At 36.1% G+C, this 234,477-nt stretch overlaps 18 protein-coding genes and 3 long non-coding RNA genes across 40 annotated transcripts; 6 read left to right on the top strand and 15 right to left on the bottom strand.

Moving 5' to 3' along the window:
• Positions 1-6,975: 6,975 nt before the first annotated feature.
• Positions 6,976-9,570, bottom strand: LOC147762962 (uncharacterized). Its single transcript, XR_015333558.1, has 2 exons — positions 9,303-9,570; positions 6,976-8,267 (listed from the first exon to the last, which is right to left on the bottom strand). It is a non-coding gene; the product is annotated as an uncharacterized LOC147762962 (long non-coding RNA).
• Positions 9,571-17,788: 8,218 nt separating this feature from the next.
• On the bottom strand, positions 17,789-20,729 carry LOC112042127 (uncharacterized). Its single transcript, XR_002886431.2, has 2 exons — positions 20,234-20,729; positions 17,789-19,564 (listed from the first exon to the last, which is right to left on the bottom strand). It is a non-coding gene; the product is annotated as an uncharacterized LOC112042127 (long non-coding RNA).
• Positions 20,730-28,152: 7,423 nt separating this feature from the next.
• Positions 28,153-76,867, bottom strand: LOC106176057 (A disintegrin and metalloproteinase with thrombospondin motifs 6-like). 5 transcript variants are annotated; one of them, XM_087008981.1, is made up of 32 exons: positions 76,573-76,867; positions 74,748-74,811; positions 74,059-74,223; positions 72,937-73,079; positions 72,358-72,511; positions 69,082-69,230; positions 67,898-67,981; positions 67,684-67,808; positions 67,272-67,415; positions 66,758-66,892; positions 65,914-66,085; positions 65,655-65,759; positions 61,287-61,429; positions 60,273-60,336; positions 59,850-59,958; positions 56,896-57,038; positions 45,457-45,577; positions 44,771-44,848; positions 43,141-43,298; positions 40,279-40,420; positions 39,714-39,843; positions 38,134-38,338; positions 36,888-37,029; positions 36,213-36,341; positions 32,847-33,149; positions 32,442-32,588; positions 32,072-32,212; positions 31,633-31,773; positions 31,244-31,381; positions 30,476-30,643; positions 29,592-29,694; positions 28,153-29,265 (listed from the first exon to the last, which is right to left on the bottom strand). In XM_087008981.1, coding segments are annotated over exons 1-32 (4,200 nt in total). In that variant the 5' UTR covers positions 76,627-76,867; the 3' UTR covers positions 28,153-29,264. The 5 variants fall into 5 exon arrangements, with proteins under 5 accessions (XP_086865107.1, XP_086865108.1, XP_086865110.1 ...); XM_087008982.1 differs by lacking the exon at positions 31,244-31,381; XM_087008984.1 differs by lacking the exons at positions 30,476-30,643; positions 31,244-31,381.
• Positions 53,108-56,414, bottom strand: LOC106176081 (FMRFamide receptor-like). Its single transcript, XM_087008986.1, has one exon. It carries the CDS (start codon positions 54,652-54,654, stop codon positions 53,611-53,613), a length of 1,044 nt encoding a protein of 347 aa, XP_086865112.1. The 5' UTR covers positions 54,655-56,414; the 3' UTR covers positions 53,108-53,610.
• Positions 76,868-83,074: 6,207 nt separating the features above from the next.
• LOC106176062 (uncharacterized) lies at positions 83,075-89,026 on the bottom strand. The gene is made up of 2 exons (XM_013558277.2): positions 88,362-89,026; positions 83,075-83,964 (listed from the first exon to the last, which is right to left on the bottom strand). Exons 1-2 carry the CDS (start codon positions 88,362-88,364, stop codon positions 83,377-83,379), a joined length of 591 nt encoding a protein of 196 aa, XP_013413731.2. The 5' UTR covers positions 88,365-89,026; the 3' UTR covers positions 83,075-83,376.
• A 6,867-nt stretch (positions 89,027-95,893) lies between these two features.
• Positions 95,894-102,693, bottom strand: LOC106176077 (kelch-like protein 20). The gene is made up of 9 exons (XM_013558298.2): positions 102,536-102,693; positions 101,380-101,914; positions 100,634-100,792; positions 100,069-100,279; positions 99,641-99,824; positions 99,240-99,383; positions 98,853-98,986; positions 98,227-98,435; positions 95,894-97,627 (listed from the first exon to the last, which is right to left on the bottom strand). Exons 2-9 carry the CDS (start codon positions 101,899-101,901, stop codon positions 97,436-97,438), a joined length of 1,755 nt encoding a protein of 584 aa, XP_013413752.1. The 5' UTR covers positions 101,902-101,914; positions 102,536-102,693; the 3' UTR covers positions 95,894-97,435.
• A 212-nt stretch (positions 102,694-102,905) lies between these two features.
• LOC106176078 (ankyrin repeat domain-containing protein 45) lies at positions 102,906-108,317 on the top strand. Of its 2 annotated transcripts, XM_087008302.1 has the most exons (6): positions 102,906-103,306; positions 104,214-104,381; positions 104,737-104,831; positions 105,197-105,335; positions 106,539-106,583; positions 107,981-108,317. In XM_087008302.1, exons 1-5 carry the CDS (start codon positions 103,027-103,029, stop codon positions 106,556-106,558), a joined length of 702 nt encoding a protein of 233 aa, XP_086864428.1. In that variant the 5' UTR covers positions 102,906-103,026; the 3' UTR covers positions 106,559-106,583; positions 107,981-108,317. The 2 variants fall into 2 exon arrangements, with proteins under 2 accessions (XP_086864428.1, XP_086864427.1); XM_087008301.1 differs by lacking the exon at positions 106,539-106,583 and having other exon boundaries at positions 102,907-103,306.
• LOC106155919 (uncharacterized) lies at positions 108,310-129,046 on the bottom strand. Of its 4 annotated transcripts, none has more exons than XM_087008295.1 (19): positions 128,992-129,046; positions 120,124-120,372; positions 119,493-119,550; positions 119,155-119,281; positions 118,634-118,811; positions 118,065-118,192; positions 117,641-117,711; positions 117,050-117,242; positions 116,694-116,788; positions 116,213-116,260; positions 113,908-115,936; positions 113,231-113,675; positions 112,974-112,999; positions 112,109-112,171; positions 111,689-111,820; positions 111,399-111,481; positions 110,815-110,942; positions 110,362-110,485; positions 108,310-109,800 (listed from the first exon to the last, which is right to left on the bottom strand). In XM_087008295.1, the coding sequence occupies exons 2-19, from the start codon at positions 120,313-120,315 to the stop codon at positions 109,682-109,684; spliced, it is 4,239 nt and encodes a 1,412-aa protein (XP_086864421.1). In that variant the 5' UTR covers positions 120,316-120,372; positions 128,992-129,046; the 3' UTR covers positions 108,310-109,681. The 4 variants fall into 4 exon arrangements, with proteins under 4 accessions (XP_086864421.1, XP_086864422.1, XP_086864420.1 ...); XM_087008296.1 differs by lacking the exon at positions 128,992-129,046 and adding an exon at positions 121,057-121,202; XM_087008294.1 differs by lacking the exon at positions 128,992-129,046 and having other exon boundaries at positions 120,124-120,692.
• LOC106155921 (vacuolar protein sorting-associated protein 4B-like) lies at positions 120,691-128,610 on the top strand. 3 transcript variants are annotated; one of them, XM_087008298.1, is made up of 6 exons: positions 121,114-121,255; positions 121,568-121,609; positions 122,662-122,806; positions 126,122-126,641; positions 127,012-127,537; positions 127,775-128,610. In XM_087008298.1, exons 3-6 carry the CDS (start codon positions 122,675-122,677, stop codon positions 128,070-128,072), a joined length of 1,476 nt encoding a protein of 491 aa, XP_086864424.1. In that variant the 5' UTR covers positions 121,114-121,255; positions 121,568-121,609; positions 122,662-122,674; the 3' UTR covers positions 128,073-128,610. The 3 variants fall into 3 exon arrangements, with proteins under 3 accessions (XP_013386414.2, XP_086864426.1, XP_086864424.1); XM_013530960.2 differs by lacking the exons at positions 121,114-121,255; positions 121,568-121,609; positions 122,662-122,806 and adding an exon at positions 120,691-120,775; XM_087008300.1 differs by lacking the exons at positions 121,114-121,255; positions 121,568-121,609; positions 122,662-122,806 and adding an exon at positions 120,703-120,775 and having other exon boundaries at positions 126,465-126,641.
• Positions 129,047-129,129: 83 nt separating the features above from the next.
• On the bottom strand, positions 129,130-136,091 carry LOC147762961 (uncharacterized). The gene is made up of 7 exons (XR_015333535.1): positions 135,721-136,091; positions 130,245-130,309; positions 130,105-130,169; positions 129,545-129,609; positions 129,408-129,469; positions 129,271-129,335; positions 129,130-129,195 (listed from the first exon to the last, which is right to left on the bottom strand). It is a non-coding gene; the product is annotated as an uncharacterized LOC147762961 (long non-coding RNA).
• A 4,623-nt stretch (positions 136,092-140,714) lies between these two features.
• Positions 140,715-150,815, top strand: LOC106155915 (uncharacterized). Of its 4 annotated transcripts, none has more exons than XM_087008687.1 (4): positions 140,715-141,565; positions 147,969-148,282; positions 148,959-149,124; positions 149,381-150,815. In XM_087008687.1, exons 1-4 carry the CDS (start codon positions 141,466-141,468, stop codon positions 150,304-150,306), a joined length of 1,506 nt encoding a protein of 501 aa, XP_086864813.1. In that variant the 5' UTR covers positions 140,715-141,465; the 3' UTR covers positions 150,307-150,815. The 4 variants fall into 4 exon arrangements, with proteins under 4 accessions (XP_086864813.1, XP_086864812.1, XP_086864814.1 ...); XM_087008686.1 differs by lacking the exon at positions 140,715-141,565 and adding an exon at positions 143,438-143,723; XM_087008688.1 differs by lacking the exon at positions 140,715-141,565 and adding an exon at positions 145,251-145,632.
• A 117-nt stretch (positions 150,816-150,932) lies between these two features.
• LOC106155927 (uncharacterized) lies at positions 150,933-156,495 on the bottom strand. Its single transcript, XM_013530969.3, has 2 exons — positions 155,900-156,495; positions 150,933-154,687 (listed from the first exon to the last, which is right to left on the bottom strand). The coding sequence occupies exons 1-2, from the start codon at positions 156,252-156,254 to the stop codon at positions 151,344-151,346; spliced, it is 3,699 nt and encodes a 1,232-aa protein (XP_013386423.2). The 5' UTR covers positions 156,255-156,495; the 3' UTR covers positions 150,933-151,343.
• A 141-nt stretch (positions 156,496-156,636) lies between these two features.
• Positions 156,637-159,932, top strand: LOC106155925 (uncharacterized). 4 transcript variants are annotated; one of them, XM_087008691.1, is made up of 3 exons: positions 156,637-156,886; positions 158,714-158,935; positions 159,235-159,932. In XM_087008691.1, exons 1-3 carry the CDS (start codon positions 156,874-156,876, stop codon positions 159,393-159,395), a joined length of 396 nt encoding a protein of 131 aa, XP_086864817.1. In that variant the 5' UTR covers positions 156,637-156,873; the 3' UTR covers positions 159,396-159,932. The 4 variants fall into 4 exon arrangements, with proteins under 4 accessions (XP_086864817.1, XP_013386421.2, XP_013386422.2 ...); XM_013530967.3 differs by having other exon boundaries at positions 156,642-156,886; positions 158,714-159,932; XM_013530968.3 differs by having other exon boundaries at positions 156,642-156,890; positions 158,714-159,932.
• LOC106155926 (uncharacterized) lies at positions 159,786-165,123 on the bottom strand. Its single transcript, XM_087008689.1, has 7 exons — positions 164,971-165,123; positions 164,002-164,469; positions 163,395-163,609; positions 162,901-162,992; positions 162,426-162,543; positions 162,049-162,174; positions 159,786-161,436 (listed from the first exon to the last, which is right to left on the bottom strand). Exons 2-7 carry the CDS (start codon positions 164,451-164,453, stop codon positions 161,291-161,293), a joined length of 1,149 nt encoding a protein of 382 aa, XP_086864815.1. The 5' UTR covers positions 164,454-164,469; positions 164,971-165,123; the 3' UTR covers positions 159,786-161,290.
• A 3,093-nt stretch (positions 165,124-168,216) lies between these two features.
• LOC106155911 (endosomal/lysosomal proton channel TMEM175-like) lies at positions 168,217-176,190 on the bottom strand. Of its 2 annotated transcripts, none has more exons than XM_087008437.1 (16): positions 175,345-175,389; positions 174,944-175,038; positions 174,583-174,682; positions 174,378-174,429; positions 174,025-174,060; positions 173,510-173,617; positions 172,839-172,910; positions 172,402-172,494; positions 172,035-172,113; positions 171,765-171,903; positions 171,089-171,236; positions 170,723-170,830; positions 170,307-170,410; positions 169,940-170,026; positions 169,581-169,641; positions 168,217-169,195 (listed from the first exon to the last, which is right to left on the bottom strand). In XM_087008437.1, coding segments are annotated over exons 3-16 (1,239 nt in total). In that variant the 5' UTR covers positions 174,585-174,682; positions 174,944-175,038; positions 175,345-175,389; the 3' UTR covers positions 168,217-169,045. The 2 variants fall into 2 exon arrangements, with proteins under 2 accessions (XP_086864563.1, XP_013386396.2); XM_013530942.2 differs by lacking the exon at positions 174,583-174,682 and adding an exon at positions 176,030-176,190 and having other exon boundaries at positions 168,219-169,195; positions 175,345-175,383.
• Positions 176,191-176,347: 157 nt separating this feature from the next.
• LOC106155918 (glutaredoxin-1) lies at positions 176,348-177,545 on the top strand. The gene is made up of 2 exons (XM_013530953.3): positions 176,348-176,584; positions 176,855-177,545. Exons 1-2 carry the CDS (start codon positions 176,348-176,350, stop codon positions 176,975-176,977), a joined length of 360 nt encoding a protein of 119 aa, XP_013386407.1. The 3' UTR covers positions 176,978-177,545.
• Positions 177,546-177,849: 304 nt separating this feature from the next.
• Positions 177,850-201,997, bottom strand: LOC106155916 (procollagen galactosyltransferase 1). 3 transcript variants are annotated; one of them, XM_087008434.1, is made up of 14 exons: positions 201,706-201,997; positions 191,797-191,993; positions 189,216-189,331; positions 187,416-187,480; positions 187,044-187,113; positions 186,586-186,790; positions 186,187-186,306; positions 185,197-185,273; positions 184,856-184,962; positions 184,199-184,273; positions 182,029-182,086; positions 181,538-181,665; positions 180,941-181,144; positions 177,850-180,495 (listed from the first exon to the last, which is right to left on the bottom strand). In XM_087008434.1, the coding sequence occupies exons 1-14, from the start codon at positions 201,966-201,968 to the stop codon at positions 180,267-180,269; spliced, it is 1,914 nt and encodes a 637-aa protein (XP_086864560.1). In that variant the 5' UTR covers positions 201,969-201,997; the 3' UTR covers positions 177,850-180,266. The 3 variants fall into 3 exon arrangements, with proteins under 3 accessions (XP_086864560.1, XP_086864561.1, XP_086864562.1); XM_087008435.1 differs by lacking the exon at positions 184,199-184,273 and adding an exon at positions 183,616-183,690; XM_087008436.1 differs by having other exon boundaries at positions 191,872-191,993; positions 201,706-201,996.
• Positions 201,998-202,847: 850 nt separating this feature from the next.
• On the bottom strand, positions 202,848-206,868 carry LOC106155910 (N-glycosylase/DNA lyase). Its single transcript, XM_013530940.3, has 7 exons — positions 206,677-206,868; positions 205,612-206,244; positions 205,053-205,185; positions 204,560-204,707; positions 204,199-204,248; positions 203,662-203,721; positions 202,848-203,441 (listed from the first exon to the last, which is right to left on the bottom strand). The coding sequence occupies exons 1-7, from the start codon at positions 206,832-206,834 to the stop codon at positions 203,343-203,345; spliced, it is 1,281 nt and encodes a 426-aa protein (XP_013386394.2). The 5' UTR covers positions 206,835-206,868; the 3' UTR covers positions 202,848-203,342.
• Positions 206,869-207,089: 221 nt separating this feature from the next.
• LOC112041805 (uncharacterized) lies at positions 207,090-211,972 on the top strand. The gene is made up of 6 exons (XM_024075458.2): positions 207,090-207,131; positions 207,673-208,074; positions 208,437-208,760; positions 209,021-209,178; positions 209,403-209,649; positions 209,994-211,972. Exons 2-6 carry the CDS (start codon positions 207,703-207,705, stop codon positions 211,317-211,319), a joined length of 2,427 nt encoding a protein of 808 aa, XP_023931226.2. The 5' UTR covers positions 207,090-207,131; positions 207,673-207,702; the 3' UTR covers positions 211,320-211,972.
• Positions 211,973-212,372: 400 nt separating this feature from the next.
• On the bottom strand, positions 212,373-215,665 carry LOC112041236 (uncharacterized). The gene is made up of 7 exons (XM_087008991.1): positions 215,604-215,665; positions 215,236-215,300; positions 214,121-214,569; positions 213,507-213,695; positions 213,272-213,358; positions 213,041-213,090; positions 212,373-212,770 (listed from the first exon to the last, which is right to left on the bottom strand). Exons 2-7 carry the CDS (start codon positions 215,297-215,299, stop codon positions 212,641-212,643), a joined length of 969 nt encoding a protein of 322 aa, XP_086865117.1. The 5' UTR covers position 215,300; positions 215,604-215,665; the 3' UTR covers positions 212,373-212,640.
• A 7,571-nt stretch (positions 215,666-223,236) lies between these two features.
• Positions 223,237-228,764, bottom strand: LOC147762960 (uncharacterized). Its single transcript, XM_087009781.1, has 5 exons — positions 227,025-228,764; positions 226,679-226,946; positions 225,772-225,957; positions 225,301-225,404; positions 223,237-225,073 (listed from the first exon to the last, which is right to left on the bottom strand). Exons 1-3 carry the CDS (start codon positions 227,064-227,066, stop codon positions 225,932-225,934), a joined length of 336 nt encoding a protein of 111 aa, XP_086865907.1. The 5' UTR covers positions 227,067-228,764; the 3' UTR covers positions 223,237-225,073; positions 225,301-225,404; positions 225,772-225,931.
• Between the last annotated feature and the right edge of the window lie 5,713 nt (positions 228,765-234,477).

Genomic DNA, 234,477 nt, shown 5'->3' with positions numbered 1-234,477 from the left:
TTCGTAGGACTTTATTCTAGAGAGTTATTGGTAATACGATATGCAGTCTGGACAACAATTTATTTCAGGTAAATTAATGCTACATTGATATACAGATAGTCCAAAGTTCATCTACTGCACAAAGTTAACAACACACCACTTGTGCTAAAAAAAATTAATGTCCAATTTTCCTAATTCTCCCCAGCTCTCTTGTTCGGAATCGATACTTCACACACGTGCACTAAAATTAATAGAATTTCACTCTCCGTACTTATTAACCGGGTTGTACAACACGAGTTTGCTTGCGTAATAAACATATACTTTTCAAAAACCAAGCGCATAAACTCTATAACCACATTTAATGACCCTTGACTGTAATACTAGTCCAACATTAAAAATAAAACAATCAAAATCGGTTAAAGCATACAAAACGAATGTCACAAAATATTTTTTTACACTCATAGGAACAATAAAAGAAGTGAAAGCGAAGGTCGTTTTATGTGGTTAGGGTTGACGCCTGTTATTGCCTCTCTAGGAGTATATGGGGATTTGCTACATGCGTATTGAATGCTTTAAACGATTTTTTTTTGCTCCATTAGGTTTTGAAAACTCGACAAATATTAGTGCTTAATGTTTCCTGAATATATATCCATTATAGTTACCATTAATGCTCCGTTTTGATTAAAAACACAACTTTTTACAATTAAATGAAATCCTTTAGGTGGCCATCTTAAAAAGTCGTCCATAAGTCCACATTACTTGGGCATTATAACGAGACTAACTACTTGTAATACGATATCATTTACGCATTGTGAACAAGGCTTCATTTCAGCTAAATTAATACTACATTGATATACAGATATTAAGTCAAAACTAAAGTCCTACTATAGAAAGTTAACAACAATTTATGTGCTAAAAATTAATGTGCACACTTCCTAATGCTCCCCAGCTAGCTGTCGATCTGAATCAATGCTTCACCGACGAGCACTAAAATTAATAGAAGTATTTTGAAGCAATTTTTTTTTTTTTTTTTTTTTTTTTTTTTTTTTTTTTTTTTTTGCCAAGCAAATCAATTCAGTAAAAAGCATGGCGACTAACAAACTATACAGGTTTGAATACATGAAATATGTTTTTGTCCTACATTGATATAAGAGCACTCAGATTAACCTTGTTCGTATCATTATATTGTCACGTGTTTACTACTTCTGCTTCATCTACGGATTACCTTGAACTTCGACGTGTCCATCATGAGTCCAATTGTTATGGTAGATAATGAGTCGTTATAACAAAGTGTCCAAAAGTACCCCTTCACCGATTAAATTTAAAAGTCAAAAATATTTTAACATCATGCAAAGACGCTGATTAGGACCCGTGGGTCGAGTATGTGTCCTTTAAGATTTCCTCTTTCGGGTGTACCCAACAAGGTCACTCTTCTTGATGGTATGACCTTTGTTGGACTCGTGCTTGTTGATGCGTTTTCCATCCTTATCCACGGCGTGAGACAACACGAGCTTGCTTGGGTAGTACTCAAACACTTTCCAATACGACCCAGCGTGACCTCTGTCTCCGGCCCTATCTCTGATGTAACAGTAGTCGCCGATTTTGTAGATTTTTTGTCCTTTATATTTGTAATTCCATGTCCGATCGCTTTCAGCCTTGGGGTCAAAAAGACTCCTTGGACGACCATCATAATCATCATCATCACTTCCACTGCTGTTGCCTCCTCCCCCTCTCTCACCTCCTGCTCCACCTCCCGAATTACTTGCTTTTTCACGTCGTCCCTTTTCCCAGCCTTCAAATAAAACTGGGTTCAAGGTTTTTGCCCGCTCATAATAACGGGAGGCAGCCGGCGTCTCGCCCTCCTCCTCCAACATCTCTCCCAATTCCAGATGGGAAATCGTGAGAGTGGGGCATCCTCTGATAGCACTTTCGAAGTGGTGAATTGCCTCTTGCCTCTTGCCTTCGCTTTTGTATATTTGCCCTATTTCATGATGAGCAATAAATGCAAACGGGTAGTTAACTGCAATAACATTTTCAAATGCTTTTTTGGCTTCAGAAAAGTTATTATCACTCAACATGCAGCTCCCGTACTCCAGCCAGAGGAGGCCACTATCAGGGTACCTTCGCACTGCTCTTGTTAAAATTTGGCGGCGATTTGTGTGATTGCCCTGCAATTTTTGAATTAAAGCCGTTGCAGCTTCTCTTTCGGCGCCGGAACTGACACGTTGTAACTGCTTGAAATCCCTCAGCGCCTCTGCCGTCTGCCCCAGGATAGCGTGGGATTTACCACGATACCACAAAGCATTAAAATCATTCGGGTATTTTGCAAGGTGCTTGTTGAAATGAGGAATAGATCCCGCTTTGTTACAACTTGCGAAAGTGTTCATGCCACTCTGAAAAGCGGATCCTCCACCCCTGCCCGCTGCTGGTGCTGCCCCTCCCTTTGACATTATTACTCCACGGCAAACGGCTTAGACTTTACAGTCAGTGAGGAAATTCCAGTTTTGGGGGGCGGTGTTCTGTCCCAGTTGAACTGATAACCTACTTTCGTAGGTGATCGATCATCGATAAGGACAGCCAAAAAATATTAAAACATGTTTTTGACAGTTTATTTTGTTTAGACTACATAAGCGCAATTTATGATATGTATTTTTGCATTATTGAACATAACTGAATAAGGCACTGTCACAGTGATTAGCACTTACATATAAGAAAAATGACCCACACGCAGACAAAGATTAGGAGTACATTAGACCTACATTGTATACGTCACGAGTAGGCAGACAAACATAAGATATGTTCCTGTAATCAGAAGGAATTTTGATTTTTGATAGTTTATCTATTCACTTTCCATCTATTCAATTCTATTCGAAAAAGAGGTTTATTTATTTAATCATTACATTTTTACATTATGGTAGACTGATGTAATATTTTAAAGTCATTTTACATGGTTTTTGAATTCATATAATTAACAGATCAAAAATGACAGCAGACCGTAAGCAGAGATTATGCTCGTGCACGTTGTATATAACGTATTGTTGTTGGTGTTATTCTTATAAATTTATTGATCTATTACCTTATTTGCATATATGCCAGTTCGAATTTCATTATTTTTTGTGGTGCTGAAGATAAAACACACACACTATCTGCTAAGCTACCGATTGCAGCAGAGAGGATCATTGCTGTTCCCCTGTAGATGGAGCTATAGTACGGTTTGGTTTGTCAAACCTGGCAAAAACTGCTCAGATTGCAGCATACATTATACCATATAAGGAAAGCCAGTGACCTACATACTACCATTTTACTTTGGGGGTGTGTAAGGGTATGAAGCTTTATTTAATTAATTTACTGTAGAGTTTTTTAATATGTGGGAAACAAAAGCTTGTTGTGCATCACTATTTTAGTACATTGTTTATCAAATTTTGTCTGTCAAATTATGGTCATTGATAAATAAAAAGGATGGTCACCTAGCCCTTCCTGCCTACTACCCCGATGGGTCATTTGAAACCTAGACCCTTGGAAGAGATGTCACTTCTTCTTCACTTCTGAGTGACCAGGGTGTGGATGCTAGACGGTCAGGATACCAAGTATATGGATATTTCAGGTTTAACTGATTCAACAAAACGTTGTAAGACAATGGGTTTAGGTATTTGTCGAAATTTATCGTTGATGCAATTATAAATGGGTTTGATGATGTTCCACACTGGGTTTTGCCATCCATCAATATTTTCCCTTCGTGGCATTTTGTGTCCTCCATGCCTCCATTATTTCATCACGTACCTCATGACAGTGAAAATTGCGGTTGTGCCTCATGTTTTTAACTACAAGAATTTAAAAATACATCGGTAGAATCAGAGGTGACAGTAAAGTTTTACATGCAAAATAGTCCAATTGGGGAAAATTCTGTGGAGCGGCTCTTATAAAATTGGATTTTGAAATTAATTGCTTTTAATAAGATTGTGTCATAATTATGTACTACAAAATATCCACAATTGAAATTTTAAGAAAAGGATAAAGGTTTAGTGATATACTTCCATATCGAATTTTGGCATGAATTTTGTGAAATAGTACTATAATATGTAATATTTCGATACACTGAAGTATATGATTTATAGTTGCACTGCTTTCTGCGTGGCTGATCACGAAAGCAGCCATTTTCAAGGCATAGGGGGCAAATTGCTAGCGCCATTTGCAAGTAATATTTGAAGGTAAATTTGATATTTCTAGCTATTGATAAATGTGAATATCACCTAGCCTAATCAAAACGCTCTGTCCAAAGCAATTTATCATGATTTTGTACTTCCAAAATTTTAAGCCTTTTGTAAAAAGACAAAACGAAGCCTATTTAACACTGCGTAATCATTAATAACAAGATTTGTGTTATTTTGCCAAAGAATAAAACCGCCCCTTATGCCTTCAAACATGTTTTACTATAATTTAAAGTCTGGGTTTGCCTTAGTGACGTTTGTGAAACTACGTGCGGTATTACTCAGCAAGGCAGCAAGTTGTTGCTTAATGTTTATTTCACTGCAAATGTAGTGCTAAAAAAAACGGAAAACTGATTTTTCTAGCCCAGGAAAACTGAAGCTCAGTTTGACCTTTTCATCAACAGAAAAAAAGCACCTTGAAAACTCTTTTCATTGAATTTCGCACGTTTATGTTACTTTTTCGAGTCTTTTAAAATGCTTTGAAGAGAAATAAATCATTCTGAAGCAGTCTTACGTTATTGATCTTAATAAATAATACATGATGAATCCAATCCATTTTTAATAGTTTAATAGTTGACAAAATTCTATCAAGCGTTTTAAAATTTCAGATTTTTGTATTTTCTAAATAGCGGGCATTTCACTCGTCACTCGGAACTTGGCATTTACAATATTTTCACGAGCTCCTGGAATCAAACACTTAATTTTGAAGGCATGCAATGCAGGTTAGACCAAAGCAAAAAATCTGGAAATTTCAGCACTTTTTCCTTTAGGTCTTTGTCCCAAAACCGTTTCGTCAACTACGATCTGAAAACCCCGTCTGGGGTTCCAAATTTCTATTATTCTATCGCCACATGTGAAATTCACAAGTCTTATCTCCAAAGCGAGGGTGACTCAAAATGTCGTTGCTTTAAACTCGTATCTGTATCACCTTTTGAAGCTTGGAAACTTGCTGTCTTGTTGAGTGAAAAGTGTCATTTTTACGGACCACACTTGATCATTTTGTTTGAGTAATGGAGTATATAAAGTCCACACATTTATGTTGGATTTGCGATTATTACATGTAGTTGAGACTGATTTGGCTAATCCAAGTCTACCGATTAAACTGTGCATTAAATAAACGTGGGTATTTTAAACGGTTTTTGTTTTCTTAATTTGCTCATTTGGATTGTAATCTTGATATTACCAATTTTTTAAAAGTTAACATGAGTAGTATGTGTAATAATTTTTTTTCAAATATGTATTGTAATTATTTATTATGACTTGCATCTGTGGCATTAATTTGCATAAAGATGAAGGGAACAGTCATGTGATCCAGTGTCCTATTTTGAAAACTCTGCTGCCTTTCAATTCTATCTCAGTAGCATCTTAAGCACTGGTATACCGAGCAGCAGATGCAAAAATGATGTTTGTTCTTTTATGAGAACATTATTCATGTTCAGAAAGATAAAAAACATTTGTTACAAAATTTCGACTTAAAATATAAATGCATGGTGTTATAAGTAACACCATGATTTGTCCCTCCAGTTTGCCCAGGTTTGATAATTACACATGCTGCAATTTAATGATTTTTTTCAATAATGTCTCTAGGGATTATTGTTACATTCCCCGTTAAAGTGTATCTCTTGTAGAGTATTTGAACGTATTGGTTGCTGTTAAATGTTCAATTTTTTTCACAAACTGCTTGTGACAATTTCTTGCAAAACAGTAAAAATGTTTTTTTTTTCTTCCAAGTAATAACTGTCGGAATTTTATGTCGTATTAAATGTGAAATTAATTCACAGCACGTCATGATTAAAACGAAACAAAAACAATGGCAGAAACTTGTTATTTGGAAAGGTTGTCACATTTTGAAATTCTTGGCAATTTGGATTTTTTGTGACTTTTAAAATAGTAATTTATCATATCAGAGTTTCTTTCGTTTTTTCCAGCGATGGTGTGGGTTGAGACAGCTACTGCCGTTGTTTTTGTTTAATAATAAATTGAAAATTCTTATTGTTATTTTTATCTGGGATCAAACATTAGCCAAGTAAATCATATTTTATTTATCAAGTCAAACTTAAGCGAGTCTTTATGCAGATACATGTATCAATATTTTTGTTTTAGATATCTGGTTATTCAAAACTTAAAATAACTTAGAATATTAAAAAAAAGTTTATCAAATGTGAGAATACATCAATGGTAGTTTATTTTGCTCCAAATAAAATATTCAACAATTATATGCAAAATGACTTAGCGTTTTCTTTTTCTCGGTGGAACTCTAAGGGTAGAGGTCGATTCGGGTACTTAATAATATTCGGGAATATAATAAATTCCTTTTCAAAAATTCCCTTTAGTTACTATAAAAAGAAAAGTCTACCAGGGGTGGGTGGGTGGGGACGCTTGGAGGAGTGGATAGCACGCGCGACTCGGACCCAGCAAGACTTGGGTTCGAAACCTGGGGCATCTAGGTCCCAGCAAATTGCCTTTTGCAAAAAAAGAATAAAAATAAAAATAAGTAGTTTAAACCGCGACAAGAGTGTCCTGCAACCTTTGGAAGAGAAGTCGAGGATGTGGCGCAATAGGTAAGACGACAGTACAGTACACAAGAGAAGAAGGGTTCGAGCTGAGTTAGGGAAAATTAAAATAATTTTGCAAGCTTTGAACAAAGTAAAACATTTGCGAATTTATTTTTCTCAAGATGAATTATTTACAGCATTAAGTTTATACAAAAATGAAAATATCACATTTTGCACTCTAAATAAATATTTTAAATCATACGAACAGAAGACAATGCGTCTTAAAAATAATGTTTTGCCAATCAATATTTTTTCATTTCCGAAAATACATATCATACAGTGAGTAATTGTGGATGAAAATTTACATTTACAAAGCATGGGAATCGGGAGAGACATAAAGACAAGGGAGGCTTACAATATTATCCAAGTCTTTGCCAAATTCAGAATAATATACAAACAAAACTGAAAAGGTTACGCAAAAATCAGCGTACTTGAATCTATATTTCACATTCACTTAAAATCAAGTCTGGTTCTCGGTGTTCAGTGATGAAACTAAGCACGAATAACAATGGATTCTATTTCCCGTTTTCGTTTTTTGACATTTCTGTTTTGTAATGTAAGTCCTAAACGGCATATAAATGATCCCAATCCTGAGAAATCTTTGTAGCCAACTATCATATACGCAAGAAAAATCTCCATTTTACTCCTAGTACTGCAATATTAAATTACCCTTCCCTGTGGTTTAACTATTTTACAGATAACATATATTCGATTCCCGCCCAGCAATGAAAACACCGAGAACCAGAGGAAGTTTATTTACAGCCACAGTGCCATATTCATAATTGTTAAAATATCGTTTAGTACATGTGGGCAATTCTGCAGTAACAGGGGCACATTTTGCCCGCTGCATGACGTAATATATAAGGTTTCATACGTTTTATTTACATTTTCTAGTGTAGATTTACATCTCTTCCTCTTTTTCGACTGAACACACGATAAATGTAATTAAAAGTTTTCTATATGCAAGTTACATAATGGAGTTGCAATGTCTTTCCTTCCCGGAAGTCAACATCATTTAAAATAAGTACATCTTCAAGTTCATAGCGAGGAGTCAAGTTGCAGATTTGCCCACACACATATTTTCACTGACAAATAGAAAATATTTCTCTTCTTGAAAATAAATAAATGGTAATTTTAAAACATTCGCTTTATCATTTTTACACAGATATTATTTCTGTAAATTGAGAGGTTCAAATCTAACGTGACATGATAATATACAATTACCAAAAGAAGCAAACCAGCAACATACAGGGCGGACGCTTAGTATGGTTTTAATTTCTATGAGAAGTTTCATAGATAAAAAAAGCTCATTTCATTCAACTCTTAATTTGATATACGTTTTGGAACAGAATGTTACAACTAAAAACTAACATAACTACTAAATGTCGTCCCTGCCAATTGAAGAGCAGACAAACGTCGGCATTGGAAGCAATCTTGACATAGTTGTGGGGTTGTATATGTCGAACACGAAACGTGTCTTTGAGTAGTAGGCTTCTGATATCTTCTTAAACGGCACTTGCAGTTACTGAAACCAAATGAATAAATTCACATACGTGAAACAACGTCTAAAGATCCGATAAAACGGAACATGATCATTACAGTAATTCGTGTTAGTATACTTGGCGTTATAATTAAAGAGATTGTTACCCTTTATCATACCGAGAATGAGTTTTTCCTGCATCTAATTATTTAATAACGCATTTATTTTTGTGTTAAATAAAAACAATAAAAAACTCTTGAAAATATGAAAAATCAGTGTTTATACTTTTTGCGTTGCAATGTATAAGCATAGGCAACTCTAGGCTTTAATCGTCAATTTAACATCTTTCCTTTTTGAGCTTAGCAATCGGTATGGGGCGTGACTTCATCCCTGAGCAAGATTTTATCACCAAAATTGACAGAGTTGACCAGAAGAGTATAAGCTACAATACCGTGCCGTCATTTTGGTTTAAATATATTTGTTATGAAGTTATGAGCCCCTAATTACAGATTTTCATTAACCAAAGCATTGTTTTGCTTTATATATAATTATCAACGATAAAATCTGAACTAGGACTTTTTGGAAAAATCACTGGGAGAATTTTGGAGTACTTAATGATGTCATTATATCTGGGTTGAAACGATGATCGTGGCTGCTCAGGTAAAACAGAATTTTAAGAGACAGATTTTTCAGTTTTTACCCCAAAATCGCAATTATGACGTGTAAATGGTAAAGAATTTAGTCACTGAACACTGAAGATTTATTTATTACCCAAAAGAATGTATCTAAGATAGCAAACAAGAAGTCTTGAGTGAAGGGTTACAATATCCTTAACTAATCGCAATTAAACTTTAAGATTATACAAATATATTCATATTGAGCCCTCGTGGATCGCTAATGGCATCAGAAACAAAAGGTTGCCCAAAAGGCACTAAGGGAAAGCTAAGAGAAAGTATCCTTCACGTTAGTTAGATGTCCCCATGGTCATCATTATGCCTAGAGTGCACCATTTTGGGAAATTATCGTCAAGGCAAAACTACGAAATCCTTCAATACATTTTCTAATCTGTACGGAACTTACGAGAAACTGCTGTCGGTTTCAGTGCCATCTTTTCTGCCTACATGTGGCAGTAGAAGTTATGTGGCATGGGACATCCTTCTTCTCCATCTTCTGCTGACCTTGGTCCTATCTGAGCACCGCTCAACAAAACTCTTACCTGATTTACATAATGATGACTAGGTCACCTACTTTCCGCGTGGACGCTTCGGTTTGAATTTTTGTCTGTTCTTTGAGAAGGCACAATAAGTTTGCATCTCAGCGAAAGATGATTAGGGTTTGATAAAGTTATAATGACACACACACAACAAAATAAATAAATAAAAGTAAATACGCATTTTCAAAGTCAACATACTTGATATTTCGTGACTGGGCATATAAACCATTATACTGAATACCGAATATTATGACTCAGCAGTTTTGTGCTTCCTTTTGAAGACCCAGTGCAAAGGTATGTCTCAGATGATAAGAAATAAAATTAAAAAATGTCAAAATTATATCATTTCTGCAATGGCTTGCATTGTTTGAATTATGCTATTTGATAATCGTTGGTTGGACAAACACAACGGGCATCATTGAAGATTAACTTATTTACTGAGGTCTTTAAATGATTATAATTGATTTCTGTTGAAGAAAGAATGTGAAATATTACTCCTAATAAAGTTGACGTTTATTGTTGTTTTTATTGTTGTTTGTTGTTGTTATTTCTTTTTCTTCTTGGCATAAATGATCTTCCAATTATAGAGATGATATAGTATATTATTTGCTGGCAAACGATATTGAAAATATAATATGACATGTTTCAGCTTATTTCTTGAAAAGATGCGCGACAAATTTGATCTAAATTTTTCAGCAGTTCATTTTACGTAGGACTTTATTCTGCAAAGTAAACTGGTAATACGATAAGCAACCTCAACAACTATTTATAGTATGACAGTCTTAGGTAGTTTTATGTGGGTTTTATTTTATGCACGATACTTTAAAATCATAGCGATTTTACGACAATAATTTTTAGCCAATGAAGGTAACAACCGAGCGTGACTACCTGGCCATCCACTAAAACATAATGGTGGGTTTATATGTCTCAACTCACGCAATCGAACAAAGCAGACCCCAGTGTATCAAACAGTGATGCTTTTCTTAACCTTGGAGAAAATAATATAGACTGCAAGACTGTCAGTTACTTTAAATAATAACAAAGCTTGACGTTCGCACATCAGAGCTGTCAAGGCAGGTAATTTTTGAAAACGCTTTGTTCCAATTTTGCTTAACGCTCGTGAAAGGGTGAGTTCGCAAAAACCAAAGCAATAGCATAAGTATTAAAATAGCGTACATTTTGTTGCAATTGCATATAAATGTACATCGTTACTAACAAACGAAGTACTGAATATAATTTGATGTCATGTTGATTTTTACCGATTTTTTTTTCATCTCTATTTCATACCTGAACGTTTCTTGGTATGGGTTTAAAGCTCAAGTTCACTGACAAAGCAAAGAATGACAAAAATATGGGCTAAGACTACATTTAATCGCCATTTTTAAGATTGCTTGAAAAGTCTGAGAAACAAAAAGCAATGTTGCGCAATGTCAAATTATATGTAACAAGTCTCAACATAAAAGCTGCACGATGTCCGAGTGTCGCCCCCTATAATAACGTTTTTTGTACATATAATTCTATATATTGTCGAAAGGGGAAATGTTTTTTTTTCGTTTCTTTCGTTTTCATTAAACACAAGGTAGCAATATCAATACTGGTTGGCATGGAATAACAGCTCAACAGATGCATGGTGTTACATACATTTATAAAATTGATAGCGCCAGTCACAACTTTATTTAAATAAAAAGAAAAAAAAACCTCACAAAAAATTCAAATGCACCTACAAGCACCAGTTTGCAAGATGTCAAGCTTATATAACTGAAGTTGACACTTTTTGACCCAAAAAGGCCATAATAAAATGCGTTTACAAATGATCTTGAAATCCTGTGGGTGGCCATTTCAAAGAAAATTGTCCAAAAGTCCACATTATAACGAGACTACCTACTTGTAATACGATATGCATTTTGGGCAACGGTTCATTCAGTTAAATTAATACTACATTGATATACAGATATGTTAGTGTAAACTGAAGTTCAGCTACCACACAAACATAACAACACATTTTACAAATTAATGTCCATGTTTCCTTATACTCCAGAGCTATCTCGAGCGTTATCAGTTTATCACCGGCAAGCATTAAAATTATTAGAAGAAGGCTACAAATCATGAATTTGGAAGAAACATTTTTTGCCAAGCAATTTGATCAGTTTAGTAAAATACATGGCAACTAAAAAACTATGCAGGCATGAATGCACGAAAAAGGTATTTGTCCTACATTGATAAAAGAGCAGTCCGATTAATCACGTTCATAGCATTATAATGTCACGTGTTTACTACGTGTTCCGCTTCACTCACGGGTCACCTTGAACTATAACTTGTCCATCAAGAACCTGGTTGTTATGGTCAAATGAGTCGTTACTACGATCTGTCCAAAACCATCCCTTCACTGATTAAATTTGAAAGTCAAAAATATTTGAACTTCATGCAAAGACGCTGATTGGGACCCGTGGATGGTGTACGAGTCATTTAAGGTCTATTCTTCCGGGTGTACCCAACAAGGTCATTCTTCCAGATGGTTAGCCCTTCGTTGGACTCGTGCTTGTTGATGCGCTTTCCATTCTTTTTCACGGCGTGGGATAACACGAGCTTGCTTTTGTAGTGTTTAAACACTTTCCAATACGAATCACCGTGGCCGGCCTTATCTCTCATGTAACATTGGTCGTCGATTTTGTAGATTTTTTCTCCATTATATTTGTAATTCCATGTCGGATCGCTTTCAGCCTTGGGGTCAAAATCATCATCATCATCACTTCCACTGCCATTGTCATTGCCTCCACCCCCTCTCCCACCTCCTGCTCCACCTCTCCCACGTCCCGAATAACTTGCATTTCCGCGGCGCCCCTTTTCCCAGTTTTCAAATAAAACTGAATTTAACGTTTTTGCCCGCTCAAAATGACGGGAGGCAGCCTGCGTCTTGCCTTCCTCTTCCAACACCTCTCCCAAATTCAGGTGGGCAATCGTGAGAGTAGGACACTTTGTAATGGCCGTTTCAAATTGGCGCGCTGCATCTTGCTTATTGCCCTCTCTTAGGTATATTTCTCCCATTTGACAATGGGAATAATATGCGAATGGGTAGTTGAGTGCAATGACGTTTTGATGGGCTCTTTTGGCTTCAGAAGAGTTTTTTTCTCTCCACATGTGGTCCCCATACTCCTGCCAGAGAAGGCCACTATCAGGGTACCTTTGCACTGCTCTTTGTAGAATTTGACGGCCATTTGTTTCATTGCCCTGCAGTCCCTGTAATAAAGCCGCCACGGCCTCTTTTTCTGCGCCGGAACTCACGCGTTCTGCCTGCCTGAAATCCCTCAACGCCTCTGCAGACTGTCCAATGATGGCGTGGGCTGTACCACGATACCACAAAGCATTGAAGTCATTCGGGTGTTTTGCAAGGTGCCTGTTGAAATGAGGAATTGATCCCGCTTTGTTACAACTTGTGAAAGTGTTCATGCCACTCTGAAAAGCGGATCCTCCACCTCCGCCAGCTGCTGGTGCTGCCCCTCCCCTTGACATTATTACTCCACGGCAAACGGCTTAGACTTTACAGTCAGTGAGGAAATTCTAGTTTTAGGGGCAGGTGTTTTGTCTCAGTTGAACTGATAACCTACTTTCGTTTTGCATGAAAAATAAATAAGTATATTGGATTCTGCGCAGTACTTCATTTAACCTCGCAACACCTGCCACATTGCTGGATGTGTATTGACCCAACTAATGCATTCGAACAAAGCAGACCCCACAGTGTATCTAAAATTATGAATTTTTTATGCCTTTATCCCAAGAGAAATTTTAACATAGCTGGGAGCATCTGTCTGTTAAATTTACTTTGGAAAACTGACGCACGAATATAAGAGCAGCCTGGGTAGGTTGTTCTTATATTGCTGTTTTCCAGTAGGCCCTATATAATTGTTACCCATTTTTTTAAATACATATCACCAAGTCACTGGTATTATATCTTTGTAGATTAGTTGGGGACAATTATTTGCAGACTTAGATCTAAACATTCATAAAAATCAAATATGAAAGCAGCCACCATTGTCATAGTTGTGAAACGCAACCACAAATATGCATGCGGGCTTGGCAAAATAATACTTGTACGACATATTGTTATGCGCAAAACTCTATCACAAAAAGTGATCGATCATCGATAAGGATAGCCAAAATATTAAAAGATGTTTTAGACAGTTTGCATTATTGAACATAACTGAATTAAGACACTGTCACAGTGATTAGCACTTACATAATGATATAAGAAAAATGACCCAGGCGCAGACAAAGATTAGGAGTATATTAGACCTATGTTGTATACGTCTCGAGTAGACAGACAAACATTGATTATGTTCATGTAATCAGAAGGAATTTTGTTTTTTGATAGTTTATCTATTTACTTTCCGTCTATTCAGTTCTATTCTAAAATGGGTTTATTTTTTTTAAACATTGCATTTTTAAATTATGGCAGACTGATGTAGTGTTTTCATGGCGTTTTACACAGTTTTTGAATACATATGATAAGAGATAAAAAATGACAGCAGATCGTAAGCAGAGATTATGCTCGTATTTGAAACTGTATCTAAGATAACGTATTTTTGTTGGTGTTATTCTTATTAATTTATTAATCTATTACCTTATTTGTATGTATGCCAGTTCGAATTTCATTATTTTTGTGGTGCTGAAGATAAAACACACACACACTATCTGTCATGCTACCGATTGCAGCAGAGAAGATCATTGCTGTTCCCCTGTAGATGGCGCTTTAGTACGGTTTGATTTGTCAAACCTGGCAAAAACTGCTCAGATTGCAGCATACAGTATACCATATAAGGGAAGCCAGTGACCTACATAATGCCATTTTACTTTGGGGGTGTGCAAGGGTATGAAGGTTTATTTAATTAATTTAATGTAGTGTTTTTAATATGTGGGAAACCAAAGCTTGTTGTGCATTTCTATTTAAGTACATAGCTTATCAAATTTTGTCTGTCAAATTATGGTCATTGATAAATAAAAAGGATGGTCACCTAGCCCTTCCTGTCTCCTACCCCGATGGGCCATTTGAAACCTAAACCCTTGGAAGAGATGTCACTTCTTCTTCAGTTCTAAGTGACCAGGGTGTGGATGCTAGGCGGTCAGGATACCAAGTATATGGATATTTTAGGTTTAACAGATTCAACGAAACGTTGTAAGACAATATGTTTAGGTATTTGTCGAAATTTATCTTTGATGCAACAGGTTTGATGTTATTCTACCTTGGGTTTTGCCATCGATCAATATTTTCCCCTCGTGACATTTTGTGTCCTCCATGTCTCCTTTATTTCATCACGTACCTCATGACAGTAAAAATTGCGGTTGTGCCTCATGTTTTAACTACAAGAATTTTAAAATACATCGGTAGAATCAGAGGTGACAGTAAAGTTTTACATGCGAAATAGCCAAGTTGGGGAAAAGTTTGTTGAGTGGCTCTTAAAAATTTTGATTTTAAAATTAAGTGTTCCTTTATAAGTTTGTATCATAATTATGTACTACAAAATATTCACAATTGAAATTTTAAGAAAAGGATAAAGGTTTAGTGATATACTTCCATTTCGAATTTTGGCATGAATTTTGTGAAATAGTACCATAATATGTAATATTTCGATACACTGAAGTAAGAGATTTATAGTTGCTCTGCTTTCTGCGTTGCTGATCACGAAAGCAGCCATTTTCAAGGCATAGGGGGCAAATTGCTAGCGTCATTTGCAAGTAATGTTTGAAGGTAAATTTGATATTTCTCACGTATGACTGATGTTAATATCACCTAGCCTAATCAAAACGCTCTGTCCAAAGCAATTTATCATGATTTTTACCTCCCTAATTTAAAGCCATTTGCAAAAAGACAAAACGAAGCATATTTAACATTGTCTAGTCATTAATAACAAGACTTGTTTTATTTCGCCAAAGAATAAAACCGCCCCTTATGCCTTTAAACATGTTTTACTACAATTTAAAGTCTGAGTTTGCCTTAGTGACGTTTGTGAAACTACGTGCGGTATTATTCAGCAAGGCAGCAAGTTTTGCTTAATGTTTATTTCACTGCAAATGTAGTGCTAAAAAGACGGAAAACTTATTTTTCTAGCCCAGAAAAATTGAAGCTCAGTTTGACCTTTTCATCAACAGAAAAAAAGCATCTTGAAAACCCCTTTCACTTAATTTCGCACGTTTATGTTACTTTTTCGAGTCCTTTAAAATTCTTTGAAGAGAAATAAATCATTCTGAAGCAGTCTTACGTTATTGATCTTATAAATAATACATGATGAATCCAATCCATTTTAATAGTTTAATGCTTAGTTGGCAAAATTCTATCAAACGTTTTTAAAATTTCAGATTTTTTTATTTTTTAAATAGCGGGCATTTCACTCGTCACTCGGAACTTGGCATTTACAATATTTTTTACGAGTTCCTGGAATCAAACACTTAATTTTGAAGGCATGCAATGCAAAGCAAAAAAAAAAATCTGGAAATTTCAGCAATTTTCCCTTGGCTTTAAGTCTTTGTCCCAAACCCGTTTCGAAAACTATGATCTGAAAACCCCGTTTGGGATTCCAAATTTCTATTATACTATCGCCACGTGTGAAATTCACAAGTCTTTATCTCCATAGCGAGGGTGGCTCAAAATCTAGTTGCTTTAAACTCGTATCTGTATCACCTTTTGAAGCTTGGAAACTTGCCGTCTTGTTACAAACCACACTCGATCATTTTGTCTCGGTAATGGAGTATATAAAGTCCACATATTTAAGACCCAATTTGCGTTAATTACACGTAGTTGAAAATTGATTTGGCTAATCCAAGTCTACCGATTAGACTGTGCATTAAACAATCGTGAATATTTTAAACGGTTTTTTGTTGTCTTAATTTGCTCATCTGTATTGTAATCTTGATATTATCAATTTTCTAAAGTGAAGGTGACTAGTATGTGTAATATTTTTCTTTTATTTGATTATTATGACTTGGCATGCATTTGTGACATTAATTTGCATAAAGATGAATGGAACAGTTATGTTATCCAGTGTCCTATTTTCAAAACTCTGCTGCTGAACAACTCTATCTTAGCAGCATCTTCAGTATTGGTATATCGAGCAGCAGACGCAGGAATGATGTTTTTTTTTTTATGAGAACATTATTCATGTTCAGAAAGTTACAAAACGTTTGTTACAAAATTTCGACTTTAAATATAAATGCAAGGAGTTATAAGTAACACCATGATTTGTCCCTCCATTTTGCCTAGGTTTGATAATTACACATGCTGCAATTAAATGAATTTTTTTCCCCATCATGTCTCTAGGGGATTATTTTTGCATTCCCCGTTGAAGTGTATATCTTGTAGAGTACTTGAACGTATTGGTTGCTGTTAAATTTTGAAATTTATTTCACAAACTGCTTGTGATCATTTCTTGCAAAACATTAAGAATTTTTTTTTTCTTCCAAGTTCCAACTGTCGGAATTTTATGTCGTATTAATTGTGAAATTAATTTACACCACCTTATGATTGCAATGAAACAAAAACAATGGCAGAAACTTTTCTTGGAAAGGGTGTCACATTTTGAAATTCATGGCAATTTGGATTTTTTGTGACTTTTAAAATAGTAGTTTATCATATCAGAGTTTCTTTAATTTTTTACGGGGATGGTTTGGGGTGAGACAGCTACATATCTGCCGTTGTTTTTGTTTAAGATGAAATTGAAAATTCTGATTGTCATTTTTATCTGGGAACAAACATTTGCCAAGTAGATCATTAGATATTTTATTTATCAAGTCAAACTTAAGCGAGTCTTTATGTAGATATTTCAATATTTTTGATTTAGATCTGGTTATTCAAAACTTGGAATAACTTAGAATATTTTAAAAAAATCTTTCTTAAATGTGAGAATACATCAATGGTAGTTTATTTTGCTCCAAATAAAATATTCAACAATTATATGCAAAATGGTGTTAGCGTTTTTTTTTAATCGATGGAACTCTAAGGGTAGAGGTCGATTCGGGTACTTGGAATATGACAAATTTCTTTTCAAAAATTCCCTTTAGTTACTATAAAAGAAAAGTCTACCAGTGGGGGGTGGTGGGGACACGTGGAGGAGTGGATAGCACGCGCGACTCTGACCCAGCAAGTCTTGGGTTCGAAACCTGGGGCATCTAGGTCCCAGCAAATAACCTTTTGCAAAAATAATCAAAATAAGTAATTTAAACCGCGACAAGAGTGTCCTGCGACCAATGCATAATAAGTCGAGGATGTGGCGCCATAGGTTAGACGACAGTACAGTAAACAGGGGAAGGAGGGTTCGAGCTGAGTTAGGGAAAATGAAAATAATTTTGCAAGCTTTGAACAAAGTAAAATATTTGCAAATTTATTTTTCTCAAAATGAATTATTTACAGCATTAATTTTATACAAAAATGAAAATATCACATTTTGCACTCTAAATGAATATTTTAAATCATACAAACAGAAGACAATGCGTCTTAAAAATTAAAACAAGTCGAAAATTTTATGCATTTTGATCATTGTTACTAAAAGACGGAAACCTTTGATTTACGAAAAATAGTTCAGGATTGTAACATTTAAAAGACTCTCAAGAACTGATAATAGACAAAATTAATTTTCAACAAAAACTATTTGGCGACATTTTGTCGAAGTTAACATAAGTGTCTTGTTTCATCGAATTCCATCAAAAACATTTCCGTCCAAATTCAGAGGTTGTAACAATTTCAAAAAAATATATATAATCTGCTGTAAGCAAACGCGCATGTAAGCACACCTTGTACTATGTCGTCTTGATGATGTTTGCACTCCAAAGCGAACAGTGCCCAAAATGTCTTCACGTCAGTAAGATTCCTGGATGTTTTGCCAATCGATATTTTTCATTTCAGAAAATACATATCATACAGTGAGTAATTGTGGATGAAAATTTACATTTACAAAGCATGGGAATCGGGGGAGACAAAGACAAGGGAGGCTTACAAGATTATCCAAGTCTTTGCCAAATTCAAAACTGAAAAGGTTACGCAAAAATCAGCGTACTTGAATCTATATTTCACATTTACTTAAAATCAACTCTGGTTCTCGGTGTTCACTGATGACACCAAGCACGAATAACAATGGATGCTATTTCTTGACATTTCTGTTTTGTAATGTAAGTCCTTTACGGCATATAAATGATCCCAATCCTGAGAAATCTTTGTAGCCATCTATCATATACGCAAGAAAAATCTACATTTTACTACTAGTACTGCAATATTAAATTACCCCTCCCCGTGGTTTAAATCTTTTACAGATAACATATATTCGATTCCCGCCCAGCAATGAAAACACCTAGAACCAGAGGAAGTTTATTCACAGCCACAGTGCCATATACATGATTGTTAAAATATCGTTACAGTACATGTTGGGCAATTCTGCAGTAACAGGGGCACATTTTGCCCGTTGCATGACGTAATACATAAAGGTTTCATACGTTTTATTTACATTTTCTAGTGTAGATTTACATCTCTTCCTCTTTTTCGACTGAACACACGATAAATGTAATCAAAAGTTTTCTATATGCAAGTTACATAATAGAGTTGCAATGTCTTTCCTTCCCGGGAGTCAACATCATTTAAAATGAATAAGTACATCTTCAAGTTCACAGCGAGGAATCAAGTTGCAGATTTACCCACACACATATTTTCACTGACAAATAGAAAATATTTCTCTTCTTAAAAATAAATAAATGGTAATTTTAAAACATTCGCTTTATCATTTTTACACATATATTATTTCTGTAAATTGAGAGGTTCAAATCTAACGTGACATGATAACATACAATTACCAAAAGAAGCAAACCAGCAACATGCAGGGCGGACGCTAAGTATGGTTTTAATTTCCATGAGAAGTTTCATAGATAAAAAAAGCTCATTTCATTCAACTCTTAATTTGATATACGTTTTGGAGCAGAATGTTACAACCAAAAACTAACATAACTACTAAATGTCGTCCCTGCCAATTGAAGAGCAGACAAACGTCGGCATTGGAAGAAATCTTGACATAGGTGTGGGGCTGTATATGTCGAACACGAAACGTGTCTCTGAGTAGGAGGCTTCTGATATCTTCTTAAACGGCACTTACAGTTACTGAAATCAAAGGAATAAATTCACATACATGAAACAATGTCAGTATCCTTAGCGTTATAATTATTAAGGACATTGTAACCCTTTATTATCATCCAGATACCGAAAATGACTTTTTTCCTGCATCTTATTATTTAATAATGCATCTATCTTTGTGCTGAATGAAAACAACGAAAAAAGACCCTCGAAAATCTTCACTACGACTTTTACGGAAAATCGGTGGCAGGATTTGGGAGTACCTTATGATGTCATAAATAGCCACTGAAACGGTGATCGTGGGTACTCAGGTAAAAGAGAATGTTGGGAGGCAGATTTTTCCGTATTTACCCCCAAGTCCCTATATGACGTGTTAATACTAATCAATTTAGTCACTGAACACTAAAGATGTATTTATTACCCCAAAGAAGGTATCTAAGGCAGTAAATAAGAATTTTGGGCGAAGGGTGACAATATCTTTAACTAATCGCAATTAAACTTAAAAATTAAACAATGGAATCAGAAACCAAAGGGTGCCCAAAAGACAATGAGGGAAAGCTAAGAGAAAGTATCCTTCACGTCAGTTAGATGTCCCCATTGTCATTATGCCTAGAGTGCAACTTTTCGGGAAAATTATCGTCAATGCAAAACTACGAAATCCTACAATACATTTTCTGTTATTTGCACGGAACTTACGAGATACTTCTGCCGGTTTCAGTGCTATATTTTCCGCCTGCACTTGGCAGTAGCAGCAATATGGCATGAGACGTCCTTCTCCCCATTCTACTGACCTTGATCCTATCTGAGCACCTCTCACCAAAACGCTCACCTGATTTACATAACGATGAAGAGGTCACCTACTTTCAGTGCGGACGGTTAGGTTTGGATTATAGTCTGTTTTAGGAGGAGGCACAATAAGCCTCCACCACGAAAAGAAGATTAGATTTTGAAAAAGTAATAATGACACACACACAACAACAAAAAAGATAGATACAAATAACAACGGATTTTCAAAGTCAATATACTTGATATTGTATGGCTGTGCAAATACATGTTAATCAGCTTTCATAGGTCGAATGAACGAACACGTTATCGTCCTCGCCGAAGAAGTCAAAGTGCTGTCATTGGACTACAGGGGCTTTATTTTGGAAACATTATTACTTACAACAATTTGGAACAATTTACATGGATTTGTAACTTGGACTAGGGCTGTATTCTCGAAAGTATTGTAAGTCTTGGACTTACAAACTCTTGTAACGTTTTACAGAACTTTCCGGAATTGACGTACATGTATGGGCCATGTATAACCCATATCGACGTATTCCAGTCCCGTTTTTAGCGTCAATAAAATGCCAATCTAGACATAATAGTCGTTTGAAATATATTGAAAATTCTTCAGAAAGGGATGACCCGACATATTAGCTCGTGCCCTTCGCTTATTGACATTTTACTGGTTTCAAACACTTCAAGTATCAGTATTTGTAATTGTGATGTTCCTATAAATTAAAGCAAATTCTTGATTAGCCACATACTTGTAATCAAACCAAATTGGATTATGTGTAATTGTGCTATGACGTCTTCACTTCATGCGGCGACCCAACTTCTGTGAGTTTAAGGCTATAATTGTACTTCTGAAGAGTCATGTAGTCATGGTAGTTGATTAGATATAACTTTATATTGTCACTGTTTTATATTCTGATGAGCCGTAGGGCTTAAAGGTTTAATAAATTGAATTGAATTGAAGAAGCAATCATTACGTTGCGTTTCCTAAGGCTTCGAGTTAAATGGTGGTGTAATCACCATCAAAAATAGCTATCGATCGCTATGCTTTCATGAGGTCGAAATTTGAGATGCTGTCGAGTTATCGAGCCTTATTCTTTACATCTTCCTGCGCGCAACCATTTGTTTGTTGTCAATATACAATTATCGACTTTGGCCGCTGACAATATATGTTCTTTTCTGGTCCCAGAAAATTAATATCGACCGAGTCCCCTACCCCATTGTTATCTAATGTTGCAACCAGCCACACAATCGTGACGACAAAGAACGTCGACGGAAAGTCGGGTCATATCATTGTTGTGATATTAATGAAATATTTAGTTGTTTTCAATTTGCATGATATAGTCTACATGTCTGGTCTTGGGATAAACGCATGGCATCAATATAATAATAAAGCAATAATTGCTTTATATAATAAAGCAATTATCAACTTTGGTCGAGATCAATATGTTATTTGCTGACCTCAGAAGTAATCGGTCGATATCACTTTTCTGAGGTCAGCAAAACAATACCGGCATATTGACCTTTACCAAAGTCGATAATTGTATACCGTTCATCGTTTGTAAATGCCCATTAGCCCATTAAGCGCATAGCGAATGGAAGCTAAAGTCGTCTTCTTGTAAAGGATGAGTGCTGGTAACCATTGGCAAAGGGCCCATCGTCAAATTTTAAGATAATTTACTTTTATAAAGTTTATGCATATAATTGTTGCGTGAATAATAATAGAAAAAATATACTAACTTCATTTAGACTCATCCATATTTTCCCCTTCAGCATGCATTACATGAAAATATGGATTTTCTTTTTCTGTTTGCAACTGAGAATATTTTACTAATTTTAACCCCTGCTTCCCTTTCAAAGACCAACGTTTTTGGGGGGTTGTTCTTTTTGTACAAAAGATACACTTTGTCTGGCTACCCATCCTGTTTAAGCATGTAGCAGCTACCTCAGGACTGGAGTTAACATGGCTGACTGCTAGCATATGGACTGAGAATGTCCACATAAGTTTGAGGAGATATCAAGCCCAACCCTAAGACAAGCTGATTTTCATATATATATCTCACCTTATATTCATATATTCATGTCTTTTCAATCATGAATAATTAGCTTGTCTAATAATATGTACAGACTTGACATTTAATATGGAATATTTCAGTTTCGAAGGTATACCTAGGTAAAAATACGTTCTTTTTTTTTAAAAATCTGATCTCATATAAGATTTGTGAATGTAAAAGTGTGCAGTCAGGTGTGTCACTACCAATTAACTGACTTTCATGCCTATTGCTCTGCTACATTATGTAATGTGCAGTGATTTAATTGGGTAGTGTTCCTTTGGGCTGATCAAAGCTTGGCTTAGGCAAAGCTTGGTTCTGTCAAAAAAGTATCCATATTTCGGCAACTACTGCATAGAAAAATTTGAAATTTTGCATGCAAGCGGTCAGTTTTGCAGTGCGTAAGATGAGTCAAGTAGTGCATTACACATGTGTTAATCTAAGGCAGAATGGCGCGAAAAAGACAGACATAACCAGACAGATCATAGCGCCAAACGGAACGGTCCCCACAGTTTTATAGAGTAATGCCCAGACTGATGTGCCTACACAGAGGACACCCCCAATGTATCACAATTTTACCTACAGGGTACAGGACCAACTGTCTTTCGGGATACGCTGCTGCAACTAAACAAAAAACACTTAGTCCGATCAGAACGAGGGGTAAATTGCCACTAAAATGCGTTTTTTAAAGCCCTTAGCGAACACCAAACTGGTTTTACCAGGTAAGAACACCAAATGACCTCCGAGGTACCCACTGTATACAGCAAAACATCGTCGTCTGTTTCTCTAATGAATTGGGGGCCATGAACGATTCTGGGTAGAACAATGAAACTGCGTGGCTTTCTTTATTGAGGTCAGATCTCACCTGTACCGCCCAATTAGTCAAAACAGAGTTTACAGATATCCAGAAGAGGCCTACGACGAAGCATATGCCGGGTCTAAAGTGACAAGGGTGATTGACAGCGCCAGTATTTGGAGTAGATTCCACATTGGTGCCAAAACACCAATGGTAGTCATCGACGAAAACCTGAACCAGATCAAATAAAGGAATAATCTCGGAACCACTTGTCTATCATTTGATAGGGGGCACCTTAGGAACAATTCTAGGTTGCACGATGAGGTTGCAGGTTCACACAGAACACTTTTAATAGTAGATAACTTACAGAACCAAGGGAATGAGTAGCTACCCTGGTCATCAAAATCGCCACATTTGAACCACATACACAATGTTTCGGTAGACCATTACTCACCAATCAACTGCCTACATGTCCTACAACAAAACTGGACCAGATTGGACAATTTTAGACCGTTGCCTGGAATGCTATTCCAGATTGAACTCTAAAAACCTACCCCCAAGAAATGCCTTGCCGCTTGAGAGCGCTGGCAACAGCCACGTAGAGGCCAGGCGTTACAACGACCATTACTGTGACTAGCAACTGACATGAGGGTCTTCTGTGGAGCGTATTACCCTTTTACATACGATAATTTGTAAAATATGGAGATCCAAAATATCTCTTTTAATGGTTGTCGTATGACATAGAGTAGGCAATGTGTTTTTGTTTGCTTCTCTGGCGAATTCCATAAATAAACTGATGTCACAATGACATCAAAGAGATAATTTAAAGTTATTAAAACACGATTTTAATCCTTATTTTCATTTATCAGTCAGCAAAATAGGAAAAAACTGATAAAAAATTATTTCGAAAAAAACATTCCATATTAAATGTCAAGTCTGTATTTATCTGCAACTTAAAAAGTTGGATTTTACAATAAAAACAAGTAGTGGTGAGATACACAACTTAAACTATACTTGTGTTAAAATGATTCGATACACATAAAAGTTAATAAATTCCTCAGTTCTTAAAACTTGATAAAGCCCATGGGATAAAAGTTTTTGAAGATCGTACAGTAAGGCAGGGGCTCATAAAAATGAACATCTTTTATCCTCAAGTCATTGTGTGATTCTTCAATCAATAAGCAGTACATGAAGAATAAAGAAATCAAAATATTGATCACAAGCATTGATTGGCCACTTATTGCCTTTCTTTTTTGAACTGGCACCTTGTGTACCCAATTATAAAATTTCACAGTTGTCACCTTACTACTATAGAAATGTAGAAATGTATTTCAGAACTCCCCTAAAACACACTTGTTTAGGAATATTTGACAAGGTCATTTTGACATTAATTTATGATATTTCAATATAAAAAAAATTACAGTGGATCATAAAATTGTAAGTCCTTAATTTTAATTTAGTATATATTTTTTTATTCACAATTCATTTTTCATGTACAAAGGTGGGCACCTTTACCCTCTTATCAGCACTCATCCTTTCACCTTTTTATTTCACGCTTCTACATAAAACTTTGACAGTAAACTGTACAATATTTGCCCAATGGTCTTCTGCTACACGTATTCCTATTTTACATGTGCAGCTACATGTACGTCTCTGTATTTTTTTTTTTTTTTGTGTGTGTGTGTGTGTTTTCCCTTATAATCAAGCTTGCGGAGTCAGCCGAGGACTACCGATTGCATTCTTCCATGATGTTGCAACCAGCCGTGTACGCGTGATGACACTTCGTCGACGCGTATTGGCTTTCTCTTTTTGCTTTGTGGTTGATAATGTCGGCATGCTGGGAAGATTCTGCAAATTTTGAAATTGTATTAGAACAGCTGGAAATGCCAGAGCAGCTCTAGGCTTTTTGCAACAGCTGTAGTAACAGACATCGTTTACCTATTAAAAAACTATTTCAGGGAAAACACGAAAAAATAAAGAGACGTATACAAGAGACCACCTCGGTTGTTGTATTTATCTGACCAAGGTTAAAATAATGTTTGTCAAGGTTAAGGCCGATATACCCCATTCTTCCCATTAAGAACTACTCGGATTTCTCCGTACTCGACAATATTTTTTCTTGTATGCATTTCTCAACGCGATCTATTAAAATACGACATACATATAGGCACTAACATCGTATTCTTTACCAATTATATAACAATTATTTTTAATACTATTAATCTTAAATCATTTGCCACTTCTTATTCTTGACTTCAAGGATCTTGTAGTTATTACAATTAATACAGTACATTAGTCATTTAGCCATACTAGTATATTAGTAATTAATACTACATTGATATACAGATATAAAGGTTAATCTGAAGTTCATTTACCACACAAAGTTAACGAAACACGATTTAAAAGAAAACCGATATCCATATTTCATTTGCTCTCCGGCTCTCTCGATCATTATCAGTACTACGTCTAAGTGCGCTAAAACTACAGTGTATAATAGTAGTTCAATATATGAATTTGGCAGCAACAATTTTTGAGAATAAATTTGATCAGTTTAGTAAAACGCATGGCGACCAACAAATTATACAAGCATGAATACATGCAATATGTATTTGCGATACTGTGACATAGAAGCAATGCGACTTACCGTAAATGTTTGTATTATTTTAATGTCACCTAGAGATCACAAATAATTAAGGTATCTTGAATTCTGACACCTGTACACCAAGAACCCGATTGTTATGTTCCAAAAAGCCGTTATACCATTTGTCCAAAGTAAGCCCTTTGTCTGTTGTATTTAAGTCAACATTTTTAAAACTTCATGCAAAGAAGCGGTGTAAAGGACGGATGAGGAACAGTGGAACGAGTGTCATTTACGCTTAGATTTCTTCTTCAGTGGTTCGCAGCCAACAAGATCCTTCGTCCGGATGGTATGCCCTTTGTTGGACTCGTGCTTGTTAATGCGCTTTCCGTACTTATCCACGGAGTAGGACAACACGAGCTTGCTTGGGTAGTAATCATACACTTTCCAATACGATCCAGCATGACCTCTGTCTCCGGCCCTATCTTTGATGTAACATAATTTGCCGATTTTGTAGATTCTTTGTCCGTTATATTTGAAATTCCAATTTGGATCCATTTCTTCTTCGGGGTGAAAAATGTTCTCTGGACATTCATCATCATTATCATCACTACCACTGCCGTTGCCCCAACCCCTTCTCCCACCTCTCCCACCTCCTGTCCCACCTCTTCCACCTCCTGCCCCACCTCTCCCACCTCCTGTCTCACCTCTCCCACCTCCTGTCCCACCTCTCCCACCTCCTGCCCAAACTGTCCCGCCTTCTGCTCCATCTCTGGTGAACAACCTGCGTGGCCGAAAGCTTGATGCAGGTCGGTTCACTTTGGCTGATGCATCAAGCAGAGTGGAAAATGGCCCTCGATACGGCTGCTTTGTGCTGTTCTCGTCTTCCGTTTGGAGCAAGAAACTAAAAGCCGAAATGCATTTTTCAAATGTCTCCAGAAGCTTTCGTCCCCTTTCCCATTTTTCATACAGAACTGGGTTTAACGTTTTCGCCCTCTCATAATAAGGCAAGGCAGCGCGCGTCTTACCTCCCTCTTCTAACAACTCCCCCAACTTCAGATGGGCAATCGTGAGAGTAGGACACATTCTGATAGCAGTCTCGTATTGCTGCACTGCGTCTTGCTTTTTGTCTTCTCTTCTGTACAGTTCTCCCAATCCAAAATGCGAATAATATGCGAACGGGTATTTGAGTGCAATTGCATTCAGATGTCCTTTTTTGGCTTCTGAAAAGTTATTATCACTCGACATACAGCTCCCGTACTCCTGCCAGAGAAGGCCACTATCAGGGTACCTTTGCACTCCTCTTTGTAGAATTTGGCGGCGGTCTTTGCTATTGCCCTGTAATCCCTGTAATAAAGCCACCACGGCCTCTTTCTCTGCGCTGGAACCGACGCGTTCTGCCTGCCTGAAATCACTCAACGCCTCTGCAGACTGTCTAACAATGGCGTGGGCTGTACCACGATACCACAGAGCATTGAAATCATCCGGGTATTCTGCAAGGTGCTGGTTGAAATGAGGAATAGATCCCGCTTTGTTACAGCTTGTAAAAGTGCTCATGCCAGCCTGAAAAGCGGATCCTCCACCTCCACTAGCTGCTGGTGCTGCCCCTCCCTTTGACATTATACTCCACGGCAAAGAAACCTTTTATCTTCACAGTGAGAAAATTCGAGTTTAATGGCGTCAATTGAACTGATGACCTTCTTTCGTTTAGCATGAAAGGTGAGTATATTATTGGCTACTGCGCAGTACTTTGTAGCACCTGCTTTGTCATCGGCCAGAACACAACGGTGGGTGTGTATGTCCTAACTAACGCAATCGAACAAAGCAGACCCCAGTGCATCTGAACTGTATTGCTTTGTTTAATTCCATAAGAAATTCTAACATGCCGGCACATGACACATGAACATCAGAGCTGTCTGGGTAGTTTGTTCTCGTATTGCTCTTTTCTAGTATGTAATTGTTGCCCATGCGTAAAAAAGACGCCCCACCAAGTCACTGGCATTGGAAACAATTGATTCCAGACATAAACTTAAGCATTCATAAAAGTCAAGTATGAAAGGAGCTACAATTGCGATAGTTGTGAAACGCGATAGCGTATATGCATGCAGGTTTGAAAAATGACAAGACTTGTACAACGCAAATGAAAATTTGCAAAAAAAAAAAAAACACACTCGTGGAAGGGTCAGTTTGTAAAAACTAAAGACGAAACAGAAAACGTTTTGTGAAAGCTAGATCTGCTTTGCATAAAGATGTATACCGTGACTGACTAACGAACTACCTATAATTAGATGGTACATGCATAGAACAAACTTATTTTCCATCCCCATTACAGACCTGAATATTTCTTGTTGCGGATTTATAGCTTATCATTTAAGTCAACTAACATACATGTAACAAAGAGTGACAAAAGTTTGGGCGAAGACCACTTTTATTCGCCATTTTTAACATTGTTTCAAAAATCCGAAAAACATTAAGCAATGTCACCTGATGTCAAATTAGTCGTAAATAGTCGCAAAATTGAGACAGCACGAAGACAACGTGTCATCTTTTTTCCAAAAAATTAACATACTTTTCTCCATCATGTTTTGAAAACTTTACAAATTTAGTACTAAAGGTTTCTTGAATATGTATCCATTACAGCTTCCGCTAATGCTCCGTTTTGATTAAAAACACGGTCATTTTACAATAAAATGTGTGTCTTCTACAAGTCAAAAGAAATTTAAGCGACTAATCTTATGTTCCCTGTTTCTTTTGTATTTAGAAGCAATGCCCAAGACAGAAATAGAAACTACATACCTAATATCCTCACATTTACGTTTTTTATTCTTTGGAAACCATTTTTCTTGTGGCTTTTGTTTATGCAAAGAAGCTATACAGTCATAAATAAATCATTGGTAACAAATATAACGTGCTGTATATCGCGTTAATTTTTCCTAAAACGGTACAATTTTAATTATTGGCACTGCTTTTGAATTGTGGAAAGGGGAATTATTGCTTTCATCTCCTTCGTTTTACCTAGACACATCGAACAATATTAATATTGGTAGGCATGGAATCACAGTTTAAGAATTGCATGATGTATCATGCATTTATAAAATTGACAGCGTCAATCACAATTTAAATGAAAAACATTTCACAAAAAAATCCAAATGTATCTAGAAGCGCAAGTTCACAAAATACCAAGCTTAGATCACTAAAGCTGATACTATAGGAAATAAAATGCCTTTACACGTTCACTAATTTTGAATTTCCTTTGGGGAAACGTTTTAAAGACAATCGTCTAAAGGTCCATATAATAATGCAACTAATGCAACTATAATGCAACAGTTTCCTACACACAGTTAATCAGCAGCTGCACTATACGGTCTTGAAAGGTCACATTGTGGCATTCCTTCATCCTTTCCCTTGTAAGTAATATCGGCCTATCTACTTGGGCATCTTAAGCAAACTGTTCACCTATCTTAATGGTTTCAGCAGTAAGTGGGAAGATAATTCTGGATGATGTTCTTAGCGTCAACCTGACCTACAATAAAATAATCCCAAAGTGAGTTTTGACGACTGAAGAAGTTAATTGAAATCAAATGCACACGGCGAATATTTTTTTCTGTGTCTTTGACACGATTCCTGGGTTGGTTCTAAAAAACGTAAGACTATGTTTTTATAGCCATAGTTCCAAGTTTGCGTTTTACAAAAGCTTAAGTCTATACAAATTAATTATTCAAAATCAGCTTTAAATCTAAATGGCTTTATTCTAAACGATAAACCATAGCACCAACTGTTAATGTGGCATTCTTTAGTGATTTTTCACAATAGGTGCTGTCACATCTAAAACGGTACAATTCCACTTACTAGCACAGACGGCAGTGTTTACGACAGTTGGTACTGGCCCATCCGGCGTACGCAGTGCATACGTCACTTCCGTAGGCGGGGCAATCTACCTTGTCTTCACACGCTGGAAAACGAGACGAGAATAAATTGACAAATGTACATGCAAAATTGTTGCCAGGGTTGCCAACATGATGATTCCGAAAAAGAAAAGATCTTTTCTGTTGCGCTCTAAGTGATTGGTTAATACCTGGAAGCAGAAGAACTCGGTTGTCGTAAATGCGTACAAAACTAAACAAAAGCAAACAAACTGCGATCTGGTTAATTTTGAAACGTTTGTATAAAATGTACACGTATAACAGCACTTAAATATAAAAATATTCGGTGCACGAAGTATTATAAACAAAGGTGTAGTAGTGCAGTGCAATAAGTCGAATATGACTGCATTTACGTTCGAAAAATTGGTTGCAGAAATCTTTTTTTTACTCTGGTATCATGCTGCAAACACCACAATTGTACGATTCTTTTGGTCTAACAGGACATGACTATTAAAATAAGTCAAAATCAAGTTAACAGTTCCATTTTACTCTACGTTTAGACAAATACACATAGGATGTCTACACGGATACAGGACATACAGCTATGTTTATGTACAAACAGACTAACACATAGACTCATAAGTACAGACACATAGAAGTTGGAGCAGGCTAACAATAAAACAGACAGACAGAATGAAGTTGGAAAATTAAGACATTAAGGTGCAAACAGAATGATGGATTTTGTTCGGGAAGACGCACAAAAAGACAGACATGGAATAAATAGAAGTGGAGTCAACAGACACAAACATGGGGTTCTATACAGACGACAAACACGAATAAACAGCACGACACCACAATGTCCAGAGTTACCCTGGCAAATGCCGCAATGTTTTCTGCAGTTCTTCTCTGCCCAAGCTTTGTACGCCGTGCAGACATTATCCCCGTAAGAGGGGCAGTCTACCTGATCTGTGCACTGTTCAACTTGAATATTACCCGCAGCGCCCCCTATCTGCATTGTTGTAGTGCCACCTATGTTTCCTGAGACCAATGCAAAATGGAAAAAGCATTTAGCACGCCATATGGCATAATAAGTAATGCAGATATAAGGCTGTGTTTATGTTTGTAGATCGCAAAACTTAATTACATATAAAAGATAAGAAGGTACAAAATATTAGAATTAAATCTGGATTTTTTCGTTAAAAAATTTTGCTTTTCAAGAATAACGGTACCTTTAAAGGAACAATTGTAAATGTCTGACGAATAAAAACTCAATTAAAATATCAATAAAAAGGGAATGCATCTGAAATCCTGGCTAGCTAGTGGAAAATAGGAGCATCAAACAAAGACACTGTAAGCCTCTATCTCTAATAATGACTTCATGGAGGGTCTAGGGAAACTACTGGTAGTCTTATTGTCACTGAAATCGGGGTAATATAAAAAAAGGGTACAAGAGTCACGTCCTTCTCCGACGCATTTTGCCTCCATTTGCAGAGAGAGGGAAAGAGCAGAGGAGGTCACAATCAATAATTTTAAATAACTGCGCCTAAAGGAAATTAGAGAATGAGAAAGAAGTGTTGTTATCGACTGCAACTAATGAAAACTAAGTCAAATAAGGGTCAACCATCACTCTGAAATTACCCTGACATAAACCACAATGTTTTCTGCAGTTCTTCTCGGCCCAACTTTTATATTCCGTACAAACATTTTCACCGTAAGCCGGGCAGTCTTGTAAATCTGCACACTGTTCGTTTGTTGCGCCACCTTTATTACTGGTGTCTGAAATGGTTCCATTTTGATTTGAAGGACGCGTGGTGTTGCTTATTACATTTTGCACGATTATTACTCATCAATTCTATACATAAATACCTAAACATTTAGTTAATAATGCAGTTATACAGTGCAAACACCGCTCTCCCCATCAGATAACTTTTTGCTACTAGAAGCGCTTTTCAACGAAAAATAAGCAAAATAATTAACTTATAATTATGCAAAAAAAAAAATGGAGTCACTGCCATAAAAAAAATTACCCTGACAGATGCCACAGTGTTTTCGGCAGTTCTTCTCAGCCCAAGTTTTATATTCTGTGCAGACATTATCACCGTATGCTGGACAGTCTTGCAGATCTATGCATTGTTCAGTGGAAGCACCGCCACCTACATTATTGTTGTCTGAAAACGTTCCATGACACTTAGATAAGCACTTTTCACGTTTATTTTTACAAAAAAAAAAATGGTATTCACCTACCCGACTTTTTGAAACGACCAAGCTTTAAAACTATGCCCCTCTTTCGCAAGATATAATGCACGCAGCTTCTAGATGCAACATTCTTAACACAATATTGTTTGAACAAAAAGAAGCACTTCCTCTTTGAAAATACAACAATAAGCAAAATAATACAGGATTTTTGAAAAAAAACAAGCGTTTTATACAATAGCAGCCTGATTTAAAGATCTTGGGCAGAATTACCCTGGCAAAGACCGCAATGTTTCCTGCAGTTCTTCTCAGCCCAAGTTTTATATTCTGTACAGACATTGTCACCGTATGAGGGGCAGTCTTCTAAATCAGCGCACTGTCCAGTGGAAGTACCAGCTCCTACGTTATTTGTATCTGAAATGGTCAAAAAAGTGTTGTGTCCCCATGAAAAAATTATTCTGTGGCATTTGAACGATGTTGCTTCATCGGATGTGCCGCAGTTGGTTTTTTCGGTATTTAACTTTTGAATATTACATGAGCTTACTTATTTCCAATCTTTTGAGTGTATACAAGATTTTTCAAACATTCATACAAGAAATGTTTTTGTTAAAAAGGGTTTTATCATAAATAAACAGACGTTCACCTTGACAGAAACCACAGAATTCTCTACATTTCTGCTCTGCCCATGTACGATATTCTGTGCATGCGCTTTGGCCATATGCTTTGCAGTCAGTATTAGTGTCGTCTGCGCAAACAGCAGACCCGGTGTTGATTGGAGTCGTAGTGGCCACTGAAATGTTCAAAATACATCCAAATATTAGTCAAATTCTGGGCTGACCTCTTAATCCTGTCCAAGACAATGTTACTACAAAGAGTTGTGTTTAATCAACATTGGCTCTCACTAAAATTAAGCAAATAAAACAAAATCCTACAAAAATGCAAACTTTCTTCTTAATGGTTTTAGATATAAAAACTAACAATACTCTACGTCAAGGATGACAAAATTTGTCCACTGACGAATTTTCGCATGCCTTTGGTGTGGCCATACCTGTAGTCGTCGTCGTAGTAGTAGTGGTAGTTGTGGTGGTTTCGATGCTACCACACAGATTACAATGGCGAGCGCAGTTCTCCGTGGCCCATTGTACATAGGAAGTACATATGTCGGCACCGTACTGAGTGCAGTCTACCTGGTCTTGACAGTTACTGGCAGGGGCAGGCGTGGTGGTGGCGGCCCCAGAGCATAGGTTACAGTGACGGCGGCAGTTAGTGCTTGCCCAGCCAGCGTATTCTGTACACACGTTTTCCCCAAACTCCGCACAGTTGACCTCGTCAGTACAGTCGGCGGTGGAGCCTAGAAAATGAGAGGTAAACACGAAATAAAATTATTTTCTGCTCATTGGTCGGCTCCATTTGTGAATTAGTCGGTATTTAGGCACATCTTCCACTGTTGACCACGTTAGTGTGTCTGGTAGTGAGTCCTAGAGAAAAAAGACACCAAGACTTTTATTTTTTTACTTTCCCCTGTGTACAGGGTTACTACTTAATACGGAATTTTTCTTTTTTTTTTTTTGGCGACTAAATTTTCTACAAAATATTTATTTTCTCTCCAACTATTTCAAAATTTAAACTGAGGTGGCACTCCATGTGTAGCCAGGTTACCTAACTACCATACAACTCTCGAAACAATTGATGCATGCAGTTGCATGTTCTGTGGTCAGAAATATGAGGGGTGGTCAATTTCTTCCCTTGTAAAAAAAACGCATGGGTTTGGTCAATCTTTGAAGTGTATTTAGAGAAGCAACAAAGTGATCGCTCTGAAACTTGATAGTTACCTTATAGAAAATATGGTTCGACAGCTAAGCAACGCAGCTTACAATGGGATTCTTGCTGTCAGAGAAAATGGCCAGAAACGGACAGCCATTGCCAGGGAATTCAACATTTATCAGGAAACGTTAGTAAAGTCCTCCAAAGAAATGCTACAAAAGGGGCACCTACACCAATACCTCAAACAGGGTGTCCGCGTATCACAACAAGAAGACAGGATCGCCTTCTCCTTAGAGTGCGCCGTGCTGGTCGTACAAAGACAACCAGTGTCCTCAGAAAAGAGTGGCAGAATGTCATTCAAACGCCCGTTTCAAGGTTCCTCGTGAACAAGAGATTACTGCAAGCCGGTAATTTTGCAAGAATACCATTAGAGAAACCACTGTTAACAGCAGGTAATATATAGAGACGTCTGCAATGGGCTGGGGACCACGTGAGTTTGAAGCCAAAACACTGGAATCACGTCGGTTTCGGTGATGAGGGCAGATATGTATTTTTAGGGATGACGGTCGAATCCGTGTCCGCCGACGTGTACGAGAGGCATAAAACGATGATTGTGTACTGCCTAGGGTGCAAGCAGGGGGTGGTAACGTCTAAGTTTGGGGAGCATTTCATGTCGGTGTCTAGAACCAGTTGGTTTTTCTAGGAGGCAACCTCAACCAGGATTTCTACAGAGACATTCTACAGCAAACGATGCTTCTATTTGCTGGAGGTCATACCCGTTATTGATGACTTTTCATGATTTACTGTAATGAGTTCTTTGATTGTGTAACATATCACTGTCCGAAGGCTATCATTTTCTTTAATATCTTAGCTTTAAGTTAATACTGATATCAAACCGTTGATATGGTTTTCTGGGGGTTTTCTTTTCTTTTGAATGACATCTTATGTCAGATTAGATATTATTGACCAAAATATCTCGCAACAGAAGACTGGATATTTTAATCACTCAGTGACATACTTTTTTGATGAATCAAGCCAAAATAATTTTAATCAGCACTCAAAAATAACAATTATAAAAAATATTTCATATTAAGCAGTAACCCTGTTTATGCCCATTCCATTCGTAGTGTAAACTAGACAACATATAGACATATGGTGGTGGCGATTCTCTCTATATTCCACATGATTTGGCTAGTCACTAAAAGAAATTAAACAGGCGTTTTGTCCACACCGCCGCCCCCCCCCCCCCCCCCCCCCACACACACACACACATACAGTTGATATCCTCGTTGCAAACCGCAAAATGATAAATGGTATAAAGCAAACAATGAAGGCATATCTTATTCATATTTCTTGCTAACTGGGAACAATATTCGTTATATATTCTGATCTTTTTGTAACAATTTGAACTTGCTGCGTGAAGTCGAATGAGTTGAATAAACTTGCAATTTTTCTCACTAGACGACAAAAAAAGCTATTCTTATGTTAAAATAATAATATATACTGAGCACGTATGAACAAACAAAGCGGTTATATGAGTGGCCCTGAACCCAAAAACGACGCAGACGGCTCATTTCGCCAAACCGCTGTCACTTTTAATACCAAGTTCAATGTGTTGTGAATAATTTGAAAGGCAATTTGGGAGGGTTGGGAAGTGCAATTCACTTTGCACATAACACAAAATTGGAAGCAATTGTATCTAGTCGTGACTCTCCACGACTAAATTATATTCAGCATTAAGCCCGACTCCAACTAGCCAACCCATAGATATATAACATTAGAGATATTACGCAAGTAGATTAACTCTCTGCAAATGGAAAGATGACCTGATAGTATAAGGCGCCAGTGGATTGATTCACTACCACTCGACAGAAACTATAAAGGAAGAGGCAATAACGCCAGTTGATAATAACCAAAACAGTCGAATAATTGCAATATTGATATTAAACCGTTGTGGAATTTGGAAAATCGAGGACAGGAGATGCTCCATTAACTGCACCAGTTTTGTAGAGGAATTCCTTTTTCAACAAAAGAAACATACTGCCACCATATCATGAAATACTGAGTGCATGACATGTCGATGTGATTCACACAAACAAAACAAAATATCCTTTAAAAACATCAGGCAAAAACCGGTTTGTTTGTCTGATTCAGGATTTTTACAAGATTCAGGATTTTTACAAGAATTGTGTTGCATGTTGCGTCGTCAGAATTGCATAGTTGCCTTGTACTGACCAAATGTTCTCGTGGTTATGTTCTGTATAGTGTAGTATATATAGTGTCCACCTCCTGAGCGGGCGGACGTGGGGTGGGTTTGACCCCATTTGGGGACATACCGGTCATTCATAAACGGTACCTGATGGCTCTAAACGTATGCATGGTGCACGGCACTTAGGAATGGAAGACAGGGTAAAAGTGCTTGTTCTGGGAGAGAAAGACAATGTTTGTATGCTAGACTTCAGTGCCTCATACGGCAGCTTAGCAGTATCTGTAAAATGATTTGCATGTATGTAAATGTGAGAAGGACCCAGGTGTAATAAAATAATATGTAAAATGTCGCCAAAGAAAAACAAGAAGACCTGGGATTAAATACTGGTTTCATAATCATCATAAACTAAAGGATAATGAGCAAAATAATGACTAATCTTACCAAAGTCGGTGCCACCACAGAAACCACAGAACGCGCCGCAGTTTTTAGTTGCCCACGTCGTGTACTCGTGGCAGCTTGTTGCTCCGTAACTCTCACAGTCAGATATGACATCATTACATGAGCCGGAACCTATAAAATGTCAGGTGAAAAATTATCCACAAAACCAAGTAAATCTGAGATGAAGAAGATGAGAAATCACGCAAGGGATTTCAATTAACACCAGCTTCTAAGGCTTAATAACATTTTGACGAACACATTTGTATAACTTCTTTCTCGGGAATTATAGTATATAAGGCAACATTCATTGGTTTGTTATTTGTCTGAAACATCAATAATGTTGACACACGGCTCAACATGATCTCAATAAAAATTCTGTTCCAAAATGCTCTAAGATTCATCCAAATACATGAAAACTACTGGAAAAAAACACAAACGAAGATAAACAGGGTACTTGACAAATAAGGTTTCCTGCTGTTTACCCCAATGTTTAAACTGGATGGAAAATGAGGATTTAGTGAACATCAGTCGTTGAACGATATTGGTTAAATTGTTTAATTGTCAACAAAAAAAGGCCTGGAACGTACGCCCACGTTTCAGAACCCTGCAAACCGCCGCCATCTTCATCATCAAAATTCTGCGTTATAACCCATACAAAGACAGTTTCCTTTCACTCACATTTCCTCAAAAGGCACTGTTCCACAGTTAGCGGTTTAGAAGAAGCAATACAGCTACTCTCCGATGTCACCTCATTGGAGTGGTAGTTCTTATGGCAGGACACAGTCCGGGTTTTCTTCCCAATACCGCATGACGCGGAACACTGAAATACCAGCGTACAAAAAAATGTTGTAAATGTCTTTCAAATTCGGTCCTGGTTTCTTTTGCATAACTAAATGCAGATAAATATTGTTAAGGAGAGAAACTGTTTTGGAACAAGGAATAAACTAAGAGTGTCTGCCGCATGAATGATAATGCCACAAACCTAGGACTTTTGAAGTTATGCAAGTACACTGTACCATAGAACTTTGAATGAGAAATCATAAAGAGTGTTCTTCTCTTTACTGGATGGCACATTAACATGTCCGCAAACGAGATATTCTAAGTATTCCTTCCTAATCCTAAGTAGTTCTACGTAATCTAACCTTATTTACAAAAAAGGAACTTGGTGCGTGTGTGCGTCCAAATCAAGCAATGCGTAAAGTGAAAATTACGTGAATGATTAAACAAAAAGCCTATTTACATAAGTAAATTGCCTTTCAATGTAAATAAATATAATGTTATTCAGTGTGTGCCTGGACCAGCGAATCGTTATGTACGCGCAAAATGAACTTTACAAACCCGCTGGTGTATTTTAATAACAATGTGAGGTGTCTTAATAACTCTGCGGTGTTTTATCCTCACAAATGCCAGCCGTCTTAGCCTCATTTGTCATAACCACAACTTGTAAACTTATATGATAATTAAAAAGCTTGGTATAACTGTTTCCAACTCCGAAGTTTCAGGTTCGTTTCAAGAACCACAAACAAAGCTGCCAGATTGTCTAAGTTAAGATCCTGAAATGAACTTCGTCTCTATATCTTGTAAGTTTGCATTTTTCATCATCTGTATTTGGATTACTCAACCATCATCCTGTACTTTTTAGGGTTATTACCTCTTTTGAAACATGCAGATGATTTGGAATTTACACATTTACACGCTTTTTTTACAAGACTTGATGAATTATGAATTACTAATTCACAAACTATTTGTTTGGGTACCGCTTTTCTGAGAAAATTGGTTTGGTTTACGGTTTGGTTTAAGCACACACTAAAATCCCATATAGATCAAAATAACCGCACTTCTGCCTCTTTCTCGTCATAGTAATTCAGGACCAATACACTTTTCACAACGAGAGCACAGGTATGTCCTGAATGTCTAACCTCACCTGTGACCAGTCCGTTGTCTTCCACACGCCCGGGCATACGTCTGGGTTACATTCCGCCGCCACTGCCGGTTTCTGGAGGTTCTGGCAGTGTCTGTCGTTAATGACCTCCTCCACCTTGTTGTTCATTTGGACGCACATCACCTGCCTTCGCATTACGCCGCCCCCGCAGGTCTGAGAACACGCCCCGTATGCGCCAGCTGACCACCTATAAACACAGTAAATAGGCAAATCAATTGCTGGGTTTATTAAGGAAGACTAATTAAGGATGAGTAAGTATCGGGGTCAGTATATGGTGCGAATGCCGCCTGTACAGAGTAAAGGGAAATGGACTACCATTCCTTTTAGCGGGCTACTACTGCTTTCACATAATGCGAGATTGATAAAATAAATTTTGGAAAAATCCCCAATCAAAATTCTGCCAAAGACTGCCTGTGTACATTGTTAACGTGAAGAGAGATAATCTTTAAATAATTATCAACCGAAGACATCAAAATACCTTGGCTGTTTTCTAGTAGGCGAAATGAATCAGGTTGTTGTATTGCTGCAGTAATAGAAGTTAAACGATTGATTCCTCAGATATTTACATAAACTAGATAATGTTCATTTGTGTCCGTGCAGAAAAATTACCAATAATCACACGTCTTTTTAAAGCGTTTATCGTTATTGGGGCAAGGGAAATGTCGACGAAATGCTTAAAGCGCCATATTCTGCAAAAGTATATGATTTACCGTAGCAAAGGACAGGGGAATACTTTGCACTAATCCCTGAGACTAGGTCTATTTCCCAAAGGCCTTCAACTAAGCCAAAGATGGGAATGAGTTGGAAGGAAAATGATCAGAAACACAGAAAAACAATTTAAGTGACTTGAACTTTTTCCCCTAAAATTAGAACCAGCCGCCAACAGCCATTCGAAACATGTCACAAACACCTTAAAGTCATCCAAGCAGACGCTTCTTTACGACTTAAGTGATCCTGCAGGACGGAAAAGCTGTCCATGCGTTTACAAGATCAATGCACGCCTAATTGGGCTGTTCTGAGCCAGTGCTCTTAGTGGTTGTTTAATATTTTGTATCCGTTAGAGAACGCTGAGAGCCTTTATGGTGATCATAATTATATCTTCTGAGTGCGTCACGACTCACTGTCTATAACTGAACACGATGTTGGAATGATTCCAAATGTAAGTAAAAGTGAAGCTTTGATTTGGAATATATGACTGAGATCCTGCTGAAGTCAAATGATTTTTATGTGATCGAAGTAGGGCTATATATGTTGGAAATAAACACTGATAAAATAGAATGTAAACTGATGGTTGAATTGGTTACTCGTTTCTGAATATTACCATAAGGTGTGTGTGTGTGTGTACGTGTGTATGTGTGTGTGTGTGTGTGTGTGTGTAACTTGCTGACGAGTGGTGTATCTTGTACTGTGGTGGATGTCGAAAAAAAATTGTCCAATTCTAATGTGTAATTGGAATTCATCCGTGTGTGTGTATATGCCACATGTGCCGTGTCTGCCTACTTCTCGACATCGATTAAAATTTGCGGGCGAGCGTCTGTATGTTTGTGCATGTGCTTTTTTACCTTGCTGGGCAAGGTTGGGTATTACACGGCCTACTGTTCACGCTTGGTTTGGTCCGGAAGTCGCAGTAATGGTGGGCCACCTGGGTTCCGTCAGTCATGCGGACACAGTACGCCTCGGAGAGCTGCTGACCTTTAAATGGTAGAAAATCGTGCTGTTCATGTTTGGAACATTTCTTTGTTGATGAGTGTGATTATTATAATCTGGTATAAAAACTAGGCATTTTTTACCTTTTTCTCTCCTTATTTCTTACTTTATTTTTTGTATTATTTGCTGTGTGTCTACACTCTCCTTTCTTTCTTTATTTTTCATTTTGCTTCTTTGCTTGCTTACACACACACTTTACACACTCTCTCTCCTTCTCTCCACACATTCTCTTATTTTGTTCCTGTCGTTTTGTCTCTGCTTAACTTTACCAAGGACGTTTATTGAATATACGTCCTTGGCTTTAGTAATGGTAAACTTAACGTTACAATCAGTTTACAAAGTTTTGTTTTCGATAAAAATCACTGTGCATCGAATTTCAAAGACTGCGGAAAAGCAACAAAGACAAAATGGTTACACCACCTGTTCCACAAGACGTAGAGCACTGTGTGATTTTGGATTTCCACTGGAAGTCACTCGATACTTGTACATTGGAAGCCTCGTAGTATTTGTAGGCAATCTCTGGGTTAACACCTACGTAACCGTCCCCGTATTGTCTCCAGACCTGAAGTAAAAGGTTAGACATGTACATGGATTAAGTTAGGACAGCTGAGGTCAGGAATACTTGTTAAGGAAACATGTCGTTATGTGACCTAACTTGAGTTTTTTCTTTCATTTTCCTACCTTTGTATCATTCCATCACACCCGGTATATCGGGACTTCTGTCAATCAAAATATCGATAATAGGTTGGGCTGTCATTGTGCTAAGGTCCCATTTTTTAAGCGGTGAAGCACCTTGGAGCTTTTTTTACGACACATACTCCAATAAGGGTGTGCATAGCATCGGTTAGGTGGATATATACATAACTCTGTAACTGCTGCAGATAAAATAGCTTAACTTGGTGTAGCTGACAAAGGCGTTCAGAACATTTACAATCCAATGCCACTAATTTGATAACATCCTTGAAAACTTAGATCTTGAGCGGTCTTGTTTAAAAGGTTAATTGTAATTGGTGTAAGTTCTTCGTGATAAAATCTTAACGTAGTGCTTTTAAGAAAATCGATCGTAGACTCCTATAAATATAAGTTATGCACAGCTCCCATTTGCCGTTGGAATTTTTTGGTTTCAAGCTCAGGTAAAAGAGAATATCAAGGAACCAAAAGTAGCACTTTTACCCCTGATATCACTGATATGATGTCACCACCAAAATGACCATACATCAGGTATCTAATCAAAGATTAATAATGTACATTAACATTATGTAATAATGTTATAATTACAATTTCTATAATGTCGTTTATACCTGATTTTGGTTAACAGGACATATACTCTTAAATATCCATTAAAGTAAAACGTATAACAGATAAAGCACATATCGATACTAAACATGTATGTCTGGGACATAAGGCTATATGGTGTGATATATAAAAACAAAATGAAGCTTAGCATTTAACAAAGTTTATTGTTTACTGTGAAAAGTCACTTATTACTTTGGGTGCCATTTGCAGATTGCCACTAAGAAGTACCATCTTATTCATATAGAGAATACTACACAGATATAGTTAATGTGCAGAAGGCTAACCCGGAAGATTGGCAGTAAAAGATGCCCATTCACGAACTCTAGGTAGTTTTAGGTCAAATATTGAGTTAACGTTAGGCCCAAAGTGCCGTTCAAATTCGACCCCGCTTTCTTTCGCACTACTTAATGTGGATGTAATATTGATAAGAAAGGAAATTGTTTTGGAACAAAGAAAAAAAGAAAGAAATTAATAGTGCCAGTCGAATGAATGAAAAGGTCACCGACCTAGGACTTTTAAGTTAAATTAAAATCAATGCAGAGATATAACCGGCATCGCCTTTGTGGATAATCGACCAAATTCCTGACATTTCCACCGTGCAGTGACTGATCTCATGGCGGATTCAGTACAGCATACATTCAGATAATAACTTATTTACACTTGTCCATGGGCATTGTGTTGATGTAAATTGAAAGTGATAGACCTGTCTTATTTCTGTGTCACTCTCTATGTCCTCGGCACTGACACATTACTTGCTTGCCTTGATTCTACAAATATCTTTAAGGCACAATTTGCATGGATAGACTAATGTTAAACTTCGTCGTTTACACTGCGACTGATGGATATCGTATCACAGAAATATAATATATCTTTATTACCTAACGGTCATGGTCAATTAGAAGAATCCACAGAAAGACAGGTCGCTGAGAAATGAACCCATTGCTGTCTAAAATAAGGCTGCCTTTTTTAAAACAAATCATTAAATGCCATCGCCTGTCATACCTTGTTATATGCTTTGATGTAAATGATATTTTTAGCCCATGAGCAAGATTGGGAAAAAATCAACTGAATCACGGAACGGCCGTTACACTGGTTTCAGAAATAAAGAGGCTGTTAATTGAGTTGATAGCACCTTTTTTATTCCATAAGTTCTGGCCGAAAATACGTAAAGAAATGAACCTGTTATTCAGTTTTGGGAGTATAAAATATTGGGATTATTAAACCTCCCCAAATATCCCTAAGTAATTCATGTAATTGGCTTTGGGTCCATTAACGTCACATTCCTAGCCAATGTGCCATGATTTGAACACTTAGACTGGAACTTTTTCCTTCCAGTGCGGTGAGTTGGCCAGCCAATCGGAGCAGTAATTCACGCTACTCTCTTGCAACCTTGACTGTTACTACTATAAACAATGCAAAGGAAATCTTGGAGAGCGCCAGTGAGTACTACTCAGCAGACGGCACAGTCTATTCAAAAAGCTCAAGGTCAAATTAGCCTTACTGCCAGCAGTAGATGACTTCCTATTGTTTGGAAGGTATAAATTGTTCCCCAAGGACAAAGAATTCAGCTTTTACAGACGACTCACGAAAAAATGGCAAATTGAGCGTGGGTGACGGTTTTCAATATTTATTGTTTTAAGACTTTTTGAAACAAAATCTATAGACATATATTGAACTTGCAATTATGGAAATGGTTTGAAATTATATTTAGGAACACCTTAAAGAATATTCTGCATTGTGGCTTAAATAATTTTTCTCGGGGTTCTTTCATACTGTGCGTGAGTAAGTTTGGTGTGAATATATGTGCAAAACGTCAGTTACATAAATACCTGTACGTCATAAATAAGTAAAATAAGTATTCCGTATTCGTGCTTTTTCTAAGAGTTAGAGTGACAGATAAGATGTGAAGGGATGACTTTTGTCTTGAAATTCAGTTAACTGTGAGATTTATTTACTGTACTTGAACATTTTTCAAAATAATTTTACCTGAAGTTGCACTGGTGACGTCACAGGTCCAACAATAGAGATCTTCTCTGGGCCACGCTTCCGGTAGCTAACTGTCACGCCATCCCGACTATAGGTGCCGCTATTGTCGGGTCCGTTTCCGTCTGGGCTGAAGATTGCTTTCCCGTTTACAACTGCATCTGCAAATAGCAGTGACGTAGATATATGATTTCATGATGATGGCCAGTTTATTTAAGATAAATTAATGAAAACTACTCTCGCACTTTCCTATCTGTTCACACCCAACCTTAGAATAGCTCATTAATCTGTGCTACAGATCATATCTGACAAATCGGGTATCTAGCACTGTTGTCCACTCCAAACGTACCTCTCATACAAATGTGTGTGTGTGTGTGTGTGTGTGTGTGTGTTATGTCTAACATATGCTGTATTTCTTTTGATTCATGTCGGACATTCAATTTGTTCCCGTTTAGACCCCAGCATATACCTGCGCACCTGCCAATTTGCCTGGTAAGTTTCACACACTCAGGCTTTTTGGACAGTTTTAAAATGATCATTCGGTGACAAAATGAATTATTACCTGACATGAAAACGGTAGTCGAATAAGGCCAGAGTTATTTGTGAACATATTTCGTGATAGTATACATGCGTTACCTAATCTGAGTACAATTTTAGGTCTGTTCTTTCAAGTTGAGCACTTATTCAAACTTGGATCTTTTGGAAGATTGGTAGCTAAACATATTATTTAAGAATAAGAAAGAAGCACTTCCTACTACAACCCCATTCCCTTCAGACTTTTATTTCTAGTAATTAAATTTAATTAGCCAGACACCTTAATCATAACTCCGCTTTTTATAGAACGTAGACACATGCAAACAGATAAATGCAATTAACTTTATAAAAACAATGAAGTGTCAACTCAACACGCTAGTATATTGACTAAAGGATTCTAATAAAACAAACAGCTGCGGAATTCAAACAAAACATGTCGCAGATCGATGTAAAGCGCCCGCAATTATTAAGAAACTGTTTCAATGCCACGTTAATTTAATTGTGTCCTCCTGAACTAGTTAAAGTGCAATAATGTTGTTGCGTTGATTTGTTCTCAATTCAAACACTTTAACACCAAAGTAGAGCCAGCTGATGGATTAATGTTGCGAGTTAATTGGATCAGGAAAACGTATTGAGAGAAGTAAGTTCAAAATTATGTGTCTGGCGCTAGTGAAGACAAAGAGACGCTACGTGCACTTCCCTTATGTCCTTCTTTACTCTAGAGTAATCCATTTTATGGGTTCGCTCCCATCCTAGGCAAGATTTTTAATCAACGCAATTGGTTGGAGTTTTGTATTTGTAAAGAACTAATCGCTCTGTGTTAAACCTTAACATTTGCTTGACTGAGAAAAAGACCCTCGGGCTCGTTTACCTCTAAGTAACTAAATAATCATCAAAGCAATACCAAATAATGTACAATATGGGTCTGCATGCGATCTATTCTCCAGGGCCAAGAAACCAGGTGCAGGAGAGAATTTCAGAAGAAAAGAAACAATGCGTTCTTAATCGAAGATTTGTTTCAGTCAGCTATCAAACAAAGGCTACTTAATAAAACATACATTATGCGTATCTCCCTCATCAAATCGTAATTATCACTTACTCATGTGGCTGTAATAATTGCTATTGGTGACGTCAATGCCTGTTGCTCCAGTTGGAATGGTAACAAATGGAACATATTCTGAAACAGAAAATATTTTTATTTGAGAAAGAGAGAGAGAGGGAGGGCGGAGAGAAGTCGTTGGTATCGCTGTTCACGCCAAAGAACCAAACTACTTTTTAACCTATTGAATCTTGATAGACGCAATGTCTTTTAAAAGGATGATAATAAAAGTACCATAAAACAGATTTTCTGGGATTAACGACAGTTTCCCCATGCTTCCAATTGGTTATTGAATCAGTTCTGTCATTCAAAGTTAGTCGATTGACTTTTTTTAATGTGGTTTTTGTATTAATCTCTTAAGATATGCTTACCCTCCGTTAAAATCTCTGTTGTTTAAGATATTATAACAGAGGGCAAACATTTGTGAAGACCCAGGTGGTCCGATGGAAAGCACACATTTCAGAATAATTGCGATTGTGGTAAAACGGAATTTATTCCATTTCTTAGTGTTGTTTACAATGAATTTATTGTGGAATTTTGAACCTCATAAGAAGAGATGCTATCCCTTGAAATAACCTAAATACCGACAGGAATCACCTGTGGGCGGAGTACACCTACATTCTACATTCTACTCTTATCTTTTAGTACAAAAAAGCACCAAGACCCTGCTAACATTACGGTGATACCTTTCTCTCGTCCCTCCGTGTAGGTCCCTGACCTAACTTGACAGGTGTCCCCGGCGCCGTCACATACTCCACACCTGTCGTAAACTTTGCCGGAGTTTAACTGGCCGTCGCAGCCGAAGGGCTGTAAAAATAAACATGCTGTTTATGAAGGCAATTCAACATTACACACCATATTTATACCCCATAAGATGCTTGACTAAGCATACTTTTTGATATTTAACTTACCCACCGACACAGTTAAATGCTCAACTGTTTTTGCTGTATATACAAGTTGACAACAGGCAATTGTATAAGGTTTATATCTTTCCGGGTTTTAGTAAAGGGATGTTGGCTTTTTTTGCAAAATTTATAAGCGTTCAAATTCCTACTACAGCCCTCTTCTCTTCAGACTCGTGCCAAGTGAATTTGTTGTTGTATTTATCATGTCGTCCAAAGAAACCAATGTAGACCGTTAAATGGTAAGTCCTTTCACGCAGTATACATGAACAACACTTTGCGTTGCAAAAACTTTAATAATGAATCAAAGAAATACAAACAAACATATAATTCAAAATGCTTTAGTAATAACAAATAGTAAAATAGTTTCTTCCATGGCACGTTATCCACGACGCCCCCAGTTTCCAAGAACTAGTGATATTTTCCATTTTCATCGATGTTTGCTTCCCAGCAGTTACGTATCTAAAGAAGTCGCACCGGGTCGTATGGCATTCAAGGTTGCTTATTAAAGCACTCTTTGATATCTCAGTTCAACAAAGCTTTAACAATGCTTTCTGTGCCTCAGGATCATGATGAGCACCCAGGCCCATAGTCTACGTTGCGTGGTATTGATTTCAAGATGATAACGAAAAAAAAAACAAGACTTTTAAGTTAATCACATCTTGTTCAGCTGTCTCTTCAAAAGCATCGTGGAAATTGATATATTATCATCGCCTACCATTGCCTTTAAGGTGTTTTTTTTCTGAGCTAAGAGACAGTTAAATCCTATATAAAAATTTTGCCTGAGAAAATATATTTTTCTTAACACCCAACCACTACTTCATTTACATGTACCCGTAAATCATGATACCTACATATATTTCTATGAAGATTTTCTATGAAGATTTCTATGAAGATTTTCGATAATGAGAAATATAATAGTTAATAGTCTGCTTTGCTATCACCTTTGCTACCACACTTTCCACTTCTGGTATACTTTAAGCAATTGCATCACTTAAGAGCTTTGTAAGTGGCCCCTGGGGAGTAAATTCAGGTTATTTGAACAGAAAATGGCCAATAAAACCCACAGCAGTTGTCTCTTGTACAGTATTCGCATAGCAGAGATTACGTACTTTACCAAGTTCCGTTTACGGTTCTGTACATATGACTCGGAATTTCCTGATAAGCGAGAGCTTCATTGGGTTGAAAAAAGAGAGAAGAAACAGAAGCCGACTGGCAGTTGAAAGCATTTATTATCAAAAGCTAAATAAAATGGTTAAATATATTCATGTATTCAGCACAACAAGAATTACCTCAATAGATCCAAAAAATATTCAGAAGATGGTTTAGCATAAAGAAGTTAACGTATAACACTAACTGAAAAATGAAATACAATATAACAAGTATATAAATGGACTATACATCTACATGTAGGTGTGCAGGAAAATCTCCGCGTAGCGGGTTCTGTCTTCTTTATGCATGGGATTTAATTGAAAGTTTTCCCACTTATGTTATTCCTCTGATTCCTGCCTTTCATGTCAGGCGACAATACTTCTGTAATACGAATAATGAAAGAAAAGAAACCCCATCACGCATTGACGATTAACGAATAAATATCTTGTGAAGCTATCTCCATTTCAGGCATTATTAATTCAAACGTTCGTGTCGAAGTGGAAAGGATATAGATTTCCTTGAAAACGCCATCAGCAAATGTAGAAATCCACATTGCCTGTAATGTACATGTACCAGTAGTGGCAATAAAGAGATATCATAAAGAGAATCTGTTTTCAATAAACCAAAAGTATCTTTAAATGGAAATCAATTTGCCGTATCTCCTGAGCATTGCATTGACTTTTCGTCAAAATTTAGTCTATCGATTCGATCATATAAAACGGTCTCAGCCAGAAATCACTTTATTAGGAACACAATAAATAGAGAACTGACAGCATAACGATGACGCCTTGTCAATGGATACAAGGAAGTAACCTTATACATGTAATGCTTTATATTGAACACTTCAGTTGCAGTGGCGGATTTAGAGGGGGGGTCAGAGGGGTCCTGACCCCCCCCCCCACCCCCCCACCCCACCCCCACCCCCCTTCGATTTCTGGTTCCTTCTTGAAATTAGAATTTTGAATTTCTAAACCGTACCAAATGGCACCGTTCGCCCTCTAAAATACCAAAAGTTTTCGGGGCTCTTCAGCGGAACCCACCCCCCACCCCCTTCAAATAATCCTGGATCCGCCCCTGAGATGTACCTGGTAAGAGCACCCACCTTCAATCAAGGTATGCCTAGTTAAAACTACAAAGGCATAAAACATGTTGAGTCATTTCTATTTTATGCATTGTCACTATTTGCAAAGTGACAAGCTGTACACGCTGGTTGCACGTCGGTATTTTTTTCACTGTTGATCTTACATTATGACACTAAGACCCCATTCCCAGAGATTAGATCGAACCAAACTAGATCGACCTAACTCCCTGGGGGTTCACGCTAAATAGCTGTCAGCCGAGCGGGCACGAAAGTTAATTATCCCCTTACAGCTTGTAGTAGGCGGGACGGACATTTAAGCCGGATAATCTGACAGTAATCTAGTGAGACTCCCCACGGGGATAGATCGATCTAAAATCTATGGGAATACGCCCTAAGACCCCATTCCCATAGATATTTAGATCGATCTATCCCCCTGGGGAGTCTCACTAGATTGATGTCAGCTTAACCGGCTTAAATGTCTGTCCCGCCTACTAAAGGGGTAAAGGGGTAATTAACTTTCGTACCCGCTCGGCTGACAGCAATTTAGCGTGAATCCCCAGGGAGTTAGGTTGATCCATATGGATCGATCTAAATCTCTGGGAATGCAGTCTTAGGTCTCATTCCCAATGAAACTATCGTTTCAAGTAGATCGATCCAACTCCACCGGAACTTTCCATGAATGCAATCAGCTTGACGTGCCTTCTCCTGGCATTGAGTAGAATATAGAAAAGCTGGTGATCATACGAGTACGTTGTAAACAAGAGGAGGCGTGTTAATCTGTTAATCTGACTGCATTCAGCAGGAGTCCCCGCGGAGTTAGAACAATTGACGTAGAACGATAATTTCATTGGATATGAGCCCTTATATATCACAGCTAATTAGAGATCAGCACAGTTTATCCAATTACCCGTGGACAGTCAAGGAAGCACTGGTTTTAAAATTTACATTTTAAATTCATATTTGCCACTCAATATCTAAAAATCTTTGACATTTAAGCAGGGAAACATTTCCAATGGATCACCACTTGACCATCTCTCCTACATCAACCCGCTTTTGCTCAAACTGAAATATACTGGCATATCTGCACGGCAACGATGATTGTTTATCGTCAATTATCGATTTTACAAAAAAAAACATGTTTTTCATTTTATTTATCTGTAAAGTTTATGTTACTCGAACCTCGTCTAAAACCTGCAACTTCACTGGGATATCAGCGTTTAGATCAAAGGTTTCGCTAATCAATACAAAAGAAACGTCCGATGACACTTTAAAAACAACCTTGGCTTGGTTTACGATTGGCCCTCGACAACAATTCTGCATTTCCTGTTTACTTCGAGTTTTTCGTATTCTATCCGTCACGAAATGTAGATTGCGAACTTACTTAAACTGAAATGACTTATTCCACAATTAGAATAAAATTGCTTTGAAGACCATTGTATGTACCTAGTAAATATATGTAGATACAGAAAGTATCATTGCATGCCAAAATCAATACCGGTCAAAACCATATTAGTACCAGAGAAAGATGCGTTAGAAATAATACGTTAACAGTAATTTTGTGCCAAAATCAATAATCCAGAGACATTAGAACATATACTTGAAACGTTTTGTTGCATGTCGTCACAGGTGTGTTGATTAGTTTAATTTGCGTGAGGCTGCTCCAACTTCGCAACATGTATCTCTCCTTGGAGGTCAGGGTCGGCGCACGCTTTATTTTTTATACTTATTAATCTAAAACATTTGCGGTGCTGTAAATATTCGATGCATGGCTTATACCCGTTATAATACATGATATTTTATTACCAAAGGATGAATGCAGGTAACCATCGGCAAATTGCCCATCGTCAATTTTTAAAAAAAATAATTTGCTATTATAAAGTTTATGCATATATTTGTTGCGTGAAAAAATATTATTTGGTTTGAGGCATCGTTACTTAGTATTTTTAATGAGTTATGTGTGTGTGTGGGGGGGGGGGGCTGATATACCTGTTGTATGCAGTCTAATGAATCAGAGCAACTTATTTCAACATATATATTACATCAGTGATTTTTTCTGATGAAATGCGTCCTGTGGTGTAAAAAGGGGTTATATGTGTAATACTTGTGTGTGGCACAAATAAATGGGAGAGAAATTGTATTTTTCAAAATTCCTATAGAAGAGAGTGAGGGGTGGTGTATTATGGAATTTTCTCACAGAAGCCATCACTGATTTCACTTTAATGTACAAAAGACTTGTAACTATAGGGCAATTTGTTTCAGCATATTTATTAATTTTATGTGACTTTTTTCCTAGGCCAGTTGTTGGTCTAAATAACTGTATTGATGACGAATATACATTTTATAAAAGGCTCTGTAAAAAATAATAAAAAATGCTGAAAGCAAAAAGCGGTTACAGTAACAAAAAAAAAATCATTTGTAAAAGCACTCTAAGACTGGGTTCCTATGCCTAGATCGATCCATCTGGATCGACCTAACTCCCAGGGGGTGCACGCTAAATTGCTTTTATCTTAAGAAGCTTAAATGTCTATCACACCTACTGAATCAGCTAGGGGGTAATTAACTTTCTTGCACGCTCGGCCTCGCCGATAGCAGATAGCAATTTATTGATGCTCCCCGTGGTAATAGATCGATTCAAATATCTGTGGGAATGGTCCCTGAATAGCTATTTGGAATGTTTCCAATAACCATAAAATAAATACGTTTAAGTCAATACACCAAAAGATCAGCGAATGGGAACAATTCAACAATATTACAAGAAGAAGGAAAGCTCTGGTCTGTTTAGGCCTACCAGAGGAACGCCTGTTATGCTTCGTCTCGAGACACATCGCTCATAGAATACGTAGACGAATGGATCTAAAGGGATAAATGACATGAAACTGAAGACGCCAAAGAGCACTTATGCTTTCTATCTTTTTCGTTGAACAACGAAATTACAAGTGGTTTATTAATCTCCATGAAATACAATCAGCTACACATTGTTCCCAGATAAAAATTGTGCTTAACTTGCGTGCCTCTAAGCAGCCAAAGATATTGCTATCGACATAACAAATATACATGTGGATTTACATGTGCGTGTATGATGAGTGCGTGTGGGGGCTTAAGTGCCTAAAAGACGCTGAGGGCAACCAGGTAAAGCAGACGGTTCCATTAACATTTCCTACCAACATGTTCAATTTTGCAATGTCAAAAATTAAGTATTCTACCCTTTTAGAAACAATTCTGTCTTCCCAACGGGTAGTGTAGGCCTACGCAAAATGCATAGATGGCATTTTTTTTGCGATTTTTTATTTTGAACTTCACGCGCTGCAATGCTACCGGTATCACCTTATCAGACGAGAGAGACCGCAGTGGAATAGCAGATCACAATTTCCTCTTGTTGAAATCAATCGGTTACTGAAGGGTTTCGCCTGACAGGTCTTCTCCATCAAATCAGACGGAAGTATTTCCAAGTGCTCGTTTATTTTGGACACTTTGCGCAAGCCTGCTTTCACCTAAGAAAGGCATTAGCTACATGCTCGATAGATTTTTTTTCTTAAGGATGTTTCCCAGTCCCCACATCGATAAAACTGAAGTCAATAAATGTGAAGATATCAATATGTGCACGCTTGACTGGAAGGAGCCAAATAAAAATGAATTTGAAAAAACAAAACACTTGTAAGAGTGTAATAAAGACGTCATATTTGTACAACGTAGATTCAATGCATAACACCGCGGCAGCTCCTCTTGTATATTTGACGCTGTGCACCTGTGCTAACTCTAGTGTTATCCTTGTTTATCTAAACCACTTACCTCAGTGTCTTTGCAAATTCACTTCATTTATTTATTTATTTATTTATTTATTTGTGTAATTCATGTTGCACAAGCCTATACACGGTTATACCAAAACAAAACTTATCTAGCTTTTTATTAGAAAATAGTGTGCACCGCCAGCTTGTAATGTATCTAGTTTTGTCATAATACCGATGTGTAGACCGGTATGTTGACACAGTTCTATCTCTTATTACAGTCAGTAAGAGTTTAATAAACATTATAAACTTAATCATGAATTACACCTCATATACAAGTATCTTTTGGTAATTATCCGAGAGGATTAATCTAAAAAAAAGAACGAATGTATCCGCAAGTATCTCCACATAATTACATGAAATAAAAACAGCAAAACAAGAAAAGCTGTCTTTCAGACGGTAAAATACATCGGTTGTGGAGTCCATGCAACCATACAGAACGTCATCACTATTAGCATTGCACTTCTCAATATTAAAGCCAGACGCTGCATTGACAAAATTAAGTTATATTTCTTGCTTGAAGGTCCATGAGAGAGAGAGAGAGAGAGAGAGAGAGAGGGAGAGGGAGAGAGATAGAAAGAGAGAGAAAGACTGTTTCTACATTTTATCAAAATGAAGTATACGACTGATCCCTGGATTCCACGTGGACAAAATGAAACACATTACCGTTTTGTTATAAGTGCATCTCTAGTGATCATATCTTAGTTACATTAGTTTCTGCTGGGTCTCGTCCAAATTTGAGTACATTGTTGATCACAAGATAGACACATATTGAATTACCGTAGATTAGTAAATTAGTTTAGAAATCCCGTTTCCTACTTACCAACAACCTTTACAATATATATATATATATATATATATATATATATATATATATATATATATATATATATATATTGCAACATCCTAACATTGCAAAATATCGCTTCAGCAAATACTAATTTCAGGGCTGTTTTATCTGACATATTGAAATTCTAAATAAGTACTAAAAAGGGCTGTTACAAGGCTGTTCCTCACCTCTTTGCTCGTGTCGTGTATGTCGGTAGCATGAACCCAACATACCATATGCTGCAATGGTCATCTCATCTATTTATAGCAAATGAATATAATGGTAATTCACACTGTATTCTTTGTCACAGAAGCTTCAAGTAATTTCTCGTGGGGTATGTTTGCCTCAAATATACATCTAGCCTGTATTTCTGTCTCGGGACCAAATCACATCCTTTCTAATTAAGAAAATTACTTCCCTTAAACACAAAGTGTATTTTCCACGAAAAGTGTGAAAAGAATGCATTCGGGCATTCTTCGCGTAGGTGCGTTGTAATTGTCCTGGGCAAGATTCATGATACCTTATCTTAGTATTTTTAAACTAAGACCAAACTCTCTTGTAATCATTTCAGTCCAAAGAGAATGAAAATCCCATGACAACTTTATTCCAGTCCAAAGTATATGTGACAGAATACCAACTATCCACGGTAACGGTCTATGTAAACTATGGCGCCTTATATTTAATCGTTCTGATTTCATATTTTCACGGTTTTCGTTCATTCAGTGTAATTTACAACTAGCGAACCATATACTATATTTCAATATTTAAAGCCGATGATAAGCAACCTGTGTTTTAACTTAAAAGTTACACAATAACATTTCACGATACATGAAAATTAAATCTCCAACTTGCTATTTTTGACGTGACTACAATATTTCTATACAATTTTGACAATACTGACCAACTTGAATATCTTTCCACAACAATAACCATCGATTTTTGTATAAGTTTATGCAAAATACAAATCAGAAGCCACAAATGAGTCTATTTAGTTAGACAAAAACTAAAAATAAAATAAATATGCACAATATGCATCGTAACACATAAATCAGTGCCGTCCACTGAAATGTCATTTCAAATGTTTGTAAAATCTATACGTTAGTTTCTTCGACAACTGAAGAATATTTGTTGGAGTCGCAGTTTGACTGCTCAAGAGATTTATGAAGAAACATACCTATGAGAGCCCGACGAAATCCGCTGCAAAAAACACAATATATTACAAAGTTCAACGAAGAGTTCAGTACAACCAGAGCGTTTGAGAAGGGCACATAGTACTGTCGAAAAAGTAGTGTTTGGTCATCTAGATAATCTTCCGATACATTCAGTATCTGAGTCAACAACGAAGGTGCCTGACACGCAATAAAAACGATCACGATTAGAATGGACAGCTTGGTCATCAAATCGTCCTCCTTTTGTAGACTTGGAGACATAAATCTAAGGCGACATCGAGCTTTTCGACTTTTGCGTAGTTCCCGAATAAGATGGACATTCATATAGGACAATACAAACAGGGGGATAATAATGTTGATAACGGTGTAAGAAACTATGAAGTATCCGATACGATAAGCTGGAAAAGCTAAAAGTACGTTTTCGAGATAATACCTCGTAGTATTCGTGCAAGCATCAATCATTTCTTCGGGACGCATCTCCAGTAACCGTGGTGCATTGTAAAGCACAGAGAAGATAATAACAACACTGATCCCAATCCTCGCCCCCTTTAAATTTCGGAAAGACTCCGCTTTGAAGGGTTTACACACCGACATGTACCTGTCAAGCGCTACCAGGATGAGTGACCAAATGGACACAGTCTGAGCGGTCATCCCCAGGGGCCAAGCCCAGGTCGTAATGCGTGCCTCCTCCCTGTTCGGCAACTCCATGACCCCCAGGGCCGGGTATACAGCAGGCAAAACCATCATGGCGATCGTCATTAACAACAAAACATTGTCCGCAATGGCCACCGGCCTCAGTAAATAAAAAGTGACCGACCTGGCTTTGTACCTAAAGAAAACGATCAAGGACAGAGTGTTCCCAATAAGTCCCAGAGTACATAGGCTTCCTATTAGGCATACGTGGATCACAAATGTGTAGACGGTTATTTCCTCCACTCTGGAACAGTTTTGCGTCGTGCCGTTCATAGCTACTGACTACCACTGGTGCATATCGCTGAAACTTAGTGCTAAAGGAATCCCACAACAGGAGGGAATAAACGATTTTTTTACTTCTGTGAGGTTTGTGTCGATCGTCAGTGCGGTTTCAGGATAGCGCGCCTTGAACCTGTCTTTTACGCGTGAATTTCCTCAAATCCTGTCCCACTGCGCCTTTCTTGACGTGCATAAGACGCATATGTCTACAGATACCATTTGTACATATATCTACATGTGATTCATACAATGCAGCGAGTGCATCGTTTACCTCACTGTGCTGAGGATCGATTCCTACTAATTGTCACTATCAGGAACATCGCAATTTTGTCTCATGATTATTTTCACTCGTCTATTGTTAGACTTGAACTTATAGCAGAAGCCCAACGTGACCCTTATTAATTTCCGAGACGAGACGAAAAAATAGTTTATGTTACCGAGTATATCTTTTTTTCAGTCTTGGTGCTTCACCTGCACCATATGAGAAGGCGGCATTAAAGTCACATGCACTTTCACAATCTTCACTGAATACATACTTCCCACGAATCTCAGTGCCAACTGAGGGGTAATTAACCCTTGTTTAGATACAATAATTATTCCTGTCCAAACGGCCTCAGTATCAGAACAACGGTTTCACGTCAACGCTTTCTCGCGGTATGCAACCCCGCATGGTTACACAGCTTATTACGTGTTGCAACGTATAACGATAAGAGTTTAGTGCCGACGATTTGCCAGGGGCCATCAACTAATTGTTTCCCGTGATTTGGTAAAGAACGCAAAGGCAGGCGATAATGTGGCGTGATGACGCTTAAGAAGATATTAAGAATTATTCTGCAAATCTGGGCAACTGCAGCCTATTTGCCCCGCAGTTGAATGACCTTTGCTGCTGAGAATAAATAGGAAAGATGGTGCATGCTGTTGTGCGTGATGTTAGAAATCCAATGCATTATGTCGCAGCTTGGGTCAACTGAGGCTGGGACATCTGTAATGCGCATACATGGTGTTATTCGTACTTTCTTAGTATAACGTTGCACATGTACTATTTCGGTGTTTGTTCTATCCCGTCTTTACACTAGATATGTCTGATAATAAATGAATCAAAAGTACATAAGAATATGATTTTATATCTTTTTCTGAGATACTCAGAAACTATCAACACTTCCTTCCTTTTTTTCTTTCTTTCTTGATCATTTTTATCATTGTGTATCTCTTCTAGAAAAACTTAATAATTTTACAAATTTTTCTTACTTTCGGGACATACCTGTAGTTACACCACACTGATTTCTTTCCAAAAGGCGTCACTCGCTGACAAAGCTGCCAAAAAATTGCGCAATCTCTTTACCTTGTGGGCAAAGATTACGTAAAACATTGCGAGAAGTTGTCAATGATTACGTTTTCCTGTTTCGTCTTCTGAGTGTCCAAGAAAAACTACTTCCTTAATCAGACTGTCTTAAAAAGCGACACAAAACTTTTCCCATAAAGAAAAAAATAAATAAAATATCAAATAGCATCATCCGAGGTTTTATGAAAGATTGCGTGAATACACCTTATATTTTTAGTCTACTTTTTCAAATGCATGTCTTCAAAGTTTTCTCATGGCATCATTTGTATTCCTTGCAGTATTTTCACCTACCCACACTCGCTCGTGCGGGCGCGCACACACGCACATGTACTCTCACCTATCATATCCACACACCAACACACACTACATGTACATCTTTACCGCCAGCATAAACACCCCCCTCTGCGTCGGCTAGCGTTTTACACACCGCCCTTATAAACAAACTGCATTTTTAGATTTACTCCAGATAATAAGAGGGTTATTTGAAGAGCCTACAACGCAATCCCTGCATATTTCATCGCCTATTTGTTTGACGCTTTTCTCATTAATGACAGAGAGGATCACACAGTTGCAATCACGGTATAATTTGTGCCAAATGCTGACAAACAGAGTAGTGTCATGATGCTGAATGCTCCTTACACCACTCGACCATGATGTGTTACTGTATGATGCTCGGTCAGAATGCGTTACCTGGCCTTATTTGTCTCATAATATTAAAAACGTTTTTAAAAATATCAAGTGGCGTATCAAACTGACGATTTTTTACTTCAGAAAAAGAATTGCATCATCGCGTGTCCGAATCCGTATACCAGAGTGCAGTTGCACGAGAAGCCCCGAATATCATAACTAACCTTTCTCTCAGACAATTAGTATGCCACACATTTTCCACTTACCATGCATTTGGCATCCACGCACCTCGAGAAGGAAGAGATGCCGTCACCAGAACACTCTGTGCCGTCAAGGTACTGACCTTTGCCCCTCGTAGCTATGAAACCGGCTCCCACTGCTTGACAACTGAGTTCACACTGTGCATCGCCTACGTACAGGTGAAAAGATGCCATGTAAATTGTGAGACAACTTTAACCAAAGGCAATTTTGTTACTTACCAAGGCAAAGACTAAATTGGGTTTTTTTTTAATTAAAGGGCTGTGTAGCTTTAGATCGTGGCGAACGTATCATCTTCAGTTTAATTAAGTAATGAAAATTTGTTTAAAGAAGATCACAACGTCAATGTTGTCTATTCTGCTAAATTCTACATGCTGGCTCGCAAGTGGACATTAAAAGAAAGCATTGTATCAAAACAAATTAATATCGTGTCAGTCAATGCGTCCATTTGTACCATTATCATACCACTACATTGCTTCCATTGTTTAAATCTACACATACTGTAGGATATTTGAGCAACTACGCGATCAAAATGTATGTTACAATGTTCGGAACAGAATATGATTACGGTCTAGGGCCAATGTATGAAATATTGAAAATAGATATATCAACATAAATATGAAGTTCTAAACATAAGTCTGGTGTCACAACATCTTAAGCAAATAGCATTTGATTAATGCCATATTGGTAAAATCAATTAATTTGTGTTTACTGAATTAATTTTAATCAAGCAAACATGGTCTTTGGCTTTTTGCATTTGATATGTAATACACCGTTCCTGAATTCTTTATTCCGTTAAATAAAAAGAGGTGAGCGTTTATTTTATGCTCATATACATGTATGTGTTTTTGGCTTTTGTGTTTCAAAACTTCTATATGCAGGTTGGTTTTAAGGGTTGTTGCGCTCAAAACAATTCAGGAGGTCATTAAGATGGTGCCACAAAAACAGTAATGGTGTTACGGGTACAATTTATCCATTATTCTTATGTTGTAAATTTTGAATGCCACCACACAAATACCTAATGTGATATTCTTTCATTTCATTTATTGGAATACATAAAGCCGCTAAAGCCCTTTTAAAAATGATGTAACAGGCAATCAATCAAAACTTTGATGTAAGTAATGGATGTTTCCATCCATGTTGGTTGATACAAGCTGACAGCGTCTCCGAAATGATTTAACCTGTTTGTCACCTGTGCTTATGACCGTGATAGATTAAAAGTCCATCCATGGAAGTCTCCATGTATCAAATATTGAGCGCTCAGGCTGTTTGTTTTTTACATAATACAAATATAAAATAAATATTCTCAAAACGATCTTTAACTTCGGCTTTTTGTTTACATGTACATTCTAACCCGATTAAGTGAAAAAGATACACGTGTTTTTTTTTTTAATTGGCGTCACATTCACAACACGATATCATTTTCAACGGACATAGGAAGTGCGCAATTGGCATAGCTTTCGTTCATCCGCCTAGCATGCGCAGATTAAGATTATTAAATGACATTTAGATTTTGTTTCAGGATATGTCAACCGAGGTATCAGTGTTAAAATCCACAGATATACGCTTACTACACAGACATGATTATAGGCGCTGCAAATGTCAACTTTATTTCTTTTCTTTTTTTTCGAAATCCATTAGGCCTAGCTGGCAACACTCAATTCGATCAATGGCTCGATTCCAATTCAAATTTTTTAATCAAGATAAAGCGATTCATCTGATAGAATATATCTTTAACCCCCGACTCCGTGTTTACGTGAGATGTAATGGAAAAGGTCGAACAGATGTTTACCAGTACAGCATATAGACTGCACTGGTTGTATAAAAATCGAGATTACGTAAGGATGCTTATGGCGTTCAGGGATTGAAAGAACGTTCTTTTGAAGCAAAAAATTCAAAAACTGGCACAGGCAACTCATCAGTGTTGTTGATCACTAAAACATATTACGTTGATGCAAAATGTAATAAAGGAATTATCTCAAAATCCGTTCCCCGGAAGTTCAGACTTCCTATAATCCGCTTTCTTGCACAAAGTAGGGGGTAAACTAATACTCTTCCAAAATGTCAATTTTAACCTTCTTTGTACATAGCAAACGGTGGGGCAAAGCTTATTTGTGGTAATTGAAATTGGAAGGCATTATTTGAGCACATGTTCTCACCAACCATAGGTTTCCCATGATCTTGTTCGTTAAAAGGAAAATACGTGCTCAAAACGGTAATTGATACATTTCACAAATACAGGTGCTTTACGAGTTCCTTTCTCAACCTTTTACATTATTGAAATGACATCCAATGCAATTTGAACGTTTCTTTTCACGTGTCTGGTGACAACAGACGTAGCTATTCAAAAGGAAACTAGTTCCAACAGTGGTTGGCATTCCAGCCAAAAGGCTGATTTCGTGACACAATAATATACCTTTCTTAAAGAAATGCAAAACCGTTGTATGCTGAATAGATGTAAGGGCATGTGTTTATTAGAAATAAATAGTTTTTCCAGAATTTTCTTTCTAATTACGCTCAGGGAAATCGACATTCCATGGGGTTGAGGATATTTGGTTTCTTTGCGAGATGATTAGGCCCCGCGGGAAAGTCACAGATGATGCTGTCCATAAACATTATCGAAATGGCGCTGTAAGTGACAAAGAAGTACCTGAAAAGTCGTATATCTGTTTATATGTAAAACTCGGCTAATTCTTGATTGGGTGTAACATATTTCCTGATACTGTGACACTGTATGGGTATGATGTATCAAAGTCATGTCAGAGGGGAAAGGGACATAAGAGATGCCAGACTCCCCTTTCATAACTTGAAATTTTATTCGTAAAAATATCCAAACAATAAAAGCAGAACCCAAATGTGTAGTGCTCTCCCTAGTTTAACCTGTGTTTTTGTGTGTGCGTGCGCGAATGATGCGAGAACGTGCGTGTGTGTGTGTGTGTGTGTGTGTGTGCCAACACCTTACCTGACAGTCTCTGGTACGGCTCCCACGTGTGTAATGCGCCATTGAAGGGCTGTGAGTTGGTGGCGGCACACTGTTCTGCTTTAAACGAGTACTGGGATGTGGCACACACCTGTGCAGGGAAGAAAGCTTTGTTAATATTGTCTGTGATTTTTGTGGAAAAAAAAAGTTATTTTAAACTACCAAAACTGATGAGAACTGATGTTTTGGTTGTTCAAGAGAAGTTTGATCGTGTAATTCTACCCAACAAACAGCTGTAGTCGCCAATAATAAATCAACGCTAAAAGTGCTCTTGTCGCGTATGTAGCATATGCGGCAGTTGTTGGTATAGGCACTCCAAGCATATTAAAGTATAAAAAAACTTTAACTAAAATAAATAATAAAAAGGCACAAAAACTAAATATCACATCAGTCAGTGTCACCAACCTGTGGATTACACATTTCAGCCACGAAGCTGTCTCCTATACAGTTCTGCCCACCAGGGCCAGGTCTGCAATCAGAAATGACGAAACTCATAAGACAAAAGCAGTGCATTTTTTTTTTCAAAAAGAATTAAGCACCATGTGTGGCTTTAGTCAAAATCCCATAAACTCAAATATACGAATCCCTAGAAGTCAAGATTTGCTTCCATTTCAACCCAAAATTATTAATTTTGTGGCACTGCTTCCACCGGATCGTAAGAATTTTTCTGCTTTGAAAACGTTAAAAGTTCAACATAGACCACAATTTAATAGGTAAAAGTGATTAGACAAGGGCGATATAATCAAATTGAACAAACATTCTCAGTGTTAAATGAACATTCAGTAATTAGTACTTATGAACTATGCCTAAGGGCCCCTTTACACTGGATGGCGTCCCTTCTGCGTCCAGCAGTACGGCCCCATTTGAGAGTTAAAAAATTATAATATTTTACGTGCCGACAACTGGCTGATCATTGAGCATTCATTCTGATACAAAATTAATGCTCGTGCCTCCTTATTAAGACCACAGCGATGCCAAATTCCATGGTCGCAGAAAGGACGCAGAAAGGACGCCGCCCAGTGTAAAGGGGGTATAACCGATACACGAATTTAGCCTTCCAACGCTTTGTTAATATAAGATAACTTCCTTGGTTATTGTACATATGAATAATTTCTACATTTTGTAGCGCCCCATAGTTCCCCACTCTAAAAGTGGCCTGTGATACGCTGCGTTACAAGTGCCTTCGAATTTGGTCTCTCATATTTATGTATTATAAGTCGATTATAATACGCAGTGTTTGCTTGTCCATGTATAATTTGATTCACAAACGCAGTGATTTCATCATATTTGGTCTCACATAATCTGTTTTTGCATTATGTTTGGACACCCCCCCCCTCCACATGACACCCTCAAAACGTCATAGAACCAGTCTAATCCTCGTAAACTATCTGCCTCGTACGAATGTAAATATGTATTTACTTAGGGTTATTGCAATATCTTCTTTTCATTCTCACTCCACCACCGCAGCTCCTAGAGCAGGCCGACCACTGGGCATCCCATGCCGACCACCCACCGTCAACAGTCGGCCCTGTTGTGTCCACGCATTTACCCATGATGCACCACTGGAAACACAGAGATAAATTTACATTCAAGAAATTGCTTTTGTTGAAGATTCTTTGGTCGTGCTTGGTAGTGAATTTTAACAAACATGGTAACTGAACTCAATTCGAGATATAATAATAACCGTATTAATGTAAGAAAACATGAAAGACATATGGCATGCATATTATGATACTGTGCATCTTTTGGTGATGGAAATTTTGGAACACCGTTTTGAAAATCCACATTCTATAGACCTAAAAACGAGTTGTTGACTCAGTTTTGCCTGACTCGTTACATGAAGACCAAAGTAGAGGTAATGTGGTTCATGAACTGTCCACGTCTGGACGCATATTTTGTATTGAATGGTCTCGGTTATTTTGAAAGTAGATTGTAGGAGTTTCTCCACAATATGTAGCCATTATATAAGCTATATTAGCAGACCTTATAGGCCCCAGGGTAGGAGAAATGTTGCAACCTTTCCATTTACAAAAACGAGAGGGAGTTTAACAAGCATCGGGATGGGAGTATGTCTAGAGTGCTTTTTATGATATAACTGAACAGATTTGATTTAGAAAAGGAAACAGACGTAGCCTCAATCATCGGGGGAATCAAAAGAACGAGCAAAGTTGAAATAGCGTGCTAAAGCTGGTTGTAGTCTTTTTTGAACCCATTGCTCAGGCGTAGTAATTGGATTCATTATACCGTCTACAAATATCATGCACGCCTGTTGTTATACTTGCACTCAGTCTGTGAAACTGGTTCAAAGACATCTCTGCACATCCGGAGAAAGGCTAGAGTATATATAAGAAGACAGTAATGATGTATTTCATTGTTTTCTTATGCTCTTTAGCAAATACAAAATTATTTCTACAACAAGAGGGACCCAGAAAAATCATTTTACGTGGCTATTAAATTCAATAGACGTTAATCTAAAAATCGAACTCCTTGAAGCAAAAGAGGCAACTTTAGACATTGGTCTCATAGTTTCAAATGGGGTTAACGAGATGGTCTAGCGCTGTTTTATAAAAATATCAAATACATAAAACCTCTTATAGGTTATCCTTTACCTTCTTTTATATTAGTTTTAAAATCTTACTTCCTAGTTCTTACTTCGAGTGGTGTTTTAAAATCTTACTTCCTGGTTCTTACTTCCAGTGGTAAAAGATAAAAAAAGATCAGTGCTGAAGTGATTTTATAAATAAATGATCATGCTTATGCTGCAAATTGGTTTTTTCGTGACATAACAAAATTATTAAATTTTCTTGCGGTTTACCATGTGGCACCTGAGACTTCCAAATAGACAACTAAATATTCACTTTTCTATACTTGTGAAGAAGCCTGTCACGCACTGTGAAAGACAACGTAGGTGTGGAACACGTGCTCACGAGACTGATGGCGCCGTTTATTGCTCTTGTGTAGATATACCTTTTTTTCTACTGAATGCGATGAAACTTCAAACTAGCTCTGAAACTACAACCGATTGCACAAACTTTACAAGGCTGACTTGAGCTCATGGCTTACAAGCCCCCCCCCCCTTCGGCTTGAGTGCGCTTTCGTAAAAAAACTCCTGATGTCCTGATGCATAAGCCATTCATTGTTATCGTGTTGGAAAGGGTTCAAAACACTAATGTCATTTATGGAAAATTGATGGTTGATTCTAAGAATTTTGGGGTAACTAATGATTAATATAATGGAGGTCACTCCCATCTAGACCTTTCCGTCCTCCAGCTTGTACGTCTTGTTCGAATACACATAAACTATCATCTGCACATGAAGCTTCTTTTCCGAATAGAGATGTGTTCATGTCGATATCAAAGTTGACTCTAAAATAATAAGTTCTTTGAAAGACTCTGAGGAGATTCCATCTAATTTGCGTTAGGGAGGGATTTCAAACACCAGTCAGAGTAGACATGTTTTTTTATACAGTTATTAAGACAAAATTATTTGTCCATGCTGTTTTCTCTTCTAAGTTCATGTTATATTCATAGTGTAATGTGTTTACCGTCTAAGTGTTGTTAACCTTTCACGTAGCATTCCCAAATCAATCAATAACGTTTGTGTTGTATTTATCTGAGTATCGTTAGTTTAATAATGTTGACAGGACGAGGTGTCGCTTTGCTTTCAAAGAAATCGCTTGTCCTAGCGGGCTTTGAGCTACATGTATATGAATATAGGGTTTATAGCTCCTCGCTTGCACCTCCTACTGTTAAATCACCAATGACTTTCCTAGCACTATTTAACTACCCTCCGATTTCAGCCCCCCCCCCCCCCCCCCCACACACACACACACACACACACCAAAATACATGGGTACATGTACGTACAAAATCACACTGTGTTTTTCAACATTTTTGTAACAGACCACGCTGTGGTCAGAGGGTGTTATTAAACCATGATCATGGGAAGCTATCTCAGCCAACAATTTCAAATTTTAGAGGTAGAAGGAAGTTCACCTTTTTCAACACTGATTGTGTTCACAAAAGACTGTAAATATTACAGAGAGAAAGTAAAAATACCAGAGAGAGAGAGAGAGAGAGATTGAAAGAGTGCAATATGAAAAACATTGATACTTGGCAGAGAGGATGATTAAAATAATGTATTACTGTTATTCGAGTTATTTATTTTACATTTTAAAAGCTAGATTAGCTAGGTTAGTAACGGACTCGGTCCCAGACCTGACACATTTAAAGCGATCTTGTCCTCGCAGCTTAAACAAGTGCTCTAAAAGTTGGATAATTTTCTTTGTAAATATTGGTACTGAAAACTACTAAACAACAGCAAATGTCATTATACTTATTGTTCTAATAAAATCTGTGTGTATTAATAAAAAGTCTTATAAAATCCACTTCTTCAAACCTCCGAGATTCAAGGCTAGGAACCTGAGTACAATTGTCTTGAAGCCACCCCTGACGCACAAGAAGGATACGTTACATATCACTTCTTAGTCATCTTGCCTTAATAAAATGCATCTAGTTAATTTTGTGGGATGAGGGATCCAAATGAAAAACTGTTGTTAATAGGTAATTAATTCGGTCTCAGGTTTATCTACTGGTAGCTTCCTCGAGGGGAGACGGTCATCCCATTTTATCATATGATTGCTAATTAGCTTTTATCATGTCGCCGCAACAATCAGTGGTGACCTTATGGTTGAGTTATCCTGCTGTTAATGACACCTAATTACAGCCGATCGACCCACATATACCGGCGTCAAGGGGTTCACTCGTCGAAGCTTTTGCGTTATTCCGTCTTAGCTATTGTGTTATTAAGTTTAAATTTTGAAGGTATTGATGTGGTTTCCATTGTTTGCTCACCCTTTTCTATTCAGAAAAAAGGGATTAAAATATTTAAACGTTATTAAAACGGAATACAACGGCATTATGAACTCTACTGAATTTCAGTGTGTAATATCTACACGTTTTCTAAATGAGCGCTTATTAGTTCAGTTTGGCCTCTGCTTTTTCGATCTGTTATAATTTGTCCAACTAAAAGGAACTTTTAAATCAACCTCTGCCACAAAATAAATTAAGGGTCTCTGAAGAGATTTTAATCCCGAAGACAGTAAGCAGAAGGTGTCCGGAGCATTTTTCTTAAGACTGGTAGTCTGATCAGTTAACTAGAGATGTGTAAATTCCAGAACCGGTAATGATCGGATCGGTAATGCTGTTTCAACACTAGGCCTCCTACCCGAGCATTGTGGTTCAATAACTATGCATCCCGGACTTGACCAAATCACATGCATGAACTCAGCCAATTTCTTTCCATGTCTATCTTTATCTATTTACAAATTACATGTATGTCTTGGTCCAGTCTACTGTAATACAGATAAATATGCATGCATATATTCTCGTCCAAGCTAGTTCAAGTGTACTTATTATGGTGCTAGCAGTACCGGTTGCCAAGGCGACATAGGGGCGTTAATTCCCACTGACGGCTTTGGCTATCAGACACATGTGCATCGGGATTTATGCAAGAACCTCCCCCACTTGTTTTATCTTTATTATTTTTTTTAATGTTTTTGAATTGTGAGCGATGTAGAAATTATGAAAATGAGCCGCATTCAGAACAGCAGACTAACTCGTCCGCGGTTCAAATATGTCGACCCAATTAAAAGCATGCGGTCTAATCCCGTATTAGACACCGAATAGATTTCCCGCGGGGATTACGTAATAAGCATTCAAGTGGGTCGGTCATATTTGATCCGCGGACTGGTAAGTCCGGTGTTGTGAATGCAGCCATTGATGGTACCTTTCGATTCTGGTCACATGCTGTTCCATCCATTCTTGGAGCGCCACCTGCTGTGCAATAGCCCTCTCTCGTGGGGTCCGTACAAACCAGGCGGCTACATTCGTCCTTTATTTGGAATAAAATAAAATATGCGAGGTATTGTTTGTTTTAAAATGTTAAAATGAAAAACATATTTGACCACGTTGTAAAATACAGACACTTTCAACCTTATCCAAAATCAGTAATGGTAGCAAATAATGTAGTAGCAGTGGGAACTCACCCCATAATTGGCCGTTAGCATCTTCGTGACAGCAAGACCGCATAAAGTAGAGCCCTCCCCGTGCCGTAACTTACACTGGGCGTCCCCATCGTACACCAGTCCAGGCTTGTCTTCTATCAGCTTCAGCTGAGTGCTAGGAGGACTGTCCGTCAGGCAGTTGGCTTGGGAAGTTCTGAAATAGCACAGCAAATTGATGCAGTAAACCGCACTATATAACTGTAAAGAAAGAACAATGTGGTTTAGGACCTTGTGTTCAAGCATGTATGACCACTACAGTGATAACTAAGGCGAATTAGAGCCTCTGGATAACCAGGTTGCTAAACATCGGTAGACAGCACAGTCTAACGTGAGAAGGAGGTGCATATGTGATGTGACGGTCTAGTATTGTTGAATATTTATTTTGGGTCACTTTTAATTCCGTTATAAACATGTGAATAACTAAGTTGGTGGATCGATTCAGGTGGTTAGCACAATCAGTCACAGTCGGTGGAATCGTCACCTCAGACTTGCCCAACAGATGTGACAAGTTGCAGTAGATAACCCTTTTATTCAATATCTGAATTTTGCACAACAAACGCACGCTTCACCAACGAGACCGTTGTAAATTGCAGTAGAATTGCTACAGCTAGGTCACCCAACAGTGCAAGAATGTAACGAAACGCACACAGAAACAAATACCTGAACATAGCACACAGATAAGTTTTTATACAAAGCGTACATATCAATGTAGAAAGCTTTAAATTATATGTGCTTCGTTATTTTTTTACTAATCCACTCAGTTATTCATGTTTACATCTATTTATTGGTTTAGTTAGGTACAGTAATTAGTTTTTCTGAAGCTTACGCCAAAAACGATCTCAATTGCTGGGCACTGCAGGACGACCATAGAAGAGATGAGGGTCCTTTCCCGCCATCTGACGACATCAAATTATTGCTATTTGCGCATGCGTTGCCATCTCCGTCATGATTCATCCCCAAACTGAAACAAACAGCATATTGAATATGATGAAGAATTAGAAGATGAAGTGAAAACAGAAATGAACAATTAAAAACATGTATATAAAGTGTTTATTCATTTATCAAAGTAAACTCCCTTTCCCCACCGCGCGGTATGCTTTCTTGCTTGGCAACATTGAAATAGCGCTACACGAGGGAGAGGGTCTTTCACAATTTCGCTTCTGTTTGAGAACAATAAAAAAATCTGGTCGACTGGCCGTGTCAGTGCAGGGGGATCCGTTCAGGTGACTATCCTACATAATAGCCACACACAAACTGGAGCGGCACAGAAGATTATACTGCTAGTGAGAATAGGGTTTTATCGGGCATGTGGCCGTTATACGTATAGTATGGAGACCTACTTGTGTCCAGCCTCATGGGCAATGGTCAGTCCCATGTCCAGTCCAGTGTCCTCCACGTACGCGCATTTCGACCTCTGATTACACATGCCGCCTACATACGCCAACCCAGTGGTTGCTTCTTCGCCATTTTGGTGAATATTCTCCCTGTAAAAATGAAGTCTCAAATGCTATTTATTTTGGATACAAGGAATGATAAAATTGTTTGTACTTTGTAAAAAGGCTTAAGCTTCATACGATAATACGTTATTAAAGCTTGAAATTCTAGTTAAGCTGGCTTTCGCAGTACGTAAATTATAAAAATAGTAAGGCCTATTTTCCAGACAGAGTTTAAATTTAGGCACACTCCTCCTCAATCTCGTTACTGAATTCGTGATTGTTATCTTGATATTAATACAAATTATGAGCTGCAAACCTGGTTATAAGAATAGCACCATCTGCATGCTGAGGGTTGTTGTCGTCGTAAGGGTTTATGCCAGCTTGCCAATTACAGAATTTTGAGAGCGTGAAATCAGCATCGGGTGTAATGTCAAGGCCATTCTGGTGGAAAAAAATTAAAAAAATTACGGATTACTGTTGAATATTTGTATGAGAGAGAGAGAGAGAGAATGAATTCACTCAGTACTTACCTGCTGTTGTTCCAGTATTACCAGTTTCACCACGCTAAATATGATGTCTTGCCCAAGGCTGTGGTGCAGGTATCGTTGAGCTGCCTGCAGAAGAGATGACACTGTACAAATAATCGGACTGCATGAATGGCAAGTACAAGCAAACCACACAAAATAAGAACAACCACTGTAAGTACCAACACCTATCTGCGTGGTGCAATACTTAAAATAAAGATGTTTTTCATAACTCTTTCATTTATACGCCTCTATATTTTTGTAAATCAACAAATTTATATAAATAGAGTTATATTCTATCGATATATTTGGTCGATCAATCGTATATTCATTTGTTTATGCTTTTATCTATTCAATTGCTCCTGTATTTGTATTATCACTTCTTCCATGATAAATACTTGTGGTTTGGGGTTAGAAGAAGATTCAAAGTGTTTTTTTTTTTTTTTGCACAATCATTCACCCACCTCAGAGAGAGAGAGACAGAGACAGAGAGAGAGAAGAATAACTGTTTAATATAAAGAAAAAATTCAAAGATGCATTTATTAGAAAAAAATCCTAGTGCTTTTCGTTTCACATTTATCACAACCTACTTCAAGCTTCTTAGAAAAAAGTCTTCATCGGAAGTATTTTTGAAAGACAAAACGACGAAATCTAATCTTTCAGTGAAATAATCTTGCTTAGAGGCAGAAGTGGCTTGGATTTCGCTCGCAATAAGCTTCGTTACCACAAGCTCTGACGTTCGATCGTGATGGTTGATTCCTGGTGAATAACTGGTATTGTTTAGGGCGCAAGGTATAGATCTTACAGTAATCGATGTATGTAGGCAGCTGTACCATGGAGGTAGCTGTTTGAAGCTATCAATTTTCAAAGCAATTTTGTGAAACCGTCTTGGGAGTTCAACCCCCCCCCCCCTTGTGTACAATAGCGCATGCCCTTCAAGTATGCAAATGTCTAGTACTAGCACAGCACTAATTCCATGTTTATATTTAAATATGATACAGTATGCTTGATAGTCTGCTGTGTGTAGTAGTATATGTCGTAATATGTATACGGTCATTTCGAAAAGTTCGACAAAGAACAAATTCAAATTAAGACTACCACTTCCTCCAATCATTTTAAGAAGAAAATGCTTATTCAGCTGTTCAATTAGATGACGTGTGAGGCAAGATTACAGAGCTCAAACAACATACCACATTTAAAGATGTTAAAACGTAACGCTGTGTGTCTTGTTCATGGTACCACCACATTTTGGTATCCACGACAACCATCAGCTCGATTGTCTTTTCCCCTGCTGCCCTCTTGTGGCGAGTTGTCAGAGACTTCAATACACTGTCACTTCCTGAAAGCGAAGATAAAAACGTTTTGAAACAAATGGTAAGAAAGCCAGATTTCCTATGGTTTGAGAATTTGAATATGCACAAGTCACAAATTCCATAATGTAGACAGTAATATTTGTTTCCTTTTTAAAAGGGCTGAAAAACTAGAGCGTGTAAATTGGAACTTTGATTCTATAGGTTATATGTTTTTGCCCTAAAAACTACTAGCTCAATTGGCAAAATAAAATTAAAACTCTCGAGTGTTTCTACACACATCAAAAAGGGATTTCATTGTCTTTCCTCAAGCCTCTCGCCGATCCATTAGTTGGTTTAATTTCAAACAAATAACACATCTACACTCAAAGATATGTTCACAGGAAAAAACTAATCTAGGGGCCTGTTTTTCTACTTGATAAAAGCTATTTGATAAAAACTGATGAGACACACCCATTTATGCATTTCGTAACGAACATAATTTTAACCTTAATCCTCTTTAAGGTAGGTGTGTCTTACTGAATTTTAAGTATCGGTCACTCTGGAAGACCACTTTATTTCGTCTATTTAATCTTACAGTACTACGGCTCATCAGAAAAGAGCACAATATAACAGAAAATAATTAAAAATTTGATGAGAGACAATACAAAGTTGTATAACTTTGCAACATCATCAAAGTTACATTTATGTTGATTCGGAAGCACATATTAAAATTTTATCTAAATAATTTTATTGTTTAACATTGTTGAACAACTTGATAAGTTTTAATATAGTTGGGTTTTATAGGAATTTTTATATAGCCCAGCTTTGGTATAATATAGAAATGACACACGATAAAAACGGAATTTGTATTCTTCATTCAAGATACGAATTTCATCATTTCTGTTGTGTTTTGTATTGGATTACCTTCCTTGCCCTACGTCCAATCGGTGGAAATTAAGTTGACATTCTGCAATGCATACTATATCATTTGTAGTATTGGCTTGGTTAGATGATACGATAATGTAACCACTGAAATATAGTCCATTTCTATCCCTCACCCCCTTCCCTGGTTCTCTAGATTGACTTACTTCTTCCAGGTGTTACATATAGATCAGATAGAAAAACTAAACGCTAACATCTCTGAATGTGTCTTTAACCGGTTTCCGTTCCTGCATAGGTCATAATTATTTTTCTTGTTTGCGTAGTTTGTCTTATTTGTCTTGACATTGACCTTTAAGTAAACAAGTCAGACTTGTTTCCCTTTTTGGGACCATTAACATCAGAAAAGTTCCGTGGTGGTGTGTTTCGTACAACATCTGTAGGTATTGCGTTAAGCTTTATTTGAGATTCAGGTAGAATGGCACGACTTACGACAATTGAAACCGAAGAAAAAGGTTAGTGTACGGTTACATCCGTTACTGACAGATCCTTGCCAATTAAAACAGGTACTTTGGGTAAAATGAGAGAGCGCTGAGGGAGTTATTCAGCAAATAATTGGAATAATTACGACTCATAAATCAGGCACCGAGTCATTGATACTTGGAGTGTCACAAATCCAAATGTGAAACGATTACATTCGGCGACCGATGAAAGAAGAAAAATGCATATTTTTTCCTGGTGTTGGGACCAATTTGTAATATAGATAAAGACGAATCATGGCAATTTCCCCATGGCGTATATATTTACTGCTTAGTCTTCATATATCGCATGCTAAAAGACAAAAGGGGCGAATTCTCATGTCATGCTTAAAACATTTAAACTTATAAGTATTTGATGCGAGCTACTTCAGATCCAAGGGCAAATACGGCAGCCGGATTATGCTTTAACGGCGATGTATTGAATTTAATTACTGTCTAGACAACAAAGAATGAAAATATATATGTGTACATTAAAACTCTGGATCTGTAATGGATATAGTGTTTTTGATGAACGAACAGGATAAAAATAACAATAGGCCATGAAAGAAGTATTGGAAACACAATAAAAATTCATTTCACGGAGTAAATGGAGCGAATAATTCGCCTTCTACGTGAAATATTCTGCAAAATGCTAGGAACCCTTCCTTTATACAGAGTCCATGGAAGCATCACAAATTCAACAAGAGTAAAAATCATGAATCCATCATCATCATCATAAAATCAAACAACTTAATAAATTTAACTTTTCTACAATCTATTGTAGTACTTCTTTTCTAATTTGCTCGGTGATAAAACCAATAGACTGGAGAAGGTGTGAATTTAAGTCTGCTCGTCAGCAAGGTATAGGAACGTGCTTTGTCACATTCACAGTGTCTAATTAAGCTCATTGCTTTCTATTTAGTTCTTACCTCATTTACGTGAACGTAGCCTTTCAAATTGTCTCCGAACGCCACGCGAGGCCTAACAAGTGCCATCTCACTGATTCCAATTAAGAATCCGGCCTGTAATTGCATTGTTTCTACGTCTTTGCCTTATGTAAGACCAACACAGACTTGTAACAGCATGATTATTGTTCGAAAAGATGACCGTTATATGCGTCACGAGGCCCTGATTTCCAGCAATATTAACGTTCACCACAATGAATGGCTAAATTATCATCTTTGTAAACATACCTAAGTATTGCAATGTCAGAAAATGGGGCGATCTAGGTCACTCTTAATTACACTCATTCTCAGCGTTTGCGTAAATTACAATTATTTTAAAAGCCAAAATACTAGAATCGCTGAACCATTTTTAAGACATTTTTCTTGAAATGCCATTCGTTGCAATTAGTCGTTGGCCCCATGTAAATGGTCCTAATGAACCTTTCCACATACAGCCATCGAGGATAATTTTCATTTCAAAGAAAATACAATGCTAGCTGTGTAAGCATAGCATGGAGTCAAATTATTAAAGCAAGTGCTTTTTCTAGTTTTATCGTGTCAACGGAGCAAAAGTTAAAATTTTATTTCCCCCAAAATATGCAAATGAAAAATATAACAGTTATCCTGTTTGTGTGAGCAAGATTCACCTAAGTAAGATAATGCAGCAACAGATATCAATGTAATTGCAGTCATCGTACATGTAGGCCTATCATAGAAAGTTTCGTCAACACGGTCGAGTAAAAATTGATAAACAATTGTTATTATTGAATTAAAGGTATCATTTAAATGGCACTCATGAACGTGTGCTGAGTAAGTTATATATCAACACTCACGTTTAACTCTACAGGTCTTGGTTTTAGGAACACGTTTGTAGACTACGTGGGGATGTTCGTGCTCAGCTAGTTGCTTTTCCGTAAGATGTTGCCTGTGTTTTTCCTTCAGTGGGGTGATAAGTAGGTCATGGTGCTCGGTGCTGACCATTCCGTGCTTGAAAATAATAAATAAAATACAAAAATGTAGCCGAAATGCATGCACATTAGTACGTGAAAAAAGAAACTGCGACAATGAAAAAAAATCTTATATCACAGATCAAGGTCTGGTGACATTCCGCACTTAAACCCCCTTTACACTGGACGGCGTTCTTTCTGCATCCTTTGTGCGCCCATAAAACTGGCATCGCTGTGGCCGTAGAATGGAAGCACAAGCATCGCTTTGGTTGCAGAATGAATGCTCAGTGATAAGCCATTTGTCGGTACGTAAAGTATGTTTTACCATCAAACGGGGCTGTACAGTGTAAAGGGGGCTTTTGCACTGTTGTAAATGGTTACTCCCCTGTATTATCTTTTACTTTATTTATTTTTTAACTTGTTCTTAAAAGACAGAGCGAAGACCCTGGATAGAGGACTACTTACTAGTCCTCTGCATGTGCTGACGGCAGCAATAGAACCATTATGGAACGCCGATTCCCCCAAGTAGTAGCAGTTCTGGTTGGCCGACTCTCTGCAAGGCACCACGTGTGTGGTCCCGTTATGGCCCATTCTATGCACGAGGCATTCTAAAGCATTAGAAAAAAAATTAAAGCAAGTGATTAATATTGACAGTGAACAAGCATAATGCTACAAGAAACGTGCGTGTAATTAATTTTTCATAGATAAAGGCAGACATTTATATCATTATTTCACTGCGGAATAGCGCTGATCGTGGAAAAATGAGTCTGGATATACACGAACTGGCCAACGCATGCCAACACACTGTTCAAACAGAACATTTTGTATCAACTCGAATTTCCATGCTCTACCGTCTTATCGACAAGTTTAAATATCTTTAAGTCCTCCCTAAGCAAAACAAATGTTACTTTCGGCTTTTACGGTGTTAACAACACTAAGCTAATCATAACATGCAAAAACAATACAGTTAACCTGTGATGTTTTCTTCGATTTAATGTAACTGACGTAGCAGAAAGACAACCTCATATATCTCCTAGCAGTTATTGTAAGTTTTTAATTTCCAAATAATATTCTTAAAGTAACCTGTTCCTGAAATTTAGTTTATGACAATTGTTGTTGAAATGATCGTCAATGACAGTGAATTGTATCTGAAACAATACATCAAGCCGTCGCCCTGTAATTCTAAAAGGTCACATTACTCGATTTCATTGCATTCCATATAGTTTCGACAAAGGTCGTATGAATTCATCAAATTTGCGGTGAAAAAATTACTTTGTAAATCGTATCGATAACAATGTTTTGATGTCCGTGATACTGTCTACCTTATGTAGAGGCTTACTGTACGCATTTAAGCAAACACTCCTATCTTCCAGGTTAAAAATTGCTACTCAAAGAGAATATACCGCTCGTGAAATTGGTTAGTATGACGCAAATCACTTAGCAGAATCCGTTATGAGAAAAAAAATAATAAAGGTAAAGAGTGGATTGCTAGAGAAAGATCTATTTACTGGTATTTTAGTTTATCATTAATTGAAGTACTTTCTAATTTGTAATAAAATATACTGTGCACAGTGGATTTTAGATTACCTGAAGGAACCAGTCTTTCGTTTTTCACAAGAGAGAGAGGGTATTCTTCGCCGAATGCTGTCAGATGGTATTTTTTGAAATCGTCTGCGCCACTGTCGCGGCGGTGTCGGAGACCTTGGACGGGCGTTGGTACCCGCGTGGGTGTGATAATGTCATAATCCGGAACTGAAATCGAAAAATGACTTTTTTTATTTCAATCTGTTTAAACAATCAATCCGACCAATTTGCAAATGACCATATGTTCACGCTTCTTTCTTTTTATTAAGTTATCTTCAAACATTGGGAAAATGTTGAATGAACGTTGATCCAATCCTGACAATAAGTAAAATGAAAAACCATTTTAAGACAACAGGCACATATTTGGACAACTTCTTCCAAGAATGACTGTCTTTTAACATCTTTCACTAATCCTTATTTTTCAATCCAACTTTAATTTGAAGCAACTTTATACAATAAAACCTGGAGATCTTGTTAAAAAAAATGTCTGACCAAGATGGTCAGTAACATTCTTGTTCCCTTGTGAATTCCAACAATTATCCATCTCTGTTACTTCTAAACTAATTCGAGATCAAATGTCTGTTTCAACCACCAAGACCAATTTGCCATTATAGAATAAAACTTATCCTACGACACTTGAGCTTTCTTATTTTCACATCTCCGGATACCGTAGTTTAATCAAGGAAACTTACCTTCATGCCTTTTATTAGTACCAAAGTAATGAATGAGGTCGTTTTCGCTCAGACCATGATGAAACTGAAAATGCACATTTTCAATATTAAAGTTCACTCATCGCTTTACAAGTAAATATGAGACGGGTTTTTTTTTCTTTTTTAGAAATTTAAGAATAAAAAATGTTTGCCATTTTATTTAAACCAGAGGTATCTTGATCATTGATGGTTGCATGCGCAGCATTTCAATCATTACCATTCAGAATTACATGAGGTAAGTAGGTGGGAACTACAGATACCTTTTAGAATTTATAATTCATAATCCAGGGTTAATTCGGGGTTAATTCGGGGACTAAAAATCCTAATAAACTGTCTAGGATTGCAATATTTATTGAACCTATGAAACTTTTGATCTTATGATCAGGAAGCACAGAACTTGTATATTCGGTGTAGCTATGAATCAGTATACTGGGTGACTTCATCATTAATCAAAGTTGTGTGTACAAACACAGACAAAATCCTCGTCCTAATTGTAAAAAGATATTAATGTTGATAAAACAGATAAAAATAAAGTGCAATCGTTTATCGAAATTTGAAAAAAAATACCACAAACACAACTAATGGATACCCTTCCATACGTCTTTAACGCCTACTATTGCTTAAAAGCAAAATATTATAACATTTTTCTTTCTTTGGTCATATGTGATACCGTTATCACAGTGCTTAATTCTTTTTTTGAATCACAGTGCTGAATCTAATTGTGCACTGCTTTTTTATCTTTATCTGGTATTGTTTTCGGTTCACAGACAGTAATACGGAACAGCAAGTATTATAAAATCCTATGTTATTGAGTCAAATTTCCAAGTTTGATACCTAACTCCAGTTTCTGTTCGTTAAAGTCTTTATTTATATCTCAAAGTACGTCACCGGGTTAGGTAAGACTTCTCAATTTTGACAGTAAGATATAAATGTTAGTAACGTATACGACGTGGTCGCGATTCCTCGATTTATAAACTGGGGTCTCAACGGAAAGTTGTTTTGGAAGTTTCCTGAAAAACATGAGATAACCCCTGGTTCGTCATTATGACTAAATACATCTGGGTTTCCTTTAATTAGAAATTTAATCCGACACTTTAGTTCATGATGATTAACAGGTGATAAAAGTACCCGATCGTCTATACAAAGTGACATCTTACCGAATATTCCGCGAAAAAAAAGGAAAGAAAACGGGCTTGTTTGATCAATTTTGAATGACTTGCTTAGGAGAGATGGAAACAAATAAAGAAATCAATTACAGTCAGTAACAATAAGGAAGAAATCGTTTTAGGACAATGGCAGCGTACTAAATTATTTATAAGATGTATGCATTAAAAATCTCGTTTAGCCTAAGACATTTAGGACCTTGTTGCGGCTTTTAGTAGGTCTCTTATGTAAAAAATTCGTCACGTTAACGTTTTCTACAATAAATTTAACCCTAAAAATCAAACGTCTAAAAAGAATTTTAATACTTTTTAAAGCCCAAAAGATCGTTTACTTTCCCCACATAATCCACTTGACACTGTACACGAGCTTAACCTAATAAACAAGACTAAGACATCATTCCACTATTTTCAATATGAGTAATTCGATTTCTTTTTTCAATTAAATGTCAAGTCTATTAGACATAAATCGTGTTTCAGTCTACATAAATAATCCGTGATTGTTGAGGTATGTAGATAGTTTTAGAGGGAAAGGTTTGATCGGGAGCTACCTGACTATATTCATAATAAAGTGCAATATTGGGAAGAAGCACTAAAACTTGTCAATATTTTATTTTTAGGAATCGTGACATTAATGAGCGACTTACCTGCAAAGACTCCGCACTGACAACGGCTGTCAGAAGAAGGAAAACTAGCCGCATAACCAATACGTTTCAGGGCCTGGCAGACGAAATGGAAGGTGTGATATCCGGGGGAGATGACTGGATCCTATGTGACCAGTTCGGGAGGAAAGGACTCTTTCAAAACTTTTTAAAACTTTCTTCGCCTCACCACAAACGCGCAAACGAGATATATATACGATTAATTACGAAATAGTTAACTCGACAAGTTGCTGGACGCCGGCGTGTCTACACGGCTAAGGAACCCGATGAAGTGAGAGAGAATTAAACGCCTCATATTTACTTAAGATTAACATAAATTACTTTATCAGTGAAATTAAGTTTAAGTATCAATTTGATCAAACAGCGCGTGCAACAAGTTGTAATTGAAATCGAACGGGGGCATATAAATTAAAGAGTAAATTTGCTATTGTTAAACCCTAAAGGCCATGGCAATGTAAGGATATGTTTAACTTGGAGTTTAAAACGAATTAAATGAAAATGTGCCAGGATTGCTGTAAATCTGATGCAATACAATGTTTGTTCACTACCCAGTAATTTGAAAATACAAATAATTGGCATTCTTTGCTTAGTCTAGCCTTCACTGTCTTATAACTTGAATACGATTTTAAAGAAAAAATCATCAAAGATGCTCAGACAAAAAAATACAGTGTTAAAGTTAACCCCAGGAATTTGAAAAATCGATCCCCTCGGCCTAGTTCATTCTCATAAGAGGTCTTGTAATGCAGTTGTTATAGACAAAACATAAACATCGGGATTTTGATACATCGGAAACTATCCTTTCCACTATAGCGGCGCAATTATTCGTGCGTGGCCCGCCCTTAAGTTGCCGTGTTAGAGAGACACTCGACCCTCTAATCAAAGACCTACGTACAGCATGACGTCTCGTAAACAGCTGCGGTCAACACAAGAAGACTTGCCTTAGCAACCCAACGCGTGCAGGTGCGAATTGATCTCATCTGTAAACCATTGCAATTATTTTGGGAAGCGTGACTGTTAATTTGCGTCGCATGGACTTAATACGTGACTTCTCATTTGCCGCTTGAATGTCTTTTGTAACCATACAATGCACTTGAATATATAAGTGTGTTGCATTTTTACTTTTTGGTCAATTCTTGCAAGGCAAATTGATTCAGCGACAGGACACGAAAATGTCTTTTAAGTACATTTCAACCCCCCCCCAAAAAAAAACGTATAGAAGGGGTTGTAGTGTTATGATCCAGCTTACATTATGTCAGCTCAATATGATGACTTCAAGTATGAAGTCAGTCCTAAGGTTTTGACCATATTGATGGAAATGGTACATAACTATGCTACAGATCTATAACCGTTTTCAAAACAGGCATGTCGCTTTACAGGAACTAGACTTGTGTGTTTTCAAGTACATAACACGATCCATATTTCAAAATGTAAAACTAAGGCATTTATATATTGAAAAATAATGAATGATTGTTAACTTCACTCATTAAAATAGGTATTCTGTTTGACTTTGAAAATCATTTCCCTTTGACAATTGTCATTTCTCTTTGCTTCTTGCATGCTTATTGAAAATAACATTAAATTTCTAAGTTTTCCTGTAGGCATATATATTCGTCCTACTGCTTCGGTTTCCCTGCATGTATTTGATTGTTAGTACATTGTGTACTTCTCACTTTCGTGTGAAACATGTTAACATAATGGTTTGGATGCTAAGCCATCGGATAAACATAACACGATAACTGCTCTTTTGCAAATCAACATCTGAGTTCTAATTTACGTGTAAAAGTAATCTGTTCATGATGAAATTCCATTACAAAATTAAGAAATAAACTGCACGCAATAAGAAATATGACATTATATAGAAATCGGTTGATTCTGGATCGTTGGCTGGTCTTCTTTCAAGGTAAAACGGGGCGTTTTTGATACTATCACAGAAGCAGGTGATCAAAAGAAGACACGAACGCTAAAGAATCGGTCCGTACATTATATCGGTCTGTACATGTATCCTGTGTTATCATCTAACGCCTCTGGCACGACGGTCGCGTTCTTACTCATCCCTCTAAGCGCGTGAAGTGACAAGAGCCGGTGATAACCATGGGTCTGTTTCAAATAAATCTTCCCGCCTGTCAACCAATTCTATCACGTATCAAATTAATCGTACCGTTTTTTCTTTGACGCCGATGGAAAGTTTAGTTTTGGAGCTTCTATTCTTAACAACAGGTTTTGCATTGCTGAGCGTTTATCTGATCTGGAAAATGTAAGAACTTGTCACTGTCAATTGTGTCGGACTTTCCTTATCCATTAACGTATTGTAAATGGCTCCTAACGGCTTATCTTTCATACAAAGAAATATGTGTCAAGCTGCTGTATTTGAAAAACAATATGACAAAAGTATACAAAATATGAACATTTATAAAATATGTAAGAAGAATTTTGTATAGAAACAGGCAAATTTATGTCTAAGAGACTGAATCTATATTGTATGATAGGAATCTCATGCAAAAAAAACCATGCCATTTGTCAATATGGCATTATTCGTAATCATTTCAATATTTCCTACACCCAGTACCTTTACCCTTTTTTCTCATGATTAATGTTCAATTAGTCAATAACATCCGTTATCGGAAAATTAAAAAAAGTACGAGTAAAAACTGCGCCCCGTAAACCAACAGAAAATATAATGGTAACGGTGCAGAATTCGTGGGACGGAAGTCACGTGGTCGTTCCCCCTTGGGTCTAATTTTATTACGTCTTCAGATAGGGCCCTTAACAGCCAATGTCTGCGATGACGTAGGCGAAAACATGGGTAGGTATTTCCAAACAACATATTGGGAAGTGACCTGCGTCCGGTCAAAGAAGAATGAACGCTTGTCGTTTCAGACTTCAGAAGTATTGTATAAGCGCGGAAGCCGCTGCCGTTTGTGGATAACAGGTTTTCTCACTATTGTCAAAAACAAACTGTGCTCGCTCTGGGAGCAAATATTTAGAAAAAGATTGAACCCAGCTTCAATCTCGGACGATGGGAAATAAAGGCATCTTATTGCATCCCATATTTTCCGTTCATATCAGCATAAACCCACGAGTAATGGTCGTTCTCTAGGTCATCTGCGCTGTAGAAAAACCAGAAACGACTTTTTACGAACCAATAAATGGTTAACATTTCTCGCCAAAAACCGGAAAAACGCTTGCAGTCAATAAGAAGACGCTACTAAATGAATAAGCACCGGGAAATGACAACGGCTTTTGTGGTCGCCGGGGTTTCTGAGCACAAGTGCCTCCAACAGGCCTGGCCAAATGATAAGATATATCATTTGACTACTAGTACCAAGTACCATCAAAAGAAAGCCAGATCCGTTTCTGAAATATTGGATTTTGGATCGGCCTTTGAGGGATAATTTCTCGATTTTTTTTTTATTTATTTTTATTTTTTATTTTATTTTTTTTTTTTTGTTCTCAGTCTAAAATTGCAGAGATAAGTTCAGTAAAAGGGGCTACTTTTATAGCTTCGATCTTACATCTTATATTGTCTGTTACGAGCCGTGGGCTTCAAACATTGACAAAGTCTGGTCATGCACGTAAATGGCGGGACTATACAATCTGCTCAAAGCGTGCCATACAATAGAGATGCTTAAATGAAGAGAAAATAAAAATGTAGACGTATTTTTGAAGAATTAGTTAAAACAATATAATTGTGACACAACACCACTAGGGGGAAATGTAGATTTCTCATCAAGTGCAAAAAATGAGCCCGTTCCGTAGCTTTTCACAGGTTATAGAGTTTTGATTTTAAAGCTCGTTCAGAAATGGTCTTTCTTGAACCCGAAATTATCTTCCAATTGTCAATTGACAAGCATCTACATACATGAGAGCTATAACTTAGTACTGCAAAGAATAAAACCACTGCTTGTGTCAAAGTTTTGCGTCCATAATTTTAGCAACATGCTTTGCTTTTGTCTATAGCTGTCGCTTCACAAAGACAAACCTCTTTTTATTCTGATACATTGATATATACTGATACACTGACAAACAAAAACTATACTTATATTTTAAGAAGTAAAAAGTTAATGAGGTTATTCTGTGTCCCCAAGCATCCTTTGTGCGATGCACTGCAGTTTCGACTTAGCGAGATTTGAATAACAATGATCTGAACGTTAAGACCAATTTTGAGGCAACAGCCTATGGTCCTACTCTTAAGGCGTAAATAACTAATTTCAGGTTAAAAATGAAATTCCATTTACTAAGTTTTTATACATTTCTGTGTTTTTGGTAAAAACGGCGTATTATCTTAATTCCTAACGGATAAAACTCCTCACATTTTATTCGAATGCCATAGATCCCAGTTGGAAGAGTAGACTCTTTGAACAAAATGCGCTAGTTAGACTGAGTAAAACAAGAATTTAAGGAAAATTCTGAATCACCGTTTTGTTTCATCTCCCATGGTTTAATAACAGCATTTTAAAAAATGAAGTTGAGAAGTGCCCTGGAAAGTGAGGTATCAGAAACAGGAAATGTATTTTTTTTTCTCAAAAGGAGAAATATGCTGCTGAATCAGTCTGTAAGTTGTGTAGTCGCTGAAGAGAAGTTAATAACTGTATGAATATTGGAGCCTTAATTAACATGTTTTAATAACCACTTGAATAAAGTAAAAAAATAATTTTCTGTGTATATTAAAAATCACTGTATCTAGACGCAAGACGCAAAAAAAAAAAAATCATTTTAGTCATATCCCAAATAATACCAGGCATAACAATAAAAATTGTGCGCCTCATACTCGTACACTTACATGTCTGTACAAAAAAACCCAAAACAGCGAAATCCGCGTTTTCACAGTATGTACATCTGCAGTGCGTGTTTTACACGTTTCTAAAACAGATTTCGCTTTAAGGGAGGGATGTAGGTTGGCGATTTTATCTTAAAAATAACGATCTTAGCTTTTTTTTATTCCTGTTACATTCATTTAATGTACCTTCAAAACATATAATAATGCTCGAAACACGGCTCCAAGTTCATCGTGTGACTTAATATTGGGATTTTTTTAGACAAAAACATCATTTTCAGTTGCTTGTTTTTCTCAGGCACCTGGACAGCTATAAACATGCTTTTAATGGTATTATAACACTTGAACAAAGTACCACAAAAGGGGTTCGGGGATTTTTCTTTAAGGACTTATGGTTGATTTTATCTATAAAAACTTGAAATTACATCAAACTATTAAGGAATTGTCACTTTCAGAGTCAATAAAATGGAAAAGAGAAAATCAATAAAAAAATTATCTGGTGCATACTTTTCTTAATAAGCATGGTGAATTTGGTCTCCCTCAGGTGTACAGGTAGACAGTTATAGCTCGAACCGCTAACGGTATCTCGTCAATCTTGAAAGCGCAGAAAACGAGCAAAAATCCTTTCAGAGAGGTTAATTGCCCAAAACAGCAAATTAAATTGTTGACAGCTTTACCGATATCGTACTGACGATTGCAAAGATGGGTCCTCTATAGCTCATTGAAATTAGCTTGTTTGCATGCATTTGGATGTCAGAAAATCTATTTTTTTTATTAATCTCACCTCCTGTTAGTAACTTCAAGGGGTTACCGCTAGCACTGTCAAATCAGGGCATTTAACTGTTAATGATGCACAAACTAATAATTGCAGATAAGCCGAAATTAGTATGAAATGTTAGCAGACTAGAGCTTGATGTCAATATTCCTGACTCTTGCGTTGACTGCGTGACAGGGCTAGAGGCTAATCTCACCGTCGTAGAACCAAGTAATCACAAGTTGTCAAGTTTAAAATTTGATTAACACGCGCCTCGATGCTAGGCAGATGGCCCAAGTTGGATAGATTTATAAAATCTAACGACTACATAGAGCTGTTGTCGAAGATTGAACGATAATATGACGGTTGTTGTCACAGGTAGCAAGCAGCGGAATGTTTCTTTTTTTTTTCGTATCTCAAAATGTTAACAAAAAAAAATCGAAAGAGCACGTATAAAAACAAGCAATTCAAAGGTAAACGCGTATTTCGAGCAAATCCAATGTGTTGGAAAAGATTCTCTTTAGCACTGATCACAATCAAGAGCGACTATCAAAACAGCTTAAGCGGAACAATGGGCCGATCGCTATTTATGACAAAGGGAGTATGACGCATCCCTGTTCTAATGTTACTCGAGTCGTGCTGATGCTGCTAATGTCTGCCCACCGAGTTTACCCATGGCGGGGCATACACCAGGGCACCGGTGCCGATAAGTGCAGCATCAAAATCCTCAGAAAAACATTTTTTGTTCAAAATGTAATAATGTTAAACATTAGACAGATACGAGTAATTAACCAATAATTAGACATAAAAACCCCAAAATGGGTGATTTTTAGCCCCATTTGGGTACATCAATCCCTTAAGCTTTGGCCAGGCTTCTTTGGCGCCAATTTTGCACACATGAGAAAGATGTGCAGCAAGTTCGATTGAAATAAACTATGAAATAAACTCCAATCTAAAGGCACCAGAGTAATTTATTTCTTCATTTGTAATGTGTTGTTGCAAAAGTAACATGTATACCAAGGCAGTGTTTGCCAAGCTGAACAGGTGTCAGATATAAAATATTTAGAGCTATTTACCATGCTTTGTTCAAAGTGCCAGACATAGCAAATGAACGTTAATTGAACTGGTAGAATGAAGTCAAACAAATATGCGATTCCAAGTCAAGTTAAACTGGCGGCGACTTATTCTACACGAGGTACAGTCCTTTTAAAATATACGGTCTGCGTCTCCGCACATGGGCATAACTTAAATTAGAGACCTATTAACCCCAGCGGAATGTTGGTTTAGCACCAGTTCCAGCATTCCCTTGCTTAGACCCAGATGTGTCAGAACCAAAATATCCAGGGGCACCAAGAGGTTGCCAGAAATTTGATTTCTTCGTCATCCTGTTTTCACCGAGTTGGTTTTCTTGAAATCCCTCGTGCTGCCTGAAGGTAGACATGGCTCCTAACATGGCCGCCGTCGCTGGGTCATGGAAATAATTAGTCACCACGTTGCAGAGTAATAACGAAGACGCTGGTTCGAACTGACAGAATCTGAGAAGGCCCTGCCAGAGCGTAGGTGGCGGATTTTGGTTAATGGTGATTTTTTCCTCTTCAAGAAATTCATCATCGCTGTCTGTCGGGCCACCCAAGGGCTGACGCTTCGAAAACAGTCGGTTAAATCTTTGGCGTAGAGGCAACCGACCAGGGGCTGAATTGGGTGTCTGTATTTCTAGAAGCTGACTCAAAGCTTTTGGCCCGTTTTTGTTCTCTGTGACGCCATCCGTGTATCCTATCCAATGTCCAGTTACAGTGGCACACATGACGACGAAGGTGTACACGAAAACGCAGCCGACGCGCTGTGTGTCCTAAAAAATATAACATGTTTAAATGTTTTTCAGGATGTGAGAACTTAAACATCATTCAAAAGAGATTAATTGAAATCTCACGTACTATTTGTCTCATTACTACATGGATACGTAGTTCTTTTTCAGCCATGTGACAGTAATTGGCTTGATAGCAAATGAGTGGACGGGATCCAATACACTCGAGGCGTTACGTTTTAACTCAGAGAATCTCAAACTATTATTGGAACTTGAAGAGGAGTTTACGACCAAGAGAAGGAGAATGATAAAAACCTAACAATGAGGATATGAACGCAGTTACTACTGGTAGTAAGACAGTTCTTGAATAACATTTTCTCCTCCAGTAGCGTCCCAGAGGAAATCTATAGAAAGTTGGCATATTAAGTTTAGCGTCCATTTTTTCTTTCTGAATATCCATTTGCTAAATATCGATCATTTTCTAATCATTTCCTGAGTTTTTTGTATAAATTAATGCACAAACTGTACATGAATACAGCAGCTGTAATGGCGTAATGTAACGGCAAGAATATCTGGCTTGACTGAGATGTTAGCTTCTTCGCGACCACTGATCAAGACAAACGAATCCACTAATATCACTTGACCCAAATCATATCAAACCTTAAGTTTATAAGCCTCAAATACCACGTTAAAAGAGTTGCCCAACCTTCCAAGACAAATTTAAAAAAAAACCCATGTGTTAAATTTGGCTTCTACTACACTGTACCCAGTACGTGCTTGAAAGTTGTCGAAATATTTATATCTAAAATTACAAAATCATAAAAAAGAAACAACAATAATAATCCGTCTCTCACTTTTTGTGCTTGAAAATCATCATAACTAAACGGAACACACCAAGAGAATAAGAAAAGAGAGAACCATTAAAGAAACATTATGAAGCACAAAACTGATAATACATCACAATTTGCAGTAAGTATCGAATAACGTGGTGCCAATTCAATTACCAGGATCTGATGTAAATTAGCCTCTTTGTTAGTAGTGTAAAAATATCTCCTCTATTCCTGCGCATCCCTTAAATAGTTAGTCACGTAAAAAGATGCATCTTCTCTATAATGCACATCGTAGAATAGCTTTAATTGTTTTACTGCCACATTTTATTTAAACACTTCACGGATCTGCTCAGTATTTTTGTCACTGTTTATCGACTACCATTTTTCTCTTTTTTTATTAAAGAAGAAGCCTATCTATTACTGAATAGATATTATTCACCATGGCTCAGGGGCGGATCCAGGATAACGGTAAGACAGGGGCCTTTCAATGAACAAAACGTACAATTTTGCGTATTACTTAGAACATAAAACCATGGACCTAATGAGAGACCTTCTCTCATTAGGTCCATGATAAAACTTTTTTTGTGAATTTTGCTTATTTTGAAGCATATGAAACAAACTCATGAACGAGACAGGAGTCGGGTTAGAAGTCTGGGGGTTCAGGGAGGTATTCAAGTACATAGGCCGAGTGTGTAAAAAGAGAGTTATTGGCTCGGGAGTCGTCCGTAGAAGAGAATATATTTAATGGATGACTTTCATGTGAATAAACCAAGCTAACATGGGGCACGAGTTTTAGACAATAAAATAGACTGATAAATGCATGAATGAATGCGTGAATGATGAATGATGAAGTCGGAGAGGGAGGAAGGTGTCAGCCGGCTTTATGAAGCACTTTTCGGTCGACAAGTCACCTACATCGGCTGCGAGTTTATGAGATGGTGGTGGTATAAGATCCATACAATTTCAGCAGTGAGAGTAATGGACACATACATGCCGAACAAAAAAGATATTTGGTATATCATCTTATTTTTACTTTCTTGGGCGAAATGTACAACGTTTGGTTATCATGTAAGGCATTATTTTAAGTCCTTGAAAACCAGCACCAAGGATCTTATGTACATCTTCCTGGGTACCCGAAGCCATATGCCTTTACAAATCCCTGGTAATCAAGGTTGCTAATATCGCTTGTTGTCAAACAGAAAAAAACCTACAGGTTCATTGTAAAAGGCATATGTTCACATTAGGTTAAGTCCTAAATTCTTTGTACATTTTAATCTTTTATGGAACCCACATATTTTCTTTAACAATAGAGATACCAATAAGTGTTTCGATACAAATTGAGAAAGTGTTTACTGTTGGCCATTACCGGTATGAAGAAATGTTGAAAACAATTTTTTGAAGACAATGTTGTCGAAGTAAGTGGCCTAATCATGACGTTTTGACAATAAAGAAAGTCCCTGTTACTATAATTTTAAAAAAGAGGTGTCAATATATTTTTATTCAAAGAAGGTAAGTAACTTGTAAACAAGTGCATATGCTACGAACGCGTAGGCCTGTAGTTAATAAAATCATTATCGATAATGATGACGCATATCGCAAATAAAAAGATTCTGTTGTTATACGGTGGCGACTGCTCTGGTCTCATTTGTCTTCAACCTGTAGTCACGGTTTCATGAAAAAAAAATGACGTCTTCTCTATAATGGGCTCTTATACAATTATTGATGGCCTATTCATGGAGTGACATACACGGAAGATGGCATGTTCTTTGTAACAAGGCTGATTTGAAAGTATACGATCCCTGAAAAAAATATGAAGACGTGGTCGTCTTACAGGGAATTATTTAGTCGGGGTTTTGGCAAACTCTGGAGAGAAGGTACAAAATATTGCAAAAAATACGATTAGCTTGGAATTAGATAACGTCTTCGAACGTCTTGATCAATTTACGTTTGTTTGAAACTAACTTAACTGTACGCCATTTAGATCTAAGCAATTTGCTGATGTACTCCTGTTAACAGTAATTAATCAAGAGGCACGCGGCTAAGCCAATGGAAGTCTTATGGGAGATAAAATCTCGGTAATTATCCATTTTAGAGATCAAATTCGTTTATTCTGTTAGCAAGGCAATCATTGCAAATACAGCTCAGTATTGCGTTACAGACATTTGCTTAATTTAAGGGGAAAGTGGAGAAGAGTCTCCGAAGTTCAGGTTTTTAAAAGAGATTTCAGAGATTGTTGGCAGTAGGCCTACCTTTATGCAAACTTTAATGATCAATTTGCATTGTACACACATAAGCTCTAGTAAAATTGAAGATATTTGCAGTGGTCCTAGAGTTGATTTTGTTAATATTATTAATATTCAATAATTGATGCTATTGTCTTATGCTACAGAATAAAAAAGCACCCAACACTTCTGGCTTATAAGCCACTTTATGTGCTGGTAAATCGTCCTTGCCATATAGCATACATTGTGCTTATACATTTTACAAGTTGTCTTAATTTCTTCACTTGCTATTTTCCAAAGAAATAATTCTATTAATTTGAAGACCAATATTATCTTTTTCTGTGATATCTTTTTTGTGTTTACAACAAGTGCGCTGAAATAAGAATCTTGCACATCATTTGAGCAAATCTGACAAACATTTCCATTAACGGGTGCGTTTGTTTATCTTCCAGTTTCAACATATAACAGTAAAACGTCCATAAGAATTGGACACAGTAAATGTTTTTCTTTTCTGCTTTTCATTCAAAAGTGAAACGTGTCACCAAAAAAACTTTTAATGTCTTAATTATCAACATATGATTGATTAATAATGTTACCCTAAGCATCACTAACTTCAGACTACCAATTTCATTTAAAATCTTCAGTGGAAATCTGCATCGCAATTCTGTTGCTTTAGAATATTTATTAGATCGTTCCAGAACCTAAAGATACGTAGATATGTACCATATTTAATTGGAAACCACACTGATTTACCTTAAAGGCTAACTTTAGGAGCAAAGATGTGGATAACGAGGTTGTAACTTTTTTGTCGCTAGGTGATACCTTTAAAAAGCTTCACGCAAATTTTTTCGCAATCATTATTAGCGAAGAATCCCCTAACACCCTACCCATACTACTATTCGGGCTACACAGTAACTCTACATTTTTTCTTTTGCTGTGCTGTTGTTTTGTTTGAGATCTTGCTTTGATTAAACCAAGTGTTCTTGTAGCAGACTCTGAGAGAAAATTGGATGTTTGTTGATTATCCTGAAATTCTGCGCTAATGGGAAACCCAGTTAAGGTGGCTTATTTTGCCGTTTCGACATTTCCTTACATGTTACGCTTCTTGAACAGAATCGATCGAGCCTTGAAAGTCTTTAAGGGGACTACATTCAACATTAATCGTGCACACCACTGTATAGCTTAATTTCATCATGTCTGTCAGTGTCCGTCAACAATCTTATTTCAACATGCGGATTTCCCCTAAGTAAATGAACGAAAATTATTGAAAAATGGTTAAAGACGCTTAATATCAATAAAAGGAACGATTAATTGTCAACAAGTTTTTTTTTTACCGAAAACTCTATTTCTCTGTTGGTTTCAAAAGCTACAGGAAACATTATACACTTACCATGACAACTTGACTGGACCCTAATTTGCGGACTGAGACTTTGGACAATGATCTCGGTTTCTCTTCACCTTGATCAACGCTAGTCACCTATTCAACAAGATTGTGACATCAATAATCGAACTTCGCCTTCCTTTTAACCTGGACTTCGTCTTGCTCTTAATCTTGAATTCGGATCATTTTATCCAATGTCCTAAAATCAGATATATTAGACAACAGTTGGAATCGTATCACGTGGGCGGATAAAAGTGGTCCCCGGTTTCTTCCTACACAGGTCAGACAATTTGGTGTATATTTTTACATAAACAACGATCTATTGCAATGTATGCCTCGTTGCGTTGGCTTCGTTTGGCGCAGAAATCGGATAGCGAAGATCACAGCCACTCCCGTCTGCCGCAGTGTTGGAAACGCAGTATGTTGTACTGCTCCTGATAAAGACGCCGATGAAGTTTTGCTCTTCTGATCACGTGCAGTGTGCAACTGTTTTAAGACCAAAATGTGCCCTGTTTTCCTATTAAAGAAACATCAACTTTATATTCCTATGGTTACCGAGCTGTACCTGTGCGCGGATAATTCTCCCTGTCGTTCTCTTGGGACTGTACTGATACTCGTGTCGAAGCTGAGTCTGTCAAGAACATCTATGTAATCGAAGCGGATTGTCGTCATCAAAGGCAAGGCGTATCTCATTAGCTTATTGAGATTGCCAGATAGTACCGTCATCGCGGCGAATGAAATGTCTGCTTTTAAAAGATTGCTGTGGATTTTTCGAGGTTATTATTAAGTTAATATTGTGGTATGGCTTCTTTTGGTGGTGTCTCTCACTTGATTGTAGTGTCATGGGATTACAATAATTCTGACCAACTGGGTAAATGTATATTTTTGAAGTGATTTCCAATATATAGGGCCAATTTAACACAAAATAGAGTGCAAGACAAGAAATTATTTTTCGATCATGCGTCACTTATATAATTTCGTGTTTCACCCTTTGCATTAGGTAATGATTCCCCTTTGCCAGTGCTTGATTTGGAGTTCATTTCTTTATTTCTACAAGGCCATTACTGATGTTGTTTATGCATTGGTTTGTTGCTTTACTTGTCGTGTCTGTGAGCAAGGGTGAATAAACCTACCTGTTCTCTCTCTATCGACACCATTAATCCAGTGTCTACTGAATGTCTTCTCACTATCTGCTTTATGGGGTCAAATTTGCTGGAAAAGACAAAAGAACCCCCCTCAACTAACTCCTGCTATAACTTATGGTAATAGGTATTGTTTTAGATAAAAAAACAAAACCAAAATAGACCGGACAAATGTATTAATGCCAATGTATATTATTCGCACTGGCAAAAAAGTTCATTTAACTCTTTGCTTATCTTATAACTTTGTTAAAGAAAACATAACGTCATTTCTTTCTGCCCTTTCACATACACGGCTTTTGATCGCATTTAACGGTACAAATCCACAAGAGTTGAATGAGCGTGATATGACCTTGACTTTGTATGGGGGCCCGTTCACACTGTCAATTCCCCTCACTTACTTCTTCCTGCTCGCTTCTGGCAATAAATTACATGTATTTTCATTTTTAATTTGTTATATTGTCGTCAATATCAAGAAAAACAATGAATCTACAGGAACTCGTCCTTGCCCTCGCCCTCTAATATATCTTTGCACTTTGTTTGTACGGCATAATATAATTCCTTGAAGCACGAAAAGCCAACCGAATCTCTGTTGGAGAGAAAGAGCTAGGTCAAAGCCCCTGATCTGTACAGAAACCAAGCGTAATGTTTTCCGGCAATAGTCGTATGATTAGAGATAGCGAACAGTATTAATGATGGCAATATACAGAATATAAACGCTTTTTTACGATTAAGCTGAATAACACCCAGCGGTATTTGATAAGTGTTAATTAATTGACCGGGCAGATTACGCCTATGATCGACTATCTGTTGCAGACAATGGCGCAATAGGGTTTGTTGCCCACCAATTATTTGCTGCTGTAACTTAAGCGTTCCCTTATTCAAGACCTTCCCTTATTTTCTGAATATTTCTTTACACAATAACTGGTTATGAATAGAGATATGGTCAAATTTGAATTCAATTCAATTTGAAATTACAATTACCTCATCATAGACCGAAGTCCCTCTAAACAACTCCAAATAAAATATAAAAGCCAACAAATTCCCCTTTTGCATTCATGTTTTACTTTTTTATGAGGCGAATTGATTAATGTCTTTCTTCCATGTACTTAAAAACAAAGGATAAGTGTCTTATAAAACAAAGGCACGTGTTTGAGTCATATAGAATTCTAGATGAATTAAATAATTGAATAGAAATTTTCTTTACATACAGAAACTAAATGACATGTCTAACAAAACGTTTTGTCGAGTTATACCTATGTTATTTAGTCTCTAAGTAAAGAATGCTTATATTTTATCAATATATAATATAAAGAAGAATGAAAAAAGTATCAAAATCTGGGAAATATTTTAAGGGACATGATATTTGTATATATAAAAACATATTTTGCTCTATATGCTACATGTATACTTCAAAACGTAGGCAAATGTACATTTTCAGGGGAATAATTCCTATTTCTGACCATTGTGTAAGAAGAATAGAAGTAATGCGCTGGTGCCCTTTATTAATTCTAGCAATGACAAGGTCTTGCAAACCAGTTTGAAGACAGCAGTATAAAAATTCTGTCATTTGTTCGACATTTCAACGGTGAGACTTTGGTACAGATTGATTGCGACCACAAGGGAGGTTGAACTCTCAAGACGGAAATACGTTGAGTATATTGATAATTTTGATATTTTGACTCTCTTACACACAAGACACTTAAAGGTAAACACCATGGGTTTGAAATCCCCCAAATGCTTATTTTCGCCACCCACAGCTTCTTATTAAACCTTACATACGCCTTAAAAACGATTTAAGCTCTCAAATATTTTTCTGGATTGTACCCGACGTTTATACTTCCATTACAACTTAGGAAGATGGTCGCCGGTTATAATGACTGGCCGGTCATTTTAAACTAAACCTTTATATAACCTTTATATAACTTTATTTAACAGTCGAATACTAGTGCAGAGAAGGATAGATAATTCATTCGTGAGCACCAGAAAGTTTCTTATTTCCCCGGGAAAATCCATTTTGTCCCCATGAAATATAGGTGATGAGCTTACTTACGCCCCGATTTTAACGCGCATTGAGAGGTTCAGCAAATCGGGCTGTAACTGTAAAGTTCAGTAAAGCCCCTTTTACACTGGACGGCGTCCTTTCTGCGTCCAGCAGTACGGCCCCATTTGAGAGTTAAAAAATTATAATACTTTACGTGCCGACAACTGGCCGATCATTGAGCATTCATTCTGATACAGAATCAATGCTCGTGCCTCCTTATTACGACCACAGCGATGCCAAATTTCATGGTCGCAGAAAGGACGCAGAAAGGACGCCGTCCAGTGTAAAGGGGGTATAACTGAGCTGTATTTTATGAGTTCATTTGAGACATAGAAAGCCAAGATACGTGTAGAGTCTAAGTTCAAATTTCATTTTAGTATACTATGTGTAAAAGAGACAAAAGCAGAATCACCTATCTTCTCAAAGTACCACGTCCTTGGGAGTAAAAAACACCCTTTGGACCAGGTCGATATAATAAAAGGTAAATGGGTCACCACACGTTATCATTACTGTAAGTAACATTTCTACATAAGTTTACATTGTTTATTAAAAGACAACTACATGTATATGGGAAGGGATTAGAAAAAAATTATCGATCAGTCGGCGCTTGGATCCATCATACTCTGCACCTGTATGGTGGATCGAAGGTTGGCGTGGGTAATCATGATACTGCCTAAAAAAATAGAAGGCTATGCACCAATAGTGACCATTCCCATAACCCTATCGTACTAGTTGGATCGATCTAACTCCTCGGGGATTGTCGCTTAATTGTATTCAGTTTATTTTCTGCTATGCCCCCTCGTAACTTTAAGAACTTGGATGAAGTCGGGTAAACATTGTGGTCCACGATGTTCAGGGGCGGATTTAGGGCGTCTTCTGGGACTTCCGGAAGACGGTCAGATTTTCAAGTTTACGTTGACGGGTATCTAATTTTTTCTGTCGGAAGACGGTCAAAAATTGGAAGACTGTCAGAAAATAACTTTGGATCCGCCCCTGATGTTGTTCATGTTGCTTTGCGAGGGGGCATGCCAGACTGCGCCTTACATTGTCTGCGCCTTGGCGAGAATCCCCGCTGAGAACGATCGATCCTGCTAGTACGATAGGGTTATGGGAACGCAGTCATATCTATCTAAATGCCAGTTCCGAAGAATTTCTGACGTAAAACTGGAGGATTTGCTTTCGGTGTTTCCATCCATTTCCTGGTTCTGTTGACGTACCTTCAAAATTGGATAAGTGGGTAACTTTCCGCTTCGATATTCAATGTGAACTTTGATTTATTACTTGATAGTATTGGGTTTCTCCTCTAACTCGTCATCGAAAACAAAACCTCCAGATCGAGTTCATTATTGGCATTTAGTTAATGGTGGATTATTAGTGCAAGCGTTTTCCTTCTATTGTCAGAATTTACTGTACACCTCGTTGCCGCTCCTTCTATCTGAATATTCCCATTCCCGCACAGAATAGCGGAGTAATGTAACACAAAATCGAAAATGACGAGTATCTGATAATCGATGTTCTCCCACGCAAAGAAAAAAAAACTTGGCCATGTACTGTGATGATACTACAAAGAGGCTATTATATTACCCGTACTTTTGAGATAGGGGTTAAGACAGAACGGTGTTAGGAAGTGATAAGTGTTACAATGTTTTGGTCAGACATGTGCCAATCTAATATGCGTGGTTGAAGAACTATTGTTAAAAACAAAATTGGCAACTTTTGTGGCTATGAATGGATTATTATTGAGAAATTGCTGTAGACGTTTTTCTATAGGACTATTGTTAAAACAAAATTGACAACTTTTGCTACTCTGAATTGTTCATTATTGTGGAATTGCTACAGACCGTAGTTGAGGGAAGATGCGCGACACCATTCTTTTTTTTTTTTTTTTTTTTTTTTTGTAATTTGAAATTGCGAACTCTGTACTACTCTTTTCTAAGTGAATGATATCTACAACCCATCCAAAGAACAGCACCCTAGAACACTAACGTCCGTAAAAAGGTCTTCTCGTGGCAATCACTGGCGCTATAGTAAAATAATTATTGGCAATAATTGATTCAAAGCGAAAGGATCATTAATACCTTTGCCCTTATCTTGACAACGTGGAGTTATTGTTGTATAAGAAAAGCTGCCGGCTTGCTGCACAAGTGAGTGCCGTTAATCTACGAGGACGCACGCGGTATACAAGCACCCGGTATCTGTAAGACGTGCATGTAACGATTTCCCCCTTATGACTGATGAGGACACTGATTTACTTTATTGGAGCAAACGTTATTAGTGCAAACTGTAAGAGATAACCCCCTTGAGACGTATGGCAGATGGATGGATCGACGAATGGAACGTGTCTTAAGTATATCATTGCCAACTTTGTGAAACAATCCACACAGACTTCAGTTGTTTATTAGCAAATGCCTTCAAGGTATAAGGTATATGGTCAAACAAAGTTGAGAGAAATGATACCCGAAGATCTCTGATATTTGCAGGACATCACATTTGAATACCGGGTTTAATAGCTCTCGGCCTTTAAACTAAAATCGTTGGCGGAGGGAAGACACCCCCATCACCTTTTTACAAAACCAAACGGAAGGTTTATGACAATACAATAGAACGACGAAAACGCCAGTGCAGTGTGCTGTGAAATATTCTAAACTCTAAGATATCTTAGGAAATTTTCTCTGAGGACACATGAAACACGAGGGACACATGTATTGTGATAGGGAGGATTGTCTAGTGTAGTTTTCAAGTACAATCACTTTGTTTTTTTTTTTATTATTATTTTTTGTATGTATTTTTTTCTAGCTGTCTTGTTTCGCCAGACATCACAGAGGAACCCAAGTAACCTTAGGTTACGTTTTTATTAGCGACAGAAGTCAAGTCTTCTGAGAAAAATAACAACTTCACTTTCATAACCAAGTTATTACGTTTTCGATCGAGAGGGTTAAGCCAAAGGTTAGAAATACAAAGCAGTCGAGCAATATTTAGACAGTATATATATATATATATATATATATATATATATATATATATATATATATATATATATATATATTGAAAGTAACATAGTAAAATACTACTGAATACTGTTTTGTTTTGTACTTTTCTTCTTTTATACGTTTAACAGCGCTTTTGTGCTGGACAATTCTCAAAATAAGTGCAGTGTTTAATTTTTGAACGTCTGTCAACACCATTTAGTTTACCTTACCGCTACCCCCCCCCCCCCCCCATCCCCACCCCAGTATATTTCATCGGCGGTCCAGTTGCGGCCAGAGGGAATACAGGATACCAGAGATACCGCCGACAAATCATATTGCTTTTTTTAATAGAAAAAAAACCTGCGTTATTTTGTTGCAATCATTATTAATAAAATTCAATGTAAAGAACTGCACCCTATCTTCCGGTTACATATTTCGACACAATATATAACAGACCGTGCCCCCGATTCGTACCGGGGTATGCTTGACAAAAGCACATGTAGTAACTGTATTCTTCTAGTTGGCAAAAACTTTTTATCAAAGGTATGACTTATCTGTGGTCATTTTTCACATTGGAAAGTGAGGACTTACATGTCGCTTATCACTGATTTTGTTTGTGTGTGTGTGTGTGTGTGTGTGTGTGTGTGAGAGAGAGAGAGAGAGAGAGAGAGAGAGAGAGAGAGGTTGTTTTTCTGACCACTCGATTTATTTCCGGCATACACAAGTTTATTATTCTCTGGCGCGGTTTCTGTGACGCAGGTCAGTAGGCCATAGAAGGGGCTATTATTCACACATATCTATTTCCCCGTAGACGGAAAGCTTTTCCTAGCGGCGTCCATCGTCACGTTTTTCTACAGGAAAAATTGTAATTCGGCTGTTGGGGGCGGGCATCATTTCAATTCCATGATGTTTTCCAGTTTTCTTCGTGTTGCCTCCGATTCTTAACATGCATATGTTACAACGGTATTTCAATCAAGACCAGCCACGTGTCAGATAGATGTAAAACTACATACTTGGGCTGGTTGAGGCGCAGCTTTTAATAATGTTATTCTTCAAAGACATATTCAACCCCCTCCCTCCCTATAACTTGTGAAACTATGTGGAGGATCCCTTCCATCTACGAAAAGTCGATACACCCATGTCATTGCTCTAAATTATGTCATTATTTTCAGTAGTTATTTTACATATTTCCAACGTTTTCAAAGGCACCACGTCTCATAGTGCCATTGGTATTTCATAAATCTAATATAGCCCATAATAGCTGACAGCAATTTTTTTTCTGTGTAGACAAATAACAGTAGATATAAAACCAGAAAGACAGATTTTAACTACATATAGGACTAATCAAATAGTCTTATAATATAAATACAATAAACAACAGACACGCAGAAAGGATGTACGATTATTTACATTATGTAATTATTATTATTTACAACATATCTACAAATGGTTTTCGTAAAAGAACCGACAGCTGAAGAAGTTCATCCAAACCCGTGATCATATGAAGTTTCAATAGATTCACTTTAAGGAGACAGATGGGTGCACTAACGTCATCTTTCATAGCATCTTAGAACAATTTTACAGTATTATTCAGGTATCTAAAGGAGATTGGGTGGGTGGGGGGGGTGGGGGGGGGGCATTCCTCCTTTTTCAAAACAAAAATGGTAGCTTTAATTCCCATAGCGAAAAGTTCACCATAATCATCACCATCTAGGCCTCACAGAAATACAACTAAATGCCTCAATTAAATAAGATTTGTGAAACGTTTTCAGCAGAGGAGGGGTGGGGATTTTAAAAAAATCCTTATTTTCTATCTGAATATAAAAAAACCTCAGCATCTATATATCAATAATTTTTGGCATGATAAAAGGAAACCCTCACTTGTGGACCAACTCTTATTACACTTTACAGCACCAGCACCATGGACCATATAAAGGGGGTGATATCAAAACTGTTATAATTGAAATATTTTCATTCATCTTTAAGCAGGGGATCTTCAGTTCTAGTCACACTTTTGAGCTGTAACTGTTTGTAAGCACCTGCTTGACTGTTCAATAATCAATCGGTTACACAATTTGTTCATTAACAGACTAGTTTTCTCTGATACTTCCCCTTGAACTGCACATTTGCCCTTCACACATGACTAATAATTATTACAATGACGACAATAAGTTAATTATATATGAAAACGCTGCCAAATTGCACCTCTATATGGCAAGCAGTTCCATTCAGCCTGTTTATCTATTGCTATACATATTCTTTAGTACCCCTTATATAAAGCATTACTTGTCAATAAATGGTATTATACCACATGCATTGCTTTCTACATAAACACAGCATCATACAGCTCAGTTCTGGCTAAGGCATATCTGGGGTGTGAGTACTGGATCTACTGCAGAATAAATTCTTGCAAAATTAGTTTCAAGTATGAATAATTTAGAAAAAACAATCTTGCTGGTAAAAAAAATAATAATAATAAAAAGACTGTGCAAAATAAAATAGTTATGTTGAAAATTATCCCAGTGAGACAGTAGAAACTTAAGGTAATCTCAAAACAAAAAAAAAAAATCATCAGTTCACACAATAAATGACATTTCAGATAGATTTTGTCATATTTTCTGGGCTATAAACAAAATGCCTTCTTGCCTGTTCACCTGTGTGATCCCGTCCTGATGGAGATGAATGACACTTCATGACAATCTAATTGTGAGTACATAAAACCTGTCCACCTTATGCTTAATGGGTGGTATAACATATAAGATATGAGAATACTTCTGACAGGTTGTTTCAACCCTGTGTTCAGTTCTGTCTGAAAAGGTAATGGCACTACACATACCATTTTCCCAGTAGAAACGTTATCTTGATAGACTGCTTGTCAACCAAGGTCAGAAACTACCCATTGCTAGAGCTATCAAACAGTTTCAATAGTTGTCACCATAGGTGAGCTTCATGCTGCGGCATTTTGACCACACCCACACCCCCTCCCAGTCTACGATAGTTCATGCCTCCGTAGAGCTTCCAGCAATTCTGTTCAGGATCATACACTTCTATGGTCTTCAGATAGGTGGTGCCATCAAACCCACCAATGGCCATTAGCATTCCATTTACGACTGCCAAACCAACCTGAAATGCAAAATAACATATTATATTAAATAAATTTAAATAAAAGAAAGAAAGAAATGAGCTGTACATTTTAATTTGTGTTCTCCATTCTGAAGCAATAAATTCCATAGTATATGTCATCAATTACATGAGCTATATTAAAAACTGGAAATTGAGTTCGTGAACTTCTACATAGTATACCAAGACTTCCACAGCTTATCTGCAGCATAAAGTTTATGAAAATAGCAAGATGTTGAAATGAGATGACAATAAAGTTAAGGACCTTCTTTTTGTAAAAATGTAAAATTTCTGTGGACCTATTCTTCATTCAATTGATGTCTTTTTGTCTGTCAACTTAATTGAGATAATACAACTATGTTGTATAATATCAACAGACAAGTTATTAATGCTTAACTCTAGATTATGAATGTCCTGCTTTTTTCCCTTATTTTTTAACATACAACTCCCTTTCATTTAATGCAACCTAACAATTTAAGAAATTCCCCAATTATAAATACATGTAACTTAAACTGCTTTAAAACCCTAGCTACACAGGCTGTTATCCACACGTCAAAAGATAAAAGTTTTCTACACATATATCTTTACTACAAAACACCTACCCCACTTCTCCTAGAGGTCATAGCTACCACTGGCTGCCATGTATTGGTCTGTGGGTTGTATCTCTCTACACTGCTCAGCTCAGTGGTGTCATCTCTCCCACCTACAGCATACATCATGTTGTTATACACAGCAACCCCCAGGTGCTTCCTCCGTGTGTTCATTGGAGACACTGGGGTCCAGCGGTTGGTCCGAGGGTCATATCTCTCAACTGAAATAGTTATTTGATTTTATGTTGATGATTGTGTATGGCATGAAATGTGCAGCCATTCTGCAAATTTTTTGGTCACTTTATTTTAGGTTTCTTACTTATATTAAGCTAAATATTGCTTAATGACTTTGTTCAATGTCAAAAAGATTCAAACTAAAACTTATGATCTTACAATCGCAAACAGATAACTGTGAATAATTAGGTTCTGACTTCTCAGCAAGTTGTTGTTGAACTTTATTTTATGACAATCTTCAAACCTTTTAGACTACATAATCGACAAGAATGTAAATTATCTGCTGTATATATTTTTATCATATAATACCAGAGCGGCTGTTATTCACTCTCCTCTTGTCCCTCAACTCTCACATTATACAACTGACCTCTAATATTCACTATCTCAACCTTTAATTCCCTCACCTGTATTCAGTGGTGAAGATCCGTCACTTCCTCCAACAGCATATAGATATCCTGCCAGCACAGCCACTCCCACCCCCAGTCTCCTGGTGCTCATGGGGGCAACCTTCACCCAGCGATTGGTCTGAGGATCATATCTGAAAATACAGCATTTAACATTTACTTTCATGTTTAGGCATATCAGGGGCCTCAACTTTCAACTTTCTCTAACCTTAAACAGGAACTGTAACAAAAAAACTCCAAATTTACTTTTAAAGACAATATTTATCTCTCTTTCCATAAAATTCCCACATGTTTAAAGCAAAACACAGTAATTAATTGGTCAATTAAAAAAAAAAAAAAGCTCCTCAAACTTTACATTAGCTCAAAGAAAGATCAGTATCAACGCACCTCTCCACGAAATTCAGACATGAAACTCCATCTTGCCCTCCTACGGCATACATGAAGTCGCCAAGAACAGCCACGCCCACACTGGTACGACATGAACTGGTGGGAGCTACATCACTGGACCACTGATTGGTCTGAGGATCATATCTGAAGGGAAAACACCAGTGAAGGTTGGTCAATTACAAATAGTAACTGATCACTTACTTAACAAATTATTAACATTTAATCCTTTATGTAGAAAACTGAGATGCAAGAGAAATTTAAAAACCTGTTAATGTGCATAATTACAGAGAATTGCATTCCCCCCTCTTAAAAACTCATGCTACTTTTAACCCGTGGACAAGTAAAATTTTGTTGAAATAAATACAAGTTTTGTTACACATAAAAAGAGCACCAATTCCTACCTCTCAATGCTGTTTAAATAAGACTGTCCATCGTGTCCCCCTACAGCATACAGCAGGCCATTCAGCACTGCCACACCCACACCACAGCGCCGCTTACTCATGGGCGCCACCATGCGCCACTCATTGGTCTGTGGGTCGTACCTCTCCACACTGGATATGGCGTCTCCACTACACCAGCCACCCACTGAGACACAAAGAATAGACAATTATAAATAAATTTCTCAAACCAAAAGAAAAGTCACAATTATGTGTTTCAAAGAATATAATTGTTATTTTTTGGGGGGCTTATAATCCAAAAGGAAAACCCTGCTCTTGATACCATTTCATTTTTGTGACACCAAATTTAAAGCATACTCCCTGCCCTGAGATGAGAAAACTAGTTATAAAACATCAAAACATCAAAAGACACTTTATTTGGCTCTATCTACCTGCAAATAACACCTCTCCACATCTTATTGGTTTCCGTGGTCGTGTTCTTGGTCCCTGCATCAGAGGGCGCTCCTGTGGCAATAGCAGATAATTCTTAGCTTCGTCTACCAAATCTCTACAGGCCTCGTCGCTTTTTATTAAAAGATCAGAGCCCACAGTGCCGACTAAAAACTTTGGACTCATCAGTGGCAGCCTCACATGCTGTACTACCTGAAAGCATAATAGAACATACAGAACTAAAAAAAAAGCTGTCAAAAATTTTAAAAAATTCTATGAACTATATCTCAACTTTATGAAAAGTTTTTTTTTTAAATAAAACTTTAACAAACACATTTCTGTAGTAGAAAGGAGCAGCAATTCATCCACAACTGGAATGTCTGGCAAGGACAAATCAACAGATTCATGTTTGTTCACTAATAAATGCACTTGATTAAATAAATGAACAAGCAAATTAAAAAAAAAAATTCCTAACATCAGATTTTTTTTCTTTTTGTATCCCAATAACATTATACGTTAGAGTTCCCAACATAAAGATATACAATTTGTCTGTATGAGATGACATACTGTAGGCAGGTTTCCCTTCCTCTCCTGTATATTATGTTTGACCCAACCCATCACAGCACTGTACACCTGCTCCTCACTGCGCACATTGAGCTCATCACTTGAGATTATATCCACAAGCTGATTCAGGGGAAGAAGGAGAAATTCTTCACTTTCCATCACCTGTAAGAAAAAGGTCAATTTCCTTAAAATTTGCAATAAGAACAAAACATGTTAATATGGGTTTGAATACAAGATGTTTTGAGAGATGCTTATTCTCAACTTGTATTCAGCAAGAAAACTTTCATGTTGGGACAACGTACCTGAAATCAATTATTTCTGTTATCAGCTTAAAAGCCCAGTTATTTACAACAATTTTCAAGGAAACAATTGTGCAATATCTTCATTGATATTCTGTCAAATGTTAACAACAACTCAAAGACACCTTGTTTCAATTTTGCTCTGAATCCCAAGTCCAGTAGAAGACAAATAGCAGAGAATCACATTTTCTGATTGAATACTCCTTTTTAGTAGCAAGATTATAGTATCTAAATTGTTAAGTAGGTTAAAAAGGGTGAGAGGTGGGTACTGAGAGTTAGGGAAGATTTTGCAATTAACTAGCAAGTGTGTGCATGTATGTTAATGTGTGTGCATGCTGACATGGGCACGAGCATACGAGTGTTTTTGAGTGGTCAAGTAAGAGGAGAGATATCTAACTTTACTCAGTACCACTCTTAGTAAGCGTTCACAAAGATATCAAGTGAACAAACCTCTTGAAAATTATGCTGTGTAAACTTGTCTGCTATTCTTAAAAGGTCCCTGCAGGCATGTGTATCAGCAAAAGCCCTGATCCCTAGACAGTTTGATGGGTCTAACTGCCTTTTGAGAAATTCACAACACACATCCTGAATCTCAGCAAGCTGTAACAGACATGCTGCTGGTAGCAGTGTCTGAACATTGCTCTCTTCAACAGTTATACTGGATGTGTAGCAGAAATCGACTAGCATTTCCATGGCATTTTCATCAATGTCTCTTATGGTGACCTCCGTCTGACGGCTCTCAGCCAGCTCTCCTGTGAACATGGCATGAAAGTATGGACTGCACGCAGAGAGCACCACTCTGTGTGCAAAGATCTTTCTCTGTCCAACAATAATAACTACATCACAGAGTTCTCGGTGCTTACGAAGCACATTTATGGCTTCCAGTGTGTGGCGTGGATGCTTGTCTGACGTATATGGCATCCTTGCAGGCGATGGCGGCCTGTCCACCTCCATCTTGGTGAGGGACTGCATTGAAAGCAGTTTTCTGAAACAGAAATGATGGTGTTTGTTCACAGATATATAATTCACAGATATATGTTGATATATTTCAAAATTTATAAGTTAGCAGATCAATTTGAATTATTATAAGCATTATGAATGTTATTTAATTTGAATTATTACAGTAACCAGTACCTGAAAGCACCCCCCCCCCTGCAAGTCATAGTTACTGTAGCAATCCATATAGATCACTCATTATTGTTGAGGTTATAATGTTGTCTCAAAGAAATTGAACTACCTGACCAGTATCTTTTACTTTTATGGAATAAATGACGTTTACACCTTTGAGTTTTATGAGACGGGGCTGCAGTTTGCCCCCCCCCCCCCCCTCCCCCAGCTTACGCACGCAAGTCTTTGGTTCTTTGACGCTTTTCTAGAATTAGGTCAGTGGCGACTTTCGTCAAAGTCTCTGCTATTCAAATAACTCAATTTTGCAATTTAATAACACCGAAAATCATCAAATTGGGGGCCATACTGTACCTGTGTATGCAGTACAAGTAATAGTCCCAGAAATTGCCATAATGTATCACAAACTTTCCGATCCACAACCTAAAATTAACTAGCGGTACACTAAATACAACACTATAATTATATCTGAATAACATACCTTTAACAAAATGGGAATTCCTTGCTATCAGATGTTTTTTTATTTTCCAAATGCCCTGTTTCACCTTCTTTCCCTGTGTAACTTTACAAGGGAACACATTAAACATGGGTGACTTCCGCTTTATATCGTTTGCGTCGGGTATTTCTATTGGACAATTTATTACCTTGTCAAGATTTTAATGCGAAAATTTCTCCAAAGGGGCACTTGAACATACTAGCTAGTCAGTTAATGATTTAGAATGTCAACTTTTCACTAAGAATAGGAAAATAAAGTTGCTTAACATCGAAGTTTATTAGACAAATTCTTGTATAAACAGAGTTATTCTCAGTCAGAGTTCGCCCAATAACAAAGAAAGTAACATAAGCGTTTAGGCTGGCAGTGACGTCACATTGTTGTAAGTAACGACGGGAATTCCCTTGCATAGTGAAGCGAGATTTCGAGTTTAACTGCAAAAAGGCTACAATTAACCTAAGATACTTGTTCTTCCAATTATGTCGACTGCCGATCCAGGCGAAGAAACTCCTCAAGAGCCAGAATTTCCAGATGATGTTAACTTAGCTTGGCACTGTGTACTTGAAAATAACCCCACAAGATTTGCTCAGTTCTTTGAAAATGAGGAAGATCCTTACAAGGAGAAGGCACTTGAACATTTAAACCAAAGAAATGATGAGGGGAAATCTCCTTTAGATTTGTCTTCTACTTTAGGAAGGCTTGATATGACTAAAGAACTTATAACAAGAGGAGGAGAAGTAAATAGTTCGTCATGTCAAGGTACGTATAGTACATTGCACCCCCCCAAGTCTCCCCCCCCCCCATCTCCGCCATTCACACACACACACACACACACACACACACACACACACAAACACACACACACACACACACACACACACACACACTTACAAGATATGCATATTGCGGGCTCAAACCTTGCCACGCATATCTCCAGTTTGATATTAAATATACATGGGATCTGGGGAAATTGACATACATGTACTACTGGGGTAAAGTTACTTCTTATACTTGTCCAAAAATGCATAGAAAGAAGAGCCCAGCTCATAGCTCCTGGTCATACTCAGATCTGATCTTAGATTAAGTCATCACTTCCATGAAATTACTATAACCATTGTGTTATAATTTTTACAGTAACTGTTGATGCTCAGGTGTGATCCACTCACTGTGAGCAAGTGGTTTGGCGAGTGGATCAAACCTAATCTATGATGTGATTATAAAACACTTCATTCATATGTATACTTTATAATTGTGCAGCTATCTATTTAATTATTTATTTGTTTATATATTTGATGTAGATAAATGTTAAGTCTATACTAGTAATCTGATGATTGAACTTTATATGTGAAGGTGTTTATCAATAAAGAATTTAGTTTAAGAGCTTTTAGTATTTTAGGAGGATATATATATATATATATATATATATATATATATATATATATATATATATATATATATATATATATATATAACAAGGAAGTCAGTCTTGCTGTGACCATATTTAGTTGGGAACTGCATTGTTTTAGAATGGAAGAGATTCAGGGTTCAGATATAATTAATAGATAACATGCAGGCAACGCAAAACAATTCAAATTTTGTTATTCAGAATTAACTTGTTTCCATTAGATTTAACAACAGGACTTGTCAATTTTTTTTCTGGTTTTAGGTTACATTCCTCTCCACCGCGCAGCAGCCTGGGGCAGGATAGATGTCCTCAAACTGCTGGTAGACAATGGGGCCGACCTGCAGCAGAAGACTGTACACGGAGAGCGTGCCCGGGAGGTGGCGCTCAGGTACAACCATGCAGAGTGTGTGGACTACTTAGACTGGGCCGGTGAGATATATTTTGTGTGGTTTTAAAGATATTATTCAAATCTTGATTAAATGGGTGTTTTTAAATTCATTTGTTCATGAGAAGTACATGTAAAGTCTTAATTTACATAATATTATGTACTGAACACTGTTACACATTATGGTAAGTTTATTTTATTAACAGTTCACTACAGAAACCGATGTAAACTCTGGCTGCAGAAAAAAAGAAATAAATCATTTACTGACAGCTTTTTATAAATGCAGATTGAACAGTTCTGTACACGCATAAATGCGAGTTATTGTAATGAGAAATTTAGGAGTATACAGAAGCTTGGTACTAGTACTCACTTTTCACATCTCCCCCTCTCCCTTTCCAGAGGCCAAAGTTTTTCTTCAAGACACAATTAGAGCCATGCAAGAAACTCTTGCAGATCCAGAAAAGATACAAGGAAGACTTACCAAGGATGACCGGGTATAATTTAAAAAATTTTCACAATTTTATGTTTCGCTTATTTGTCTTGCATTTAATGATGAAAAAAAAAAAAAAAGACAGTTGAATTTTTCATAGCAATAGTAATGATTTGTATTGAATTGATTTTTTTTATAATGTTGATTCAACTGATGTATTGTAGTTTGTAATAGTAAAATTTACTACTATAATTGTATTAAAAAAAATTGGTCCATGAATGATTTTCAGATCAGTCGTCAATTGCTTATGTTGCAAGTAGTGTATTTTGAATTAATAATTTTATTTAGTTGACCACTGTAAATTACTATTTAGTGAACAAGAACTGTTATCTTTGCATTAGACTAAAAGATTATTTAAATACACTTCAGAATATCTGCATGAATGCCTGTAAAGAGAAGTCTGACTGGGTAGACCTTACTGTTGATGCCACCACTCAAGACTTTATTCTCAAAAAACAGGAACTTGATGAAATATTTGCTCCAATTTGGGTTAAGTTGTCAGAGCCACGTAAGTTTCATACTTCCACTTGAATTTGCTAAGATGTAAGAAATAAAATGCAGGGCTTTTTGTGTCCTGTTTGGCCTTACTGATAGAACATTAAAAAATATTCCCATATTTCATATAAGTCAGTCCTTTTTATATATATATTATATATTATATATATAAAAAAAACACTCTGCTTGTTGCTTAAGGCCGATATCAATGTAAAGGTGAATGATGTCACATGTACATCATGCATCATTGTATGTGTATTATATATATTTTGTGATCAGTGCCTGTTTAATGATTGATTGACAATGGCAGATCCAAGGGGGGGGGGATATTTTTTTTCTTTTGAGGAGGGGAAGTGTTGACGTTTGCCCTTTTGGCCTATTAGCCAAGTGCTTATTTTCCCTTTTTAGGGAAGGGATGTGAAGGGGGGGGGGAGGTGAAGGATCCCTTGGATCTGCTGAATATGCTGACTAAAGATGTGTGATGGAAGGAAATTTGATTGCTTGACATTTTATGAATTGAAGGTTATGGAAAATGTAACACTATGCTGTGCAGTCAAGTTATATTACTGTCCTTGATTTTAAAAAATATCCAAAATCATCATTTTAAATGTCATCTGATGCATCAATTAAAGCTGGATATTTGATTCCCAGCTACAAATTCTTGAATGAACCTAAATTTTGTTTAGAATCAATTTTTAGCAGAATCTTGAAGGGGGAAGACTTGACTGCAAAGAAGCTGAAACATTACAAAATTCACTTTGTGATGTTGGGTGTGGTCCTGTTGACTTCTTTCAAATAAATATTCCTGTTTTGCATGATGGTTCATTTAACTGCAGTAATACTACATACCTATCACTACTAAAGATAACAGTATATACAGGTACATTTAATTCTGGAAAAACCTTATGCTGTCTTCTAATTTCTTCTGTGAATATTTGATAATAGCTTATTTTAGTGGGTTGTAGTAACAATTGATTTGCCTCAAGTGTCTATAGTGCATTTGTTTTGAATGGCATCATCAGTGTGGAAATTTTTTCTACATATTTTAATGAATATATTTTTTGTCATACATAAATGCATGGTGGAAAGATATAAATTAACTTTAATGAACTATAATGGACTGAAGACATTGATAGGAAATTGACCAAAAAGGACACAGGGGGTTAATTTGTCCAGCAAATGTTACTCTCTCTTGACTCCTGATTTTTCTACTCAGGTCCTGTTAAAAGCAAATAGCTGCATGTGATGTAAAGTGACAGTGGTACGCATGAATGAAGTGGAACAGTCTACAACTGTTTGCATTTCTAAAAATTTAGTTCTTACAGCTTTTTTAACAAACAAGCATAGATATTTGACATCTTCAGTTTTAGTTTGTGCTATATTTTATTTTTTGTTTAGAATAAAGATGCCTGACTACATACAACATAAGCTGTTGCTATATCTTAGAATAATGATTATGCACAGTAGTTGATTTATTTTTAAAGTTCTTATAATTATAGCTTTTTAGATAGTCTTGGAGCAGCATTAACTCTTGCTTGAAATCAGCATGTAGTCAGATTCAAGTATTTTATTTAATTATGCAGTCAGAATTGATCTAACAGATACACTGTTAAATGAGAGATTGGTATAAGTTAAGTTTTGTGGTCAGGCTGCCTTGCATTATTTTTATTTTCTTTCCTTTTCTTTTACCTCTTTTTTCCCTATTGGGAGGATAAAGATGTTCTTTGCATTGTGGAAAGACTATGTTTTGTTTGACTGTGTATTTATTGGTTTGAATACAGGTATTTTAAATGTGTGCATGCACAGAGACAACTGATCTGATCCCTCCAAGAGAACTGAATTATATCATATTATACTGTTATTATAACTTAAATTTTAAAATGTTTTTTTATGTGCTGGCTTTGATAAATTGTAACAGACTACTAGTCACTGCATTTATTTCTTTAACTTTTTGCACTGACTTATTTAATGGCTTTTCACCAGCAACTTTTTTATTGCATAATTCCATTGGATTTATTGATGGTTGACCAGCATTCACTTTTACACTTTTAATTGTTTTCTGTCACCGTTTTATAGGAATAAGAACTGTAGACCAAAAGTGGGTGCAAGTAACACAAGAACAATTACAATACTGCCACACGTTTGAGATGCACACAAATATGTTTGACAAGATGATGTGACACTAGTTGCACTTTTAATAGAATTCCAGTTTTATTTGCACCCTGTTTCAAATTAAAAAAAAAAGACATTTTTTTAATAAGACACACTGACTGTAATGCTGTTTTGAATTTAAAAAAATACTAAATGACTGTTGGCAATATTTGGACTATAAGCACTTCTTTTTTTAAATGCTCTTTATTGTTTAACTTTTTTGAATACATTTTGTTTTGAATTTGGATATCTGTAAATCACAGTTGTGGCGTTTGCAGTACTGTTTTTTATATTTTAAGTCAGTAACATCTTTTTATTCAATTTTTCACCTAACTGCAATTCATTGTATATATACTGCTAAAAACCAAAATGGCCCATTTGGAGTATTTAATGTTTGTTAGGAACTAAAAGAAAATAAGCCAAAAAGGGAAACAAAAAAACTGAATCGTATTAGCTGAACATAATTAATTTTTGATTCACAGTAATTTTTGCTTTTTTTACTTGCAGCACAAGATGGCAAAAAGTGATGAAGTAGAAGGAAAGCGGAAAGTAGTGTATTGTGGGTAAAGAACAAAGTGAAAACATTCCGTCCATCAAGTGTTCACACATACCAAGGGATCAGCAGTATTTTGTATATATTAAATCTCACAAGACATTATATTTGTTATAAAACTATTTTGGAGTTATTTTTAAAGGGCCATATTGGGATGATAGAAGAATTATAATTTCAAGTACAAAGTTCTGGTGAGAATAAAGTTCAGGACTTGATCTGGGATATTACTCATCAGATTATATTTCACTTTCTTTATTTGCATGTAAATAAAACTCTTCTCAAGTTTGTAAATTATCGGCTGATTTTTATTTACTCTTTGCCATGGAAAATGTAATATAGGAAAGTTGAAAAGTAAATGTTTCATGTATAAAAAATCATTTTAAGATTTTTCTGTGCTCCCTTGCAGACTGTAGTTAAGTCACATGTAAAAGAAAATTTTCTTACAAGTTCACTACAATAATTCTGTCACTGTTTCATAATATTTCATTTGCTTAACAGTCAAGATTAAAGGTATTATGCCAAATAATCTATATTTTTGTTTTAAATAAAAAGTGCAAAACACTTCAAATAAGATTATCATAATTCACCAAAAATACCATCAGAATTAGTACGTCTCAATAAAAACAGCAAAATATTAATTTTTGCTGATGATCACAACAAAACTCAAAATTTAATGTGCGTAGTGCTTCAATTTGTGTCATGGACTGGCTAGAATGTACATGAAATAATATATGAAAAATACAAGTTTTAATTCTTTGATATCACACTGAGGTTATGTAAAATGGACGGATTATTTTGCAATTACTGTATCAATATAAGTGTATAAATCTAATCCAGGTCACTAAAGGCATTTCTGAGATTGCATTAATACTAAATGGTACCTCAAAATATTGAAATCATTCACTCATAAAATGTTACCAGCAATAGCAAGTACATCATAAATCAGTTATCACAGCATTTAAAATCTGCATAAAAAATCGACTGACTCTTAAATATACATTAAATGGAATTGACTTTTGTAAGCTTGTACAAAAAAATCCTTCAAACGGCAAAACCCACCTTTTTCCCCTCTAGGAAAATTATAAATTATGCCTCACAACCCTGTAAAAAGAAAAAATAGTTGCCCATCAGGCATACATAATAGATGTATCATCATTGTATCTAGCTGCCACATGTCCCCAAGAAATGTTCATGGCTCAATAAAACAAAAATATGCTAGAACTAGATATGCAAAACAAAGTGATTCTTATTCATGTTCTTTGCAGGACAGCATCCAGAAAGCTGCTGGACCTCACTCAAATTTGTTTTCACTGAGAGCTACCAGTCCTTGCTCAAAGCTACCAGTCCTCGCTGAAAGCTACCATGGCCCCGTATCTCGAAATAGAATCGGTTATGGAATCGAGACACTTGCGCACATGCGCAACATAGCGAACCTTTGGAGATACGGAGCCCAGTTCTCACTGAAAGATACTGGTCCTCACTGAGAGCTGCTAGACCTTAGCCTCATTCGGAATAGCCTCTATAATACTGATCTGAGTCAGTCACAAGGATAGAAATCAAGTTGTCAGTCATTCCTTTTGACTGCCAGGTCTCTGAAAAAGCTCCATTAAAATCTTGGTCCCCATTTGAAGAATTTCTGTTGATAATTATACCTGTCACCAAACCTGAGCAGAGCCCTGCATCTGGAACAGGTGCTGTTTGTAAGCTGGAGACAACATGTCACAGCTCTTTAAGCACTGGTGAAGGTTGTATTCAAACTCCAGAGGGTAGTCCTCTGAAATAAAAAACATATTTTATGTATAATATTTTCGAAGATATCTTAAAACCATAAAAGACGGAGATTTAATGTGGTCGATCTACATGTAGTCCCAAGTTTTTTGGTTGAACTGAGTGGGATGTGGAGATATTTAAATTGATCCAAAAGTATTTGCATACAGTATTAATAGCACCCTAGACACTTAAACATTGGTATTCATCTTCAAGAAAATGGTATTGACAGGCAGATCAAATGGTTTTAATGAAGTGTTTTCCTGTGCACATTGTTTTTTCACACACAATACACACACAAACCCAATTCAGAGTGATTTACCTATGGAATTCATAACACGTAAAACCTACGAAATGATATCATCTCCTAGCACTCCATCCTTGAAATACATAATACTAAATATCACCCTAAGTTCCAGATGCCCTCCATCTAATGTAATACTTTTTATAAAATCTGAATGTGAAAAAAAACTTAAGCTGAATCTGCACATTGGGGTGCAAACCCGCTTACCCTCCCAACATTTAACTCCAATGTATTAAATACATTAATAATCAGTTCCTTATTCACCTCTGGTGATCCACTTGTCTTGTGCTACATAGGTGACAGCAGGCACACAATATTGTGCCACTCCCAGGGTGCTGGGGTCTGAGCTGTTACACATCCACACTGGGACCATCACATGTTCATAGTGCTAGAAATAGAGGACAGCCATTTTACTCAATAAGTCCAAATAAAACAATTTCATTTAATAATTTCCACAAGGCTATGATTTGTTAGTAACACTAATAATTTTTTTTAATTTAAAGCTTTTGTAAAGTTAACTGGATTTGTGACCTAACGTACATATAAGTAATTAACTAAAATCATAAATCTTCAAAAAAAAAAATCACATACAGAACACAAACATGCAACTCACTTAATCATAAAATTAAAGCACTTTTCCATACAATATCTGTAATACATGCTAGTTAGAGTAACTAATAAAGGTATAAAAGATATATAATAGATCATCAGGCCTACCTCAGGATAGCCAGTACACTGGTCCAGCAAGGCCAGCTCTGACTGTGTAATAGTATACACTACACCCTCCACTGAGGAGAATGGATTGAACTCTATATTGGGAAAGCCTCCAGCTTCAATATCAGCACCTGTAATGACATATCATACATCTAAAAACATGCACATACTCAAATACTATACTGAAATATTTAAATCAATAGGTTTTCCCAAATTTGTCACTAATTTGGTTTAATAAATTAATTTAAGGTCAACAAAAATATGCCTGTGTGACAGTAGATTCTCCAATGTGCATGTGAGATGGAGCCAGAATATCAAGAGCAAGAGGGGGGCAGGATGGGGGACCTGCCCACTTAAATCACCATCCACTGGATCCACTAATGACAGACATATTCCATCAAAAATCAAGGAAAGTGTTATTCAAATTTCAAACCTTTCTTTATACCCCTCCCCAACTACTTTAAAGCAAAAACATCTTAAAACATTCTTTCACCATGTTGCTATATTTAAGGTTATGTTTGAACTTTGAAGTATTTTCTGAAAAATAACCATGTAAGAACACACCCTGGAGTTGAAAACAATTATACCTCTCTTGTTAAACTTGAGCTGGAATCCAAACAAGAGTCCCCATAGTCTTGTGCAGGCCTTTTTCCTAACATAAGTTCCAAATCTGAGAAATAAAATTATAAAAACAACTCATTATAATAATCTATTTTAGCTTTTAATGTTACATGTTAACATTGTTGGCTGCCTACGCTACTTTAAAGATTCAAATGAGTACAGGTGTCATTCATAGTGTACACAATTTACACAATTTAAATTGACAAACCTAAACAAGTTCTTCTCAAACTTTAATCTTTTATATTATAAATCATACCTGTTTGGATTCATGTCTGTGCCATAGGCGAAGTAGTACATGTGTCCCTCTGGTGGCTTGGCATTGATACGGAAACAGATGGGTGGGTATGGAGCCACAGGGGTATGGTCATCTTCCAAATTTTTATCACACCTGAATAATATTTTATAATGACAAATTCTAAAAATCACCTATCTTACATTTTATATACTTAATTTCTGATTTCCTTGGTGTCCAGGTATGCTACAAATAATAAAGAATATAATCTCTATAGAACTATAAGGGGTGTAATTTGGGCCATTTCTTTGTTTTAGTTGATCTGTTAAGTTGATATAGGGCGAAAAAGAAAAGGACAGATCTACATCCTTGGAAGATGACTCTTAGCTTAACTTTGAACTGCAAGTTGTCTAATAAGCTATTACACAGTGTGGTCAGACTTACCTAGAAGGAGCAGAGAGTGTCTTGGTTGTGGCTATCACCTTCAAGCCTGTCACATCTGGGCGGCTGAAACAAAGGAAAAGACCCATGAATTCATAAACATCGGACAATTACAGAAATGTGCTTGTCTATTATTGCAATAAAGAATGGCACAAGAAAACAAAAATAACTGTTAACTTTACTTTTTATGTCTTCTCCACATCACTGTATTCTCTGCTATATTCTCTGAGAAATGAGACAACTGGCAACCCTTTATTGGCATTCAGGAATATTGATTTCAATCCATGTCACATGGCAACATATAAGATGATAATCTGTGGTCTACCAAATTATCCAATACTGAATGAATTTGTTAGAGATTTAGTGCTAAACTTCAGCTTAAGTCAGGGATTTTGGATATGTAAACCTACATGTTCATGTATTGAGCATTTACACGAATAGCCAAAAAATTTACCCAATAAAGAGTGATCAACACAAACTGAACAGAAGCAGTATTGATGTGGCATGTCTGGTTGCTATAACGATCACATATTTTATTGGGCTAATTTGCCATAATTGCTCAAAGCATGTAATGTAAGTGGCTAAGGTTTAGTGAACCATGATTGAAGAGACTGCCTAAGAATTATTAGTATTGATTTTCTCAAATTATCTACGTAATAAAGCTGTCATTTCATGCAATGCCATACATTGGAAAAAGAAGAAAGGAAGGATACTTCAAAATTAATTTTTCAAATTCTCAAAAAATCTATTAAAAAGTTGAATCATTATAAAAATGTCAATTAACATATTTTTTAAATCCAAAAATCAAACATGACTATCTATGAGTAGCTTAATCAGGGTAGAATTCACTATATTAAGCTTTATTTACCTGTCTTCTTCAGCTGGTGTGGAAACCTGAAAACAAAAACAAGATATATGTTACAACAACTTTATGCATAAATATTCATCATATCAACCTTTAAAATATCATGGTTTTAAAAAGGATAAATGAAAAAATGTAACTCACAAATGAAGGCACGTGAATAATAGTAATAATAATAATACATACATACATACATACATACATACATACATACATACATACATACATACATACATACTGACATGAAATCTAAGTTTAAATACCTTGTTTTTTGATTCAGCATCATCTTTATCAACTACTGAATCAGCTGCACTGCCTCCTCTGCTCAGCCCTTCATAATCATCAAGCAAGCTTTGCTCCACCTCTGAGCCACACCCACTGTCACTGACATTATCACACGATTGGTTCCAAGCCAATGATTGACAGCTTTTAGGCTGATCAGATTGAGAAGCCTTCCTTTCATGGATTGAAGTCTCAGCAGACCCTTGATTTCTCATGGTCGTTTCCCTGGCAACTAAATCAATGGTGTCCATCTGCTTTTCTTGTCTTGAGGAATACAAGACTTTTTCTTCAGTAATCCCATCTTGTTTCCTGCTGCTAAGAAAAACGACTGTGTCTTCAGCACCATCATCATGTCTGTTGGAGTTGGGGACAACAAGGCTGCTGCTCATCTCAGCACAATCTGTGCCACCTGTCATGCACTTGTACCTGAAAATAGTGGCTTTACACTTAGACCTTTTATTAGAATCAGTAATGAATGACATCGTTTTACTATGTGTCACTTCACAAGAGAGAGAAAAAAATTAGCATTTTAAGTATGGACAATGAAACAAGAGAGCTGAAACAAAATCAATTTAATTGACAATTTGTACAAAAGGAAATCAAACAGAAGAACACTTGTACATTCAGTAATTATATTTCACAGTACAGAAAATTATACCTGTATGATGCCAGAAGCCTCTTGCAATCGGTAGACATCCAGAATCTCTCAGTATCTTCCCTATAGGAGGCAGCACCTCCTGAGATCACCTCAGGTGCCATTTCCTTAATAACAGAATCAATATCAAGCTTCAACATGTCTGGGTCTTCCATTCCTTCAATATCATATTCTCCCATAGAAAAGGATGACTCAATAATTCTGTTCATTTTCTCTAACCCTACACACTTTCTGTTGATATCCAACTGGACCTGTGATAGGGAATTTTCCATTTCCTCTAACGTTAATATTGTATCAACATTTTCCGACTCCGCATCCGATTCACCGCTGTCCTCATAGATCCCCAGTTCATCATCATCAAAGTCTTCCAGAATTTCATCGTGAGGAGCTTTGGCTATTTCTCCATGGTTTGACTTTAAAGTACTGTTTGGGCATATGCACATGTCAGCTTCAAGGCCACATATACCACAGGCCCCCTCATATGTCTCATGATCCATAGTGTAGGCTCTGACCAGGCCTTCATCATCAATGTTGCTGAGGTCTATATGAAGGTTAGCTCTGCTTGATTCCCTGGTGCCATGACCAGTTCTAGAGTTGGACATTGGATCAGAAACTCTTGAACTATGCAGAAATATATCTCCCTGTTTCAGATGCAAGTTCTCCTTTTTAGGTGATAGCTTCTTTTGTTGAGAATGTGTTCTGCTTCTTCTGCCTGTTTTCAGCTGCTTGTTTTCTGCTCCTGTGGGAGGCTTTGAAACTGTGGGCTTAAGACTATCAACTTTTCTTGGACTTGATTTCTGGCTTTTTGAGGTTGAAACCCACCTCTGATCTTTTTCAGGACTTCCTGGTCTATCTGGGGAAGTAAAACCAATTCGACTTCCAGGACGCTTGCCTGCTGATGAGGATGACCCAGGCCTCTGTGTTCTCCTTGGGGAAGCTCTTCCTTGATTCTGACTGGATGAATTACATTTGTTGGCACCAGCTGATAGAGGTCTTTTTCTTAAACTGTCCTTTTTCCCACTGCTAGGTCTAGATCTCACATTCATCGAAGCACTGTTTGGCCTCCTGGTGAATTTTTGATAGTGATTTTTATCAATCAAAAACTGCGAGAACTGCAGGGCCATTTCTGCATGCCCTCTTATGTAGGACTGAAACTGTTCTTGGGTTATCACATTTGGATTTTGCTTTGCTCTTTCATCAATCTTCCCACTTAGCTCTGACCCACTTTCTTTTCTTTGGTTATCAGTATTTTGTTTTTCTTTACAGTCACTGTTACCACCACCATTTGTATTAGTGCCTCCATTTACACGATCAGTAATACTGTCGTTACCACCAGAAGCAGGTGCTTGTGTCCCAGATGTGGAACTTTTACCATCATTTTGGTTACTAGGGTTATGACTTAAGTCATCATCATTATCATCATCCCCGTCTTTCTTGACACTCTCATCTACCACATCATCTTTACAACTGACTTTTCCTGAAGTTTTCTTGTCATCTGTTTCTGACTTTTCCTCCACGACTGCCACTTCCTTTAAACTTTCAATACCAGTGACTCCCTGTGAATCGGTGGTTGTCTCACTGTTTGGCACACTGTGTTCTGCTCCTGTGTTTACATCATTTTTCTGACCTTGGTCTTCTTCTTTTATTACATCTCCTTGTTCTGAAACCTTACTGTCAGATTTTTCATTACTAGACTGGGCAGTGTCACTGTGACTTAGACCTTGAGGGCTAGTGGCCTCTGACTGTTCAATAACCAGAGAGGAGGTCACTTGCTGTACAAGCATATCACCTCCAGCTTTTGTATCAGCCTCTGAGCTGAAATCCTTAAAACGGACGGTCTTGGCAGACCCTCTCCTTCCAGATTCTTCAGTGGCAGTCACTGGCCGATTGGGATCTCTGAGAATAGTTTTTGCACTTCCTACTCTAGGTTTTTGCTGGTTGGTTACTGTTACGCCAAGGACTGCTTCAGTTGGCACCTGTATGTCTTGTTCTGGGCTTTCCTTCATTTGGCGAAGATTGTTGATGTCTGATTCTAGAATTTAGAAGGAAAGTTATGTGACTACAAAATTGAAAGTTCATGTGCAGAATCAAAAGTTTTCACGGATTGTGTACAATCTCCCTCAAATTCTTAACTGTACACCACTAATATCTTTCTACAATCTGGACAAATAATAAAATCACTGTCCATGGATAAAGATAAATGCAAAATAAAAATAATAATAAAATACAATATTAATGTAATTAATTAACTGTTTTTTATAAGAGCAATTTAACAATTAGATACCACATTCACTAAGTGGTATCTTACCTTTTTCTTGTTCTGCTGTCATAAGATTTTCTTCTGACATTTCAGCACCTTAAGAAATTGAAAGCAAAGTTAAACAGATTGACATTTTTCAACAGACAGGAAACAATTGCAACAGATAAACTAATATATCTACAGCATTTAACTTAAGAACTTGCAATTAACACAAACACCCTTGTGCAAAATACCATTGGGTTTTTTATTTCATTTTCTTCCATGTGCTTCTTTTACAGACAAAAAAACTTACTTCCCTTTCAAAAGGTGTGTCCAATAATGGCACAACTTATATAAATATCCTAATACTGATAGCACTCGATGATATAATCACATATCAAATCAAGAAGTTCCCTATTAGGCAATATAGTCAACTGCATGTGGTGATAGATAAACAAGCATTTAGACTATATTGTGCTTATGTTAGACTACTTCTAAACATATCCCTAAACCAATGGTTCTTCTCTTTTGGTCATTACAAATTATTTACCTGGTATATGAGACATATCAACATTGTATCCATTTGGTGGCACCACATTCTCATCTAGTTCAACATCATAATCAACATAGTCTTCATCTTCTGGTCTAGAATTATGAAATAACATTTGAATGTTATATAAAACTCTGGCAAATTAAACCAAGCATTTTCTTTCTTTCTTTCTTTTTTTTTTTTTTTGATTGAGAAAGTATCTTCAACAGCCAATTTTTGAAAACAACATAAAAATTCACATCATGTAATCAAATCGTGAAAGTTGTATAACAACCCATGATTCTTCTCAAAATTGCTGACATCCATAAAACTACTTCTGCACCAATTTTGTCAATCAATACAAAAGAAGCCCTTACTCTTCCTCCTCAAAGTCATCATAGTCCTCCTCGAGTTCTCTCTGCCTGTCCTCAGTGTCAGATGCCTCTGAGGTGTGGTGCATGGACTCTGCTGTCCTGGGGCGTTCTCTTATGTAATCCTTGGTGAGGGAATTCAGGAGCTGTTCTCTTCTCAGAGAGGACTTACTGGGACTTGCCATGTAACAATGAGCATCTGGAAAGCAATCATGAATTTTTTTTAAAATTCATTTAAAAGCTTAAATACATCTATTACTTACAATTCAGTTTAGATAATTGATGATGTTGGGTATCCCTCTCAGGTTCTTAAGTCAGTCTACTAAGAATGAAAGTGGTACTATTATCAGTCTTGTTACAAGCATGAATATCTAATACAACTGGATGAATAAACTACATGATAGTATTATCAAAAAACTGCCTATAAGAACACTTGATCATTCAGTTGAAATAACACATTAATGAGTTTTTACAACTCAACATCAAAGTTATTTGATTTGTTATTGTTTACTTGTATTGTAATTTACTTTAGGAAACTTCTTTTTTTTAAGACTTAAAAGACTCAAGTCTGAAAAGTTTTAGGAAAAGATCCTCTACCTGCCACTATGCCCCTGCATTGTTCTATGGAAGGACCATCTAACACTACTGGCTCCAACAAAGGTTTCAACCTACAATATAACAAATTGTACATGTGAAAATATTCTTCTGGCAAAGATTTCAGTTTGTTGCAGCAAAGAAAAGACTGACACTTCCTTTTGATAAACAGCATTAATTATTAAATATTAAGAATATTTGTTGTAACTAGGTGATTGATCCATATTCTTTATACTTTCAGGCACAATTCACAAATAAAAACAAACTTAAACTTTGAAAATTGTGGATGAATGTTACAAAATACCAAAAGGTTTTCTGTAGCTCTGTTGATTATCAATACAATTAATTCACCTGTGTTATGTATAAATCTACCTGAACAGATGACCTAACATTAAGTTCATTACTCAAATTGACAATTGTGTCTTACTTTCCCTTCCTCAGTCTTCCAAAGTGCTTGATCTCCTGTTTGACAGGTTGCTGTGCCAGGACTCGGCTCACATGGTAAGTTGCTAAAGCTGTCTTCTCCTTGAGATCTTGTCCAGGAGCTACATTGCTCTATATGGTTTAATAAGACAGAAAATAGTACAATATACTTTAAGGGGATGAGACTATTATATTTTTCTTCTATTTCATTCATGTCAATTTTGTTGAATTCTTTTAAATAAATGGGGATGGGAGGGGAGACTACCTGTCATTTACCAAATTTGAGCTACATCAACTAAATTGTAAATTATATAATAATTATGTCGCGTCTTGAAAATTGACAAGTATGTTTAAGAAATATATCATTCTATCATGGGCCCTAAAAGTTTTTATTAGTAACATTTGTTGCCTTAACTTCTAAAACATAATTCACAAGATATGTAATATAAGTACCAATGTAAATGTTCATTTTTATTACAATGATCAGTATAATCCATTCAATACACTAAATGAGAGCAGCAACAACAGTAAAACTATAATTATGTTTATCAAAGTACATCACCAAAAACTCACCACTTCTAATTCAATAGTATTTGCATTCTGCTTGAAGGGAGATTTGATGTGTTTGTTGGCTTTAGGGTGCACTGTAACCACAGGGGACTTGTGGAAGGGCACTGCATTAGGAAACTTAATGAAATCTCCAGCCACACTTCCATAGGCTGCTGCCCTGGATTGCCTGGACGGTACTCGTCTATAACAGATCAGACAATGTAATTACTAGTAAGTGATAAACTTTTCTAAATAGGAGCTACTTGTAAAGTATATAAAATTTTGATGTATATACATGTAGAAATTTCTAAGAAAATAAATCTTGGGTAAAAATCAAATATCAAATAAAAACAGACAAATAATAATTAGTAAAAAAAAAAAAGAAGAAGAAGAGGAAGAGCAGGACCAACAAGAGCAATCTGCAAATATGCACAGTAAGAGCTTTTCAACATTATTAACAAATATTACAATAAAATTCATATTCTAAATATTCACAATCAATAGTTTTTAAAAGTAACAACAAGAGCCTCAATTTTGTGTTTTACCTGGTGGATGCTGCAGAAGTCACTCTTCCTGTCTGAGAGGCTCTAGTGGCTCGAGTTGTCGTTGACCCAGGACGACTTAGAGGGACATTTAACCTGTTACTTTTCTGTCTAAGCTGGGATGGCTCTGCTGAATTAAATGTCATATTAGTCTCAGGGTTCGCACTTTCTTATTATCAGGTTTTTTACCTCAGATTTAACAATCTATCACTACTAACTAAGCATTCTGTAGACAGGTATTTCAATTGATTGTACACAATTAGTCAGTTTAAAATCTATTAAATATAACAGCACCAGTGTAAAAAAAATACAACTAATCAATAAAATACCAATACAAGTACCTGCTTCTGCAGCTTGTTTCTCTGGTGGAAGAAGGTTGATTCCAAGGAAAGGGGAATTCTGAAAATCAAATAAATCCCATATAACATTTCCTGATTTATACACAGGTAAATAGCATGGATCCTGTTGTTTATACCAAAGTGTTATATCAGTACCAGGTGCTAGTAACCTTTCAAAACATGACTAGATATTATAGCTGTAGTTTCACTCTCCAGTATTTGTGCACCTTTTTATGTTGCAATTAGAATTTATATCTTTTGTAAAGACAGGTCGCAGAAAAGCAAAATATCACATTGGCAAACATGAGTGTATGGGAGACATACACCCCATTTCCATAGATTAGATCGACCTACTTTAGATCGACCTAACTCCCTGGGGGGTCCACGCTAAATAGCTGTCAGCCGGGCGGACACGAAAGTTAATTATCCCCTTACAGCTTGTAGTAGGCGGGACGGACATTTAAGTCGGATTATCTGAAAGTAATCTAGTGAGACTCCCCGCGGGGATAGATCGATCTAAAATCTATGGGAATAGAGCCATATACTAGTAAGCTGCACTGTTGACGGGCTTAATTACTTGTACACAGTTCCAATACAAGCGATGTCACATACCACTAACACAAGTATAAATTACCTCGTGTGGCTTTATGGGCCGTGCCCTATCTGCCTTTGGTTTAGGGAGTGGGTCTATGTGGCCGAGGATGGGTGCACTTCTTGATTTCTTCTGTCTTGATATCTTCGTCTTCTTCTCAAACCCTTGAAGTTGCTGTTCCAAAAAAGTCGACAATTTGGCTGCAAGGTGCGCAGCATCTTTATCCGCATCCATTTTGAAATTAAGTAAAAAATGCCTCAGCTCCTAAACACTTCACGCACCTTTCACCTTCTGTAACATGAATTTATGGACCCATAGTTGGTGAGGGCAATTAAAGTTCTTTGATACATCGGCAACTTTGAACGGTGGCAACCATATTGTTTACAGTTCAAATAACGCCTGGAGCTTGTTCTCTCCGCATTAAAATAGTTCCCACTATTAGCACATTTTCGTAATAAGAAAGTTAAAACTTACACTAGTTATCTTAAGAGACACCAAACATGCATATAAAATGTTTCAAGTGGACAACTGGAGTGCAAAGTTTCAAATAAACTCAAATACAAATCATTTGCTAAAAGATAACAATGCACATATAGCCTCGATATCACATTTTGGAAAATGGCGGCTTCCATGAAGATTGAAAATTCGTCTGCAAGTGCAAATTAGGAAATTTTCTGCCGAATCAAGACTTTCGGTGGGTTATTCCTAGTTCAAACATATTTTATTTATTTGTTATACAAAAATATGTAGAAAATTTTAGTATTTTTATTAAAAGGTATCCTGTTCAGGATTTCTGGCACATTTGCTGGTGCGTGCTACAGCATTTAGTATCCGGTCCTATTAAACATAGAAATGGATAGAAATGGAGCGAAATGAGCCGAAGTGGACCGAAATGGACCAATATAGATCTCCTGTTAAGCAAAGTAAACCCCCTTGAGATCGTATTTGGGTTCTAGATCATAAAAATAATCTTACATTTGCACCAGAAAGGTGATATGCTGAACTTTCTAGAGATACATCGTCGGAGGCTGTAATTAGGTCAAGGTCGCCAGTTTCGGGGTGGACTCCAAATCGAGGCTGGTGTTGGGAGCCCACGTGCTCCATATACTTTCACAGCGAAATTTTCAGGCTCCCTTCCTATGGTGTTTTTAGGGGTAAAATTATTGGAATATAGGTAAGTTTTGCTGTTGAGTGTATTGGGAGTAAGTGTAATTTTCTGTGCATTTATTGATATATTATATTTCCTATAATTTAATTTATTTTATTTTTCATAAGTAATAATATAGTATTTTGAGAATAACATGAATATTTAATTCTGAATTCTTTAGTTATTAACAGAGATTGCAGTTTCAACTTAGCACCTAAGACTGCAACATCGGTTAGTTGCTAAATGTAAGTTCCAGTATAACACAGTCACTTATACCTTATTCTCATTCCGTGTATCAAATTATAAAATACTAGTCAACATATTGAAGTTTTGTTTCAGCATGTAGGGGGAAAACACAAATTTGTACCAGTTGCATTATTGGTATGTATAACACCATGAAGTTGGATTCCACAAACAAACTCTTAATGGATTTGTTATATCAATATCTTGTGTATCTTAATCATTGCTTACCTGTTTTTGTTTTTCTTTTTTAAATAATTTTGCTTAAACTTTTCTAGTAAATGAACCGGGTTTTTTTTTTTTTTTTTTTTTTTTTTTTTTTTTTTTTTTTTTTTTTTTAATCAACAGTAGGCCTTATTACTGGCTACAAAATAAACAAAGAACCTTTTCTTTGTTGGAATTGTAAAAATAAAACAAATTAAAATGTCAACAATTTTTAGACATATAAATGGAAATCACAATTTGTGATTTGGTGGATTTATGAATGTTAGGAATTGGTAACTACCATATGAATCGTGTTAACGCAATGAAATGTGCCAGAATGAGAAGAAAAAAAAACTGCATATACTCAAGATAAAGCTGGTTTTCTCAATTTGAGTTGAAATGTCATTTTTTTTTTGGTCATATTATAAGTATAACGTAATGCTTACCTGGATAATCATCACCAATTTTTAATTATCTACTGTATGTAACATCAGGGTGGTTTTCCACCTCAACCTGTATTTTAGTAAGATTGATTACTCCTGTAAAAAAACAGTTTGCAGTACATGTTCTGTACATATAGCCTTTTGAAATATGCCTTCAACAACATGCTGTTAATATAAACCCCTTCATTAGAAGCGGTATACCTAACGTCTTTTTTTTTTTGGGGGGGGGGGGGGATTTTTGTGTTTTAAGCAACTTGCATTTGTATTGTAACGGTCAGATTTTGCACAAATTTGAGCTGTACATTAGGCAGATTTTTTAAAATTACTTGTTTCTCAAACAATTTTTATTTTGAGAGGGCAGGAAATCCTATAACATGAATTTGGGTCACTTTTCCAAACATTCTGGACAAGGTTAACAGCAATTTAAATTATTTAAGTGAAGTGAATATATATGCCTCGTTGACAGATGCATCAAAATGATGAACTTGTACAAATTTGTGAGAATACTTTTCGTGCAGTGGGTTTATATATTCTTATCTTTTCTAGGTTGTGTGTTCCAATGACTGAAGATTTGTTTAGTGCTTGGAGTAAGGAGGATACCAACTTCATCTGCAATCGCTGTGCCTTTACAGTAGATTTAGTCTACGATTTTGAAGCTGCTTGCAGGCGATTGAGAAACAATCCTACCCAGGTACTGTGTTCAAGTTCTATAACCTCTGCCTGCTTTAATGCTTATTTTCTGGTTTTCGACAAGTACACATTACTACCGTGTGTACAGTGCAAAACCTTACTAATCCCAAGATATTTTGGAGCACTTTCCTACCGACCAGGGTCTTTTTCAACCCCATGGCAATATTAATGAAACACCAAAATTAATTGGTATGATACTGTATTCCACTAAATAATTTTAGAACAAAAAGTTTTATATTTTTTCTAAAGATAATGTTCTAATATATATATATATATATATATATATATATATATATATATATATATATATATATATATATATATATATTTCCTGAAAGCAGATAGAAAATGTGACTAATTTATGACCAAACTGGATTCAATTCATCATAACATTGTCATTTATGTCTGGTATTTCTGTTCTACTTTCTTAGGATGCTGTAGCATCAGAGCAGCTGCTGCTAACAACATATCAAGTTTCACTTCCAATGAGATCACAACCCAACCTGGCTGAGGAAGACCCAGTGTCATTAAAAGTATTGAGGCTGTTTCATCCAATAGTGCTCAATACCCATAAGCCTCTAAAGGTGGGCACTGATGGAAACTGCCTATACAGGGCACTATCCCTTGGATTATACGGCACAGAGAACCACCACCTGCACCCTCAGCTCCTGACAGCCATGGAGATAATCACCCACCAAGATGACTACGACATTGAATCCCATCACTACAAAGGCTACCTATGTGGCACTGTTGCAGATGTCTTCAACAACGAGGTATATGCGGCCTACAGTCCAGTGGTCTGGGATGACACACATCTATGCTGCAAGTGCAGCACTGAAGGTGGCCCTCAGGTATTTATACATTCACCCCTTCGCAAATTAAGTGTTATTTGCTTAACGTTTAATTGTAAGTTCATATTTTAAAAGTAGTATAACTTTGAGATAATTGATATGAATCCCTGCCATTTAATTTGAGCTTAATCTCATTGGATTAATTTGGGTTTAAATTAAAGAAATAACCTATTTTGTGCATCATTATTGTCTTTTTTTTTTCTTTGTCAAAACTTGATGTGTGTGCATTATTTTTTATTATAATTTAAAAAAATACAGAAACAGTCTTTTTTATACATTTCAATTTGTTATCTGCACAATTATCTACTTTTGGAAGTCTATGAGAAATCTATGCATTTCCAGCTGAATTTACATTCAATTATATTACATTTCAAATTGAATTGAAATAATTTTACATTAAAAGTTTTCTAAATTTTTCCTAATTTCTTTTATCAGGTCCTATTGTCCCCCAGTGCTCAATGAGAATTTCTTAACAACACCTTTGTCCAGAAAAAGTTACGGGCCAAGGAATTCAACAGTCTTCCAGTCCAGAAGTCTCCATCATGTGGACATGTGTGGGTGTGCCCCAAGCGGTTAACACATTTCGCCCAGACCATTTCTGCACACTTGTGGAATCGACTCAGGAGCCAGCAATAATTATAGATCTGAATGACAGCATCACTGAGAGTGAACTGCTATACTTGAATGACAGTGACCACATATCTGCACATGCAGCCAGAACCTAACCAGTCTACGAGGAACAGCAGGGTCCTCATTAGTGACCACAGATCTAAAGAACTGGAGGGTATTACACCCGATCTCCATTCTGAATGCAGTGATCTCAAGGACAGTAACCCCAACCAGTCCTCGAATGATAATGCAGTAGGTGGGACACCATTACGCAACAAGAGGTTTTTGCCAATGGATGAGGTAATTTTACTGCACTCCGAATCCTCTCCATCAATTACTGAGATCCCCCCGGGCAAAAAAGAAAATGTGATGTTTCTTATTAATAATCATCAGAATGCTATTTGTATTCAAGCAGGACTTAAGCAGGACTTATCGGATGACTGTGGGGCATGGAATCCAAGTCCCTCTCCACTTACAAGAATGGCGTACACAGAGGGCAAGTGGAAGCAAGTCATACTAAAGAATGGCATGTACCATACAGAAAAGCAAGTTAGGCGTAAAAGAAACTTGATACTTCTAGAACCTCAACCAGATCATGTTATTACTCTTCAAAGAAACTATAGAACTCTAAAAAAAGACCCAAACTACAAGAGGAGAGTTAGCGTCCTACAGGAAAAACCAGATCGGTTACTAGTGGAGTATGTAGGAACTTACCCAGGCCTAGCACCACATGGCAATAGTAGACACCCTAATGCCCAGCCATACTTACAAACAAAACCTGCAGTACTTGAAGAGATTGCCTCAAAAGCAAGCAACACCAAGCCTAGGGAAATCTATGAAAGTATGCTGAGAGGGGAAAAGGAGGCAAGGAGACCGGCAAACCTCCAACAAGTGCAAAGCAAGGTTCATCGTGTCAAAAAGGAAAATGCAGGCCCCACCAACAGTACCGGAGGTCCAAATTTGGCAGAAAATATTACCCATCTACATGGAGAAATGCACCACCACCCATTCCTGAAGAAAATAATCCACGAGAAAAACAAGTGCCCCACATTTATCATGTTTACTGATAAACAAATGGCTGATATTAAAAGTTTTTGCTGTAGCGGACAAGCAGTGCATGGGACCGTGTTGGGTATAGATAAGACTTTCAATCTGGGACAGTTACACATGACCCTCACCGTCTTCAAGAGCTTGGCCCTTGTAAGGCGGTCCTCAGAGACCCATCCATTATTTTTAGGTCCAGTTATGGTACATGGCTCATCTGATTGTACATGTAGCATGAACCGATAAGACCAAAAACTAAAACAAAGTATCCTCCCATCCTGATGATTATTTGGTTTTGAACTTTTCAACATGTTTTCAAAATAAATTACTTTGAGTATTGCCTCTGGTTAGCGTTGCTAATTTTTCAATTGTTTGCCAGAAACTTTAGGCCCATCTAAATGTAACGAGATCCGCGGGGCCATCAAAATGACGATAATTTGTAGTTATCTCATTGGTAAAGTTAAATTTAAAAAATAGTAAGTTAATACATTTTTTCAAACAATTTATTTAAATCGATCAAAGTCCCCACATAAATTATGTTCATCAACATGAACAGATAAATGAATAAAAAAATTAAAAAATTTTCCTACTCACAAGTCATTGCTCGACTCGTCCCTGCTCATGGATTCAATTGTTTTTGCCATTTAATGATCAAAAATGATTTGAGTTCTAAATGTTTCCTGTAATGTTTTGGTTGCTTGTGCATTTCAGAAGAAAATGTCCAGTACTGTTATTTGAGGGTTTTACTGTTTTTATGGCCTGAATTGGGAAAAGATAAATACATTTAATCATTTACACTTTTTTGTTTGCAGGACAGTACTTGTAAATTAACAGTAGTAAGGCAAAGTTCTCAAATGGCAGAGAACATGGACCCATTGACATTGTATCAAGCAGCTTCAGAATATTTAGAAATAGCTGCAATGGAAAGTCAGAAGCAAGCAAATGTGGACATTGGTTTAATGCAAACAAACATCTCTCTTGCTCATGATCTAATCTGCCAAATTCATTCTGTAGAAACTGACCCTCTTATCATAGGTGCTTTGAACCAACTTTCAACAGTTCTGTTGTATCAGCAGGAGACCTTACTTATTAAGATAAGACAGTTAGATCGACAGGCTGGAAGTTCAAGTTCTAACGATTCTATGGAATTAATAGGTGTACAGAAAAATGACCAAGGTGATATGCAGAAAAAGGCTCGGCGCCAAGCCATAGAAGAAACAATTGCACTGAAGGGGCAGTTTTGTTTCAATGATGTGGCAGGTTTGGAGGAGGCCAAGCAGGCTTTGAGAGAAGCTATTATTATGCCTGTGCAGTTTCCACAGCTTTTTACAGGTAAATTAATGTTTTTTCCCCATAATTATTGCTTTATAAAGATATATTTTATTCGTTAGCACTCTTAAAAGAAGAAATGAATATAACCAATTTCTACATTTATAATTATATCAGAAAACAGGAAGTTAAAGGCATGATGCGCATTGTTTCATTCAAATATTTTGCTTTTAATTAATATAATTTAGTTTTTAAATAATTTATTAGTAACTGATTTACAGTAAATTTTTCTATGTCAAATTTTAAAATAATTTTGACGGTTTGCCACTACTCAAATAGCCATAATACTACATGTACCTCGGTACCTGTATACCAGTATTTCAAATCCTTGATCATGTTTTTCTGAAATTTTTGAATGGGTTTGACATTGTAGGTGGGCGTAAACCTTGGCAAAGAATCCTGCTGTATGGTCCTCCAGGCACTGGCAAAAGTAGACTAGCACAGGCAGTGTCATCAGAAATCAGGTCTAACTTCTACAGTGTCTCAAGCTCGGATCTCATTTCAAGTTGGGTTGGAGAGAGTGAAAAGTTGATCAAAGAACTGTTTCAGCATGCTACAAGCCAGGAAGGAAGATCAGTAGTGTTTATTGATGAAATTGACAGCGTGTGTCGCAAGAGGAGCTCACACGAGGAAGAGCACACGCGTAGAGTGAAAACTGAACTTTTGAAGCAGATGGAGGGAGCTGACAGCTCAGGAAGTTCTGATAGAATATTCCTTCTGTGTGCAACAAACTGTCCCTGGGAGCTGGATCCTGCTTTCCTGAGGAGATTTCAGAAACGCATCTACATCCCCCTTCCTGATTTAGAGGCCAGGCATGCACTTATGAGGTTGCACTGTCAAGGCAATGATGTGCAGCTGTCTGATGAGGACTGGCTCCTTTTGGCACAGAAAACTGAAGGGTAAAACCTTAAAATGATATTTATATTTGGGATCTTTAGAGAGTTGGGTATAGTGTTGTTCTTGGCCGCCAACCCTATTATAACTTTAACAGAAAATACTTGGGGCCTGAAAAACATTTGAAACTTAAGTTTGTTAAGTGTTTTTCATAAATGAATAGTACCAGTATGTGACATTGATAGGAGCAGAAAAGAAAATTACCTGTAAAGTTATTCCAGCACTTTATCTACTTATTACAGGTTTTCTGGTAGTGATCTTGCTACTCTGGTGAATGCAGCATTGTTTGAGCCAGTGAGAGATTTACAAGGCACAGACTCTTGGATACAAACTCCTGATGGGTTATTTATACCATGTCACAGTGACAATCCCCTTTCAATAACAGCAAATATAAATGAACTGCCACCTGAGAGGGTTCAGGTGAGGGGTGTATGTGTGCAGGATTTCCTCAAGTCTCTGGTGAGTAATAGGAAAACAGTAATGCAAGAGGAGTTGATCAGATTTGCACAGTTTACAAATTCCTTTGGGCAGCATGGATGACTAGATTTTGCTTCAAGAACTGGTGGTTACCAGCCCTCCCCTGTGTGTATATGGAAGTAAATTTCCATCTTTTTTTACACAGAACTAGATTTGCATTGACATATTATGTTTGAGGGTATTTTTATATAAGGTATGTTTTTTTTTTCCTAATATTTGATACTTTGAATATTGTTTAGACAGATATAAGACGACATACTTTTTAATTTCATTTGAGGGGTATTGGATGTAGTTCCTTTACACATAATAGATTTTTGACATTACATTTGCACCAGTAGATAATGCAATTCATCATCGATGAAGGAGATTATCTTTTTTAATTTGATTAGAATTCTATAAAGGTTAAGTATATTGAAATAAGAGTACTAGTATCTGTATTTAGCTTGTATCCATTGATATTAATCTCGACAAATGATGAACTGTGAATTTTGTTATATGTTATGAGTTATACTGTACTATAGATTGGATGCAAAAATTAATGCATTAAAATGTCTTAAATTCACGTATGCCACAAATAAAGTAAATCACATTTTAAAATTCACCATATATTTCTATAAATACTTAACAGGGTTACATAGGTCTTAGGCGGAATGTGGTCTTTCCGCTTGGACGTGTGCCGAGACATCTTAGGGTACCTCAGACACATAAATTATCCATGGCCAAAACCTACAATGGTGGAAGGCCTAAATAACAGCCTGAGATCAGGTGATCCCTACAATTGTTTTTGCAATTGTGTGTTTTATTAGTAAGTTGTGCAACCTAAAAAATCCCTAATGCTGTTGCCATGGAACTGTGGAAGTCTTCTCCAGTTTCGTTAGAAGAAGTTAATACAACTACTTGTATAGGGTTTTATGTTTGGCAGAACTGAATTGATTAGATTTTTTCAATTCACCTAAACATTCCAAGAAAATTTTTTAGTAACCTTAATTTGTTGATGTGCCCTTTGTTAGTCTATGTCGCATTGGAGGCACTCATCATCTTCTATGTCCTGTAAAAAGAAATAAAAATCAGATTTTTTCAATTTAATTACCCCCCCCCCCCCCAAGGCAAATTTTACTAACCTTAATTTGTTGATCGGCACATTGTAGTCTATGTCGAAGTACAGGTGCTCATCATCTTCTATGCCCTGTAAAAAGAAATAAAAACGAGATTAGATTTTGTTTCAATATACCTAAACATTCCAAGATCAAATTTTACTAACCTTAATTCGTTGATCTCTCCATTGTAGTCTGTGTCGAAGTGGAGGTGCTCATCTTCTTCTATGTCCTGTAAAAAGAAATAAAAATGAGATTAGATTTTTTCAATTTACATACCCCCCCCAAGAAAAATTTTACTAACCTTAATTTGTTGATCCACCCATTGTAGTCTATGTCGAAGTGGAGGCACTTGTCATCTATGTCCTGTAAAAAGAAATAAAAACAAGATTAGATTTTGTTTCAATATACCTAAACATTCCAAGAAAAAAATTTACTTACCTTAATTTGTTGATCCACCCTTTGTAGTCTGTGTCGAAGTGGAGGCGCTCATCATCTTCTAGGTCCTGTAAAAAGTAATAAAAACGAGATAAGATTTGGTTTCAATTCACCTGAACATTCTAAGAAAAAATTTTGCTAACCTTTATTCGTTGATCCGCCCATTGTAGTCTGTGTCTAAGTGGAGGCGCTTATCATCTTCTATGTCCTGTAAAAAGAAATTAAAATGAGATAAGATTTTGTTTCAATATACCTTAACATTCTAAGAAAAAATTTTACTAATCTTTATTCGTTGATCCGCCCATTGTAGTCTGTGTTGAAGTGGAGGCGCTCATCATCTTCTAGGCCCTGTAAAAAGAAATAAAAACGAGATTAAATTTTATTTCAATTTACCTTAACATTCCAAGAAAAAATTTTACTAACCTTTATTTGTTGAGCCGTCCATAGTAGTCTGTATCGAAGTGGAGGCGCTCATCATCTTCTATGTCCTGTAAAAAGAAATAAAAATGAGATTAGATTTGGTTTCAATTCACTTCAACATTCTAAGAAAAATTTTTACTAACCTTTATTCGTTGATCCGTCCATTGTAGTCTGTATCGAAGTGGAGGCGCTCATCATCTTCTAGGTCCTGTAAAAAGAAATTAAAATGAGATTAGATTTTATTTCAATTCACCTGAACAGTCTAAGAAAAAATTTTACTTACCTTTTTTCCTTGATCCGCCCATTGTAGTCTGTGTCGAAGTGGAGGCGCTCATCATCTTCTAGGTCCTGTAAAAAGAAATGAAAACGAGATTAGATTTGGTTTCAATTCACCTGAACAGTCTAAGAAAAAATTTTACTAACCTTTATTCGTTGATCCGTCCATTGTAGTCTGTGTCAAAGTGGAGGCGCTCACCTTAACATTCCAAGAAAAAATTTACTAACCTTTATTCGTTGATCCGTCCATTGTAGTCTGTATCGAAGTGACGGCACTCATCATCTTCTATATCCTGTAAATAAAATAAAAACGAGATTAGATTTTGTTTCAATTCACCTGAACAGTTAAAGAAAAAATTTTACTAACCTTTATTCATTGATCCGTCCATTATAGTCTGTGTCGAAGTAGAGGCGCTCATCATCTTCTAGGTCCTAAAAAAAGAAATAAAAACGAGATTAGATTTTGTTTCAATTCACCTGAACAGTTAAAGAAAAAATTTTACTAACCTTTATTCCTTGATCCGTCCATTGTAGTCTGTATCGAAGTGGAGGCACTCATCATCTTCTATGTCCTGTAAAAAGAAATAAAAACGTGTTATCGGTGTTGCATGAATGCTGAAAAAAGTGAAAAAACAGCATAACTTCCATAAAGATGGCCAGATCATGCTGATTTTCAAACTTTACCTGCGTATTGTGAATATTCATCAGTTCTATAAGTTTCAAGCCAAAAGGTAAAACGTTTTTTCACTTATTGTGTTATCGGTGTTGCAAAAATGCTGAAAAAAGTGAAAAAACAGCATAACTTCCCTAAAAATGGCCAGATCATGCTGATTTTTGATTTTGACCTGCGTATTATGAATATTCATCAGTTCTGTAAGTTTGAATACAAAAAGTAAAACGGTATTCCACTTATCGTGTTATTGCTGAGTGCACAGCGACGGCGACAACAGATGCAGGTGACAGCTATATGTACAGACTGTGTCTGTACAAAAAAATGGCCCGATAATGCTGATTTTCCACCTTGACCAGCAGATTATAAATATTCATCAGTTCTGTAAGTTTCAAGCCAAAAGGTAAAACATTTTATCACTTATGGTGCCATCGGTGTTACATATATGCTAAAAAAAGTGAACAAGGCAGCAAAGCTGTCAAATGTATGGACAAAAAGCAGAAAATAACAATGCACAAAGTAGGCTACTGTCAATTCTGATGCAAAAGTACATTATGCTTAACTGCAAATTCAACATCAAATTTTAATTATGCTCAACAGGTAATACCAATGTAAGTAAAATGTGTAACAAGCATAAGGCTTCAGGCCGATGGGAGTTCAAGTTCACACTTTGAAAATGCCAGAATGAGAAAAATGAAAATTTCACACAAAACTGCATAAATTCAATAATAAATGATAACCCAATTGAGCTGGCTTTCTAATTTGAACTGCATGCCAATCCTAAAAATCATACTGGAAAGTTAAATATAATTATAAGTAACACAGTTTTCTTTTCATAATGTTTGTAGTAGCAGTGCAAAAAGATTTTTGTCAATTTTGATGTAACATTACATAATAAATTATAGAATAATTATCACCAATTTCTGATTATTGACTATAAATAGCATGGACAAGTAGAAAATTTTATAACCATTCGGCTTCAAGTCCATGGGAGCTCTGAGTCCCACAATGAATATGCAAAAAATGATAATAATGCTGATTTTTGAACTCAACCTGCGTTTTAGTAAAATTGACCACTCCTGTGAGTTTCATGACAATTTTTTTCTTATATTATATAGTGTTGCATATATGCTCAAAAGTGAAAAAACAGCATAACTACTAAAACAGTGGCCCGATCTACTGATTTTCGAACTTGACCTGCCTTTTAGTAAGATTGATTACTCCTGTGAGTTTCATGACAACAGGCCTATCGGTTTTCCTTGAAATGTGTTAACAGTGTTGCATATATGCTGAAAAGTGAAAAAACAGCTTAACTTCTACAATAATGGCCCGATCATGCTGATTTTCGAACTTGACCTGCGTATTATGAATATTCATCAGTTCTGTAATTTTCAAGCCAAAAGAATCAAGGCAGCAAAGCTGTCAAATGTACAGACAAAAAACAGAAAATTAAGATGCAAAATAGGTCATTTTGTCAATTTTGATGCAATAATAAATAATACTTATAATAGCACTGTCAATTAACACTGAATTTTAATCATGCACAACAGGTAACATGGTCAATAACAGGAGCGGATCCAAAGATATTTTCTGACAGAATTCCAACGTATCTATGTTGATCCAACCTCCATTTTGATGGTTTTCCCACAGAAAAAAATAGATACATGTATCGGTCAATATACACTTAAAAACCTGACCAACTTCCGAAAGACCCAGAAGATGGTCTCAATCCACCCCTTCAATAAGATTACAGTTTCAGGACCATGAGTGTTCAGCTTCACATGATGAAAGTCCCAATATTTGAAAAATGATGACAGTGCATAAAATAATATTACATAATGTTTAAAGACATAAAAACCAATACAACTGCTTATGTGGAAATACAGAAAATGTGCAGAGCCTCAGGCGGATGGGAGTAAAAAGTCACAAATGCCAATGTTTGAGAAAAAATTAAAAAGAAAACAAAACAAAACTAGAAAAGCACTCCAAGAGCGCATACCTCTGCCAAGGCAGCAATTTTTGATAATTATTGATTACTGATTGATTATTGATTTGGGCCACCACCAAAAAACTATTCATCTCCTCCTTGACCCACTTCTGACAGGCCTGAAAATTTCATCCAAATCAGTCCATAACATTTTGAGTTATGTTGATGACAGACAAACAGGGGTGAAAACATAACCTCCTTGGCGGAGGTAAATATAATTCCAGTGAAGCTGCTATTCAAACTTTTTATCTTAGTTTGATATATATATATATATATATATATATATATATATATATATATATATATATATATATGACTTTTTTGCAATATTAAACAAAATTTACCTGCATAATTATCACTGTTTCCTTATTATGGATATTGTAATCTAGCAGAGAGCTTAACCTTTGGGAGTTTACAGGGAAATATCAACAACTGTCCTTTATGTAATCTCATTTAATGGCCACTTAATTATGCAAGTGACTAAATAACTCTGAAATTAGCCTAGTGATACCCAAGGGAAATTTACAGACTGAGATCCCATTCGCAACGAGTTGAGCCAGGCTTTACAAATCCTGGAGACTAAATATGGCGGATGCCCTCTCACACGCCTCCCCATGTGTCGTCCCAATGGAGCCGAGATTTAATGACTGCCCCCCGCAGGGACGACGTGTGGGGAGGGGTGTGAGAGGCGGGGAGACTATTAAAAGATTAGGCGGTTTTTCTTTCATGTACGACCGCCATATTTAGTCCCCAGGATTTTTAAAGCCTGGCTTAACTCGTTGTGAATGCGATCTGAGACTCTCAAAGGTCTTCAGGCCCATAAGTCACACCTTAAGAAAAGCACAAAACAACAATGCACAAAATAGGAGACTACCAATTCTGATGCAATAATACATTATGTTTAACTGTACAGTTAACATCAAATTTAATTATGCACAACAGGTAACACTGATGAAAGTAAAAGCATAAGGCTTCAGGCCCATCAGAGTTCAAGTTTACACTTATAAAGTGCCAGAATGAGAAAAATGAAAATTTCACAAAAAAAAAAAAAAAAAAAAAAAAAAAAAATGCATAAATTTAATAAAAACGATAATCCAATAGAGCTGGTTATCTAATATGAGCTATATGTCAATCCTAAGAATCATTCTTGTAAGTTTCCTTTCCATAATGTTAAAGGTGGCAGTGCACAAAGTAGGTTTTTTGTCAATTTTGATGCAACATTACATAATGATTAACTCTATAAATACCACCATTTTTTAAACATCTACTATTGTATTTCAGTCCTGTTTCTTCCCTGTAAGTGTGAGAAGAGTAAGTGACATGGTTTTCCTTTCACAGTCACTATGGAGGCAGTGCCCAAAATAGGGTTTTGTTCAAATGTGATGCAATATTACACAATGCTTAACAGCATAATAACCATCATTTTTTAAATAATAAAATAAAAGTATCATGGATATTTAAAAAATGTGACTAGCCCATAGAGTTCAGAGTCACACTTTGAAAATCCCCAAATGTAAACAAGAGATAACTGTATTGAAAAGAGTTGTTTTCCATTTTTAACACCTTTTTTTCATAAAACAAATTAATCAATTTACAGTACTGTCATTTTTATAAGATTAATTAAAATTGGTTTTCAAAGGAAAAATATCAATGAAACAATTTTAAACGTCCAAGTTGCTCCATTCTGAGATTCTTGACTTAGTGAGGATGGAACCTGCCGAACTGCAATGATATTTCCATTTTTGATACTTTATTACAGAATGCACGATAACAGGTTGACTGTCGTTTTTATATAATCAACTAACAATATTGTTTTGAAGCGGAAAATGTCAAAACAACACTTTTACATATCTAATTAGTTCCATAATAAGACTGTTAACATGCCTAAGAATTAAGTCTGAAGAAAAACCACTAACATAAAAAAGGCTAATAACTTCATCAAAACTTAACTGATCAAGCTTATTTTCAAACTTGATCTGTATTAGTCAGACTTATCACTCCTGTGAGTTGCAAGACAAAAGGCTGATTGGTTTTCCTTAAAGTGCGTTATCATTGTTGCATATATGCTAAATACAGAAAACAACAGCATAACTTTTGTAAAAAAAAAAATAGTCCAATCAAGCTTATTTTCAAACTTAACCTACATATTATGAATATTAATCAGTTCTGTAAATTTCAATCCAAAAGGAAAAACGGTTTTCCACTTATCGTGTTATCGGTGCTGCATATATGCTGAAAAAGTGAAAAAAAAGCATAACTTCCATAAAAACGGCCCGATAATGCTGATTTTCGAACTTTACCTGCGTATTGTGAATATTCATCAGTTCTATAAGTTTCAAGCCAAAAAGTAAAACGGGTTTTCACTAATCGTGTTATCGGTGTTATATAAATGCTGAAAAAAAGTGGAAAAACAGCATAACTTCCCTAAAAATAGCCCGATCATGCTGTTTTTCGAACTTGACCTGCGTATCATGAAGATTCATCAGTTCTATAAGTTTCAAGCCAAAAGAAAAAATGGTTTTCCACTTATCGTGTTATCGGTAAAAGTGCACGGCGACGACAGACGCAGGTGACGGCTATATGTACAGACACATCTGTGTCTGTACATAAAAAGGGAACAACACTCACTCACACTTGAGAGAAAATGCACATCAGCTTTAGAAGAGAAACACGACAACAAACCTCAACTAGCGTGACCTAAATAGGGCATATGACTCTTGGTTCTAGCCTCAAAGGGCAATTAAGAACGACCTACTGTAGAAACATGGGCGTAATTAAGTTGAATATGAGAGAAATGAAAAGAGAGAATGACATGGTGGCACTTACCCATCTCCAGTAGCTTGGATTTCAGTCTATTGAAGATGAATTTTCCTGTGGCAGTTATTTGACGTTCGGGCTAAGAGCTGCGTGTTATTTGTACATGTACATTTCCCAGAGCGACGAGTCCGTATGGATTGAAGAGTCGAATTTACAGAAGCACACTATGGGAGAAAGACGAAACATTCGGTGTTTTGTGCTAGTAAAGAAGTTATCCTCAACTACGATGCATTAGCGTAGGATCACACGGCGGTTCCCCTAAGAAATTCGCGCTCACTTCGCTCAATTCGCGTACATTGTTTTCCTCTGGAGTGCAACGCAATATGTCCATCATGCTGCTCTGTGTGCTGTAAAGTTATTACACGTTCACAATTGCCCGCTCTTAGACTTCCAGGGGGCGTTGCTGTCGTCACCATGTTGTCAGTATGAACGCGGGGGTGTCGTGAGTGTCATGAGAGTGATGCCCAAATTTCATTATTGTATTGTATAAACACCTACGATTGAAATGCATTCAGTGTTTTCATACCTTAACTTTTTTGTTTAAAAAGTCAAAAATATGCATTTACTTCGGAGGGAAGAATCAATGTTATAATGGTTTTTGGAGGAAAACCACGCACGCCTCTCCCCCTATTATGATTGACCGTGTCCTTGCATCTTGTTGACATGATATCAACCTGTAGTTTACTAACCTGCCCCATTGGACGACCTTGTCCGCGTACACTGGGACACTGATCCACAATATTCACCGATCCACATTGCACTTTTGCTATAAATATTTATGTAGAGTTGTCCATTTTTGGTAGCTTTAATTTTACAAGGAAAAGGGCTAACGAAAGGATAATATACATGTACTTGGTGTGATTTAATATTTTACTTACTTTACTTTTTACATTTCCTTAAATATTTCAACTACTTTATATTTGCTTGAAAGAAGATGGCATATGTAGGGCTTCATAGTTCCCCTTTTCCCCTGTTTTAGAACTGAAATGGTTAAAAAAAACTTTCGTGAATGTGTGTGGGAGGAGGGGGGGGAGGGGGTAACCTCCCTCAGCCCCTGCGATCGTTTATGTTAATTACCAAAATAAACAGGTCTGTAGCCGGAAAGGGGGGGTGGGTTCGAACCCCAGAAGAAGGTTGTCTGCTCTGGGCAATTTATGACCTACGTACACGGAGGTTTCATGGGAAAAGGTCAACTTTTTCAGGAAATCACGCCCCCTCTTTTGAAATGGCTGGGTACAGGCCTGATAGTCTGCAATTTTTTTCCTTCTTTCAATTTCTTTACTAATTAGTTGGATATAAAAAAGGTCCCTTCTACAATTACACAAATGGTCTTTTATTTTAAAAAAAATTAACAAAAAGCATACAACCATATAATGAAGAGGACATTGCACATTTTTTTAGAAGACTGAGTCTCTAATAACCCAAATAAAAAAGTGTACTTTTAGCTGAAGATGGAGTTAAACAATCTACCTCAACGGGGTCGGGGGTTGGGGTGAGAAGTAAAAAAGTAGAAAGTGGTCTTTGCGCCAAAGCCAAAATGATGAAATAACCTTAACGTGAAATTACACAGCTTATACGAAGCATATTTTTCTGACGGCGTGGAGATTTCATTTTTATCTCATGGAATTTAATGTGGGCGTGCTGGAAACGAACCCAGGGAATAGTTACACCTTTACCGGCCTCTGCCACTGGTAGTCCGGTGGCTTAAGGAAAAAATCGTGACACGGCGGATAAAAGCACCAAATTTGGCATGTAGTTACCTTTTGACATTTTAAATCAAATTAGAGCCGTAGCCCTCTGAAACAATTTACCGTTTGGTCAAAAAATCCAAAATGGCTGCCAATTTATGGAATTCTATAGAAATGTGTACACACCCATGTTGATTTTTATTAAATAAATTATTTTCTAAGAGTTTTCCACACCCTAATTACCCATTTTATTCATATATGTCAGATAGCAAACAAATTCCCTTGGACTTTTTGAAAAAATCCAAGATGGCTGTCATATGCCATAGAAACAGCCATAGGAATACTAGTGCACAACTATAATACCAGCTAGAAAGATACGTTGTCCACTATCAAAATAAGTCTGTTTCTCAGATTTTTGTTACCCACATAATATGTTTGTGGTGAGTAACTACGAAGTGTTCTAGGGCATTTTGGAAAATCCAAGATGGCTGCCATGTGCCACAGGAATTGTAGTATACGGGGGATTCAACTAATGGCAACTGGAAAGATAAATTTTCCACTATCAAATTTAGTTTGTTTCTGAGTGTTTTCCACATCCTTTCCACCCACACAATATGAATGTGGTGTGTAACTAACATGTATTCTTGGGCATTTTGAGAAAATCCAAGATGGCCACCATATGTCATAGGAATTCACCTAGTATTACAAAGGGTAAGAACTAATGCCAGCTAGGAAAAACATGACTCACTATCAAATTCAGTTTATTTTTTCAGTGTTCTACACATTATTATTACACTGTGATACATATCTAGCAGGTAATAAATGAGCATATTTGATTATTTTGAGAAAATCCAAGATGGCCGTCATTGGCCATAGGAATACTGCTGGAATTACAACTGCATACCATGGCTTTTCATCTACTACCAGGGTGAACTTGTGTTTGTTTATCAAGTTTTGCCCATCCTTATTAGTCCCGTGATATATACCTGTTGTGTAAATAGTGTGCATCCTTGGTTATTCTGAGAAAATCCAAGATAACTACAATTTTACTTAGGAATACTAATGGGTGGGATTCAATTGCTGCAAGAGAGGCATGTGGTTCATTATACAATTACATTACCATGGGTTTGTTTTAAAAATAATTTACGTTTTTCATTCCATTTACTATTACCCCTTTGATGTCTACCTCGTCTGTAGCATATGTGTATCTTTGGGTATTCTGAAAAAAATTCAAGATGTCTGCCTTTTGTCATTAGAATATTCGTACACATAATCAAATAATGCCAGAGATACAATGAGTACAATTTAAATGTCGTTAACTTTCGTTTTTGAATGTTTTTCCTTTCATATCCTATTAATCCTTAAGAAAGACTCTGTGTGTGTAGAAAGTGTATGTATCCTTGAGTACTATTCGGAGAAAACCCAAGATAGCTGCCAGTTGTCATAGGAATATATCATTCAAATGCACATAGGTGTCAATTAATGGAACAGTTCAGACATTGATTCCAACATGAAATAAAGCCGTTTGGTGTTCAAACATGTTGACACCCTTATTAACCTTACTCTGTATAAATCTGGTGTATAGCAACTGTGCATCTTATGTATTTGAGAAAATTCAAGATTGCTGCAATTCACAGTAGGAATAGTACAGTCAACTTGTGCCAGAGAGACATTGGATTCAATAGAAAATGAATTTTGTTTCTCGGTATTTCCTACATTCTTTTTGGACTTTGAGATATCTATCTGGTGGGTAACAAGTGTGTACCCTAAAGTATTTTGACAAAATATCATGATTACCCTGATTTGCCTTAGAAGTGCCTATAAAGTCCGATGCAACAGCTTTCCTATGAGGAAAAGAAGGCCATCTTGGGTTTCCCCAAAATGATCAGATATGGACATTTATTACCTAGCAGATATGTATCATGGGATAATAATAATAATAATAATAATAATAATAATAATAATAATAATAATAATAATAATAAAAGAAAAACAACTGAATTTAGCTTCATTTTATATGGAAACCTATCTCTCGCAGGTTTTAACTGAACCCCACCTTCTATGGATAATGGCAGCCATTTTGTTTTGTTTTGTTTTCAGAAAGGATACACATAACATTCTCATCACATATATATTATGTGGATTAAAAAGATGTGGAAAATAGTCAGAAACAAACCTAATTCATCAATTAATATTATATCTCCATGGCAGAAGAAGCCCTATGTGTATACTATAGTGTTCCTTTGATACGGTGGCCATCTTGGATTTTTCTCGAAATGCCTGAGAATAAAGGTTAGTTACTCACCACAAATATATTATTTCTCTTATAAGGCACTCAGAAACAAAATTAATTAGTGGGCAATGCATCTTCCTTGTTGGCATTAGTTGAAACCCCTTGTACATGTTCTAGTATTCCTATGCCATACGGCGGCCATCTTGGATTTTTCAAAAAGTCCAAGGCCACTCGTTTGTTATCTGACATATATACAATATATGGGTAATAAGGATGTGGAAAACATTGAGAAAATACTTTATTTGATAAAAATCAACATAGGTATGTGTATATTTCTACAGAATTTCACAAATTGGCGGCCATTTTGGATTTTTTGGCCAAACGGTAATTTTTTTCCGTGGGCTACGGCTCTAATTTGATTTAGTATGTCAAAAGGTACTCACATGCAAAATTTGGTGCTTTTATCCGCCGTGTCACGATTTGGCTATTTTTTTGCCCTAAGCAACCGGACTATGGTATCGTAATAACGCTGTATAAAAAGTGAAAAACGCCCCCAACAATCGTAGGAGAAAAAACAGGAAAAATTCAGAGTGCAGTAAACGTCTTCGCGAGACGTGCAGGCAAATCGTGATGTCTTAATGGTGCTGTATAAAAAGTGAAAAACGCCCCCTAAAATCACGGAAGAAAAACGGGTAACATTCATAGTGACTCGCGCAAATTGTGTTAGCGGAGAAATTCACTCATTATGATTCCTTTATACGAAAGCTCATTATACAAAAATAGCTAATGAAATAAAACAAAATTGCAGATACCTTTTACAATTTCATTCTTTTGAAAATCGAATCATAAAAATCTAATTGTATTTTTGTCAAACATTTACCTTTATTATAAGAATATTTCTAGAAAAAGATTTAAGCTAAAACCCTGTCCTAATAAGTTTTCCGTAAGCCAAGCCCGCTAGGCTTGTTGCTTTTAGTAACGGCATGTTGATTGTATCCATCACTTCGATTCTACTGACCCTCTTTGTTTACATTCAACGCGTGCTTCACATGCTTATATTCTACTTACCGATACTGAAAAAAGAACATAATTGTCACTTAAAATATACAAAATAGACTAGGTAAAAGACTCATGGGTGCGGAAAAATATATTATGGGTGGATTATGATAATGCGCCTATCAAAATATGATGGTTTTTACATTTGTATTGAGGGTAACGAGTGGGAACAGTTGATTCTAAGCAAACAGAAAAGACGGGATTTGTAGATTGAGTTGAATAAACAGAAGGCTGAATAAGCAATGGTCGCAGAAAAAGGCCACTGAAAGATGAAATCGCTGTGTTTCGTGGATATATGACTGGTGTACGTAATATCAAAGTCGTCTGTGTTGATGTAACTGGAGATGAAACTTATGATAATATTTCACTAGTTTATTGGATATTGAACTCATTTGCTACGGCCCTATTTTGACCCGTTTGGTGGCTTCTATAGGAACTCGTGGAGTTACTTGTATGCGGACGGGCCACATTAAGAAGACTTGGGGGAAATTGTGACATTAAGGCACAGTCTGACTGTCATCTTGCTCAACAGGAGTAATTTCCCCCAGGATCATTATCCTGACTGTAGACCATCTGAGGTGAGCGCACAAGGTTCATCGAAGTTTTGAGAAAAAAACCTTCCTACCGACTGTGATCTATCAGCAGTGTTGCTACGTGAAACTTAAAACCGCTCACCGCCGTTAACGCTCTCGTGTCAGCAAACTTGGGCTGTTTAGGCCTGTCCCTCCAGGCTATCATCTCGATACTTAGACTACCTGTTCAATACCCGCTAGAGACATGCAGCAAGAAAGCAAGGCGGGGACGTTGTGGGATATGGTGGCCAGGCCGTGGATAGACGGCAGAGAGTTACAGGTGGTGCCCCCCTCTGAAAATGGAGGTAAGGCCAATGATCTGAGAAATTTAAAAGTATTGGACTTAAAGATGTCAAGCTATAGCAAATAACGGGCAATTGTGAAAAATTAGTAATTGGAAGTCTGAGCATACCCCTACTTCTACCCCCTTACCCTCAATAGACCAAAATGAACAATGAAAACAAATGTTTTAGCCAATGGGTATTTATATTCTTATTAAAGATAAATTTCCTAAATTGATGGGTTGTAAAATCATAATGTCATGAATCTTAACAAGCTTTAAACGATGTAAATGCTAGGTCTCATAATTCAGGCAACTTTTAGAAATATGATTATCTATAGACATATTTTAATGTCAAGTTTTTAATGTAAATCTATTTGGTTTTGATTTGACATGGCCCAACTACAGTGACATAACATTTGCAATTGGTTGGCATAAAACTGTGTAGGATTTTTTTCTTTTGCGTTGTAAATGGACAGTTTTAACTTATGACCAAGAAATATCCTGAATTATGTTAATTTTCCATAACGCAAGTAAGATTCATTTTCAATCAGTCATTCACCAGACAAGAAAAAGTATTTTATCATAATTATCGATATCATTGTTGTTGTTGTTGTCACAGTGCCCATTGCCACAGAGAAGCAACTGTAAGGCAACTACCAGCATTCTGAGCTGGTATGTGCTGGTAATTGCATGGCAGACATTTGTTGAACAGTAGCCGCGTTAGGATTTTTTTAATCCATGTATTAGATTCCCCCTTTCCCCCTGTTTTGTCTGAAATATATATATAATGATATATAAAATATTTTGTATATTATGGAAATAAATATGTCTAAATATATCTCGCTACGTTCTCAAGCGTAATGTGTGGAGGTCTTACAGAAGAAAAAAATAACATAAATCATGATTTTTGATCTTTTTAATTTAAAAAAAAAACTTCAGAATGATGTATAAAAGTTCAAAACAATATGTATAAAGGATGTTGCATAACTTTGATTTTATCCAATATACTATAGACCTCGTCTTTGTATTTCATTCTATAGTATACGCCTTAATCTGGATTTAATCTGCTTACTGTCGCTATGCAGGTTCTTATGTTCAAGAGGTCGTGTTTTATCTACAGCACCTTTTCCACACTCATTTGTGAACGCGGTGAGCTTTTTATTCTTTGCTTTCTGTGTTGCTGCGCATTCTCTTTCACAGTTGACTTCTTTGTTTATTTATTTTTGCGTCATTACTTTCTATCAAATTTCCAATGAAAAAAGACTCAAGACTGTATCGTAGGCCTATATGAACCATGAAAATGTACACAGCGACGTGCACATGACTGTTATAAAGCAAACATGCTTCAACAATATTTTCATTACATATCATTGTTTCGTTTTACCGACAGAGCATAATACCGACTGACCATACAATTGAAAATTTTACGCTACAAACATGGGATTTTGCTCTCTTAACCATAGTTTGTCGTGCTTTATTTTGTGCTTTGTGAATAGTTGATGTAACTTGAACTATATACGATACAAACAATCGTAGTCCGTCTTTTGGCCGTACACCTGTGGCCGGCGAGGTGGTTTGCTTGGAGCACACGTTATTTAGACGTTATCCAAAACATATTGGGAGGATTAAAAGACGCTTCTATAATTTGTTGTAGATTAAATTGCTTGTGTGAATTCATTTACGAAATTGGAAGTTGCTTCTAAATAAGTAAAGTCGATGCGGCTCTGATTTGAGCAGAAGGCAGAGAGCTACAGACTCGCGGTTATAAAGAGGAACAAGAGAGCAGCTATGAAACCATGAAATATTTCAGTTATTTTTACAAACGCTATGTACACTGCAATTTGAATGCTGATGTGCGAGTGAAACACCAAGAAGTTGACTGGCTAACTCACTGGACTGACCAGACCGGAAAAAACGGTACTGCGTTGGAGATATAACCAGTAAATAACTGTGAAAATCTAACTTGAACATCACATTAATAATGTCCCAACGTGCTGTCAGCGCCCCTGCTTACGGCAGCAGGAAACGCAGCAGTGTGAGTGCACGCGCTATCAGACAAGCCAGAAGTGCCGCCGGATCCCCTTCCCCTTGGTGGAGGAAGAAATCGGCCGAGGAGGAGGCTCAAGAAGCAGAGAAAAGACGCGATGGGCATTGGAAAGGTCTTATTCGTGGTTTACTTGGTACGTATTTTGTCGCACCCCACTGTCGGACAGGAGTTTTATTCTAAAAATCGAACGCTGTAGATCTTTTTTTTGTCATGCTCGAGGATTCTTTTTGAAAAATTAGTTTTGCCAAGGTATTTGCTGATATTTTGGTGGATATAAATCTATCCTTAATGCCCCTCTGTGAAGGAAGTAGTTTTTTTTTCAATTGAAATAAAGGGAATCGATAAAAAAAATTCCATTAAAATGAAAAATGATTCAAGAAATGTAAAACGAACAATGGCACGTATATCGTTTGGTAGTTAACCAATTTGATTGATCGTTGGGTTTTGGGATAGAGTAACACCTATTCTGTTGAAATTGTCTACCTTGCTTTTTCGGTGGAGGATTTAGGGGGTGTCAGGGGAGTCCTGACCCCCCCCCCCCCCCTTCGATTTCTGAAAAATAAAAACACACCAATGGTCTCCTCTTGAAATTAGGATTATGACTAGCTGAAGTTCTAAATTCTAAAATGCACACATGCACCAAATGGCAGCGTTTGCCCTCTAAAATACCAAAATTTTTTGGGGCCCGCGGTACAAGGGGGGTTGGCTTCGCATCTGCAGACCCCCCCCCCCCCCCTTCAAATAATCATGGATCCGCACCTTCTTTATAGTGCACTAATAGGCAAATCTAAATGAAAGATGTTGATTTTTATTTTGAGCATTTATTTTTTTAATGTAATCCTTAAAAGAAATATATTGCATTTCCCATAGATGACAATGTGTCATACAGGTGCCCTATAATGGCAAATAACGGCATTCGGGACAACTCGGCTGGTAAATGATGAAATACGGAATCACCCGAAGTGTAGGTCGTATCGAGGGATACTTGCTCAACTACCGCAATGGTCCTTTATTTTAATGTAATCGATAGACCTTCACGTAGTTGAACCTAAAACAAAATTAAATATTAAAAAAAAAAACATGAACAGTCTTATGAAAAAAAGTGTTTAAGGAAAACGCTTTTCTTTTATAGTTGCACTACAGCATATAAGACCTGAACAAAGTGAAAAAAATGTCCATAAACCAAAATGAATTTTTGCAGCCTGCCGCATGTCGAATTCGAAATTTGTTAACCAACTGGCTTTGATTGTAAAAATACGAGTGCGACAGGAATTGTAGTCCGCTAAGAACCGTAGTCTGTTCTCCATTACTTTGTACAAGTGACATTTGTCCGATATGCTGTAAAAACTTCTATCACAATCCTTTTTCTATTTTCTGTTTCTAAGAGCAAGTTTATTTGCAACAAATACAAGTACAAAAAGTGAAGTCGATACATAGATATTGGGATCCGGAGTATTGTGGGCTCTCTTATTCGTCGTATAGCTTGAAGTAAGAAAACAAACAATATTTGAACTCTGTATTATTTAGTAATGATCCCGTTAAGATGGTAATTTCCCATCGCGTTACAAAAAATGTTGACAGTAGAGACTCAATACTAAGGCTGGTGAAATCAAGAGCGATTGAAGTGTTTTCTTCCCAAATAACTTCGCATTGAAGTGCTCGTTTCACACGATGTCGGGTGACGAAATCGAAATGCCTGCCCTTTCAAAATCTTTGTAAGCAATTACTACCCTTCTGTTTTCATTTGCATTGTATTGATTGGCCGAACGTGAAAAAGTTGAATAGGCTAATCGGGAGCTTACGGGAGAATTCGATAAGATAAGAAAACTTTCGGTTGACTACGCTTAAACTACAACCTTAATGTTCACACCGGTAACCCGGCATCTGGCTTGCAACCCAAACACGGGACACAAGTCATCGCAGATAGCCAGGAATTAGTTGCTGAAGCCAAAAAGGAACAGCGGTCACTTTTCACGCCATGTCGCGACCACCTACCCGTAACTCTGACCGGCCTAGTTCGAGATTTAGCTTCTGCGACCAAAGTAAGTAGGGCTTTTAAACGTTGGTGAAAATGTAAAATTCAGCCTATGCCAATGTATTGTGTATAGCGATCTAATTTTCCCCCAGTGTTTCCGTAAGGTTTTGTGGTTTTCTCAGTATTCATTCATAGATGTTTGTTATTTTAAAAAAATAAGTAAAGATGGATAATGTTGTAAGGCGTGGATTTAAGGTTCTAGAAAACATAACATTTGTAATCGTATGTAAGATTGCAGTTTTTTAAAGAAAAGAAAGTGCAGCATGGTGTCCTATGCTAATGGAATTAGCTCATGACGCGTAAGACCTTGGTGATTTAACATTAATTGGTCGAATTCGATCCGCCACTTACTTTGGTGATAACTGATGGTATGAGATTGGGTTGTTTTGATATGTGTGTCATTCATGTTCCGGAAGAAATGAGACTAAATTACAATGCATGTACCTTGAAATATTCACTTAGCGTCAGTAACATGTAATGTCTTTTTTTTCAAGATTCATTTGCATAATCTTAATATACGGCCACTTGCAAATGAGATCGTACATGGATCTCTCATTTCAATCGAAAAACATACTTAGTGGAAAGTCGGGTCTTAACCAAGTTCTAATTATTTCGTTTAATTGTAAATACAATGGAAAAGTTATTTTCAAAACAATACAAAGAGTCCATTCAAGGTGATATTTACGGTATAAAATAATGGGTATTCGTCCGGTTTCAACAGTAAGTCGCTAATGTGTACTCAGGGTACTAATGTGATGTATTTGCAATAATTGCATTACCTTACCCGTAGTTCTTCATCTTATGTATGATATAGGCCTATCAAAACCCTCAAGATTTATTTTGCTGAAACATAATAAATGTCTTCAAATATTCTCAGTTTCATTTAAAATGATAGAAGCCTGTCGCATTTACATAAAATGCATGTTAGAGTTAGGTACGGCTATTGGAAAGGTCCCTAGCACGTAAAAACTGAACGCTTTGTGGAACATACAACTATGCCTATTAGTCGTTTTTTATGCAATCGATTACCGCTTGCTTTAAAAATGTCCTAAATGCTATATTCATGAACTAAATGTTAATCAAATATTAGCAGTTCATCGGTTATAACACTCTGTCACCAGTCACCGCAATTGGTAATCGATTCCGTTTTAAATGAATGAGCTGCAATGACGTCGGTCTTCAGCGCTGCAGACTTGCCCCCTAGCAACTACCCAACAGTCGAGCAGCACTTCGCATGCGCACGCTTCCTGCTTTGGTCTGCTCGCGATGTTTATAAAATGGGTGAAAATAATGTGCCTTGTTGTTTTTTACCTCTGACAAATACCCCTCTTTCTTTATGCTCGTTTTTTTAAGCACATGTGTTAAATATTGTAGGCAGTCTAAAAAGCAATATGTGAATAGGCCTTACGTCGTATTGCTTGTACAAGTTTAATCAAAAGTCTGCAAAAAACAAGCATTTCTGTAACCTGTGCTTTTACATGGTAAGTCCCTATGATAAATGCATAGATTTTACCTGACGAAGGGACACAATATTTTTTTCGGGTTATAGAAACGAGTAGAGGCCAATAACTCACATAAATGGAATTATAAATAACTTATTAGTAATCAATGAAGAAAACGATTTAAAGATCATCAGTCAAAGGCCACGTCCACGTAACATGGTAAGGCTGGTTGGAGTAAGACAGAAGATTAGTCAATAAAGTAATGATTATGTGCATATTTATATGAGGTAAAGAAATCACCGTGGCCATATCAGCATAAACACTTGTAACCACTATGCGAAGAAAGGTGTAAATACAGTAGGATTCTTTGAACTAAGATATCCCATGATATTTATATAACAGCTTTATAATGATTGCGTCTCGGAGGGCATCTGACTCGCCTAGTTCGCGGAAATCGAGCGGGCGTGGTGGAAGTTTCATATTCAGATCAGCTGCGATATCTCAGGTGCGGCACCAGGAGCGTCTCCATGGTTACTGGACGCAGTTAATGCAGAGTCTTCTTGGTACGGTTAGGAAGATAAATAGTTGATTTGTGAATTGGTGAATTTTTTTTTGTTTTGTTTTGTTTGGTTAAACTTATATCGTTTTATTCGCCCGTGATTTAAGTTAGCTAATTTAAGCTATGTGGAACTTTGCACCCTCTCCCATAGCATAACATTTCTGTTATTTATGCATACGATAATTTTTCCTTTATGTCACAGCACAGTCACCCAGACATCTCCAAATGTTCGAGCAGAAAAGCGGCAGATTGAGCTCAACCACTACATGTACAATGCCTACATGTACCTGGACACTCTAGAATATTTGTGTTATTTATTCATTTGATAATTTTTCTTTTCAGGCAACACTACTGTCACCCAGACTACGCCAAAAGTTCGAGCAGAAAAGCGGCAGATTGAGCTCAACGTCTACTTGGACCAGATTGTCAGTGAAAAAGTCCCAGAACTAGAACGCCAGGAACGTCGCAACTTCGAGAAGGTACAGGCCATAACCAACCGACTACTGACCGTTGCATGGCGTGGAAACAGGAGATGTAACGCCTATTTTGAAGACCCGGGACTGGCAACCCAGGTCGAAACTTACCAAGCACTGGACGTGGATACGTTCGATTGTCGCATGTTTGTTAAAGGATTTGAAATCCCAGGAAGTTTTCAGGTGAGCGTTTGATGGGATATAATACAGATCTAACCATTGTTAGCAAACGTTTTCTTGACTTTCCTTTTCTCCGAGTCATAGAATTAATGTTGTTGCCACTTGCTCTAAAATTCGTGCTGGTTTTCATGTTCATGCAGTCTTCAAATTCTTTTAATTGACCTGAACATAATAGATAAAAAGTATTAGTTTGGACCCATATTTTATGCCTACGTTTCGTGAAATTGTTAAAACAGCTAAATATGAAAATAGATTGTTGAGCAGAAAATTGATGGATACAAAAGCTAAAGTATTTCTACTCAAAGTTCATCAATGGCCTCATGGATTTTTTAACAACTACCGTCTATAACGTGTCGGAAACTGTATCCAATCTTATCACAATAAACAGAGCTGAAATGGTGTCGATAAAAATTGATCCAAAATAGTGTAAAAAGGTTTTTGAAGGTCGCCCCTTTTTATTACACATTACTGAGGGTTTTGCCTGTTTTTTTTTTTTTTTTTTTTAGTACATGCCGTTTAATTGATTTTGAGACCAAGGTTGTCATTTTTCATAGTAAGTTGAGTAATTTTTAAGTTTGGCCTCTCACCCTACGCCTGATTTTAATTGATTTTTATTGAGGACATGTATGTGAAAATCTTCTCAAATCAATAAAGCAGCAACTGTGGTTTTTCTTTCCAGCCAATCTCCGGCCTAAATCATGACGTACCGCCTGGCTATGCGTTCTTCTGTGTGAATGAACGCTTTACGAGGGGAGAGAAGATCTCGGTGAGGACTGCGTGGCAGGACTGCATTGATGGAGACGGGTTCCTCATGCCCGGAGCCATTTATCCCTTCTTTGCGAAAGGTATATTCAGTCTTAAACTTTACCTTTTTTTTCTGTATTTTTTCATACATTAGTCTGATTCGACATTAATATTGGTGACTGGTAGAGAGTCTTGAATTTACATTATATGAAACTTAAAAATCACTATTTTTGAACGGCATTCGAAAGACATACATTCATAGTGACAGTGCAGTAAAGGTATTAGATTATTATATTGAAATGGATAGACGTAGATTAAAGATTATTATTTTTCCAATTCAAATCGTTTTTTTTTCAGCCATTAAGGATGCCCTTCAATATCTCCAAGACAAGGGCGACAAGGACATGAAAAAGGTTCTTATGATAGAAACCAAGCCGAGCCTTGTGCTTAAGATTCTCACAGACGAGAAAGAAGAGAAAGAGGGGGAAGATAAAAACAACACCACATCGAAGTCCAAAGAGAGCGACAGCGATGAAGAAGAAGAAAAAGAAGAGAAGAAAGAACTGACTGTGAATATCGTAATAGCCTGTAAAGGGTATAACTGGCCGCAAGGCGCCACAATACAGCAACCCCTTCCAAAACAAAAACCCTACTGTGAACTAGGCAGACAATGTTTAGCTGACATAGACGATGCAATGTCAGATGGCGCAAGTATGTGGTATCTGGAAGCAAGACCAGTCTCTTTAAGCAAAACGCTTCAGAATTCAAGATGCCATGCTAACGTCTCGCGAAATCCCGTGAAATGTTCGAGACTGTGGAAATTCTGCTTTGCCCCGGTAGAGGATCATTTCTTCAAGACAATTTGTTCATTTCGCGGCGGGGTAGGTGCTCCTGCCACCGTGATACGTGTTTTACAGCTCATGATAGCAAATGGCGAGGTCCAAAACAGCTGGAAACCGTTAAATCAGCACGTTCTGAGAACATTAATGTTTTGGCAGTTTAAGAAACACGCTGCCAAAATTAAAACATTCCCTGAATGTTTCTTCATGTTTCTCGGACTGTTACAGCAATGTCTGCAAGGGATGTCATGTCCTCATTTTCTCCTTCCAAATTTAAATATTATGGAGAGCATAGACAGTTCTTGTGCCAACGTAATGAAACAAGAGATTGCCAAAATACTTGAGAGCTTAGAGCAGGATACGACAAACCTTCTCATCTACACAGGAATAAAGCAACGTGACGAGGAGCCAGACCAGGAACAGGGAGAGACTGTAAATCAATAACGCCCCTCATTTTTGAAGAAGTTTGACTTAAAATAACTTTATCACTACAAAAGCGCAATAATCTGCCTAAACAAACCTTGTCCTTCTCAGCAGAGTACCTATACAATAGGCATCCAAACACATTGTATTTGGCAACGGTAACAGATCATTAAGCCTTGCCATGAGATAGTCATCTTACAAAACCTTCCAAGTAGAGTTTCTGTCTTTTTACAACGGAGAAGTGCCGTTTAATTTTTTTCCAATACGGACCTCATTTTGTTCTGTATCAGTTTTTTTTTAATAATGTCTTTTCACATCAGAGTAAACACGTTTTCGATATCCACCTTACTTAAATCAAATACGTAGATGACTTTATCATAGCATAAATTCAGGTCAATTTAAACGCATGATGCAAAGCAGGCAGGTTGAAAAATAGATTACGCTACGGCTGTTTGACAAATTTGCCCTGTACATTATATTTGCTGTGATGTCATAACTGTAAGAGAATAAAAGTATGATAAAGCGCCAAATGACAATTAAATTAAACTTTGTTTTTTGGTTTGTTTCTTACGTGACTCCTACCAAAAGATGTATTCGTCAATTCATAACGACAAAACACCCAGTTGCAGATAATCTAAAACGTTAAAGGCTTTTAAATGAGATTTATTGTCTATATATTTAATTCAAAAAAAGAAAAGAAAGCTATTAATCAAAAGTAATGCAAAGATGCTCAAATGAAACTACAGAGAATATGAAATCAAATTCCGTATACAATGTTCTCGGCCCATATCTTACGTACATTCAACATGCAACCTAATAGATCAAAAAGGAATTAATCAAATAATCTACCATGTGGAGAACCCTTTGTATGTACAGGCCCGTAGACAGGGATTTGGGGGGAGGGGTCGAAAGAATTGCCCTTTCGACTGGCAAAGGTCTACTCTGAATCAAACCATGACCCTTTGCCATTTCGCAATTTGAGTCAGCATATGGGATAAAAAGGTCCACTTTATAAAGAAAAAGAACTATGTTCGTTGATTTACACGGTCAAATTGCTCTCAAACACAGGCTCCAAGACTGACGGTCACATCATCCAGTCCGATCTCGTGCAGTCGCGGGTTCCAATCAAACAAAACTCCAGAAAAAACTAACTGGAAGGCCTGGCCGGGTGATCGTATAGTCACCTCTGCCTCCCGCCAGGGGGTGACACTGTTCGGTCCCAACTGCCAATTCATGGTGAGTATACAGTCCGACCATACGTAAAAGGACCAATATGAGTTAGGCCCCTTTCGCATACGGACCAAAAGTGTAAGGCGTGAAAACGAGTGAACGATGTATTTAAACCGTATACACATGAAATCAGAGTTGCCAGTGATATTTTCTGACACCAGATTAGATGCCACAAAAGTTGAACGGGTTTCTTGATTGGTTAGGGCTGCATAGATTTTCCTCTGGGGGCTGTGTGGATCGGAACTCACTATTTTCCAATATTGTGAGTCTTTCCAAGAGCAGAACGACCAATCAAAGTTACAGCTACTGATGACGTCACCAGATCGTCCACTCACAGCTCCAGAAGTGTCATCATCTTGAGTACAGGCTCGAACGATGACGTCATCTACTGCTAAAAACATTTGTGGGTCATTTGAAAGTGACCCCTCAATTTGGACTTGGTAGGCTTCAAACGACTGGGGTAGGGGAATGACCATCGTCCTCCAGGATATAAATGTGCTAGCTTTGTATTTCCAAAGTTCAGTTTGGTTTTTGGACACCCAGTCTTGTACTTTGATGGACAAAGAAGGGGGAGCTTTTTGCTTTTTAGCACAGTGTGTCTTTACCCCAGCACTGAAATGGAATTCCAAGCACTGAGAACTGCTCCTTTCTACGATAGGGGATCTAGCTCTCGCTGAGAGTGTATCAGAACTGTCCTCTCCAGAATAGTTTAAATAAAGAAAATATTTGCCTCTGGGTGTTGGTGCAGGGTCATTGACCAAGGGGATGCCATCACCCTCTCTTGGAAAGTCCAAGTTCGATGTTCTCGTCCAGTCTGCATTTCCCCGAATCTGTTCCGTTCTAAAACCGCACAAATCATCTTCTTCAAAACCGCAAGACAGCGCAACACCTCTGGCACATCTAGGAGTACTTCCACTCCAATCTCCACTGTCCTTGCATTTTAAAGATGGTTTACCCACCATTCTGAAGCCATCGTCACATTTGAAGTACACGGTTCTACCTGGGTTGAACTCATCCCCATATCTCTCCCCGTGTTGAGGAACACCGGGATCCACACAAGCCTTTATTGGTAGGCATTCAGAGATGCTAGAGGCACCTCGAGTCTTAGTTGAAGTATCACTGGGGCACTGAATGCAATCCAACTGCCCTTGATTCGGTTGATAGAATCCAATGTCACAAAGAAAGCATTGTTTTGGATCCATGTAAAAAGTGCCTGGCTGACACTCAACACACGCTGAAAAGTCGGAGGTGAAAATGGACCCCAATGGACAACCGCGCCCCCCTGTGGCCTGTGTTGACGAGATATCAGGCGGAATGAATTGGCCGTCAATAATGATACCGATCTCCCCATTTTCAACCTTTGATTTGAAATCTTGACCAAGTTTGACCATTTCGTCGTACACTTGCTTTGCCTCGCGTGACTTCACGTCAGTTCCGAGGTATTTTCCGTGAGATCCCACCGTCAACTTTGAAGTTGCATTATCAGGAGCTACTATACATTCAATGATTTTCGGGGGCTGGAAACTACACAATTGAGCCTGGTGGCAAATTGATGACCCTACGAATGTATCAAAATGGGTCTTTATTTGTTCAGCTGCGTCGGAATATTCTGGAGAATCGCAACTTATTGGCCTTGGCAATGGAAACTCTGTTTGTAGATAAAATTGCAAGTCATTTTCCTTTAGCTCAGCACAGTTGGGCAGGGTGCCATTAGGGTTATCTGTGGTTTGATGTGGCCACAGGAACGCTGTGAGAGGACCACACGTGTACTTCTCCAAAACTGGACTGCTGAAGGCATAACCATCAGCGCACGTCAGACTGCATGTGGTGGCGTCATTTTCCTTCTGGCACTGCAGGGCGGAGTTATTTGGGGCGACTAAAGGGACACAAGAGCGACATAACTCTGTATTACATGGTTTCTTCTCGACCTGACCGGGTGTCGGACAGAATTCCGCATCTGCCACGCAACTTCTGGTCCTCATTTTATGCCCACCACCGCACGTGACACTGCACTCGCCCCACGCTGTCCAAGCCCCCCAAATGCGACGTGTAATACAATCATCATATTGTTTGGACCCTGTCAAGAGCGTTGTCTCTCCGTTCGGGCAAGTTTTACATGACGTCTGCCCGCTTTCATTTTGATACGAGCCAAGGGGGCAGAGCGTGCACACTTTCGAAGTCGAGTTGTAATAAGTTCCTTGTGGACACGCGATGCATGCGAGATTAATGTCACTTTTCACAGTGCCTTCTTTGCATTGAATATCAATACCATACTTGGATCTAGATATCTTAGAAATACCGACATTGCTCGACGCTGTTTCTGTGGCTCTGTTAAGGGCGGAAAATATCCCGTAAAGAGTTTGGCGGCGTTCAAAACCAGACGCAGTAGGAATTCTTTTCACCAAGACCTCAATGGTAACCTGGGCAGTGCCCTCTCCGGTACCTCCAAGGACGCTGTCATTAATGCGCTGGTGTTCAACAAGTTCTTGAAGACTTCTCTTTTTCCTTTCATTTTTGGAACAATTGATGCGCACAGTAAAATTTTCTATGACGTCTTGGTATTCATCCTTCAGGAAAGTCGGTAGTTCAGCAATCATACTCTCTTTTAGTTTTGCAAGGGAGCTATTATCATTACAACTCACGTTAAATGTGCTTGTATGGAAAAGTCCAAGAAAATCGTCCGGCATTTTGGAACACGGCGGTATGGTAAGGGATGGTTTCCAAACCCCGTCGTCAGTGCTGCACCAGTAGAACCCCCGGTCCGTTTGATAAAACATGGCGTTGTCGTAACCAGGATTACAGTACGCTCTACATATGATCTTATTGTTCCCTGTGCATGACACATACCCGTTGCCCGGCGGCGGGATATCTGGACAACGATGGACACACACTGGAGATATGTTCTCAGACCAAGTCCCATTTGCAGTACACTCTGTTCTGGCTGTTGATATATCTCGGGTTTCACCGGGTATCACCAGGGCATAGCCTTGTTTTGAGCACCGGAAGTTACACTGTGTTCCATAGATGTTTCCAGGCGGATCGCATTCCATTTCCCCGTGTTCAGGGGCTGTCATGTTGCTTGGACACCTTGTCACACTGACGGTGACGGTAAAGCTGCAGTCGTGAGGTTTGCCCTGGGCATCGTTTCCGCGGTAAACAATTTTGTAGACCCCTGAAATAATGAGAAATACGGTCACTCCAAACTGATCATTAAGGGGAAACGGGCAATACTTTTGTATTAATCTTAATTTAAAGCTCGCAATTTTAATTACAGAATTACTCACAAAATTATTGCAAAAAAGATCACATTGAGGTACAATTTTTTCAGTCTGCATTTTAGAACGATCTTGAATATAAGATGCTTTGTCAGGGTAGCAAATTATGTGAGTAGAGGTATTAAAGGACTGGTGTTGAAATTACCTGGAACATTGATTCAAAAGAGGTAGGCCATTTTCCCCGCAATTTACCCATGCTATATTGTGTTTAGGTATGTTCTGTCTGATATTCACCCTGCTACATTGCTGCATAATAGCATTTCTACTCTGTATGTAACGTAATTTTGATTTGACTGTCTATGTCTAGTTATCAACCAAACATACATGTAAAAATAATTGTAATATTTCTTACAGAAACAATTTATCAGTCTGTTATGAATTTTACATTTCAGTCATACATATTTATAGGTGCGTTTTTAATTTCATGAGGCTTGCGTGGGATTGCTATGTTTTTCTTGAAATGCTTTTGTGTTTTCTATTTTAAAGTAAAAATTTCCTGACTCGACAATGGTCTGAGAATGCGGATACATGTGTATTGTTCAGTCGCTATGTGTAGAATATTGCAAAGTTTTTTTTGTAAATAAATAGCTAAAAAGTACATTATCTTAAGACTGGTTGTTCGAGATATGGTCCATTTTAGAATTGTCTTTAATTATTTTCGGTTGATGTACATTGTAACATAGCGATCAGGTTGTACAGTAGTTTTTTTAGCTTTATGTGTTTGCTAAACATAAGTTCCGGTTTGATGTTTTTAACCCTACAGCTCTTCTAGATTATTTGATAAGTGATAGATATAATTCAAAATTCACTATAAAAATACTGCAACGATGATACTTGATACGATGTTCATTTCTTTCGTTAAGAGCTAGCTAGCTTTCGTACTATGCCATTATCAGTTTCAAATGTTTTTGATTATTGTGGTAATGTGATACATGTAAAATACCAAACTTGGAAAATGACAACTATTTTTAATTACGTACTATGCGTCATTGGATCCATTGACATATCCAAAATTAAATTGTGGAAATAAATAATTACTATTACAATCCGTTCTTGCTGGATTTTACATTATGAATTCGATTTTTAAGGACAAATAAACGTTTGCATACCCTCTGCTAGCGCTCCGCCAAGCTCTGGCCCTTGGACGCGTTCCGGCGGACTCCCATACGTTGCCCTTACAAACTCAGCAGACGTGTAAGCGGTGGTTCGCCCTCGTGATGCCGTGTAGAACCTATCAGGGGGGCATGTCAGTACGTAGGGGGGGTGGTCAGGAGTACCAGGGGGTGGCCGCCCTCCTCCCTTTTTCCAATTCTGATTCGCTGCTGCCGCGATGGAGACCACGGCGATCGTTGTTATCGCGGTCATCACGGGGATAATGACCGCTGCCGGGTGGCACACTTCCGAATTTCGTATGAGAAACGCTATAATAACAATAGCTATGGTCAGTAGCAGTGCCTTCTTCATTATGTTTTTGCTTTACAACAACAACTTTCAGTGTTTTGCCCTTGTGTATACTTCAGTTGACGTTAGAGCTTTGGTTTTACAGGAACCTGACCTCAGTTCACAGCGAAGTCGGGAACTCCGTGACAACTGAAACACGAAGTAGTTCTTACATCTACGCTCTGTCACTGCATCTTATTTATATCTCACCCGGTGACTGGGCTGCTGAAGTCAGAATGTTAATGCGTCCTTGTTCAGTAATTAAGACAAGTATGTCAAGGATTTGCCCGCGAGGATTTCAGTTTTATTTCCAAGCAAAAAACACACATGCAATGTCACCTTGGCTGATATTGCCCCAGCGGATGTTTTTCTTCCCTTTCCTTGTTTCTATCTAAATTACAAGATCTTCGAAGAATTAGAACGGAGCACCATGCGCAAATTCATGTGTTTATTAAACATCTATGCCGGTTAAGAACAAGCAAAGTCACCTTGCATCCTATTTACAGGAACTTGATTATTTGTAAAGGAAATTAGTTACAGACAATTTCACGTTAAAAACGTGAATCAGATCAGATGACCTGGCGGTATACATTGAGCTACTGACACTGGTTGGAAACTGACCTAACCGACAGTACTGTTATTGATGGCCTTTTATTGTACGTAAGTACACGTTATTTATGTATTCTGTCCTATTTCTTTGATAATTTTTTAGGGGGAGGGGGGGGGGCTTTAGTAAGGAAAGCATCAAAATTATATTGTCGACTTGTACTTGTCAACGATCTGTTTGATTTTTTAACAGCGGGCATCTTACTTTTCTTATTATTTATACGGTAACTGCTTAATGCATTGGTTGAAGGAGAGAAGGAGTGATTTTTCGTATCTCTTCTCCTCTCCTTCTCTATTTCTAATATTCTGTATTCACCTGCAGTATTGTAAAATAGCTGCAGTACAGAAAGAAACGTAGAAAAATAATGCTTTGGGCTAAATAAAGATATCAAAAACTGTGCTATCGCGATCTTTCTGACTGCCAAAAAAGCTCAGTAAAGTCGTTGGTTTAGGACATGGTTTTGTTCATAAAATATTCCCCTTGGATATGTGGCATCCTTTGATGTCTCGATGGGCACATAAAAATGCCACGCTGCTAACATTAATCGCGAGTCCTTTTCGTTTATAAATTTCTGAATGTCATTTGAGTCAATGCAGTGCTTGATGATGATAAACATTCTAGGCGGGAAACCATAAAGGCACCGCTCCTCCACCGTTTAAGTGATAACTTTTCATGTGAGATCCAAAATTCCACAATAAATACATTGTAAACTACACATAGAAATATCCAAAAAAAATTCCATTTTACATTTACCACCAAAATGGCTGCTATAAGAATTATACTGAAATCGGAACTTGTTGTTGGACCGCCTGGACCTTCATAGATGGCTATGTTCCGTAATAATCTTATTATTAAAAAAGGGCATATTTTCATATGTTGGTTTACTGGTATATATTTTGTATATTATATTGCTGGAAAAACAACTGGAATATTTGTTTCAGGCACAAGTGTACTTGTGCACAAGTGTACGTATATTAAATTGGTCACAGCCAAAAATTACCAGTAGTTTAAAAAACAGCATTGTAGGTGAACTGGTCAAGAAAGTTATTCCACTTAGCCCTTTTCTCCAGTTAAATGCACTGTCCTTTGATTATTGCTTTTCGTGAACTTTAAGAACCAAAGAAACCAAAACATGGGCTGGCAGGGCATGTTCTGGGTCTGTTAACAAGTACACGTTTGAAAATATCATGTAATGAATTATACAGAACTTAGACATTAAACTGCGTTATACCCCACATTAATGTTAAAAATCAAGTTAGAAAGCACGTACGCCTAAATTTATGATTAATGTGACGCGGTTCACGCCCTGTGATAAGCTCCCTTAAAGGCATAAGGGTCGATTTTTCGGAATGGAAGTAAAATGTATGATTGATAAGCATCTAACAGCTTATTTACGTTTAACAATCTAATTCACTCATGTTGTTAGTATATGAAAATGCACAAAGCTGCATAATGTCCATAAAACGAATTAGGTTTAAATGTTTTGAAAGCGAGGTTGATACGGAAATTCATGACAATCCGTTTTGTCAATTATTTCGCGCCAAACATTCACCCCTTTGCTTTATAGGAGCACTTTTGAGGTTGTATGCATATTTTTTTCTCTAAATTACAACGCAGTGGAATATTTCCCGACAGCAATGGGACAGAAAAAGTGAGTATAATACTCGTAAATCAAGTTAACGCATTGGCGAAATCCAGCAAAAAAAAGGGGGGGGGCTATAAGGAATGTTAAAATTAGATTTATTTGTCATCTTTTCTCGCAAAAATTAAGTCTTTGGAATGGGGTTAGACTAAGGATGGTGGCCTCTGCCCTCAGTATCCACCTGTGTGACGATTTAGGCAATCTTGACTAATTTCTTCGATTGTTTATTTTCAGCTAATTTAGATTTTGTTTCCAATCGTAAAATGAAGTATTCGGCGGGCAACGTGGTAGCAGTTGTCTTACTCTCTGGCACCATATCACTGATTTCGTGTTGTCAGAGAGGGCGAGTAACCAGGGTGTATGCACCCCCTAAGCCCCGACCACCACCACCACCGGCACCCCCTCCACTAACGATCAAAAACTGTCCGCCTTCGAGGACCGTCTTCACGAGTCTGGGTAAGCTATCAGCGAGGGTGCCCCCAAACCCACCTGTCTATGACTCTTTTAATCAACTGGCAGTTCAGACATCAGGTCCCAACTTGAACGACTTACTTCCACCTGGAAAGCACCAGATAACTTACAGGGCTACTGACAAATACGGCCGTGAGGCTATATGCAGACAAACCATCACTGTAGAAATTGCGCGTTGTTCTGGGCTCCCAGGCGTCCCTGCAAATGGCAGTATCAGTTGTGATCCTAAGCTCCAAACCCTGGCTGGAACGCAGTGTTTCTACAGCTGTGACAACTATTTTCAGATGGCTGGGGACGCCCAGACAAGGTGCCTCTCCGACGGAACTTGGTCCAGTTTGATGCCAAAATGCAAAAAGAAATGCGAAGATCCCATAATGCAAGGTCAAAATGGAACGATCGTCTGCTCCGGTTTTCCCATAAGAATTTGCCTCGTCGTTTGTCATAAAGGGTATGAACTGTCAGAGAATCTCTCAAGAGGGGGTGGTTACATCTATTGTTCTGCAGACGTGGGGGAGTGGAGCCATGATGCGGAAGGTGGCTGTGTGAAATCCAGTTTTTTGCTCGAAAGTATCACCAGTCCAATGGAAGACCCCCAACATCACATAGAGCAAACGATTAAAATTCTGAAACTTGGCACTTGATATATAAAAGCGCGTGTTTTCAAAAAGCGCTTTTTTGCTGAGATCACATGTATTGATTAACAAGGCGTTTTTTATCGTTTATATAAACTGTCTGTGGAAGTTAAATTGTGCATGTAGTTCCTACAATAAAGATAGTGTCTAGCATCGATGCACTTTGAAAGTGGTTTTAAAATAAAAAAGTTCAAACGAAAACAAAATTTACGTGAATTTTTATTTTCAACTTTTACACAATATCGTACAGTGGTAATTTATATGTGAATGATATATGTGTTTGAATTTTATTGAGCAATTGTAGAAATGCTATTTGACACAATTGTTTTAGATAAGAAACCAAACTAGGCTGATCACATTTTTTCATTAATCAAACCTTATTTGTCTACCTAACATGGCATTTAGAGTTACATTCAATTGGTAAGTACATAAATAAAACTTTTCTGACATAATAAGTGGCATACCCGTTATACAATACTGATCAAACTGTTAAGTGGTCTTCCTTCACATGTCCAGAATATTAAAAACAATAAATTTTAATGTGAATGTTCTTATACAAAATGGGACTGGGTCCCATAAAAATCGAATTTAAGCATTTCGGTGTAAAGTTTCGCCTCGCAAGCTAGGCTATCAAGAGGACAACAAAGTGAAATCTTCTAAACTTATGTTGATAGAAAAAAACCTAAATAACTTCACTTCACTTACTGCTATATAATAGCAATATCTCAAATTCAAATGTTATAACACACGGTTTTGTGAACAGAAATGAGCATACGGTCTTTTGTTTGACAATTTTATACTTGTTAAATAGTTTTTTTAAGATTCCAGATTAAAATCAATTAATTGCTAAATTTAGACTGTTGAAACATGATATCCTATCATGGGTACCCTAATCATAACCCAAATGATTTTTGGTTATCTTTGGTGGCAAGAAATATCGCACGTGTTTAAACAAATGATGCATTTACCCTACTGTTATGTTTTCAACATCAAAACAGCAAAGGTCAAAACAGGAGTGCAAATACGTGCCTTTGTGAGAGTGCAACGCGCTCTTAAAACTCATCAAAAATCACTTTCAGTATTTGAAGAATATATAATCTTTTTAAACGCTAGTTACCCCTCACGAATGTTACATTAATTTAGCTTGTAATCTGTACTGAAATCATTAAGACTTCGCCGCAAACATTAGACAAATTTCCCCGGTGCATCCCCTTACATACTAAGACATAAGGAAAGACCTGTTCGAATTTGCCCCAACGCATTTTAGTTGATTCTGTAATCTTTTCTTCCCTCATAGCTACAAAAATATCAAGTTGTTGTCTATCCCTGTACATGAGGATGATTATAGTAAATTCACAATCTGTATTTATACTTTTACATGATCCTCTGAGAAAAGAAACGCCTTTTTCGAGTATTTTGGGGAAAAATCAGTAAAATGTTTATGTTTTTTAGTTACTGTCACTAAACATTCACTGTATACTGATCCATCATCACCAATGCCTGTTAGCCCAATCCCTCCATATAAACAATAAATAAATAAACTGATTAATTAAATTAATAAACAAATATATTAATTAATTAATCAATTAATTAAGGGAAAAGTGATCTGTGCTACACATCTATTCCAATGGTACATGTATGTGAAGGAGGACTTAAGATCTGATTGTCAAAAACAAACCTGATATATAACTGATAGGTCTTAATTGAACTAAAACGCAGAAAAAGGTCCAAATTCGTCAATGTAAGGTTTGTCTTCCCGGTCACCCAGCCCTCGGAAACTGAATGAGGGGTTGCTACGCTGTGTCAGTGAGTATTTAGGACTGTAGGCGCCTGGTCCCGGGTTTTTGACTGCGTCTGAAGTTAAAAAAAGAGATCATTTTTGCAGTAAATTGTTATGAGGTTGCATCAATACCTATTATGCTAAGCCGGGGGAGCAGTCCGATGACTGTTTTTGGAAGTGCTTGGGATTATGTAAAATTTATATTTTTTATGATGAATCTATAGGTGTAATGAAGAAAGGTTAAAAATGCACAATCAAGTAATCCACTCTAATGCTATGTTGACAAGTTCCTCCTTGCTGTAAATAGATAATCTGTTTCGTGCTGTAAACAGGTTGGCTCGTGTAATAATATGGTCAGATTTTTACCAGGGGCGAGGAGAACACAAAAAAAAAAAAAAAAAAAAAAAAAAAGAAAAAAAAAAAAGAAAAAGAAAAAACACGGCTTCGAGCGGTATACATTATTAATAGCGTGGCCCCCGTACAGGAACTGTAGTGTTCGCTGCATTTGCTAGTAAAATAGTTCAATGGGTACTAGTTTAAGTAAACAGTATAAGAAGAATAAAAGGAAAGCCCAATGATAACCTTTTTTCAAGGTCAACAATCACATCATTGACAAATTGTTTAAAAGACTTTTAAAGGAAAGTTGAGTGATTGTTCCTTTAAATAAGTAAACATGAGGAAATTACCTTTAGACTTCCACAGTACGGTTCCATCGTGACGGAAACTGTGGATGATCGTGGGGGCTCTGGTATAGAGCTGTCTGTCCGCCTGGCCGGGGTTGTAAGCGCTGGGGGACGGCTCGAATTCCGCGCCTGAATTTTGTGTTCATAATGAAAAAGGTTTCACATTAAAGGGTGGAAATACGAATTAAGTTATGCAGATATACGCAGTACAACGGTTCGTTTTGATTCACCTTGATCATCATCCACTGTCATTAGTTTGGAATTTGTCCTGTACTAGATCTTAAAGTGGGAAGGCAATTATGAATCATGAAAAACATTCATAATCTAGGCATAATTTTAATGATACAGTGTACGTTTAATGATTATTTATACCGACGCACCGTGTTTCCCTATGGCAAAGTCCTGTTTTGCACCAAAGGTATAAGATGGCGCCTCTGTCCTCGTGCTTTGGCGGGGTCCCAGTGTAGGACGAAGTGGGTAGCTTGCAGGAGAAGGCCACTGAAAATACAGCAATGAATCATATTACATGTACCCCCAAGTGCTGAATTTGTATTTATTTTTGGCGCTGTCTCATCTTCGGATTTTGTCGTATCATGATTCCGTTCGATTTTTATCCCACGTTCAGCGTGCAAATATTCTGGCATGCCTACATCTCTCTCTCTCTCTCTCTCTCTCTCTCAAACACTCACACACGCGCACACACACACAATCACTCACGCACATACACGCACGCACAATCACTCACGCACACAGACACGTGCGAGCGTGACTCAGAAAACTTAAAATCTGAATTTGACAAAGTTGCCCAAGCAAGTTAATTACAATAATATAAATTTGTTATGCCACGTAACCTACCCTTCTGTCAGAGTGGTAATCAGTCTTGACTATCCACACGTGTCTAGGTGATTGAAACCATGTTTTCTGCCAGGCTGTACGTGATCCACCCTCTGAAATCACAGACAACAGATTTGAATGATATTTATCAATATATGTACACAGATTAAAAAATTGCAAACGGGGTCTAAATATTCGCCCAATATTAAAATATCCACTCAATTAGTGAATATTCCAGTTGGATTTGTAAAACAAGAATACAAAAATGCACCGCACTAATTGTGAAAATGAAAGGCCAAGGGAAAAATATCCTATTATCACGAAACTGCGATGAAAACATCGTAAAAACTTTGCCGACAATGCGTTTTATATGTCATGCAAGACTGCTACATCTTTCTTTTTACGAGAAAAAAGTTTTTAAAAAACAAACAATCTATTAATTTCTAAATTGGTAAAAATCACAAAACTCTGTACAGACACAGTGCGTGGAGTGTTTATGATGCTCTTTATCTCACCTTTTTCTGGGTAACATTTTCGTCCGAAACTGAAGGACGGTGAATTCGTCTCGTTTAAGGGTTTATTTCTTGGTGAGTAAGTCCACGGTGTGGGACCTTCCATATCAATCCGCAGAGGGGGCCTGGCGTTGTTCGCTTCATCCCATGAAATAACCTTCCTCTTTCTCTGAGGCTCTTCATAATACATACTGGGGTTTTTCGTCAAGGCCTTTGAGCTGAAAGTATTAAATGATTAAACTATGGTTTCATATGTTCGTAGAAAAGATGTCTACAGCATGAACATTTAAATGTAAATGAAATAATTAAAATCTGTTTTTAATTTATTAAATGAAACTAACACTGCCACTTCATTTTAGCCCTCGTTGCTGAAGACAACTATCCAGAGAGCAAGCACCCAGAAAGCTGCATCGTACGCCGTCTTGATACTAAAAGCATTTGATTAAAATAGCGCAAAATGAAAGAAAAAATATTTAGACATAAAGAAAATTTGCGCCGAATTTCTTTTAAGCTATCAACTCCGTAGATATACTGAAATGTAACATATTAAAAATCTCATGTACTAGTGTATATACAGATATATAAATAAATATTTTTTCTAATAAATTACCGAGCTGACATGGAAACTGTCGCCAGACGGACTTTTGGTGGGAACTTTCCCTTAGCCGAGCGTCTTGTCATCAGAGTAAGTTCTCGCTCCCGCTTCCACTCCGGTGGTGGGGAAGGAATACGAGCAATTTGAGCAGTACCGGGGGTAAGGTGGGGAAGAGAAATCTTCGTCCCCCCTGGAGTTTTAGGTGTTGGAGGTAGCTCGTCCTCGTTTGGCACATTTTTTCCTCTGCTGGGGACCTCATCCAGGTCTGAAGTATTCAGCTTTTGAGTCCAGTCCAATACATCGTCCACGTGTTGGTCATCTGGCTGATTGTCAGTTAGTTTTAAGGAGACATCTCCGTTTGAGCTTTGAGTGGTGCGTGATCCGGGCCGTGATCTTCGGACAGTTGCGCTGGTCACTGGCGCGGGCGAGGCTACTGCCCCCTCGGGCTTAGGAGGTTGGTCCTCCATGGGTATTGATATAGATCTATAATTAGATAGTCGTGTTTAATATTCAGGACGCTGTTCAATAATAGAACAATAAGCCAATAAGTACCAAGAGGATCATATATATATATATATATATATATATATATATATATATATATATATATATATATATATAGGCCTATATATGATCCCAGCTGGATTAACTACTCCGTGCAGATTTATTAGTTTTTCTTAATGCGAATAGCATATATTACCCTATTTAACTACAATTCGATGCAAAGTAATGACGTTTGACTTTCAGACACGCAACGTAGGACTTATTAAGTGTAGGAACAATCTAAAATCTTTAGCATGACAGCACATTGCGCTCAATACAATTACTAAGTGTCAATATATCGACTAAATGGGGACACGGAATTAACGCCAAGTGCTACTCCAGTATAGCGCAATTGGGGACTACGTGAGCTAATTAATTCATCTTAGTAAAACCTCTACACACGTCATGGAATAACAATGATTTTTGAAGATGATCACCTACCTTTAAAGCCTATGTGATTGTCATCGCTGGGACAAAAAATAATGCCGAATGATGACTTCAAGACCGTATGGGTTGTTGTTGTTGTGCCCTTCAGTACTACCCTGTGTCGGCCATCTTGTATCCAAGCAAGCCGTTGCTAAGTCTGAGTTTAAGTCAACAAAACGGATTTGGTTTCAGGTGATCGCATTGGAAAACACTCAATGCGCCTAAGAAAGGTATTAACAGCTTATAATAGAGCAATATCAAATAATCAACAAAGTGTGACCGATTACTGACGCGCTTACACTTAGATTACACTTCAACACAATTGATTTATATAATCTGTAAGTTTACGTCAAGCACCCTGGTATTTATTTTAAATGAGAGCAATTTGTAAAGATGTGAAGTTCGTGTGGCGCGCTCAAAAATATTTGTGCTTATTTTATGTGAGCTCAGGGAAAGGGGGTGACTGCACCGAAAATTTGCGGAAAACTACTGTAAAGATGTTATGCAAAGAGCCCAGTAGGGCCTAGCCTACATATAGGGCCTACACATTTTAGGGCCTACTTGAAAAGACAAAATCGATTCTTTAGGCCTATAGGCCTAATAATTAAATTGCTAGATATTCTGATTTAAACATGCAACAGTTAAGAGACTGGGAAAGTCAAGTGGACCCAATATTAAGAGTGAATGTATTAAATTGACATTATAATATTAAATCATTAATACTCTCTCAACAATTACTCTTTCCTCACACTTCTTAACCAAATGTCGGGTGCGACGTCAGGAGTATTTTGCTAAGAAGCAGTAAGAATAAGATAGGAGAATTATGTAAATGCCAGGTATTGGTAGCTTCCATTAATACAAGAAAATCAATTATTGTTCACCATAGATAATCTACCCTCTGATACATCAGGGGGCCTGTATCAGGGGCCTCTAAATGAATAGGCAATACTTTCGTTACAAACTATAAGCGGACCTGTGGTCAAAGAGCAGAGAAAATCAGTCCCTGAAAAATATATCAGGCGGGGAGCGTCTTCCCTTCAAAAAATGTTCACAGCATGAACAACAAAGGACCATAGGACTCAAGACTGCCTCCCCCCCTCCCCCCCCCCCCCCCCCCGGCAATAAAAAGACGATTCTAAAAAATGAAAAAACCAATCAAAATAACCGCAACTCATTTGATATTACATGCACCTCAGAAATACAGAATAGTATGCCTCCCCGTGTCGTATAAAAAGATTATTCTAAATGCTTTTTTGGTAATTTTAATGTTTTTATGAATTAAAAAAAACTTTTCAAAGAAGTCTGGTATCCCAATCATCTTCCTGTAATCACCTAGGTAAATACTGTCCAAAGCCGTTGAAAAATTAATATCTATGCCCCTGCATTTAACCCCTAAATTTCTTTACCGTTACATGTACAAGTGAAATTTAACAGTCTCAATCTCCGTTACGACAGTGACTAAAATCCAGATACTTAGTTGAGGACATATCATGTATAAGATAGAATAGAACGTCGTTTGCAGTTGCTCCAGACTTCATTATTGTGCATTTAAAAATATATATAGGGGTAGGGCGATTGCTTTCTTTGTGACCTTTATATGTTAGGCCACACTTTTTTAATTTTATGGATGACATCCTGCGCGCGCACGGATTTTCGCCCGTTCTCCAAAACAAAAAAAAAAAAAGCCCCCCCCCCCCCCAGCCCCCAACGAAGTCGGTTGTCGCAAACGTTGTTATTGAATTTGCAAGGAAATGAGCTTTCTGCGCATGCGTATTTTCGCCACGTGGAAATGCGGCCACTTTGCTGTCAAATTCATCTCTAGGATTACTTTCAAATTACACAACAATGAAAGTCATAAAGAGAACGGGCGCCATCGTTTTGGATTGGTATGCCATTGATATTGGGCATGGAGATATCACCTTTTTACAATTGTGCGAAAGGCTGGCGGCGGCCGAAACATTTCTGTGACATTCTGTATAAAGCAGCACATTAATACCAGGTTTTCTGTAGCGAAAAAATGGTCGACAAGGGCGTCGAGGTATTTGGTGGGCTGAAGGTCGGACAGGCCACCTGACAGTTTAGCTGCTTCGTGTGAGTTGAAGTTGACAAAATGGCATCGTCTGAAATGACCTTTAATAGATTTGGTAGTATTAAGCATATCTTTGCATCATTTTTTAAACATTTCTGTGAAGTGTTCAAAATGTTTTAATATTCTGAGAATACAAATAAAGACACACTGTTTGATTGATATTTGTTTTATTGATTGCTATACCAAATGAATGCATGAAATAACCTTAAATAGATGTGGTAATATGAAGTATATCAATTCATGACTTTTTTTACATTTCTACGAAGTATTCACAATGCTTTAATATTTTGAGAGCATGGATAAAGACATATTGTTAGTTTGATACGTGTTTCTGTGGTTAAATTTGTGTTTCCAGCTGTGTACTGACAGCATTCCTTTACTTAAGCAGTTTTTTTTTTTTTTTTTGCACTGTTTTTTTTTTTTTTTTTCGCCCTCTCGCACCGATTTTGGGGTACCCAGAGGATGTCATCCATAAAAATAAAAAAGTGTGGCCTTATATGAACGCTATTGCATTTACAAAATAAATAACAGGTCTTTTAATTTGAAGACTAGTCTATAATTTGAAGATTGGTCTTGGGAATGGGAGCTATGTCTTATAACATTCCATGCATCCATAGATAAATCACGCATCTTATGCTTGTACATAACATGAAGTAGGGTTTTCAACAAAAAACTTTCTCCATACATTTTATATCTGAGAGCTCTGTTAGGTAAGGTTCGTCAGAACTTTCCGCTTCTTCCAAGTGTCACCGTAGAATTTGCCTATGGTGCACCAGACAATATCCAATGGGAGTATAAAGATTTCCAATTTCTGCAGAATTTGCAAGGATAAAATATGGTCATCTTTACAGAATAATTTGGTGAAAGAAAGTTGGAAATATCTGTATTATATCAAAATTGAGACGGAAAGTAAAATAGGTCGTTTTTTATGGATCACCCTGTATATTAACATATTTCAGGTAAAACTCGTAGTTTATTTTATAGAACAGAGCATCGTAATGACGGTTCAGTTCATTCCAATTCAAACTCAAGTTTTTCTTTTCAGAAAAAAAAATACTTCAGGTTTAGGATTCAGGAACGGTCACATTCTTTGAATAACATTTCTTATCTAAAGAACAAATAATAAAACAACAATTTTCTTGATGAATAACAAAATCTTTATTAAAAAAATAAAAACATGTATGTAAAGCAAATTTACCATGCAACTTCTTATAAAATGTAGCAACGAGAGTGGTGAAAATAAGTGACAAAGCAAAGCGTGAATTACATTATTATGCGATCTAGGAAGATTGCAATAAAGTAGTGATTTTTTTCAAAAAAAAAAAAAAAAAAAAAAAAAAAAACGTTATTAACAATAAATAATGAACACATACATTAAATAATTAAGTCTTTTATGTAATATTCCTGTTATGTAATATTAAGCTGAATCTTAGTCTTTTCATCCATTTAAATATTTTAATAACTGTTGCCAGTTTACATCAGGCAAACGACTTACATCAATGCACAAAACATGTTAATTATAATACTAAATGTTAACAATACATATTTTTATGTAACTCAACTCGAAATGTCTTCATATTAAAACTGCATGGAAGTTCTATTAATTTTGTTCTGTAGAATGCAGCAACAAAAGATAAAATGAAATTCTTTATCGTGCAATTCTTATTCTCCTGCACCTTGTACATGTACATGAAACAGCACCATTCCATTTACTTACAGCTGCACACAAAGGCTGAAATGGAGTGGGTGGGGGGGGGGGGGGCACAATTTTCCCCTAGTTTATAAAAAGGACTAAATGAAACACACAAATTACAGAAAAATATTCTTAATTGCACATCTTTTTTTTTCCAAAAATTATTTTTTCGCAAAATCAAGGGCTATGTGAGCCCCAATAATTTAGCTGCCTCAATAAATTCCATTTTATGCGTCAAGGATATAATGAAAAACATACATCAAATGTATTTTTAAATGCAGTATATTTTGATTATAAGTAAAATAATCTTAATTATCACCAAATAGTTGTGGTGGCACTTCTTGGCGTATTATTGACAGTGCCGCCTGGTTTGCATTTCTTCTTCTGCTACAGAATTTGGTGCACTGGGGGTACAAAACACGCAAAAGCAAGAACAATGCTGGACTTCCAAGAAGCATCTGAAATGTTAAGTTTATAGAAGAACAATTTATTTTTTTATATTCACCAATATTTACTGGTGAAAATGCACATATGGATACAACTATATAACAAAGGCTGATATCACAATATTAAACACTTACCTACAACCCAATAACAATAAATTTATAGTTTAAATTGATATATGTTTAAATTTACAGCTCAGCAGCCAGCAACTGCTTATAACTGATTATACCCTTGACACTTGTGTCATAGCTAGATAACTATAAACAGTGATTAATTTTTTACTACTGTCCTTAAAAAATTTTTGTAATTCTTATTCTTAAAATCATTTAAATATATCAGTTAAAAATGAGATGTTAGCTTACTAATAGAAAATTATGGACAAACATTCATGATTCTTACCGCATTGAAAACTGTGACAGATATAACTTCTGATGCAAAACTCATGAAGTAAATCAGCAAACTGGAAGATGAGAACTTTCATTAAAACACAAATTAAAAACAAATAGCATGATAAGCTGTCATAACAAGTACTTCTAATCACCTCATGTACAGGATTGTGACAAATCTTTCACTCAGGGCTCATTCCTACTGAAACTATTGGTCTATCTAAATCCATCCAACCCTCTTGCTGAATGCAATCAGTTTAACAGATGAACACGCCTCCTCTTGTTTTCAATGCACTCATATAAACACCAGCTTTTCTGTGTTCTGCTCAATGCCAGGAGAAAGCAAAGAAAGGTTGGTAAAGAATATCTCACCTAAGGAGTGGAAAGATGGACAATTTTATGGTGATGTAGGCATGGTCTCTGCCAGAATAGGCTGCTTCCTGTGTCACGTGAACATTCCTATAAAAACAAAACATTTGCATACTATTTACACCAATGAAAAACTTAACACGTTATATGGATTAAAAAATTTAACTGCACTTATTTAGGTTATTGATATCTGCAGTGAAACAATTGACACGTTGCTGTTAAATAAAACCTCAAAAGATTTTTCTTATTTATAAGTTAAAGGTTTATGATCATTAAAAGGTTAATAAAATCACATCTGGATATCTTTGAGGGAAGTACTTTTTTACATTTAAAAATAGTATTTCACTCTTATCTAAAATAACATATTTACTGGTGAAAGAGAGCCGTCACCCATACTGCCACCTGGAAAATGGCTGCCAGGAATAAGATGGCTGTATTGAACTGGACAGCTGTCATACTATTGTTACCAAATTTCTGTAAAGAAAAATGTTGTGATGATATTGAATACATGGTTCCTAACGCAAGACAGGACACTTTTACAGGTCTTCACATATCAACTGTGAAACATTTGAAGTCTAAAAAATGTAAAATTGCTGTTTTAATGTAGTGGAATTAGAATGAATGAATATTACAACTAGAATTCATATCTGGATTAAAAAAACTGATATTAGATTTTTTCACAGTGACAATAAGTTTCTGTTAATGAGTAATATTTTTAGAATAATAGCACCTCTTCAGAAGGGTGAGAAAATGAAGACTAAAAAATAAATATGGGAGAAAACTTACATGATCTTCAAATGCAGTTGTCATCTTGAATGCCAGAGGACTGAGGCCGATACAGGCCAATGCCAAGTTATTGAAGAAAACCATCAGTCGGTTCATATTCATAATATACTGAAAAGATATGTACAACTAATTTAGGGATCAATTTGATTTAATTGGGTCAGAGTCTGTTTAAAAAACATATATGATCACTAAATAAAACAGCTTACCAGCATTTTCACTTTTTAAGCAATACATACAAATTAAATCAGTCAAAGAGTTGTGTATGGAATATATGGATTACAGGAGTGGACAACTAGGTATGCTTTTCTGACACAGTACAAATGAAAGTGAAAGTTGAGCTGTAAAAATGAAAATAAACCCGCTTACATGTAAAAGTGTATGATGCATAGACCATAACAGTCCTACTGCTATGAAAGTTGCAGCATAAGCCACATAAATGTTACTGTGCTGAGACAATGCTTCAGGAACACCACCAAACTTTCGGACATCATCAATGGTAGGGATGTCATCTTCACTGCAATATAATCCAATAATGGGTTTAAAAATGTACATTATACCACAAGCCTTTTCACAGTATTATTCTACATGTAGTTTGGGGTCAGATTCTTGAAGGTTTGTCAGTCATGATAATCCGTTATCCCCTTGTTAACTTAAATAACAAGAAAATATAAGTTATGCATATTTCTTAAAAGAAGAAAATATAAGATATACACTGTTTGCACACCAAACTTCGGACATCAAGGTATGTTTTTGTCTGCAAACACAACCCATTAAAAACAATTCTCATGAAGTTTACAAAACCGCTCCACGCATGTTCTGGTCACAGAGGAAAATTGTCAATGGGTGTTTTGGCATGGATTAGAAAAAATATAGCCTTGGTATACCATGTTCTAGTTAATTTTTCCATTTCCCTGGTAATTTTCTGGTGTAATATTGTATGATTTTTATTCTTTTTTCACTGATACAACAGATTTTGTAAAAAAATTCCTCATTGACCAAGAATGGAATAGTTATATTAAACTTACAAAATCAAAATACTGACCAAATATCCAATATGATAAGTGTTGCAACAATCGCAAAGACTCCATCGCTGAAGCACTCCACTCTCTCTTTGTTGACAACTTCCTTTAAAAGTTTGTGTCTAACATTTATATGTAGGAGCATGGAGCTGTCCCTATTTCCTACAAAACACCAGCAAAACATTTCTCACAGCCCACTGAATAATGAAGTATATTTAAGATGTTATATATATTTGATATACATGTATCTTGCACAGAATATGGACAAATTACAAATATCAACTGGGACCTACCTCTGTATTTTTCATATATCTTGTAGGCCCACTTCCTTATAGCACCTGATGCAACAATTAGTGCAAGCACTATTAAACCCTAGAACAGTGTTGGACAATACATGAACAACCTTTCAACTTAAAAGTTCTAGTAGTAAATTACTACAAAGCAAGAATGAAACCAATGTAAAAGGCTTAAACAATACGATCGTTAGGAATTCATTGTAATTTTTAAATGAATTTGAAGGAACAAAATTTGAACTGTACATGCATCAATCACTACAAATCTGTAAAAATAATGTGTAAGCTATGCTGAAAAGCTCTTCCTAGTTACATGTATGCCTGATATAGTATAATTAAAATTATTATATCAAATGCTATGGCCTACCACTAAGGGTGAGATGGGGGCACAGATGATGGCTAATATGCAGAGAATCATTGGAATTCCTGCGCCCCACAACATGGCATTTCTTCGCTGAATCTGAAAGTGACATAATGAAAATGTACAATTTGCCTTATTTATTAAAAATCGTCCATTTCCATGTGTTTCTTGAAGCAATGTGTACTTTTTTAGCCAGTGATACTTATACATACAATAAATATTAGTTTTATGTACCAGGTGTTATGGTATTTCCAGTTCCTTAAAGTAAAATTCATTGTTTGTAATTCTGAATGTATGACAATAATAGCTGTATACGTACAAAGATACACAACAAAAATATTGCAAATAGAATTAAATTGTTATTAACTAAATATTAGTGTTTGAAGAATGAGGACCCTTGATAAAATTAATTGATCAAAAACAAATGCCATATACATATTCACCTTGTCTTCATTTTGGACAACTTCTACTTTCATTATCCTCTCCACTCTGAACACATAATAAATAAGGACTATCTGTAAGAGACAAAAACACTAAATCATGACAATTGAATATGTTATATAAAAATGAAATAAATTCACTTAGATCTTACACTTAGTCTATTGGATTCAGACTGTCAAGAAGAGAGGAGGGAATGCCCTACACCATACTACTACTCTTATGAAATTTTGATAAAATATAGAAAACGTAAAACGTAGTGTCCAATGGTCACAGTACAACCTTTCTTCCTAAGCAGAAACAAACAGATGAGTAGTATGCCATTATTATTTGGATCAGGACCCCCCCCCCCTCCAGACCCTTGCTCTCCCCTGGATCAACATAGTTTATACCATAAACTAAATCTTTTAAAATAAAAGATATTGTAATTTTAGGTGGAAATAAGTTACATGAGGTATATCACTAAGATAATGCCATCACTATATGTAATATACTTTATTACTTTGCTCTCATTAAACACTGCCAAAATTGATTCACAAATCATGACCTACTAGTATAACTTTAAACAGAATATGAGGCCCTATTCCAACCTAGACCTGTATAAAACATTTATCAATGTGCAGAGCTCATAATTTCCCACACTAAAAGATGTATTAAAATTGTAAATAAGTCCTACCTGTATTCCAAATAGGCACATGAATGTAGCAGCAAACAGCACCACAGGTAAAACATCATATTCCTTCAAATATTCCATCGACTCAGAAAATCGTCCAAGAAGTGTGAACTGAAATTACATAAAATATGCAGTGTTATTGCTGTGTAGTTTACTAGTACATAGATGTGTACAAATATCACCCAGCACTTCAAAAACTTTTTTTTTTTTGATACTGAATTGAATTTTTTTAATAATCTAAAGCTCTTGCATGTTTACAGTACCTGAATTACATACTTTAAAGGTGAAGAATCACAGAAAGAAAAAACCCAGCTATTATTAACTGCAAAAATATCCAGAAACACATTTATTATGGTTTCTTTCACAAAAAAATTCTTTCACAAGAAATATTATATAATTTTTACTATATAATAATACACTATGGTTTCTCATACAAGTACAAATGTTACATAGGAGAAATGCAAATAAACAAGTACAAAATATTATCCTTATAACAATTATTCTTTTTCAGTACTTACCACGAAAGGGGTAAATGTAACAACCATTAACAAAGCCTATAAAATAAAAGTATTCAAAGTATAAGAAGTGTATTCAAAGAAAAATAGCTATATGTACAACAGATTCTGTTTATACATTTCTGGACAAACTATATTTTGATTCCTTAAGGAACAGATATAATATATCATATATTTCATAATTTTCTATATAGAGAACGAAAAAGTAGTCACTGATACATGTAGTGTAAAAGATAAAATACAGCTTTTGAAGAAATTATACTTTAATCATAAGAAAAATAGAGCTACATAAAGTGAACAAGCTACAGTTATTAGAAATAATACTGATTCAACTTTTAATACCAAACATACTTTACCAGATTTAAAAATAGAACAACCTCGTCAGCTCTCTGGATTGTTTCAAACAGCCTAAAAAAGTAAATAAAAAGCATGAAACAAATCTAAGTTAATGTCTTTTCTCTGAAAAAAAAACTTTGAGTTTAAAAAATACAACCATCCATTACTGGATTATTTATTTATTTATGTCTTTTTTTGATTCTTGCTTTACTTATTATTACATACATTGTAACTTCTATAGCTGTATGAGCTACTGTAGACAGAAGGGAAGCTCATCCTCAGCTGAGCTCATACAGGGGCGGATTTAGGCTGTCTTCTGGGTCTTCTGGAAGACGATCAGATTTTCAATTTTACATTGACGGATATCTATTTTTTCTGTTGGAAGATGGTCAAAAATGGAGGATGGATCAAAAAAGATAATTTGGAAGACTGTCAGAAAATATCTCTGGATCCGCCCCTGTCATATATTGCACAACTGACACAGATGGTCAGTTTTGGTATAGGATTTGGCTGAACATATTGTTTGTGTACTGGTATGTGTGCGTGTTTAAAATATTGATCCTACTTTTCAAGTACTATAACTTACCAAACATGAGAAATCCATATTCCTGATACAATTAAGTAAGAAACTATGTATACTGTAATATTTGGGATAAGACGTATCAAGGTTGAGCGAAGATCCTAAAATAATGAAGAGACAGATCCCATGGTCACAAAAGTTATAATAAGAGGGTGGAGGCTTAAATATAAATGTGGATAGTTTGCTGTTAGATACCAAGTATATGGTATAAACTAACATGCCTCCACCCTACAACCTAATGACAGGCAGAGGTAATAGAAAGATTAATTCTTAAAGGAATTCATTGCAAACTAATGCATAATAAATTAAGTGTAAATCTAATATATATATATATATATAGAGAGAGAGAGAGAGAGAGAGAGAGAAATTATACATATTGTCACAAACAATGTTATGTCATGCCTCACCTTATTTTCTGGAATTACAGTGTGAGTAACTGGAAGAATCTGAAATATTTATAAGACTCAGAATGCACAGAAAAATACAAATTGACATAAATAAAATACTATACTAATACACATAGCTGTATACATCACATATGTAGATACATGTAGATCTTTCATCTTCGACCAGAAAACACCTGCAAACTGGAGTAATATTCTCAATAGTTTAATTATACCTGACTTGAAATAAAAAATAATATAAATATTGTTAAAATGTGCACTACATCCTGTTAACTGGAAGCTTAAAATTAAGAATACTTGGTGCAGAAATTCTTAAACTTATAATTAAGCCTTAGCGTAAATATCCATGTATTTCATTATCTAAATTAAAGGAGAACTGACAAGCTTTGTAAGTAATTTCCATAACTATAAACCATCAGCAGGTCATGGTGGTGGATGGGTGGGGGTGGGGGGGTGGGGCGGGGTGGGTGTGGGGGTCAAGATAATACGGATAGTCAGAGTAAATAGGGCTTAAATGCACGTGCAGCATATCAAACGTTTAAGTTATTTGAAATGAAAGCCCACTGTAATGTTTTGTTGTACAGCAACCTCATGAGTCAGTGTCACGCTCCTGGAATACGTCACTGACAGCACTGATCATAATAATTAATACACTATGAAAAAATTACGTCAAAAACCTTCATCTTACCATAACCGTGGCAATTATTGAAAACACAGCGTCTGAGTATGCAGCAACGCGACCTGAGCTTGGGACGCGGTTTTCAAAACTTGAGGCACTGCTATCCATTTCTACATCACAGTCAGCAACGTTATTTACCCTAAACTCTGTCAGGCTAGTTCTCTCTTCAGCAGTTCTTTACTTGTGGGAGGTAAGAAAGTCCTTGGGAATTCCCCCTCTTATGTCACGTGATTCCTTAGATACCAGCAAGCGTAACAAGGACAGGTGCTCTGGAAATCCTTGGAAAACTCCTTAAATAGGACCTGTCCGAGGATTCTAAAGATAACAATGGCTGTTGTCGGGTGTGGAGTATCTTCAAAACCGTTTGTAGACAATAAGATTAGTCAAAGGAAAGTGATGTTATTCTCTAGAAGTTACGATCCCGAATGTAAACGTATTAAATCTTACCTGGATGAATATAAAATGTCCCCACAGATTTATGAAGTAGCGGAGATCGAATGCAGACAAGATGTTACACAAATTGAGAATTATTTCCAGATAATCTGTTTAACTGATAGCAGGGCGGTAAGTAAAATTGAATCAAGTTTTGTAAGTGTATCTTTTTAATTAAAAAAAGTCATTTGTTCTACAATATACCGGTAGATCTTAGACAACTAGAAATTACTTAGTGAAACATGCTACTTTACTTGATTAATGCAAATAGCTTTTTCTGTAGGCAAACCAGTTTTTCATCCAAGATGGTGATTAACATTTTGAGTAAAATTTTGACTTTCTGCACTCAAAACATTAAGTATTTTTTTCAATAGAACTCATTATTTCACATTATTGTTTCAGGTGCCACAATTATTTGTGGATGGCAAATATGCCGGTGGTGAAAAAGAAATAACAAGAAATCATGAATCAGGAAAGTTAAAGGAAATGCTGAAGAAGGTTGGAGCCATACCAAATAGTGCATGACTTGTTTTTGCCACATTCCAACAGCTTTTCAGAGCCAAAGAAGAGGAATGGAGATCACTTGTCCATTCTAGTCTCATCTCTAATAATCCTGTCTCTTTTGCCATTTAAAGAATTATATTTATACAAACTGCACAGGAAAAACAACATATTGTTATTGACATCGAAGTTTTATACTGTCTCTCTTAAAAGAGCATTTGGAACGTTAGTAAAGGTGTGTAATACCACTGCAGACCATTCCATTTTTTACATCACTGATGCTTAAGTTAAACTTTTTTTTTCTAAGGATTTCATCTCATCTCATTTCACGAATCCACATACAAGTCAACTTTGGCTGTCTTAATTGAACATTTTCAGTAATGTATTTTGGAATGGTGCCAGAGAAATAAGCACTGATATAAATCATGTCAAGACAATGTGGATGAATGGACGGACTTTACAAAATTAACTCTTAATTTTAATGCAATTTATGCATGAGAAGCATTCATCAAACTTTTATCATGATCATCCTTTACAAAACATAAGTAGCATTTCTTTTGTTTGCAATTTTTTAATAAAGTCATAATATATATATATACTCATGGTATAATTAATCTCTGAAAAGATGATTATACGCGAATTTCATCCACTTATCTTTATCTACAAAAACAACCAGTACGGGAAAATATGGTTTTGAACTCTATAAAACCATTACCAGCATGAACTTTCTACATGAAAGTAGACCGAAACCTATTACTCAACTTAAAAAAAAAAAAAAAAACTAAATTATTTTTGACTTGAAGAAAAATGCTGTTGGAAATTTTGTTTACTTGAAAAACTAGTCACCATCAGTACATTAATATGCAGATTACTATCAGTAAACAACAAAGTACACATTTATTCTTAAGCACAAGACTGTGCTTTATTCTGGCTTTTTCTTTAAACCCAAATTCTAACAATGCTTGTCATGATTCTGACCACTAAAATTATGTAACTATTCTAATTCGAAAGCTAATGATTGAAAAAAAAAAAACAACAACTATATTGACTAGTCTAATATCACAACTTCCCATACCCTCTACCACACTCTCATACAGTCATATACATAGTTTTTCTGACCAAACTACAAGCTAAAATATTTTAAACCTATGTTTATTGCTTTTATAATGACAAATTTAGACTTTTTTTGCACAAACATAACTTCAGCCACATACCAACTTATCTTCTGTCAAAGTAACATTTGGAGTATTTTTTTATTGTTTGATAATTGTTGTATAGAAGATTCTAATGAAAACAAGGCTAAAAATCAAAGTGAATGTGTCTAGCAATCATTCTGTCATAACTGAAGTAACTTTTGGTTGGAGTATTTTTACAATGGAAAAAAGTTTTGTACAGAGTAAATTTACTTTACAAATCACCTTATGTTCAGAACAAAAAGCTTGATATCTACAAAGCAATCTTCCAACAATATCACATAACTAAGCACTTACACACATTCATACATTTTCACAGTCAAAGTTCAGTTGCATTCGATTTATAAACTTTAAAAGTAATGCTGTACAGTTTGCTATATTACCTAAACGTGAATTCCCTATGCAAAATCTACAAAGACAGAACAAACAAAGCAGACAAATTCAATTCCTAGCATTTTGCCAAAGCCCCCAAACCATTCCCTAATTATTGCAATACTGCATAAAAATAAAACCTCCCAAGCTGAAAAATTAATGACCTGACTTACAAGTTACTCTAAATAAATGGACTCCACTCGAGTACTGCACACCCTGCTACGAATATATATTAACATCTGCACGTGCCTGCGCATTCCTGTGTGCGCCATAGCATTTTTCCAAACACACTTTAAACAAATAACCCAAAAAATAATTTCCTAATGATTGCCATATAGCAGAAAAATAACCCCTCAGAGCTGCAAAACACAAACAATTATAACAAATAACTAACCACTTTAGTAAATGGACTCCATTTTGAGTACTGCAGAACCTCTTACTGTTACAAATAAATGTGGGAGTGTGCCCCTGTAAAAAATTATTGACGTTTTATGTTTATATCTAAATGTAATCAGTTTCACATATTTCTACTCTAGATTAGAGTTTTCTTTTGATTTTATAAATCTCAACCTAAATAGTATCTCATCAAGATGTAAGGAAAGAAACCTCTTTCTCTTAAAATATCAGTCTGCATAATTTACATAATTATACATAGTCTACATTAGTTTAAATCTATATCAGGCTTTGGAACATGGAAACACAGTAAAAGTATGTTGTATTTATTTGCTGGACACATATAAAGCTAGGGGAGGATTTCTACACAAAACTTTGATAGATAGGCTCACAATCAATATCTTATAATAAGCATAGTGGGGTTAAGAGGACCCCAGAAAAAGAAAGAATGAATAAAAAGGCCATGATCACATAACACAAAAAATCTCACCATAAACATGCTACCCAAAAGAAAGAGACATCACAATATATTATACCTGATTGATAACTTTTCTGATCCAATATTCCACATATAACTTCGAGAATGGAGTCTGTGTGAGAATTTATTGATTGCAATTTCATAAATAAAAATCCATAAAACAAACTCAACTATTCTAACTACTTTCTTTCAGTATTTTGTAAGACAAAAAGTAATGACAAATGCCATATTGGGAACTTTCATATTATTATTTACAAAAGTTACCACAATTTATTTGAAAAAAAAAAAAATCTAGTACACTTTTCTAAAAACAAAGTAATGTCACTTAAACAAATTAATATGTAATATTTTCCTGTTGGGCAAGTATAATTTGTATTCAATCATGCAATACTCATGAAAGCTGACAAATTAGAAAAAAGTTTAATTTTTTTCTCGGTAGCCACTTGTATCTAGGAAGCCCAAGTAAGCTGAAAATGTTATAGGTACCATCATTTTCAATGCTATGACACTGGTATCGACTAAATTGCACTGAAATACAGTCTAAACAACTAATTAATCATACAGTTATGTACATTTGCATTGCCTTAAAATGTGCATTAAAAAATAAAACAATTATACTAGTGACAAAAGGTTAATATTACCGTTTTGCTTGAATCTAATTAAACTGAAATTGTGACATTTCCGATAAAAATTCCAAACGTTTCTCAAATGATATCTTAACTTAAAAAAATTTCAAACAGATATAAAAGAAAACTAAATGAGTGGTTATCTCAGAGTCTTTGACCTGTGGAAAAAAAAGTATACTTAAGGAGATTCTTAAAAAGAAAAAAAAATTCTAATAGCTGTGTGAGATGGAACCACATACACTGAATCTTCACTATAATTCATCTCTAGTATCCGGTCCCAGAATGTTGGGTAACCTTGGTCCCTCTGGTTTGCCTTCTAAATCCTCATTTGAATGATCTTGTTCTTCACTGATCACATGAGAGTCTTCTGTGTCTGAGATGTAGTTATTTTCCCCTGTATAGTGTGTGGGGAAAACTAACAAAGGAGATGTCGACATTCCTTTGAGGTTCCTTGGTGAAAACTGATTCTTCCATTTTTCCCTATGGGAAAAAAAAATACATTTAAATGGTACCAAAAAAATTACTTATGCTGTTCTGAAATAGCATTTCAATCCTGGACCAAAGTGCTCTCTATCCCCAAAGTCTTTCAAGGTATACTGTACATATTTGAAAATTTCCCAAAATCATATAAATTTTTTCTATGTCTCCGTACCTTATTCTTCAGAGCTAATAATCTTACCCAACCTAGAAACTATTAAACTCCTTGTATGAAAGTACCTGACATCAATAATTCCCTCTGAAATGTACAGTGTTCTAAATGACTGACCAGACATTTAGAAATAAATCATTAAAATTAAAAGTTGAATAAAACATTAAATCAAAGTCCAGGGACAGGTCGAGCAGTGACTCCTCAGTACAAAAAATTGCTTATAGATTATAATCCCTCATAGAGTACCCTTAATGAAAACCAATAAGATATTCTTACTCTGGATGTCTGTCAAACATAATGGGGATGTATTCATCCACAGGTAACATCTTTCCCAATGGTTTCTGGTCCAGCAGTTTCTTGACCCCCTGTTGAGAAACCATATAACTGAGCGTCCAGTAGGAATAATCTGCCCATACTAGACTCTGGAAACCATCCACTGGCGGTTCATCAGCATGCCACATCCGTTTTCTACCCAGGTAGCTGTAATGCAAGAATCACTACAAATAATTTTTATTTTTTTTAATTATATACTTATCGATGTATCAGTAAGAAGAAAAACTTTGACATGCCCAAGTTTGACTAGGTGATAATTTTTTAAAATTGAAAATCATTAACAATTATAGCCTGTGAATGAAACTTGAACAGAAAGGAACAACACCTAAGTGCATATAGTTTTGAACCTTGGCTACATACTTTCTCTCTAGTCACTATAAAGAATAGGTATAATATACAGTCTCTACAGAGAAAGATAACCCTTAAAGTAACATGTTGTTTAACTGCTTATATTTCAGCAAAGCCATTCTATGTAAAAATCTACACTTACATTAATTCCCATTCCCAGCAAAGCCATTCAATATAAAAATCTACACTTACATTAATTCCCATTCCAGTTTATTGTCTTCAATTTCTTTAAGTAAAGACTGCAGCTTTGTGACAAAGAATGGCTCAAATCTCACATCATCCTCAAACACAAGGACTTTCTGGTAATTGTTTTTTGCTGCCTAGAACAAAAAAATCATCAATATGAATAATTTTTCTGTTATAAAACCAAATGGAAGGAAAAAATAAAACAATATGAATTATTAACTTCACACATTTAGGACTTAAAAACTGAAATTTGTGGCATTACAATTTGGTTCCATCTAAAATGAAAATGCACCCACTCACCCCAAAATTAAGTATATGCAGTGAAATCAAGAAGTGACAGTCTGTTATAATATGAACATATAGGTCACTTGTATGGAATGAAAATATGGAAAAGTTGTGAAAACCCCTGAGACAGACTAAGCTGTTTCTGGGCACACCCTCCCATACTTTGTTGGTAAAACTATACAACAATAGTATTCAAAATGAAAATCACTTACATCTTCCCATATGAAATAGTGGCTGAGGAAACAACCAATCTCTCCCATGGTAAGTGGCCTAACAGAAACAATGAGAGTATGAAATACATTTTCCATATAACATTTTTGGAAATGAAAGCAGCATATAAATACAGAGATTATATGTTAACATAAAATGGCATTATTTGTAAATAATAGGTCAACATTGCATAAATTGCTGTCTCTCAATTAAAATATTGCAAAATTAACCTAGTTTTGGTAAATACACCACCCACTCCACTGTCAAATTATGCATTATTTTCATCAAATCAAATTTTTGTAATAATAAAAATTGCAAAAAGAGAGAGCATGAACAAACAATTTTGGACTAATAGCACCAAAATGAATGTGATGTGCTTTAATTTGAAATATAATAATCAAAATTGTAAGTGACCAATAATATCAATTAGGTATAAGGCCTCTTCCTCAGTTTTCCAGTTGTAATGGTTAATGATTAAGTTATAAACCATAATATTATGCCATGCAATATAAGTTACATGAAAAGCTTAGACGTGACAATGTGGTATTAAAGAGTTCTAATGCTGCTGCACTGGGATATCTAATATTAACATACTGTGGTACCACTTCCTTCAACATCATTGTGAAAGTCATCATTTTACTAAACAAAACATACAAATCAATGCCTTAAGAGCTTCCAATTTTTCTTTTAACAAATTTTGGGTACTGGCCTGAAGTTCTAATCAACCAAATCTGTTGAAAACGGAGCACACCCAATGTTGCCTAGGAGGAGAAAAAATATTTCTACAAAGTACAGCAACAATTGGGCATACCTTCAACCACCTTTGTTGAAGCAGTAAAATAAAAAGGGAAATTTAAGTTGTTAGTAAAATATGAGAAGTTAGTTCCTTCTAAACAGGTAAGCTCCATCTATATTTTCACTCCATCCATGCTGTAAATATGACTAATTCATGTCTAAATGTCATTGTTACACAACATTAATTTACTTCACTATCCTGTTCTTACTTAACCATAATTTCTTTTTTTTATGGTATTTAAGACAAATGAAAATTTTGTGGGAAATCAATGAAAAGCAATTCAATTCTTTCATCCATTCTCCATCAATTACCAAAGTGAATATATTATTACCAGCTGACAAAAATAAACATTGCAGCTTAAGCTCAGCGACGCCAAGCCTCTTAATCCCCAACCTTTACAGGAAGACAGATTCTTATCTGCTCCAGCAAGTATTGCTCACCAACCACATTCAAGCTGCAGTCAGCATTTAGCTATTCTCTGCCATCATATTCCATATCTGTGCCAAAGGTTAATGGTACTGAAGGGGTAAAATTGTGTTATGCACGCATGGGATTTAAAGACATGTTAACAGCAACAACAGGTATTCAACATACAGGACAGCGGTGACGATATCTTTTAAGCTCATTCTGTGATTATTGTGGAGACTAAAAGTGCTGATAAAGGCGTTTTTAACAAATCAATTGATGGATGTGATGGATACTTAAGCCATAAATCTGACAAAAAGTGATTTACAAATGACATGCTGAAGCTGCAATAGCCCTGGGAGAAAAATAGCCAAATCTATTGAAATACCTCTGTTCATAGGGCTCAATAAACCCTGGCAGCATGGCAACACCAAGTTTCTTAAGATAAGTGTTATTCAGTTTCCTATTAGGGAAATGAGAGGAAGTGTAGAAGATGATGGAATATCAAATAAAAAGAAAAATTGGATGTAAGGATGAAGATCACATTCAGACTCAAGGTCATATATTCTGTATGAAGACAAGTGCTTGTTTGATTTATATTTGTTTGTGCACTTGTCTTCACAGAATGTTGAGACCTTGCTAGTCAGAAGTCTGGAGAACATTGGAAGATGGGCCCAACATTGGTCACTGAAACAATGAAAGTTGAAAGAATATTGTTTAGATGTTAAAAAGCACATATCTGTCTCTGCCAGGTTTACATTTGAAGTGTTTGTTTCCTCCAGTAGTGGTTCTGCTCTCCAATTTTTCACGAAAATCTGACAAAAATGGTGCTGAAAGTAAGCACCATTGTTCATTTGAAACCTTTGATGCTTTCTCCTCAGGTTTTCACAGCAAGCTCAGTCAGCAGACTTCCCTTCTTGATAAAATGGTGGAATGGCATGCACTATTTTAGCATTTAATGCACTCTTTACCTTTTATGATAAGGTTCTAGAAACCCTTCCAACATGGCAACTCCAAGAGAGTCGAGGTATGTTTGATTTAACTCCCTGAAACACAAAAATAAATGCCAATATCATGCATAAGCACAATAAGAAAATCAATTTGGGTTGGAATTTCACGTCTGGCCCATTGGCTTTAATATTTCGACACAATGTTCTGTTAATCATAACTGCCCACACCATCAAAACATGAGATTGTTCAGGATTGATATTCACAATAAATAACATGTTCACACTGAGACATCAAAGATATTTAAATCATTTTGGTAAGAGACATGATAAAATACAGTATAACATCAAATACAAATGGCTGATTTATTGAATATGAAACTATGTGCATGCTTTTCTATAAACAAGCAAATGAAAAAAAGACATGCAGATATGAAACTGAAATGAATGAATTAAAGCATGAAACAGAAACAAAGATAAATCTGTTAATAACTTAGTACAAAAAGGAACTTAATAAAATCTTAAAACATCAATCTTTTGAGTACTGATAAAACAGGTCTCAATATAAGGTTAAATTTCACATGAAAATAATATTAATCAAAATAACACAACACTAAATAAGCGATTTCATTCTCAGACAAATGATAATTTTACAAAATATTAATAATTATGTCAACTTACTTTCCATCCACAGCATCAACAATCTTAACCTTGAGACCCAACTCATCCAACGACGCCACCATCCTCTCCCGCCTCTCTGGTCTTCTCACTAAATTGATCATGTATATCTAGTAAAAAATAAATAAATAAATAAATAAATAAAGATCATAAACTTCCAGAACAAGTGCTCTGTAATATCAATTTTATGAAGGTAAGAATTTGATTTTATGGCTGTTTGAATAAAAAAAAAATCCTTGTCACTTGTTTTTCCAAACACCAACTAACAATCATAAACTAAGATAATTCCTATCATTATAAATAAATAAATAAACAGACACTTTTCCCAGCTGCTTCACACATACCTGGTCAAAGCCCAACATTTCTTGGGGTGGATGTTTTTTAGGAAGATGTTTAGTGTGGAGAAATGGTACTCCTTCCACTGGAATTAGATAAAAATTATCAATAAACAATATAAAGTATAACATATCATAAAGAGAAATTCATTCAAGACAAAAAACATTATCTTTAAAATGGATTCATACAGAAATGAACCAAAAATCAATAAGGGACTTCTCCTTAGGCACAGTTAACTACTAATTTTAAAGAAAAATAAAACTGATCTGGCTTTCTGGACAGGTGTCTCCAATCTTAACGCATCCTTGGAGGTTACAACACATTGTTGAGTAATGACTAACATGTTATCTGCGGTTGACTAAGATTAACAAGACTGCCAGGGCGGAAGTCAACCCCCAAGTCAGGAGTATCAAGTGACCGAAGCACTGGGAACATGTCAGCTGATATTATGCTACATGCTTAACTGGTGCTGTTTCAGGCATGCACACAAACAATTCTGTGGCCATAGACCAGAACAGTTAGAAAGACGACCGACTCTTCATTGTTGCCAAGAACATCAAAACACACCTTGTTCAATTAGGGTATAAGACCGTGTTGTGTATCGGATTCGGGCTGAAAATCTTTTTTTTTTTTTTTTCATTTTTTTACCAAATAAACTAGTTAGATTACAGACTGACTCATTCACATTTACTCTGCCTATCTGGGTCCTTACCTAGGAAATCAGTAAATCTGGAAATGCTAGTTTTGACAAACACTCTACCTTTATAGAAATCATGACGACTACAGCACTAACTTACCTATTTCAATTAATTTATTTAACACATTAGCATTACTGCAGGTCCAAATAAAAACATCATAATAATAATGCATAATTATACAATATAATTTATAACAATAAAAATAATATATACACATGAATAAACGGTTGAATAGAAAGAAAAGAAGTTTTTTGTGAGTGTGTCTTATGAAAAAGAAAGGATACACAAAAATTCCCATACCCATAGCTTCCAGTTTGAGGAAAATAAATAACTCGGTTTCTTCTTCTAGAGTGTTGTGAGCATCTAGAGGTGCATTGAGACTGCCATAAAAGTTGACATTTTCAATATACATGGGAACTCCTGAAATAATGGAAAATCTTTTGAAAAAAAAAAAAAAAAAAGGCAGAAACAATATCAATTACAGCACATGAGTAATTGCTATGAAACAGTCCATGTATCATTTCAAGAAAAGAAAAACAAAATTCAACAAAGTATTTTGAAAATCCATTTCTCAGTTGTTTCCTTTTAATTTGAAAAAAAAAATCACATGCAACAGACAATTGGAATGTATATTTTTAATGCAAGATTACATTTTACAGAAATGAAGAAACGAGTCTTATCCGTAAAACCAATACTTACTTGCTCTATTTGCAATAGCCGCAAATATGATGACATCATCATAAGGACCCTCATAACCCTCAGGAGGTGGATAAAAGGCGAGATGTTGGGAATCTTCATTTCGCAAGTTAATAATAAATGTGGAATGTACTAGAGCAACTTTATAGAGTCCCCTCATCTGGCGCATCCGAATAGGCCCATATTCAGGCGTTCGCTTATAATAGCCCTGTAATTGTCAAAAGATTTGAAATCAATTATTTTAAATATAAAGTAAGCTCCAGCTTTGATATTTACAATGAACACCTGTTAAGATAAATTCTGTTTATTAACTGGACTATGATGACTGCCATAATTTCAGTTTGCTGTAAATAGTTTATGTTTGTTACACACCAATTTTTAATTACTGCAACTGGACTGTGTTTGAAATTATTACCAAAAAGCGTGTGCTGTTAGTGACATGGGTGTATTTGTTTCCTTACCGTTTCATCCATGCCACCCCAGAAATTGGAGTACTGGGACGAGGAATTCAGCATTGGAGCAACAATAGTTCTATAAACAAAATAAAAAAGTATGTTAAGTTACCGTCAAATAAGATTCTTTTATTAATTTAATTACATCATCTTGAAAATGAAATTTGCATTCTTTGAATTTTTAGAAACAATGCAAATATCAAGATTGGACAGAAGGAAAATTGATAGAAAAATTAAGAAGTTAAAGGAATGCATATTGCTAGGGAGATTTTAATTCAAATATGATAAAAAGATATGTAGATTTTTGTTTAAATTTACAGAATTGTAACAGTTGCCATTGACACTTTATTAGAAAATACAAATACAAAAAAAAGTACTCACTGTGAATATGAGGTCAAAACAGATAAAGTCTGATTGTTCTGTAAAATATTGTCTGCATCTACAAACTAAAAGAATAAAACCATGTCATAATTATGTCCAAATATAACAGTCCAAATAAACACGACCAGTACATTACATTTGGTACCCAGAACATTTTACTTTTTGTGACATTGTGTACTTATTGTTTTTATAAGCAATATAAAACTAAAATCTGACTTTTCAAACATATGTAATTCAACGTCTGTTCACACGCCAAGCAGCCCTGCTTTAAAATACTGCTCTGCTTTAACCCCTGAATATCCTTCCAAAATATTTTTTTCACTTTATCCAGTTCTATCCAGGTTTGTGTGCACTGTTTAAACACGTTGAAGTTTACTGTGCATGAAAAGTGCCATAAACTAGAGCCAAAACAAGCAGAAAGCAGGAGGAGACCTTTCAGCTTCATTTAAATGCTGAATAAAATGAAAAAAATAATTTTTAAATCAGGTTTGAAAAACGCCACAGAGAAGGTGCCATGTTACTTCACTTTTAAATGTTACTGATGAAGAATCTAAAGGTACCTGTATTTCTGAAAAAATACCTTACAGAAATTTGCAGATGAAGTACTTCTTTCTTCACTTCATTAACTTTGGTCTTGGTGGCTTTTTTGCATTTTCTATTTTATAATCAACAGAAATTATGAATGACTAAGAGAAGCCTTCATACATCCCTACATTATCCAAAAATGTATGCCTGTCCTTTGGTTTGTCTGCTTGACTGTTGGTCTGGCCAAATGTCTGTCTGACCGGCTATCTTACTTCCTGTTTGTCTTCTTTCTAGCTTTCTGTCTTACTAACTGTCTATCTTCTTGTCTGTCTTCTTTATCAGCCTTCTATATCCTCTGTCGATCTGTCTATCCTCCTGTCAGTCTTTTATATCCTCTGTCTGTGTGTCTGTCTGTCTGTCTTCCTGTCAGTCTTCTATATCTTCATCTACATCTGTTTCTTGTCTACTTGTCTGGTAATTCAAGTGAGGCCGATTTCCATTCTAAACTGGTCTTGGGTAAATGTGCCTAGAGACCATTAAAGTTGTCAAGGGATCTGCTACAGGAGAGAAAATCCTCAATGACTCCTGCCCTTGCTACTCATTCAAGACTGTTTGTACAGTATATATAGTTAATACAGTTTGCTGTTAAGAAGTCTGCTGAAGTAACCAGTTTACTTGATGAAAAATACCAACATGTGTAACGGAAAAATAAGGTTATGGGTAGTCTGGTTTGGATTAAATGACAATACCACGGTGCAAATTTATTTTGAAGAATTCAACATATCACCAAAGAGCTTGATATCCTTTTGTGTAACTTAACTGTTCATTGTGTTCTTTTCTTTGGTTTGGTACTTTTCTTTGAATTTCTACCACAGCAAGATGCCCCCTTTTTTCCCCCTCTTCGCTTCAAACAATAACAAAAATTGCACAACAAGTTGACTGCTTTTATGAGGAAAAATATTTAATTGATGCACTTGTGCACACTTTGTTGTTTTAAATACAACTGCAGGCACTTTGCTCACAGAAGGCAAGAAAGCATGTTATCTTTTTCCACCTGATTTTGTACCCTAACCAAGAAGATTAGGGACTTTATTATTTTTTTTCAGTCTCGTTGATTTTCTCAGCAGTGTAGTCTGTATACCTCCCTTTATTTTAAACATGACAAAATATCAATGTATGTATAACAGGATTCTGATTCTCTTTTTAATTTTTTTTGTAAAAACCTTAAATAATAAAACATGATCCTCTATAAAAAGCAGATGGCCCAGTACTTACAAAAATATAATCTGCCCATATTTTCCTAGCTTTTTCTAAACTTTCCTGCCTGAGCTTCATGACATGGGTAAATCTCTGTGCTGACCACTCCAGCGGCCCCTGGGCATCAGGAAACCCTGAAATGACCGGAAACATTTGAGACTATAATTATATTATACATAAATAACTCATTTCACATTTAGCTACAGACAGGATATGTTTTAAAGAAGCGGCAAGGGCCTTCATGTACCGTTTAAAAATATGAAATATGTTTTTTTTTTGTATTTTTAAAGTTACTGTTAAAATTCAGTTGTCTGAATGAGTAATTTACAGTACTTTTTAAGCTCTCCAGTTAAACAGTTTCGAATTAAAGGTGAACTATGCCTGACATGCACTAATAAGCAGATTTTGATACACTGGCTTTAAAAAGCAGTGATGCAACTCATAGCAGTCTAGATTAAAAAAATCTAAATTCATAAAAAACATGAATATCAATGTAAACATGCAATGGCAATTTTTTTTTCAAACATCTTCCATTGGATATATTACACATCACAAGCAATATGATATTATGTTCATAAGTTTTTGGTGACCTCTCCATAATTTGTACTTATTTCCACAATCTTCCCTTTAAACAGAAATGGAGTATATGACCCACCAAAAACAACAGACGCTGGCAGGGTTACCCTTTTGGCTTTTTTCTTTTCTGACACAGCAGGAGGCAGCAAAACAATTTCCTTCATCATAAAGCTGAATCGCTTTTTAACACTTTAATATGCTTCAAAATGGCGAGTCTGGCTATGAAATGTGACAAAGACGACATAGGTCCCACAGTCAACACCCTAGGGAATGGGTTTACAGCATACTCTTCAACTTGCACAAAGTCAACCTTTTCATTGACTTAACAATTTTTCCTGCCAAGAAAATAACAGATATTTATTGAGACAAGTATTTCCTTAAAACAAGAATCCAACGAGCTGCCATCCTCTGCAGTTATTTCCTGCAATCCTGTTGGCTTTAACCACCCATTTGGAAAATTCCCAAATATAAAATTGGAATCTGGTTATATTATAAAAATCACAGATGTCTTGCTTGTGAAAAAAACTGATACATCATCGCCCATGTTTTCAACTTTAAAGATGTTTGTATTTGATGTTGATATTGATGTACTAGTGAGCTGATATTCTTGAACACTTGTACTCACGACTTGGTAATGGGTTTCTTGTATTATCTTTTGACCTTAAAACAAAGTCATTTTCACTTCGAACAACTGGTTGACGGGGTTATAAACAACATTTTAAAAGTAAAAGTGACATCGACACAATCCCATTGCCAACACAAGCATTCCAGGAGACACCAAGCCTGGAAAGTGAACTCCACTGCTATTACACAATTAGACTACCAGTTTACAGTGTTGGATAATAAAATTGGATTTTTACAGAACAATGTTTAAGGTTTATATATCTTTATGGTGAATCAAAATTATTATTATTTGATTAATAAAAACAATTAAATCATTAAAAAATTATCATTGCTTCTTGTCTGTAAAAATTAAACTTCCTGGGTCTTTTTTCTTTCTTTCTTGTTCTTTTGGAGTGGGGAGGGACAGAGATTAAAAACGTTAAGTACAGTTGCATTCCGCATTATTTTAAATTACTTTTTTTTTTCAAATTTTGGGTTCACAGCCCTTTGGCATAAAACAACTTTGGCTGAAGTAATGCTTCTTACTTAACAACAGCTGTTGGTTGGCCTATCAGATCGGATGAATGAACCCAGTGAAATAGCTTCCAAGACTAACTCATTGTTGAGTAATGTCAACTCTGATAACATTTGGGACATTTGCCAAGTTTGTGTGTACTGTCCAAGTTTTTCACATAGTGTAATGTTCTTGTCTTTTAACCATCTATTTGCCAGGTGTATTGGCTGAAATGTTGTGCTACTTCATGTTGCATTAAAGAATATGGAAAGTGTGAACAACAATGCCATCTTTAATTACAAGATATGCATACTAGTAATGGAAATCCACGAAAATTAATTTTCAGTTCTTAAACCTAGCTTGCTCAAGGTAGCCAGGGTTGGTGGCCAATGTTGAAAATTTCAGTTGCATGTTTCAAGAAGATCATATGGACTAATACAAAGGACAATATGAATGTATATATGTACCTGTGAAATATATAATATATACATACAGTGCCAAGCAAATGTGTGGAATCCTAGCAGCTATACATTCCAGGTAATATGTGGTGTCTCTCATAATGCAACTTGGACCTCAACCATTAGCTTGGGTATTAAGACAAGATACATCTTTTTATAGGACCAACAATGAGAAAAAAAATATGGGCAAACAGGTTTAACTATTTTTTCAAAAAGGTTGAAAAGTACTCCGTTTACTTTCTTCAACCCAGAATTCATGTGACAAATAATATAAAATAAAATAAAATAAAGTAATCATAAAAGCCAAAAGAGAGAGACAAAAAATACTAGTACAAAGGGAAAGCCTAGTATGTATTAGACTTTTGAAAGTTATTGATGATCTAGGTCCAAGTTGCCTCCATGTTAGGTTGATTTCTGTCTACAGCATGCAATATGGTTCCTCACATACCTCTGCAGTTTTGGCAATGATTACTTGTCCAAATGTAACTTGAAACACCATCAAGGTAACCGCCCGTCCCATTACCTGTTTGCACATTGTCATCGTCATCTGCCTTGAAGTCCACAGAGTGATACTGTGAATAAATGTGCTGCAGCCACTCTCGCAACATTTCTGCGGTTTTATCCACATTGTGATCTGTTCTTATCCTGAAAAAACAAATTTGTTTAAATTTCAGAATTGATGGTGCAAGTTATCATAATTTCGATATATCTGAACATTAATATTTTTATAAAATCTTTACATCATTTGACTAAATGTCTGCTTCAGTAACACATTGATAATTAACCCAGGTTCAGGGCAGCAATATTTTGCCAAAATACATAAGAAAAAGCATATTTCTGTTTGCATTTCAACACTAAATTCTCAATTTTACTTTTCAACATTAAACTCATAATTTTATTTCCAATATGCCACTGTTCTGTGTTCATACTTGACTTGGGCAAAAAAATCTTCTTAATTCAAATATTGATACTGAACAATAATTACACTAAATCGCGTCTCTCCGTGTGATTTTATAAATACAGTACATAGTTTTAAATCAAATCACGCAGAAGAACACACATGCACAAACTTTATGTGGGAGGTACTAGTAAGAAATGGGGGAAAAAAACTTCAAAGTAAAGCTCATAAACTTTTAAATCTTTATGGCTGCATTTTAGACACTGATATTTAGAGACTGGCAAATTAATGCATCTTGACTCATTTTCGGTTGAATAAACAAATGAAACCACGTGCTAATGAACATTCCGTTTCAAACTTTTTCTGAATGTTGATCAATAACATTATATATGGTGTCAATTCTATTTCACACACAAATTACCATTAAGAATGTTCAGACATCTTTATCTGAATGAACAAAATTAATACAGATGAATTAATTAACAAAATATAAAATCTATTTTATACCTTATTGGACAGACACATTACCCTTGTGGCAGCCTGAATGGATTTTTTTTTTGATCTTACAAGTGCAATGTTATTTTTTTGCCATCTGGAGCAAAGTTATGGACTAAGCTGAACAAAGTATCGCTAAGTATACAGTTCCTTCCTGGAGGATTTTGTTAGAGCTTGTGTGTTCTTGTTCTTCACTAATTTTTCACACATGAGCAAATATTTCAAGTCTCAGTGGCCCTTAAACAGACATGCTACTACTATGGGAAAAACATCTTCCTAACCATTTAACCATTCACAAGACAACAGCTTCCTTTCTTTCTACTACAAATCAATGAGTGAATCATGGTCATAGAACCTGAACAAATTTTATACAGTTCCAAGTCCACGAAGAACTACTTTTAGAGCAAAAAATTTTTTTGCTATTTACCTCCGCCCCCCCCCCCAAAAAAAAAAAATATATATATATATATAAAAACTTCCAAAACAACTGCTAATGCATACCATTTTTCAACAGTGATAGGTGGTTTTATTTATTAGTGCGGTTTCATCAATTTAATTTAAGATTTATCAAAGGAAAATTTCTGAGGTTCTCTGGTTAACCAAAGCCAATAACAAATCCATGTATTAATAAAGCCAGCATGAAAGAAGCCTCACTGAACTGTGTACAATAGTCAAACATGGCAGTCACAAAATCTTATGTTAAGAAATTTGGGGGAAATATTGTAATCAGTCTTGGCCCGTTGCAGGGCACACTTCAGTTGCACATTTCAGACCCTGATAACAACTACCAGCTTAAGGCAATTCAGGAAAATAATGGATCTCTCAACTGAACATGCCTTCTTGACTTCGGGGGTAAAAAAATATTCAGATCACAGGTTTGTTTGTTGACTCAATTTCACACAGACTACAATACTACTTTTTTTCATCAGAATGCACTTTTTTATTTTTGGGCTGAAGAATTTTCTTCAAGACTTTTTTTTCTAAAGACATACTAAATTAATAACTAAAACTGTATTATCAAACATCCGTATCAAAAAGTTTGATGATGAAATGTTGTAACAAACCTATACCATGTGTTCTAAATTAAAAGCATCCCCTAAGGTTATTTTAATTAACAGGGGAGCTTATGTTGTTCCATTTTTTTTAAAGTTCTACACGACACATAGACTGTGAATGGTCCAATGGGAGAGTTTCATTTAAATTGGCCTCAAACAAATTGCATCCTCGAGAGATCCCAGCATGAACTTATCTAATGTCAGTTAATTAATTAAAGGAATTTCCATTCTTCCAGAGTACCTGGTGACAATGTTGAGAACAGCAATTCACATGATTTATAACAAAAACATCTTTAATTTTAAAAATAATTTGATTAGGAACATTTTAAACACTATTTGCATTACATTATTATGACTGGCATCAACTTGACTAGGCATAAAACAAATCAGCCACAATTTTCAATTTAAAAAAAACTGTTAGTCTTAATGTTTCTTCACTCAGGCAAAGCAGACAGACTCCTGTGATGTCTATTAGTACAAACTGACACAACAGCAACTGTACGTAATTAGAAAGTTTTCAGAGATCCGCTGGGCTGTCTAAATCCACCTACATCATTGAAATAATCATGGTCAGAAACACAATATGAATCAGCATTTGGTACGGATTCAGTGGTTTACTCTATCAACATCTTTAATAAAAATAAAGCACCACCACCACAGGGTGCTGTAACAAAATGTGTTTTCATGTGGTTTTGTTCCACTCTATGGTGTTGATCCCTGACCAGTGGCTGCTACCCTGAGGTTCAGAGATTTCAATGGAATCTCCCTTATGTATAAGATAAGCCTTGGCCTAGCTGCTTTTCGTAATGGTGATGGAAAACATAGTAATGGAAAGGGGAGAGTCGGTGCCCCTAGTTAGAAAGGCAGGGTGACAGGAAATGTATTCTGTAACAAAAGTAATGTCACTGCCAGCGCTCTAAAATTAAACTTGAATGAAGTACCACCATACTTAAAAGAGAGACACTCTCAGTACTCTGTATGTTGCACTGATCATTTCAATATAAACAGTCACATTTTCTCAGAAACTTAGGGTGACGCATTTCAATGGGAACAGCTTAGAAAACAAAAGTTTCTTAAATTATAAAAAAAATATAATATTGTTAACGTTTTTTTTTTCATTTCTTCTAGTTCTAGATAGTATTTAGAATCCAAACATGCACGCACGCAGAAAGTCCTTTACATGCTAATAGTCAATTTTTTTTACAAAGATGGAGTTTCACTCATGATGGCTTGTTCTTTAAATTAACTAGTTTCATGACTTAAAGACATTCTGCCTTTTCCTCAATTTTTGGAAATGTGTATGTATAATGTAATGTTTCCAAAATATATATAAAAAAGCTTTCTGCAACATTCAAAAAGCATCATACCTAGATACTTAACACAAAGACTTTACTTTATTTCAAAATAATCTTGCCTACAGACTTGCAAAGCATTTTCACAGACAGATATTTATTTTTCTTGCATGTTTACCAGTCATCTAAGGATACATACAAGGAACAGCCTTAATGCCTTCTTTCTTTAAAACTCTTTGGTATCACCTGCCACCACATATTTAGTTATTCCTCATGTAATACTTCATGACTACCAAGTTATGAATTTTCTTTTAATACAAATAACACAGCCAAGTTTAACGTTTTCAGACACAGATCATAAAACTTCATATATTTAAGTTTCAATATCCATCATTACAAATCGTATTTTTTTTATCCCCTTTTGACATGAAGCTTGTTCTTTGGTAGTGAACCTCAAAAATTTAGTATAAACCGAATTATTTTTTTCATAGGCAATAAGCGTGCACTTGCTCATTAGCTGTCTTTTAACCATGACATCAAAACACTACAATTTAGAAGACACAACCCCTTATATAAGTGATTTCCATCTGAGACTGCCTTCAAAAATCTTAGTAAACACTACAGTTCTGCATGAAAAAATACCAATTACAGTTATTAACAGTGATACCCATGAGTGTGTAAAGCCAATTGCTGGTTCACAAAGTATTCATCATTATATTCAGCTGATCAGAAACAGGGATAGGGATATCCTCAACAGCAAAGATTTTCATTATTATCTTTTAATGTTCTTTTTAAATGGCCTTTACTTAAGTCTGTAAGACATGCAACATCCTTTTTAAAGCAACAGAGTGACTATCCTTGTTTAAAATAAGTTTCATTAAAGGTAAAAGATAATAAAGACATGTAAATGTGGACCTTGATTAAGCCAAGCAAAATTGTCTTAACTAGATTTACACCTGTGTAAAAACTAATAAAATGTAATCACTTTTTTTATAATTGATCAAAAATTACTTTGGGGCACATAAATGATATTTTTAACCCGTTTTTTCAACACTGTGTTCCTTTTGCAGATAATAGGGTTATTTAAAAACAAACACAAAAAGGAAAATGCATCACAATGATTCTTTCTCTGAAATCCTAAACCTCTCCAATAAAACATATGGTGGAAAAGGCAAATGGTGCCTGAGCTCTGTAGTATAGGGGGTACAATAAATTGGTCAAGCTTCAGCAAACCAATAACTTCTGTTGCACGGTTTCTGAGTGTCAAGCCTAATATTTCTTCTTTCTCCTCCAGACCAAAAAAAAATGTCTGTGGAAATATGGCTGGAAAACTGACCCCAAAGTTTATACTAGGCCAAGTGTTGCTAATCCTTTTTCTGGACAGAAACATTTTGAAGTATTTAGGAGCAAATGGCTGTTAATTCTGAAAATCACAGGAATCCAGCAGTAAAGGTTCTGAAATCATACCAGTGAAATTGAGAGTCAGCAGGGAGACTTTCGGCAGTTTTTTTAAAGGTCATTATATTTTTTACAACAGTTTAATAAAAAACCACTGCAATGCTGGAAAGTGTACAAACACATACTATGAGTGCTTTTGCTGGAATTATAACAGTTAGGCAAAATCATAAGGGGAGAAGCATATTTTAGTAGGGTTTTTATTTTGTTCATATCTTTTTACTTTATAATTAAAATAATTTTCTTTTTTGTTTATTCTAAACAATTAGGCCTTTAGATCATTTTGAAATTTAATTACATTAACTTGGTGTTTTCCTTTGCAATATCATCAAATTAATCAACTGTGTCGCTTTTTACAGGTGTAATCACTGTAATAGTAAAATTGTGATATGCTTTGCATGGAAACTTCACAACTTTACTTTCCCACAATTTACAGTGTTTTTCTCATTATACCTGGTCACTTAAAAACCAAATGGTCACTTACTGAAAAGATTGTTAAAAACACTTGTTTTCAGTCACACAACTGTTACAGCTTTTCATCAAATAAGTGGTTCCCCTTTAAACTGATATATGGTTTTCAAACAAACTGTTGAGAGCACTTAGATGTACAAGGTGTTTGCCCCATAAGTGAAAGAAGTCAATGATAATTTCTATAATAGTACATTTCACCTCTCTTCACCCAGCCAAGAAAGTTCAGGAGATTTAGGGAAGGTTGCAATCGGTATCTACTTTAAATTTTTATTTATACTTTTATTTATTTATTTGACAGAAAGACTTTTGAATTCATTGTGAATCAGAAAGTCATTAATGGGTGGACTAATTTGGAATGGCCTCTCCTGTGCTCCTTTTCCACTCCAGACAATGAAAAATCCTTTTTATGCTCTCCTGTAAAATAAACTTCTGTCATGAAAGTCTTCAAACTCCTTTCTTTCTTTCTTTTACTCAAAGTTCAGGAAATTAGGTACCTACATAGGTTTAAAATCTAATTTAAACCACACTGAGTTGGACCCCTTTTCTTTTGAAGGCAAACTCATTTCACTTAATTGCAGAAAAATCAAACTTTGAAACAAACAAAACTTCTTTACTGATGAGATTGCTTGTCGTCTACACCAATTAACCAGGCAAAATTGTGGACATAACATCTTTTAGTTTGGTCCTGGACATATATCTTTTGGTTTTGGACACTTGTTTGAAGATGATCAAGAATGTGGAACTATGCCTGTGTCAGCATACAAAGGGGATCTATTCTTTATAAAAACCGAGCAAACTTTGAAAAGGTCTGTAAAGCTGGACCTCCTTCCTACATGTGGAAGGCAGATGTTGCAAGAAAGCAGACATCCTCCAGTCCCAGTAGGTATCTGCAGAATTTAAAAAAAAAAAAAAACTTTACTGAATAAAGAAGGCATGTTATGTACAACCAAATAGATACTGGGCCACCCCAGTGAAATTTACTGTCTGTTAGCATTTTTTCTTTTCTTTTGAAAAATGCTATGAACTTTTTGTGTGTACTGTAGTAGTCTTTGTGTACATATGTGTGATGGGGGGGGGGGGGGGGGTAAAAAATCAGTACTTGTAATCAAACTGTATTTAAATCAGCCTGAACCTTGTCAAAATTTCTAATTTCATTCAATTAAAATTTTATTCATTATAATCTTCTGCAGATCTAAGAATCTTCAAATTTAAGTATGAAAACACTACTTTAGCATACTAATATAGGTTGTTAAACAGTATTTAACAGTATATGAAACAATACTGAATTACTTGCAGCAGCTAGTCCAGTTCAATAGCTTTAAAACTACCCAGGCTACTTTTTAAGGTCAAGACCTTGGGTATATCAAACACAGCATCTGATGCCTTGTTTAACAACACAATGTCAGAATCTTTTAACATCTGCATACAATACTAGGTAAGAGCAAGACACAAACAGGTGGATACCATGTGGGTTTTTTCACTTAGTTTTAACTATTTAACCTAACTATTAACAATTTGATGCCATATTTTTTATCTTCAAAAACCAAAGACATTATCGTCCATTTGATCTAAGAAGGTTGTCAACAAAAATACTGAAGAGAAATGGGCCGAGCATCACATGATCATCTACCCAATCATGAGTTTTAACGCATGTTTTAGATATACGTAAGTATTGGGTGTCCTCTTATATTGGCTTTCTGTACAGATAAAATAATTCAGCACAGTATTCAATTTTTTAAAAGAAAATACATATAAGAGTCATTCATGTGAGTAGGGTTGATACTAAGGGATTTCCTTCACTCAACTAAATGTAATATCCTCACAGTTACTGTACACAAATAAAAGCTATTTTTGCCTCTTTGACAGGAGTTATCACTTCAGTAACCTTCCAACTGGGAAATTATTTGCCAGTCTTCCAAAAAAAAAAAAAAAAAAAAAAAATGCCACTTCCTCTTAAAGCATACACTTAACTGCCCTGTCCACTTCGAGAGGCCTTTTAGATAACCCTCTCACACAAAATGAACCCTTGATGTGAAAAGGATCTCTATTAGTTATTTAGCCATCTTATTTATTGTATTCAATTTCAACAACTGTAAAAGTGCCGCTGTTTCTATCCATGTACAGCATCCATGACCTACAGCCCTTGTCATAAAATTTATTTCTAATAAAGAACATTGAATTTGATTCAGTTTTTCATTTATCTGTTTAAGTTGATCATACAGGTTAAACAATACATTTAAAGGTTACTATGGGTTAACACGGAGGGGCCGTGCAAGAGGTTACAAATTCAGACGGGGTTAACTGAGTGCTTATACTACTAAAAAAGCAGCTGCAGTTGCCTCTGGGTGTCTGGCTACCTTGTTAACTATGTCTGCTTCCCCTTTCCAGTTTATAGACCCCTGTCAGCTGGTTGTTTGGTACTTGTCACAAAGTAAAATATCATTTCCTTCAGGCAAGAATATGAACAGAATGCCACCTATTGCCACGAGGCAACTGCAATTGTGATAAATATGAATTTATGCTTACTTTAAACTTTTTATTTTATCAGAGTATATTGTGAATTACAATTTTATCAAATTCATTATTGTCTTTTATTTCAAATAGCTCTTTTATTTACTAGTACTCAATTTTAAAATGAATGTATGAAAATACTAGAGATATCATGATGTAATTGCAATTTTAATTTCCTTCAATTTTTAATTGTAATCTGATGAGTTACAGTATTAAATTGAAGATGATGCAAGTTGTAAGGCACATTTATGGTAACACTGGCTATAATGCCATGCTGATGGAAATCCCAATTCATTTGTTCTAAAAAATATAGACCCAATTTACTGTCCACCAATTCCATATTAAGAAAAAAAAATCAACAAGGTTCAATGTAAGGCTCCTGAATACTAATGCAGATGTTATTTCCATCTCTTTTCTGGGGCCATTTTTACAGCAATAACACTATAATAGCCAAATTTTAAGTGCTTAAAACAATTCAAACACTTATTTTCTTTTTCAGGATACCAAAATTTAGTTATACTGTCTACATTCCACCTAGCGAGGGGCTCTAATGGAAAGGTAAAGCAAATATTTGGATAAAGTTATTTATCCCCTAAGTCAGGGCTTTTAGGAAGTAGCATGCTCTGACTTTTATATCACTGGATCTTGTTATAAATAGAGAAACGTGTTGAAATGAAATCCGTGAATGGTGAATGTTCCATTACCAAATGAACTGAAGTAAATGCCTTCCAATAAATGGATTTTTTCAATCAAAACTCCGCATTTTAGATATTTATATGGTCAATTTTCATACTTCATGGGGTGATAAAAAAAACCAACAGAAATCTGAATAGGCGACTAAAATACTAGATCTATGGAAAACATTTTCTTCACAATACCACATTAACATTATATCACCACCAAACTAATAAACTTAAGGGTTTATCATTTTTTCATCATTCTTAGGCCATCTGATTTTTTTAACTAAAACCAACAAATAAATGGTTTGATTTCACCTACCCGATATTCAATCTGTGAGTTTAGAGTTAGCATCAGAACAATGTGCATATCAGTGGTACACTATAGCTAAGAAATAACATGCTCTCCCAACTTGGCAAACTCTGCAAAGGTTTATCACAGGCAAAGCTTGAGAACTTTTAGGGTTGATTTTTTACTAGTAGTGGTGTTCTGTATTCAGAACATAATGCAGGCTCAAAGAGTCTTGAGAAAATGGCTTTTATTGAAAGTACAGATTATGGTTCTTTAAATTGTCAACAAATGTCAATCAAAATTGACAATAATTACTTTTTGACAGTAAAAAATGCAAAACAAATAAATAAATAATGACAGTAAAATAAGCAAAAATTCTCTGCTGAATCACACAATAGACAGGTGTCCTAAAATTGCTTGGCCTACACAAGGGTGAATGCAATCTGAGTGCACTGCGGTGTTTTAGTACTGTACTGGCATTACTGTTTTGTCTTGTACTGTATTGTACGTCTTAGTGCTAAAACAGAGTACAGGTGGATATATGACCAAGTGGGGGTGCAAGGTCAAGGAAAGAATGAGTGGTCAAAAACCAAAGACGAAAGTGGTCCAATAGAAAATTCCTTAAAATAAGTGCTGAACCCATGCAGTTTTATCTGGGGGTCCTGGGGGCATAAATACAACACCCAAATGCCTGGACCTCCAGTTAAATCGGTAAGACTTTCATCTCTCCAAAACACTTCAGGAATTGAAGTTTAACTGACCTGTTTTTTAAAGGTGATTCTATGGTATCAATATGTACAAGGTGTCGCTAAATGTATGGATTTCTCAGTGCATAAATATCAATAAAATATATATGACAACAACAAAAAGAAATATTATATTAATAATAATAATAAAATTAACAAAAAAAAAAATGTGTGAAAACCGAAATGCAGTTTGAATTTTTTCTGAAGGTTTAAGTTTTAAAAACACCACTACAGCCAAGTTACAACGGTGTATCTGTGGCTATTCAAACCACGCCCTTTATGATACATTTCAGTCTTCCTTCTATAAACAAACCGTAATATTGACTGACTTAAGTCGAAACTTTCTAGAACTTAGCCGACCGTCCTTCTCACATAAAAATGGGTAAAAATACTTAATAACTATTCTCACCCATCCTCGGTAAAACAGTGTACTTAATACCAAGTTTGACCAATAATTCTACCCACCACAGAGCTATTCTATCCTTGGGATAATCCAAATCCTCCAAATGTCCTAAGAAATGCGGTAAGGCGTGAGCCTTGTTGCGCGCTAGTATACTAATCATCACAGTTGGTTTCTGAGTCTTTGAGAAGCTTCCAGAGCTCGAATCATCCGAATTGATGTTTCCTTGAACACATATTCCTCTGAGCAAAAATAAGAGACACACGTTTAAGTACAAAAGTGAATATTTTCCCACTGACAGCATCGGAACCTGCCGAGCTACTGCCATGTTGAAATCTCCAATGTCAAAACGAGGTCAATGTACTCTTTTGTGAATGGGAAGCAGAAATATTAGTTACACACAGGTCTGGCCAGACAAACCGGTCTGAGAAGATATCCGACGAGTACGTCATGTTAAAGGGGAATGAACGAAATACGACGAACAGAAAATCCCACACTGATATTCTGAAAGTTGAATACTTTGCATCCAGCTTTCAGAATTCAAATTTGTAAACCAATTTAATCAGATCTAATCCAAAAATGTTTCTGTGTTCATAATATTTATTACTCCAAAGCAGATCTGTTCAGGAAAGGATCCAGGATTATTTGAAGGAGGGTGGGGTGGGGTGGGGTGGGGGGGGGGGGGGGGGGGGTGGAGGGGTGGGGGGTACCGCGGATGCAAAGTCAACCCTCCCCCCTAATTTTGGTATTTTAGAGGGGAACGGTGCCATTTGGTACAGTTTAGATTCATGATTCAGCTAGTCAAAATTCTAATTTTAAGGGGGGCTATTGTTTTTTTTTTTAAAGAAATCGAAAGGGGGTGGTTCAGGACTCCCCTGACAACATTAGAGAAATATAAATACATTTCTTACAATCCGTTCCGAAATATCCATACACAGCACGCTCATCATGTTAGAGGGAAAGTATGAACGGAATATGACGACAGGAAAATCCCACACTGATATTTTGAACAGTTGGTCACTTTTCACCCTGCTTTCAAAATTCATTTTGAGTCTAGGTGTTATTAGATAATGCCTTTGTGTTCATAATATTTTTTACGCCAAAGGATCTGTTTATTTTGTATGGATCTCCAAAGTATCATAGCAGAGCTTTTCATCTTTACACTTCAACAACAACAACAAAATAATAATTTTCTTTAATATACTGATAGTTTAATAGTCTGCCATACATGTAGAATTTAAATTAAATACAAAGAGTTCCAAATAAAAAAGGTCCATAAATAAATATTGAAAAAAAAAAGTTTTTCCAACAATTTCACTTTTCATGATCTTGATGAAATTTATCTAATATGATATATTGTTGCCATAAAAATTGCTATATAATGACAATATGAAAAATGGAAAATTCCATATCTATACACAATTAAAAATTCTAAAGTATCAATTAAAATACTAGAGAAATATAGATACATTCCAAAGTAGGCAGATGCAATTTGCAATACTCCAAGTTAAACTTAAATAAAATTTCCTTTTTGAATAATTCTTCAGCCTTGGTTGTCTGATTTTTGATACAACTCAGTTGTTCCCTTCTCTTTTTTACATTGTGATTGTGACTAATAATGCAGTATTATAAATTAGAACCCAAGTGCTGGCTTTATCTAAAATACTAAAATGGGTCACATCACATCTAACACATTCTACTGTTAAGTAGGTTCTTGCTTTATTCGTTTTTTCTCCTTGTGATTTCTTGGTTGCATTTCAGCTTTAGTTCCTCTTTTACGACTGGTTGATACTTTCTTGTCCTTGAAAAAAATAATTAATGTAAATACAATAAATATCATTTTGTTCTCTCTCAATTCCCAAACAGAGCACAACTAGCAGAGATTTCCTTTCAATCTCCTATCTCAAGCATCTATGAGTAGCTGTTCCAACATGTTATTAAGTATGTCACACATTCATAAAAAATCATGCAATTTAATTGCAAGTAATGATAAAACTTTTTGTTGCAGTAGTAGTACTTACACATCCTTTGGTTTCAACCTTTCTGTCTTGGAACTTTTTCAAATCTGCACTAAACAATACCTATAAGAAAGATAAACATAACATTATGGTCACATAGCTTCAAATTAGTTAAATTAATTATTCACATACAGTTTACAATACACATAATATTTTGAAACAATAACATATTTCAGAAAATGATGAACATTTAGCATTTAAATCTGGTTTTAACCAATTTAAACATGCCTAAGTGAATTTTGGCGCAAGGAGGGCAGCATATTGAGAAATCTTGTAAAAAAATAAGAAAAAAATTCAACTGATAGAAAATAGCCTGATAACCAAAAGTGAAATATGTAGATTCTGTTGAATCTGATATTCCATTTTTAAGAAAGATATTATTTGATTATATGCTTCTTAGGATGACTAAGAATATCCAAAAGCACATATGATGCAAATTATTTCGCTCACTCAATTGTCAATCTTATCAATATGATTTTTAAAATGTGTACAAAAGCAAGATAAAGTGTGCTTCGTATTATGTTGTTTAAAAGTACTCACAGAATGTGCCCATCCAGCATAAGGTCCCCAAAGACCTCTGAAGAAATCTCCTGTAAAAAGACAACCAAGCCCACAGGTTATGACAAATAACCCCAAAATATGTACATTTATCATCTAATATCCATGATAAAATCCTGATAGGAGTTTTAAAATTACTTATTATTGCAGACAATGCCTTTTTTTACTTATAAAACAAAACATCTTTAAACCACAACACAAAGAGGTGGAATTACATGCTTTAATTATATGTAACATAGAAACAAAACTATAAGCACTGTAACCATTACTTCTTTATATACAAGCTCTTAAGTTGACCATATATTATAAGAATTAGAATTTAAGAATAAGAATTTGATCTCACCGATTTGCTTGTAAGTTGCATCAGTCATTGTCTTATTACTGTTAAGTTTGGGTATATTGTAGTCTCTGATTGCTATCTGCCACACATGAGTGTCCACTGGGATAGCTTCAGCCTTGTCCAGAGACATCAGACACACACAGTCTGCAACCTTATTTTGGAAGAGGATTTGCATGGTTTATCATAGTAAGAAGTATCATATTTTAAAGTAATTATAACCCTTCCTGTATTTCATAAAATTTTAATTCTGTACAAAAATTCTTCATTATAATTATGCAGAGACATCTGAAAAGCAGCATTATGCATACATACATTACCTGAGGGAAGAAATTCTGTATTTTTTCATTTTTTTTTCATTTCTTCATTTTTTGATGAAAACATGTTTACAAATAAAAATTCAAACATTGTCATCATTTTTTTCTATATAGATTAAGCAAATTATTAAAGTGCTGCTATTTTTGTATTTTATTTGCTGAGTTCCGGCATTATGAGATACCTTGGCTCCAACACCACACAACTTGAGTAGTTCCCCATGAGCATCTTGATATGACTTCCCCCTCAGGGAGTACAGCCATTCAACACTGTGATTTGTAACAATATACTTAGCTGTCTCACTTATGTACTTGGCTCTGAAAAATATATGGAATTATTTTTTTAATATGTGTTACATTTAAGCATATCAGATTTATCACAAATTTAGTTTAAGACAATTTTTGTTTTGGTTGAGTTAACAGCTAAGTGTGAAAATTCATATTTGACTCAACTTCTCTACTATTGAAGGTGAATTAATCATATAAGGATTTGATTATTTACACGCTCTCAATAATCATGGTCAGCTTTATCTGAGGAAAAAAAGCAGTGAAATTAAATAGATAACAAGACACATGGTAACAGTTTACTGGATAAATCAAAAAGTGTACCATAACTTCTTTATGGCATTTGGAACTTATGATAATAATCAAATAATATAAATAAATAATAATAATCAAAAGTTGATCTGGAGATCACAATTTTATACCAATTTTTTTTCATTACTGTCAGATCAGCACACCCACCTGTATCCAAACCCCAACTCCCGCAGTGTCTGCTCTACCCGTCTTCCAGTCAGTGCTTCAACACTGGGAAAGGTAAAATAAGGTTCCTTATCAAGTATTCCAACTTTCTCTCCATAAGTCTTACATAGGTTTTCTACCATACCACTAATCCTGCTGATATTATTATTGGAAGAGCAGATAAAGGCAAACAGATTTTCTACAGGGTCCTGGCGAAGAATACGTACACCAGTAAAATCTGCTGCCACTGCCTTAAAATGAGGATCGGAGGCACTCCAATGACCATAAAGAACTTCCAGGTTTACACCCAGCTGAAAGTAGTTCTGAAGCACTGCTGAATACTTTGAGCTAGAATTATCACTATCAATAAGTGGTAGATTTATATTAACATTGTCAGATGTGTGAATTTCTTGTTTAATACTTGACTTCTTCAACAACTTATCACATCCCTGATTTGATGTGTCTCTTTTCATTTCTATTTTTGATTTTGTTTCCTGAGGATCTGGCAGAGGTAATGATGGTCCATTGTAACCTTTTTCATAAACTCTGTAGATAATCTTGTCATCAGTTTGGCTTAATGTCCATAAGTTCCCTGCAAGTACACTGGTCCACTGACCAGGGCTAGTTTCTTTCCACCTAAATAAAACAAGCATGGCACATTTTAAACACTGATTTCGATAAACAGACTGTGTAAATAATAATAATAAATATTATTAATGCGTTTAGTATATGAAGTTCATAAATTAACAACAAGTTCAAACTTTCAATTTACTTAATCTGTCTGTCTGTGCTCACACCCACACCAAATTGCAGCTTATTGTCTGCAGAAAATAACAATTTTAACCAGTGCCCTTTTTTTAGACTAAATTCTGCTCTGTTGATTAATATAAAGAAAATCTTCTTCAAAATAACCCCAAGAATGTGTGTTTAAGAGAAATCATGCGGATCAGCACCCAGGGTTCTCACTCTTAGCCATCAAGCTAATGTACTCTGCATACAGAGGGTGCTTAAAAAGGTTGAGCTAGAGCAGTACTAGTCTAGATCGAGTAGGTTTGAAAGGTAAATTACCTAAACGACTGGCCACATGCAAGGGTAATATCAAGCTTTACTTCACTTGATTTACAGGAAATCCACCCTGTATTTGTCATTGTTTGTTGCAGCAAGCGTGCATGCCTGTAACTAGTACGAAATTGGGATTTAGTAAGGCTTAATCCTAAGAATGTCATTTCATAGGCGCCGCCATTTTTTACGAAATGGGCTAGGTGGCGTTACAAGATAGCCTAATACTCAACTGGTGATGCACGGTTTGTCTCGTTTTATGCTTCCATAAAATGAAATCTATATTTTTGAAAGCAATTAAACTAAAATTTGTTATAAAATCCTTACAGTATGATTGTAATGATACTGCTCACGACAAAACAATAGTCCATCTTGTGTTACCAATGACAACATACATGGTTTACAATATGGCGGACAGAAGCCTTTCCAAAAAGGGTCAGTGAAAAAGGATATGTGAAGAAAAAGTAAGTTTCATAATGCAGAAGACTTGATTTTAGATGTAATCAACCATTCAGACAACTACAACAACGACATGATTTAAGTGGCTAAATGTTGAATTTATGTTCACTTTCAACTGGTTTCGTAAATGGTATAACTAGTCTTTTTGCTAACTGGAGCTGCTTTTGCCTCAGGTTTTTTTTTTCGATACTGTATGTATAATAATCCCTGTAAGGCCGATGACATGGGCAATGGTTTGTTTCAGCATTTTGTGCGTTTTGTAAAGGAGTTACTGAAGGGTCTATGGATTTTTAGATGATAACGCAGATCATTGCAATAACTTGTATGATTGAATCAGTTTATTAGTATCACACTAAAGGGTCCGAACAGCAGCTAACTATCGTAAGAAAATGCCTATACAATTGTTGCCTCAGTTTTTGGACTCACATGCTAGGCATGCTTAGAGCTGTATGTATGGCCTGTATGGCCTGTATGGCCGAAACCCGAGGCAAAAACTGTTACATCTTGTTTGATTTCTTTATTAACAAGTATTTATTCTATTTGTAGCTGAAATCACTTTAAAAAACAGAACTCATCATGGTTAGCATCCCGGACTGGTCTCGCTTCTCTCGGATGGGGGAAGTGACCCCTAAAGTAGTTCAAACATCAAAATATCAGCTTCAGCGAGAGAGAGAGGCAATAAGAGAAGCAGAGGAACATGGATATTTTTTTGTTCCCAACAAAACATTTCTACTGCAAACATTTTGTGATAAACAGGATAAAGAGGAGAATAAAAAACTAGTCAGAATCAAATATATCAAACTACCAGGCCTGCATTTAAGAAGTTTAGGAGATATTGGACAATGCACAAGACTTAGAGTTCTGGTTTTGAACTCAAATTTCATTCATAAACTTGAAGATTTAGCAGCATGTAAGGAACTCATTAAGCTGGACTTGCACAATAATCAGGTAAAGTAGAATATTTGAATTTATATCAATATCCTTATTTCCCTTGTTTACTAAACAGAAGAGGCTCATTAGTTCAATACCTGGATTATTTCTTGAGAAGTTCTCTTATCAAAGGCAGTGATATGTCTATATTATATTATACTACAGGCTGGCAAGTATCATCTTGAATGAATTTCTCAGACTTGAGTTAATTTACAGTGAGAGTAACACTAATTTGTGATAAATTTCATTATAAAATAATATTCAAGTGATCAAGAATACACATGAATATTTTTATTAATAAATAGCTCAAAATTATTTTAATCATAAAACTTCCATATCCCACTTCTATGTTTAACAAGTTGTTTTTTATATATATAAAGCTTAGCACACTGCCTGGTAGTGCATTCTGGTCCTGTCTCCGCAAACTGAAGCTGCTGTATCTTCACGATAACCCTATTGGCAGGATAGACAACCTGCAGCACCTAGCAGGCTGTCCAAACCTTCAGGCCCTGACACTGTATGACACCCCTCTTAGCCTGAAGAAGAACTACCGACATCACGTAGTCAACAGCCTGTGGAACCTGAAGGCATTGGATTATTATGTGATTTCTGATGAAGAGATTATTGAAGATGCAGTGTTTGGTGGACGGTTTGCAAGCATGTCTCCTGCATTCAGGATTGACCTGTGGAGGCCACTGGCAAAGGTAATTGTAGAGTTTAACTCACATGTTAAGGCATGCTAAATTAACTCTTAATTACGTTGAAACTAAATGCTTTATTTCATGTAGATTGCCAACATTACATTAATTTTTCATATTTTATAAATTTAATGTTTGAAATTGATACTTTTTAGTATTTGAATATTATTACTTTGATGAAATTTATTAAATCTAATCCAATTATTATTTTATGAGGAACTAAGTTTTTTTATTATTATTATTATTTTTTTTTTTTTTTGTAATAGGATAGCTCATATAGAGATGAGGTGGCATCAATAAAAAGCCTCCTGTCAGATCTGAACAGGGTTCTTGCCCATTACTCCCCAGTGTTGATTGCACAGAAGATGATCAGGGGATATCTCACTAGAAAGAGATATAGGCTGATACAAGACACGAGAGTATGGTAAGGACTGGTGCATTTTTGATGTTAAGATTATCTTTTGATTTAAACAAGGCACACAACTCAGTTGTCACAGTTACTGTACAAATCGAGCATGTGCGTGTCAAAGTTTGAGCTCCAGTTGAATGTCAATAATTTTGCTATAAAATCTAAAAAAACGTAATTCTTAACCAGGTCAAGTTATATAACAGACTGGATGAAAACTTATGCTGGTCATGTCATTTTAGGGGAGCAGTCTCAATCCAACGTTTCTACAGGAACTACAAGGGACTTCCACAATACTCTAAAGAGAACTATCGCCTTCCCCCTCCACCTTCTCCTTCCCCCATCTTTGATAAACCTCCAAGTGCTTCCATACCTCCCAGCAGGCCGCAGTCTGTGGAGATAAGGGTGGAGTATGATGAGTACATGAAGAACAGGAGACCTGGCTCCACCACAGCTCTCAGTGAAATCACAGCTGTGGCAGCAGCACAGGTAATGTTGATAATCAAATATTTATTTCTCATTTTCATAAGCTGAATGATCAGAAGTTAAATGCCAAATTTCTTCAACGCTGCAGAACTATTGTGGTAGAGCGTGTCTAATTATGTTAAGTCTGGTTGTGAATTCAGTGGGTTACTGTCTTTTATATGGATATTGATTTATCAGTTTCATGGAGTTAAAGTAAGCTTTATACTCTGATGTGTAATTTCTGTTTCGATTGGGTAAAGGTGACTAAGAGGGCTTTTTCATTTTCAAGTTTTTTATATACAATCTTATAAGATTAAAACATCAGTTGAAACCAAGTTAATCAACCTGTTTCCCATTGTATTCTACAGAAACCCACATCACCTGAGCCAGCCATTGTTGAGAAAAGATCAGAAGGCTCATCCAGTGCAAGTAAAAAGAAAAGAAGCCTCCACATCAACCTATCAAAACTGCAGACAGGAACTCTTCAGAACCTCCAAGATGAAACCACTGCTGTTGAGGTCATTTTATCAGCAAGAGATGGCACACAGCTGGGGATGGTCAGATCAGAGACCGATTTAAAGAAGAAGAAACGTAAAAAGAAAGAAGAAGACGAAAAACCAAAGAAAGTGGTGAAGTCTGTTAAACAGTTCTTTGGACCAGTTGTTCAGTCGACAGTCACACCAGAACCTCCGGTGAAGGAAGAGGAGGAGGAGGAAGAAATACCAGTGACAGCTTTCCGTTTGAGAGGCCTGCCTCAGAAAATCCATGAAGTAGATCCACTGGCCGAGGTCATCTTATCTCGTAAGGAAGCAGGAAGAGATGTACGAGTAGGAGAAGCAGATATTCACAAGCAGCTAGAAAATATGCCCAGACCCAAGGTTACGCCCAGACAGACCCTAAATAAAGACAGGCATGGCTTCATGAGAATGCAAGGCACTATGGGTTTGTCTTGTTTACATGCGGTACAGCAGGCATACAAAGATCGGGAGCGTGCAGAAAAAATGGCACTTAAAATGGAAAACATCTTGAGCATGCGGGAGACTAAAGAACATGCCAAGGAGCGCGTGCGCATGTATCACGAGGAAAAAAGAGCTAATGCTTTAAAACAGAGAGAAAAAGACCACATGAAAATGATTGAGTTGATGGAAAGGAGGGAGCTGCAATATCTCAATTATATTGACAAAACACATGAAAGGCGGAATAAGACGACCACGTTTTCAAAAGGAAGAAATGCTGAGCTTACTTTTGTCTCAGATTTTAACACACAACACACCTCTGTTTCCAATGCTCTGATGAGGCATGACAGACAAGCCAAGAAAGAAGACACGCTAACCGAGAATGCAGAAGCCGTTCACACTACAAATGAACAAGAGAGAAACAAACAAGAATTGGTTGATAAATACCTTGAACACAGAAAGTTGATGCGTCAAACTGAATCGACCATGGCTCGCACAACTCTTGACACAAAGATACTCCAGGAGACAAATGAGCGTATAATGGAAGCAAGAGCTAGAGTGGCAAAACTGAAGACGCGTAAAAAGCAGGTCCAGGATTTCTATCCTCTCCCCAGTGTTAGCACAGTCCCAGAGGGAGAGTCTCCTTTGCCAGCCATGCCTGGAATTAGCAGATGGGAAACCTCCATCCTTATGCACAAAGGGAGAGTGGGTAAACACCCCACTATGTTGTCTAGTTAGTGGGACACTGTTGATCCAATTAAAATTTGTAAAAATTGGCAGCCATGGGAGATATGAATAGGGGACAGAGCTATTGCATTTAAATGGTGATAGTTGGAGGGCACTTGTCCACATTACACCTTGGTGTTACTTTTTATATGTGAAGTTCTTGTTAAAGTGCCATGCTCTGTTCATCAAAATTGTATATGTCCTGTAGCAAAGTGAGGCTTTTATTCACAACTTAAAGACAAACATATTTAAGAAATTAGAGGCAATGGGTAAAATATCAAACCTTAACAAACATCATGTGAGCAATAAATCTGCATGTTGGGAAGTAGAAATCATGAAATTCCATTAATTGAGGTGCTAATAGAAGCAGTATTTGTTGATTGACTTTTCTTCACACACTTTATTCAGTTTATATTTTTATAGTAAGATAAACCAATGCCTCAAGTATGTTTCATAAACAAGACAGAGGTGCATGGGCATTCCTATTATTATACCAGAGTGATAATTTAGCATCCACAACATTAAGATTATGTCAAATATATGATTGATCATCTATCATATCATTATTGCAATAACTCCTTCATTATAATGTTCAAAAATCTGTAAATAGTGTAAGTGATGTATATAAATTGATAAGCTTTAAGAAATAAAGATCTGAACCATAATTGTGCCATGTTTTCATTTTTAGAAAATTAGAAATCTTCGTCATCCCTCAATAACCCTCTTCAGAAAATAAATTATAAAGTGAATAAAAAATCCTTAAAACATCCAAAAACAGTATTTTGGAAGTTGATTAAAGGAAAATTGTGCTTAAATAAGACTTGCTAAAGACCCCAGAAAGCTCAAAAGCAACAATTAGTCTAAAATCCCACAAACTGACTGTGACACCATACTAACTGTAATTTTCTTCACTGTAAAACATCGAATTGTAACTAAACATTCAATGTCAAACCAAATAACCTACTGTAGATGTACTGCATTCTACCTGTGAAGCCATTTAAGCAAAAATTTCATATAATGACATATAACTGGGCATGGAAATTTTAAATGCATAAAAACACGAAGAATTGCATTTTGAATTTCTTTATTTACAATATTTACAAAAAAAAAATCCCTCTTATGATTTAAAATCATGCTGTGTTCTCCCATCATAAAGATGGACAGAAAATTACTGCTGATCAGTCTCTCACAAAATGTTGCTTAGTTTTGCTGAAAAATATTATGAAGTTCAACACTCCTGCACTGTCATATAAATCTGATTGTAACAAAGACCTTGGGGTGTATTACATTGCCATTAGCAGATCAACAAATCAAATGACTAGAGTCCCATTTATCACTTCCTTTTTTTGGCGACCTTTGTTGCTTTGATCCTGTCAATGTCCGTTTTCTTGAGAACCTGTACTCCACCCTTGAATCTTCCCAGTTGACCATCAACAAAACCTATGTCATCTCTGTCACGTTTCCTAAAATTGAGGGAAAATAAATTCTACAAAAATGATAATTTTCACATTTATTTTATGATTTTGAAATAATGTCAACTCTTGCACCTATAAAGAAAAGGACATGGAAATAGTGGACACAGTGCATGGCTTAAGATGCAGTGACTGTACTAGTTAAGTCGACTGATGCCTAAAATAGAGATGCAAGAAGAAACATTACCACATTTTTAAGTGGGTTCAAGCATTTTTTTCTGCCTTCGAATTGTCATCATAAAAAAATCATGACATATTTACCTTTTCTTTGCATCTCTTTTCTGCTTCTTTGCAACTCCAAGCTGCTGCTCCTAGAAACAAGTAAAAGTTACTTTAAATTTGTTTGGAATATTTAGAACCTTATCATGCCGTACTAAAGATTTCTGGAGATTTTTCTTGACCAATCACTAACAGCAGTTACTATAAACATATTTTATTGAGGGTAACAACTAGTAAGTATTTGCTAAATCATATTATTTATTATAGTATTACCTGTTCCCTCTTCTTCTCTTCGGCATCTCTTTCTGTCTTCTTTGTCTCTTGAAGGCTCTTGTAATTCACACACTTGTTTTTCTTAGGCTGTAAAGAAAGTTGCTTCAGAACTAATAATTGCACAACTGACAGTATGAATAAGTGCACTTCTCAATTCAAAGATGTACAAAAAAATCCCATCAACTAAAAACATATAAAAGATCCATATACTATATACCTCTAATAAAACACTCACTTTAGCCCCAAGTTTAATGGCAAGTGCAACTTGGGCCTCCTCTTTCTTAGACTTGTCAAAACCTGTGATCCCAAATTTGAGCACATCCCATCTTGCTTTCCTCAGACTAAACTCCAGCCCACTGGACCCTACAGCTGACTGTGGCACACTGGACAGTGAGGGCCCAGGCCCAGATATTAATGACTTGACCTGAAAGGTGAAATGGACAGTTTTATATTCATAAGGTGGATGTTTATTTTGACAAGGAACTCAACAATACATTTTTGAAATTCTGTTTTGATGTTGTCTGAAGTATTGAACTTCACTTAATTGTTTAAAATACCTGCAGGCATCTAAGATCTACTAAACATGAAAAGGCTTTTTCAAAGATCTCCATCATACAAACTTACTGTAAGTAACCAAATTAGAGATATTGAATTTTTTTCAACCAAAAGCCGTAAAAAAAGAAAAAAAAACATTAATTTAAAAAAAAGGATAAATTATAAAACATAAAGAAGACAACCCCGTCTAAATATCTTGCCAACTTCATGAATGTACACAGGTAAATGATAATATCATGAAAAAAAAACAATTTTAAAGCATCTCCTCAAAAACCACAACACCAATGTCCTCACCTTCATATTATCCTTTCTCTTTGCAGGATCTTCAAATACAATGACTTCAGGAGATCTATGGTTCTTTTCTACACTGTTGGTAGACACATTCAGCTTACTTTCCTGTTCATTATTGTTCGTTCTAAAACTGGAACCATCTAAGCCAAGTTCTTCTTTCAGGTCTGAGAGGTGTCTCTTTTGGCCTATCAGTTTCCTTTTAATTTTTCTCTTTTCTGAAATATCATTTTCTGTCCTGTTTGTTATACCCTCTGATTTATTTCCCATGTCCTTGTTTTTTTCTTTTTTCTTTTTGTTTTTTAACTGTCTCAAACTGCTATCTCTGCCATTTGATTTTTCAGAGTTTTCAAGATCTGAGGATATTTTTTTGCATGAAGTTACAGCTGATTTTCCCTTTCTCTTTGCTTTCTTTAACCTCTTCTGATAGTCCTCTTCATCTAACAGACTGTCAGCTGAAATATTTATAGAGCATTAATTTTATAATTTGAATAATCCTTATCAGAGGACAAAGTTTTGAGAAATGAAATCAGGTCAGATGGTTAAAAACAAGGTATTTTATCAAGTTACTCAGTAATTAATGCATCATCTATAAACTATTGTAAAATAAAGTTATAATGTACACAGAACTTAAGATCCAAAGCATATGATTTACCTACAAAAAAAAAAACTAAAGTAAATATAACTGTTTCCATTGTGATTTTTGTTTAGAACCTATGGGTGTGTTCCCAATGAACTATAGTTCTAGGTAGATCAATCCAATTCCCCAGGGAACCTCAAATCATGCAAACAGATGAAATGAATGACAAATGCCTCCCCAAGCAGTTATCTACCCCTAGCTGCTCGAAGAGGCATTTTATTAAGTTAATCTGACTGCATTCAGTAGGAATTGAATCAATGTACATAGAAAGGTTCACTGGGAAAGTGATCTATGTCTTCACAATACATCATCAGCTTCAAAGCACTGATGTTATTGAGACTTCTCAAAATACCAAAATACCATCTAGTTGAATGGGTAGAAAAAAGAACAAGTAAATACAGTACATACATGTATTTTAGATAGTGTCTGAAACACTTTACAATAGATCATGACAACCTAGAATACCATGTCCTGTGCTTACCATAGTTGCCCAGTCTCTGCAAAAGCTGCTCCTGGAGGAGTTCTGATTCTATATTACTGGTCATTCTGACAATAAAGAATATGATATAGTTATCAAGCCTTCTATGCAAATATTTTCATGCACTTAATTTGTTGCATCAATATTACATCAATTACACACTGGTAACTCCTTGCATATCTTGCTAGTACAAGTTGTGTGGCACACGTGTGGCACAAGTTGATGTCATTGCCATTTAGTGATTTACAAGCAAGGATGACAAACAGATACACTACGATTACGACACTGTAGTTTACTGACCTCCTGTGTGATGTCCCAGTACCCAATTTATTTAGCGATTACCAGTTAATTTCTAGTTAATTTGAACGCACCGACGACGTTGTGATCCACATGTTATCGGGAGAAGCAACAGTCTCAAGCATGCAGACGTGCCATCTTAGGTCACAAGGTGGCTGCCATATGCTGTCTAAAGCCAAGAGTGATATGTCATCTCAGGCCACACGGTTTTACACACACACACACACACACACGCACACACACACACGCACAGAGAGAGAGAGAGAGAGACGGAGACGTTACTTCCTGAATGTGAAACATCTGCATAGTATCTCTTGAGGGCAGGAAAAGACAATGTGCTACGCAGTGCCTGAGTATTTTCAATACCTTCACTTCAACCAAAAGTTGCTATCTTTATCAGGAATTTTTTTCTCTTAATAAATTAATAACATGATGTAATGGGAAAGTCTGAACAAGGCAGCAAAGCTGTCAAATGTACAGACAAAAAACAGAAAATAAAGATGCAAAAAAGGTCATTTTGTCAATTCTGATGCAATAATAAATAATGCTTATAATAGCACAGATGAGTGTCAGTCAACACTGAATTTTAATCATGCACAACAGATAACATGGTCAATAACAGGAGCGGACCCTGAGATATTTTCTGACCGTATTCCAAATATCTATGTTGATCCATCCTCCATTTTGATGGTCTTCCAACAGAAAAAAAAGCAGTCAATATTAACTTAATAACCTGACTGTCTTCCGGAAGACCCAGAAGATGGTCTCAATCCACCCCTTCAATAAGATTACAGTTTCAGGACCATGAGAGACCAAAGACACATGAGGAAAGTCTCAATATTTGAAAAATGATGACAGTGCATAAAATAATATTACATAATATTTAAAGACATAAAAAACAATACAACTGCATATGTGGAAATACAGAAAATGTGCAGAGCCTCAGGCAGATGAGAGCTAAAGTCACAAATGCAAGTGTTTGAAAAAAAATTATTAAGGAAAAAATGACAAAACTAGAAAAGCACTCCGAGAGTGCAGACCTCTAGCTGCCAAGGCAACAATTGTTGATTATTATTGATTATTGAGCCAGACCACCACTAAAAACTAATCATTGTCCTCTTTGGACCACTTCTCTGACAGTTCCTGAAAATTTCAACAAAATCGTTCCATAACTTTTGAGTTATGTTGATGACAGACAAACAGGGGTGAAAATATAACCTCCTTGGCAGAGCCTGAGGTAAAAATAATTCCAATGAAGCTGCTATTCAAACTTTTAATCTTCGAGTTTGATATATATATATATATATATATATATATATATATATATATAATTACCTGCATAATTATCACTGCTTCCTTATTATATATCTAGCAGAAAGCTTAACCTTTGGCAGTTTACAGGGAAATATCAACAAGTGTGCTTTATCAAATCTCATTTAATGGTCAATTAATTAGGCAAATGAGTTTATAGCACTGAAATTAGCTAGGTGATACCCAAGGGAAATTTAGACTGACCCTCTCAAAGGTCTTTCAGGCCCATAATTAAGTCACAACTTAAGAAAAGCACAAAACAATAATGCGCAAAATAGGAGACTACCAATTCTGATGCAATAATACATTATGTTTAACTGCACAGTCAACATCAAATTTTAATTTTGCACAACAGGTAACACTGATGAAAGTAAAAGCATAAGGCTTCAGGCCCATCAGAGTTCAAGTTTATACTTAGAAAGTGCCAGAATGAGAAAAATGAAAATTTCACACAAAGTTGCATAAAATTCAATAATAAATGATAACCCAATTGAGCTGGCTTTCTAATTTGAACTGCATGCCAATCCTAAAAATCATACTTATAAGTTAAATATAATAATAAGTAACAGTTTTCTTTTCATAATGTTTGTAGTAGCAGTGCAAAAAAAGATTATTGTCAATTTTGATGTAACATTACATAATAAATTATAGAATAATTTTCACCAATTTTTGATTATTGACTATATACAGCACGGACATGTAGAAAATTTGATAACCATTCGGCTTCATGTCCATGGGAGCTCCGAGTCCCACAATGAATATGCCAAAAAAAAAAAATGAATATTTCATTAAAAGGTATAACTTCCAGAAAAAGAAGCCAATTAGACTGCTTTTCCAACTCAGGTTGCATTTTAGTCCTGTGTTTCTTTTTTGGAAGTTTGACAATCATAAGTAACACGGTTTTTCCCATAATGGTCATGCATCATGGCAGCAGCACCAAAAATTGTGTTTTCTTCTATTTTGATGCAACATTTCATAATGCTGAACAGCATAATGACCATCAAATTTTAACAATAAAATGTATGTGTCATGGATTTTTAGAAAAAGTGACAAGCAAATTAGGCCTTCAGGATCCTGGAACTTCAAAGTCACACCTTGAAAATGCCAACATGTGAAAAATTAAAATATCACAAAAAAACTGTTTAACTGCCAGAAAAAATTACCAAACAGACTGCATTTCCTACTGAAGCTGTATGTTAGTCCCATAATTCTTTCCTGTAAGTTTGAGAACAGTAAGTGACATGATTTTCCTTAAATGGTCATCATGAGAGCAGTGCCCAAAATAGGGGTTTCTTCAAATTTTGATGCAATATTACATAATGTTTAACAGCATAATGACCATCAATTTTTAATTATAAAATTATAGTATCATGGATATTCAGAAAATGTGACTAGCAAAGGTCTTCAGGCCCATGGAACTTCAAAGTCACATCTTGAAAATGTCAAAATGTAAATAAGACAGCACTGTTCTGAAAAGGGTTTATTTCCATTTTTACACTTTTTTAACATAAAACAAAATAAATAGTTTACTTCCATTTTTATATGACCAACTAAGAAAATTGATGACATGGGAAAAATATCAATAGAACAGTGTTAAATGTCCAATTCCCTCCATTCTGAAATTCTGAACATAGTGGATGATTGAATCTAACAAACTGCAATGATGAGTTTATTTCCATTTTTGACACTTTATTACACGATACACGATAACAAGTTTACCATCATTTTTACATAATCAACTAACAATGTTGTAAAGATGCAGGAAATATCAAACAAACACTTTTACTTATCTTATTAGTTCAATAATGAGACTGTTAACATGCCTAAGAATTGAATCTGAGGAAATGTGAAAAACAGCATAACTTCTAAAACAATGGCCAGATTATGCTGATTTTTGAACTCAACCTGCGTTTTAGTAAGATTGACCAGTCCTGTGAGTAAAATGACAATTTGCCCATCTGTTTTTTCTTATATTGTGTTATCAGTGCTGCATATATGCTGAAAAAAGTGAAAAATCAGCATAACTTCCCTAAAAATGGCCCGATCATGCTGATTTTCGAACTTGACCTGCGTATTATGTATATTCATCAATTCTGTAAGTTTCAAGCCAAAAGGTAAAATGGTTTTTCACTTATTGTGTTATAGGTGTTGCATATATGCTGAAAAAAGTGAAAAAACAGCATAACTTCCATAAATTTGACCTGATAGTTCTGATTTTCAAACTTGACCTGCGTATTATGTATATTCATCAATTCTGTAAGTTTCAAGCCAAAAGGTAAAATGGTTTTTCACTTATTGTGTTATAGGTGTTGCATATATGCTGAAAAAAGTGAAAAAACAGCATAACTTCCATAAATTTGACCTGATAGTTCTGATTTTCAAACTTGACCTGCATATTATGAATATTCATCGTTTTTATAAGTTTCAAGCCAAAAAGTAAAAAGGTTTCTTACTTATCGTGTTATCGGTGTTATAATAATGCTAAAAAAAAGTGAAAAAACAGCATAACTTCCCTAAAAATGGCCCGATCATGCTGATTTTCGAACTTGACCTGCGTATTCTGAATATTCATCATGCAGTTCTGTAAATTTGAATACAAAATGTAAAATGGTACTCCACTTATCGTGTTATCGGTAAAAGTGCACGGCGACGACAGCAACAGCGACGACAACAGGCGCAGGTGATGGCTATATGTACAGACACATCTGTGTCTGTACATAAACAAGGCAGCAAAGCTGTCAAATGTACAGACAAAAAACAGAAAATAAAAATGCAGAAAATAGGACACTGTCAGTTCTGATGTACTGATGTATTATGCTCACTGTTACTACATCACCAACATCAAATTATAATTCTGCATTACAGTGGATTAGGATCAAAGTAAAATGTGTAACAAGCATTAGACTATATCAATCTAACAGGATCAATCCAACTCCAAGGGGTTTCTCACTAAATTGCTTTCAGCTTAAGCAGCTTAGGATTCTGGCATGCCAGTTTCAGTAGGCATGACAGACAGCTAAGCCTCTTACATTGATTGCATTTAGCGAGAATTCCCTTGAAATGATCCCTAAGGCTTCAGGCTGATAAGTTATATTTTGGAAGTTCATATTTTGTTCATATTTTGGAAATGCCAGAATGAGATAAAGTTTTAAAAAATTCACAAAAAAATGCTTCAACTATATATATATATATATATATATATATATATATATATATATATATATATATATAATTTAATAGAGCTGTTTTTATTATTTGGGCTGTAAGTCAATCCTAAGAATCATTCTTGTAAGTTAAAAAAATACAGAAAATGTTACAAAGTAACAGTACAGGGCACCTGGTGGATGGGAGTGATAAGTCACATCTTGAAAATGCCAGTTTGAAAAATCAAAAATTAAAGAAAATATTTCAAAAATATTCCACTAAAGCTGCCATTCAGTCTAGCTGTATAACTATGATATGAATCGCCCAACTTGAGTTTAAACAGTGTTAACAACTCACAGATTCTGAAGTATGTTTTATCACAAAAAGGGCAGCCATAGCTATTATTCGGATATCTGAACTTGTCATCAGACCATGTGACCTCCATAGATGCTATACTTTGTAATAATTTCTTAAGAGATTATAACAAAAAAAAAAAAAAACACTTTTTCGAAAAAAAAATTAATTATTTGCCAAAAAGAACAGTTATTATCCCTTTAACTGCAAAGTCAAGTTGCAAATATTGCACAATAGGTAGCATCAATAAAAGTGAACTGTTACATGCCCTTGGGTGTTATAAGTCCCACACCGATATTGCCAGTATGTGAAAGATAAAAATTTCACAAAATGTACAACAGAATAACATGGTCTATAAGATTACAGTTTCAAGACCGTATGTGAGAGTTCAAATTCACACAATGAAAATCCCAATATGTGAAAAAAGATGAGAGTGAATAAAATAATATAATAACACAATGCTTAAAGACATAAAAACCAACACAACTCCTAATGTGGAAAAACAGAAAATGCACAGTGATTCTGGTGCATGGGAGTTGAAAGTGATATCTTGAAGATGCTAGTGTTTGAAAAATAATTAAAAGAAAATGTAAAATAAAACATAAAGCTGCTATTCAAACTTTTAATCTAGCTGTGTAATTAGTAACATGACTAACATTTACCTGCATAATAATCATCGATTCCTAATTAGGTGACACAGTTAAAAGAGATAAACCCAGGGGACTTTACAATGAAATCTCAACGTGTGTTTTATGTAATCTCATTTAATGGCCACTTGAAAATTACTTTATAACCCTAAAATAACTTGAAAATTAATTAAGCAAATTACTTTATGGTCCCGAATTAATACACTGCCCGCTATCCATATACATTTATTGCACCATATAGCACTCAAAAGAACTGCATTTCTTCCAAAACAGAAAACAATCACACTGATTTTTCAACACAAGCTGCACTTCAGCCTTATGAAACTTTTCAGTAAGTTTGAGCATCATAAGTAACATGGTTTTCCCTCAATCGCTATCCTGGCAGCAGTTTCCAAAATAGGGTTTCCTTCAACTTTCATGCAATATAACATAATACTTAACAGCATAATGGCCATCAATTTTTTATAAAAAAAATAAAAGTATCATGGATATTCAGAAAATGTGATATGGGAAGGTCTTCAAGGCCATGGAAGTTCAGAGTCACACTTTCAAAATACCAAAATGTAAACAAGAGATAACTGTACTGAAATGGTTTTCTTTCCATTTTCAACACCTTTTTTTTACATAAAACAAAATAATCAATTTTCTGTCATTTTTAAATGATCAACTAGGAAAATTGTTGACATAGGAAAAATATCAATAGAACAATTTTAAATGTCCAATTTGCTCCATTCACAGATTCTGAACATAGTGAATGATTGAATCTGACAAACTGCAATGATGAGTTCCTTTCCATTTTGATACTTTATTACACAATGCACGATAACAGGTTTACCGTCATTTTTATACAATCAACTAACAATATTGTTAAGAAGCAGAAAATGACAAAACAACACTTTTACATATCTAATTAGTTCCATTATGAGACTGTCAACATGCCTAAGAATTAAATCTGAAGAAAAAACACTTATATACAAAAAGGCTAATAACTTCATCAAAAATTAACTGATCAAGCTTATTTTCAAACTTGATCTGTATACTAGTTAGACTAATCACTCCTGTGAGCTGCAAGACAAATGGCTGCTTGGTTTTCCTTAAAATGTGTTATCAGTGTTGCACATATGCTGAATAAGGAAAAAAAACAGGATAACATTTGTAAAAATAGTCCAATCAAGCCAAATTTCCAACTTGACCTTCGTATTATGAATATTCATCAGTTCTGTAAGTTTCAATCCAAAAGGAAAAAAATTAACACTTATCTTATTATCCATGTTATAAAAATGCTGAAAAATTTGAAAAAAAAAGAATAATTTCCATAAAAATTGCCCAATCATGCTGATTTTCAACTTTGACCTGCGTATTATGAATATTCATCAGTTTTGTAAGTTTCAAGCCAAAAGGTAAAATGGTTTTCCACTTATCGTGTTATCGGCGCTGCATATATGCTGAAAAAAGTTTTTAAAAAACAGCATAACTTCCCTAAAAATGTACATCATAAGTAAGCAATATTAAAGTAAGGTAAGTTATATTATTCAAAATTATATTCTACATAAATTTCATGTGCTTTCCATCTTCCTTTTCCTCATGAATAATAAATAGATGAGCAGACCAAAGAGTAAACAAGTGTTTTAGACAATCTGTTAAAAATGTCCTTTCCGATACAAAGCATCCAAATTGCCTTTATTTTTATTTAAACTGATATAATCTCTTCAATTGATTGTTAATTTAACTTTGAAATACATGAACTTTGGGAAAATATGCAATGGAAGTTCTAGTAGATCCAAAGAAAAGATGCTGACTTGCAAAAATGAATTTTTTTGTTGAGGATATATATAGAAATTTAAAAAGATGCCATTGAAGAAATGTTTTTCTATTATTTTTATGTCATATGCATGATGCTCTAACAGTAATTTGCTCATGTCAAGTGAAACATACAGCATTAAAGACAGAATTCTCTCTATTTATAACATTGGCAATGTAAAGGTACTTTGTTTCAGAATGGACAATTTTTAACAAGCATCTCAAACATAACAAAAAATATTTAGACCAAAATGACGGCACGGAACTGTTAATTCTAGGTGCTCTATTCCAACTCATTAAAGTCTTGGTATTGTGGCAAGAGTTATTCCCAAAATTGAAACGTTGCGCAACACTGCAAAATCGTTTCTAAAATCAAAAAATTTATTTATTTACTTAACATCGTCTGGTTTTATGGAAGAAATCGGTGTGAAAGTAACTACAAAAGAGTAAATCAAGTTTAGAATATAATTTTTATTCAACTAACAAGTTCAATGATGAACAGTTACATACAATTCCAATAGGATTTGCAAGTAATCATTAATGAATTACTATACGTAAATGCAATGGATTAAAAAACGGTAGTTATACTGAAAGTTTATATCTTCCATTCCTGTCTTTATCATCTCACAACGAAACGCAAATAGCCCAGAAATGTACCAGATAAACAAATTTACCAAAGTAATTCATTCAGAAAGAGGCACTGAAGCCAAATTTTGATGGTCAGAGGTTGGTACCAGATGCTCTCGGGCCGTGGGGAAAACCCCGTCTAAACCCTTCTTGGGGAATGCCGGGAAAGTGCCCAGGCCCGGATAACAGTTTTTACAGCGCCTTACAAGCTCAAGAATATCGTCCCGTTTTAGACAGCATGGCACGACTGAATAAACTTTCGAGACTACAAACTATTCTCTTTATACCGGTATACTATACAAGATAAACATATTGACCAAAGTAATTCATACAGAAAGAGGCACTGAAGCCAACCCGAGACATTTACTAGAGACTTAACACGAAACTAGTTAAAACTTTATCCAGGGGGGCAAAGCCATAAATTAAGTCGCTCAGTCCTGAAATTTCTAACGATAACATAAACAGACCATAAACAGATTCATGTAATATGACCATAACTCGGGTATCTCAATGATTTAAACTAAACTAAGACATAACTCTGGATAAAATACCTAAAACTATAAAATTTCTAAATTTTCATTTTGCCCTGAAATCGCCACTACCTATATGATACAAGTTGAGAATAAAGCAAGCTTGCTTCGATTTATTTCGCATCTCACATCACTGTTTGACCGTCCATGTAAATTTCAATTTGAATTTGGTTGATCCGGAGAAAAGGTGCATATATGATGAAGTGGATTTATTTGTCAAGTAACACTTGAGAAAATCTGAATGTTAGTAATGTGATCTCTATCTTGAGAGATGATGGCATCTCTCAAGTAGAGCAGACTGTGCAAAAAATAATGAAATATTTTCACATGTAAAATATTTCATTGCAGATTTTGCACAGGCTATCAATGTAAAATCTCTTCATGTAAAAGCGTTTACATGAAGTCAGATTTTACAAAGATGTGAGGGTTTATTAGTAAGGTTAGTGTGCAGGTTAAGACCTTCTCAAATGCCTTACTGACAAACAACTCCACATCATCAAAAGCACAAATTTCATAAAAGACTACTGCACTAAGATTGAAACAAAACACAGACGACCATAAGTGGTGGAAATGCGCATGTTTTTGTGAGCATAAAACTATCTGTATTTAGAATGTATACAGCAACTGGATATTCAATTAAAATCATTAACATGATGATTATTATTATATCTGAAGAGGTAGACTTAACACATTTTTATACATAACCACGCCTCATCGTATTCAATTGGAATGCATGGAATTAAGAATCATCATTCAGACCTTCAGCCATTGTAATAAAACATCACTTACACTAGTGAAAAACAAAACTTAGTGCAATTACACTCGACAAAAGTTTGTGACCAATGAAACCCAAATATTCTTATTATCCAAAAGCCCCAAGTCCATTACTTGTTTGTATTCCTATTATACTCAGCATATTGCTTTCCATTTCCATTGCACATTCTCTATATTTGTTTGCAGAACAAGTTGTATCCTTCAAAACAAAGACTGCTAGGACGTCCAATCGTCAATGAAAAGTGGCTTCAGGGGGTTCCTTGCTAGCGCTATGAAGCGTTTCACATCTTGGATATTTGGTCTACGGTTGAAGCTGTTTGCCTTCGGGCATCATTTCTGGAAATCCCTTTTCGTAGCCTACAAATGAAATGTAATGTGTTCACTTAAAAGTTATTTCACCTTGAAATGTTACATGTTAAAATTGTTGGCTGTCCATGCTACTTTTCTTAAGGAAAGAAAAATAATATATGATTGAATTATTTAATAACTAATTTAGACACTTGGCTATTAGTTAAAGGATGCAATGTTTAGGAATGTGCTGGGCGCTTTTGCCAATTCTGTATATACGATCCCCAAGAACTTACAAACTTATCTAGCAAGAAGATCCCTCGCTCCTGAAGAAGAAGTGTTTCATCTGGTGGTTTGGATGTTGCAATCGACATTTTTGGACACCTCCACTTTTGGTAGCCTGCAAATTTGATTAATAATTTTAAAATGTAATAAAAGCCAACAATTGCAATACGAAATGTGTTTAAAAAGTTTCACGGGTTTGATAAAAAATAGATATCAAGAGTAATTTTGTCACAAACTCTGATAAAACTTATCATATATTTTTATCACATGCCACGGGCGACCTTCACACTTCTGTGACACAATGGAGTACGGCAAAATTTAGAGTTAACGACGGAAAAGGAACATTGTATTTGCTGTAACAGACCAGGAAAAACATCGATTGGGAGAGTGCTTAGATTCTACAAAAAGGAAGTGACTGGAGAACAAGAGGCATAAAGGAAGGAACGTGTTTTGCTTTCCCAAATAACATGAGTTACATGTACCTTTTAAGGCTTTCCATCTCAGTGAAACGTCACATGCTTCTGCTGTTCTCCCATACAGCCACCTTATAAACAGACCATGGCAGGACTAAATCAGGCACCAAGGACTGATAGAAATAAACAAATGTGCCGCTCTTCTTGCACTTCTTTTGAAAACTGGGAACTAACAGGAGTTGCCATCACTGAGTTCTGTAAACAGAAACGAAAATGGAATAAGTTTTAAAAATCAAAGCAGTCGGCGTCCATTAAAATTGTTTGAACCAGTGCATTTCTAGAATGTGTTAATTTAGTAACGTGGTTGATAGATTTTTCTACAAGTTTTCATAAGAGCTTTAGATTTGAATTAATTTATTTAATTAACTGTTAAATCACAATTTTAAATGACAAGGTCTTGTTAATACAAATATTAATGCAATACAGTCCATTCCTATTCAAATTTGTATTAGGACCAGTAAATACAGATTCAGACTTCTAGATTTAAAGGAATAATAACTCTTCGTATGATATCTTTATTTCACAATAAAAGCATTGTGAACAGCTCATAGAAATATAATATATTGTTTTACCACAAACACAGCAATTATAGCTATTATTCTGATATCTAAGCTTGTCTTTAGATCACGTGACTTCCATTGATGACTGTACTCTGTTATAATCTCTTAAGAGATTTTAACAAAAAACCAAACTTTAAAACAAAATGGACTAACTTTGAATAAAAAATTGATTCATTAACCCTTGGTAAGTATGGGGACATTGTTGTTTACTCCAGGAAAATTCATTTTTTGGCCAAAACGAAGAGTTAGGAAAGTAAGGCGGTCAAAACGGCCAGTAAGGTGAAAAGTTTATGGCACGGACTACAACTAAAAGTAAATCATTTTAGTATATTGCTCTCCCCAATAACACGGGTTACCTTTCAGGATTTTCCATCTCACTGAAACACCACATGATAAGACTCGCTGGACGCTTCCACATTGCAGCAACCTCGTAGACGGACCATGGCAGAACTCGCTGGACGCTTCCCCAGGGCAGCCACCTCGTAGACGGACCATGGCAGGACTCGCTGGACGCTTCCCCCAGTGCAGCCACCTCGTAGACGGACCATGGCAGGACTCGCTGGCAACAAAGATTGGTCGAAGTAGCTGAAGTGTAGATGTGGGTCCTCTTCTTGCAGTTGTGTTCTGTAAACAGAAATAAAAACAAGATTAGATTTCTCTCATTTCTTAAACTCTACTTCCAAAAAGAAAAAGATTACATACCTTATGGAGTGCAGTCGAAGTCCCACCGGTGGTGCTCATCATCTTCTATGTCCTGTAAACAGAAATAAGAACGAGATTAGAGTTCTTTCATTTCTTAAACTCTACTTCCAAAAAGAAAAAGATTACATACCTTATGGAGTGCAGTCGAAGTCCCACCGTTGGCGCTCATCATCTTCTTTGTCCTGTAAACAGAAATAAAAAACGAGATTAGATTTCTTTCATTTCTTAAACTCCACTTCCAAAAAGAAAAAGATTACATACCTTATGGAGTGCAGTCGAAGTCCCACCGGTGGCGCTCATCTTCTTTGTCCTGTAAACAGAAATAAAAAACGAGATTAGATTTCTTTCATTTCTTAAACTCCACTTCCAAAAAGAAAAAGATTACATACCTTATGGAGTGCAGTCGAAGTCCCACCGGTGGCGCTCATCATCTTCTTTGTCCTGTAAACAGAAATAAGAACGAGATTAGAGTTCTTTCATTTCTTAAACTCTACTTCCAAAAAGAAAAAGATTACATACCTTAAGGAGTGCAGTCGAAGTCCCACCGGTGCTGCTCATCATCTTCTATGTCCTGTAAACAGAAATAAGAACGAGATTAGATTTCTTTCATTTCTTAAACTCCACTTCCAAAAAGAAAAAGATTACATACCTTAAGGAGTGCAGTCGAAGTCCCACAGGTAGCGCTCATCATCTTCTTTGTACTGTAAACAGAAATAAGAACGAACTGTAATAAAAAAAATAAACCTGGAACGCATGCAATAATGCAATGACACTACGACTAGTCCACGACAGCAAAAAGGTGAAGTATCCTCCGAAGATCCCTGAGCGACGATTCCTCGTGGGGAGAAGCGAAGGTTGTAGCTGGCCAGCTTAGAGAAACGCCGAATCCAACGTCTAGACGTCTGCGTGTGCAAGGAACAATATGTCGAAGAGCGATGCGTTGACGTAGGATGAGGAAAGATTCGGAGAAATGCGAGTCGACTCGCGTGTCCTTTGTGCTTGATACAGGGCGCAGCACACGACGTCCTTGCTGTTGCTCTAGATCTGTCCGCAGTTGAGTGAACGCACTTTCAAAATTCCGCGCTTTTATACCTTTAGTCACGTGGTGGCGTTCCTGTTGTCACCACTAGTCAACTTGTTCATAGGGGATGGTCTTTGATAGTGATACGCCAATTTGATTATAATATCTTAAAGACATATAAATTTAATTTTATATTTTCTATTTTGATTTTTTGTTTATCATTTCATTTTATGGTAAAAGTATTAAGTACTAAGCAGTGACCTCGAAATGTAACAGACAAAGTAGATGACAATTTCTGAGCAACAAATCCTCTCCCCAAAATTATGATAGGCACGATGTCGGTTATACTGGAAGCTGTGAACTTCTCGCAGGCCACTATATTGTGCGCGTGTATTCCAGCACTGATCCAAAATGTGGATGACGTAATAGGGCGTAGAATGACTGCATTTTCGAGGCACCCTGAGGGAGTATGGTTGTTCTGATTGTAGCGAATTGTAGTGAGTCATTTGAAAGCACGCTGGACTGGACATGTACATCCACCTCAGTTCTCTTAAACACATTTTGTAATCAAGAAATGGAATGAAAATAAGTTATTATGATTTCACGAATAGAAAGAATAGCAGCAGTGGGTCATATGAAAAATATTGATTAACTTCTACAAGGCAGAAGAAACGAATGATTTTATTTTTGTATATAAAACATCTATTGATTTAGGCAATAATTAAGAACAGGTGCCATCCTTTTTGGCTTCAGGTGACCAGTACTCTTATGTCACTGGCTTGAGTAGAGAAAAAACAGAAAAAAGATAATAAATACGAATAATAAGATAAAAAAATTTAAAAATGAATTTTTTCTCATTTGTACGCTTACTTTATCCATTTTAAACCATATAGGATTTTACACTTTTATTAAAATATGCGTTTTAACATTGTTTAACATTGTACATGCTTATAGGCCAATTGCTCATTATCAGTGCTTCATGGTCGGGCACACAACAGTTCCATTTGTGTGTTTTCTCAGTGAGGTGGTCTCTGACTCGACTCTACCTAAAAATCGAACTCGGGACTTGCCTCGCCTTCCACGAGAACACTCGCTGATTCTCAATGTGTAGGTCCATTTAAGAATTTAAAACAGGAGAAAGAATTGTTTATCCAAGTGGAATTTACTTAAATCAGTCTAGCCACTTAAATCGCCGCAAAAAATAATTACTAGATTTATCTGTTCTGACATAAAAAAACAAAATGTAAACCATCGTTATTGTAGTTCGCAGCTCCATCTAGCATTCTCCAATCGATCTAGGTTATTTCTACTAAAGCACAAATGCAAGAAGTGAGTATGATGTCTAACGTCTCAGAAAATGTCTGTGTTTATGTTCATTTTAAATGGCACAATATAGATTGCGGCTACGTCCGCGGTGTCACCTGGCTTTTAAAAACTGAAAAAGAAATTGTGACGCCTTTTGCTGCGGGTCATTATTTTTTGTTGTTTGATGTTTTTGTAATATTTTAGCCATACAAAGAATCTTCAATAACATCTTTGATTAGCTAGACGATAGGCAGGACACACTCAATTGTTTTATACAAAACACGACAAAAACGCATTCTCATGGAAAGTAATTTGCAAAACCTTAGTTACCAGGCATTTTAAAAAATATATATACTTGAGGTTGAGAACAATATTTGTCAGTAAAATAATTGTGCTTCTCGTAATACCTCTTTTTTATACGGATTTTTTTATTTTTGTTAGTATTAATAACGTGCGAATATTACCCAAAAGGGTTGTTATTTTAAAAACCTCTTTCCCTGAATACGATTACTTTATACTAGCAAGGCATGAATCGTAAGATGTTTTCATTGTTTACACAAAAGCTTGATTTATCAATTTCTGTTACAAAAGGTATTTTAATAAAGGAGATTTCGCCCCCCCCCCCCCCCCTCCTCCACACACACACACACACACACACACACCTTCACGCTACTCGACGCTCCCGGTAGAATAGGCACGTTTCACAATAAAACGTCTTTGTCACTGTTTATGTAGTTCTGCACCACACAATTTACTCACGTGCCTTACACCATTCCCTAAAATCCCTTCCCGATTTTGATTCCAGATAGTTATTTAGTAACAGACAAAACTATGTTAAAGTATTCTGTCAATGTCAAATCTCAGCCCGTCCTATGCCTAGATACACGAGATACAAAATCTCTGAAACCGAACATGACCGTCATATGGCTTACATTAGTCTTGCGATGTTACTTGATGACTTTCTAAAACTGATATATTAAATTATTACTCAATTTTAAATTTAAACCGTTCTGTCCACGTATTAAAATTTTAAAAAAAATTCGGGTGGGGGGGGGGGGGGAGGATTTAAAAAGCCGAACACCCCTCTAGGAAATCCAGGACCCCTGGAAATCCTGGTTAGCTTAACCCAGTAAGTAGTACATACTTGGGCGATGATATCTGATCCTTTTAATATATATATATATATATATATATATATATATATATATATATATATATATATGTTTACTTTATCCATTTATATATATCCAAAAGTATATCCATATGTATCCATACATATATATATCCATATATCCAAAAGTCCTAGAACATTTTTTACTGAGTCTCACATGAATATTTGAGGGAGTTGTCAAAATTTCGGGATTTGGTGTAGCTTTGAGATGTGTGGATGATTTGAAACAGTTGAATAGTAATTTGGGATTACTTTTTATCTGTCACTGCCTCATTTGTAATGTATGGTAGGATACAAGGCAAAAGCAACACACGGAGAGAGTAACATGGAAATACAATAAGACTGTCGTGGTATGACAAAACGATATTTGATAAGCTCCACATAAAAAATGTACCTGGCTTGTATAACACAAAGATCCAGAATTGTGACATTCTTTCTCGTTTCTAATAAATGTTTAAAAAGGCGGAACATTCAAATAATTTGCATAAGAAAATGTCAATCTCCCTGTTCATCAGCTTTATATCTCAAGTTCTGCTAGTTTAAGTTCTTTGCATGTTCAAACTGATCAGAGAATCAGTTATTGGTTTTTGTAATGGTATTAGTTCACTAAAAGAAAGTGAAATACACTCCTTAAGAGTTATAAAGTTATAATAACAATAATATATTTATATGTATTTCTTTTCTGGATTAAAGAGCATTATTTATCATATCTCTTTAAAGAGTCAAAATTGCCATCCAGTCGCTATTAGGATTGATTATGTATCTCATCCATGTTAAAAAATCAAAATGAGCAGAGCTGAAAATATTCATGTGAGACTCAGTAAAAAATGTTCTAGGACTTTTGGATATATATATATATATATATATATATATATATGGATATATATGGATATACTTTTGGATATATATAAATGGATAAAGTAAACGTATATACAGGTAGAGTCGAGTCAGAGAGCACCTCACTGAGAAAACACACAAATGGAACTGTTGTGTGCCCGACCATGAAGCACTGATAATGAGCAATTGGCCTATTAGCATGTAAACTCTAGTTTTCGGCAACTTTGGTTGTATGCTCTCCAGAGAGATGAGAAAGGATGCCAGTGAGCACTGAGACTTATAACAATGTTAAAACGCATATTTTAAAAGAGCGCGTCCATGAGAATATTCTTTTAAAAAATCATGTACATCATAAGGAATTATTTAGGTAGGCCGCATGATAGGTTAAGGAAAGATCTTTAATACCCAGTACAGATTTTTCGAAAAGGCACACAACTTTTTTTTTTTTGCAGGTTGTATCCATATAATTTTGGTATGTACTTGCTATGTTATATATATATATATAAACAGACAAAGTCGGTTCTGTCACTATTTCAGGTACTGTCTTTTATATGTAGTACTAACCTACCCTGGTCCCTGTTGTTGGCCAGTGGTGGCATACATATACTAGAATCAGATACACTAAAAACTCATACCAGTTTGAATAATAAGTTTGAATATTTTAAAGTAATATAAATATTAAAAGATGTACTGGTATATTTCAATTCATAGAATTTTACTTGATTTCTATTTCATGGTAAATATGTCTGCTGAAAAGAATCAACTGTGTGTCTAACTTATGTAGTATATTTGTGCATTAAATTCTAGGGCTTTGTTACATGTGTTATCATAACACAAACAGTTAAGGACAACTGAGCTTGTAGATAGCTTCATTAGAAATTTCTTACCCAGAATCAAAGGTATGTAACACACATTCAGTTTCAAGTTTTGGCATTTTAGGGGATGTTACTTGTGCCAGTTTTTTATGTTTTAGTTTCAGATTTATTTGTGTTTGCAATGAAGTTGAAGTTAACCAACTAGCTTTATGTTACTTTGTAACACACTGTGCTTCAATTTTCAAGACTTACAAATAACACAGAACACTTGTATAACTAAAAGTACTTTAGTAAAATCTGGAAAACTTTGCAGCCCATTATGTTGTTCATGTTGCTTTGCAAGGGGGTGTGCCAGACAATTAAGCTGATTACAACAACTGAGCCTGAGTGTGATACTCCACTGAGATGGATTGATACTGCTACGTCAGTTTCTATTCTGAACACAGTAAGCCTTAGTTGTTGTAAAACATTTATTGATGTTATGTTTATTTTTCAGATTTTACATCCTAGGCCTGGATGTGAACCTTGGCCTGGACAATCTTACAGACAATAACAGAAGAGTCACCTGAAATTGCACAGGCAAATTCATCAGATGCAGATGTGAGCACCAACTCTGTCTTTCTATCATGAAATTCTGGTAGCTACATCATGCATATTTGATTTCATTTTCAATCATTGTTTTTACTTGTGCAATATGTTTGATCAGTATATTATTTAGTCATTGTTTTTATACAGCAATTAACATAAGAATAAAATATGTTTAATACATTTTCTTTTGACAGCCTGTCCTGCCATCTTCAGGTAGTAGATATCCTGGCAAACCTTTATTGGACTTAGAGCCACTTTGGGACAATCCCCCATAACAAATGTGCATCTTAGGCTTGGCAATCTCTTTCAGTTTTGTAGGAAAGGAGGATTGGCGCCATTGAATTGACAAATATTGACAATTGACAGTTTAGTCACACTTAACTATAGTGGCATGTTGCTTCAAGTTACCACACTTATTCTAAGATTGCTGAATTATCATTACTGTCTTAGAAGACCCTGGATCTCTCAACCAGAAGAAGGAACTTGGGGATCAATCAGTTATAAGATTAAAATCTGTGGAACACTAACCATCACTGTTGTGTTCAGTATATGGAAAAGATGACCGTGATATTGGAACCTTGGAGATTCATAACTTGATTTCACTCCTGTCAAAAGTAACTGCTTTGTTCTTTTACTGTCCAATTGATAATATGAAAATAAAGTACTCCTCCTGTCTTTGTATGTTGCTGACTCTGTTTTAATTTTCTTTATAGAAAAAGAATATAGATATCAAGATATCACATGCACTTACAAAGCCTATGAATCATTTGAAAGGAAAAAGAATGGTTGAAAAATGCAATATAAATCATTTCTAGTGGATTAATTAGTGTTGCACTTGAGAAAACTGATAAAACGAGGTATATCGGATCCACAATGCTGATGACATTGGATATGCACAGTAATAACTCATTAAATGGGGGGGGGGGGGGGGGGGATGAATAACTTGTCACTAATAATTTAAATTTATTCAGAAGTTGTATGGCTCTGTTTGAAAAGAATATTATTTGAGCAATCCTGTTTCACAGATCTCAAAATAAAAAACCTGCAAAAATGGGCCTCTTGATTATTTTGAGGAATTAGGGTATCTGTATTTTGGGACAGAATTGATGGCAGCCATCTTGTACTTATAAAAATTGGATAGATTTGCCCTTATCAAAGCATAGTTTGAATTCCTGGTTGTGAGTCTTTGATTGAATTTGATTATTGGAAGGTATTATCTCAAAATGTACTGGTATCTTGATTCGGCCGTTTGGTTTTCTGCTAAAATTGCTTAAGTTTAAGGCACTTTTTCAATATCTTCTGTTGTGTTTAACACACTTTTTAAATTTTGTATGATGAAAAAAAATATATGCTTAGGATCCCTGTACAATTTTATGGCTGTCAACCCTGCAAAAAGAGAGATATGAATGCTTGAACATTGCTTGGTAGAAAAATGAGTTTGGGGGGTGGGGTTATAAAAATGGGCGTGGCTCGTAGGTTTGTGGGTTAAACTGAAATTTGATAACATATTCTCAATGGCAAATGGCTGCTTTAAATAGGTAAATTTTCAATTAATTTTTAAAAAGTCATCGTTTTGACATATTTGCTTATGAAGTGGCTTTATTGACCGAAGCTGAAAATCAAGCCAAAAATGGCCAAAGCATTTAATATCTTATTATAATTATATCCAATGATTTCTTTTGGGATTGTTGCCTTCAATCTTAATATCTCCTACAT

Source organism: Lingula anatina, chromosome 3 (assembly GCF_051362555.1).
Source record: "Lingula anatina isolate TDL-2025a chromosome 3, LinAna3.0, whole genome shotgun sequence".
Lineage (NCBI taxonomy): Eukaryota > Metazoa > Brachiopoda > Lingulata > Lingulida > Lingulidae > Lingula > Lingula anatina.
Note: the sequence above shows the minus strand (reverse complement) of the source record. Positions and strands in the feature narration are given on the sequence as shown.

Excerpts from the sequence above, each read along its gene's own strand:
- LOC106155918 (XM_013530953.3), top strand. The coding sequence starts at position 176,348 with ATGGCTGTTGTCGGGTGTGGAGTATCTTCAAAACCGTTTGTAGACAAT. Across the intron at positions 176,585-176,854 it reads GTTTAACTGATAGCAGGGCG|GTGCCACAATTATTTGTGGA; the intron begins GTAAGTAAAATT and ends TTATTGTTTCAG.
- LOC106176077 (XM_013558298.2), bottom strand. The coding sequence starts at position 101,901 with ATGCAGTCCCTCACCAAGATGGAGGTGGACAGGCCGCCATCGCCTGCA. Across the intron at positions 98,987-99,239 it reads TGTCTGAATTTCGTGGAGAG|ATATGATCCTCAGACCAATC; the intron begins GTGCGTTGATAC and ends CTGTATTTTCAG. Across the intron at positions 98,436-98,852 it reads ATCTTCACCACTGAATACAG|TTGAGAGATATGACCCTCGG; the intron begins GTGAGGGAATTA and ends TAACTATTTCAG.
- LOC106176078 (XM_087008302.1), top strand. The coding sequence starts at position 103,027 with ATGTCGACTGCCGATCCAGGCGAAGAAACTCCTCAAGAGCCAGAATTT. Across the intron at positions 104,382-104,736 it reads GGACTACTTAGACTGGGCCG|AGGCCAAAGTTTTTCTTCAA; the intron begins GTGAGATATATT and ends CTCCCTTTCCAG. Across the intron at positions 105,336-106,538 it reads GGTTAAGTTGTCAGAGCCAC|GTCCTGTTAAAAGCAAATAG; the intron begins GTAAGTTTCATA and ends TTTTCTACTCAG.
- LOC147762960 (XM_087009781.1), bottom strand. The coding sequence starts at position 227,066 with ATGATGAGCACCACCGGTGGGACTTCGACTGCACTCCATAAG. Across the intron at positions 226,947-227,024 it reads CTTCGACTGCACTCCATAAG|AACACAACTGCAAGAAGAGG; the intron begins GTATGTAATCTT and ends TTCTGTTTACAG. Across the intron at positions 225,958-226,678 it reads GAGATGGAAAATCCTGAAAG|AACTCAGTGATGGCAACTCC; the intron begins GTAACCCGTGTT and ends TTCTGTTTACAG.
- LOC106155927 (XM_013530969.3), bottom strand. The coding sequence starts at position 156,254 with ATGAAGAAGGCACTGCTACTGACCATAGCTATTGTTATTATAGCGTTT. Across the intron at positions 154,688-155,899 it reads TGGCGGAGCGCTAGCAGAGG|GGGTCTACAAAATTGTTTAC; the intron begins GTATGCAAACGT and ends TCATTATTTCAG.
- LOC106155926 (XM_087008689.1), bottom strand. The coding sequence starts at position 164,453 with ATGGAGGACCAACCTCCTAAGCCCGAGGGGGCAGTAGCCTCGCCCGCG. Across the intron at positions 162,993-163,394 it reads AAAATGTTACCCAGAAAAAG|AGGGTGGATCACGTACAGCC; the intron begins GTGAGATAAAGA and ends CTGTGATTTCAG. Across the intron at positions 162,544-162,900 it reads ATTACCACTCTGACAGAAGG|TGGCCTTCTCCTGCAAGCTA; the intron begins GTAGGTTACGTG and ends CTGTATTTTCAG.
- LOC106155921 (XM_087008298.1), top strand. The coding sequence starts at position 122,675 with ATGACTGAAGATTTGTTTAGTGCTTGGAGTAAGGAGGATACCAACTTC. Across the intron at positions 122,807-126,121 it reads TGAGAAACAATCCTACCCAG|GACAGTACTTGTAAATTAAC; the intron begins GTACTGTGTTCA and ends TTTTGTTTGCAG. Across the intron at positions 127,538-127,774 it reads TTGGCACAGAAAACTGAAGG|GTTTTCTGGTAGTGATCTTG; the intron begins GTAAAACCTTAA and ends TACTTATTACAG.
- LOC112041805 (XM_024075458.2), top strand. The coding sequence starts at position 207,703 with ATGGTTAGCATCCCGGACTGGTCTCGCTTCTCTCGGATGGGGGAAGTG. Across the intron at positions 208,761-209,020 it reads TGTGGAGGCCACTGGCAAAG|GATAGCTCATATAGAGATGA; the intron begins GTAATTGTAGAG and ends TTTTTGTAATAG. Across the intron at positions 209,650-209,993 it reads CAGCTGTGGCAGCAGCACAG|AAACCCACATCACCTGAGCC; the intron begins GTAATGTTGATA and ends TGTATTCTACAG.
- LOC106155910 (XM_013530940.3), bottom strand. The coding sequence starts at position 206,834 with ATGACATTCTTAGGATTAAGCCTTACTAAATCCCAATTTCGTACTAGT. Across the intron at positions 206,245-206,676 it reads GCATGTGGCCAGTCGTTTAG|GTGGAAAGAAACTAGCCCTG; the intron begins GTAATTTACCTT and ends TGTTTTATTTAG. Across the intron at positions 205,186-205,611 it reads GAGTTGGGGTTTGGATACAG|AGCCAAGTACATAAGTGAGA; the intron begins GTGGGTGTGCTG and ends TATATTTTTCAG.
- LOC106155915 (XM_087008686.1), top strand. The coding sequence starts at position 143,525 with ATGTCCCAACGTGCTGTCAGCGCCCCTGCTTACGGCAGCAGGAAACGC. Across the intron at positions 143,724-147,968 it reads TCTTATTCGTGGTTTACTTG|GCAACACTACTGTCACCCAG; the intron begins GTACGTATTTTG and ends TTTTCTTTTCAG. Across the intron at positions 148,283-148,958 it reads AAATCCCAGGAAGTTTTCAG|CCAATCTCCGGCCTAAATCA; the intron begins GTGAGCGTTTGA and ends TTTTCTTTCCAG.
- LOC106176057 (XM_087008981.1), bottom strand. The coding sequence starts at position 76,626 with ATGCGGCTAGTTTTCCTTCTTCTGACAGCCGTTGTCAGTGCGGAGTCT. Across the intron at positions 40,421-43,140 it reads CGTCACCAGTGCAACTTCAG|GTCTGGAGACAATACGGGGA; the intron begins GTAAAATTATTT and ends CTTTTACTTCAG. Across the intron at positions 37,030-38,133 it reads AGACAACGGACTGGTCACAG|TGTTCCGCGTCATGCGGTAT; the intron begins GTGAGGTTAGAC and ends CTGGTATTTCAG.
- LOC106176081 (XM_087008986.1), bottom strand. The coding sequence starts at position 54,654 with ATGAACGGCACGACGCAAAACTGTTCCAGAGTGGAGGAAATAACCGTC.
- LOC106155916 (XM_087008434.1), bottom strand. The coding sequence starts at position 201,968 with ATGGCAGTAGCTCGGCAGGTTCCGATGCTGTCAGTGGGAAAATATTCA. Across the intron at positions 185,274-186,186 it reads CCTCAAACTGGAAGCTATGG|TGGAAGGAGTACCATTTCTC; the intron begins GTATGGGAATTT and ends ATCTAATTCCAG. Across the intron at positions 180,496-180,940 it reads ATGTTTGACAGACATCCAGA|GGAAAAATGGAAGAATCAGT; the intron begins GTAAGAATATCT and ends TTTTTCCCATAG.
- LOC112041236 (XM_087008991.1), bottom strand. The coding sequence starts at position 215,299 with ATGACCAGTAATATAGAATCAGAACTCCTCCAGGAGCAGCTTTTGCAG. Across the intron at positions 213,359-213,506 it reads CCATTAAACTTGGGGCTAAA|CCTAAGAAAAACAAGTGTGT; the intron begins GTGAGTGTTTTA and ends CTTTCTTTACAG. Across the intron at positions 212,771-213,040 it reads AAAAGAGATGCAAAGAAAAG|GAAACGTGACAGAGATGACA; the intron begins GTAAATATGTCA and ends CCTCAATTTTAG.
- LOC106155911 (XM_013530942.2), bottom strand. The coding sequence starts at position 176,128 with ATGGATAGCAGTGCCTCAAGTTTTGAAAACCGCGTCCCAAGCTCAGGT. Across the intron at positions 175,384-176,029 it reads CAATAATTGCCACGGTTATG|ATTCTTCCAGTTACTCACAC; the intron begins GTAAGATGAAGG and ends TAAATATTTCAG. Across the intron at positions 171,904-172,034 it reads GATATATGAAAAATACAGAG|GAAATAGGGACAGCTCCATG; the intron begins GTAGGTCCCAGT and ends GGTGTTTTGTAG.
- LOC106155919 (XM_087008295.1), bottom strand. The coding sequence starts at position 120,315 with ATGGATGCGGATAAAGATGCTGCGCACCTTGCAGCCAAATTGTCGACT. Across the intron at positions 115,937-116,212 it reads GACAGCAGAACAAGAAAAAG|AATCAGACATCAACAATCTT; the intron begins GTAAGATACCAC and ends TCTAAATTCTAG. Across the intron at positions 113,000-113,230 it reads ATGCTGAATCAAAAAACAAG|GTTTCCACACCAGCTGAAGA; the intron begins GTATTTAAACTT and ends TTTTGTTTTCAG.